The sequence below is a fragment of the Aquarana catesbeiana genome, linkage group LG05 (genome assembly GCF_042186555.1).
Source record: "Aquarana catesbeiana isolate 2022-GZ linkage group LG05, ASM4218655v1, whole genome shotgun sequence".
Classification (NCBI taxonomy): Eukaryota; Metazoa; Chordata; class Amphibia; order Anura; family Ranidae; genus Aquarana; species Aquarana catesbeiana.
The window spans coordinates 419,824,463-420,112,820 of NC_133328.1; positions in this window are offsets into that span (position 1 = coordinate 419,824,463).

Here is a 288,358-nt window from a genome sequence, read left to right on the forward strand (position 1 = left end):
CAAATTTAATAATGCTGTTTGTACAATAGTACGGAGTACAATCATAAGTGTAAAGTGCATAAAGATGGAGGCTCAGCACACAGCAGTGTGGAGATCCAATGTTTAACTGTCTCTCAGAGGCGGAATATTGGCCCATTTTATCCACCTAAGATCTGTTTGCCAAAAAATCCTTAATCCAAAAGCAAATGGAAAGTGGCAGGTCCAGCTTCAGCAATCCCTCAAACAATAGGTCTGGAATAATGGTGTTAAAAGCTGAGTTGTAGTCTATAAACAGTATTCTCACATAGTTTCACAGGCCCTCCAGATGACTCAATGCTATGTGTAGCACTAATGCAATTTTCTATACTCCTGTTTGCTCTATAGGCAATTTGATGGAGGTAAAGGCTACCTGGTAAACTTGTCTTAACATACTTCAGGACTAATCTCTGTAGGCATAATCATGGAAATAAGCACTATTGGCCTATAATCATAGAGACTACCTATAATAGACTTTTTGGGGATAGGTGTAATAACAGAAGATTTTAAACAGGATGGAATAGTACCCAACAATACAGACGTATAAAAGATCTTAGTAGAAACCCCTGCCAATTGCTCTGCACATACCTTGGACTCTGTCTGGACCCACTATTTTCCTTATATATTTACAGTTTTAAATATCTGTCTCACCTCGTGTTCCCACACCACAAGTCTAAAATGCCCAGGAACCAACAATGGCCCCACATTATTCTGTAATGATCAAATCATGCAAAATGCTTTTTCAATTCTTCAGCTAGTATAGCACTGGAGTTTACTTCCATTTGATAACCCTTTTATTTCCCTATATTCCAAAGCTATTCTCTGCCTAACTGGAATGTATGCTGGCATTAAAAATAAAGGGAGGTGATCTGACTGACCCAAGTTGGACAGTGGAATTGCTCTATAAGCTTGCTTAACTTTGGAATAAACCTTATCCAATGTATTGTCTCTTCTGGTAGCACACTTCACAAACTAATAGAAACCCAGAAGCATTGGACCTTTAAAGTTCACTCCTTTACAACTGCTTTAAGCATGTATTTGCAAATGTGTACAAACTAGACATGTGCATTCGTTTTCGTCCGAATGCATTTTCGTCCGAATTTCAGGTATTTTCGTTATCGTTTTAACAAACGATAACGAAAGTGCAGAGTCCGAAAAACGAAAGATCCGATATAAATAAATGCTTTATTTTCGTTTTCGTTGCTACAACAGTTCGATATAGATAGGAGATTCGACATGATGATGACAATAACAATCTGTCCATCAAACCTGTGGTCGAATGTGCCTAACCTTAGCTCTATTAGTCCAAGATTATTCTACATAGAGAGAAAAGATTCGACGTAGAGAGGAAAGATTCGACGTAGGGGAGGAAAGATTCGACGTAGGGGAGGAAAGATTCGATGTAGAGAGAAAAGATTTGACGTAGGGGAGGAAAGATTCGACGTAGGAGAGGAAAGATTTGACGTAGGGGAGGAAAGATTCGACGTAGGGGAGGAAAGATTCGACGTAGAGAGAAAAGATTCGACGTAGGGGAGGAAAGATTCGACGTAGGAGAGGAAAGATTCGACGTAGGGGAGGAAAGATTTGACGTAGGGGAGGAAAGATAAATAAAAATAATGATGATGATGAATGTTATTGGCTGATTGTAACCAAAGAGGAGGAGCAGTAAAATAGCTAGAACTAAGTACACAGTACTTTGGCTTATGGTGTCTGTTGAAAGTTCTAAGAAGATTCGACGGAGCAGGTAAACTATATGGCGTCGCACAGTTTAGCTGCTCCGTCGAATCTTCTTTGAACATTCGACAGACACCATAAGCATTCAATGACAGATTCGACCTTAATTAGGATTTTCGGACGAATGCAATTTTTAACGAAAAACAAAATAAATAACAACGAATTTCGGGAGTAACTAAATAAATGTATTTTTTGGACGAAAACGAAATTCCGAAACAAAATATTTCAGTGTGCACATGTCTAGTACAAACTAAACCCCATGGTTTTAACATGTACTGTTAGACAAGGTGATTTGGTTTGTTGCAGACTGGCTGGTAAGTGAGCTGGGAATTTTTGTTTGTTGTTTTTTCACATGTGTCATCCTTCCATGTGCTCCTTGCTGCAAAAAGACAGTTATAGATTGGTGTGGTTACTATTTGTTTGTACTGTTGGTGAATTGGTGAGGGGATGCACTGTATACATTTGCTACTATTGTGCTATTGTTGGGTGTCTAGTGTATTTCTACACCTTTAGGGAGGGATGGGCTCCCTCCAGGCATACCTTCCCTTTTCCATTATTATATTTGTGTTTCAACTTTGGAGACTCCCAAAATGCATAGAGTTAGGACTGCAGTATACTGGGGTGCTGTGACGTGGCCTCTGTAGCTTAAGCAAATGTGTGCAAACTAAACCCCTTGGTTTAACGTCTAGTGTTGGACAATGTGATTTGGTTTGTTGCAGGCTGGCTGGTAAGTGAGCTGGGAATTTTTCTGCCTGCTAATTGGATTGGTTTTTTGCATGCAAACTGACCTTATCTCTGCCTGTTACCTAAATCTACACTGGTGTAATAATTAACCATGTTTCTGCATGGCTGCCTCCTGGGATGTTCCTTTGCCTGCATACGGACCACATCTCAGCTTGCCATCTGTACTTACCCTGGCCTGTTTATAAGCCACTTTTATGCCTGCCACTTGGACTGATCCTTTGCCTATTTGTTGACCATATCTGTGCCTGCTGCCTGTACTGACTCACCTGCACATCCACCGATTACGCTACAGTGAGGCACTAGTCTCAGTCATTCTCTGTGGACAACTACACTGCTGGAATCACAGGTACTCTTTTATTCACCCATTGTTAAGCCTTCTGTACATTCTGGCCAGTGAACATAGCAATTTAGGCTAGCCTGGCTTAGCTTATAGGAATGGGAAATGCTATAGGTGAAGCAACACCCATGCAGTGGTGTAGCGTGGGGGGTGCAGGGGGTGCTGTGGCCCCGGGCGCAACATTTATGGGGGGCGAAATTTCTAGCCAGTGTATGTCACTACTAACTGCCTCCTCCTAATTTTAATTTCCTGTGTCCCCTGCGCTCCGGCCACCATGTTCAGTGTCCAACGCCCTGTGATTGGGGGTATGGGGGTCATGTGTGGCATGGGGGAGAAAGAGAGGGGCAGAGAGAGAGAGAGGCAGAGAGAGAGAGGCAGAGAGAGAGGGGGGGGAGAGAGAGGGGCAGAGAGAGAGGGGAAGAGAGAGAGAGGGGCAGAGGGAGAGAGAGGGGGAGAGAGAGAGGGGGGCAGAGAGAGAGGCAGTGAGAGAGAGAGAGAGAGGCAGAGAGAGAGAGAGGGGAAGAGAGAGGGAGAGAGGGGCAGAGAGAGAGAGAGATGGGGCAGAGAGAGAGAGGCAGAAAGAGAGAGGCAGAGAGAGAGAGGCAGAGAGAGAGGGGCATAGAGAGAGACCAAGAGAGAGAGACCGAGAGAGAGAGACAGAGGCAGAGAGACAGAGGCAGAGAGAGAGAGGGGCAGAGAGAGAGAGGGGTGGCAGAGAGAGAGAGAGAGAGGGGGCAGAGAGAGAGGCAGAGAGAGAGGGGCAGAGAGAGAGGGGCAGAGAGAGAGGGGGCAGAGAGAGAAGCAGAGAGAGAGGGGCAGAGATAGAGGGGCAGAGAGAGAGAGGGGGGAGAGAGAGGGAGAGAGAGAGGAGCAGAGAGAGAGAGGGAGAGAGGGGGGCAGAGAGAGAGAGAGTTACTGTAGGCAGGACAGTATAGTGGTCAAAGCAGTGTATTGGACAGTATAGTATAGTGGTCAGTGTAGTGATCAGTGTAGTGTAGTGGACAGTATAGTGGTCAGTGTTGTATAGTGGTCAGTGTAGTGTAGGGGACAGTATAGTAGTCAGTGTAGTATAGTGGTCAGTGTAGTGGTCAGTGTAGTATAGTGGACAGTGTAGTATAGTGGTTAGTGTAATGTCCAGTATAGTGGTCAGTGTAGTATAGTGGTCAGCGTAGTGTAGTGGATAGTATAGTGGTCAGTGTAGTGTAGTGGCCAGTATAGTGGTCAGCGTAGTGTAGTGGTCAGTGTAGTGGACAGTATAGTATAGTGGCCAGTATAGTTCTTAGTGTAGTGGTCAGTGTAGTGTAGTGGACAGTATAGTATAGTGGACAGTATAGTGGTCAGTTTTGTGTAGTGGACAGTATAGTAGTCAGTGTAGTGCAGTGGTCAGTATAGTGATCAGTGTAGTGTAGTGGTCAGTGTAGTGTAGTGGACAGTATAGTGGTCAGTGTAGTGTAGTGATCAGTGTAGTGTAGTGGACAGTATAGTGTTCAGTGTAGTGTAGTGGTCAGTGTAGTGTAGTGGACAGTATAGTGGTCAGTGTAATGTAGTGGTCAGTGTAGTGTAGCGGTCAGTATAGTGGTCAGTGTAGTGGACAGTATAATATAGTGGTCAGTGTAGTGTGTAGTGGTCAGTATAGGAATCAGGTAGGTCAGTGTGGGAATCAGGTTTGTCATCAGTACTATTGTATTTAAAGGGACTCGGGGAGTGCTAAAAGTCCGCAGGTTAGGGGGCGCAAATTACTTGCCTTGCCCCGGGTGCTGACAACCCATGCTACGGCACTGCACTTATGCAATGCATGGGAAATATCTTATTATTGACAACTTTGTTAAAAAAAAAAAAAATAGCCTTTTCCTTATGCATTTTCAAAACGTGTGGAAAAAAAATGTCATCAGACTCACTATGCCTCTTATGCCGCGTACACACGGTCGGACTTTTCATCTACAAAAGTCCGACAGCCTGTCCGACATACTTCCGACGTACCTTCGGCGGACTTGCGGCAGACTTTCTTACGAACGGACTTGCCTACACACGACCACACAAAAGTACGACAGCCTAGTACGCGGTGACGTACAACCAAATCCGACGAGACTATAAAACGGAAGTTCAATAGCCCGTACGACACCCTTTGGGCTCCTTCTGCTAATCTCGTGTTTATCTCGTGTTAGTAGAAGTTTGGTGAGAGACGATTCGCGCTTGTGAGACTCGTATTTTTCAGTTCGTTTTAACTGTTGTTCAGTCTGTGCTTGTGAGTTTGTATCTGCTTTTCAGTGCGTTTGGTCAGTTGGCATTGAGAAATCTTTGTTTTATTGGCCGCTCGTTCCTGTTTTCAGGTCGCTCTTCACAGGCCTTGCTGTTCTTCAGTGCGTTCTGTTTAGTGCGTTCTGACCAGCCGACCGTTTTGAAACCATGTTACCTGTACGTACTCGTCGTCGAGCTCGTGCATTGTATGTGCTTGGTGCTGTAGTTTATTCTTCAGCCCAAGACCAGTCCATGAACAGGGCGAGGAGGAGTTCATGGACCAAGAATTGGTTGCTTCAGCGTGACCAGTTCTGTCACATGCCTTTGCTCCGTGAGATCCGTGAGAATAATCCTGAGGATTTCAGGAACTTTCTCCGGTATGACGGACCCCCATTTTTGACCGTTTGTTGGCTTTGCTGACCCCCTATATCAGCAGGCAGGATACCTGCATGAGGCAAGCCATCACTCCGGAGCAGAGGCTGGTCGCTACCTTGCGGTATTTGGCCACAGGGAGAAGCCTGCAGGACCTTAAGTTCTCGACAGGCATCTCCCCCCAGGCTCTGGGGATCATTATCCCAGAGACCTGTTCTGCCATCATCCAGGTCCTGCAGAAGGACTATATTAAGGTAAGATATTTTTCTTTTATTAGCATCACATGTTCTTTTATGTAATCTTTGATAATGTAATGTATTTCTTGCTTCAAACACTACTTACCATCATTGCAATATAGTGTGAATGTCCCCTTTTTATCCTCACACATGCTGGATTTTTTTCCTGTTATTTTTTGTCATGCATGTATATTTTCCTTCAATAACCTCCCCAGCATGAAGTGATGGGAACATATCCACCTAGTCTACTCATTTTGAATGTATTTTGTTTGAGTGTATTTAGTGTGCTTATAATTAGCAATTAGCTAGATTTCCCAACCCCCCCCACCTAAACTCACTCCAAATAGTGTGCTGCTAATTAGCAATTATCTAGATTTCCCAACCCCACCTAAACTCACTCCAAATAGTGTGCTGCTAATTAGCAATTATCTAGATTTCCCAACCCCCCCCCCCACCTAAACTCACTCCAAATAGTGTGCTGCTAATTAGCAATTATCTAGATTTCCCACCCCCCCCCCCACCTAAACTCACTCCAAATAGTGTGCTGCTAATTAGCAATTATCTAGATTTCCCAACCCCCCCCCCACCTAAACTCACTCCAAATAGTGTGCTGCTAATTAGCAATTATCTAGATTCCCCCCCCCCACCTAAACTCACTCCAAATAGTGTGCTGCTAATTAGCAATTATCTAGATTTCCCAACCCCCCCCCCCACCTAAACTCACTCCAAATAGTGTGCTGCTAATTAGCAATTATCTAGATTTCCAACCCCCCCCCCACCTAAACTCACTCCAAATAGTGTGCTGCTAATTAGCAATTATCTAGATTTCACAACCCCCCCCACCTAAACTCACTCCAAATAGTGTGCTGCTAATTAGCAATTATCTAGATTTCACAACCCCCCCCCCCCACCCTCGTAAAAATTAGCTTGAATGTTCTGTGGTGTTGATTTGTCTAAAGCAAATATATGTTGCACTTTGCAAAATGCATGTGCACTCTACAAGTGCATTTGTTCCAGTGCTTTAGTAAATGAGCAGAAGCTCTGCTGATTTCCATCATCAAATCATATGCAAGCCTCAAAGTGTTTTCATTAATTGCCCTTGCATGTGATTGTGTACTCCTTGCAACATGAATGCCTTTTTACATTACCTCATTTACTGTAAGCTGGTTAGCAACTGCACCTGCAGAGTGCGACAACTGCAGTCTTGTAGCCTTTTTAGTCCCTAAATTCCTGCGTGTCCTAAAAGTAATCTTTTTTAGGGATTTCACAACCCCCTAAAATGTAATCAATGTTCCATCAGAGGGGGTGAGCAATCTGATAAGTGTGCCTTTCCATATTAGTTATTCCAGAAGAATTAAATTATTGAATGTTATACTGATGCTGGGGAATAATGTTTTTAATTGTCTAATTTTCTTGCAATGTTAGCTTCCAAATTAATTGATTTTGGTTTTCTTGTTTGATTCCCCAGTTTCCTTCAACGCCACAGGAATGGCAGACTGTGGCATCCCATTTTGCCAGCCGTTGGGACTTTCCCAATTGTGGAGGGGCTATAGATGGGAAACATGTCCACATTGTGCCACCACCCCATTCGGGGTCATACTATTTCAATTATAAAGGGTTCCACAGTATTGTTTTAATGGCGTGGTGTCGGCACACTATGATTTTTTATATGTGGACGTGGGGAAGAATGGCCGGATGTCGGATGGAGGAGTATTTGCCCAGACGGAGTTCTGCCAGCGTCTCCAGAGTGGTGGCCTGGGATTGCCACCTGATGCGGATAATGTGGAAGGACTCCCCTTTGTCTTCATTGCCGATGAAGCCTTCGCTCTCAGCAAGCACCTCATGAGGCCATTCCCCCAAAGAACCCTCACCCCGGAGAGGAGGGTTTTTAATTTCCGGCTGGCCAGAGCTAGAAGAGTGGTTGAGAATGCGTTTGGAATTCTGGCCAGCCGGTTCCGCCTGTTTCAAACAGCCATTAATTTTGCGGAATACAAACTTAATTTTATAATTTTATCGTGCTGCATTCTGCACAACTTTTTAAACAAACATTCTCAGAATTATATAGGCACAGTTGGGCCTGAGGCCGGACTTATTATAGATGCCAACCTTACGGGCCTGGATACTGTCCGTACTGGCTTGGCCCCCCAAAGTGCCCGTCAAGTTAGACAGCAATATGTTAATTATTTTATGGGTAGGGGGGCCATTGCAATGGGCCAGGATATTTAATTTTTTACAATAAAAAAAATATTGATGAAATCTTGAATTATATTTATTGCTTGCCTTTCTTTTGGGCTTTCTCCTAGGTTATGGTCGAGCAGTTGTAGTACCAACTGTATTTTCATTTTAAATGTCTAAATAAGCTCCATTGCCACTGTAAACAACTTTTTGACAATTATAACCAAACTGATACTGAGCATTGAAATAACAAACCACACATTTATTTAATTCCTATAAGGAGATGTTTTTATTAATGGTTGTTATGCATTCAGTTCTGCATTTAGTATAAAATGTTCATAGACAAAAATATAATGATATCTTAATAATGTAGAAAAATATAATTATATTTAAATATTTCTACCTAATCCACAAAAAAATATTTTTGGCTTTTTGATTTTCGCAAACAGGCTTTTTTTTTATTTTTTTTGTTTTTTTGGTTTTTTAAAATCAAGTTTTTTACTTGTTTTGTTTTTTTGAAAATCAAGTTTTTTTATTTATTTTTTTTTTGGTTTTTTGAAAATCAAGTTTTTTATTTTTTTTGGTTTTTTGAAAATCAAGTTTTATTTTTTTTTTTTGGTTTTTTGAAAATCAAGTTTTGTTTTTTTTTTGGTTTTTTAAAATCAAGTTTTGTTTTTTTTTGGTTTTTTAAAATCAAGTTTTATTTTTTTTTTTGGGTTTTTTTTAAATCAAGTTTTGTTTTTTTTTTGGTTTTTTGAAAATCAAGTTTTTTATTTTTTTTGTTTTTTTGGTTTTTTAAAATCAAGTTTTTTACTTGTTTTGTTTTTTTGAAAATCAAGTTTTTTTTATTTTTTTTGTTTTTTGAAAATCAAGTTTTTTATTTTTTTTGGTTTTTTGAAAATCAAGTTTTTTATTTTTTTTGGTTTTTTGAAAATCAAGTTTTATTTTTTTTTTTTTGGTTTTTTGAAAATCAAGTTTTGTTTTTTTTTTTGGTTTTTTAAAATCAAGTTTTTTTATTTTTTTTGTTTTTTTTTAAAATCAAGTTTTGTTTTTTTTTTTTGGTTTTTTAAAATCAATTTTTATTTTTTTTTTTGGGTTTTTGAGAAAATCAAGTTTTATTTTTTTGTGGATTTTTTATGTATTTTCGAGAAACAGCCCTCCTTTTTTAAATTAGGTTAAACAGCCATTTATGTTCAGCCAAAAAAATAAAGAGAAGGCCCAGAATGGGGTCAGCAAAACAGGAAATGAAGGACATGATTGATGTTTTGGGGTTTCAAAAAGGGCATTTAGATTCGACCCAAAACATCAATCATGTCCTTCATTTCCTGCTGCATACGATCCAGCCGATTACGCATTTCATCCATGTCCTTATTCCAGGCCATTATTTGACCAATTAGCCATTGGGCACTTTCTGAGGTGAAATAGTCACTTCTTGTACCTAAAATGGAATGAAACCAAAAAATGTCTTTAGAAATATGCACACATACATAGTTTACCTTACCATAATAAAGCTGTTGTCTCAGACACTGACCTGGTGGGGTGCCCATGTAGCATAATTCCTCCACATCCTCGGGGGTGGCGCTGTTGCTTGAATCAAGCACAACAAGATCCCCTAAAATAGAGTAGAAAAATTACATTAAACAAAAGGCAGCCATGCATAGATTACCGTAAGCTGGTGTGTCAGACACTCACCTGGTGGGATGCCCATGTCGCCCACCTCTCCTTCCTCCACATCCTCAGTGGGGCTTGGGCTGATTTCCCAATCATGTTTGGCTTGGGGTGGACTGTCTTCTTTTTGGCTGAGTGATTTTTCCCCTATGTGAAACAAAAAATTATTAATCTACTTAGCACACAGATATTTTAGTACATAGTAATTTTCCAACATTTGTAGTGAAGTGGTTTGTGTAGAGTTCCTATTTTACCTCAATATTTAAAATTATAAAGACATATCGGATAGATAGATATCTAGATATCAATATCTCAAAATATAGTTAATAATCTTTTGATCTCTCTCTCTCTCTCTCTCTATATCTGGAACAAAATCTATAAATATCTAACTAAATGTAAAGAAAAAAAAAAAGATAACTTAAAATATTCAAAAAGAATGTTTTATACATTTCTATATCTATCTATCTACCTATCTCTATATTTCTCTCTCTCTCTCTCTCTCTCTCTCTCTCTCTATATATATATATATATATCTATATATATCTCTCTCTATATATATCTCTATATATATCTCTATATATATCTCTATATATCTATATATATATATCTATATCTATATATATATATATATATATCTATATATATCTATATCTATATATATCTATATCTATATATATCTATATATCTATATCTATCTATATCTATATATCTATATCTATATATATATATATATATATATATATATATATATATATATATATATATATATATATATATATAGATAGATAGATCTATCTATAGATATGTAACGAGGTTTATTAAAAGATCGTTTAAAACGATGAACAAAAAATCGTATAGGAAGGAAAAGCACATGGAGCAGTATACAAGGTAATAAACACAAGAGAAAAACACGACAAGTACTTACTTTTTTTAAGAACTTTCCAGATACGTCTGTATTGATCCGGCTCCCTGAGTTTCAGGTCAGACCATCTTTTTCGAAGTTGATCTCTGGAGCGCTGGACCCCAAAAGATGCCTACAAAGTGTCCACGACCTTCGCCATTATTTTGGCCTTGCGCAAATTTGGCCGTGCGTACGGCCCATACTTCCCATCATAGTCGTCTTTGTGAATAATGGCCACCATCTCCACCATCTCTTTAAAACTCATATTAGAGGCCTTAAATCTAGGCCTCACGGATTTTGTTGACGTTCCAGCCTCCGGGCTGTCTCCACTACCTGAGGTCGTCAACATGTCAGGTGTCTCCGCCATTATTTACTCCACTACGCGCCGTAACAAAAAATGGGCGGAGAACATGAGTCGAACGTCAGGGGCGGGCGACGCAGGCGGAGTTTCACACATGCGTAGTGTATAAAGAGGGGCCTTGCGCACGTGTCGTACGTACGTTCTGTGCGTCGAATTAGGGGGCGGAGAACATGAGTTAATTTCGAACGTCAGGGGCGGGTGACGCAGGCGGAGTTTCACACATGCGTAGTGTGTAAAGAGGGCCCTTGCGCATGTGTCGTACGTACGTTCTGTGCGTAGGTGATAGTGGACCAGGACGTTACAAAACGAAGGTAATTTTAGATATATTTTTTTTTGGGTTTTATGGTCATGACTTTGTAGCAAGCGGCCTATATGGCTTGATAGATTGATGAGGCCTACATAGGGAGAAGATGATGAGGGGTTAGCAGAAACCTATAATAAAAGTGTTTTTTGTCTTGTGACTTCATCTTTTCCAGATATAATTAATCCCCTATTTAAGGATCCAGAGTTCCTTACAGCTTTTATTTCTAAATATCGAGAGATGAGGAATTTGTGGGAGGTGAAACACCCTCAGTATTATGCAAAGCATGTGAGGAAGTCAACGCTGGAGAGACTTCTGTCCTTTGTCCAGGCGACCATCCCGGAAGCAACAATGGAGACATTGCTCAAGAAAATTGGGGTCTTGAGGAACATGTATAAGAGGGAGCATAAGAAGATCCAGGAATCAAGGAGATCAGGAGCATCAGCAGATGATGTTTATGTACCCAAGCTGTGGTACTACAATCAACTCCGTTTTCTTGATGACCAGAATGAAGCCAGGCCATCACTTTCAACCCTTCCCTCCACCCTTCCCTCCACCCTTCCCTCCACCCCAGCAGAGGCTGATGAGGAGCAAGCTGGGTCTTCCATCCTGGATGAACCAGATATGACCATCTGGAGTCAGGTAAATTATTTTAACAAATATTTACTGTACTAATATTAATGATGTTAACTGGATGTTATAATTGTCTAAAATAATTTTGCACTCAAAATTGTGTATACATATCAATTGACAGTAGTGGCTAAATATGTTTGGCACCTGCTTGAAATAATTAGGGTGTCTGATTAGACTCTTTTATTAAAGAGATGTATTCACATTGAATTTGCTATTCATGAGAAGCAAACTGTGTGTCATTGATGAACCCAAAAAAATATACTAAAACTATTGTCCTTTTTTTATACACAGGATGAGTCCATCCAGGAGGAATGTGGGGAAAGTGGCAGGCAGGAGGAGACCGGGCCCATGGACAGCCTGGAGGAGGCCGGATTCACCATCATCCTGGAGGAGGCTGGGCCCAGTGTCAGGCAGGAGGTGGCTGCTCCCAGTGAGGTGGCTGGGCCAAGTGAGGTGGCTGGGCCAAGTGAGGTGGCTGGGCCCAGTAGGAGCCTGACCGAATCCCAAGTGCCTCCCCTCCACCTTCCCAAAAAAAGGGCCAGGAAGGGGATGGTCACACAGGACGCATCCCTGCGCCTCATGCAAGAGGCCACCCGTTTTTTAAGGAGCCCCCCCGAAGCGGAAGAATCCTATGGCTGCTACTTAGCCAGCAGGCTTCTTCAGATGGATTGGGAGCAGCGCCTCATTTGTGAGCGCCTATTTGGGGAAACAATCCATAAGGGGCTGCAGGGCACGCTAACACAAAACACCCAACTACATGAGGCAGCCCCCCTCCTCCTCCTCCACCTCCTCCTCCTGCCACAACTGAAACACCAGAGCCACAGCCTCAAAAGAAGGCTACAGGGAAGGCTGCAGGGCAGCGTGGAGGAAAGGCTGCAGGGAAGAGAAGAAAGTGATGACCTGGGTTCAGTCTGGTCTGACAGAAGACGCAGGCTGTTGTAGGACCACAGTCTGGGGACATCTAGATCATCTGCTGGTGCTGTTGATCTCTGGGATTCTTGGACCAGATTGTGCTCCCTCTTATATGGACTCCGCAAGATCCCAATTTTCTTGTACACCGACTTTTTCCAGCGTTGACTTCCTCTTTATTTTATTTTGACCATGAATAAATGGATCTTTTTTGAGTTTAGCAAAAGACTTTATGTGTTTTCTTTTAAATCATTGATTTTACACACAATGTTAAATTAACAAGGGACAACAATCTCATTGAGTTTGGAAAAAACACACCAAAAATACATTACTAATGTTAATAATGTTCAAGTGGTAAGTCTTGAAAATAAAAAAATTTACATAACCAAAAACGGTGCTTTGGGTTAACTTTATCTAAAAACTAAAAAATAATCACTATAAAAAAAAATAGAATAATGGGTTCTTTGTGGTAACTTTACAAACCTGAAAAAAAAAAAAAAGGGGAAAAAGTATTATTAGTATGGAAACATTGTTTTTAAAATGCATACTATATCATTCATGAGATCAAAGAGAAAAAGAATCCAGAAATCAGTTTGGGAGAACTCTGATTATGAACAGCAAAACACCTTCGTTCTTTAGAGCATTCGTAAAGAAGAAATAAAATGCGCTGCATTCAACGATCACAGATTTTGCAGCGTGATGAATGTGCTACCTACAATACGAACACTAGTTTTACTAGACCGAGTGCTTCCGTTTAGTTTTTGCTTATGAGCATGCGTCGTTTTTTGTCCGTCGGACTAGCATACAGACGAGCGGACTTCGGGGTCCGTCGTAGTTACGACGTAAAGATTTGAAGCTAAAGTCCGTCGGATTTGAGGCTAAAAAAGTACGTTGAAAGTCCGGAGAAGCCCACACACGATCGGATTACCAGCCAGCTTTAGTCCGTCAGCGTCCGTTGGACTTTTGTAGACGAAAAGTCCGACCGTGTGTACGCGGCATTAGAATATACCTTGGGGTGTTTGGTTTCTAAAATGTGTTTTTTTCTTGTGGATGTTTCTACTGCCCTGATGCTCCAGGGCCTTCAAAAATGTCAAAAGTAGTCTGAAAATGAGGTGCATAACTTTTGCCCCTTGAAAGACTGAAGATGCACCTTGGATTTTTAAATACGCAATGCGTGAACAAGTCTCAAATGTTTGGTTCCCCTTACTCAGCATGAGCAGCAGAATGTCTTCGGGGTGCATTTGTACGTATGCCTATACTGTATGTTGGAGATAACTTGCTGAAATTAAAACTATGTAAAAAAAATCTAAAAATGTATTTACTTTCTTAATGTTGAAAAAAAAAAAATGGCATAAAATGATAACTTCAAAAAGACTCACCATGCCTTTTACTAAATACCTTTTAGTGTCCACTTTCCAAAAATTAGTCATTTGGGGGTGTTTGCCCTTTCCTGGCATTTTGGGGGCTCAAGAAATGAGAACATCAATCAGAACATCAGGGTTGATCATTTTTAAATATACACTACACTGTATACCATGGTTTGGAATTAACATTCCTTGTGATTTCCAGCAGCAGGAATCTGTGAATTCCTGCACCTTGAATGACAGGTGTGTGTGAATAGCTGTGACTACTAAGCCCTTGACATCCTTGACATCAGCCTGAGCTATTCATAATTGTTTGCACAATCAGTGATAATGGGTGGATGCATTTTTTTGTGCATCCAGACAGAATCTCAGCAGTTGCTGGCACAACTTCTCTTTTTCCCTTTTTTTTTTTGCAAAAAAAGGGGAAAAATTAAAAATTAAATCTAAAAACTAGCCTTATTACATTTTACCTTGGAAGGAACCAAACATCATCAGATTCCTGCATGGAGCCAGGGGGTGTCTTTATTATGGAAAGCAGTGGACCAACTTTTCTAAAAAGCTTAACAATGTTTTATTGTCCAACACTCCCACCTTAAGGGATGAGCAGGGTGATCTTACAGTATCAAAATCAATTTGAATGCAAAGTTGTCAACATTTGTGTTTTTCCTTGTCTTCCTTATTGGTGTATACTTTAATGTTATGGTGTACTTTGCTTTGAGGAGGTTTTCCTTTTTTACAATATTCAGTTCCTGATGGGGATATGGTACTACTCTGACCCATCTTCCTAGGTTCCCTGTAATACTAGCTGTGATGCCTGGCAAGGTCCCCCCATCTGTCCGACACTGCAGCTCCCTGCCTGACATCACAGCTAGTATTACATTGCACCCAGGAAGAAGGGACAAAGTCATACATGTACATTGGGAACTGAATGCTGTACAAATGTGATACTAATATATATATTTTTTATTTACATTTTACTTAAAACGTTACTGTAGGACTTTTATTTGAAACAAGAACAGTCACGGGATGGAGGAATTGTTTTCTTAATCTATTTAAAGCCTAATTGAATCCCTATAAAACACAAAAAAAACCTTCATTTTACCTTGCAAATTAATTAATTTATTAATCAATTTAATTAATTAATTAATTAATAATAAATAAATGATATAAATAAATAGATAAATAAATAAATAAATTAATTAATTAATTAACCTTTTTTCCAAAATAGTTAAATTATGCAAAAATCTCCTGATTTTATTCAAAATGTCAATTAAAAGGACTTCAATTAAACGTTTTTTTCAAAAGTTTGTGAAAAAAATAAAAAAATGACGACCCCTACAGTAATTAAACTTGTCATGAGAGAAAAAAGATGTCTGACATTACTGCAAAAGCGAACATTGGGCTTTACCACCTATATTGTTTCAGTCTTTTTTTCAGTTCTTTCATTTCATGGTAAATACCTGGGGTTGGAATGGTTCTCGCATATGTTATCATGTTATCACATTGCAAGCTATTTTAAGATAAGCAACAGAACATCATGTCTTTTCCCCAAAAAAATCTCCAATGTTTAAAACATGTAAAGAAAGGAAGATAGGAAAAAGAGAAAAAAGTATGGACTAAATAAAAGATGGAACTAAGGAAGGAGGAGGAGGAGCAGATAAATGAACTCTTGCTGACCTTAGTAGTAAAGGCTGTTTGTTACTACAGTCACTCAAGAATAATGTTTGAATATATTGCAGCTTACTAGTTGTTTAATGTGATGGTTGTGTTGGTTTATTCTTTTTAAACTGAGTAAATTTTTTTAAGTACAGAAACATTTCACTTGATCCTGTCAGAAATTGTGTGTTCTTGTAACCTGTGGACCTAACTGAAGACTCAAACACTGTTATCAGCTTTCCCTGCTATCTTCTGTGAACTACAAAGCAACTTACCTCTATATAATGGAGAAAATGAAGGGGAAAAAGGCTAAAAAAGAAAACTAATGCAGTCAGCACATCTAATAACTAGCAAGCTAATATATTACAGTTTTGGTTTTTGGTTTAGATATTTTGGGTTTATATACATAGTAACTACAGAAGAATAGATATGCATATCCTGTGAAGGGATAAGCAACAAAGAACTTCAATTACATGTAACTGGAAGATAAAAGCTTAAAGCAAAATCTCTTCAAGTTGGATATCATTTCTACAGATTATACGTTGCTGTGAACAAAGGTAGAATGTTCACTAAAAACTAAAGAAAGAGGGCAGATTGGGCACTTCAAGCATTAAACATCTCAGCTAACCAAGATTCTTTGTTTCCTTTAGGATCTAGATTTTCTGATTCTGTATTTTCCCCAAGCAATTTTGCACAATGAGACGGTAACAGTTGTTTGTCTGATAAAGCACGTACTATTTAGAACACAGATGTTTGATAATTATTTATTTCTCTCCAAAGCCCACTAATTCAATCCTAGAGTTTTTTTTTTGCTGAAATTAAATTTAGAATGCATGTTGTTTGTAGGTGACAGATATTTTCATTATTAATATAATTCTGCAATGCACAATACCACAGTTATAGAAACCCTTCTGATGTCAAACCAAACATTAGGCTAATGAGAATATTAAATAAAAAAGGAAAATCATTTTAGAACATGGTCTCAATTGTTATTAATATGTACTGTATATTTTTAGTTTATCATTTTTTATATCAATTCAAAAATATAAATTCCTTGGACATGTGGACAGAGGGAACATGTTAATGCATTTCAGCTAAATTAGGACAGAACTGCACCACATCATATTGTGATTTTTTTTTTTTCAAAAAGGTTTTATTGAATTTTGCAGGTTAACAAAAAGTGTAGAACATACATCTCAATAGTCAGGGTTACAGACATGTAATCGGCAGTCATACTCCGTTGTAACAAGCTAGACATGCATGAGAAAAGTATCAGTCACATTAGGAGAGGTGAGGAGATGCAAAGAGATCAACATATATAAAATTCTTTATGCATGGTCAGTAGCTGTGAGATGTCAGGGAGCCTCCATATAGCTCATCGGAACTAGTTAGAAGTATGTTAAAACTGTCAATTATCAATTAGTGTCACCGCTATCTCTTAATGAGACGAGTGGCGAAAAGTGTTGAGATCGGGATGGGCCTAAGGGTTACATCCACACCAACGAGCGTTAATCCCAGTTCCATTCACCCCTAAAGGGACCTTTGCAGTGAATGGACCGGGATGCAGGAAAGATAAGTGAATGGGGTTTGAATTGGCGATGTGGCTAGAGGTAGGCTTGGTTCCAGATAAGAATTCAAATTGACAGGGCGGTAATGGTAGTTGGAATGAACATGGCAGCATGAGCGCAAATCCTTGCCTGTAAGGTAAAACAAGGAAGGATATGTTATGGGGGTAAGTATGGAAAATACCTAAAGGTGAGACAGTGTTGTGACAACACAGTAGGGGAGAGATGAGGTATGAGATGGGAACGGGGATTGGTGGTTGTGCAGTATAGGGGGATCCGGAACGGAAGGCAGTAAGCTGCTTTCATGGTGGGCGTGGAGGAGTTTGAGACAGAGTGATCTGCGTTTGGGATTGTCTGTAGTGTAACCAACGTGCCCATGTAGTATGGAATTTGGTAGGGTTGTCGTTGGCTTGGCATATGAGGTTTTCCATGTCTGCTATTCTGTCTACCCTACGGATCCAGTCTTGGACTGTGGGGGGGCAGGATTCCTCCAGAAGGCAGGGATACATAGGTTGGCTGCATTGATGAGGTGTAAAGTAAGGGATTTTTTGTAAGAACCGAGGGAATCGGGAGTGTGGTGGAGCAAGTAGCGTGCAGGAGAGAGGGCCAGTGTGTACGTGGTGATTTGTGAGATCAGCCGGGGAATCAACCAAAATGGTTGTATCAGGTTGCATTCCCACCAAATGTGTAATAGGGTTCCACGGGTTGTACCACACCTCCAGCAAGTTGGGGGGATAGTCAGGTGGAAGTGGTGGACCTTCTCGGGTGTCCTATACCATTTAGAGAACAATTTGTATCTATTTTCCTGCTTTGAGGCGGCGATGGAGCCTTTGTGCATGAGGGTGAATATACGATCCCATTCAGTGGGTGAGAGGTCTATGGATAGGTCATTTTCCCATTGTTGCACCAGTTTGTCATTTTTGACCCCGTGTTGTGAAAACAGGAGGGAGTAAGTCATGGAGATTAAGTGACTCTGGGGTTCTGTACTAGAGCAGAGGAGTTCAAATGGTGTGTGTTCTCTATGCCAAAGGGAGGTGTGCTGGGAATCTTGAAAGAAATGTCTCAGTTGTAGGTATTTGTAGAAGGGTATATCATAGTTGGGTAATGTTGCAGAGAGCGCAGGGTGAGGAAGGAGTGTCCCGTTTCGAAAGAAACTATGTGCCCTAGCTTGTGTGGTATGTGCCCCGAGAGTAGGTTCTTTTAATGCCAGGCCTGGTGGAAAGTCCGGGTTGTTGTCGAGTGGTGTCATAGGGCCGGGCGAGGGTGTGGTAGTGAGCGATTTGCATGCCATTTTGAAAAGAGATAATGTGGCACCAATGAGGGGGTGTGAGGAGAAATCTTTGGGTACGTGTCTGTGATTGATCCAGGGTGAGTTGGCAATAGGAAGACTCGCAAAGGAATCTTGCAGGTTGATCCAATCTTTGGAGAGGCGGTGTATGTGCCAGTCTACCAATCTGGTTAGGTGACAGGCCCAGTTGTACTTTTGAAGGTCTGGGAGACCCAGGCCTCCTAATTGTTTGGGAAGAACTAGCCTATCCCAACTAAGTCGTGGGTGTTTGGATGCCCATGTGAAGGTCCTACATATACGTTTATAGGATGAGAAGAAGGATACCGGGAGTTTGATCGGTAAGGCTTGGAGGAGATAGAGGAGTCTGGGCAGAATATTCATTTTCAATATAGCGATCCTGCCCAGCCAAGAAAAGGAGCCCAGATGCCACTTCTGGAGTTCATTTTGGATGGACAGGATCAGCGGTAAGAAATTTTTGACGTAGAGGTCAGTTAAATTGGTTGTAATTTTAAATCCAAGGTAAGAGATTTCTGATTTCTCCCAACCGAACGGAAAGTTCTTTTTACATAGATTTACAGTGTCATTTGGCAGGGTGATATTGAGGGCTTTTGATTTCTCAAAATTAATTTGAAAGTTGGAGAGGGTTTTGAAGAGTGTAAAGTCAGCTAAAAGGTTGGGGATAGTTGTAATGGGATCTGTCAGGAAAAGTAGGATGTCATCAGCGTAAGCTGCCAATTTATACTGATTGTGAAGAACATCCACACCTCTAATGGAGGGGTTGCCTCTCAGTCTGCGGAGCATGGGTTCCATGGTCAGTATGAATATTAGCGGAGACAGAGGGCAGCCCTGGCGGGTTCCATTGGATACAGAGAAGGCGTTCGACAACGCCCCGTTAATCCAGATTCTAGGCTTCGGGGAGGAGTATAGGACTAAAATCATTTGTAGCCTGCGAGGCGGTAGGCCCACGGCTCATAAAGTGGCCTCCATGTAGTCCCAGGCTACTCTGTCGAATGCCTTCTCTGCATCCAAGGAAAGGAAAAAAAACAGGCGTAGATGTTCTGGTAAGCCAGTGATGAATGTTGAAGGCTTTGGTGTTGTCTCTGGCTTCATGGCCAGGGACAAAACCAACCTGATCAAGTGAAATCAGAGTAGGAATGAAGGGTAGAATACGATTGGCTAATGCTTTCGCATAGAGTTTTACATCCACATTTAAAAGGGAAATGGGGCGGTAATTGGTTACCAGCGTGGGATCCTTGCCCTGTTTGGGAAGAAGTGTGATGTGGGCTTTGAGCATATCGTTATTTGCAGCTGAATCAGGTGTGAGGTTGTTGAGGGCTTTGGCTAAATGTGTGAGGAGGATGGTAGGAAAGGATTTGTAATAGCTGACCGATAGGCCATCTGGGCCAGGGATTTTGCCTGTCTTCATTTGTTTTAAGGCTGTGTGGAGTTCTTTCACAGAAAGAGGAAGGTCTAATGATTGCGCATCTTCTAAAGATAGAGGGGTTGGACCATATTGCGTTAAGAAGTCTGTGATGGCTGTCAGGTGGTCTACTGTAGTGTCGGTGGTGGGGGCCGAATGAAGGTTATACAGTTTAGAGAAGTATTGGATAAATTGTGCCGATATGTCTTCACTGGTAACCAAGGCCTCCCCCGCAGGGTTGTTGATTTTGTGGATGGTATGCAAGGCCTTCTTGGTTTGGAGAGCTCTCGCCAGGAGTTTACTGGCTTTGTTGTCAAGTTCATAATATAGTTTTTGCGTCAGTGCAAATTTGCGTTTCAACGTGTTGTTAAGTGTTTCTAAAAGTTTCTCTCTTGCCTGTGTCAGTTCGTTCAGTGAAGTAGTAGCGAGAGAAGCTTTGTGTGTCTGTTTGAGCTTGCGTATACCTGTGGTTAGTTCAGCAATATGGGCATGCTTAAGTTTGTTGCGATGTGACGCTATGGACAACAGTTCGCTACGAATGACACGTGCAGCCCACGTAATAGCGGGTGTGACTTCGTGTGAGGAGTTGTTTGTGAGAAAGTCAGAAAGGCATGTGGTTAATCTGCGGACATTAATCTCATCAGTCAGCAATGAGCTATCGAGGCGCCAGATATGTGTCTTCGTGCGTAATGTGGATAGTTGTAGAGTCATGGAGACAGGGCTGTGGTCAGATAGTATGGATGGATCAATGGTGGCTTTGGTGAGATATGTCAGGTCATTCTGGGAGAGAAAGAAATGGTCCAGTTGTTGTGTGGCGGGGAGAAGAAGGTAAAATCCTTCTCCTTGGGGTGTAACGTGCGCCAAGTGTCATGGAGTAATAGGTTGCTTAGTTGTAGTTTAATGTCCCTTAAGGCCCGGTATGTGAGGGAGGATGTCCCGTTCGATGTGTCAACAGACGGGGTGAGTGGGACATTAAAATCACCTCCTTAAGGGTCAGGAGGGAGAATGTGGTCTGCCTCCACAGGATAGTGTGAGGCAATGGTGGAGGTATGAAGCCTATAGTACGCCCTTCCAGGTCATGTGTTGATAACTTCGGTGAGTGTGTGGTAAGACTCATTGAGCCCCGAAGGGCAGAGAGTGAGCAAAAATACAATAAGACATTTGGGGTAGGTGGCAATGTAAGCTGAGCCGTGGGACCGACCACCTGCCTTGGCCTGTAGGAGAGGGCAGACTACTGACTATGTTGTCTCCCCCAGTTCAGTGATGTCTACTGACAAAAGTGGAGGGTGGTGGCGTCTGCAGGGGGTATGAGCCAGGGCCAGATATATAGCCGCACTAGAGGCAGTTACCTTAAAGCAAGAGGTATGAGGATCTACATTGTTATGCCTCGGGATGTAGCTTCCAGTTTTCAGGAATGCGGTGCTAAACAGAGGGAGCTACAAAGTCAACAAGCAACAATGGGAGTTGTGTTCCAGAACAAACAGTACAACAAGTTAGTGATAAGCGGTGTGGGAAACTATATAGTAGAGGAACATTACCGGGATAGTCCAAATGCGTGAAGGGTGCGAGACGAACAGTACGAGGGTGACATCAATGGCCGCTCACAGACAGGCATCAGGTGTGCTGTACTCGTCGTAGAAAGTCTCACACAGTGTGGATGAGTCTTGGTCGGCGATGAGTTGACATTGGCGACTCCGGAGCAGCAGTGGAGAGGTGTGAGGATAAGCGATGAGATGTTTGTGGGCCACCGGTGCAAGAGGACCCTCGCAGGGAGTTGATAGAAGAGCATCTCGGGGATAACCGGGAAGTCAGGCTGTGTGAGAGAAGCTTTGTGGTTTATCCGGGGTGGGGTTTACAACCGCTGGGCATTATGGTAGATGTAGTCCCATGTCGAGTAGTTCAGCCAATTCCGGCTATTTACGAGTGAAGTTGTATGCCAAGGTGGAGTGAGGCTACTGGCAATTAAGAGGCTGTAAGCAAGAATACATGGATGAGGTGGTGCCGTTCAGGCGTTGTTGAAGTGGCACTAGGGGAGCAGGGAGTGTAAGAGGGAAGGTTGGCAATCGGTGCTTGGTTCCTGTGTGTACAAAGTCCAAAACGAACAGAAAAATGATAAAGTCTGAAAAACATAACAAGTTCCAAAACTGAAAATGACCATAAGGGGGTCCAACTGTGTGAACATGTGTGAATGGCAGTGCCACATCTAACAAAAATTAGCGATCTCTGCGTGCTCTCCTGGACCGTGGCGAGGTAGTAGGGCTAGCATCACGAGTACCAGAACGGTAAATGGTGTGGCTCCTTAGGGTAGAAGGAGAGCGTCTCCTGCGGTGTCTGGAATTTTGTGCATCCATGGGTTCATCCCGGAGCGTGTCCCGGTGTGATGGTACGGAGCGGAACACGGCATACCAGTGAGGTACTGGGACCAGAGGGAGGCTGAACGTAGCACAGAAGTGTGGTAGGTCCTCAGGGACCTTAAGAATAGCTGAGCGGCCATGAGAGGATGCCGAGAGGCAAAATGGGAACTTCCATTTGTAGAGAATATTTTTCTCTCAAAGGATATTCAGCAGGGGTTTCAGATAGCGCCTGTGCTGCAGGGTAATGCCCAAGAGATCCTGATAGATTTGAACAGGGGAGCCCTCGTAAAGGATTTGCTGTCTGCCCCTAGCTTGTTTGATGATATCCTCTTTCACTTTGAAGTCTACAATGCATATTATGTCCCGTGGGGGATCATTCTCCCTGCCTTTGGGGCGCAAGGCACGGTGGATTCTTTCCATGGCAATGGGGGTTTGAGGAGGGCGATGTAGGAGGCCATTGAAGACGCTCACTACAGACTGCGAGATTTGCTCCCCCTCGATTGACTCTGGCAGACCTCTAAGTCTTAAGTTTTGCCTCCAACCTCGATTGTCGAGGTCTTCCAGGTGCCGCTGCATGCCTCGCATCTGTAGGGTGTGTGAATCAATGCATTCAGTGACCGAGTGTAGGGTTGTTTCTTGGCTTTCTGTCACTCTCTCTACTACTTGTACCCTGTCATTGAGTGCACGTAGATCCAGCCTCAATTCAGAAATGGCGGCGGAGAGTGTCTCCTTGATGTCGTCAGCTATCGAGCGGACGTCTTGTATGTTTATAGGAGCATGGGGTCTGAGTTCGATCCCAACTTCCCCTCCATGAGAATGCGGGGGTTGAGGAGGCGAGGGAGTCAGGTTAGTCGGCGGTAGTGGTAGCGGTGGAGAGTGAGCGGGTCCGTGGCGGGAAGGCGCCATGTTGCCTCTACCAGCCCTGAACATCTCCGGGATATTTTGTCCTTGTGACCTCTCTGGGGTCTGGGGGAACGAGAGCGGGAGGCAGAAGAGGTCCGAGAAGCTGTCCCCATAGTTGAAAGTATGTCGGGGATAAAATACCTCAGTGTGTCAGTTGTTTTCTCCTGTGGCGGGCAGAGCTCAGGAATCTCCATGCCAGGTCAGGCCACGCCTCTTCATCATATTGTGATTTTAGCATTAGTGTTTTTTAGTATTATTTCTTTGAATTATTTTATATAAAAAAGAGATAAAATCATTTGAAAAAAACACATTCTAAACTAGAAGAATTTGATTCTCGAAGGAAGGAAGCAGGAAATAAAGGGGAATCATGCACTGTCTAGTAAACCAATTCTTCATTTTTGTTTTAGCTTGACTGACTGGTTTGAGTCCTGGCATGGCTGGCCGCATTGAGTTCTTGCCTGGCTGGCCGCAATGAAATGTGGCCTGATTGACTGGGCTAGGTTCTGGCCTGGCTAGCTGCATTGTGTTCTAGCCTTGTTGGTTGGTCTGATGTCTGGCCTAGCTAACCAGCTAGCTGATTTGCCTTTTGTCCTAGCTGGCTGTGGCTGAGTTCTAACCTGCCTGGTGGTTGAATTCTGTATATATACAGTCAGGTCCATAAATATTGGGACATCGACACAATTCTAATCTTTTTGGCTCTATACACCACCACAATGGATTTGAAATGAAACGAACAAGATGTGCTTTAACTGCAGATTTTCAGCTTTAATTTGAGGGTATTTACATCTAAATCAGGTCAATGGTGTAGGAATTACAACAGTTTGTATATGTGCCTCCCACTTTTTAAGGGGCCAAAAGTAATGGGACAGATTAACAATCATCCATCAAACTTTCACTTTTTTTTTGTTTACAAAAGCTTTATTGAAAGGAATTCAAACAGTTACATTGAAAGATATTACAGCAGCATATATCCACATTGGTAGCAGCCTACATAATTATGAACACTGTAAATAGTAATAATTCACAGAATAGAATGCTGAAATTCAAACATTGCATAGGGAACACCCGTGGTTTTCAAGTTCTTGGGATGCTGTAAATATATTGTGTATCAATGAACAATGAAAAAAACAACATAAAAAAAGGCACAAAAAGAAAAAACTAAAACATTTGAAATGAAATTACATACTGCTTCTGGTGCGACTGGTTTCACATCTAATTAGGCTTATAACTCTCATTTATATGGCTTCGGCAAGTTATTCCGAAGGGTCATGATGTGAGGATTTCTAAATTATAATGTAGACAATCCATGAACTGGATCTTCTGTTTAGGTCAAAAAAGTGTACTGGAACCCATGGGAATAACCAACACCCCGAGCCAGCTAGGAAGCTGGCCAGGAGTTCCATTTTCTTTCAAAAATTCTCATAGTATCCCCCAGCATGTGGTGAATACGTTCCATCAGTTTTATAGATGCCATGCGAGTAAGAACCTGGGACCATGGGACTGTGGGTTTACACCAATTTAAGGCTATTGCCCACTGTATAGCGCTAAATAGTGTGTGGATCAGTTTTTGTTCTGAGGGAGTTACCAGCAGGAGGTCAGCAAACAGAATACACATTTGATATGTCAAGGTAATGGCAGACCCAGTTATTTGCAGTATTTTTGAAGCAGTCTGCTGCCAGAGAGACTCCAGAACCCTACAGCTCCAGAAGGTGTGGAGAAGAGTAGCCCTCTCTCCACAGTCCCTGAAGCATCTGTCTGTGATTGTTGGGAACATTCTATGAATTCTAGACGGTGTATAATACCATCTAGTATGCAGTTTTAGTACCGTTTCTTTGCTGGCCACCGAGCGGGTGCATTTGTGCATATTGGAGACCATCTCGTTCCAGTCCTCTACCAAGAATTCCTGCCCTACCTCAGACTCCCAACCCAACAGCCTCCAGCAACATGGCGCCGAGCGATCCATTGCCGCTTGATAGGCGACAGCAGGCGTAGAGGAAGTGACGCGCACTGCCTCTTCCTCCTGTCTGGAACGCAAACGCACTGGCGTGCGTTCCAGCACAGGAAACAACACGCGGAAACGATCGGCAAGCGGCTCGCACACAAAGAGCCGCTCACACAGAGATCAGGATCGGACACTGAAAGTACAGTGTCCATTTACATAAGCCAGCCTGCTAATTATATGACTCCTTTCCCTGCCAACAGGTGTACCTAGCCCGTGCCACTCTGCACACTTTGCCTTTATCATTGTATGTTATGTGCACCTATGGTTAGCCTTTGTTGTGGCTTTTTGGTAGTATTCATCCACAGTGATACTCATTTAGATTTTAGATTTTATTATTTACATTTATATCTTATATCACTCATATTTTATATATTTTATATTCATCTATATCAATTCATGCTTTCATTTTATCAATGAATTATTTTCTATTCACTTGTATAAGTGAGGTGCCCATGAGGGAGGGATCCACTGAAGGGGAGGGGCCCCATGTGCCCTCCCCACTTCATTGACTGTGCTTTCTGGCACATACACTATATATACAGGGACTATTGAAGGAGGGTTCACTGCTGAGCTCTGATGAAGAAGGGACGTGCCCTTCGAAACGCGTTAGCTAGTAGTGAAGCCTGTATATTCCTCTAAGACCTTTGGAAGGCTTCGCTCATCATTACAACCACTTGCTGCTTGTTGTTGCTCGAATTTTATGGCACCTGATTTTACAACTGCTTGTGAGTAATTTCTTTTATCATTTTATTCAATAAATGTTTACAAAAGATAATGCACATGGCCGGTGCACCCCTCTCTCTTTTTATTTCTTCCCAACCCAACATTGCTTGAGATTTAACTTCAGTGTGATGGTCATTGAGGTACCTATACAATGTAGAGATCGTCCCTCTATCTCTCAACCCTTCACGGCATAGACCCTCAAAGGGTGTTCTCACTTCAGCTCCCAACTGGGAGATAGCTGTTTGGAAGAAATGATGAGTCTGTAAATATTTGAATAGATCCGATTTGGGTATGGCAAAGTTTTGGGTTAGATGTTCAAAAGAACAAAAGGTGTTGCCTTGTAGCAGAGAATGCAGCGTCACTAATCCTTGTACGGACCAGTATGCGAAATCTATTTCAGCATGGAAGGCTGCTGGGAATTCAGGGTCACCCAAAAATGATGCCAGATGAGGGGGCTTAGTAAGAAGCTCAAATTTATCTTTATATAATGTCCAGAGATACAGGGACTGCCCAACTATTTTGTTGAGCTGGGAGATACGTCTGTAGTTCACTGCATTTGTCCACAGAAGGCCTGGGAGGTAATAGGGACTAACCGAAGCCCTCTCGAATTTTAACCATGGTATATGAGACTGGGTGGTGTGCCATTGGGCCAGTTGTACCATTCTAGCTGATAAGTAATACCTCCATATGTCAGGGCATCCCAGTCCCCCTCTATCTCGGGACCTAAACATCAGAGACCTGCCCATGCGTGGGTGTTTTCCCTGCCAGATAAAATTCAACAAGGCCTTCTGAATGGTTTGGATAGTAGATCTGGGAACATACAGAGGCAGGGCCCTGAAGTAAAATAGTAACTTTGGGAGGGCCGACATTTTAACCGCTTGTATGCAGCCTAAAAATGAGATATGATATAGGGACCATTGGGCCAGTAATTTTGTAATATTTGAAAAAGCCTGGGGGTAGTTTTGAGTGTATATTTTCTTAAGGGAAGGTGCTAAACATATGCCTAGGTATTGTAGAGACTCCACACTCCAGGAGATATTAAATCTGCTTTTTAGGGAAGATATTAAGGAAAGTGATAAGTTAATGGGCATAGCCACACATTTGGAAAGGTTAACACCCAGACCTGACACCTTGGCAAAGCTGTCTAATGCTAAAAATAGACTGGGCAATGAGATTAAGGGGTCAAATAGAAACATCAGGACATCATCCGCATAGAGACTATGCTTGGTTTCTTGATTATTACAGATGTATCCTTTAATATTGGGGTTGCTATTAATATGTCTAGCGAGGGGCTCTATCGCGAGGGCAAAGAGGGGAGGGGAGAGCGGGCAGCCCTGTCTAGTACCTCTCCCCAGGGGAAAATATTCAGAGGAGCATCCTGGTAGTTTAATTCTGGTTTGAGGTAGGTGGTATAGTGCACGGAAACCATTTACAAACTCTCCCTGAATTCCAAATTTGGAAAGGAATGTGTCTAAATAAGTCCAGAGGACACTATCGAAGGCCTTGTTGATGTCAAGTCTCATCAGCAAGACCTTACGGGAGTGCAAGTCAGCATCCTGTATAATATTAGTCGTGAGACGTATGTTATCTGTTATTTGCCTGGTGGGGATAAATCCCGTCTGGTCTGGGGAGATTAGTGTAGTAATAGAAGATGCAAGGCGATCTGCTAATATGCGGCTAAATATTTTTAAATCATGATTGATGACTGAAATAGGTCTAAAATTTTGAGTGAGGGAATGATCTTTTCCTGGCTTTGGGATCAATGACATGTTAGCCATAAGCATATCAGTCGGGAATGATTTAATTTTGTTAAAAAGTCTACTTAATTTTGGGGTTAATAGACCTTAAACTTTCACTTTTTAATACTTGGTTGCAATTCCTTTGCAATCAATTACAGCCTGAAGTCTGGAACGCATAGACATCACCAGACGCTGGGTTTCATCCCTGGTAATGCTCTGCCAGGCCTCTACTGCAACTGTCTTCAGTTCTTGCTTGTTCGTGGGGCATTTTCCCTTTGTCTTCAGCAAGTGAAATGCATGCTCAATTGGATTCAGGTCAGGTGACTGACTTGGCCATTGCATAACATTCCACTTCTTTCCCTTAATAAACTCTTTGGTTGCTTTCGCAGTATGCTTCGGGTTATTGTTCATCTGCACTGTGAAGCACCGTCCAATGAGTCCTGGATGTCACAACAGTTTATCATTTGGCTAGGACAGTGCAAGGGTCCGGTTTAAGTAATGCAGAGTGCATAAGTGAGTAACAGGTAGTGTTAGGCAAGCGGTGTGGACAGAGCATAAGTTCGCCCATTTGGCGAACACCTGAATTTAAATAATAATAGTAATAAAGGAATTGTAAAAACTGTTTGTGTGTTATTATTTCTTTTTGACACTTTTTTGGTGAATGGGTAGGTGTACTATGTACCCCATACTCATTCACATAGGAGGGCTGGGATCTTGGGGACCCCTTGTTAAAATAGGCTTCCAGATTCCAATAATCCCCCTGCCGACAGACCCCCACAACCACAGCACAGGGTAGAGGCCCTTGTCCCCATCAACATGGGACAAGGTGCTTTGGGGTGGGGGGCACACAAAGAACCCCCCATGTTGAGGGCATGTGGCCTAGTATGGTTCGGGGGGGCACTTTTTTTACCATTTTTGTATTGCCAGCCATGGCTTGCAGCTGAGAGAATCGATGTAAATATATTTTTTCTCTTTATATATATCAGTTTTGCTGCAGCAGGTTCTATATAGGGTACAAACGTATCACTTTACAGGCAGACTAAGGGGACCCCCCAGGCACTATATTTAAAGGAATTTTTCATTTTTAATGTTTCACTTTAAGCAAAATTAACCACTTCAGCCCCGTAAGAATTTACCCCCATCCTGACTGGGCCATTTTTTGCGATATGGCACTGCGTCATTTTAGCTGACAATTGTGCAGTCATGCGATGCTATACCCAAACAAAATTAACGTCCTTTTTTCCCCACAAATAGAGCTTTCTTTTGGTAGTATTTGATCAGCTCTGCAGTTTTATTTTTTTTTGCGCTATAAAGAAAAAAGAACGACAATTTTGAAAAAAAGCACAATATTTTTTTACCTTTTTGCTATAATAAATATCTCCAATTTTTAAAAAAACTAAAACAAATTTGTTCATCAGTTTAGGCCAATATATACTCTTCTACATATTCTTGGTAAAAGAAATCTCAATAAGCCTATATTGCTTGGTTTGCACAAAAGTTATAGCGTCTACAAACTATGGGAAAGATTTATGGCATTTTTATGGAATTTTTAGTATTTATTTATTTTTTACTAGTAATGGCAGTGATCTCCAATTTTTAGCAGTGTTGAAACATTGCGGCGGACAGATTGAACACTTTTGACACATTTTTGGGACCATTGACATTTTTACAGCGATCAGTGCTATAAATATGCACTGATTACTGTGTAAATGTCACTGGCAGGGAAGGGGTTAACACTAGGGGGCGATCAATGGGTTAAATGTGTTCCCTTGTGAGTGATTCTAACTGTTTGGGGATGTCACTGACTGGGGAAGGAGACAGATCATGTGTTCCTACTTAGTAGGAACACACGATCTGTCTCCTGTCCCCTGACAGAACAAGGATTCGTGCCCGCATCGGGCCTGCTATGGCTCTTAAAGGGGCTAACATGCCTATATGGCAGTTTATGCAGCGGTGCCATTCTGCCACCGTATATGTATGTGAGGCGGTTGAAAAAAAATAGGTCCTGTAAAAACAATCTTTTTTTGAAAAACATGTTTGCATTGATACATGTCCCCCAGGGCCCTTTTTATGGCCAATAACTTGCATATAAACCTTCAAATTCCTTGGGGAATTTTAATTTTTCCAGTTCAGGTCCTATAGACTGTAATAGAGTTTGTGGCTGGGCTCCAAACTTTTTACATTTTGGGAGTTTTGGTGAGAACCGAACTGGGGGGTGTTTGGCCCAACTCTAGTAACAAGTAGTGCAGAGGTCAGTAAGAAGCAATACATAGTGCAGAGGTCAGTAGGACATGAATAATAATGCAGAGTGCAGACGACAGGGGGAAGCAATGTGGAGTGCAGAGGTCAGTAGGTTAGTAATAAATAATACAGTGTGCAGAGGACAGTAAGCCATTAATAAGTAATGCAGAGTGTAGAGGTCAGTAACAAGTAAAGCAGAGTGCAGGCATCAGTAGGTAGCAATGCAGAGTGCAGAGGTTAATAGGTTAGTAATAAGTAATGCAGATTGCAAAGGTCAGTAGACAGTAATGTAACATGCAGAGGTAAGTAGGTCCTTAATAAGTAATGCAGAGTGCAGAGATCAGTAATTGGTACTGCAGTGGTCAATGGGTCAGTAATAAGCAATGCAGAGTGCAAAGGTCAGTAATAAGTAGCATAGAAGTCTGTAGGAAAAATTAGAGTGCAGAGGCCAGGAAGAAGCAATTCAGAGATTAGTAGGTCAGTAAGAAGTAATACAGAGTGCAGTGGTCAATGGATCAGTAATAAGTAATGCATAGGTCAGTAGGTCATTAATAAGTAATGCAGAGGACAGTATTTAGTAATTCAGAAATCAATAGGTAGTAATGAATAGTTCAGAGGTCAATAGGTCAGTAATAAGTAATGCAGAGGTCAGTACCCCACTTTTAAGTACACAATGGGGTTTATTTACTAAAGCTAGGAAGTGCAAAACCTGTCTCACTTCTGCATAGAAACCAATGAGCTTCCAGGTTTTATTACAAAAGCTTAATTGAACAAGCTGGGGTTAGAAGCTCGTTGGTTTCTATGCAGAAGTGAGCCTCATTTTGCACTTTCCAGCTTTAGTAAATAAACCCCATTGTGTACTTAAAAGTGGGGTATGCCCCACTGCGCAAAAAGCACAGATCTTTCATTCTTAGGACCCCTGCCATTCTGACCCTCCTTGCAAGGCCAAAATCAACTGGGGAATCACAATTGTTTGGTTGCTGGCTCCCAGTCTAATGTGATCATCAAATCATCTAGTCATCAACTGCTACTGACCCTTATAAATAGGACAGCCTGTTGCTATTACCAATATAACAGCAAGAAGACAAATGCTTTAATAGCCCCAGAACTTAGATCCTGGGAAGATACTCCCTATAGACAAATGTTTGAGGTGGATGATAAGGAATGGATAGACCTACTAGTGGTATTGAAATCTGGCATACTTTTGAACCCCAGGGTTTTGGATTTGTCTTATTCAATATATGTCCCATAATACTACAAGCTGTGTATATGTACAGTATCTCACAAAAGTGAGTACACCCCTCACATTTGTAAATATCTTATTTTATCTTTTCAAGTGAAAACACTGAAGAAATGACACTTTGCTACAATGTAAAGTAGTGAGTGTACAGCTTGTATAACAGTGTAAATTTGCTTTACATTGTAAAAAAGTGTAATTTCTTCAGTGTTGTCACATGAAAAGATATAATAAAATATTTACAAAAATGTGAGGGGTGTACTCACGTTTGTGAGATACTGTATATATACAGTGGGGACGGAAAGTATTCAGACCCCCTTACATTTTTCACTCTTTGTTATATTGCAGCCATTTGCTAAAATCATTTAAGTTCATTTTTTCCTTATTAATGTACACACAGCACCCCATATTGACAGAAAAACACAGAATTGTTGACATTTTTACAGATTTATTAAAAAAGAAAAACTGAAATATCATATGGTCCTAAGTATTCAGACCCTTTGTTGTGACACTCGTATATTTAACTCAGGTGCTGTCCATTTCTTCTGATCATCCTTGAGATGGTTCTACACCTTCATTTGAGTCCAGCTGTGTTTGATTATACTGATTGGACTTGATTCGGAAAGCCACACACCTGTCTATATAAGACCTTACAGCTCACAGTGCATGTCAGACCAAATGAGAATCATGAGGTCAAAGGAACTACCTGAAGAGCTCAGAGACAGAATTGTGGCAAGGCGCAGATCTGGCCAAGGTTACAAAAAATTTCTGCTGCACTTAAGGTTCCTAAGAGCACAGTGGCCTCCATAATCCTTAAATGGAAGACGTTTGGGACGACCAGAACCCTTCCTAGAGCTGGCCGTCCGGCCAAACTGAGCTATCGGGGGAGAAGAGCCTTGGTGAGAGAGGTAAAGAAGAACCCAAAGATCACTGTGGCTGAGCTCCAGAGATGCAGTCAGGAGATGGAAGAAAGTTGTAGAAAGTCAACCATCACTGCAGCGCTCCACGAGTAGGGGCTTTATGGCAGAGTGGCCCGATGGAAGCCTCTCCTCAGTGCAAGACACAGGTAAGCCTGCATGGAGTTTGCTAAAAAAAACACCTGAAGGACTCCAAGATGGTGAGAAATAAGATTCTCTGGTCTGACGAGACATGGTAGTGGCAGCATCATGCTGTGGGGGTGTTTTTCAGCTGCAGGGACAGGACGACTGGTTGCAATTGAGGGAAAGATGAATGCGGCCAAGTACAGGGATATCCTGGATGAAAACCTTCTCCAGAGTGCTCAGGACCTCAGACTGGACCAAAGGTTTAGCTTCCAACAAGACAATGACCCTAAGCACACAGCTAAAATAACGGAGTGGCTTCACAACAACTCCGTGACTGTTCTTGAATGGCCCAGCTAGAGCCCTGACTTAAACCCAATTGAGCATCTCTGGAGAGACCTAAAAATGGCTGTGCACCAACATTTACCATTCCACCTGACAGAACTGGAGAGGATCTGCAAGGAGGAATGGCAGAGGATCCCCAAATCCAGGTGTAAAAAAACTTGTTCCATCTTTCCCAAAAAGACTCATGGCTGTATTAGATCAAAACGGTGCTTCTACTAAATACCGAGCAAAGGGTCTGAATACTTAGGAACATGTGATATTTCAGTTTTTCTTTTTTAATAAATCTGCAAAAATGTCAACAATTCAGTGTTTTTCTGTCAATATGGAGTGCTGTGTGTACATTAATGAGGAAAAAAATTAACTTAAATGATTTTAGCTGATGGCTGCAATATAACAAAGAGTGAAAAATTTAAGGGGGTCTGAATACTTTCCATCCCCACTGTGTATAAAAAGATAAAGTAGATTTAGTAGATATGTTTCTCATAAAATAGATCATGAGAGGGTAAAAATAGCTTGTGTAAATTCTATTCACATATAAGGGCCCAGTTTCCCTATTTAGTTCTGAGATATGTCACCCAAATAAAAATCACCGCAACCAGTGGTTTTAGAGAATTTCCCATGGCTTTTAAAGGGTAATAACACCTACTATTTAAGAGATGCTGAAGCTTGGTACATGCCTCAGAAGTAGATTTTGCTGAAAATTTGCTGAGAATTTCAGCTAACACATCTAGAGCACAGAAAATATTAAGAACCCCCAAGCTGCTCACAATAGTCCACAACAACCAGCTGAGAGCAGCTAACACCGCAATGGGGTTGATTTACGAAAACTGGAGAGTGAAAAATCTGGTGCAGCTGTGCATGGTAGTCAATCAACTTCTAACTTCAGCTTGTTCAATTAAGCTTTCACAAAAAAACACAAAAAAAGGACTGAAAGCTCTATGCAGAGCTGAACCAGATTTTGCACTCTCCAATTTTAATAAACCAACCCCAATATGTTTCACGCACTCCATGAACCAAAGGTAATTAATAGGTGCAGCTCTCTTTCCTATCTGTGAAGATATAAGTATGTGCTCTTAAAAATAACAATATGAAAACTAGAAAACAAACAAAAAAAACTATATCAAAGACATTTTCTAATCTCCTAATGTACAACTATACTTTTTCCAGTAAAATGTGAAAATAATATTAGAAAATATTTAGTGACTTTCACTCATATATTTAAAATGTGCAACATCATTCCACCAAAAAAAACATGCAAAACATATATGGATGTGAATTAAATATAAAAAAGCCCCCCCCAACAAAAATGTAGTCCCCAAAATTAATAATGAATGTGAGTTAGGGACCTTAGATTGTAAGCTCCTTGAGGGTAGGGACTGATGTGAGTGTACAATGAATATGTAAAGTGCTGCGTAAATTGACAGCGCTATATAAGTATCTGAAATAAATAAAATAAATAAATAAATAAATAAATAATCCTTGCGACTAGGGTGAAATATCTAAAAGCTCTTCCAGTGTTCCAAAACCACTCTTCTCAGTGCCTTTCCCCAGCTCCACCATGTGCTCTTGGTCTTGCTCTCACCTGGTAAAATGGACCTCTTAAATCATAGGTGGTCAATAAAGCATACACTGCCCTTTAGCAGCCACTTCACTTCTTTCCTGCTTGCCCTGTTTTCCAAAAAGAATTTAAATTCCCCTCATATGAAAAAAGTATAGGTAGAACATAGTGCTCATTATATATACATTATTTGTGCCAAAAAATATAAAACACTCACATGTTTTATTGCACTAAATGCTTTCCAACAAATTCCTTGTCGTGACCTGAAATCTAGTATCATACAGCCTGAATACAAAGCATCAGCTCGGCTCTCTATCAAACACCACCTAGTTTTATGACATCATGGGCTCTCCCATTTGGATGCTTTGCATCCCTATTGGACTTCCTCAGAGATAGCTTCTATTTTTTCACTTTCTTTAGCTTTAATATTCAGTATATGAGGGGCAATTTTAGTTTTTGGTATAGTAATTCTGTTAGGTAACACTGCACTTTTCTGTTTACTATGTCGGTTTGTCCGCATACAATGATTTCTTGTATGTTAAGTATGTATATATACATATATTCTATGTTTCTATGTTTGAGGTAAATGCCCAGGTTAGGGGTGAGCTTCGAGTCGAACTCTTGTTCGACTCAAACATCGGCTGTTCACCAGTTCGCTGAATAGCGAACAATTTGGGGTGTTCGCGGCAAATTCGGAAGCCGTGGAACACCCTTTAAAAGTCTATGGGAGAAATCAAAAGTGCTCATTTTAAAGGCTTATATGCAAGTTATTGTCATAAAAATTGTTTGGGGACCTGAGTCCTGCCCCAGGGGACATAGATCAATGCAAAAAAAAGTTTTAAAAACGCCTGTTTTTTCAGGATCAGTGATTTTAATAATGCATAAAGTGAAACAATAAAAGTGTAATATTCCTTTAAATTTCGTACCTGGGGGGTGTCTATAGTATGCCTGTAAAGTGGTGCATGTTTCCCATGTTTAGAACAGTCTGACAGAAAAATGACATTTCAAAGGAAAAAAAGTCATTTAAAACTACTCACGGCTATTAATGAATTGCCGGTCTGACAATACACATAAAAGTTCATTGATAAAAGCGGCATGGGAATTCCCCACAACCCCGAACCAAAATTAAAAAAAAAAAATGATGTGGGGGTCCCCCTAAATTCCATACCAGGCCCTTCAGGTCTGGTATGGATTTTAAGGGGAACCCGGCGCCAAAATTTAAAAAAAAATGGCGTGGGGTCTCCCCAAAAATCCATACCAGACCCTTATCTGAACACGCAACCTGGCAGGCCGCAGGAAAAGAGGGGGGGATGAGAGAGCGCCCCCCCTCCTGAACCGTACCAGGCCACATGCCCTCAACATTGGGAGGGTGCTTTGGGGTAGGCCCCGAAAGCACCTTGTCCCCATGTTGATGGGGACTAGGGATGAGCCGAACACCCCCCTGTTCGGTTCGCACCAGAACATGCGAACAGGAAAAAAGTTCGCTCGAACACGCAAACACAGTTAAAGTCTATGGGACACGAACATGAATAATCAAAAGTGCTAATTTTAAAGGCTTATATGCAAGTTATTGTCATAAAAGGGTTTGGGGACCCGGGTCCTGCCCCAGGGGACATGGATCAATGCAAAAAAAAGTTTTAAAAACGCCCGGTTTTTCAGGAGCAGTGATTTTAATAATGCTTAAAGTCAAACAATAAAAGTGTAATATCCCTTTAAATTTCGTACCTGGGGGGTTTCTATGGTATGCCTGTAAAGGGGCGCATGTTTCCCGTGTTTAGAACAGTCTGACAGCAAAATGACATTTCGAAGGAAAAAACCCATTTAAAACTACCCGCGGCTATTGCATTGCCGACAATACACATAGAAGTTCATTGATAAAAACGGCATGGGAATTCCTCACAGGGGAACCCCGAACCAAAATTTAAAAAAAAAATGACATGGGAGTCCCCCTAAATTCCATACCAGACCCTTATACCCTTATCCGAGCACGCAACCCTGAAGGGTCTGGTATGGATTTTAAGGGGAACCCCGCGCCAAAAAAAAAAAAAAAAAAACGGCGTGGGGGTCCCCCCAAAAATCCATACCAGACACTTATACCGTTATCCGAGCATGCAACCTGGCAGGCCGCAGGAAAAGAGGGAGGGATGAGAGTGCGCCCCCCCTCCTGAACCGTACCAGGCCACATGCCCTCAACATTGGGAGGGTGCTTTGTGGTAGCCCCCCAAAACACCTTGTCCCCATGTTGATGAGGACAAGGGCCTCATCCCCACAACCCTGGCCGGTGGTTGTGGGGGTCTGCGGGCGGGGGGCTTATCGGAATCTGGAAGCCCCCTTTAACAAGGGGACCCCCAGATCCCGGCCCCCCCTGTGTGAAATGGTAAGGGGGTACTTACCCCTACCATTTCACTAAAAAACTGTCAAAAATGTTAAAAATGACAAGAGACAGTTTTTGACAATTCCTTTATTTAAATGCTTCTTCTATCTTCCTTCATCTTCTTCTGGTTCTTCTTGCTCTTCTGGTTCTTCCTCTGGCGTTCTCGTCCAGCATCTCCTCCGTGGCATCTTCTATCTTCTTCTCCTCGGGCCGCTCCGCACCCATGGCATGGGGGGAGGCTCCCGCTCTTCTCTTCATCTTCTTCTTCATCCTCTTCTCTTCTTCCTTCTTCTCTTCTTCTCTTCTTCATTTTCTTCTCCGGGCCGCTCCGCATCCATGCTGGCATGGAGGGAGGCTCCCACTGTGTGACGGCGCCTCCTCGTCTGACGGTCCTTAAATAACGGGGGGCGGGGCCACCCGGTGACCCCGCCCCCTCTGACGCACGGGACATGACGGGACTTCCCTGTGGCATTCCCCGTGACGTCACAGGGAAGCCCCGTCAAGTCACCGTGCGTCAGAGGGGGTGGGGTCACCGGGTGGCCCCGCCCCCCGTTATTTAAGAATCGTCAGACGAGGAGACGCTGTCACACAGTGGGAGCCTCCCTCCATGCCAGCATGGGTGTGGAGCGGCCCGGAGAAGAAAATGAAGAAGAGAAGAAGAGAAGAAGGAAGAAGAGAAGAGGATGAAGAAGAAGATGAAGAGAAGAGCGGGAGCCTCCCCCCATGCCATGGGTGCGGAGTGGCCCGAGGAGAAGAAGATAGAAGACGCCGCGGAGGAGATGCTGGACGAGAACGCCGGAGGAAGAACCAGAAGAGCCAGAAGAAGATGAAAGAAGATTGAAGAAAGAAGAAGCATTTAAATAAAGGAATTGTCAAAAACTGTCTCTTGTCATTTTTAAAATTTTTGACAGTTTTTTAGTGAAATGGTAGGGGTAAGTACCCCCTTACCATTTCACACGGGGGGGGGGGCGGGATCTGGGGGTCCCCTTGTTAAAGGGGGCTTCCAGATTCCGATAAGCCCCCTCACCCGCAGACCCCCACAACCACCGGCCAGGGTTGTGGGGATGAGGCCCTTGTCCTCATCAACATGGGGACAAGGTGTTTTGGGGGGCTACCCCAAAGCACCCTCCCAATGTTGAGGGCATGTGCCTGGTACAGTTCGGGAGGAGGGGCGCACTCTCGTCCCCCCCTCTTTTCCTGTGGCCTGCCAGGTTGCCTGCTCGGATAAGGGTCTGGTATGGATTTTTGGCGTGGGGTTCCCCTTAATATCCATACCAGACCTGAAGGGCCTGGTATGGAATTTAGGGGGACTCCCACGTCATTTTTTTTTTTAAATTTTGGTTCAGGGTTTCCCTGTGAGGAATTCCCATGCCGTTTTTATCAATGAACTTCTATGTGTATTGTCGGCAATGCAATAGCCGCGGGTAGTTTTAAATGGGTTTTTTCCTTCGAAATGTCATGTTGCTGTCAGACTGTTCTAAACACGGGAAACATGCACCCCTTTACAGGCATACTATAGACACCCCCCAGGTATTAAATTTAAAGGGATATTACACTTTTATTGTTTGACTTTAAGCATTATTAAAATCACTGCTCCTGAAAAAACGTCCGTTTTTAAAACTTTTTTTTGCATTGATCCATGTCCCCTGGGGAAGGACCCGGGTCCCCAAACACTTTTTATGACAATAACTTGCATATAAGCCTTTAAAATTAGCACTTTTGATTTCTCCCATAGACTTTTAAAGGGTTTTCTGAGGCATTCGAATTTGCCACGAACACCCCAAATTGTTCGCTGTTTGGCGAACTTGCGAACAGCCAATGTTCGAGTCGAACATGAGTTCGACTCGAACTCGAAGCTTATCCCTAATGGGGACAAGGGCCTCATCTCCACAAGCCTTGCCCGGTGGTTGTGGGGGTCTGTGGGCAGGGGGCTTATCGGAATCTGGAAGCCCCCTTTAACAAAGGGACCCCCAGATTCTGACCCTCCCCCCCTGTGTGAAATGGTAACGGGGTACAAAAGTATCCCTACCATTTCACAAAAAAAGTGTCTAAAATGTTAAAAATGACAAGAGACAGTTTTTGACAATTCCTTTATTTAAATGCTTCTTCTTTCTTCTATCTTCTGTCTTTTATCTTCTATCTTCCTTTGGTTTCTTCCTCCATCTTCTTCTTCTGGTTCTTCTGGTTCTTCCTCCGGTGTTCTCTTCCGGCATCTTCCTCCACGGTGCCGGCTTCTTCTTCCCTTCTTCTTCTCGGGCCGCTCCGCATCCACAAGATGGGAGGCTCCCACTGTGTGACGCTTCTCCTCTTCTGATGGTTCCTAAATAATGGAGGGCGGGGCCACCCAGTGCCCCCGCCCCCCTTTGGCGCACGGGGACTTGATGGGGACTTCCCTGTGACATTCCCCGTGACGTCAGAGGGGGGAGGACAGGGAAGTCCCCGGGCATCAGAGGGGGGCGGGGTCACTGGGTGGCCCCACCCTCCATTATTTAGGAACCGTCAGAGGAGAAGCGTCACACAGCGGGAGCCTCCCATCATGGATGCCGGCACCGTGGAGGAAGATGCCGGGCGAGAACACCGGAGGAAGAACCAGAAGAACCAGAAGAAGATGGAGGAAGAAATCAAAGGAAGATAGAAGAAAGAAGAAGCATTTAAATAAAGGAATTGTCAAAAACTGTCTCTTGTCATTTTTAACATTTTTTACAGTTTTTTAGTGAAATGGTAGGGGTACCCCCTTACCATTTCACACAGGAGGGGCCGGGATCTGGGGGTCCCCTTGTTAAAGGGGGCTTCCAGATTCCGATAAGCCCCCCGCCCGCAGACCCCCACAACCACCGACCAGGGTTGTGGGGATGAGGCCCTTGTCCTCATCAACATGGGGACAAGGTGTTTTGAAGGGCTACCCCAAAGCACCCTCCCAATGTTGAGGGCATGTGGCCCAGTACAGTTCAGGAGGGGGGGTGCTCTCTCTCCCCCCCTCTTTTCCTGCGGCTTTCCAGGTTGTGTGCTCGGATAAGGGTCTAGTATGGATTTTTTTTTAATTCTGGCACGGGGTTCCCCTTAAAATCCATACCAGACCTGAAGGGTCTGGTATGGATTTTGAGGGGGACCCCACGCCATTTTTTTTTTAATTTTGGCCGGGGTTCCCCTTAATATCCATACCAGACCTGAAGGGCCTGGTATGGAATTTAGGGGGACCCCTACGTCCTTTTTTTTTTTTTAATTTTGGTTTGGGGTTCCCCTGTGGGGAATTCCCATGCCATTTTTATCAATGAACTTTTATGTGTATTGTCGGACCGGCAATTCATTAAAAGCCGCGAGTAGTTTTAAATGACTTTTTTTCCTTTGAAATGTCATTTTGCTGTCAGACTGTTCTAAACACGAGAAACATGCGCCCCTTTACAGGCATACTATAGACACCCCCCAGGTACAAAATTTAAAGGAATATTACACTTTTATTGTTTCACTTTAAGCATTAATAAAATCACTGCTCTTGAAAAAACGACCATTTTTAAAACTTTTTTTTGCATTGATCCATGTCCCCTGATGCAGGACCCAGGTCCCCAAACACTTTTTATGACAATAACTTGCATATAAGCCTTTAAAATTAGCACTTTTGATTATTCATGTTCGTGTCCCATAGACTTTAACGGTGTTCGCGTGTTCAAACACATTTTTTGCCTGTTCACATGTTCTGGTGCGAACCGAACGGGGGGGTGTTCGGCCCATCCCTAGCCCAGGTGGTCACCTACAAAGAAATCCATACAAATCCACATGAAACATTAACAATGACAACACTGCTGTTTAGATCAGATCTCCTCTGCCAGACCCGTGAGTAGCTGCTACTCCCATTACAAATGAAAAATCCCAGGCCATCTTTTCTTGTAAACAAATGGGCCACAGATCCTGGATTATGTCACTGACTGGCCTGAGTGGTCAAGAAGTTGAGTATAAACTATTCCTTTTGAACCATAATAGGTCACGTTCTTCAAAAACATTTTAAAGGTAAATTGAAAGGGTAGGCAGCATAGAATAAGGGTTTATCCAGATACCCAGACTCGCAGGTGAATGAGTAAGGGTGCATAGCTCCCTTGCTACTTATTAAAAAAGAAGTATATAGTACATTAAAACACCCACATTGGGAAGAAAGGCCTTTATTAGAAAAAATAAACAATGGTCCTCCCCATGTAAATTGGATTTCAATTATGTCATCAAATGATATAGATCTACCCCAGTAATGATGATCTTTTGATTTACCATGTTGACTCACTAACATAACCACCCTCCACACCCAACAATGTTCACCCGCCATTACTCCTGTTGCAACTGGCAGATCCACAGCAACTGCTGTATGTCAACAAACCAGCTGAGGAATGCTTAGTGATGTCATTGACCAATTATGGTCATCACCATATTTGGTCAGTGGCCTTACCCAGAATCCCTTACAGCTAGTTTGCTTACAAACAGAAATTGCAAGGGATCTATCATTTTCTGTCAGTAGTACTCCTTTAAAAATTGAGTATAAAAATTATCTGGGGTTTAGGGTGGTGAAATTGCCAAAAATGGCCAGGTTGTTCACCAATTTTCTGAACTGTGAACAGGGTAGTGACCTGTTATATTGCTTTTGGCACCGCTCAAAGTAGAGATGAAAGTAGAGATGAGCTTCGAGTTCGACTCGAACATTGGCTGTTCGCAAGTTTGCTGAACAGCGAACAATTTGGGGTGTTCGCGGCAAATTCAAATGCCGTGGAACACCCTTTAAAAGTCTATGGGAGAAATCAAAAGTGCTAATTTTAAAGGCTTATATGCAAGTTATTGTCATAAAAAGTGTTTGGGGACCTGGGTCCTGCCCCAGGGGACATGGATCAATACAAAAAAAGTTTTAAAAATGTCCGTTTTTTCAGGAGCAGTGATTTTAATAATGCTTAAAGTCAAACAATAAAAGTGTAATATCCCTTTAAATTTCATAGCTGGGCGGTGTCTATAGTATGCCTGTAAAGGGGCGCATGTTTCCCGTGTTTAGAACAGTCTGACAGCAAAATGACATTTCAAAGGAAAAAAGTCATTTAAAACTACTCGCGGCTATTGCATTGCCGGTCCGACAATACACATAGAAGTTTATTGATAAAAACGGCATGGGAATTCCCCACAGGGGAACCCCGAACCAAAATTTAAAAAAAAATGATGTGGGGGTCCCCCTAAATTCCATATCAGGCCCTTCAGGTCTGGTATGGATATTAAGGGGAACCCCGGCCAAAATTAAAAAAAAAAAAATGACGTGGGGGTCCCCCTAAATTCCACACCAGACCCTTCAGGTCTGGTATGGATTTTAAGGGGAACCCCGCGCCAAAATTAAAAAAAAAACGGCGTGGGGTCCCCCCACAAATCCATACCAGACCCTTATCCGAGCACGCAACTTGGCAGGCCACAGGAAAAGAGGGGGGGTGAGAGCCCCCTCCTGAACTGTACCAGGCCACATGCCCTCAACATTGGGAGGGTGCTTTGGGGTAGCCCCCCAAAACACCTTGTCCCCATGTTGATGAGGACAAGGGCCTCATCCCCACAACCCTGGCCGGTGGTTGTGGGGGTCTGCGGGCAGGGGGCTTATCGGAATCTGGAAGCCCCCTTTAACAAGGGGACCCCCAGATCCCGGCCCCCCCCTGTGTGAAATGGTAAGGGGGTACTTACCCCTACCATTTCACTAAAAAACTGTCAAAAATGTTAAAAATGACAAGACACAGTTTTTGACAATTCCTTTATTTAAATGCTTCTTCTTTCTTCTTTCTTCTATCTTCCTTCATCTTCTTCTTCTTCTGGTTCTTCTGGCTCTTCTGGTTCTTCCTCCGGCGTTCTCGTCCAGCATCTCCTCCGCGGCATCTTCTATCTTCTTCTCCTCGGGCCACTCCGCACTCATGGCATGGGGGAGGCTCACGATCTTTGCTTCATCTTCTTCTCTTCTTCATCTTCTTTTCTTCTTCTCTTCTTCTCTTCTTCATCTTCTTCTCTGGGCCGCTCCGCACCCATGCTGGCATGGTGGGAGGCTCCTGCTGTGTGACGCGTCTCCTCTTCTGACGGTTCTTAAATAACGGTCCCTCTGATGCACAGGACATGACGGGACTTCCCTGTGGCATTCCCCGTGACGTCACAGGGAAGTCCCGTCAAGTCACCGTGCGTCAGAGGGGTGCGGGGTCATCGGGTGGCCCCGCCCCCCGTTATTTAAGAACCGTCAGAAGAGGAGATGCGTCACACAGCGGGAGCCTCCCTCCATGCCAGCATGGGTGCGAAGAGGCCCAGGGAAGAAAATGAAGAAGAGAAGAAGATGAAGAAGAAGATGAAGAAGAGAAGAAGATGAAGAGAAGAGCGGGAGCCTCCCCCCATGCCATGGGTGCGGAGCGGCCCGAGGAGAAGAAGATAGAAGATGCCACAGAGGAGATGCTGGACGAGAACGCCGGAGGAAGAACCAGAAGAGCCAGAAGAACCAGAAGAAGAAGAAGAAGAAGATGAAGGAAGATTGAAGAAAGAAGAAGAAGCATTTAAATAAAGGAATTGTCAAAAACTGTCTCTTGTAATTTTTAAAATTTTTGACAGTTTTTTTGTCAAATGGTAGGGGTACTCTTGTACCCCCTTACCATTTCACACAGGGGGGGGGCCGGGATCTGGGGGTCCCCTTGTTAAAGGGGGCTTCCAGATTCTGATAAGCCCCCCGCCCGCAGACCCCCACAACCACCGGCCAGGGTTGTGGGGATGAGGCCTTTGTCCTCATCAACATGGGGACAAGGTGTTTTGGGGGGCTACCCCAAAGCACCCTCCCAATGTTGAGGGCATGTGGCCTGGTACGGTTTAGGAGGGGGGGCGCTCTCTCATCCCCTCTCTTTTCCTGCGGCCTGCCAGGTTGCATGCTCAGATAAGGGTCTGGTATGGAATTTAGGGGGACTCCCACGTCATTTTTTTTTTTAATTTTGTCCGGGGTTCCCCTTAATATCTATACCAGACCTGAAGGGCCTGGTATGGAATTTAGGGGGACCCCCACGTCATTTTTTTTTTAATTTTGGTTCGGGGTTCCCCTGTGGGGAATTCCCATGCCGGTTTTATCAATGAACTTTTATGTGTATTGTCGGACCGGCAATGCAATAGCCGCGAGTAGTTTTAAATGACTTTTTTCCTTTGAAATGTCATTTTGCTGTCAGACTGTTCTAAACACGAGAAACATGCACCCCTTTACAGGCATACTATAGACACCCCCCAGCTATGAAATTTAAAGGGATATTACACTTTTATTGTTTGACTTTAAGCATTATTAAAATCACTGCTCCTGAAAAAACGGCCTTTTTAAAAAATTTTTTGCATTGATCCATGTCCCCTGGGACAGGACCCAGGTCCCCAACACTTTTTATGACAATAACTTGCATATAAGCCTTTAAAATTAGCACTTTTGATTATTCATGTTCGTGTCCCATAGACTTTAACGGTGTTCACGTGTTCCAACGAAATTTTTTCTGTTCACATGTTCCAGTGCGAACCGAACAGGGGGGTGTTCGGCTCATCCCTAGATGAGAGTATATCTCTGTGTCCCAGAGAATGGAGTGCAGACTCACCCTGATACCAGAGAGCTAGTAAATGTAAAGAGGAAAGGATCACTGCTAGTTCTGACCAGTCCAAGTCAACAGGCTAGGTTTTGGAATAGTAATGAGGCAAACATACCTGGGTTTGTTTCAAGAAAGGTTAAGCGAACAATGCTAATGTTTGGGTGCTGAATCCAAACTCCACTAAAGTCAATGGGAGCCAAATGTTTAGGAACAGTAATAACCATTTTCTAGACTAATAGGCAAGGGATTGTCAAACAATAGCATTGGGAACTGGGTACTACTCTGGGGAAAATATTAGTACAGCCATTTTTTTTAGTCCATTTAGTAATGGAGAAATTTAAAAATGAATGTGCAAACCACAACACTAACAAAATAAAAAATGTTAAAAAAATATATAAGGGCAGCAGCCAACATTCAAATGTGTCCCCACATAATAATGAATAAAAACAATAAAGATAAATGCGGTGCTACCTCCAAAGTGCTTAATAAGGTGCTACAGATTGAGTGAACAGCAACAGTCTAACAGATGAGACATACATAGCAAATAAAAATGTGATGCCTCTAAGGCAATGATTCCAGATCTATAGTGCTGTGAAAGATCAAAATGAATAATCAAATAACACAAATAAATAAATATGAAAAACATACAACATTTGATGAATAAAAATCAGTGGCGGTAAATAATAGAAAATAGTCCATTTAACAACAATAACATGCCGAAAGTCAGTACCAATCATGGTGAGATGATTGATAGAAGAATGTGAGAGGATCCAAGTGCAACTAAGCATCAACTCTTAAAAAAATGTGGTCACACGTGCTTGCAACCAGAATCCACCTGTCAGGGCTGGGCTCAGCCCTTCCTTCTCAAAGCTGGCAGCTCAGCTGTCGGCTAATTCCTAGCTTCTTGACTCACCTGTTGATGATATCCTACTCGTCAGTCCTGCCTACTTAAGCCCTCCAACCCAGATGATCTCTGCCTTCGCCTTGGTCACATCTCTAGAGACGCTATCCTGTGTTTCTGTTAAAGACTTGCTTGGCTGACATTCCTTCTGGCTCCAGATCTTGCTTGCTGTTCTACTACGCTAATCTCTGGCTCCCTGACATTTTGGCTTGTCTGACTATCCGTTCTGGTTCTTGAACTCTCTATGTTTTGACTATGTTTACTCTGTTTACCTTTTTATTATTATTATTATTATTAAACAAGTGTGATTTAACTGTACTTCTGTCTCAGTCTGATTCATGGTTTCTGACACCACCAGAAGTGTGCCCTAGTAGCTCACCTTAAAGTGGACCTTCAGTCATTTTTTCAACTTTCCATCTATTAAATCTTCTGCCCTTGTTGTTTTAACTTTGTATAGTAAAACATATTTTTCTGCCAGTAATTACCTTATAGAGCGCACTTCCTGTTTCTTGTCTGGTAAAAAGCCTAGGCATATGACATCATGCACAGCTCCCTCTCACTCTTGTTAGAGTTTGCCAGGAAAGGAGGGGGTGAGTCATAAGAGGGCCAATGAAAGCTGCAGTGCTGGAGGTATGCTTCTGTGTGTCTGTGTAAATCCAGGAAGTGAACAGGCAGCAGCTTTATCTGCCCACAGTTAAAATGGACGCAACCAACCTTAGTGGAGGTAGATTTCAGCTGCATATTTCGCAAGTACAGAATCACAGTATATATAAAATAATATGCAAAGTGGTGAGAGGGAAACTTCAGAATGGCAAAGATGTTTTTATTACAAATTATGTGAGCAGACTGTAGTTCCTCTTTAATCAAAGACCACAAGGGTCTGACAGCGCTTTCAATAAGTAAAAAATCCTTAACGGCAGATCACAATCTATTCTCCTCTCCTCAACTCACAGAACAGGGACAAGATGAATGGGGTAGTGTTAAGATGGTCAATAATATTATCTATCCCATTGTGCCATATTAGTCCCACAATTTTAGCAATGCCTAAAGTGAAAATCGGTGTTATGTATACAGCCTGTTACAGTAAAACTGACATTTACAAAAAAGTGTGTTTAAATTGCCAGCAAAATGACAGTTACCAGCCACCTTGTTCTTTGTAAATAAAGTGGATGGGGATTCTGTTCATCTATAAAAGGCCCTTATTCTAGATGAGTGTCTAATATAGATGTTAGCAGGGACCCACACAAAAAGAAATAGCATAATTTTTTTTTAAATACAATTTATTAATATAAAAATAAATAAAATAAATAAAAAAAAAGAGTTTTTTTTTAAGTGCCCCCGTCCCCGCGAGCTTGCGCAGCAAACAAAACGCATATGAAAGTCACGCCCGCATATGTAAACGGTGTTCAAATCACACATGGGAGGTATTGCTGCAATCGTCAGAGTGAGAACAATAATTCTAGCACTAGACCTCCTCTGTAACTCTAACCCGGTAACCGTAAAAAAAATTTAAAGCGTCACCTATGGAGATTTTTAGGTACCGTAGTTTGTCGCCATTCCACGAGTGCGTGCAATTATAAAGCGTGACATATTTGGTATATATTTACTCGGCATAACATCATCTTTCACATTATACAAAAAAATTGGGCTAACTTTACTGTTTTGTTTTTTTTTTAAACTCATGAAAGTGTCCCTTTTCCCAAAAAGTTGCATTTAAAATACCGCTGCACAAATACCGTGTAACATAAAATATTGCAACAATCACCACTTTATTTTCTAGATTCTCTGCTAAAAAAATATATATAATGTTTGGGGGCTCTAAGTAATTTTCTATCAAAAAATACGGATTTTAACTTGTAAACACCAAATGTCAAAAATAGGCTTAGTCATGAAAGGGTTATACCTGGCCATGCAAACAAAAACAAAAAAAAAGGGATGCTAGCACTCTCAAAATTTTATACCAAACCCTTGGTGCCTAGTGTGGATCATAAGAAGAAACCCCATACAAATATCAAGAAAAAAGCAGTGAGGTCCCCCCAAAAATCCACACCAGACCCTTATCTGAGCTTGCAGCCTGACAGGCAAGTAATGGGAGGGGATAAGCATGACCCCCCCCGAACCATACCAGGCCCCATGCCCGCCCCTGGAAAAGCATAGTATCCTCATGTTGGTGAGAGCAGGGGCCTCTTTCCCACAACCCTGGCCAGGCGGCTGTGGGTATCTTTGAGTGAGGGCTTAAATAATAAGGGGGTAGCCAGATACTACCTCCCCCATGTAAATGAACACTGATTTACAAAAAAAATAAAGTGTAAATACGTAGACACAGTTTTTGACAAGTCATTTAACAAAAAAAAAAGTCCCTCCATGTACATCCTTTGTCAATAATGTTGTACAATGATACAGATCAACGTGAATGATAACCAATGCCTGCAGACCTGCAGAAAGATGAACGCCTATTGACACACTTCTGGTCCAATTGCTTCACTCCCACCAAATGAAAGGTCCAGGTGAAAGGTCCAGATTGAACTTTAAGCTTATCTGTATTTGGGTTGAATGCTAGTTCATGTTTATGAACTCATCCATACACTTATTTTGAATTAAGGTAAATTTACTTAGATCCAGTTTGTTGTTCTTATTTGTTTTTATTTGTTGTTCTGTGATTTATTATTATTATTTAAAAAAACAAACAATATGTTTAACATTGAAATTAGGAAGGACTTGGTTTGTTTTTATGGTCAAATATTTTTTTAAAAACAGTTTATAATTGAATTTAATGTATTATTTTAACATACTAGCATTTTCATTTTTTTCCTGAAGCTTTATACTTAAAACGTTACCTCTTGCATCCAGTAAGTCTTTAATCTTTGCAGTAAAGATTTACTGAGTAAAAAGTCTCAGAATACCCATTTACTATAATAGAAGTATATGTTCTGCTTGCCTATTAATTTTTTAGGCAGTAAAAAAATGTGAGAACATTAATGGAACAGCTTGTGGTGATCAGAACTGAGATCTGGTAAAACTGCATTCTGGTGTTTACTTTATATTTAAATAGGGATTAGGTCATGGTTTTCCATCCTTGTTTAAAAGAAAGCAAATAAAAGTCAAAAAGTCAAAAGTCAAAGTCTTTAGGTTTTTCTAATTTTCAAAATAAAAATAGGTCATGAAATATACACTAAAAGTCTGTGTATTGTCAGCCTGTCTAAAGGTTTAGTATGTCTTTCCAATGATATTGTTACACTGTTAATATAAATGTTGAAAGAATTGAATGGACTAGCTTGTCTCTGATAACTTTTATTCATGTCAAGTATACATATAAGTGGTGAATTTTGCTGAAAGGATACAAAACATTAACAAGTCAGAAAATAATAATAATAGTAATAGAGATTAAATGCGCTGCATGGCAATTTTGTACCTCCCCAGAACTCACCAAAGGTCTTATTAACCTTCTACCATTACACTTGAAAAATGTTATTACCAGAAATTTCTGAAATGAAGCTGGTCTCTTTGAGTGCTGATTGTTCATTACAATTTTTCATCCCAATTATGGGAGCAATTAAAAGTCTACACACCATTTCTCAGTGTTAGCAATTTAGGTACTATGTTATTGTCTTTTCATTTTCCAAAAGGATCCTGCTAATTCCTTTTTAGAGAAATTCTATAGCACCCTCCTTTGCTTAATTGTATCCACTTTTTACTGCTGCCCCATTATAAACTCCTCTGGTGAAACCAACATCCACCAAAAAGCTCTTACTGTTTGATACAAGATATTTTCCTTTGATCAGAATGATTCATGCATTTGGAATAATTCTGATCTATATAATTTACAACTAATTGTCCTGAAAATTTGAAACTTACTAATATTTTACCAAAAGTGAATGCAATGTCTAATCTATGACTACAATTTAAAAATGTATCTAGTACATAAGGGGCTAAATACATTATATTAAATACATAACTAATATTAGTTTGGTAAAGGGGATTTATGGTCAAAGCATACATATATATTTGATAGCATCAGCATTGTAATAGTAATAAGAACAACTGTTATTTTTGGCAATCCATTTTTAAACAATAACCTGTTGTGAGTGCTGCCTGTCTGCTGGCCATCTCTTTCATCTTTTTTCTAGATATCCATGTTTGTTTATGCTTCTCATTTGCTGTTTATATGTGGTTTCCAAGGACTACTTTTCTCTTCTTACCTTCCTACCTGCAAGCTGTGATTCCAATACTGAATCTGCTTCCTGAGATTTCTCTCCTTAAAACCTCTGTAGTTCAGAAGACAGGCTCTGTGAAAGCTATAACACAGCTGTGCCTTTCAACAGGGCATAGTGAATACATATCACAAAATTCAAGGAAGTAAATATAATGATTTGAAGTTTTTATCATCAAATGCACTTTAAATATGTAATAGCCATGTTATTTTGCATTTGCCAATAAACTAAATCAAGTAGAAACAACTAATGAAAATGTAACTTTAGGCGTTAAAATGTGTAACATATTTAGAACTTTTTCATAATTACGGCTATTACTTACTACCTAAAATAAAGACTACTAGAGCAGATATACTATCTTTTATCTGATACTAAAAATAAAATATAAGCAAAGAATACAGTAAGCAAACACATTTCCACCCACCCCACCCTTTCTTTTGCAGCGTCCTTTCTTTCAAACAGTTATGGTACAATGGTACAGTACGTCTTCCTTTGTTTATCAACAAAAAAGTTGGATGGATGAATCTCCCCTCCGCCGGGCCCGGGACATTGTATTCTGACAGTGGGACCTGAGACTGTCAGAATACACTGAGAAGCAGCTGCCGTCACTGATCAAGAGCAGTTTTACAGCTTGTCTGTACTGAAAATTGACTTCTGCCTAACAGGGAAAGACACACACTGATCAAAATTCAGTTGATCCCTGCTGAACTGACTGAATTTCGATTCATCTATGGCCAACTTTAGTTTCTACAGGTAGTTAATGTTTAACTTAAGATTTTGATGCCAGCGTAGTGATAATCCACCCCTGTGTCAGAATATTTTGCAACTTGGGTAAAAAAAAAATTGTCCCTTTAAGTAATGATTTTTTACTGTAGTGAAGAGATAATCTACTAGCAGGTTAAGTGATAAAAAAAAGAAAAAAATTTACCTCTAAAAGCATGAATCCTTTAAATAGTAATGATGATGTAACATTGTCAATACTCCTTATACAGAATCTGTCATAAAAGTACACTTTAATTGTAATAATTTTTATATAGTTAGTAAGGTTGAAAAAAGACACAAGCATGATCCAATTCACTCCAGTCTGGGAGAAAAAAAAATCCTTCCTGATCTCCCAGGTGGAAAATGTTAGTATCCAGTTATATTTTGAGCATTTAAAGTGGAGTTCCACCCATACAAATAAGTATACATTGCTGTGCAGCAAATAACCTAACAAATGACATTTGGACAAAATTTTTTTTACTTACTTTTTAATGCCTGTTGCTATGTGGTCCCTTCTAATCTTCCCCTTCCTCACCGCGGTGCCTGACATCATTTCCCTCTGCACCTCTGCTCGCTACTGCTCCTGGGATATGTGTGTCATAATTTCCCAGGATTCAGTGGGCAGCACCGAGGGCTTGGTTACCATAACAATGGGGTGGGCACTCCTGACGACGACGCCCGTTGTGATGGCAACCCGTGTAGTTTCTTGCGCCACTAGGTGCTTTTACTACACATGCGTGAGAACGGGCAGTGCATTCTGGGAATACAGCAGCACCGTATCCCGGAAGAATATGCTTGAGGGCTTTGCCTGCCCACAAGTAAGATGGGAATCCCCGAGAAGGCAGAATCAAAGGTATTTTTTAAAATAAAACATTCATAAAGGCATTGCTAATGACAAGAGTAACAATTTCTTAATATGCATTATGCAAGAGTAAGAGTTCTTTTAAAAATAAAATCAAATATGTGGGTGGAACTCCGCTTTAAGAAAGAATCCAGCTCTTTTTTAAAACAATCTACTGAGCTGGCCATAACTAGTTCTTGAGGGAGTCTATTCCACATTTTCACAGCTCTTACTGTGAAAAAGCCTTTCCATGTGAAGGTTAAATCTATTTTCCTCCAGAGGCATCTGGAGGAAATTCTCTGTATTGACCTGAAAGTGAATAATTCAACACCAAGCTCACTATATTGACTACCTATGTACATTATTTAAACATGTTGATCATATCCCCCTTAATCACCTCTTCACAAGAAAGAATAAATTCAGTTCCTCTAATCTTTCTTCATAGCTGAGCTCCTGCATGCCTCATATTAGTTTGGTTGCCCTTTTCTGCACTTTCTCTAGTTCTTTAATATCCTTTTTGTGAACTGGTGCCCATAACTGAAATGCACATTCCAGTTGAGGAGCAAAATAATGTCTCTCTTTGTCTGGAGTCTATGCCTTATGGTACTTTTAATCCAAGACTCTATATTATTTAATTATGTTGAAAAGTAAGTGTCCTAACACTGAACCTTGGGGTGCACCACTAATAACATTAGACTATTCCTAGTATGAATCATTAATCACTACTTTCTGAAAACAGTCTTTTAGCTAGTTTTGATCCTTTTTTAACTAGACAGCGTCCCAAAACGGCTGCTCTCAAGCAGCCACAGGGGCACGCAGCGAGGCGATCGTGGCTGCGCCGTGCTGCCAGGACACGGCAGGACCCTAATCTCTTTAAAGAGCCGCATCCACGGCTCTTTAACCATGTGATCGGCTGTGTCCTATCACTGCCGATCACATGTATACACGGAGATGCCGGTAATTGGCGCTCCTCGTGTCACAGTGTGTGGCAAGGAGAGTCGATCAGCAGCATCTCCACGCAGGGGGACGTCTACACGTGTAATCAAGGCACTGATCATCAGTGCTCTGATTACAATATAGCGCCAACAGTGTCACCAATCAGTGCCCACCATTGCCCACCAGTGCCAGCAATCAGTGCTCACCAGTGCCAGCAATCAGTGCCTATTAGCGATGCCAGTCACTGCTAGCTATCAGTGCCGCTTATCAGTGCTGCCCATCAATGCCCATCACTGCTGTCTATCAATGCCCATCAGTGTCACCCATCAGTGCCACCCATCAATGCCCATCAATGCCCATCAGTGCTCATCAGTACCGCCTATCAGTGCTCACCAGTGCCACCTATCAGTGCCCACCAGTGCCACCTCAAAGCTGAAAAATGGCTTTGGAATGAAGGGGTGTAAGTGCCCTGTAGGCAAGTGGTTAAAAATAGGAACCACATTGACCAATACAGTGGTACTATGCCAGTGATTAAAGAATCCCTAAAAATTGTAAACAATGGCTTACAAAATAACAGAGCTTAGCTCTTTGAGGACCCATGAGTCTAAGCCATCTGGTTCAAGTGCTTTATTCACCTTTATTTTGTCTAAGTGTTCATTTAGATAATTTGGGGCTATGTCACAACTATACCCATCAGGGCTGCTGTTAGAAATCATGGGGTCCTGTACAGCATACCTGACCCCCCCCCCAAACATATCAACACAATGTTTTCCCTAAAAATACACTAAAATCATTATAAGAGGACACAAACATAACAAAACTCACAAAAGTAACAGATAAAACTGTAGTGAGTTAATAAAGTTCTGTGTGTAAATTAGGTCTTGGGTGCTGTGGCCTGAATAGTGTGAATCAGTGTTTTATTGTAAATGTGGCTATTGCTGTGAGCAGACAACCTATGTTATGCTATGGTGATGCAGCAGCTGTACGAATACAGCCTCAGGTCCTGATTTGACAGGCATGTGGATACAGGTTTATCCGTCCCAAACATTGACAGTGTGTATTCAGGGCCACTCACCCACACCTGCACACCTATTAAATTAGGACCTGTGGTTCTGTTCATACAGCAGCTGCATCCTCATAGAGTAAAAGATGGCTCCCACTGCACAAAAAGCTCATTTACACCGTATGGGCCAGAGAACCCATGTGAAATAGCCCTTTATTTTTTAAAATTATTGTTTACAATTTTTAAAAATTATTTTCTGCACATTTTATATATTATTTTTTAATTAAAAAAAAATTACATTTAAAAAAAAAAATTGTACATTTTTTAATTTTACAATTACAATTTAAAAAAGATATTTTTTTTACAATTTAAAAAAGATTTTTTTTTACAATTTAACCACCTAAGGACCAGCCTCGTTTTGGAATTTAGGTGTTTACATGTTTAAAACAGTTTATTTGCTAGAAAATTACTTAGAACCCCCAAACATTATATATTGTTTTTTTCTAACACCCTAGAGAATAAAATGGCGGTCATTGCAATACTTTTTTTCACACCGTATTTGCGCATCGGTCTTACAAGCGTGCTTTTTTTGGAAGAAATTCACTTTTTTGAATAAAAAAATAAAACAACAGTGAAGTTAGCCCTTTTTTTTTATATTGTGAAAGATAATGTTATGCCGAGTAAATTGATACCCAACATGTCACACTTCAAAATTGCGCCCGCTCGTGGAATGGCGTCAAACTTTTACCCTCAAAAATCTCCATAGGCGACATTTAAAAAACTCTACAGGTTGCATGTTTTGTGCTACAGAGGAGGTCTAGGGCTAGAATTATTGCTCTCGCTCTAACGATTGTGGCAATACCTCACATGTGTGGTTTGACCACCATTTTCATATGCGGGCACTACTCACGTATGCGTTCGCTTCTGCACGCAAGCTCGTCGGGACAGGGCGTTTTTAAATTTTTTTTTATTTTTCTTATTTATTTTACATGATTTTATTTATTTTTACACTGTTTTAAAAAAAAAAAAAGTGGGGGGGCGGAGCCGGCAGCCAGAGCTCATGGAAGTGTGAGAGGAGAGCTCTGACACACCGGGTGATCTCAGCGGCTCACAGCGCACCAAAAACAGCAACAAAGCACATAATTTAAGAGAGGAGAGTGAGGGGTACACAGCGGGCATGATGTTTAAGCGTAAGGAGAGAGAGGCACCCTGAAAATTAACGGAATTCTTCCGCCCTGCTGAGGGCCGAAAAATCCAAGATGGCGCCGGCGCCGGGAGCCGTTCTTCCAGCTCCACAGCACAGACACACAGCAATCCGTCGCCATCCTCGGGTGAGTCACATTTAAATGACAATCCCTTGTCATGCTCCCCATTCTGCAGCCCTGTTAAACAAAAAAGGAGGCTTGGGGAAGGAGGAGAAAATGAGGATGAGACAGGAGCAGCAGGGAATGAAATGGATGAATCATCCACACAGGCAGAGCAGCTAGATGCATTCCCCACCTCAGGTCAGCCTATTATTGACACCACAATGAAAGAGATGCTGCAGACACTGAGGGGAGCTCTTCAATCTGATATGGCAATATTTATGAGCAACACAAAAAGGGAAATCTCAGCTGTCAGCAACAGAGTGGAATATGTAGAGAATAAAATGGAGGAGTTCACCCTAGCACACAATGAACTGGTAGATGCCCACTTTGAAGTGGAAGATGAAATCAGGGCTATGCGCCTCAAAATGGCGGATATGGAAGATCGGGCCAGACGGAACAATGTCAAATTTAGGGGGATCCCTGAGACGGTCAAACCCGCAGAGATCACTACCTACCTGCAAAAGCTCATGATGACTGTCCTCCCTTCTCTAAGCCCAGCAGACATCACTATTGACAGGGCACACAGACTGCCAAAACCATCCTTCCTACCTGAACAAATACCTAGGGATGTGATAGCAAGAATTCATTTCTACCACATCAAGGACCAACTCATGCGATTTGCAAGACAGCATCCCTCTCTTCCTGACCCTTATGCTGGTATCGCACTATATGCAGACCTGTCGCAAGCCACCCTGTCAGCCAGGCACAACTTAGTACCTATCACTAAGATTTTGCGCAACAATAAGATCCTCTACAAATGGGGTTTCCCTGCAAAACTTCTGGTTGAAATGAACAATGAATCTCATGCGATAACATCGCTTGAAAAGGGCCTGGACCTCCTCCGAAAATGGCGCCTACTCCCAGCAGACTCAGTACCTGAGGACCCTAAATCACACTATCCCAGACGCAACAACCAACGTACAGCTAAGAAATATTAGCAGCAACCTGCCTAAAGCTATACTACTAGATGCTATTTCCTTTCAGTGAGCACTCTCTTCTCACAACTGTCATCTGGCTAGTTATGGTACTTTGCAGCCTTCTAGGAAGCTGCTCTTTACAATCAACCACCCGATGTTCGGCTGTTTAAGGGTTTACCTTTTTGAACCCCCTACGTTAGTTACGAGATGATTCCCGTGACCTACTACCCGCAATACCTGCGGTCTACGTCTCATTATTTGTCAAAAGTTCAAGTTTGTTCAGTTAAACTGTTCACTTACAAGGCTATGAGGACATTGCTTTCTCAAATTCCATGCATTTTGACCATGCCCAACATCTCCACTCCAATCCCTGGAATTACCACTAGATGGCACTGCTGCGCAACTTTCCACAAGAATGAATCTTAAACTGATGTCATACAATGTGAGAGGTTTGAATAGCCCCTACAAGAGAAGAGCCCTTTGGAAGTCTGCATTGGAAGAGAAATGTGACATTCTATGCGTACAGGAAACTCATTTCACCAGTGATAACTCCCCGAAATGTACACATCCCAAATTTCCACACGTATATATGGCCAAGAATACGACAAAGAAGAACGGAGTGATGATTGCTTTCAAGGACACACTAACCTTCTCTCTCTTACAGGAACATGTTGATCCCCAAGGTCGATTTCTGATTGTAGTCGCAGAACTGCACCATGTCACGTATACGATAGTCAACTTGTATGCACCTAATGTTAGAACTCTCAGGTTTGTTCGCAAAGTGGTAGGTAAGGCAAAAAAAGGTGCAAAAAGGCAACTTAATAATATGTGGTGATTTTAACTTGATTATGAACACAGAATTAGATGTGTCCTCGATGGCCTCTAAGAAGCGGCCCTCTCTAGACTCGAAGAGAGGCTTTACGACCCTTGGCGCTGCCTTAGAACCACCGAGAGAGACTACACATTTTATTCAGCTGTACATAAGAGCTATTCTAGAATAGATTTCTTCCTCACCGACCTGTATACTCTGCAAAATGTAATGAAAGCTGACATCCACAATATCACATGGTCTGACCACGCTCCAGTGACTATTGAGATTGTGGATGCCAACAAACACTCCCACAAACCACTGTGGCGCAACAACACATTTCTTCTATCACACCCCAAACTTAGGGACGAAATTGCAACAAAACTTACAGAATTCTTTCATTTCAATAATAATGGAGATTGCTCGCCTATGACTATCTGGTGTGCGCACAAAGCATTCGCTAGAGGCGCCCTTATACAGATAGCCTCTAGGGAAAAGAAAAAGAAACAGCAGCGCATGACAAAACTACTTGAGAAGATAGCAGATTTAGAAGCACAACACAAGAATCCTGCTACCTCCTCAAGGGAGATACTCAAAAATCTCAATGAATGTCGAGAAGCAGTAAGACAGGAAATTAGAGTGGACTATGATACTTTTTTTAAAAAACTCAAACTCTCCTACTACTCCCAAAACAACAGAGCAGGTAAAATACTAGCCTCCCAGCTTAAAAAGAAACAGGCAAGATCTAATCTCAAAAATATCAGACACCACAGTACCAAAATAATATACCAAAATCCCAAAGATATTGCCAACACCTTTAAGGGTTATTATGAATCCTTATACAATCTCAAGACTGACCCAAACACTTACCAACCCTCAGACACAGAGATTGAACAATTCTTACAGAATGTTCATCTTCCCTCGATAGACAAAACTTCCCTACAAAAAATTAATGCGCCCATCACACTCACAGAGGTTGAATCTGTTATTCAATCTCTACCCATGCATAAATCGCCAGGAGCAGACGGATTCTCCACTGAATATTACAAGGCTTTCTCTGCCATCCTTGCCCCTGAACTGGTAAAAATTTTCAATATAGCAGCCTCCGATGGCGCCTTCCCAAAAGAAATTCTCCAAGCTATCATTATCACTATCCCTAAACCTGGTAAAGATATTTCAGACCCACAAAACTTCAGGCCTATTTCCCTACTAAATTCCGACTTAAAGATATACGCAAAAATCTTAGCAAACAGACTTATGGAAATAACCCCCTCCCTTATAGGACTCGACCAGGTAGGCTTTGTGAAGGGCAGACAGGCACCAGATGGAACAAGAAGGATGCTTGACCTCCTGCATATATCAGAACTAAGCAAGCAGCCCAGCATCTTTTTAGCATTAGACGCAGAAAAAGCCTTCGACAGGGTCCATTGGGGATACCTGTCCAGGACATTACTCAAATTTGGCCTATCAGGACTAATACACTCAGCAATTATGTCTCTGTACTCAGATCCATCTGCAAGAGTCTTCACCTCTAGCTTGCTATCTGATCCCTTTGCACTAACCAATGGTACCCGACAAGGGTGCCCACTGTCCCCAATTATCTTTTCTCTGGTCATAGAACCGCTAGCAGAGTCTATCAGAGCAAACAACAAATTAGAAGGCATTAAAGTCGGTTCTGTCAGCCATAAAATAGGTCTGTTTGCTGACGACATAATCCTTTCTCTATCAAACCCAGCAACTTCTTTACCCATTGTCAAAACACTGTTACATACATTTGGGAAAATCTCCTTTTACAAAGTTAATACAACCAAAAGCTATGCACTTTCTCTCCATATACCAAATAATACCAAAACAAGATTAAAAAGTATTTTTCCCTGCAATTGGGACCCCCCTTCCATCACCTATCTTGGTGTGCAGCTAACTTCCACTTCCTCCAAAATATATTCACAAAACTTCCCTCCATTACTAATCAAAATAGAAGAGGAATTACTTCAAATTAACAAACTACATCTTTCCTGGTTTGGGAGGATAGCTGCATACCAAATGCAAATATTACCAAAACTACTATACTATTTTAGATCACTACCCATACCAATCCCCCAGAAATTTTTTACACAACTGGAGAAATGCCTGAAAACGTACATATGGGGGGGAAAAAAACCCAGAATAGCACTGGCCCACCTATATAAACCTAAACATCTAGGGGGGGGTAGGACTACCGAATGCACAGACATACTATAAAGCTGCAATACTGGATCAAATGAAATACTGGTTCTCCTGCCAAACAGATAACCGCTGTTCAGATATTGAACGCACAGTAACACCAGGCCATGACCTCCCAGCGTTGGCTACAGCAGCATGTATACACTACAGACCAGAAACCCCACCTTACTTAACTATACAAGCAACAATAGATGCCTGGTCCTCCTTAGTGCATAATCACCTTACAGACACCCCAATTAAAAAACTAAATATACCACTAGCATCCTACGAACACCTAATCCCAAACTTCTCAGTCCAAACATGGAAATCCTTGGGATACAACTTCACCACACCTGCTCCACCACATCAAAATGCGATAGATAGATATAGAACATATCAAATACAGCACTACAAAGGCAAAAACACACCACGACAAATAACTATACCACAGATTCTGTGGGACTTCCTTTTAAGCAAAACCTCCAACACTAGGAAGGGAATATCGCTCTTTTACAAATTTACCACCCCCCTCTACTTGCAATCCAAATCCCCCAGTATGATAAAATGGGAATTTGAGTTACAAAAAGAATTCTCTTTGTCCCAATGGCATGAAGCGATAAAATACAATCATAAGTCTTCAGCATGTGTAGATCACTGGGACAATGCACAAAAACTCTTACATAGATGGTACATAACTCCGTATAGACTAAACAAAATGAATCCTAGTAACACACCTCTTTGTTGGAGAAACTGTCAAGCTATTGGCAATATCCTCCATATATTCTGGAACTGTGCAATTATCAAACCTTTCTGGCTAAAAATACAGAAACTACTTAGAATTATCACCAGCTCTGACTGTGACATTAGCCCTGCTCTTGCTCTTCTGAACCTAGGTATCGAAAACTATCCTCCCTTGATGAGAAGAGTTGTAACACATGTTTTATTTGCCGCACGTATAGCAATAGCCAAAGAGTGGCGTTCTTCAACACCTCCCGAGCTTGCAGAAATCGTTTATAGAGTGAACGCTCAATTCACTAAGGAAAAAATGTTAGCATATACAGAAAGGAGAACCCAGAGTTTCCACAAACATTGGGAAGCTTGGAGTTCCTCTAAATATGCCTCCTCACATGGATGACAGTTATCCCAGCTTCTCCACTACTGAAATATAACCACCTATTGTCTAGTGGTACAATACAATGTTGAGTATGGTCAAACAGGAATTGGTATTATGGTTAGCACACACCATAGCAATAAAACACGGCTTACATCATATTAAGAAAATGAGAAAGTCTAACAAATGTATATTAGTCAATCTAAGTTTATTAGTACTATTGGTTAACAACAAGCTTACAAGGAACTTATATAATAATATGTTTGAGTGGACCCTCAGTAAGGTCCTCTCAGGACTAACTTTGAAAACTATGCAGAAAGTCTGTTTACAGTATGTACCCACAAGGGGTGACAGACTCGAGAATTGCATAATGATCCAATGAGAATATTTCTTAGTACCCTTACCAGTTAAGCTGTTTTACGCTTTTAAAGTAATAAGTTCATGAATGTCGAACAAGTTGTACATGTGTGAAATGTATAATCTACTTGCATTCTGAATTTTGTATATTTTGCAAATATACCAATAAAAATCTATTGTTTTAAAAAAAAAAAAAAAAAGTGTCACTTTTATTCCTATTACAAGGAATGTAAACATCCCTTGTAATAGAAAAAAGCATGACATGGCCTCTTAAATCTGCCGCAGAAACCACTTTTATCTTGTAGCCGACCGCCGGCCGAAAACGGGGATACCAGGGTTATGGCAGCTAGCTGCTGCCATAACAACGATATCCGCTGCCAAAAAAGGGACGTACATTGTAAATGTATTTTTTTTACGTGTTTTTAAATAGTTTTTTATACTTTTTTGACAATGCAGTTGGGGGGGGGGGGCGTTTGGGGGGGTTTGGTGATATATAAAGGGTCTAAACAGACCCCAGACATCTCACCTTTGAGACAGAGAAAGAAAGGAATTGTGGACACAGATTATTCATTTCTTTTCTCTGTAGCCTCAGCTACAGTGAAGATGAATGAACAGGAGATAGTGGTTCCTGTTCATTCATAAACTGAAGCATAGTAAACACAGTTTACTTTGCTCAGTTATCAATTAATACAGGTGTGATCATTACCAATCACTGACCTTTTCCATTCAATAAAGGAAGGGGCCAGAAAATGACATATTTACTAGCCCCTTCCTCCGCTCTCCATCCTGACACATGCCCTTTAGCCATGGCAGCTGGTGGGAGAGGGAGGCCAGCAGCGCTGTGGGAAAGGGTGGGGGGCTAAAACAATGACAGGGGGCACACATAGATGGGGGAATCAGAAGTATGCAGAACAGGGAGGGGGATCAGTGCGGAGGAAGCAACTGCAGGATGATGCCCTGTGTCTGTGTCTCTCCCTGCAGCAGCTGAAAGTTGGTGGGAGGGACAGAAACCAGCTTTCAGCTGCTGCACAAAGCAGCACATGGCATCCTTTTGTAATTGCTGCACTGATTTTCCCTGCTTTTTGGGCCCCCCTGTGTGCCTGGCCTACCTTCAAAAGGACCTGTGGTCCCCCCTATCGACGGCCCCGATCCCCATTAAAGAATTCAGCTCCCCATTTTCCTTTTGTATGCACAGAGTTGAAAAAGGTATTTAACCATTTGCTTACTGGGCACGTAAACCCCCCTCCTGCCCAGACCAATTTTCAGCTTTTAGCACTGTCATGCCCTGTACACATGGTCGGACATTGATCGGACATTCCAACAACAAAATCCATGGATTTTTTCCGACGGATGTTGGCTCAAACTTGTCTTGCATACACACGGTCACACAAAGTTGTCGGAAAATCCAATCGTTCTGAACGCGGTGACGTAAAACACATACGTTGGGACTATAAACAGGGCAGTAGCCAATAGCTTTCATCTCCTAATTTATTCTGAGCATGCATGGCACTTTGTGGGTCAGATTTGTATATACACGATCGGAATTTCCGACAAAGGATTTTGTTGTCGGAAAATTTTATAGCAAGCTCTCAAATTTTGTGTGTTGGAAATTCCGATGGGAAATGTGTGATGGAGCCCACACATGGTCGGAATTTCCGACAACAAGGTCCTATCACACATTTTCCGTTGGAAAATCTGACCGTGTGTACAGGGCATCACTCTTTGAACGACAATTTCGCGATCATACAACACTACACCCAAATTAAATTTTTATCATTTTTCTCCCACAAATAGAGCTTTCTTTTGGTGGTATTTGATCACTTCTTAATTTTTTTATTTTTTGTTAAAAAAATTAAAAAAGACAGATTTAAAAAAAAAAATACAAAACCGTTTCATATTTTGTTAATAAATTTTGCAAACAGGTAATTTTTCTCCTTCATTGATGTACGCTGATGAGGCTGCACTGATGGGCACTGATAGGTTGCACTGATGGGCACTAATAGGTGGCACTGGTGGGCACTGATGAGGTGGCACTGGTGGGCACTGACAGGTGGCATTGGTGGGCACTGAGAGGTGGCACTGATGGGTGACACTGATGGGTGGCACTGATGGGCGGCACTGAAGACCATTGATAGGTGGCACTGAAGGGCACTAATAGATAGCACTGATAGGTGGCACTGAATGTTGGCACTGATGGTCACTGATAGGTGGCAGTGATGGGCACTGATGGGTGGCAGTGATGAGCACTGATGGGTGGCAGTGATGGGCACTGATTGGCACTGGTAGGTGACACTGATAGGCACCACTGCTAGGTGGCACTGATGAGGAACTGATTGGCACCACTGGTGGGCATTGATAGGTGGCACTCATGGGCATTGATAGGTGACATTGATTGTTGGCACTGTTATGCACTGGTGGGCACTGATTTTAAGCACTGTGGGTACTGGCAGGTGGCACTGGCAGGTGGTACTGGTTGGCATAGATGAGGCAGCTTCACCTCTTCCTCTTCAGGACCAATGTCTCTTACACAGAAGCCGGTGATCGGCTTTTTTTCTCCTCATGCTGACAGAAAAAGATTACCGATCTTCTGTTTACATCATGTGATCAGCTGTCATTGGCTGACAGCTGATCACGTGGTAAGGGGCCGGGATTGACCCCTTACTCCGATCTGTGATCACCCGAGTCTCATTGACTCTGTGATCACAGCGCGCGTGTGCGCACCCTGCAGGGGGCGCGTGCAAAGGGGAGGACGTCTATTGACGGCCTCCCGGCAAAGTAGGTCCACGCTGTAGCTGTCATTTGGCTATAGCACAGATCTAAAGGGGTTAATATATTTGCCTTTTCTTTGTCTCCAACTCAAAATTATATTGTAAATGGTCTACATGCCCAGACCTGCTATGACTGAAAACAGCAAACATCTCCTGTGTAACTCTTTTAGTCATGCTTATACATTTTTGTCACTATAGTCACTCTATTTGCTTTTTCTTTTTCTTTTTTTGCATTTCAATCAAACACTGTTGATTCAAGATGCAAACTGATATAAAAGACTTGTCTATTTAGAGCTTTCAGTTGATCTATCATTATAATTCACATTCATGTAAATCAATAGGGCACATCATAGCATAATCAAATTACGTGATTATTTTTATTAACCACTTGACCACTGAAAGATTCACTCCCCTTAATGACTAGGATATCTTTTTCTATACGGCGCTACGTTATTTTAACGTACAATTGCGCAGTCATGCAATGCTGTACCTAAACTAAATGTATGTCATTTTTTCCTACAAATAGAGCTTTCTTTTGGTGATATTTGATCACCACTGGGTTTTTTTATGTGCCATAAACCAAAAAAGACTGACAATTTTGAAAAAAATAACAATATTTTTTACTTTCTGCTATAAAACATGTCCCATGAAACAATTTTAAAAATCTAATTTCTTAATAAATTTATACCAATATGCATTCTGTTACATATTTTTGGTAAAAAAAATCCCAAAAAGCCTATATTGATTGGTTTGTGCAAAATTAGTTTGTGTTATACTGTCTACAAACTACGGTGGTTTATGTTTTATACAGTGCCCTGAAAAAATTATTCATACCCCTTGACATTTTCAACATTTTGTCATGTTACAACCAAAAACGTAAATGTATTTTATTGGGATTTTATATGATAGACCAACACAAAGTGGTACATAATTGTGAAGTGGAAGGAAAATGATAAATGGTTTTTAAAATGTCATACTAATAAATATCTGAAAAGTGTGGCATGCATTTGTATTCAGCCCCCTTTACTTTGATACCCCTAACTAAAAACTAGTGGAACCAATTGCCTTCAGAAGTCACATAATTAGTAAATAGAGTCTACCTGTGTGTTATTTAATCTCAGTATAAATACAGCTGTTCTGTGAAGCCCTCAGAGGTTTGTTAGAAAACCTTAGTGAACAAACAGCATCCTGAAGGCCAGGGAAAACACCAGACAGGTCAGGGATAAAGTTGTGGAGAAGTTTAAAGTAGGGGTAGGTTATAAAAAAATATCCCAAGCTTTGAACATCTCACGGAGCACTGTTCAGTCCATCATCTGAAAATGGAAAGAGTATGGCACAGCTGAAAACCTACTAAGACATGGCCATTTACCTAAATTGACAGGCCGGGCAAGGAGAGCATTAATCAGAGAAGCAGCCAAGAGGCCCATGGTAACTCTGAAGGAACTGCAGAGATCCACAGCTCAGGTGGGAGAATCTGTCCACAGGACAACTATTAGTCATGCACTCCACAAATCTGGCCTTTATAGGAGAGTGACAAGAAGAAAGCGATTGTTAAAAGAAATCCATAAGAAGTCACGTTTACAGTTTTGGAGAATCCACGTGGGGGACACAGCAAACATGTGGAATAAGGTACTCTGGTCAGAGGGGACCAAAATTGAACTTTTCGGCCTAAAAGAAAAATGTGCAGTGGAAAACTAACACTGCACATCACTCTGAACACATCATCCCCACCGTGAAACATGATGGTGGCAGCATCATGCTTTGGGGATGCTTTTCTTCAGCAGGGACAGGAAAGCTAGTCAGAGTTGATGGGAAGATGGATGGAGCCAAATACAGGGCAATCTTAGAAGGAAACCTGTTATGCCCTGTACACACGATCGCACATTCCGACAACAAAATCCATTGGATTTTTTCTGACGGATGTTGGCTAAAACTTGTCTTGCATACTCACAGTCGCACAAAGTTGTAGGAATTTTCGAATGTCAAGAATGCGGTGACGTACAACACGTACGAGGCTATAAAAGGGCAGTTCAATACCAAGCGCACCACCCTTTGGGCTCCTTTTGCTAATCTCGTGTTAGTAAAAGTTTGGTTAGAGACAATTCGTGCTTTTTCAGACTCGTGGTTTTCAGATCGTTTTTCTGCTGTTCACTTTGTGCTTGTGGGTTTGTATCTGGTCTTCAGTGCGTGTAGTGAGTTCGCATTGATTTATCAGTGTGTTCTTGTCCGCTCATTGCTGATTTTCAGGTCGCTCTTCACAGGTCTTGCTGTTCTTCAGTGCGTTCTGTTATTTCGTTCTGACCAACCGACCGCTTTGAAGCCATTTTGCATGTACATGCTCATCGTAGTGTTAGTGCCGTGTGAGGGCTTGGTGTTGGGGTTCTTACTTTGACACAAGCCCAGTCCATGAACAGGGCAAGGAGGAGTTCATGGACCAAGAATTGGTTACTCCAGTGTGACCAATTCTGTCATATGCCTTTGCTCCGTGAGATCCGTGAGAATAATCCTGATGGTTTCAGGAACTTTCTCCGGATGACGGACCCCATATTTCACCATTTGTTGGCTTTGCTGACCCCTTATATCAGCAGGCAGGATACTTGCATGAGGCAAGCCATCATTCCGGAGCAGAGGCTAGTCGCCACGTTGTGGTACTTGGCGACAGGGAGAAGCCTGCAGGACCTCAAGTTCTCGACAGGCATCTCCCCCCAGACTCTGAAGAAACCCACGTCACAAGTCGGTGAAACATGTTGGTGTGTGTACCGACGCATGCCCTCTGCTGATAGCCAACTTGGGCTTTTCATCACTCCTTAGCCCTCATCCTATCTCCGCAAACTGGAAATCCACAAACAACCGAAAACTGGAAGTAAATGGCCAGGCGGCCCCATGCTGGTTTTGAGTGGATAACATCCTGTGCATGTCACCAGGACTAGGAATACAGAGATTCGCATCCTGCACACCTGTGAACCCCTGCAAAGGACTCTGGATTCACCACCTTGTCACTGCTATTGAGAACCAATCTAATATCATCTAAACAGATGTCTATGGAGCCTTTTAACCCAGAGTAAAGTGGAGATCGCATCTAGCATAACATGCAGAGCCCAAGGGGTGGCTACAAAGCGTGATTTGACATAGTTAGCCACTGTGTCACACGCTCTGAGGTGAGCGCAATCACTTTGGGGGGTTACCAGGACACATCACGGTTGTTTGCAGCATTCGAATTCACCGCACTGGATGATTTGGATTTTGTTGGATACAAATGCACATTTAATTTGGACATTTTATGGACACTACAATAAGGATATCATTAAACACAGATTACATCGACTGTGTTTAAGACGCACTGGGCACTTTTATGCTATTTGATATTTTTTCTTGCATGCTGCACTATATGCGAGATATTGCATGTTGTTTAGTTCATCACTGAATTAACTCTTTTTGGTATAATTATACATGCACATTGCACTTTAAATTGTTTGGTATGCATATACAATGTAGAAGATTGTATGCACATTGCACATAGGAAGTTTTCATGTAGAAAGTTTTATTTACTGTATTTGATGTTTACTTATTAGTGATCTTTTTGACATCATCTTTATATTATATTATCAAGCGCAGCGCAAATATCCTTTATCTACACATCTTGCACGAGTATGAATACTTGAACTGCTTTTGCTGCTAGATATATATATATTTTTTTATATAAAATTATTTATTATTTTTTTTGATTCTCACGTTTTATGCACATTGAGCATTGGATTATTGTGGCTCGCAAGATTTCTCTTTGTTTGTTCTTGTCCGCTCGTTGCTGATTTTCAGGTCGCTCTTCACAGGTCTTGCTGTTCTTCAGTGCGTTCTGTTATTTCGTTCTGACCAGCCGACCGCTTTGAAGCCATTTTGCATGTACATGCTCATCGTAGTGTTCGTGCCGTGTGGGGGCTTGGTGTTGGGGTTCTTACTTTGACACAAGCCCAGTCCATGAACAGGGCAAGGAGGAGTTCATGGACCAAGAATTGGTTACTCCAGTGTGACCAATTCTGTCATATGCCTTTGCTCTGTGAGATCCGTGAGAATAATCCTGATGGTTTCAGGAACTTTCTCCGGATGACGGACCCCGTATTTCACCATTTGTTGGCTTTGCTGACCCCTTATATCAGCAGGCAGGATACTTGCATGAGGCAAGCCATCATTCCGGAGCAGAGGCTAGTCGCCACGTTGCGGTACTTGGCGACAGGGAGAAGCCTGCAGGACCTCAAGTTCTCGACAGGCATCTCCCCCCAGACTCTGGGGATCATTATCCCAGAGACCTGTTCTGTCATCATCCAGGTCCTGCAGAAGGACTATATTAAGGTAAAATTTTTATCCTTTAACATCACATTTTATTGTATTTAATGTTTGCTAATGCAATGTATTCCTTTCATCATTCCCTAATTAGCATGATTGTAATATGCTTTGAATGTCCCCTTTATCCACATGCATGCTGGAATTTTTAAAAGTTTGTTTTTGTCCTTCATGCATATTGCCTTCACTTACCTCCCTAGCATGCTCTCCTGGGCCCATATCCACCTCGTCTAGTCACTTAACAATGTATTTTGTCAGTTCCATTGTAGTGCTTTACCCTAAACACCCCCTAAAATGTGTAAAAATTTTATCTGTGTCCTTAAATTCAGGCAGAGTGCCCAAGGCTTTTTTTTGGGTCCCACACTCATTTGGAACCCTCCCCCCAACTGCTAAGTCAACCGATACCAATCTTCTATCTGCTGACTTTGCTAAACCCATACACACTATACCCAGTGGTGTATTTAGGTTGTGTGCTGCCCTAGGCCTGACTAAACTCATGCACCCCTAATTTAAATACGACCCACCCTTCCTGTCGAGGCAACACCCCTTCCTATTTAAGACACGCCCTGTCATGTGTAAATCACACCCCTTCCTCTTTAGGCCCCACCTTTTCTTTTTAGAGCTCCACCTCTTCCTCTCTGTATTAGCACAAAAAATCACACACCATTCACTCCATACTTGCATCAATCACTCCATCATGAAACTGAGATGATGATGTTTTCAATAACTTAGATAACTTTAATTAACCTAAAATATAGATATAAACTGAAATAAGTGCATATTGCAATCAATCCATCATGAAACTGGCATGATGATGTTTTTAATAACTTATGTAACTTTAAACTAATACAGAACTATTTTAAACTTAAATAAGTGCATATTGTTGAATCAGAGGATGCCAAAATCAAACTAAAGTGGCTTTTGCCGAACTCTCTGTGTGGCAAAGCTGTTCTGACTCAATTGCCAACACAGCCAGTGAGTTCAATCTTTCCTCTCCCATTCTGGATCGCAAATAGTTCTTTACATGTTTCAAAGTTGAGAAAGAACGCTCAGCTGAGCAGTTAGTTTCTGCTGTGCATAAAAACATTCTGAGAGCAATGTCCACATTTGGATAAATACTTTGCAATTCTTTCTCTCTTATCACTTGGGACATATCTAGAACAGAGGTATGTTCTACAGAAGAACTTAGGAGATAGGAACGAAAGTGGAGGCACTCATAAAAAAACACTCCTGTTCCAAAGTCTTTGCTGTAGGAAGTACAAAGCTCTGTAGCATTTTTTAATATTGCTAATGGCTCAATTTTTGTAAGGTCCGTAATAAATTTAAACTTTCCAAAGAAAGAGTCGTATGCAGTTTTTCTTCTCTCAAGTTCAGCAACCAAGTTGTCACAAATGACATAAAAGGTGTTGATCTGGAACTTTTCTTGAGCTTCCTCTTCTTGCGTCTTGCCGCAAGTTGCTGAGCTTTTCCTTGCTTGAATACCTTTCCTTTTAATCTCATAATCCTTCACACTTGATTTTTCTATTGCTGTAGCTTCGTAAGTAAGGAATATTTCTCTGGTGTCTCGAACAAACTGGATCAGTGACTCATATAGCTCCACCACAATTCCAACATCAATGGCAATACTTTAGATTTTTTTGCTAACTGCACCAAACCTTTCGAGGATAGTACCCCACAAACCACTCATAAGTGCAGTCTCCAGACGTTGCAGCTTATTCAGTAGACCTTCTGCTTCCTTGCACGTTCCTGGTGACTCTGCTGTATTTTCCTTAATTGTCGTTAAAGCTTGGATTACTTGAGTCCAGTTCCGATTTAAGCTCCGACAGGCATCTTCTCTGGCTAACCACCGTGTGTCAAATAGTCTTATTAAAGCTAGAGTGTTAGGCACAGATGACAAGTGCTCTTCAAAAATCTCCCATCTGTGAGTAGAAGAAGTAAAAAAGGTATAAAGGTACTGTAGGAGACAAAAGAATGCACAGGCTTCTTTGCAACTTTCAGTAGCATGCTTTCCTACTAGGTTTAAAGAGTGTGCAGAGCATGGAATGTACACAGCAAGTGGGTTTCTTTCAAGAATTCTGGCTTGCAAGCCTCTATAACAACCCGACATATTGCTTGTGTTGTCATATGACTGATCACGACAGTTGGCAATATCAAGGCCATATGACTCAGACCCCATTCACACAGGGGCAACACGACTTGCAGGTCGCCTCAGCGAGGCGACCTGCAAACGAATGCCCGGGCGACTTGCAAAACGACTTCTGCATAGAAGTCTATGCAAGTCGCCCCAAGTCGCCCCCGAAGTCGTACAGGAACCTTTTTCTAAGTCGGAGCGACTTGCGTCGCTCCCCTTAGAACGGCTCCATAGTACAGAACGGGAGGCGACTTGTCAGGCGACTAGGTCGCCTGACAAGTCGTCCCTGTGTGAATGGGGTCTTAAGAGTGGCAAGGACCACTTCAGCCAGTTGTTCCGATTTATGTCCAGGATTTGGAATGAAGTGTAGAAAGGGCTCAATTGGTAAACCATCTTCCTTGACATACCTTAAGATGAAGGCCAGCTGATCCGTGTGGGAGCTATCAGGTATTGAATCGATACTGATAGAAAAATACTTTGCAGCCTTTGCCTCTTGAACTATCTGCTTTGTAACATTATCAGCCATTAGCTGAATGAACTGCTCACATGTAGCAAATGAGAGGTAGGATGTGACTCCTTTTCCTGCATTGCCATAACGGGCAATATGTTCGGCTATAAATGGGTCAAATTCTGAAAGAAATTCAAACATTATCATATAGTTTCCGTTGTGTGTGGAACCAAAACGGTCATCTGTGCCTCTGAAAGCAGGCCCTCGAGTGCCAAGTGCCTTAACTGCAGCAACAACCCTTTTTAAAACATTTCTCCAATATTGGATTTCATCAGAGAGCTGTTTTGTAAGTCTCTTATCAATTCTACCCAATATACATGTTCTCGATTTTAAAGCGAGCACACAGGATTTGTGTTCAGCTGAATGCTCATGCTGTGCCATTTTTCCAGTCATTGAAACCACTCTCTGCCAACTGGGATTTGCCACCAAACAAGCGGCATGGAGCACAAAACACTACTCCTTTGCTTTGGGAGTAAACCAAATAGCTCCTTTGTTGTTTCTCTCCATTAAAATTGTTTTTTTGAAACAGGTGTTTAGTTAGCACCTGAGCTTTGTCAGCATAGAGCCTTCTAGACTGTGTGAAGTCCAGATTCTCATTTTGTACTATTCCATGTTTAGCCACATGGTCCCAGGTAGAATCATTTAGAACCCATTCAGCAGGGTCAGAGCTCATGCCTAATAGTACAACAGGATCATCAAATTCTTTTGAACTTGAAGGTCGTTCTGCACCAGATTCATAAGCCTCAGTTTCACTGATAATACTGCTGGTTGCTTCTGAAGTATCATAACTGCATGTAGCTATTACATCATCAGTTACATCTTCCTCCACCTCCTCACCCTGCTCAGTACTAGAAGGAGCCACAGGTTTTGTGAAAAATAGATCAATTTTTCCTGTCTGTTTAATCTCCTTGGTTTGTTTGTCACGCCTAATTTTTGCATTTTTTCTGTACTCTGCTCCGCTTAGCCTTTTTCTCCCATCACTCATGGCTGTTAAGGCCCAACTACACAGTAAGCCACTAATGGTGACAGGATCACTCCTTTTTCCAGGCAAGATACCTGCGTAGCTCTCATCTACGTATAAAAAGAAACACAGACATGGGTGGTACCATATAGCTACTATCAATATATTGTTAACCAACCACTAAGGGTGGTAAAGTATAAATAAACACCTACAGCCTGCCTCAAAGCGATGAGTCCTATCACTCTCAGACAGACTGTACATGCTGAGATCAGTGAGATCTCAGCGTGTACAGATGCCCAGAGCTTCTCATGGCTGTGACAGCAAGTCACAACCAAGCCTTAAAGTGATTGTAAAGTCTTGTTTTTTTTTTCCATAAAAATAACAAACATGTTATACTTTCCTGCTCTATGCAGTGGTTTTGCACAGAGCAGCCCGAATCCTCCTCTTCTCGGGTCCTTCTTCTGTGCTCCTGGCCCCTCCCTCCTGCTGGGTGCCCCCAACTGGCTTGCTATGGGGGCACTCAAGCTGAGTCACAGCTCCCTGTGTCCATTCAGACACGGAGCCATGGCTCGACCCTGCCTCCTCTCTCTCTTGATTGGCTGACTGACTTTATTTGACAGCAGCAGGAGCCAATGGCACCACTACTGTGTCTCAGCCAATCAGGAGGGAGAGTCTCGGACAGCCGAGACACTCGTGGACATTGCTGGATAGAGATGGGGTATAGTATGTATACTTGCATAATGTACTTAGTATGCATTAAGATAAAAAAAAAAAACACCTGCTTTTACAATCCCTTGAAGTGGTAGCTGACCCCAGTGCATGCTGGGATCAGCTGTCTCTGGGCTAACTGCCTATTACCTGGATGCCCCTGCAGTGGGACAGCCAGTAATAGCCATAGATCAGATAGCCATTATGACATTGAATCACTTTCACTATCTAATATGAATGGCAAGCCAATTTTAAACTATGGCTTGCCATGTCCACTTCTGGCAGAGAAGTTTAAGACCCTTTTACACACTGATAGCACTCCACGTTAGCGGTAAAGCGCTTTTAGCTTTTAGTTTTAGCGGCTCTTTACCGTCGTTTTAGCAGCGCTATTCGGCTGATAGTGGGGTGCTTTTAACCCCCGCTAGCGGCCAAAGAAAGGGTTAAATGTGCCCGAAAAGCGCCGCTGCCCATTGATTTCAATGGGCAGGGAGGTTAAGCAGAGATGTATACACCACTTCAAAGATGCTCTTTTCAGGACTTTTTCTAACGTCCTGCAAGCGCACTGCCCCAGTGTGAAAGCACTTGGGCTCTCACACTGAGGCTGCACTGGAGCTGCAGCGGAGGCATTTTTCAGGCACTTTACAGGTGCTATTTTTATCCCTTTAGCGCCTGAAAAACGCCCCAGTGTGAAAGGGGTCTTAATGAAAAAAATCAAGTAAAAATAAATAAATATATATTTTTGCTGTTACTGCTATAAAATGGAATACCTTATGGTCATTATCTGCAGCTGAGTTGCAGTTAAATTCAACTAAAAAACAATCAAGAATGAATATATATATATATATATATATATATATATATATATATATATACACACACACACAATAAAAATATGCATATTATAAAACATTTAATGATTTAATAACTACAAGAATTAACCGGTTCAATACAGGGCAATTTCACCCCCTTCCTTCCCTGGCCAATTTTTAGCTTTCAGCGCTGTCGCACTTTAAACGTCAATTGCACGGTCGTGCGACGTTGTACCTAAAAAAAATTGACGTCCTTTTTTTACCACAAATAGAGCTTTTTTTGGTGGTATTTGATCGCCTCTGCGGTTTTTATTTCTTGCGCTATAAACAAAAGAAGAGCGACAATTTTGAAAAAAACACAATATTTTTTACTTTTTGCTATAATAAATATCCCAATTTTTTTTTTAAAAAATACATTTTTTCCTCAGTTTTGGTAAAAAAAATCGCAATAAGCGTATATTGATTGGTTTGCGCAAAAGTTATAGCGTCTACAAAATACGGGATAGATTTATGGCATTTAAAAAAAAAAAAATATTTTTTTATTTTTTTAGTGGCGATCGCGATTTTTATTGGTGACTGCGACATTATGGTAGACACATCAGACACTTTTGACACATTTTTGGGACCAATCACATTTATACAGTGATCAATGCTATAAAATTGCATTGATTACTGTGTAAATGTGACAGGCAGTGAAGGGGTTAACCACTAGGGGGCGGGGAGGGGTTAAGTATGTTTCCTAGGGAATGATTCTAACTGAAGAGGGAGGGGACGCACTAGGGGAGGAGACCGATCAGTGTTCCTCCGTTTTGGGAACACAGATCGCTCTCCTCAGAGCTGACAGGCTGTGGATCTGTGTGTTTACACACACAGATCCACATGCCGGCCCGGTTAACGGGCAAATGCGGGTGCCCGGCAGACATCGCGGACGCCGGGCACACGCACCGGGTCCCGAGGAACGCGGTGGGCGCGCGTGCGCTCCCGGCGGTGGGCGCGCGCCCCCTAGACGGCCGGGAATCCCAGGACGTCATATGACATCCACCCAGGATGGGAGATCCCATCTGTGGACGTCATATGACTATACGCGGGTATTGAAGTGGTTAATAATGATAAATTCAGTTTTGAGATCATACCAAGTTCTCGCATTATAATATGCATTGCACATTGTACAGTATGTTGTAGAGAAGAAATATTATACTGATCATAGCTAATACGTAATATTATGTGGGAATTTGTTTTAGTTAACCACTTGCTGACAGACACTGTACATAAATACCTGTACGTGATTCTGCACTTCTGGGTCTGGGACGCAGACACGCGCGGCCCTGGCAACCCGCTCCCACTGTGATTGAACACAACGGGAGCCAATCAGTGGTTCTGGCGAACTCAATGTCCGCCGGGCCCACCGATCGCTCAGGAGAGAAGAAGAACGACGGTCTGCCTATGTCTTCAGCAGATCTCTGTTCTGTCAGTATGGAAGGCTTACCTCCCAACTTTTTACGATAGGATTGAGGGATACCTATCAGCACTGGGAAACAATTTCTGAATGATAAAAAGTGCATTTTATATACAATTATAGAGATCAGACCAAAATGAGGGAAAAATGAGGAGGACATAGGGACATTGCTCCAAATCAGGAACAGTTGGGAGCTATGGGAAAGCAGGAACACAAGCACATCCCACACAGTGTGCAAGCACATATTAGGCACACATTTAACCCTTTGATCACCCTGATGTTAACCTCTTCCCTACACAGTGGTGTAGTGACTGGTTAGCACTTTCACCTAGCAGAAAAAAGGGTTGCTGGTTCCAATCCCAACCATGACATTATGATTTGCATGCCTGGAGTTTGCATGTTCTCCCTATGCCTGCGTGGGTTTCCTCCCACACTCCAAAGACATGCTGGTAGGTTAATTGGATCCTGTCTAAACTGGGCCTAGTATGTATATGTATGAATGTGAGTTAGGGACCTTAGATTGTAAGCTTCTTGAGGGCAGGGACTGATGTGACTGTACAATACAGGACTCAACATTTCAAGTCCTGAGCCACTAACCAGGCCTTAAAAGTTACTCGCTGCCACTTGGCCCACCCAATCCCTACCCTGCCCTGCCGCTAAACACGCCGTCGTAAATTATCTCATGAAATTACACTGTTAAATGTTTTACACAGAATTAAATTCCAAAAATAAATTTAACAACAACTTTAACAATATCAACATAAAGCATATCAGTACCCATCAGTGCAGCCTCATCAGTGACCATCAGTGCAGCCTATCAGTGTGGCCTCATCAGGGGTCACCTGTGCAGACTATCAGTGCAGCTTAACAGTGCTGCCATATCAGTGGCAAGCAGTGCAGCCTCATCAGTTTCATAATATCACAGCTTAATAGTGTATATGAATTATGTACAGATTATAGCATGGAGCAGTTTGCAGTACATGAACTGCCTCCAACAATTAAATTACATGCACCCAGTCTGGCCAGTCACTGGCCATTTTTTTGCCATCCCCCTGCAAAATGTCGACCTAGGCCTGGGCCCTGTTGTCCTAGGCCAGTGATGGCGAACCTTGGCACCCTTGATGTTTTGGAACTACATTTCCCATGATGCTCAAGCACTCTGCAGTGTAGTGGAGCATCATGGGAAATGTAGTTCCAAAACATCTGGGGTGCCAAGGTTCATCATCACTGGCCTAGGCTGAGAGACAGCACTGTCCACAGTACCAACCTGTGAGGACAGAAAAAAGTACTTGTATTATGCACATAGGACATGAAGGCATTTACATATTCTTAAGAAGCAATAAAAAACATGTACTCCACAACTTCTGAGGCTGCAGATACTGCAATGAAATTGACCTTCAGCCTAGGTTCAGACTAATGCGGTGCGGGGAACCACAAGAGATTTGGAAAGGAATCACACCGCATTCCTGTTCAAATCACATGTCGTTCTTTACAGTGCAATTTGAGCCCATTCATTTTGTATGGTTCAAATTGCACCGCACCCGCACAAAAAAGGTACATGCACCTTTTTTTGCCATGCTGAAATCAGACTGCATAGGTGTGAACACCCATGCAGTCCAATTCAGCAAGTGGCACTGCGTTTTGTAAACAGCTTTTGTGGTGTCATTATTTTCACATAGATGCCTGCATCGGTTTGCATGAACGGAGTGCGACACTGATGCGGTGTGGAAAATGCACAGAAATTGCTGCAAATCCTACACCGCATCAGTGTGAACCGGGACTTAAATTCACAATAGAAGCACTAAAATTGCAGCTCCAGCCAGCCTTCTAATGTAAACAGCTGTTAGAATCAACTGAAACCCAGCTTCAGTGTCTGTTGTGATCTTAAGCCCAGGTTCACACTGAGCTGCGGGAATGAAGCCAAGTGAGTTCAGCTGAACTTTTCACTCCCGTATGTCAGTCCCAATTTCGGCAGCGATTTCACTGACATCTGTGTGGGTTCTGCACAGATATCAAGGGAAATCGCACCCCAAAATCGCAAAAAGTAGTACAGAAACTACTCTTTGCAATTAGTGCAGCGCCGCACTGATTAGGACATATCAAATTGCACCAGTGTTAACCAGGGCTCAAGCTGCTCCTCTTCACAGGCTGTGTGGCTGTCCTTCTTACCAATGTCATCATTTACAACGCAGGACCAGCAGTCCTGAGCTGTACTTAAAGAAGCTGAAAACCCACCCACATTCCAGAACTGGATTGGAGGAGAGCATCAGCTGTAAGTCAGTATTCCTCTCTCTGCTAACCCCCCTAACAGGCCATTAGAGATTTACTATGTGCCAACTGGAGTTCTTTCTTGCTTGTTAAGACAATGTAAAAACAGAAATGTGCTGCTTAGTCCCTAGGGTAATCACGGGCATCAGTGGCAGTGTGTCCATAAGGGTGCATGGAGGCTGCCCCCTCTCTTCTGCCACCCCCTCTAGCACCAATAGATAGATTCAAGCATTGTATGAACGGCCGCCGCTGCCACCCCCTATTTAGGTGCCCAGCCCCTTTTCGGAGCGCCTGAATTACAGCGGCGGGGTTTTTTTTGTAGCATCTGATTAGAGCCCTAGGCTCTAATAGGCATCAAAAAAGTGACCTGCGAGCGCCATTCTGGGCACTTGCAGGTCACTCAGCTGTGTTAGAAAAGCTAATGAATATTCGCTTTCCTAACACTAAACCACCTCTCCAATAATCAGGTGCACGGATCTGTTACCCATCACCGTCCAATCATAGCAGAGGATGGGAAGAAAGGATGGGAGAAGACATCGAGAAGCTGTCCCACCGAGACAGGTAAGTGCAGATGGTGGGCTGGCGGGGGCACACTGGCAGCATTTGATATTGCACAGTGGCTGCATTTGATGGGGCACAGTGGCAGAATTTTATGGGGCACAGTGGGAGCATTTGATGGGGCACAGTGGCAGTATTTGATGGGGCACAGTAGGAGCATTTGATGGGGCACAGTGGCAGCATTTGATGGGGCACAGTGGGAGCATTTTTTGGGGCACAGTGGCAGAATTTGATGGCACAGTGGCTGTGTTTGATGGGCATAGTGTCAGCGTTTGATGGGCACAGTGGCTGCATTTGATGGCACAATGGCAGCAATTGATGGGCACAGTGGCTGCGTTTGATGGGCACAGTGGCAGAAATTGATGGGCACAGTGGCTGCGTTTGATGGGCACGGTGGCTGCGTTTGATGGGCATAGTGGCAGCGTTTGATGGGCACAGTGGCTGCGTTTGACGGGCACTGTGGCTGCGTTTGATGGACATAGTGGCAGCAATTGATGGGCACAGTGGCTGCGTTTGATGGCACATTGGCTACGTTTGATGGCACAGTGGCTGCGTTTGATGGCACAGTGGCGGCAATTGATGGGCACAGTGGCTGCGTTTGATGGCACAGTGGTGGCAATTGATGGGCACAGTGGCTGCATTTGATGGCACAGTAGTGGCAATTGATGGGCACAGTGGCTGCATTACTAAAGCTGACTGGGTATACAAGATTTTAAATTTGACTCCTGACACTCAATTCTTTTATATATATCCAGGACCTGGGGACCATTCACTCGCTCTCATCTTTACCTGAGCCGTTCCCGCCGCCATCCTCCTCTCTCTCGCTCCTCCCTTTCTGGGCTCTGGCAGTGGTTACAGAGAGACCCGTCCCCGTCCGTCTCCCTGAGAGCGTGTAATGATGCCGTGCGGACGTGGCTAGGCGGAGCATTAGGGTCCACCTCGCCCTCTGTCATTTAAGCTACTAGTAAGTGCATTTTGTGCATTTTGCACCACCAGGTATGGCCAGTGACACTGACGGTCACTCATGGTCCGTTGTATGGGGGCGGCAGTCGCTCCCCCCCTGCCAAGTACACGCCCGGCAAGTGCTGAGTTCAGTGCACATGACATAGCAAGGCAAGATGCGGGAGGCTGTATCTGTGAGGGAGCCGGCCGCGGTCGGCTGTATATGTGCGGGACTTGAGGAGTACAGGTCGGGGGGGTTCGTGCGGGGGGGGGCAAAAAGCCGCCACCCCCCGCAAAGTGCCGCCCTAGGCCTAGGCCTTGTCGGCCTAGGCCAAGACACAGCTCTGACTATACCTACCTCTTTTGTGGTCATATTTATGGATGAATTCCCCAAAGCATGTAGTGCAAGGGCCTGCCTTAATAATTTCAAATGGTACTGTTTCAAGTTTTTGTATCCTATTATTATCTTGATAGGTAATTGCAGAATGTTAAAATGTGCATAAATGTGTACAGTGTGTATTCATATTTTTGTATTATGACACTTCTTACCTGTCCAGTGGGCTGCCAATAGTGTAAGTAAGGAGGGCCTGGCCAAAGTAACACACATTATGTATGCATTTAGCTCTCAAGGTTACCTGCCCAAAACATCCCCCCCCCAAATTTTTTTTACAATGGGCCATCAGAGGGGGTGATGAATCTGATAAGTGGACCTTATACTTTTGTCTTTAAATACTCCCTAAAATAAATGTTATACTGATGTTGGCCAAGAATATTTGTGTCTAATCTGCTTTCAATGTTTATGTGCAAAATTAATACTTTTTTTTCTTGTTTGACTCCACAGTTTCCTTCCAGGCCACAGGAATGGCAGACTGTGGCCTCCCACTTTGCCCAGCGGTGGGACTTTCCCACCTGCGGAGGGGCAATTGATGGGAAACATGTCCACATAGTCCCACCCCCCAACTCGGGGTCATACTATTACAACTACAAGGGGTTCAATAGTATTGTGATGTTGGTGGTGGTGTCGGCTACTTACGAGTTCCTGTATGTGGACATGGGGAAGAATGGCTGGATGTCGGATGGTGGAGTCATTGCCCAGATGGAGATCTACAGGCATCTCCAGAATGGCAGTTTGGGCTTGCCACCTCCAGAAGACAATGTGGAAGGACTCCCATTAGTCTTCGTTGTGGATGAAGCGTTTGCGCTGGGGGACCAACTTATGCGGCCATTCCCTATGAGGACCCTCACCCAGGACCAGAGGGTTTTTAATTACTGGCTGGCCAGAGCCAGAAGAGTTGTGGAGAATACAATTGGAATAATGGCCAGTCGGTTCCGCCTATTTCTTACACCGATACACATGGCGGAATATAAACTCAATCACCTCATCCTGTCTTGCTGTGTTCTCCACAACTTTTTAAGGAGAAATTCTTTGAACTATGCTGCCTCAGTTGGGCCTGAAGCCGGAGTTCTTAATAAATAAACCCTGACGGCGCTTGAAACTGGCCATCCTGGCTTGCCCCCCCAGAGTGCCCGCAAGGTCCGTATAAGATACCTGGAATACTTTGCGGGTAGGGGGGCCATCGATATGCCAGACAATGTCTGAGACATTTTTTAAATAAAAATATTTTTGAAACTGAACAAATATTTGCTTGGATTTACTGCTTGGCTTTCTTTTTAGCTGTCTCCTCGGTTATCTTTTAATGGTATATCATTTTTGGCCTTTTTCTTCAACAGTGCAAATGAAATGAGATATGAGGTGACAATCTCTTCTTTGGCTAACTATTATTATTATTATTATTATTATGCTATGGGTCTGCTACACACAAACCTTGTTTTTGTAGTTAATGTATGTAATGCATTACTGACAAAAATATTCATCATTTTCAGCACCATGACCGAAATTTGGGGAGTCCTGAAAATGGCGTGATTGTGTAAAATGATAAAGCACTGTTGGGTGTTATTTACTAAAGGAAAATCCACTTTGCACTACAAGTGCACTTGAGACTGCACTGAAACTGCACTTGTAGTGCAAAGTGGAGTTGCCTTTAGTAAATAACACCCATTGCCATGAAAAAAAACAACTTTACTCCAAAAACTGCTTCTGAGCATTGAAAGTAGAAGCCACACATTGTTGATTATCATACTTTTTACTCAAAGCATAATCACATGTGCGTTTATAAAAGGGTTTTTGAACAAACCAACCTGTTTGTTGTATAACATTTTTTTAGGTCACATTAATGATAAATGGCCTTTTATAGGTAAAACAGGCATGTTTAAAACCATAAAACAATAAACAACTCTGGAACTTACAAAGTTCAACTTTTATAAAGTGAAGGCAATATCAGACATGAGTATGTACAAACTGTGTTTGATATTGCCTTCATCAGATGAGGTGAAGTCACCCCTGTAAAAGCCCAATTTTGAAGATGCACACAAATTGTCATTGAAAATGGAGATTTCCCTCTGGATCCCATGCCTAATGTCAACATGTGCTAGCTCCCATCATGGGGAATCAATGGACATGTTTTGGGGGTGCAACCCCTTCCTCTCACCTACTTTATTATCGGAGAAGGGGTTGCACCCACAAAACACGTACATTGATCTCCCGTGATGGCAGATAGCACATGTTGACACTCTGTGTGTATCTTCAAAATTGGGCTTTTAAAATACGTCAAAAATTAGTCATAAAAAAAACCTGAAAAAATGTAGGGATATCTGGGTGTTTTAGATTCTCCCTAAAACATCAATGATGTTCTTCATTTTGTTTTGAACATCATTGATGTTTTCCTTTAGGTTTTTTAAATCCCTATTACACCCCATTATCTCCCCGATGAGGATCTGGGCACTTTCACTGGTGAAATGACCTTCTTCCACAACATCCCCATCACCTACAAAAAAACAAACAAAACACCATGTATTATAAATATGCAGGCATCCATCTATTACCTGAAGCTGTGGTCGCAGACACTCACTAGGCATGTGCATTCCGTTTAGTTCCGAATCGGAATTCGGAAGAATTACAAAAGTAAAGAATTTAAACGAATCCGAAAAAAAACGAACAAATTCAAAAACATATTCGAATTGAATTCGAAGACAAATTCAAATCAAATTCAAAAACATATTCGAATCGAATTCGAAGACAAATTCGAATCGAATTCGAAAACATATTCAAATCGAATTCGAAGACAAATTCGAATCGAATTCGAAAACAAATTCGAATCGAATTCGAAAAAATAGAAAACGTTTTTCTAAAAAAAAAAATGGGATAGAATATAAAATAATAAAGCAATAGAATATATATAATTTTTTTTTATTATTCTCTTCTATTGTTTTTTTATGCTTTTCTTTTCTATTATTTTATATTCTATAATAGTCTTTTCAATTCAAATTCAAATTCATTCTATACGAAATTTGAATTTCGGAACATGGCTTCTGAAGTTTGAATTTCGTATAGAATGAATTTGAATAGAAAAGATTAGAACAGAAAATAATAGAAAAGAATAGACTAGAAAAACAATAGAACAGAATAGAAGAAAATATAATATTATAGTTTCTTCTATTCTGTTCTATTGTTTTTCTAGTCTATTCTTTTCTATTATTTCCTATTCTATTCTAAACTTTTATATTCAAATTTAATTTCGGTCTATATGAAATTCGAATTTTGGAAGATGTTTTTTATATATATATATATATATATATATATATATATACATTTTTTTCTATTCTGTTTCATTGTTTTTCTATGCTATTCTTTTCTATTCTATTCTAAACTTTTCTATTCGAATTTGAATTCATTCTATACAAAATTCGAATTTCGGAAGATGGCTTCTGAAAGTGGAATTTCGTATAGAATGAATTCGAATTTGAATAGAAAAGATTAGAATAGAAAATAATAGACTATACAAATAATAGAACAGAACAGAATTAAATATAATATATATATATTTTATTCTATTCTGTTCTATTGTTTTTCTAGTCTTTTCTCTTCTACTCTATTCTAATCATTTCTATTCAAATTCAAATTCATTTTATAAGAAATTCAAATTTCGGAAGATGGTGTTATATATATAGATATAGATATATATATATATATATATATATATATAAATCTATATATATATATGGATATATATATATATTTTTTTTTTTTTCTATGCTGGTCTATTGTTTTTCTATTCTTTTCTATTATTTTCTATTTTATTCTAATCTTTTCTATTTGAATGCAAATTAATTCTATACGAAATTCGAATTTCTGAAAATGGTTATACAGAAACAGAATGAAATAGAATGAAATCGAATTCTAATAGAAAAGACTAGAACAGAAAAACAATAGAACGGAATAGAAAAAAATTATATATATATATAGATAGATATATATATATATATATCTATATATATATATATCTATATATATATAGATATATATATATATATATCTATCTATATATATATATATAATATATATAACCATCTTCCGAAATTGGAATTTGGTACAGAATGAATTCAAATAGAAAAGATTAGAATAGAACAGAAAATAATATAAAAGAATAGCATAGAAAAACAACAGAACATAACAGAAAAAAATATAAAATATTCTATTCTAATCTTTTCTATTCTAATTCATTCTGTACCAAATTCCAATTTCGGAAGATGGTTTTGTATATATATATATATATATATATATATATATATATATATATATATATATATATATATATATATATATAATATTTCTTTCTATTCTGTTCTACTGTTCTATTACTGTTCTATTGCTTTTCTATTCTATTCTTTTCTATTAGAATTTGATTTAATTCTATTTCTATATAACCATTTTCCGAAATTTGAATTTTGTATAGAATGAATTTGAATTCAAATAGAAAAGATTAGAATAGAGTAAAAAGAATAGACTAGAAAAACAATAGAACAGAATAGAATAAGATATAATATATATATTATATTTTATTCTGTTCTGTTCTATTGTTTTTTTATTCTTTTCTATCATTTTCTATTCAAATTCGAATTCATTCTATACGAAATTTGAATTTCAGAAGCCATCTTCCGAAATTCGAATTTCGTATAGAATGAATTCAAATTCGAATAGAATAGTTTAGAATAGAATAAAAAAGAATAGCATAGAAAAATAATGAAACAGAATAGAAAAAAACATAATATATATATTTTATTTTATTCTCTTCTGTTCTATTGTTTTTCTAGTCTATTCTATTTCTATTATTTTCTATTCTAATCTTTTCTATTCAAATTCAAATTCATTCTATACGAAATTTTAATTTTAGAAGCCATCTTCCGAAATTCGAATTTCGCATAGAATGAATTCAAATTCGAATAGAAAAGTTTAGAAGAGAATAGAAAAGAATAGCATAGAAAAACAATGGAACAGAATAGAAAAAAAATATAATATATATATAACCATCTTCCGAAATTGGAATTTGGTACAGAATGAATTTGAATTCGAATAGAAAAGATTAGAATACAATACAATATATTATATTTTTTTCTATTCTGTTCTATTGTTTTTCTATGCTATTCTTTTTATATTTTCTATTCTATCCTAATCTTTTGTATTGGAATTCGATTTCATTTTATACGAATTTAAAATGGTTATATATAGTTTACTTTTTCAAATTCAGTTAATGTTTTTTTTGAATGTGGTAGAATTTTTTCGAATGTGGTAGAATTTTTTCGAATTTGATAGTTTTTTTCGAATGTGGTAGAATTTTTTCGAATTTGATAGTTTTTTTCGAATACGGTCGAATTTTTTCGAAAGCGGTCGAATTTTTTTTAATTCGAATACAAAACAAAACGAATTCCGAAAACGAATGTAACGAATGCAACGAATTTAGTTAAATAGCGAATTGAAACAAAACTAAACTAAACAAATTTTTTCATCCTGCACATGTCTAACACTCACCTGTTGTGGTGACAATTTCGCCAATTTCTACAAAGTTTCCCTCCTCCTCCTCTGCTTGGGTTTGGGGGATTTCCCCTTCTTCCTGAGGTGGGGAGTCCTTGGTCTCCTCTGACGAGTGGTGTCCTCCGAGTCTTTTCTCCCCTATGTGAAAAAAAATAGGTATACTTAGCACACAGATATTTGATGGCAGAAATAGGAATATGAAACATTGCTTGGAAGTGGGGTACAATTGTCTGTTTTAGCAGAGTTCCAAGCTGAAGAATTGTTTTTGACCTTTGTAAAGCTTGAATACTTACCTGTTTTGTGCAAGCTTCACAAATGGAGACACCCCTATAGTATACACTGGAGCACCTGTGTGGGCCCCCCTAATAAAAAGGGTGTTCTGGTGTCCCACACTAGTGCTCCTGCGTCCAGCTGCTGAGTGTCCTCCCCTTACACAGAATCTAGTTTGCATTTCATTCTAGTTACAAACCCATCTAGACAACAAACTTTTTTTAAATGGAAGAAGGCCAGAAAAAAGGTATTGAACTGCATCTGCCCAAAACATCATATTTTAGTGATCGAACGAACAATGTTTCCTACGAACGATTAATGTGCCCATGAACATATAAGTTGCCATTTTAAACTGTACAACAGTAAAGAAAAGCATATGGAGCAGCACAAATGTAATAAAAGTAAAGAATAGGAACACAGGACAACTACTTACTTCTTTGCAGCACTCTTCTGATCCTTCTGTACTGATCGTGCTCCCTTAATTTGAGGTCTGACCACTGTTTCCTCAGTTGATCCTTGGATCGCCGTACCCCAAAATTCCTGTGCAGATTCTTCACAACTTTAGCCATGATCTTGGCCTTTCTCACATTTGGGTTTGGGTAGGGTCCATACTTCCCGTCATAGTCGGCCTTTTTCAATATGTCCACCATCTCCACCATCTCTACAAAGGCCATATTTGATGCCTTAAATCTCCTGCGGGATCGTGACGTTTCTTGCTCCGGGCTTTCCTCCTCCTTGTTGCAGCTATTATTACGCACCTGTTGTCTCTCCACCATGTGCTCTTCCCCACTGCGCCGAAAGAGAAGGGACGGGGAATAGACTAGAAAGAACGTCAGGGGCGGGCGGAGTTTCATGCATGCGCAATGTATATAAAGCACAACTCACATGCGTCGTACGTACGATCTGTGAGCGGAGGAAGGAGTATCGGAAGCACCGATTGTGATAACAAAGGTACAATTTTAACTTGGGCCTATACTGCTTATAGATTGAGGCCTATATTGTGTCAAGATTAGGAGAGTTTCGCCTGACATTGGGGTTTGTCTTGTGTTGTGTCTTGCAAAGAAAATGGATCTAGTCAATGATCATGACTTCATGCCAATATTCATTGATATGTTCAGGCAGCTGCCCTGTCTGTGACAGGTAAACCACCCCAATTATAAGAATCAAACAAAGAGGAAAGCAGTGCTGGATCAGTTGGTGGAATTAGTGAAGCCTTTGATCCCCACGGCAGACATCCCCTATTTGAAGGCCCTAATTGGTGGCCTGAAGAGCACTTATCTTAGGGAGCGCAAGAAGGTCCAGGATTCCCAGAGATCAGCAGCTGTAGCAGATGACATTTATGTAGCCAGGCTGTGGTACTATGACAGACTGCATTTTCTGGCAGGCCAGACTGAACCCAGGCAAGCACTCTCCAGTCTTCTTTCAAGGCTTCCTTCCACCTCAGCTTGGGCTTCAGACGCCCAACCTGGGCCTTCCAGGCAGCAACATGTGGAGGAGCCCAGCTTGAGCCAAGTATAGCATTCTTCTAAATATTTCTGTTTGTCAAATTAATGATGTTAAATATATGTTAGTTTTGAAAAAATAATTTCTGATTTCACAAAGTGTTTTACATATCAATAGACAGTATTGGCCACAAATGATTGGGACAAGAATGAAAAATGCTGGGCTCAGAATGATAGTCTTTTCTATTTAATAACATTCAATTTGCAACAGTCATGAGCTGAAAATTGTGTGTGATTGATGAACCAAAAACTAACACGATGTCCCTTTTTCATACACAGGAAAGCCTCGGGCAGGAGGTGGCAGGGGTAAGTGACAGCCAGGAGGGGCCCAGTAGCCTGACCAATACCCAGGTCCCCCGTCCGCCTTCCACAAAAAAAGGAAGAGGAGTAACCTGGAGGAGGCAGCAATTGGCCTATTTTGGAAGGCTACTGCGGCTCTCAGAAACCCCCCCAATATTCAAGAGGACTTTGCCTATATTACAGCCTGAAAAATGCTGTAAATGGAGGAGGGCCAATGCCTAATATGTGAGTATCTCATATTACAAGCCCTAAATAATTGGTTGAGGGGCCAACTCACAAGCCAAAGCCACATTTGTGAGTTTAACCATGGTCCTCATCCTCCTCCAAATCCTCCTCCTCCTCCTCCACCTCCTGCCACACCTCCAACACCAGAGCCACAGCCTGGAAGGAAGCATCTAAGGAAGACAAGAGATTGATGGCCTGGGTTCAGTCTGGTCTGGCAAAAGATGCAGGCTGTTGTATGACCACAGCCTGGGGACATATATGTCATCTGCTGCTGTTCCTGATCTCTTGTAGTCCTGGACCAGATTGTGCTCACTATTATAAGGACTCCTCAGGCCACCAATTTTTGACTGTAAAATTATTGATGTGTGCCCTGGGGTACAAAGGCTTCGCCAGTTTCACCAGTTTATCCAGCGTTACCTTCCTCTTTATTTTGTTATGACCCAGAATAAATGGCTATTTATTTTTTCACAAATACTTGCCTATGTGTTTTACTTCAAAAAGGACAGTTTGTTTGTGAGGAGGCAGGTACATATCCAAAATGCAATGTGAAATTAACAAGGGACACCAACACCAACCAATCTCCTTGAGATTCTAAAATACAATATAATAATGGTGTGGTAACTTGATACACAAAACCCACAAAAATAATTATGGAGATCACCAACATTTTTTTTTTTTTAATTAACAAAAACAGGAGATCTTGATTAAAAAAACAAACAACAAATTATCAAAAATATAAAAACATAAAACCAAAAAAAAATTTGGTAGATCTGACGAATACAAATATTATATTCATGAAATCACAAGAAATAATAAAGAAAGAAGTTTGTGAGAAGTCTGTGTGAATATGAGCAGCAAAACAACTTCATTCTTCTAGCATTATAAAGAAGAAGAGAGTGCGCTGCATTAAACAATTTAAAACATTGCAGCGTAACGAAAGTGCTATATCCATTACGAATGCTAATTTTACAAGACCGAGCAGTTCCATCTCAGACTTTATTCTGAGCATGCGTGACACTTTGTGCGTCAGAATTGTCCACACACGGTCGAAATTTACACAAACGGATTTTGTTATCGGAAAATTTTATAGCCAGCTCTCAAACTTTGTGTGTCAGAAATTCCGATGGAAAAAGTTTGATGGAGCCCACACACAATCGGAAATTTCTGACAACAAGCTCTGATCGCACATTTTCCATCGGAAAGTCTGACCGTGTGTACAGGGCATTAGAGTCTGCAAAGGAGGGGTAAAGGTTCACCTTTCAACAGGACAACTATCCTAAACATACAGCCAGAGCTACAATGGAATAGTTTAGATCAAAGCATATTCATGTGTTAGAATGTCTCAGTCGAAGTCCAGACTTAAATCCAATTGAGAATCTGTGGCAAGACTTGAAAATTGCTGTTCACAGATGCTCTCCATCCAATCTGACAGAGCTTGAGCTATTTTGCAAAGAAGAATGGGCAAAAATTTCACTCTCTAGATGTGCAAAGCTGGTAGGGACATCCCCAAAAAGATTTGCAGCTATAATTGCAGCGAAAGGTGATTCTAGAAAGTATTGACTCAGGGAGGCTCAATACAAATGCCCGCCACACTTTTCACATATTTATTTGTAAAAAAAAAATTGAAAAATATTTATCATTTTCCTTGGACTATCACATAAAATCCCAATAAAATACATTTATGTTTTTGGTTGTAATATGACAAAATGTGGAAAATTTTAAGGGGTATGAATACTTTTTCAAGGCACTGTATACTGGATTTTTTTGTTATTTTATTTTATATACTAGTAATGAAACTGCCGTTTTCACGTTTGGAACGCACGCCTGAAACAGCAGTTTCATACGATCTGCTCCATGCTTGATGCTTGTTTTAATCCTATTTTTTGAAAGTACCCATCCTTTGTTTAAATAAACCCTTTTTTGATGGTACTTCACAATTAGTTCCATTCTTTTCCTTCTGGGTACGTGTTTTGTCTGGCTGAAACTCTTCACCAAGGAACCCTGGATCTGATAACCTGATTTCCTATTCACCATTTCAAAGACATCTATACCAAGCCTTAAGTTACTCACCAGACTGAAAAGCTGGGGTTCATGTCGATCTGGTGAGTGGGGATACATAAGGGGTGTTGTGCACCTGAATCTTCTGAAGCACCTTTCTTCCCTTCACTTTGGATTGGAGCACCTTGAGTCACTTGTTTTGGACTTTGTGTTGTTTTATTATTTATTTATTACAAATTTATTTATTGTGTTTGCGAGCGCTATATTTATATTTTTCATGTTTTCCAAGTGATTAGCACTTTGTGTATAGCAGCTACAATTTTTTTATTTTCACTAATTAATTTTTGTCACACCATTAGCGCGAGTATATATATTTCACATTTATTTATTGTGTTTAAGAGCGCTATATTTATATTTTTCATGTTTAGTGCTAAAAATACTGTCAATGTACTAATAACACTGGCTGGGAAGGGGTTAAACATCTAGGGTGATCAAAGGTTTAACTGTGTGCCTAACCATTGTTTGTGTTTACTATATGTGCTGCTTTACACCACTAATCGCTTGGCTCTGAGAACTCCATGAGCAGAGAGCTGGTGACTGTCAGTCACCACTCCATGCTCTCTTCCCCCCCGCACACTCACTGGAGCGCTGGGCTGTGGAGGGGGCGGATCCCAACTATTTTGTCACGATCTTACCCCAGCCTGGACCGGCTCTGTGACAGCAGCCCACTGTCTGCTAAAAACAAGTCACAGGAGTTAAAAACGAACTGCACTCCCGTGATCAACAGGAGAAATACAGCCAAACAAGCATTGGCTGCACTTCTCCTTTAAGTTATTTTTCAGTTAGTAGGGGCCATATTGTTCATATTTCAAGCAGCAGTTATTTTGTGTTATCAATGGTTCAACTTTTTAAAAACTCCTTTACGACTGCCTAACAAATATGTGTGGCTGCAAGAGGGTGGGCTTTAACCACTTGCCACCCGCCATATAGCAAAATTACAGCGGCAAAATGGTTTCAATAGCCTGACTGGGCGTCATGTGACATCCTCAGGATATTAAGCCCCCAGGGGCGCGCATCACGGCGATCAATGTTGCAGTGTGTCAGTCTGACACATCGCAACTATGATCTCGACAGAGACTCTTTACCACGTGATCAGCCATGTCCAATCACGGCTGATCACGATGTAAACAGGAAGAGCTTTTCCTCACTCACGTCTGTCTGATGCGAGTAGAGGAGAGTCAATCGGCTGCTCCTATAAAAGAGGGGTCTGTGCTGATCGATTATTAGCACAGCCCCCCCGAGGATGCCCACACTGGACCACCAGGGATGCCACTAGGTCCACCAGGGATGTCACCACAAGGTATGCCACCCTAGACCACCAGGGATGCAAATCAGTGCCCACAATGGATGCCAATCAGTGCCCACAATGGATGCCAATCAGTGCCCACAATGGATGCCAATCAGTGCCCACAATGCGTATCACTGATTGGCAGGCAATATTGTTTGGCACTGATTGGCATCCATCAGTACCATACATAACAGTACATCAGTGCCACCTGTCAGTGCCCATCCATGCCACCTATCAGTGCCCATCCATGCCTATCCGTGCTGCCTATCAGTGTCCATCCATGCCGACTATCAGTGCCCATCCATGCTGAATATCAGTGCCCATCCGTGCCAACTATCAGTGCCCATCCATGCCGCCTATCAGTGCCATCCGTGCTGCCTATCTGTGCCCATCCGTGCTGCCTATCTGTGCCCATCAGCGCCACCTATCAGTGCCCATCTGTGCCACATATCAGTGCCACCTATCAGTGCCTATAAGTGCCACCTATCAGTGCCGCATATTAGTGCCCATCATCAGTGCCCATCAATGCCACCTCATCAGTGCCACCTCATTGGTGCCCATCAGTGCAGCCCCATCAGTGCCCATTAGTGAAGGAGAAAACTTACTTATTTACAAAGTTTTGTAACAAACAAAAAAAAAATTTTTGGTGTTTTTTTATTTGTTTAGCGGAAAATAAAAATCCCAGAGGTGATCAAATACTACCAAAAGAAAGCTCTATTTGTGGGAACAAAATGATAAAAATTTAGTTTGGGTACAGTGTAGCATGACCGTGCAATTGTCATTCAAAGTGCGACAGTCCTGAAAGCTGAAAATTGGTCTGGGCAGGAAGATGTATAAGTGCCCTGTATTGAAGTGGTTAAAGTCCAAACACTGCAGAAATGCTTTGTTGGAGTCCTATGTTTATATGCTGAGAGCGACTCATCATCTCTTGTTTTGGGCTAATGATTGATAGCTGGCTGGACTGGCTTCCAATCATGTAATCTCTGTGACAGTGGTCACATGATCGCTGATTCTTCCTACCCTGGGGCATTCTAAAAATGATTAATGGAACACCAGAGGTGGGAAGGGGTTAAAACTGATCTCGCACGTTCTCACAATGTGCACTATAAGCTGCAGGAAATCAGATAGAGCTTGGCTCATTTTCTAGCTGAATGATGTCCAGCATAATTCAGTCTTTTTCTCCCCAGTTTTATTGTCCATGGCCCACCTTTTTCATTCATTAAATTTCAGTCCTTTTAATCATGAAGCCTTAGCAACATATGTGGTTGTTACCTCATGTGGTCTGAAATGCAAAAGCATCCTGCCCAGGAATGCCCACTCCTCCAGACTGACATTCACCTATCAAGGTATTTTAATATTTGCATAACTCCTCTCAAAAGCAGACTGATGCTTGAATCAGGGGTTGGGGTCTTGAGAAAAGTACGGAGGCAGGGTGCTGTAATGTTTTTAGGAAGCTTTGTACAGAATCTTGCCAGCCTCTCTTACCAGCCAACCTTCCTGCTCTACATAGAGAAGCACAGATACCTAGTATACCAGTGATGACATCAATGGGTCTAAAGTAAAGTATGTAATGAAAATGGAAAGGTTTTATTTAAAAAAAATAGATTTTTTATCAAGTTGATAAGAGGGGAAAACAGAACCAGGGAAAGTGATATATCGGTGGATTCAACTAGTGCTTTAAGGTGGACAAAGCTTGAGGTGTTTGCAGCCTTACAAGCGCACCAACAAGAACAATTTAGTACTGTCCTTGATATTTTTTTTTATTTGCACTAACAACCAAATTTTCAAGACAAGCTTTTGGGTGTGCCCCCTTCTTCAAGTCTCAAGCAGTACTAATTAACAAAGTTTTAGCAGAATGTTAAAGTAACACAATCTCTGAGAAGAAAAGAAGAGAGAAAAAAAAAACATGAGAGGGTAATTAAGCTTGTATAGTTAATAAGATAAGGCTGGTAGAGGGTTATAGACAGGGAGGGGGAGTAACAGTCACAGAGGTGATGGGGTCATAAAACTGTTGGATAGTGTTTTATAAAACCAAGGTCCACATTTAGTACATTATCTTTTGTTTCAAATAGAATTTTTATTCTTAGTTCAAAAGTTTTTCTTTCCTTGGTAGTTTTGAATTTCCCTTTATAAACTAAAATATTCACATCATCCATGGTGTGGTCTGGTTGTGAGAAATGATGTCCAACAAAAATGCAAAAATCATTCTCCTTATGTTCCTTAATGAGCTGTCTGTGTACATTTGCAATTTATGTCTTGTTTCGCCAAAGTGAGATCCTTTGCTGCATTTTTTGCATTGGGTGAGGTACACCATATTACTGGAGGTACAGTTGTATGATCCTGTGATATTAAAGATCCCTTTGTGTATGTGACACTTTCTCATAGATTGATTTGGCTGCACAGTTTGCAGCATTTTTTGTTGCAGGGCTTGGTTCCTTTATTTTTTACTTCATAATCAGAATAAAGTGTCGTGCTGATTAGTTTATGTCTAATGCCCCGTACACATGATCGGACATTGATCGGACATTCCGACAAAAAATCTATGGATTTTTTCCGACGGATGTTGGCTCAAACTTGTTTTGCGTACACACGGTCGCACAAAGTTGTCGGAATTTCCGATCGCCAAGAACGCGGTGACGTACACCACGTACAACAAGACTAGAAAAGGCCAGTTCAGAACCAAGCGCGGCACCCTTTGGGCTCCTTTTGCTAATCTCGTGTTAGTAAAAGTTTGGTGAGAGACGATTCGCGCTTTTTCAGACTCGTGGTTTTCAGATCGTTTTCTGCTGTTCAGTTTGTGCTTGTGGGTTTGTATCTGCTCTTCAGTGTGTGCAGCAAGCTACGCATGACTCTGTCATTGTGTTCTTGTTCGTTCATTACTGTTTTTCAGGTCGCTCTTCAAAGGCCTTGCTGTTCTTCAGTGCATTCTGTTACTTCGTTCTGAGCAGCCGTTTTCTAGCCATGTTGCGTATACGTACTCCTCGTAGAGTTCGTGCTGTGCGGGGGCTTGGTGTTGGGGTCCTTACCTTGACACAAGTCCAGTCCATGAACAGGGTGGGGAGGAGTTCATGGACCAAGAATTGGTTACTCCAGCGTGACCAGTTCTGTCACATGCCTTTGCTCTGTGAGATCCGTGAGAATAATCCTGATGATTTCAGGAACTTTCTCCAGATGACGGACCCTGTATTTCACCGTTTGTTGGCTTTGCTGACCCCTTATATTAGCAGGCAGGATACCTGCATGAGGCAAGCCATCACTCTGGAGCAGAGGCTTGTCGCCATCCTGCGGTACTTGGCGACGGGGAGAAGCCTGCAGGACTTGAAGTTCTCGACAGGCATCTCCCCCCAGGCTCTAGGGATCATTATCCCAGAGACCTGTTCTGCCATCATCCAGGTCCTGCAGAAGGAGTATATGAAGGTAAGATTTGTATCCTTTAATATCACAATTTATTGTATTTAATGTTTGCTAATATATTGTATTTCTTTCCTCATTTCCTAATTACCATGATTGTAATATGCTGTGAATGTCCCCTTTGTCCTCATTCATGCTGGATTTTTATCTAATTATTTTTTTTGTCCTTCATACATATTTGCCTTCACTTTCCTCCCCAGCATGGTATCCTGGCCCTATATTCACCTCATGTATTCACTTAACAATGTATTTTATTAGCTCCATAGTAGTGCTTTAACCCAAACACCCCCTAAAATGTTTTTAAATGTGATTTGTGCTTTAAATTCAGGCAAAGTGCCAGAGGCTTTTTTTGGGTGTCCCCAAATCATTTTTAACTCTCCCTCCCCCCAACTGCTAAGTCAGCTGATACCAATTCTCTATCTATCCTCAATCATCTATCTGCTAACTTTGCCAAACCCATACACACTATACCCATCTCTTTTGTGGTCAGATTTATGGATGAATTCCCCAAAGCATGTAGTGCAAGGGCCTGCCTGTATACTTTCAAATGGTACTGTTTAAAGTTTTTGTATCCTATTATTATCTTGATAGGTAATAGCAGAATGTCCAAATGTGCTCAAATGTGTACAATGTATATTTATATCTTTGTATTATGACACTTCTTACCTGTCCAGTGGGCTGCCAATAGTGTAACTAAGGAGGGGCTGTTCAAAGCAATACCCATTATTTAGGCATTCATCTCTCAATGAAGTGGAGAGGGTTACCTGTCCAAGAGCTCCCCCCTATAATGTTAGAAATGGCCCATGAGAGGGGGGGGGATCTGATAGATGTACCTTATACTTTGGTCCTTAAAAACTCCATCAAATAAATGTTATCTTGATGTTGGCCTAGAATGTTTGTGTCTAATCTGCTTTCCCTGTTTATGTGCAAAATGAATAATTTTTTTTTTTTGGTTTGACTCCACAGTTTCCTTCCACGCCACAGGAATGGCAGACTGTGGCCTCCCACTTTGCCCAGCGGTGGGACTTTCCCAACTGCAGAGGGGCAATTGATGGGAAACACGTCCACATCGTCCCACCACCCAACTCTGGGTCGTACTATTACAACTACAAGGGGTTCAATAGTATTGTGATGTTGGCGGTGGTGTCGGCTACTTATGAGTTCATGTATGTGGACATGGGGAAGAATGGCCGGATGTCCGATGGTGGAGTCATCACCCAGACGGAGTCCTACAAGCATCTCCAGAATGGCAGCTTGGACTTGCCACCTCCAGAAGACAATGTGGAAGGACTCCCATTCGTCTTTGTTGCGGATGAAGCATTTGCGCTAGGGGACCATCTTATGCGGCTATTCCCGATGAGGACCCTCACCCCGGACCAGAGGGTTTTTAATTAACGGCTGGCCAGAGCCAGAAGAGTGGTGGAGAACACGTTTGGAATCATGGCCAGCCGGTTCCGCCTATTTCTTACACCCATACACATGGCGGAGTACAAAATGAATCATATTATACTGGCGTGCTGTGTTCTACACAACTTTTTACGGCAACATTCTGCCAACTATGCTGGCTCAGTTGGGCCTGAGGCTGGAATTCCAAATGAACCAACCCTGACGGCGCGAAAGTGGCCGTCCTGGCTTGCCCCCCCGAGTGCCCGTGATGTCCGGCTAAGATACCTTGAATTCTTTGCGGGTAGGGGGGCTATCAATATGCCAGACAATGTCTAAAACCTTTTTCAAATAAACAAAAAAAACCTACTCAAATCTTTGGTGACATTTACTGCTTGTGTTTGTTTTAGCTGACCCTGACAGAAATGTGGCGAGTCCTGAAAATGGCGTGATTGTGTAACCTTACAAAGAACTGTTGGGTGTTATTTACTAAAGGCAAAGACACTTTGCACTACAAGTGCACTTGAAACTGCACTTGTAGTGCAAAGTGGATTTGCCCTTAGGAAATAACACCCATTGTCACAGAAAACACCAATTAGAGCACCACAAAAGTGTTGTAGCGTTGAGACAATAATCCACACATTCTTGATTAACAATCTTTTTAATACCAGCACAATCACATGTGCATTTAGAAAAGGTTTTTAAAACAAACCAACATGTTTGTTGTATAACAATTTTTGGGGTCACATTAGAAAAAGTAGAAATGTCCATTTAAGATAAAACAGGCATGTTTAAAACCAACAAGAAAGACACAAATCTTGAACTTACAAAGTTCACATTTGGTAGAACTTGAAGGCAATATCAGACATGAGTATTTACAAACTGTGTTTGATATTGCGTTCAGATGGGGTGAAGTCACCCCAGGAAAAGCCAAATTTTGAAGATGCACACAAATTTACGAATGTCAACATGTGCTACCTGCCATCACGGGGGATCAAGGGACGTGTTTGGGGGGTGCAACCCCTTCCTCACAGCTACTTTATTATTGAGGAAGGGGTTGCACCCCCAAAACACGTCCATTGATCTCCCGTGATGGCAGATAGCACATGTTGACACACTGTGTGCCTCTTCAAAATTTGGCTTTTCTCAAATTTGTCAAAAAATATCAAAAATTTGTAGCACACAAAAAACAAAGGGATTTGGAGGGGTTTAAAACTCTCTCCCTAAAACATCAATGGTGTTCTTCATTTTTTGAAGAACATCATTGATGTTTTTCTTGATGTTTTCCATGTCCCTATTACACCCCATGATCTCCCCGATCATGATCTGTGCACTTTCCGAGGTGAAAGGATCTGGATCCACAACATCACGATCACCAAAAAAGATAGAAACCAAAAAACACCATGTATTATAAATATGCTGGCATCCATCTCTCACCTGAGCCTGTGGTCGTAGACACTCACCTGTTGTGGTGCCAATTTCCACCACGTCTTCCTCCTCCTGCTCTGCTTGTCTTGGGTGGATTTCCCCTTCTTCCAGAGGTGGGGGGTCTTTGGTCTCCTCGGATGAGGGGTGTCCTCTGAGTCTTTTCTCCCCTATGTAAAAAAAATTGGTATACTTAACACACAGATATTTGATGGCAGAACTATAAATATGAAACATTGCTTGGAAGTGGGGTACAATTGTCTGTTTTGGCAGAGTTCCAAGAAGTTGCATTTTTCTTGTCCTTTGTGAAGCTTCAATACCTACCTGTTTTGTACAAGCTTTACAGATGGAGACACCCCTATAGTATACACTGGAGCACCTGTGTGGGCCCCCTAATAAAAAGGGTGTTCTTGTGTCCCACACTAGTGCTCCAGCGTCAAGATGTGTAAACAGCTGCTGAGTGTCCTCTCCTTACACAGAATCTAGTTTGCATTTCATTCTAGTAACAAACCCATCTACACAACCAAATTATTTTAAGATAATACAAGTAGGCCCTAAAAAATGTGGATATGGACAAAACAATGGTGTTTTCTAGGCCGAAAGAAAAATGTTTTATACGAACGAATAATGTGCCCATGAACATGAAAGTTGCCTTTTGAAACTGGATAACAGTTAAGAAAAGCACATGGAGCAGCACGAATGTAATAAACATAAAGAATAGGAACACAGGACAACTACTTACTTTTTTGCAGCACTCTCCGGATCTTTCTGTACTGCTCGTGCTCTCTTAATTTCAGGTCCGACCACCGCTTCCTGAGCTGATCTTTCGATCGTCGTACCCCGAAATTCCGGTTCAGACTCTTGACCACTTTTGCCATGATCTTGGCCTTTCTGACATTGGGGTTGGGGTAAGGTCCATACTTCCCGTAATAGTCGGCCTTCTTCAGGATGTCGACCATCTCCAACATCTCCCCAAAGGACATATTCGATGTCTTAAATCTTCTCCTTCTGGATCCAGACGTTTCAGGCTCTGGGCTTTCCTCCTCCTCCTAGTTGCTGTAATTAGCATGCACCTACTGTGTCTCCGCCATGTGCTCTTCCCCCACTGCGCCGAACAAAAAGGGGTGGGGAATAGTCTAGAAAGAACGTCAGGGGCGGGCGGAGTTACACGCATGCGCAGTGTGTTTAATGCGTAACACGCGTGCGTAGTACGTATGATCTGTGTACGGAGGAAGGAGTATCGGAGGGGCCGATCGTGATAACTAAGGTAAGATCAAAACTTGGGCCTATACTGCTTCTAGATTGAGGCCTATATTGTAACAAGATTAGGAGAGTTTTGCCTGACATTAGGGTTTGTCTCATGTTGTGTCATGCAGATAAAATGGATGGCTTCAATGACCACAACTTCCTCCCCCTGTTCATAGACAAGTACAGGGAACTGCCCTGTCTGTGACAGGTGAAACATCCACATTATAATCATAAACAAAAGAGGCAGGCAGTGCTGGAGAAACAGTTGGAGTTGGTGAAGCCGGTGGTCCCCACAGCAAACAGCCCCTATTTAAAAGCCAAAATTGGTGGCCTGAGGAGCACTTATCTTAGGGAGCGCAAGAAGGTCATGGATTCCCAGAGATCAGGAGCTGCAGCAGATGACATTTATGTCCCCAGGCTGTGGTACTATGAGAGACTGCGATTTCTGTCAGACCAGACTGGAGTCAGGGAATCCCTCTCAACCCTTCCTTCCGCTCTTCCTTCCACCCCAGCTGAGGCTTCCAATGTCCAACCTGGGACTTCCAACCAGGAAGAAGTGGAGGAGCCCAGCTTGAGCTAGGTATAGCATTGTTCTACAGATTTCTGGTCAATAAATAAATGATCTTTACTAGATGTTATTATTGATCACTAATTGCTGATTTAATACAGTTTTTTTACATATCAATAGAGAGTAGTGGGCAAAAATAATTGGGACAAGAATGAAAAATGCTGGGCTCAGAAGTATAGTCTGTTATATTTGTTAACATTCAATTTGCAACAGTCATGAGGTGAAAATTGTGTGTGATTGATGAATAAAAAACTAAAACTATGTCCCTTTTTCATACACAGGAAGACCTCAGCCAGGACGAGGCTCTAGAATGTGGCACACAGGAGGAGGCTGTGGAATGTGGCAGCCAGGAGGAGGCGGGGGTTAGTGGCAGCCAGGAGAAGGCGGGGCTAAGTGGCAGCCAGGAGAAGCCTGGGACCAGTAGGAGCCTGACCGAATCGCAGGTTCCTCCCCTCCGCCTTCCAAACAAAAGACCCAGGAAGGGGAGTCACGTGCAGGATTCAGCTCTCAGGCTCATTCAGGAGGCTTCTGCATCCCTCAGAGCCTTACCCACTCCTGAAGAGGCCTTTGCCTGCATGGCTGCCAGCAAACTGAAGGGCATGCAGGAGGGTCAACGCCTCATGTGTGAGAAACTTCTTTATAAAGTCCTAAATAAGGGGGTGAGTGACGAAATCACACCCAATACCGACGTGATTGAGTTGGACCATCCTCCTCCTCCTGCCACAACTACACCACCACAGCCACAGCATGGAAGGAAGTGTGGAAGGAAGACCAGAGAGTGATGACCCTGGGTTCAGTCTGGTGTGACAAAAGATGCAGTCTCTTGTATGACCACAGCCTGGGGACACAGATGTCATCTGCTGCTTTCAGGATCTCTGGGACTTCTGGACCAGACTGCACTCCCTTATATATGGACTCCTCAGGCCACCAATTTTGCTGGAAAAGAATTGATGTGTGCCCTGGGGGCCAAAGGCTTCACCAATTTCTGCTGTTTCTCCAGCGTTGCCTCCCTCTTTGTTTGGTTCTGAGCCCTTAATAAAGGAATTTTTGTTTCAATTATACTTGCCTATGTGTGTTTACTTCAAAAAGGACAGTTTGTTTGTGAGGAGGCAGGTACATTTCAAAAATACAATGTGAAATTAACAAGAGACACCAACACCAAGCAACCTCCTTGAGATTAAATAATACAAGATATCAATGGTGTTGTGGTAACTTGACACACAAAACACACACAAAAATATTATGGAGTAAAACCCCCAAAAAATAAAAAATTACATCAGCCTGGAAAAAAATACAAACACAAAAAAAAATAATCAGCCTTGAAAAAAAATACAAAACAAAAATAAAACAACAAAAAAGAAATTTGGTCAGATGTGACAAATCAAAATATATTGAGGGAATCACGATAAATAATAAAGAAAGAAGTTTGTGAGAAGTCTGTGTGAATATCAGCAGCAAAACTACTTCATTCTTCTCACATTATAAAGAAGAAGAGAGTGCGCTGTATTAAACAATTTAAAACATTGCAGCGTGACAAAAGTGCTGTATCCATTCCGAACGCTAATTTTACCAGACCGAGCTGTCGGAAAATCCGATGGAAAATTTCCAATGGAGCCCACACACGGTTGGAATTTCCGACAACAAGCTCCAATCGCACATTTTCCGTCGGAAAATCCGACCGTGTGTACGGGGCATAAGGGTTGAGTGGTTGCCTGAAAGCCAGCATTGGGGGTTGTTGGAATATTTATTTCAATGTTTCATTCTCTGTTATGATGTGTTGCAAATCTTTGATTACCTTTCTTAACCCTACTAGTGATGGATTGTATGTGGTTACTAGAGATACGTGTTTTTTGTTTCTTTTTCCTTTGTATTGGAGATTTTCTCTTTGAGTTTTCGGGGCCGTGTTTATGCTTCTATTGACGGTTTTGTCCTTGTAACCCTTCTTATGGAATGAGTCTGCTAGTATTCTGAAATGTTTATTTCTGTCTTCTGGGTCTGAGTATATTCTGATGGCCTGGCTATACATGATGGCCCATTTAGTGTGCTTGGGTTGAAAGGTGGAACTGTGGAAATAGTTGCATGAGTCAGAGAGTTTCCTGTATATTGACAAGTGCAACATGTCATCCCCGATGTACATTGTAGTGTCTGGGAAATTGACATGTGTGTGTTTGAATAGTCAATTTTTTTTATTCTGATTGATGGGTAAAATGTGTTGATCAATGAGTAAAATTGTTTTGTATTTTCTTCGCCATCTGCCCGTATGATGAAAATATCATCAATATATAGATAGTATCTATATGGCTTTTGTTGGTGGGCCAACATTGATATAATCTGACACAATATTTGGTTATAAACCATTTAAAGCAGTTGCTGTACAAGGAATCATTCAATTAATTGCTAGAAAATTATTTGTCTTTTTTATCCTTGCTAATGACTGGGTATTCAAAGTGGGGTAAATCATTGACTTCTTTCAGTGTATTACCTGACACATTGCTTAGGCACTCTAGCAGTGAATTATCCTTAATATATTCCTTTTTCTTCTGTGAAAGAATTTATTTGCATTCTCTTTTAAAATAATGATTTACAGACCTACCAGGTCTGGGATGGATTTTAAGGGGGGACTCCATGCAAAAAAGGGGGAAAAAAGTGTGCCACCCCCCAAACCACTTGAGAACCCTTATCTGAGCATGCAGCCTAGTTGGCCAGGAAAGTGTGTTCCCCCCTTCTCAATTATAACAGGCCACATGCCCTTAACAGGGGGAAGGTACCTTGCTAGAGGGGCTCCTTAACAAAGCCCCTTATCCCAATGTTGATAAGGACCAGGGCCAGAGGATGTAGGGGTCTATGGGCTGAGGGCTTATAGGAATCTGGAACCCCTCTTTAATATAAAAAAGGTCCCATGACATATATCCTTCAGCAACCATATTATCCAGCAGTGCAGATTGCAGATTGTAAATCATTATGAGAAATCCTTTCAAAGCTCTGGTGCATGACAATCTAATCCCAATAGACACCATGTTGCAACTGACAGTTTCCTGGTAAATATAAACAAAGAGCCTGGGATCTGTGTGACATCACTGACAAAATATGGTCATGATCATAATGATCAATGACATCTTCTGGGATGCTGGATGGCTTGTTTACTACCTGGCAGGCAGCAGGATAGTGGTTGCTAACCAATGATGCTGTGTCGCCTGAGAAGTATACATGTATTGGTGATAGTAATAACTCACATAAATTATTTACTTCCCACTGCAGAAGAAGAAGGATGTTCAGGTTGATGATCCAGCCAAAAAATTTGGGCCGGTCTGGGAATGCTGAACATGCAAAATTTGAGTCAAGCCCTGCCTTGTGCCAAACTTGAACCCCATCAGTAACTAATATTTAGTTGGAGCAAGAACTTTTTTGTAAGTCTGCTAGAAATATTATTGATGAATGAATTATTGTAGTAGTCGGTTAGATATTTACTATATTAACTATTATCTATCTATAATGTAAATAAATAATGCTTCTTCAAAGCTTTTTTCCAATGCTTGTAAAAAATGGCCTCCGAGCAATATAAAAAAAAGGTATGGCTGCAGTAATTACCGCAACAATGCCATCCCCTGTAGTAAACGCTCCTGGGTTGAATGACAACCCACTGATATACTATAACTTTATCCATACAAATCCAACCAGAGTTAACCAAAGGCCAAAAAAAAGGACCCAAACTCCACCCATTTTTAGTGAGGTTCCTCATAATAAACAGCCAAAAATTAGACTAGTCTGGTTGGAAAGGATATACTATAATTCACCATTTGGAAGATCTAATGTATTGTTTTTTAATTATAACTAAATAATTCAATGTCATTACAAAGCACAGATGGAATAAGTAAAGTCATAATTAAAATGAAAAAAAAATAATTATTTACATAAATATATGTTAACTCATATGACTCGTAATGCTGTTTTATCTTTCAGCATCTGTGTCAATTCAAAAGCATCATTTGAAGGAATGAAACAAAAGTTTCGAATGCTGACCCCTGCAGCATGGAATAAGATAAATGCACACTGTATTCGCATTTCAGGTCAAAGATTCTTGGCACTGTAAACACAAACTTTGCTAACAGCTTTAAACTTGGAAGGCCCGCTTTTTAAATATTTGCCGCTACATAATTGAAACAGCTGTTTTAATGAGATACCTACTGTCATCATTTTACCCTGGCTGAGCTGAGTGACAACAAAGCAGTAATAACGAATTCAATAATAATTAACTCGGGTCATCTGCTCATCTGTCATGGCTCATCAGCTTTAGGGAGAAAAATCCCAGAGAACTTCTCTCTTTTGTGAGCTTTCCAAAACTCTGCAATAAAATGCTTAGAGAGGACTCTAGGTAGCCCTTCAAAAGTTCTAAGCAAACTGGTAAGTAGGTTAATTAAATTTTATGCATGTTTAAATGCTAATGATTACATTCTCGACATTACAGTGTAATCTGTTATGGAATGATGTCATGCAAACAGTGGTTTTAGTACTAAGTATATTTTCTTCCCTGATGCCGAGCTGATGGCTCCATAATATTTATTGTGCTGCAGGAGTTTGCCATTTGCCAGCATACAGTATACATTAAGCAAGTGACTGAAGAACATCAGATATGTTCTAAATAAATTATCTTGGAATACAGTCATTTTATCTAGTCATGTGCTAGCAATATCACCTCAAATCACAAACACACACACACACACATAAATATTTAGTAAAAGTAACATGAATTTGCATTATTTTAATCTAATCAAAAATGCTCCATCTACTGTATTTACCCGTTACTGAGCTACACTGTAGTAAGCATATCATATACTATAATATTATTATTTTTCATCATAATAATAATTACAATTACATAGTTACATAGTTACATAGAAGGTGAGGTTGAAAAAAGACACGTCCATCAAGTCCAACCCATGTGTGTGATTATATGTCAGTATTACATTGTATATCCCTGTATGTTGTGGTCGTTCAGGTGCTTATCTAATAGTTTCTTGAAACTATCGATGCTCCCCACTAAGACCACCACCTGTGAAAGGGAATTCCACATCCTTGCCGCTATTACAGTAAAGAACCCTCTACATCAAGGGTTGGGAACCTTTTTGGCTGAGAGAGCCATGAACCCCACATATTTTAAAATGTAATTCCGTGTGAGCCATACAATATGTTTAAAACTAAATACAAATAAATGTGTGCATCTTATATAAGACCAACACTTTTAAAGTACAATAAGTCTCTGAATTCTTTTTTTTAACAATCAGATGTTCTTTATTAAGGTATAAATCACAGAACAAAGAAAAACGGCAAAGTTGCCGAACATGACATGACCTCTGAATTCTTTTTAATAAAGTTATTATGCTGTTGCTAACAGTAGTATGCCTATAAAGGGGCGCATGTTTCCCGTGTTTAGAACAGTCTGACAGCAAAATGACATTTCTAAAGGAAAAAAAGTAAAACTACTACTACTGTAAAACTACTATCGCAAACGGGTGACCCCGCCCCCTCTGACAACACGGGGAAAGCCACAGGGAAGTCCCCGTGAAGTCCCCATGCGTCAGAGGAGGGCGGGGTCACCGGGTGACCCCGCCCTCCATTATAGAAGAAGTGTCAGAAGAACTGAAGCGTCACATGGCAGAGGACTCCCACTGAGGCGGATCGTGCAGACGGAGCCGAGAAGAAGCCAGAGGAAGATGCGGGACGAGAAGAGCGGAGCAAGAAGAAGATGGAGAAGAAGAAGATGAAGAAGAAGAAGAGGGAGTAAGAAGAAGAACACAGAAGGAAGACCAGAAGAAAGAAAATGGAAGAAGAAGAAGTTAATAAAGGACTTGTCAAAAACCGTCCTCAGATCAAGAATTGTAATTAAATGTCCCTGTTGAACAGGGGCAGAAAAATTGGGCCTTTGGTGATGGTGGTGCTGGTGCCACAACACTGTAATTCCTCACAGTTACTCTTGGTGGGTGCTAGAACGGGCCCTGCTGTTAAATATTAGATCAAGAATTGTAATTACATGTCCCTGTTGGACAGGGGCAGAAAAATTGGGCCTTAGGCACAGGTGTCACAACACTGCAACCCCTCACAAATACTCTAGTTGGAGCACAGGAACAAGCCCTGCTGCAAAGTATTGCATCAAAAATTGTAATTCCATGCTCCTGTTAAACAGGGGCTGAAAAATTGGGCCTTAGGCACTGGTGCTGGTGCCACAACACTGCAACCCCTCACAGATACTCTAGTTGGAGCGCAGGAACGAGCCCTGCTGCAAAGTATAGCATCTAAAATTGTAATTACACACCCCTGTTAAACAGGGGCTGAAATATTGGACCTTAGGCACTGGTGCTGGTGCCACAACACTGCAACCCCTCACAGATACTCTAGTTGGAGCGCAGGAATGAGCCCTGCTGCAAAGTATTGCATCAAAAATTGTACTTACACGCCCCTGTTAAACAAGGGCAGAAAAATTGGGCCTTAGCCACTGGTGGCGGTGCCCAGAAACAAAAATAATCTTACAAGCTATCAGCATGATCATTGAGGAGGAAGAGGATAGTCACTCAGCATAACAGGATAGTCACTAAGCATCAGCATAGGGAGTCTTGAAGGAATCTGACATTTCAAAAAAAAATTATTCAGTTACATCAGCGTCAGGTGCTTGGTATCTGGTGGTGATCCAAGACTGATTCATTTTTATGAAGGTCAGTCAAACAACCGAGTCGGTGGACAGGCGCACCCTGTGAACGGTTACAAAGCCTCCAGCAGCACTGAATGTGCATTCCGAAAGAACACTGGATGCAGGACAGGCCAGTAGCTCAATTGCATACTGTACAAGCTCTGGATAGTAATCCATCCTCAAGACCCAGTAACCCAGAGGATTTTCGGTGGGAAAGGTGTCCAAGTCAGATCTTGCCCCTAGGTATTCCTGCACCATGTAAAACAGACGCTGGCGATGGTTTCTGGAACTGATCATACCTTGGGGCTGCGGACTAAAAAATTGTCTGAACGCATGGGTCAGACGGCCACCTTCTGCGTGTGCAGCATGTGCAGCCGCTGCAGCATGGCCAACGTTGAGTTCCACCTGGTGGGCATGTCACAGATTAGGCGGTCTTGGGCAGGTTAAATTCCTTTTGGAGGTCAGCCAGCCAAGCACTGGCATTATATGACCGGTGGAAATGCACACAGACTTTCCTGGCCTGCCTCAGGACATCCTGTAAGCCTAGGTACCTGCCTAAGAACTGCTGCACCACCAAGTTAAGGACGTGAGCCAAACAGGGCACATGGGTCAGTTGTCCCTGTCAGAGGGCGGAGAGGAGGTTGGGGCCATTGTCACAAACCATCATTCCTGGCTTAAGCTGGTATGGCTTCAACCACCTATGAACCTGCCCCTGCAGAGCTGTCAGAATCTCTGCCCCAGTGTGGCCCCTGTCCCCCAAGCACACCATCTCAAGCACCGCATGGTATCTTTTGGCCTGCTTACTTGCGTAGCCCCTTGAACGCCTATGGAGCACTTCTAGTTCCGAGGACAAAGCACAGGAAGAGGCCATGGAGGAAGAAGAAGAGGAGGGGGTGGAGGAGAGAGGTGTGTCAGAATCACCTGTAGTAGCATTTTGGAGGCATGGTGGCGGAACAACCTCCAACAATACTGCACCTTGTCCTGCATCCTTCCCAGCTGCCAGCAGAGTGACCCAATGCGCCGTGAAACTTAGGTAACATCCCTGTCCATGCCTGCTGGACCATGAGTCAGCGGTAATATGCACCTTACCGCTGACCGCCCTGTCCAGCGAGGCCAAGACATTGCCTTCCACATGCCAGTAGAGAGCCGGAATCGCCTTCCATGAGAAAAAGTGGTGTTTGGGAACCTGCCACGGAGGAACCGCACATTCCACAAACTCACAGAAGGGGGCAGAGTCTACCAACTGAAAAGGTATAGTTGAAGTGCTAGCAATTTTGCCAAGCTACAGTAGGTGACTGCGATATTGTGTCAATCTCGCTGCTGGTATGGATTTTGGGGGGGACCCCCACGCCGATTTTTTGGCGTAGGGGGTTCCCCTTAAAATCCATACCAGACCTAAGGGCCTGGTATGCCCCTGGGGGGAACCCACCCCGTTTTTTTATTTAAAATTTGACGCAGTGTTCCTCCTCATGATTCATACCAGACAGCTGTCAGCACAGCCTGTCGCTCATCGTGAAAGGAAAAAAAAGTTTTCCTTTCCCAATGAGCGAGTCAGCGCGACATGCACAGTACCCTGGCGCCGAGAACCAGCGTAATGGGATAGCGCTGGAAACACAATCTCGCGGTCAGGTACTGTAGCATTCAACTGCTGGGCATATGGATGGCTGGGAGCGTACTTCTTTCTGCGGTGCAGCAGCTGGGGCAGGGAAATTTGCCTGGTACAATCTGACATCGGTGTACCGATAGCAGATTGCCCGCAAGTACTTGGCTGTGACATACCTAATTCTACACCTTCATTCCTCTCAGTGCAGGTCTCAGGTGCAACTGTGCAGGGTACACAGTACACTAACTTGAAATACTTCAAGAGTCTGCCTGTGCTATTAATAGTATTAGAAGAAGCACACAAGCACCTGTCTTCAGGTTGCTATACTGTAGGTGCAACTGTGCAGGGTACACAGTACACTAACTGGAAATACTTCAAGAGCCTGCCTGTGCTATTAATAGGATCAGAAGAAGCACACAAGCACTTGGCTTCAGGTAGCTATACTGTAAGTGCAACTGTGTAGGGTTACACAGTACACTAACTATAAATACTTCAAGAGCCTGCCTATGCTATTAATAGGATCAGAAGAATCACACAAGCACCTGGCTTCAGGTAGCTATACTGTAGGTGCAACTGTGCAGGGTACACAGTACACTAACTGGAAATACTTCAAGAACCTGCCTGTGCTATTAATAGGATCAGAAGAAGCACACAAGCACCTGTCTTCAGGTAGCTATACTGTAGGTGCAACTGTGCAGGGTTACACAGTACACTAACTGGAAATACTTCAAGAGCCTGCCTGTGCTATTAATAAGATCAGAAGAAACACACAAGCACCTGGCTTCAGGTAGCTATACTGTAGGTGCAAATGTGCAGGATACACAGTATACTAACTGTAAATACTTCAAGAGCCTGCCTGTGCTATTAATAGGATCAGAAGAAGCACACAAGCACCTGGCTTCAGGTAGCTATACTGTATGTGCAACTGTGCAGGGTACACAGTACACTAACTGGAAATACTTCAGGAGCTTGCCTGTGCTATTAATAGGATCAGAAGAAACACACAAGCACCTGGCTTCAGGTAGCTATACTGTAGGTGCAAATGTGCAGCGTACACAGTACACTAACTGTAAATACTTCAAGAGCCTGCCTGTGCTATTAATAGGATCAGAAGAAGCACACAAGCACTTGGCTTCAGGTAGCTATATTGTAGCTGCAACTGTGCAGGGTCACACAATACACTAACTGTAAATACTTCAAGAGCCTGCCTGTGCTATTAATATGATCAGAAGAAGCACACAAGCTCCTGGCTTCAGGTAGCTGTACTGTATGTGCAACTGTGCAGGGTACACAGTACACTAACTGGAAATACTTCAAGAGCCTGCCTGTGTTATTAATAGGATCAGAAGAAGCACACAAGCACCTGTCTTCAGGTAGCTATACTGTAGGTGCAACTGTGCAGGGTTACACAGTACACTAACTGGAAATACTTTAAGAGCTTGCCTGTGCTATTAATAGGATCAGAAGAAGCACACAAGCACTTGGCTTCAGGTAGCTACACTGTAGGTGCAACTGTGCAGGGTACACAGTACACTAACTGGAAATACTTCAAGAGCCCGCCTGTGCTATTAATAGGATCAGAAGAAGCACACAAGCAATTGGCTTCAGGTAGCTATACTGTAGGTGCAACTGTGCAGGGTTACACAGTACACTAACTGTAAATACTTCAAGAGCTTGCCTGTGCTATTAATAGGATCAGAAGAAGCACACAAGCACTTGGCTTTGGGTAGCTATACTGTAGGTGCAACTGTGTAGGGTTACATAGTACACTAACTGTAAATACTTCAGGAGCCTGCCTTTGCTATTAATATAATCAGAAGAAGCACACAAGCACCTGGCTTAAGGTAGCTATACTGTAGGTGCAACTGTGCAGGGTACACAGTGCACTAACTGTAAATACTTCAAGAGCCTGCCTGTGCTATTAATAGGATCAGAATAAGCACACAAGCACTTGGTTTCAGGTAGCTATACTGTAGGTGCAACTGTGCAGGTGACACGTACCTCGTATGTGAGCCTGACGTGCAGAGGGAGACCTCTCGTACAGCCCTGGTTCCCAGATCACTGGAGTTGAGGACAGTGACCATAGGAGCACAGTGGAGTACCTGGTGGATTCTCTGGAACCGGAGATGACTTCCACTGGGAGGCACTGGAACTGGCTGGAGTGCCGGGTGCAGGTAAGTTGGATGCAGGTCAGCAGGGTGCCGGTGAGCTGGATGCAGGTCAGCAGGCTGCAGGTAAGCTGCAGGTAAGCTGGATGCAGGTCAGCAGGGTGCAGGTGAGCTGGATGCAGGTCAGCAGGGTACAGGTAAGCTGGATGCAGGTCAGCTGGATGCAGGTCAGCTGGATGCAGGTGCGCCAAGAAGCAGCAAAGGCACGTGGGAGCGCACAGCAGGCAGAAGCAAGGTCAGACAAGCCGGGTCATACACAGCGGATCAGTTCAACAGAATCGGCAGGCAAGGAATGGTCAAATTCAGGTAGCAGGTTCTGGTAGCAGGAGATCAGGCAGGAAAGCAAACAGGATCAGGGTCAAGGAAAGCCAAGGTTCAGGATTGGAGACAGCAGCGTAGTCAGAGAGCCAGGTCAGAAGGTGATCACATGCAGATTACAGGAACAGGTCACAGGTGAAGCTGCAGATCAAACAGCAAGAGCTGAACGGTGGAAGCCCCTCTTAAAGGCCACTGGGTGCCAAAGCCGCATTACTGTGCGCGCGCGCGTGCACGATCTCCGCGATCGGCGCACGTGCATGCACATTGGTGCACGCCTGTTCGTTACTGGGGACCTGTTGGCAGGGATGCACCTGAGCCCTGTTGCAGGTCTGGAAGTAGTGTGTCCATGACATTGCCCCCCCTTAAGGGCAACCTCCGGGTGCCCAAAAGAGCTCTTTTCTGTGGATGTCTGCGGAAGAAGACCTGGATCAGTTCTTGGGCATGCACATTTTGCTTAGGTTCCCATGAGTTCTCCTCTGGTCCATACCCCTTCCACTTGATTAAAAATTGAAGTTGGTTACCTCTCCTCCTGCAGCCTCCACTTCATACTCCTCGTCCATATTAATAATAACGGGTTTGGGTGGCCCTGATCCTCTGTCCAGGAAAGGGTCAGGTACTGTGGGTTTAAGCGGAGACACGTGAAACTCTGGGTGCACTTTGAGCGACTCAGGCAAGGTAAGTTCATAGGAGACTTCATTCAATTTCCTTCTAACTGGGAAAGGGCCAATGAAATTGGGTGCCAGCTTTTTTGAAGGGCAAGCCATCTTGAGGTTGGTGGTAGATAACCACACCTGATCACCTGGTTGGAGGCGTAATTCACCTCTTCTCTTCCTGTCATAAAGCCTCTTGTTGGTTGCCTGCGCTTTGGCCATAGCTTCTTGCAACAACTTGTTGTTGCGACCCAGGAACTCGACAGTGCTTTGTACTGCTGGAACTGGAGATTCTGGGATAATGCTAGGCAGGAAGACAGAATGGAACCCATAGTTTGCAAAGAATGGTGACTGACCTGTGGCTGAATGGCTGGCATTGTTGAAAGCGAATTCTGCTAGAGGCAAAAGTGCTACCCAATCATCCTGGACAAATGAGGTAAAGCAATGGATGTACTGTTCCAGGGTTGGTTCGTCCTCCCAGTTTGTCCGTTAGTATGGGGGTGGAAAGCAGATGACAAGGAAAGTTCAATTTTCAGGATTTGGCATAGTGACCTCCAGAAGCGGGAGGTGAACTGGACTCCCCTGTCAGTTACAATGTTGGTTGGTACCCAGTGCAGCCTTACCATCTCCCTGACGAACACCCGGGCAGTTTCCAAAGCAGACGGCGTACTCTTTAGGGGTATGAAGTGGGCCATCTTAGACAAATGGTCAACCACTACAAAGATAGCTGTATGTCCTTCAGAAGGGGGTAGTTCCACTACAAAGCCCATGGCAATCATGCTCCAGGGTCTGTCAGGAATTGGTAGTGGTCTGAGGAGACCCCAGGACTTGCTGGGTACAGATGACACATGACTTGACTTGACATAGTCCTTGCAATCTTCCTCAAGCTTCGGCCACTAAAACATGCGCTGGATTAGTTCACGAGTCTTGTGAACCCCAAAATGTCCGGCCAGTGGGTGGTCAAAACACAGGCTCAGAACTTCTGTCTGGCAACTTTCTGGCACAAAAATGTTGCTTTCCTTCCAAAGCATCCTATCCCTGGGTATCAAGGTTGATCCTGGAGGACCGGACACCCCCTCTGAGGCTTTTTTTTAGACCGGACATCAGGTCTGTCTTGAAAAGCAGAAAGTTGCCTCAGATAAAATGGTGTCTGGGACTGAAGTTTCCTTGGGGTCATCGTACATCCGAGAGCGTCAGGCTTGATGTTCTTTGATCCTGGCCAGTAGGTGATGTGAAATGAAAATCTGGAAAAGAATAAAGCCCATCGTGCTTGGCATGGCTTCAAACGTTTGGCAGTTCGTAAATATTCAAGATTTTTATGATCCGTGTAGATAAGCATGGGATGTGCAACTCCCTCTAGCAGATATCGCCATTCGTCGAGCGCGGCTTCAATGGCCAGAAGTTCACAGTCACCTACATCTTAATTCTTCTCGGCAGGCGAAAGCTTCCGGGAGAACAAAGCTATGGGGTGCATGAGATCCTTGAGTCCTTGACGCTGAGAAATAAATGCCCCCATGGCTATTTCTGAGGCATCAACCTCGAGTAGGTAAGGAAGAGAGGGATCCGGAGGGCTCCAGGTGGGGGCAGAGGTAAAAAGTCCCTTTAGAGTAGAAAAGGCGGCTTGAGCCTGGGGATTCCACTGGAATTGAATGTTTTGTCTTGTTTGCTGGGTGATCGGGGAGATAATTGCAGAAAATCCTTTGATAAACCTTCTGTAAAAATTGGCGAAGCCAACAAAACGTTGCACCCCCTTCTTATCCAAGGGTGCAGGCCAGTCCAGGACAGCTGTGACCTTTTGTGGGTCCATTGGATACTCTGCCGCTCAAACTCGCATTTTTCTGGTTTGGCATATAGCCCATGCTGACGGAGTCGGCAGAGTACCATCTTGACGTGTTTCCGGTGCTGATCCAAGGATGAGGAAAAGATCAGGATATCGTCTAAGTAGGCTATGACGAAGATGTCCAGAGTCTCTGAAGATATCATTTATCAGGTGCTGGAAGGTAGCAGGGGCATTACACAGACGAAGGGCATCACTAGGTATTCATAGTGGCCAAACCTGGTACGGAAGGCTGTCTTCCACTCGTCCCCTGCACGAATGCGAACCAAATTGTAGGCCCCACAAAGATCGAGTTTGGTGAACACAACAGTAGTTCTTAGCCTCTGAAAAAGCTCAGGCACCAGGGGTAAGGGATACCGGTTCTTGACCGTGACCTTGTTCAGCTCCTGGTAGTCCACACAAGGACGCAATGAGTGGTCCTTCTTCTCCACAAAAAAGATCCCTACCCCAGCCGGAGAGGTGGATGGCCGGATGAACCCCCTCTTAAGGTTTTCATCAAAATATTCCTTTAAAACCTCCAACTCCCGCTCAGGGGGAAAATCCGCCCAAAGGGGATTCCAGCTCCGGGCAGTAACTCGATCGGGCAATCATAGGAACGATGAGGAGGAAGTGTCTCTGCCCCTCATTTACTAAAAACGTCTAAGAACTCGTGGTACTGTTCAGGTACAGCTGAGCGTAATTCTGATTCAGCTTCCAGACACAGCAATGGGCCAGATATCTTGGGAGGTAAGGGCAGACAGTGTCCTTGGCAGTAGAGGGACTGAAACTTGATTTCTCCAGAGCCCCAGTCAATCTGCGGGTTGTGGGCCTAAAGCCACGGTAGACCCAAGATGACCGGGAACAGAGGGGAAGCAATTGCATCAAACTTAAGCAGTTCCTTGTGGTTTGAGACAGTAACTACAGGCAGTGGAGGAGTCTCTTGAGTCACCTGGCCAGATTTAATTCGAGATCCATGCGCCAAGAAAACAGAAAGTCCTTGAGCCCTGTGTTGGAGTGGAATGCGTTGTTGATTGGCAAAGTTAAAATCAATAAAACAACTGCATGCACCAGAGTCTATTATTGCAGTAACAGACACAGTCTTTCCGGACAACTGAAGGGTGATGGGAATCGCCAAGTGAGTAGAGGGAGCTGGGTGACTGTGTGATGGGATGGGTGAAGATCTACGATACTTGGCAGGACATGAATGTACATAATGGCCAGTTCCCCCACAGTACAAGCAAAGGTTGAGCTGTTGCCGACGTAGACGTTCCTCGGTGGATAATGCGGGTCTCATTAGTCCGACCTGCCCAGATTCATGAAAGTCCGGTATTAGTTTGGTTGGTGCAGGATTAACTGGGACCGGTCTGAGAGGAACAGGACGAGAGGTTACACATGGGGTAACATCCAAGTTGGTTGAGTCTGCTGGGTCACCCTCTCCATCCTGCGTTCCCAAAGATGACGGTCTATCTGAATAGTTAGGGTAATCAAGGATTCCAGAGAATTTGGTACACCGACCCGAGCCAGTTCATCCTTTAATTCTTCTGACAAGCCTAGGCGAAACTGCTGCCGTAAAGCTGCATGATTCCACTGGGTATCTGCGATCCAGCGCCTAAAGTCTGTTATATAGTCCTCGACCACTCTGCGGCCTTGCAGGAGTGTACTAAGAGCAGCTTCGGCAGTGAAAGTTCGTTGGGGGTCATCATATAGAAGTGACATTGCGTCAAAGAAGGATGACAAAGAGTCCAGAGAAACATGGTGTTCTTCCAGCAGGTGATGAGCCCAGGCTTGTGGATCTCCCAGCAGAAGTGAGACAACAAACCCCACCTTGGTGTTTTCTGGAAAGTCCGAAACTTGCTTCGATCCCCAGAAAACTTCTCTGGAATTGGGACCCTAGGTTCTGGAGACAACATCATTACAGGGAGTGTGGGGGAAGCCTCTGACGACAACCCGCTGAAAGGAAGGTTTGTAATATTCGTCCAGGACTGCACTTGTCTCTCAAGATGTTCATAGCTGTCCTGGAGGGATTTCACCTCTTGAGTGAGGACAGAGAACAATTGGCATATTTCATCAGTAGCAGAGGTCCCTCTTGCAGGCTCAGGCATGGCTGTTTAATACTGATAGGTATCTCGTATGTGAGCCTGACGTGCAGAGGGAGACCTCTCGTACAGCCCTGGTTCCCAGATCACTGGAGTTGAGGACAGTGACCGTAGGAGCACAGTGGAGTATGAGTGCCTGGTGGATTCTCTGGAACCGGAGATGACTTCCACTGGGAGGCACTGGAACCGGCTGGAGTGCCGGGTGCAGGTAAGCTGGATGCAGGTCAGCAGGGTGCCAGTGAGCTGGATGCAGGTCAGCAGGCTGCAGGTAAGCTGGATGCAGGTCATCAGGGTGCAGGTGAGCTGGATGCAGGTAAGCAGGGTGCAGGTAAGCTGGATGCAGGTCAGCTGGATGCAGGTGAGCTGGATGCAGGTGCGCCAAGAAGCAGCAAATGCACGCGGGTGCACACAGCTGGCAGAAGCAAGGTCAGACAAGCCGGGTCATACACAGCGGATCAGTTCAACAGAATTGGCAGGCAAGGAATGGTCAAGTTCAGTCTGGTTCTGGTAGCAGGAGATCAGGCAGGCAAGCAAACAGGATCAGGGTCAAGGAAAGCCAAGGTTCAGGATTGGAGACAGCAGCATAGTCAGAGAGCCAGGTCAGAAGGTGATCAGATGCAGATTACAGGAACAGGTCACAGGTGAAGCTGCAGATCAAACAGCAAGAGCTGAATGGTGGAAGCTCCTCTTAAAGGCCACTGGGCGCCAAAGCCGCGTTACTGTGCGCGCGCGCACGATCTCCGCGATCGGCGCACGCCTGTTCGTTACTGGGGACCTGTTGGCGGGGATGCGCCTGAGCCCTGTTGCAGGTCTGGAAGTAGTGTGTCCATGACAGCAGGGTTACACAATACACTAACTGTAAATACTTCAAGAGCCTGCCTGTGCTATTAATAGGATCAGAAGAAGCACACAAGCACTTGTCTTCTTGACTTATCAGTGTATTAGGAAGAGAATAACAGGAACGGATCTAGCTAAACTGAATACAGTGTATATATATATATATATATATATATATATATATATATATATATATATATATATAACACCTGGGATGCATATATATACACAATACACTGTAAGTGCAGTTAACTGACTCGACCTGCCTACCCTATCTAACTTAAATCAAATGACACTGTCTCTCTGTCTATCTATCTCTCTCCACCGCAACACTCTACACAAGGCCGCCACACAGACGGACTTATATAGTGTGGTAAACCCCCTGAGCCATAATTGGCCAAAGTCTCCCTGGCTTTGGCCAATTACAGCTCTCTCTACACACGGTGCTATGATTGGCCAAGCATGCGGGTCATAGTGCATGCTTGGCCAATCATCAGCCAGCAATGCACTGCAATGCCGCAGTGAATTATGGGCCGTGACGTGCCACTCAAATTTGGCGCGAACGGCCCATAACGTTCGTAATTCGGCGAATGGCTGAACACACAATGTTTGAGTCGAACATGCGTTGGACTTGAACACGAAGCTCATCCCTACTTTGGACCATGGTTATTGCACAACATTTCTCAATACATGTAACTTTGCTTGTATAAGGAGTGCATAAGTTTGAAGAACTTCTGATATGAAGTTAAATTAATCTTAAAATGAACAGAAGGTTAAAAAAAACTTTAGTATTTAGAAACCTATTGCAACAAACAACCAATAAAGAGAAGAGAACTTTTTTCAAAGTTTGAAATGTATTTAAAATCATTTTACTTTTAGATGGTGTATAGAGTGCTTTGAATCTCCAAAGTGAAATTTACTTTGTGTTCTGGTGACCACCTGGTAAATCTTACAACTTTGAGCTGCACCTGGAACAGAAATAAAGTTACATTTTCCAATGGAGACAGTTGTTGCTGTGAAAACTGTCTAAGAAGACATTTCTTTCACTTTTTAGAGATCTCTCACTCTTTCTGCTGTGTCTACCATACAACAAATTAAGGTAAATCTTCCCAGTGGCAGAAATCAATGGCAGACATATGGCATAAAAAACTGTCAGAGCTTGTAAGCCTTTCCTATTCTGTATAAAATAAAAAAAAACAGATTTTAGCTTTGACTATATGATAAGTATTTAGAAGACGGTCTCTTGTTTAATGATGTTTTTTCTAGTCACCAGTAGGGATGAGCCGAACACCCCCCTGTTCGGTTCGCACCAGAACTTGCGAACAGGCAAAAAATTTGTTCGAACACCGTTAAAGTCTATGGGACACGAACATGAATAATCAAAAGTGCTCATTTTAAAGGCTTATATGCAAGTTATTATCATAAAAAGTGTTTGGGGACTTGGGTCCTGCCCCAGGGGACATGGATCAATGCAAAAAAAGATTTAAAAACGGCCGTTTTTTCGGGAGAAGTGATTTTAATAATGCTTAAAGTGAAACAATAAAAGTGTAATATCCCTTTAAATTTCATACCTGGGGGGTGTCTATAGCATGATTGTAAAGGGGCGCATGTTTCCTGTGTTTAGAATAGTCTGACAGCAAAATAACATTTCAAAGGAAAAAAAGTAATTTAAACTACTCGTGGCTATTAATGAATTGCCGGTCCGACAATACACATAAAAGTTCATTGATAAAAACGGCATGGGAGTTCCCCACAGGGGAACTCCGAACCAAAATGTAAAAAAAAAATGGCATGGGGGTCCCCCTAAATACCATACCAGGCCCTTCAGGTCTGGTATGGATATTAAGGGGAACCCTGGCCATAATTTAAAAAAAAAAGGCATGGGTCCCCCCAAAAATCCATACCAGACCCTTATCTGAGCACGCAACCTGGCAGGCTGCAGGAAAAGAGGGGGGACGAGAGAGCGTCCCCCCCTCCTGAACCGTACTAGGCCACATGCCCTCAACATTGGGAGGGTGCTTTGGGGTAGCACCCAAAACACCTTGTCCCCATGTTGATGAGGACAAGGGCCTCATCCCCACAACCCTGGCCGGTGGTTGTGGGGGTCTGCGGGCAGGGGGCTTATCAGAATCTGGAAGCCCCCTTTAATAATGGGACCCCCAGATCCCGGCCCTCTCCCCTGTGTGAAATGGGTCACGGGGAATGCCACAGGGAAGTCCCGTCAAGTCACCGTGCGTCAGAGGGGGGCGGGTCACCGGGTGGCCCCGCCCCCTGTTATTTAAGAACCGTCAGAAGAGGAGAAGCGTCACACAGCGGGAGCCTCTCTCCATGCCATCATGGATGTGGAGTGGCCCGAAAAGAAGATGAAGAGAAGAAGATGAAGAGAAGAGCAGGAGCCTCCCTCCATGCCATCATGGATGCTGAGCGGCCCGAGGAGAAGAAGGGAAGAAGACGCCGCCGAGCAGATGCCGAACGAGAACACCGGAGGAAGAACCAGAAGAAGAAGAAGATGGAGGAAGAAACCGAAGGAAGATAGAAGAAAGAAGAAGCATTTACATAAAGGAATTGTCAAAAACTGTCTCTTGTCATTTTTAACATTTTTGACAGTTTTTTAGTTAAATGGTAGGGGTACTTTTGTACCCCCTTACCATTTCACATAGGGGGGAGGGCCGGGATCTGGGGGTCCCCTTGTTAAAGGGGGCTTTCAGATTCCAATAAGCCCCCCGCCCAAAGACCCCCACAACCAGCGGCCAGGGTTGTGGGGATGAGGCCCTTGTCCTCATCAATATGGGGACAAGGTGTTTTGGGGGCTACCCCAAAGCACCCTCCCAATGTTGAGGGCATGTGGCCTGGTACGGTTCAAGAGGGGGGGCGCTCTCTCGTCCCCCCATCTTTTCCTGTGGCCTGCCAGGTTGCGTGCTCGGATAAGGGTCTGGTATGGATTTTTGGGGGGACTCCACGCTGTTTTATTTTTTAATTTTGGCGCGGGGTTCCCCTTAAAATCCATACCAGACTTGAAGGGTCTGGTATAGATTTTGAGGGGGACCCCACGCCATTTTTTTTTTACATTTTGTCCGGGGTTCTCCTTAATATCCATACCAGATCTGAAGGGCCTGGTATGGAATTTAGGGGGACCCCCACTTCGTTTTTTTTTTAAATTTTGGTTCAGGGTTCCCCTGTGGGGAATTCCCATGCCGTTTTTATCAATGAACTTTTATGTGTATTGTCGGATCGGCAATTCATTAATAGCCGTGAGTAGTTTAAATGACTTTTTTTCCTTTGAAATGTCATTTTGCTGTCAGACTGTTCTAAAAACAGGAAACATGCGCCCCTTTACAGGCATACTATAGATACACCCCAGGTACGAAATTTAAAGGGATATTACACTTTTATTGTTTCACTTTAAGCATTATTAAAATCACTGCTCCCGAAAAAACGGCCGTTTTTAAAACTTTTTTTGCATTGATCCATGTCCCCTGGGGCAGGACCCAGGTCCCCAAACACTTTTTATGACAATACCATGAATATAAGCCTTTAAAATTAGCACTTTTGATTTCTCCCATAGACTTGTAAAGGGTGTTCCGCGGCATTCGAATTTGCCGCGAACACCCCAAATTGTTCGCTGTTCAGCGAACTTGTGAACAGCCGATGTTCGAGTCGAACATGAGTTCAACTCAAACTCGAAGCTCATCCCTATTCACCAGTTAGTAGAATCAGTTGTGCTGGGTCTTCAATTAAAGTATTACTAAATCCAGGACCCTGCATTGATTATATCTGGTCTCCTACAGTGCACAGAACATGGAAATGCAATAGTTTTAGTAAATATAAACTGCCAAATGCCTTTTTTTTCATCAGCAGTTAGAGCAGTCTTGTGACTTCTATCAATGTCTGGGTAAAGCTTGCATGAGGACTTTTCATGTTCCCCTGCTTGTCCTATAAAGCTGCAAGACCCTTGGCCCTCTGTCTGGACAGTGCTGATTGGCCCTGTGCTAATCACATGCACTCTCTCAAGAAAAAAAAATTCTCTAGCAATACACACCAAACGGAGCGTGTGCAGTTTGTCCCCTAATGCTCTTTTCTATCAAGAGATGGATTGGAGTCAGTGGAAGAAGAGGAGGATCAGAGAGACAGGATCACACAGTCTTTATACACAATGCAGAGGATTAACTACTTAGGTTCCACATTGAGTATAACAAGCATGCTTTACTGCATATATAGACTGATTTTACTATTGTGGGTTTAGTAACACTTTAACACACACCATGTTTAAATGGCTAATATTAACATGTATTTAAAGAGACTTAAAAATATAGGTAAATGCATAGGAAAACGAAATACCTGAAATGCTACCTTTTTCCTTTCCATAAAGGATTTTTCATTTACCTGCAATGTGCCCCAAAGTTTGCTATCATATTTGACTACTTCAGAAAGAGTCAATTCCTTAGTGCAGCACTCTGCCTCTTTGCACACCATAACCCTTTCCTCTTCTGGGAGGGTCTAATTACTGTCTCTGCCCCTTTCCTCCCCCCACCTCCCTACATACCCTTTTAAGTAGCTGCCAGGTGTAATAGTGAAAAAACTGTGGGGTATCACTTGAGTCAAAGCTCGAAATCTGCAATGACACAACAGCCAAGATGGTGGGGCCAGTAGCAATCCCATGGTTTTTGAATGTATACACAATGGAGAATTTTACAGGTAAATACAATGACAAAATACATTAACCGCTTGCCGACCAGCCACCAGAGTTTTACTGCGGCAGAATGGCACGCATGGGCGAAACTACATTGCCTTAGGTCGCTTCGCCTTTTGGCCACTAGGGGCACGCACGTGCCTCCAGAGGCATAGGCGTGCGCCCGCAGTGTGTTACCAGAGCCAATGCGAGTGCCTGGTGGGCAAGATGAATGCCGGGCACCCACGTTTACTCGTGACTAGGGATGAGCTTCGAGTTCAAGTCGAACTCATGTTTGACTCGAACATCGGCCGTTTGCCAGTTCGCTGAACAGCGAACAATTTGGGGTGTTTACGGCAAATTCAAAAGCCGCGGAACACCCTTTAAAAGTCTATGGGAGAAATCAAAAGTGCTAATTTTAAAGGCTTATATGCATGGTATTGTCATAAAAAGTGTTTGGGGACCTGGGTCCTGCCCCTGACATGGATCAATGCAAAAAAAGTTTTAAAAACGGCCGTTTTTTTGGGAGCAGTGATTTAAATAATGCTTAAAGTGAAACAATAAAAGTGTAATATTCCTTTAAATTTCGTACCTGGGGGGTGTCTATAGTATGCCTGTAAAAGGGCACATGTTTCCCGTGTTTAGAACAGTTTGACAGCAAGATGACATTTCAAAGGAAAAAAGTCATTTAAAACGACTCGCAGCTATTAATGAATTGCCGGTCTGACAATACACATAAAAGTTCATTGATAAAAACGACATGGGAATTCCCCACAGGGGAACCCCGAACCAAAATTAAAAAAAAAAAAATGATGTGGAGTTCCCCCTAAATTCCATACTAGGCCCTTCAGGTCTGGTATGGATATTAAGGGGAACCCCGGCCAAAATTAAGGGAAAAAAAAGGCGTGGGGTTCCCCTCAAAATCTATACCAGACCCTTCAGGTCTGGTATGGACTTTAAGGGGAACCCCGCGACAAAATTTTTAAAAAAATGGCGTGGGGTTCCCCCAAAAATCTATACCAGACCCTTAACTGAGCACCATTTAACAAGGGGAACCCCAGATCCTGGCCCTCCGCCCTGTGTGAAATAGTAAGGGGGTACAAAAGTACCCCTACCATTTCACAAAAAAACTGTCAAAATTGTTAAAAATGACAAGGGACAGTTTTTGACAATTCCTTTCTCACCAGGTGCCCCCCCCCATTATTTAAGAACCGTCAGAAGAGAAGCGTCACACAGCGTGAGCCTCCCATCATGCCATCATGTATGCGGAGTGGCATGAGGAGAAGAAGGGAAGAAGATGCAGTGGAGGAGATGCCGGACGAGAACACTGGAGGAAGAACCAGGAGACCTAGAATAACCAGAAGAAGAAGAAGATGGAGGAAGAAACCGAAGGAAGATAGAAGATAGAAGAACGAAGATAGAAGATAGAAGATAGAAGAAGCATTTAAATAAAGGAATTGTCAAAAACTGTCTCTTGTCATTTTTAACATTTTTGACAGTTTTTTGTGAAATGGTAGGGGTACTTTTGTACCCCCTTACCATTTCACAAAGGGGGGAGGGCCGGGATCTGGTGGTCCCCTTGTTAAAGGGGGCTTCCAGATTCTGATAAGCCCCCTGCCCGCAGACCCCCACAACCACCGGGCAAGGGTTGTGGGGATGAGGCCCTTGTCCCCATCAAAATGGGGACAAGGTGTTTTGGGGGGCTACCCCAAAGCACCCTCCCAATGTTGAGGGCATGTGGCCTGGTACAGTTCAGGAGGGGGGGCGCTCTCTCGTCCCCCCTCATTTAATGCAGCCTTCCAGGTTGCGTGCTCGGATAAGGGTCTGGAATGGATTTTTGGGGGGACCCCACACCATTTTAAAGAAAAAATTTGGCACGGGGTTCTCCTTAAAATCCATACCAGACCTGAAGGGTCTGGTATAGATTTTGAGGGGGGCCCCATGCCATTTTTTTTTTTAATTTTGGCCGGGGTTCCCCTTAAAAACCATACCAGACCTGAAGGGCCTGGTATGGAATTTAGGGGGACCCCCACTTCATTTTTTTTTTAAATTTTGGTTCAGGGTTCCCCTGTGGGGAATTACCATGCCGTTTTTATCAATGAACTTTTATGTGTATTGTCGGACCGGCAATTCATTAATAGCCGCGAGTAGTTTTAAATGACTTTTTTTCCTTTGAAATGTAATTTTGATGTCAGACTGTTTTAAACACGGGAAACATGTGCTCCTTTACAGGTATACTATAGACACCCCCCAGGTACGAAATTTAAAGGAATGTTACACTTTTATTGTTTCACTTTAAGCATTATTTAAATCACTGCTCCCGAAAAAACAACCGTTTTCAAATTTTTTTTTGCATTGATCCATGTCTCCTGGGGCAGGACCCAGGTCCCCAAACACTTTTTATGACAATAACTTGCACATAAGCCTTTAAAATTAGCACTTTTGATTATTCATGTTCTTGTCCCATGGACTTTAACGGTGTTCACGTGTTCGAGCGAATTTTTTGCCTGTTCGCAAGTTCTGGTGCAAACCGAACAGGGGGATGTTCGGCTCATCCCTACTCGTGACAGAGCTAGAACTGGGTTCTGTGTGTGTAAACAGGGGAGTAGAAACAGATTGTGTGTTCATACTAAGTATGAACACTGATTTTTCTCTCCTCCTAGACAGTCCCATCCCCCCTACAGTTATAACACACCTAGGGAACACAGTTAACCCCTTGATCGCCCCCTAGTGTTAACCTCTTTCCTGCCAGTGAAATTTATACAGCAATCAGTGCATTTTTATAGCACTAAGCGCTGTATAATTGTCAATGATCCATAAAATGTGTCAAAAGTGTCCAATTTGTCCGCTGCAATTTCGCAGTCCCAATAAAAATTGCAGATCACCGCCGTTACTAGTATAAAAAAAATAATAAAAATGCCATAAATCTAGCACCTGTTTTGTAGACACTATAACTTTTGCGCAAACCAATCAATATTTACTTATTGCAATTTTTGTTAACAAAAATATGTGGAAGAATACATATCGGCCTAAACTGAGGAAAAATTTAGTTTTTTGATAAAAAAAATGTGGGATATTTATTATAGCAAAAAGTAAAAGATATTGTATTTTTTTTCAAAATTGTCGCTTTTCTTTTGTTTATAGCGCAAAAAATAAAAACCGCAGAGGCGATCACATACAACCAAAAAAAAGCTCTCAAATCGCCCGGTCTCTTGGATAGGACGAGTCAACATAGTGAAAATGGTTCTAGCCCCTAAAGTGCTCTACAAAATACAAATGCTCCCGATCCCTCTACCCCAATTCTTTTTCAGAACATTAATATGTTTAATAAGTAGATATGTTTGGAAGAATAAAAAATCTAGGATAGCGAACACGGTGTTGAGTAGGGAAAAAGCACTAGGAGGGCTGGGTTTTCCGGATTTTAGAAATTATCACAAAGCTATTGTATTGGCACGGGCACTTGATTGGGCAAAGGGAAGTGTTAATAAAAGATGGGTCAATTTAGAAATGAGTTTAAGTAACGCAAGACTAAATCATATAATCTGGAACCCTCCGCAACACAGGAATTTAGGAGTAAATACACACATTTTAACACATCTCACGTTGAAAACATGGGATCATATTCACCGCTCTAGGAAGTGGGAGTATAATTCCCCTTTGATTTATTTAAAGGAGAATACATATTTCCCCCCGGGGATGGAGGAAGTGGGAGGAAATTGGATATTGAATAGTGAAGCACAACTAAAAGACATTATTAATAGGGGAAAAATTTGCACATATCAGGATTTAGTAATAAAGAGGGATTTGGTGAAGGTAAATGGGTGGCAGTATGGTCAGCTTGAACACTTTGTCAAAAGTTTACCAGATTCTCTGAGGGAAGAAGTAGATTATAGACCGTTGGAGAAACTATTCTGTAGGGATACAGTGAGGAGGAATATCTCAGCGGTATATAAAATACTGATGAATAATGGGGGGAAATAGTACCGCCCTTTATTAAAAAATGGGAAGAAGATTTAGGGGTTAGATGTGAGAAAAGATGGGTAGGGAGCATTTTGGAGGCAACACATAGCACAGCAATAGATATGAAAATGATTGAGACCAGCTACAAATGCCTGACCAGGTGGTATATGACTCCCACTAAAATATGCAAATTTAACACGGATAGATTACTGAAATGCTGGAGAGGTTGTGAGGCCCCTGGAACAATGACGCATTTGTGGTGGGACTGCCCAAAAATCAAAACCTTCTGGCAGGAAGTGATTAAGTTGATTGAAGTGATAACGGGTAGAGCCATCCAGTTGGACCCATGGGTCTGTTTGTTCCATGGGGTGGAGGGACGCCTCAGACGGTACAAAACCTCGCTAATCCCAGTGCTTCTAAACTCCGCAAAGTGTGTAATCCCAAAAAAATGGCAGGAAGTGGAAGGGCCTGGGATCAGGGATTGGATTTCAAGAATCAACGAAATATACACTATGGAAAATCTTGAGGATTGGGGTCCTGAAGAGGGGGATCAAGAAGATAGAGGGGGCAGATGGGCTAGATGGGAAGCCTTTAAAAGATCAGAGAGCTTTGCGGAAGCCATTTTGCACTAAAATATGAAGAAATAGTTTCCTTTTCCATTGGTGTTATGGAAGGAGATCAGTCTGCGGGAAGGGGAGGTGGGGGGGGGGAGAGGTGGATCAGAGCGGGGTTCACTCTGGGATTTATATGCCTGTGTATAATGTGGATTCTTGGGGGATTGTTGTACCCCATTGAATGAGGGGTTGTTTGTATATTTATTAAATGAAAATTTAAATAAAGAATTTAAAAAAAAAAAAAAAAAGCTCTATTTGTGGGAAAAAAAAAATCAATTTTGTTTGGGTACTGCGTTGCACGACCACGCAATTGTTATTTAAAGCGACGCAGTGCCGTATCTCAAAAAACAGCCTGGTCATTGAGCAGCCAAATCTTCCAGTTAAATAGACATTTATAGAAAATACATTAAATATAAACTTATGGAAAGATTGTTTTTTTAGTCTAGGGACAGGGCCTCTTTGATGCTTTCATAAATATGTGATGGTGTAACAAATGTATTTATTTTAATCTAAATACATATGGCTACCTTTTTAGTTAGGCAAATTTTTAATGTTGAAGGTCATAGAAGTTCAAAATAATAAAATATGTTGCTTCCATTTTACAGCATACGTTTAAGCAGCTTCCATGTCTTATTTAGCACACTATTGTCAAAGTAAAAACCACCAAAGGAAAACATAGTGTTCTTTATCTATAATGTGATTCAGAAAGTCAGTCATTTTATTTGTTAATTAGTATTATGCCAGAAACAACCTATTCAATATGTAGCAAATATGTTTACAATCTTAGCTGCCATCTGTTTAATAGATGGAGAATACTTAAAGAAGGGTTCTGAAAGAGAGCTGTTTAAATTTGTTCCACAATTACTAAAGAAGATATTTTGATAGTGAAAGAATTTTGCATGTGCTGTGAGTATGCCTGAAATTAAACTGTGCTTTAGAATGACAATTAGTTATTGTCTCAATTTGCAGATGCTATCTTTTTACACAGGTACTTAGAAGAAGGCATATAAACGAAAAAGAATGGTTCTTAAGGTTTACAAATAAACATATCTAAATGTGTATGCATATATGATTGGAAATAATATCCCACTTTGCTATGTAAATGTTTATAATATATATTGTACTGTGTATATACAGTATATATATTTCTAGATTGTAAGCTCTAACGAGCAGGGCCCTCTGATCCCTCCTGTATTGATTTGTATTGTAAGTGTACTGTCTGCCCCATGTTGTAAAGCACTGCGCAAACTGTTGGCGCTAAATAAATCCTGTATAATAATATAATAATAATAATATCCACAAGAATTTGTGGCACCTTATAAGATTTATTAGAGCAACAGTTTGTGGATTAAATGCAACTGTTTCAAATAGTAATAGTAATACACTACTAAATTAAATGCATGGACTGGAAATACAGATCACCTGTTTGTAATCATTTACATATCTATGTAGCACCCTCTACCAGAAGGTAGGTGCTAGTAAGGACTGTTTTACTAGGTTTGTTCCTGTTTTGATCTGGGGGCTGGGAGTGGTCAGAGTAGCAGTGGGTGTGATCACCTGCATTTCAGTTCTGAGGTGCCTCCCTTGCTTCCAGGGAGAATGTTCTGGAAGAGGAGGCTGGGCCTAGAGCTGGAGTGGCAGGCAGCACATGTGGGAGCCCTGACCAATCCCTAACTGGCATTGGCAGGGGGCGGGCCTCCTATATTTGCTGAGGTCACATGCTGCTGGGGCGGAGTATTCGGCTGGGTGACGTGAAGAATGGAGTGCTAGACAGCCGCAGGAGCACACCCCCATATGGGGGGGGGTGTGTGGGATTGCAGGATGAGGCCCGGGGAGAACTGTGAGGGAACATTGCCTCTACACGGTCATTGGCAATGTCTCTGTCACCACACGGTCGGTGGCAGGGAACTCCTGGATCAGAGGGCAGGAGAAGCTGTTGGAACGCATGACAAGTTCCTCATCAAGGACTCAGGGCTGGAAGGTCGGTGAGTGTTACCACAATAGATGGTTGGAGGTGCCAGGGAATCTGGAAGGGAACTCTGCTTCTACACTAGCAGAGTCTTTATCATGCACACGGTGGATGGTGAAAAGTCCTGAATCAGAGGAGAGACTGTGGGGATGTGTGTCAAATCAGTGTGGCCGGCTGGCACATGGTTTGCAAGTTGGACTAGCTGGGAGCAGTAGTCCATTTCCTAGAAGATTTTAACCAACTAGGCCTCCGGGGAGAGGTTCTGCAGGCCTCAGGCCTAGTAGCAGTGAGTCACCAGAGCCAATAGAGGGGCTTATTCAGAGTGAGTTCTTCATACCCATTAGACAGATGGAAAGCTCTTTGGAACAGTTGTCTGCATGGAGATGCAGAGGGAGCAATAGTCTGCATGGAGATGCAGAGGGAGTAACAGTCTGCAGGGAGCTGCAGGAGAAGATTTCTATTTAGCCAAGTGTGCACATTCAATCTTCAGGCTCTATGATCAAAGTAACTGAAATCTGTAAATATGATGGCAATGATTAATTCTATGGGCATCCCATATCCCAATCCCTATCCAAGTTGTACCCCCCCAATAAAACAAAAAAACAAAGCTTGCAAAAGACTGTTCATTGTCTCTGGAAAGGAGGCATGAAGTCTGGCAGTGGGGTGATTTGGCGGATTGTTTGTCAGTAGTGCTAACACCATGGCTACACATACTACCTGTTTAGAGTTTAATCAAAACACCAGACAGATACAAATGTGCCTCTTCTGGTGAAGATGAGCTTGCAAAAAATCCTTTTGTGGAAGAAAATATAAATAAATTACACAAAAAAATTAGCACAGAATTTTTAAAAAATGGATTTAACCTTTTTGGTTGGAGATTTTCCAGTCAAGAAATCCAGCCAAACTCCAGCTGAGGTACTCTGATATTTGTGTTCAGATAGTTTGTCCTATGTAATATATAAAGATATATATACAGTATCTCTCACTCTATATATATATAGATCTCTCTCTCTCTCTCTCTATATATATATATATATATATATATATATATATATATCTACATCTACATATAGATACAGTATCTCACAAAAATTCACACCCTTCACATTTTTGTAAATATTTTTTTATATCTTTTCATATGACAACACTGAAAAAATGACAGGTGGTGGGAAGTACAGCTAATTATTATAGTGAAAAAAACAGTGAACAGATGAAGTTTTAAACTTTTCCAGCCCCTATTCCCCTAATACAAATTCATTAATACACATTGTATTTGGTGGTATCTCCTAGACATAAGATTTAAACTTGAAATGGGTAGGAATTTCCATATCATTGGACTTTCATGTAATGTCTATAGTCATGTTAGACTATATTTAGGTATCTAAATATTTTAGACCCTGCAACAGAAGACAGTGTATTTGAGGTTAGTAACCTCTCTGATTTTCGTATCTTTCCTCTTTTCCAGCACTGCAGCCTTGGAAGGCCTCTTTGTCATTCAGCACTACTGAGAACATTAAATGCTTGTGATCCCGCTGTATGCTGGTTCCTTCCTTAGACCCACTATGTAACTGCAGGACCTGTTAGCTTAAAGCATTTGGAGACCAGGCAGGATTTTATGAAGGTGACTATAGACATGATAGTCTAATGATTGGGAAATTCTTACTCAAGGGACAAATTATTAAATTACCAGCTTTTTTGCACATAGAACTGTTGGTAATTCCATGACAGATGCTCCTGTTCTGTTCAGTGCAATAGATAGATAGATAGATAGATAGATAGATAGATAGATAGATAGATAGATAGATAGATAGATAGATAGATAGATAGATAGATAGATAGATAGATAGATATACAGTATCTCACAAAAGTCAGTACACCCCTCACATTTTTGTAAATATTTTACTATGTCTTTTCATGTGACAACACTGAAGAAATTACACTTTGCTACAATGTAAAGTAGTGAGTGTACAGCTTGTATCACACTGTAAATTTGCTGTCCCCTCAAAATAACTCAACACACAGCCATTAATGTATAAACTGCTGGCAACAAAAGAGAGTACACCCCTAAGTGAAAATTTCCAAATTGGGCCCAATTTGCCATTTTCCTTCCCCGGTGTCATGTGACTAGTTAGTGTTACAAGGTCTCAGGTGTGAATGGGGAGCAGGTGTGTTAAATTTGGTGTTATCGCTCTCACTCTCTCATACTGGTCACTGGAAGTTCAACATGGTACCTCATGGCAAAGAATTCTCTGAGGATCTGAAAAAAAGAATTGCTGTTCTACATAAAGATGGCCTAGGTTATAAGAAGATTGTGGAAAAACAAAAAAACACTGCACTAGTCTGGTAAATGAAGCAGCTACATACAATGTGACAAACAAAAATACTAAATCTATAAAAAATGTAGCGCATAAAAAATATGTTATGTGATCGTCACAAACACCTCAAATCTATAAACCAGGTGTAGTGGAATACCACAAAGAATGGGGTGGGGATGAGGTGAAGTCCATATAAGTAAAACCAAAGAGAAGTGAAAGTCTCCAAATGAATGTGTACATAAAAAGTCACTGGTAATGGGAATGTTCCCAATGTGGACAGAAGACTAGGTTGGTCAACACATGGATACGGCTTCAACATGCAACAGCATCAAATCAAAGAATGGTAGGCATGAACTCTTACCGGATCCTGTGGACTCCCCTGTCATATGACATGGAGTCATGTAGGCATTTCGCCACTCAGGGCATGTAAACTGATATCCAGTCTGTCAGGGCTGGCAGATATCAATTCCCCAAATCCTCGCGGAGTCCTCCGACGGATCTTCGCAATGGGTATAGACGAAATTCAGCCAACTGGAATGTGCAGTGGGTAACGGAGATGGGGTGTTTATTCATTATCCATGGAGGCTGTGATCTTCGTCTTTAGTTTCTTGGACATCAAACAATATCAGACATGCTGTTTAATATTATCTAGGAACTAAACAAAATGAAAGGTCTTATTGTGGTATCATTACATTTCCTTTCTCCTCAGGAGATTTACAGCCTATATGGGGGGGGGTCTTCTGAATCGGGAGAGGCTGAACCCGACAGGAAGGAAAAAAAGTCATTTAAAACTACTCGCGGCTATTAATGAATTGCCAGTCCGACAATACACATAGAAGTTTATTGATAAAAACGGCATGGGAATTCCCCACAGGGGAACCCCGAACCAAAATTTTAAAAAAAAATGACGTGGGGGTCCCCCTAAATTCTATTCCAGGCCCTTCAGGTCTGGTATGGATATTAGGGGAACCCCAGCCAAAATGTAAAAAAAAAAAATGGCGTGGTGTCCCCCTCAAAATCTATACCAGACCCTTCAGGTCTGGTATGGATATTAAGGGGATCCCTGTGCCAAAATTTAAAAAAAAAAGGTGTGGGGCCCCCCTATAAATCCATACCAGACCCTTATCTGAGCACGCAACCTGGCAGGCCGCAGGAAAAGAGGGGGGGACGAGAGAGCGCCCCCCCTCCTGAACCGTACTAGGCCACATGCCCTCAACATTGGGAGGGTGCTTTGGGGTAGCCCCCCAAAACACCTTGTCCCCATGCTGATGAGGACAAGGGCCTCATCCCGACAACCCTGGCCGGTGGTTGTGGGGGTCTGCTGGTGGGGGGGCTTATCGAAATCTGGAAGCCCCCTTTAACAAGGGGACCCCCAGATCCCAGCCCTCCCCCTGTGTGAAATGGTAAGGGGGTACGTACCCCTACCATTTCACTAAAAACTGTCAAAAATGTTAAAAATGACAAGAGACAGTTTTTGACAATTCCTTTATTTAAATGCTTCTTCTTTCTTCTTTCTTCTATCTTCTATCTTCCTTCGGTTTCTTCCTCCATATTCTTCTTCTGGTTCTTCTGGTTCTTCCTCCGGTGTTCTCGTCCGGCATCTCCTCCGTGGCGTCTTCTTCCCTTCTTCTCCTCGGACCGCTCCGCATCCATGATGGCATGGGGGGAGGCTCCCGCTCTTCTCTTCATCTTCTTCTCTTCATCTTCTTCTCTTCATCCCCCCGTTATTTAAGAACCATCAGAAGAGGAGAAGCCTCACACAGTGGGAGCCTTCCTCCATGCCATCATGGATGCGGAGCGGCCCGAAAAGAAGATGAAGAGAAGAAGATGAAGAGAAGAAGATGAAGAGAAGAGCGGGAGCCTCCCTCCATGCCATCATGGATGCGGAGTGGCCGAGGAGAAACATGCACCCCTTTACAGGCATACTAAAGACACCCCCCGTACGAAATTTAAAGGGATATTACACTTTTATTGTTTCACTTTAAGCATTATTAAAATCACTGCTCCTGAAAAAACGGCCGTTTTTAAAACTTTTTTTTGCATTGATCCATGTCCCCTGGGGCAGGACCCAGGTCCCCAAACACTTTTTATGACAATAACTTGCATATAAGCCTTTAATATTAGCACTTTTGATTATTCATGTTCGTATCCCATAGACTTTAACGGTGTTCGCGTGTTCGAACGAATTTCTTGCCTGTTTGCATGTTCTGGTGCGAACCGAACAGGGGGGTGTTCGGCTTATACCTAGTGCAGAGGTTGAAGGGGAGGTTGTGGGGGATCAGCCTGCTAGTGCTCAGACCATACGTCTCACACTGCATCAAATTGGTCTGCTTGGCTGTCATCCCAGAAGGAAGCCTCTTCTAAAGATGATGCACAAAAAAGCCTGCAAACAGTTTGCTGAAGACAAGCAGACTAAGGACATAGACTACTGGAACCATGTCCTGTGGTCTGATGAGACCAAGATACATTTATTTGGTTCAGATGGTGTCAAGCATGTGTGGCATCATCCAGGTGAGGAGTACAAAGACAAGTGTGTCTTGCCTACAATCAAGCATGTTGGTGGGAGAGTCATGGTCTGTGACTGCATGAGTGCTGCCGACACTGGGAAGCTACAGTTCATTGAGGGAACCATGAATGTCAACATCTACTGTGACATACTGAAGCAGAGCATGATCCCCTCCCTTCAGAGACTGGGCCACTTGGCGGTATTCTAACATGATAATGACCCCAAACACACCTCCAAGATGACCACTGCCTTGCTAAAGAAGCTGAGGGTAAAGGTGATGGACTGGCCAAGCATGTCTCCAGACCTAAACCCTATTGAGCATCTGTGGGGCATCCTCAAATGGAAGGTGGAGGGGTGCAAGGTCTCTAACATCCACCAGCTCCGTGATGTCATCATAGAGGAGTGGAAGAGGACTCTAGTGGCAACCTGTGAAGCTCTGGTGAACTCCATGCCCTAGAGGGTTAAGGCAGTGTTGGAAAATAATGGTGTCCACACAAAATATTGACGCTTTGGGCTGAATTTGGATATTTTCACTTAAGGGTGTGCTCACTTTTGTTGCCAGTGGTTTAACCGGTTCAATACAGGGCATTTTCACCCCCTTCCTTCCCGGACCAATTTTTAGTTTTCAGCGCTGACGCACTTTAAACGACAATTGCGCAGCCCTGCAATGCTGTACCCAAACAAAATTGACATCATTTTTTCCCCACAAATAGAGCTTTCTTTTGGTGGTATTTGATCACCTCTGCGGTTTTTATTTTTTGCGCTATAAACAAAAGAAGAGCGACAATTTTGAAAAAAACACAATATTTTATACTTTTTGCTATAATAAATATTCCCATTTTTAAAAAAAAAAAACAATTTTTTTCCTCAGTTTAGGCCGATATGTATTCTTCTACATATGTTTGGTAAAAAAAATCACAATAAGCGTAAATTGATTGGTTTGCGCAAAAGTTATAGCGTCTACAAAATACGGGATAGATTTATGGCATTTTAAAAAAAGTTTTATTTATTAATTTTTTTTTACTAGTAATGGCGGTGATCTGCGATTTTTTTTGTGACTGCGACATTATGGCGGACACATCGGACACGTTTGACACATTTTTGGGACCATTCACATTTAAACAGCGATCAATGCTATAAAATTGCATTGATTACTGTATAAATGTGACAGGCAGGGAAGGGGTTAACCACTAGGGGGACACGAGGGGTTAAATGTGTTTCCTAGGGGAGTGATTCTAACTGTAGGGGGAGGAGACTCACAAGGGGAGGAGACCAATCGGTGTTCCTCTGTACTGGGAACACAGATCGGTCTCCTCTCAACTGACAGGAAATGCATCTGTGTGTTTACACACACAGATCCACGGTCCTGCTCGGTTAACGGGCAATCGCGGGTGCCCGGCAGACATCGCTGCCACCGGGCACACGCACTGGGTCCCGAGAAACGCAGCGGGCGGGAAGCCCAGGACGTCATATGACGGCCACCCAGGATGGGAGATCCCATCTGCGCCCGTCATTTGAAGTGGTTAAACATTAACGGCTGTGTGTTAAGTTTTTTGAAAGGACAGCAAATTTACACTGTTATACAAGCTGTACACTCACTACTTTACATTGTAGCAAAGTGTCATTTCTTCAGTGTTGTCACATGAAAAGACATAATAAAATATTTAAAAAAATGTGGGAGGTGTACTCACTTTTGTGAGATACTGTATATCTATCTATCTATCTATCTATCTATCTATCTATCTATCTATCTATCTATCTATCTATCTATCTATCTATCTATCTATCTATATATAGATAGATATCTATCCATCTACATATATAGATATAGATAGATATATGCACTGAACATAACAGGAGCATCAGAGTCATCTGTCATGGAAATGCCAACAGTTCTATGTGTAAAAAAAGCTGGTAATTTAATGATTTGTCCCTTGAGTAAGAATTTCCCAATCATTAGACTATCATGTCTATAGTCACCTTCATAAAATCCTGCCCGGTCTCTAAATGCTTTAAGCTAACAGGTCCTGCAGTTACATAGCGGGTCTAAGGAAGGAACCAGCATACAGTGGGATCACAAGCATTTAATGTTCTCAGTAGTGCTGAATGACAAAGAGGCCTTCCAAGGCTGCAGTGCTGGAAAAGAGGAAAGATACGAAAATCAGAGAGGTTACTAACCTCAAATACACTGTCTTCTGTTGCAGGGTCTAAAACATTTAGATACCTAAATATAGTCTAACATGACTATAGACATTACATGAAAGTCCAATGATATGGAAATTCCTACCCATTTCAGGTTTAAATCCAGGGCTTTTTTTCAGCGGGAACGCGGGGGAAAGCAGTTCTGGCACCTCCAGCACTGAATGTATCTAATGGCAAGGGGTGCTGGGGTGTCCTGGAGGGTCTACTGATGCTGGTTTCTGGGGAATCTTTTGTTGCTGTAGGGGATCTGATTTTGTGTGGTGGCCTATTGTTTCTGGGGAGGTCTTGTTGCTGGTGGGGGATCTATTATTGCTGGGGGAGGTTATGTTGCTGGGGGGTCAACTGCTGCTGGAAGGGATCTACTGTTAATAGAGGGGTATATTGTTTCTGGCTGCTGGAGAGTCTATTGGTGCTGGCCGCTGGGAGATCTGGTCTTGCTGCCGGGGTGATATTTTGTTGCAGGGGTCCTATGTTGCTGGGGGGGGGCTATTGTTGCTGGGGGGGGTATATTGCTGCTGGCTGCAGGGGGTCTATTGTACTGCTTTTCTTGTTATCATTTCCAATTTCCATACAAATTACTTTAGCATAGCATGACATAATCATACTTGGCTTTGTATTCCCTGAATGAGACAGTGCTGGGAGGTGGGTATGGGGTGGAACCAAGAGATGTTGCTCGGAGGTGGGTAGGGGTCAGAGACAAGAAGTGACCCAGAAGGTGGGAGTTCCAGCACCTATTCTCTGAGAAAAAAAGCCCTATTTAAATCTAATGTCTAGGAGCTACAACCAAATACAATCTGTATTAATAAATTTGTATTAGGGGAATAGGGGCTGGAAAAGTTTAAAACTTCATCTGATCACTATTTTTTTCACTATAATAATTAACTGTACTTCCCACCACCTCTCTCATAAATAGACCTAAGAGGGAGCGAGGTAGTCAAATGTATGTGAGCATGGGGGTGTGACATGGAACACAGACAAAATGGATGCATAGCAATCTAGATCTGCAATTTCTGGGGGACTCTGAACTTGAGTTGTCTTCATTCAGCACTTATTAGGAAATCAAACATATCCACTGCTACCCCTAAACAGCAGAGAGAGCTTTCCACGCTCCATGGTAGGGGCACACTAGAATTATTCCAGCCCCAGCCACCAGATAATGGGATCATATGACGAAAGATATGCAGATGTGGCTAACACCATCCTAACCAGTGACCTTTCCCAAACAATTCTACTCACAGGAGGGGGCAATGTTGCAGGTGCCCATCGTACAACCGCTCACTCTAGCAAATATGAATGTGATTGCTGCACATATCAAGAAAACCTTCTCAATAGTTATATCAGTGCTCCACATGGACTTTATGACCTTGTCAACTAGGCTGAATAGTTTGGGATAAGCAAGAAGGAAAAGAAATCAAGTCATCTTGTCATTCCAAAGAAACCTCCACCATGCTAAATACCCACGTATTAAATACCTACAGGCATATTGAGGACTTAGATAACCATTACACTATTGTGCAGAGTATTTAAATCAATAGCGCTGTAAGCTCCTTGGATACAGCAAACGGATTTACTTTTATGGAGGATGTTAGATTATGTCTTACAGCATTAAAAACATGAACAGGAAACACCACAATACAAGTGCATATATTGAGGAAAGATAAGCACTTCTTCTGGTTACCTTACCATAGAATACACATTATAACACTGCAGTGCCACCTGCTGATAGAAAGGTATATTACATATATATAGTTTACAGTCACATTAGAAAGCTGCTTTACATTACATGATGTTGTTTTTCCAACACCCCTTCTCAAAAACAAGTTCTTTGTCAAATTATATTCAGTTTCTTCTGGAAATAACTATGAAGTTCTTTCAACAAAGGCTTGGCAAGTGCATCAGCAGTCAACTCCTCTGACGGGCAGTATTGAATGTCAATAGCACCTTGCTCTTGATTGTCCCTCAGTAGGTGATACTTGACATCGATGTGTTTGGTCCTAGAATTGACCCTTTCTGATTGCGTAAGCTTTATACATCCCTGGTTGTCTTCAAAAATAGGAATTTGTTTTGACATGTCTATCCCAATGTCCACAAAAATTGACAAACCCATATCGCTTCTTGACATGCGTGTGCTGCTGCAATGTATTCTGGTTCAGTTGAAGATAGAGAGACAGTTGCTTGCTTTCGACTAGATCAACTTATGGTTCCTTCGCCATACACTTGTGGATTTGTGGTCTGTGCAGACTCCGACCCAATCAGCATCCACATACCCGACCAGTTTTGGATCTGATGTTGCTGGTAACCATAACTTTATCTGAATTGTTCCTTTGAGGTACTGAATCACTCTTTTTACTGTGTTCCATTCATGCTGACAGGGAGCTGAAACTTTTGTGTATAGTATGCCTACTGCTGTGGCTATGATTTAAAACTGTAGTTTTAAATCTCCCTGTCTAACAAAAGACTGAGCAGACACAATGCACTCAGCAATCACCTGTGGGGAACAGGCTGAGTGGTGCTCACAAAAATTGTCGGGATCTTCAAAAAGCCACACAACCTGATTCACATTAAAAGGAGGAGTGAAATCATCATGGCCCTCTGGAATACAGGGCAGGGCCAGCTCAGTACAGATCTTGATCAAAGACTGCACCTCCCCAAACAATATATAACCCTGATCGACCAGGGAGTGAGCCAAATGGATAGTTGCAAACAACTGGTCACTAGACCATCCTTTCAAAGCCTGGCGGCAATAATCACCACTTTCAGATACCAGCAGAGAAAAATAAATAATCTCATCGGCATTCATGTTTGCAACCAAACTGATTCAAAATGGTTCCCCTGTGCAGCCACTTCTGGTCAGGGATGGCCCTGGTATTCTGTCATAAACCAGATGTGACCAGAACTGTGTGACTGTGACAGAGTGAACCAGGCATAAATAGGTGAAAGTAAGTAAGTTTATTAAAGTAGAAGCATATCAATGTGAAAACACCACCAAAACAAACAGAGTGAACAAACCAAACAACCAAACAGTGATAATAAACCAACCAGCATATATAGCAAAAGGGAGTACCAGAATCATAGTCAAGCCAGGCCAGGGTCATAAACAGGAGATCAGCATATGGGGGGCCAGGAGTAAATATGGTTGCATCCTTCCATCTTGTTCCCTGTCTGTTTACTCCTAGAGTTGCCACCTCATCCCTTTAAACCCGAACACATATTGATTACAGAGGTTCTGTAGCTGATTAAGGTGGTAATTAAACTCACTTGGTGCCTTATCTGCATTTAATTTGCCTCAGAACCTGTGTAATTCAAAGGTTTTCGGGTTTAAAGGGATGAGGTGGCAACTCTAGGAGTAAACAGACAGGGAACAAGATGGAAGGGATCAGGCTGCAGGGCAAGATCCAGGGATACAGGAACAGATACAAACAGGTTCAGGATACAGGATACAGAAATCAGGATTCAGGTTCAGGATCAGGATCAGGATAACAGATAAACAGGCTGCAGGTCAGGGCATAAGGACATTACCAGGGCAAGGTGTGTGTGCACTTGCCGTGTATTTCTACTCATCCCAAACAGACTCAAGTGATGCCTGATTGCAGGAGATGATGTCGGCCCGACACTGCCAGGAACCACCCGCTGGTGGACACCAGTACTGCGTCCCAAAGATCACATAATACTACCAACAGGGAAAAGCTCCCCTGGCAGTTCCAGACTGCCAGGAGACACCTACTGGTGGACCACAGTACTGCACGCCAAATATCAGGCAGTGTCATCAGAGGATGGAACCTTCCCTGACAAGTGTCCTCTTACACTCCTTGAGACTGAATATTTTTTTTCCTATGCTGGAATCGCTCTTGAGGTATTTGTAAATCGCTATCATATCTCCTCTCAAGCGTCTTTTCTCCAGCGAGAATACATTTAGTGTTTGCAGGCTTTCATAGTAATTTAGGTCCTCCAGTCCCCTTATTAGTTTTGTTGCCCTTCTTTGCACTCTCTCCAGTTCCAGTACATCCCTTCTGAGGACTGGTGACCAGAGCTGGACAGAATACTCCAGATGTGGTCTAACCTATGTTTTTTTTAAAGTGGTAGGATTATTGATCTATCTCTGGAGTATATCTCTTTTTTTATGCATTTTTGTTTTTTTCAACAGTGCATTACTTTACATTTTTCTACATTGAACCTCATTTGCCATGTAATTGCCCACTCCATTCATTTGTTCAGGTCTTGCTGTAAAATTTATATATCTTGATGTGAAGTTATTGCCCTGCTTATTGTCATTCTGTCAGTCTTTGGGTGTAGGATTCTGTAACCCTTTAGCTTGCTCACTGTAGCTTACTAGAATGCCCTCTATGGCTCTGTTCTCTGGCTTGGATCACTTTTCACTTGAAATATAAGCATATGTTTTACATCCAAACACTCTGATGTGCCCTATGCTAGGCTTTGATCCATGCCACATTTCAAATGGAGTACTTTTAATAGCTCTTGAGTGTAGTTTGTTCTGTAGGTAGATGGCAATCATGACTGCTTCTCCCCAGTACTTGTGAGGTGGGTTGGCATCCAACAACATGCACCTGGCCATTTCTATAAGAGTGTGATTTTTCCTTTCTGCTACACCATTCTGTTCAAGAGTGTATGGTGTGGTTGTCTGGTGTACTATTCCTTGTCTCTTCAGATATGAGGCGACTTATTTTCTTATGTATTCTCCACCATTGTCGGTGTGTATTATTCCTGGTTTCTGCTGAAATGTGTTGCTAGACATGGCAACGAACTTTTGAAGTTTCTTGAAGTTTCTTGTGTTTCTTCAGATAAGTAGTTGTGTACCTGGAATAATCATCAATGAAAGTCAGTAGATATCTGTTCCCGTCTGACGTGTGAGTTTTCATTGGACTGCATACAGCACTGTGTATGAGCTGCAGGGGGTGGGTAGTTTTTCTTTGTGATGCCTGTGGAAAGGGAGCATGTATGGCTTTTGCTTCAATACAGCATTTGCATTTCATGAGCACTTTGCAAGGTGTTATTGTCAAATCTTCTAATAAGCCTTTCCTTAGAATGTCCTGTATAGCTTCTGGACTAAGGTGCCCAGCCGCCTGTGCCATAAGTAAATACATTTGCTGTGTAGGTCATTAGAGACTATATTGGCTCGCTGGTCTGTGGTGATGAGCCTGTATATGTGATCATCCAGTTTTCCTTTTGCTAGGAATTGTATACTATTGTGAATTGGGCATTCATCACCCTGGAACTTAACTGAAAGACCGTTGTTTGTAAGACTTTTCATTGATAGAAGGCTGCCTTCTTGTTCTGGAACATACAGCACTTTTTTTACAAGGATACTTTGTTTGCCTTGGGGTGCAATGCAGTTCAGGAAGCCCTGGCCTTTACCTTCTGAGGTGATGCTTTTCCTATTTGCTAGGAAAACTTTGTCTTTTGCACTGTAATCAATGTTTGTGAACAAGGTCTCATCGCTAGTCATGTGGCATGTCACACCTGAGTCTTTGCACCAGCCACGTGGCTTGCCGCTTTGTGTTACTTTAAAGGTGCTACTCCATGATGTGTCTACAGTTTCCTTTGTGGCTGCTTTGACTCTTTCATTTGTGGATAGCTCTAGCTTTTTTTTTGCTCTAGCTTTTGCTGCTCTGCTTTCCAGATAGAAGAGTCCTTTTTTTAAGTTACCGGTCTCCTTACAGCGAAAACAGGCTCAACTTTCTTTGTTGTGCTTTGTGCCTTTGTACATCTTAAGAGCTTTGTCATCATGGTGCGTATTTTCTTTCCTTCTGTAGCTTTCATCTATTAATTTCCCTTTGACATATTCCAGTGTTAGTTCCTGCTCCTGCTCGGGTCTGGTTTCGAAAGTGTTAATAAGAGCAATATATGTCTCTGGAAGGCTGCAAAGGAGCAGGACAACAATATGGTTATCTTCGATGTCCTCTCCGATGGCACGTAGCTGCTCTATGATCTCTAACATAGCATTCACGCGGTCACACATTAGCTGGCCTTTTTGTAGTCTCATATTGTACAGCTTTCTTATCAAAAACAGTTTGCTGTTTAGACTTGAACGCTCTTGCAGTCTCTGTAATGAAGTCCACATATGTTTGGCCTTTTCTCTGTTCTTTTGCAGATAAGCTGGTCATCTTCCACTAGTAAGATTATAATTGCTTTTCCCTGTCTATCCTTCCTGTGTTAGTCCTCCATCTCTCTGTTTGTGGGTCTGTCTGTATTCAGTACTTGCCACAAGTCATCCACGCTAAGAAACATTTGTAGTTTAAACTTCCATAGCTGATAATTGGCATTGTTCAGCTTTGTTATTGCAAACTTCACATCTGAACCACTTGCTATGTTTCAGTAGCTTGTATACAGTATTCCCTGACTTGCTGTACTCACTGAGTATTCTTTCCAGTGCTTCTGGGTGCTGTTGGGTGCCTGGGATTTCCTCTCCAATGCCTGGGTGCCTGGGACCCATAACCTATTGTGCAGAGTATTTAAATCAATAGCGCTGGAAGTTTCTTGGATACAGCAAATGGCTTTACTTTTATGTAGGATAATAGATTATGTCTTACAGCATTAGAAACATGAACAGGAAACAGAACAATACAAGTACATATATTGAGGTAAGACGAGCACTTTCTCTGGTTATCTTACCATAGAATACACATTGTAACACTGCAGTGCCACTTGGTGGATAGAAAGGTATAATGCATATACTGTATATACTGTTTAGTTTATAGTCACATTAGAAAGCTGCTTTACATTACATGCTGTTGTTTTCCAACATGCACAACATCAGGGTAAGAGGAGTACATCCACTGAACATTCATTTGGGACCCTGATGGAGTTTGACAGACTACAACATATTCTTCACCCCCAGGTGACACCAGAGGACCCTCCCAGGGATGTTATCTACTGACTTACAAACAATCAATTGAATGAGGAAATAATACAATGTGCCAGACAAAATATTGAGACTCCCTTTAAGAAAGCAAGTATACAGCTCTTTCAGGATTTTTAATTTAGAGAATAGGAGAGTCCTTCAACCTCTCTTGCAAATACAGGGCATCCTCTACAGATGGCACTTCCTGCTTAGCCTGAGAGCATTGGCTGCAGGCAGGACATACCATCCTCACGCACCAGTAAACCTGAGGTGAATTCTCACTGTTGATTTGCCAGAGTGGTACAAAGATTTCCAGATCCCCAACTCAGACCCACCTGAGAGATCTACACTATCACCTTTCCCAACAAAACCATCACCAAAAAAATACAGGGCAACAGAGACAGCCTCCTCTTCTAGCCTGAGAGGCAATCTCTTTTTTTGAGCTCAGAATCTTTTCTGCAACCTTACCACTTACACCCTTGTTTGCAGCAGTTCTTGGTGAGATGAACCTTGTTTATTTTAATAAAAATTTCACATATCAAACATATAATGCACCCTTCCACCCACACCTGCTTCACCTACTGAAGTCAAATAGTATGGCTTGTGATTTAAATTAATTTGTTATTAATTATTTGAAGACCACTGTTAATTGCTCGGTTGCCTGCCTCTTCCCAGTCTAGCACTCCCGAAGACTGCATCTGCCTTACAAACAACAGCACCTTTGTGATTATCACCTGCTTCTGATTATCACCTACTTCTAGGTATAATATCCACCCTATACTTAGTTGAACACCACTGCGCCTCGGAGAATCGACCTAGATGATGATTATCATCGGTTGGTATAGCCTAACTATAGCTGCCACTTAGTGAATATCAACTGTGTAAACAATATTTTCAAATCTTGTGACGTGTCAATGGTGCACTACACCCCACGTGAAGAATTAAAAATGTGGCGCTATCCCAAACACAATATTTCTATTACCACTATTTACAGTGAAAAATCCTAATCTAGTGAACACATTTTTACGGGTGTATATTGAAATAAAAAATGAAAAATGAAAAAATTAACCAAATGAAATAAAAAACACCAAATAAATACAATACCTGAAGTGACTCAGTGCTGACACTACTAAAAAATCATATGTGTCACTCCTTATCCAATTAATGAGTGTATAACATTAAAACAAATAGCACAATGTACATATTAGACATTGACTAAGTGACTAATATACAATAAATATAGTCTGTGAAAAATGCACACATATGTGTAAAAAGTCCGTGATAGTGATTCAATAAATATCAACTGTGCCACAGCAAGTCCTTAATGTTCCTGAAGTTTAATTGAACCTTCCACCACACCTATGTGTTCAGTGCTCCCTCTCCCAATAGACAGTCTCTCACCAGCTCTCTATGCCTCCACTTTCGTATGAGGCTATCAAGCATAGGAGTTTCCAGGCTACCAGTAGGGGTTAAGTGTATTCCATCCAGAGATTCGTTCCATATGCAAATGAAAAAGAACTCCCAATAGTGTGATAACGTAAAACTTTTAATATCGCACACTTCAAATTACACTTCAAAAGATCCACTCACATTGTGTAAACACTATAAAAGCACAGCAAAAATCCACAGCAATCTGTACACTGTAATATCAACACAGCAACCTGGATAAGCCTTCCTAGGGGGTATGCGGTCACAGCGGACCCTGCCACAGCTGACGTGTAAGAAGTCTCTCTCACCCTCTCCTCGCCCGCTCGTCCAATGGACCCACCGTCTCCCCTGATAGGCGAACCACAGAGCTTGCTTCCTCCTGTCACTTAGTACGTGGTGTTTAACCTTCGCTCGGCCACGCCCCCGACATGTTTCGCTACACCTGTAGCTTAATCATGGGATCAATTACAATTGCATCAGCATGCAACCCTTGATTGGACTTATGTTGACGGGGAGCTGTAAAGCTGGGTTCACTATAGAGAAGAGAAACTCGTATGGACAACCCCACTCACTCTTGCTGTATTATGGAATGTCACTCCTCTTTTTTTTTTCTTTACAGAGGCTGACATTATCTTTCTGTTCAATACAAACACTGAAGGTTACTATAGGAAAAGAAGGTTTAGCTTATTTCAGGTGACACCCAACTTTGGACATCAGGTTCCAACTGAGCTGGCTGTCAGCGTTTTTGGCCCTAATTACCCACACCCCAGGGTACTCATGCTCAACTAAGCTGGCGTTTAAGGGGCAGATGATTGGAAACTGAAATACTCTCTGGACTCTTGCCCCTCCTGACCTCCTAACACTCTCACGCTTGTTTGAAGAAGAAAGGTTTTCTGGCGCTCAGATCTTGTGAGGTCAGGAATGGAATTGTATAATGATGGTTCTGATAGAACATTAATGTTAGAACAAAAAAAGGGGGGGGGAGAAAGAGGAGGCAGCCATCCTCAGAGGGTGTCCATAGCCTCTGTGAACATAGTACTGAAAAGGGAAGGGGGGTGTGGAGGCGCCAACTCTGCTGACACTGTTATATGGTGAAAGTGTAATACATACACTAACTGGTAAGTCAGTTCAGATGGGGTGGCGATGTCCATCAGGGGTTGTGTTGTCCTGGGATGTGCTGGTGTGCAGGCTTCACTGGCAGTCCTTCACCTCAGGGGATGTTGGTTCCTGGTCTCTGGACTCTTGGAACCAACATCCACTGAGGTGAAGGACCGCCAGTGAAGCCTGCACACCAGCACATCCCAGGACAACACAACCCCTGATGGACATCGCCACCCCATCTGAACTGACTTACCAGTAAGTGTATGTATTACACCTTCACCATATAACAGTGTCAGCAGTTGGCGCCTCCACACCCCCCTTCCCTTTTCAGTACCACTCTCACGCTTGCACTATCCTCCACATATGGTGAGTGTGGATAAACCCTATTGGGAATCTGGGGCGGACTGACAACACTCAGGGCCCCCAGACCAAATAAAGCAAGGGCCCGCTGCCAGGCCACGCTCATGACCCACCCCTGACCCAGCCCATGACCCACCCCTGACCCCGCCCCTACATTTTGCACAAAGCAAAACTGGGGGAGTCTCTCTCTAACAGTGTCCATTAGGGAGCCTCTGTTAGAGAGAGACCCCCCTCCAGGACCCATTAGAGACTACAAAGGAGTCTAATGGGACCTGGAGGGGGGTCTCTCTAACAGAGGCCCTTTCAGTGTCTATTATAGAGTCTGTTATAAAGAGTCTCCTCCAGGTCCCATTAGAGACTACAAAAAAGTATAATTTGACCTGGAGGGGTCCTCTTTCTAACAGAGTGTACAGTGAACACCTTCATTCACTCTGGTCCTCATGGGACCCCCTTCATGTGCCATGATTCTCACCCCTGCCCCAACCTCTCACAAAGTAGAAAAAAAAATGGAACTGTGTAGCGCTCCTCTTACCTTAGTTATGTGTACTGTAGCTGTGGCTGGTTTCCACATCCTTTGTGGCTGGCTAGCTCCTGCGTCCTATGTGTCTGGCTCCTGCGTCTCCTGTGGCTGGCTTTTGCGGGTTGCTGGCTACTGTGGGTGGCTGGCTGGAACCCTGCTGTGGCTGGCTGGCTCCCTGGTGTGGGTGGGTCACCCTGGGTGGCTGGCTGGCACCCTGGCCCTGGTGTGAGTGGGTCACTATGGGTGGCTGGCACACTGGCCCTGCTGTGGGTGGGTCACTGTGGGTGGCTGGCCGGTAGGGATGAGCTTCGAGTTCGAGTCGAACTCATGTTCGACTCGAACATTGGCTGTTCGCAAGTTCGCCGAACAGCGAACAATTTGGGGTGTTCGCGGCAAATTCGAATGCCGCGGAACACCCTTTAAAAGTCTATGGGAGAAATCAAAAGTGCTAATTTTAAAGGCTAATATGCAAGTTATTGTCATAAAAACTGTTTGGGGACCCAGGTCCTGCCCCAGGGGACATGGATCAATGCAAAAAAAAGTTTTAAAAACGGCCGTTTTTTCAGGAGCAGTGATTTTAATAATGCTTAAAGTCAAACAATAAAAGTGTAATATCCCTTTAAATTTCGTACCTGGGGGGTGTCTATAGTATGCCTGTAAAGGGGCGCATGTTTCCTGTGTTTAGAACAGTCTGACAGCAAAATGACATTTTGAAGGAAAAAACTCATTTAAAACTACCCGCGGCTATTGCATTGCCGACAATACACATAGAAGTTCATTGATAAAAACTGCATGGGAATTCCCCAAAGGGGAACCCCGAACCAAAATTAAAAAAAAAAAAAAATGACGTGGGAGTCCCCCTAAATTCCATACCAGGCCCTTCAGGTCTGGTATGGATATTAAGGGGAACCCCGGCCAAAATTTAAAAAAAAAAATGACATGGGGTTCCCCCTAAATTCCATACCAGACCCTTCAGGTCTGGTATGGATTTTAAGGGGAACCCCGCGCCAAAAAAAAAAAAAAAAAAAACGGAGTGGGGTCCCCCCAAAAATCCATACCAGACCCTTACCCGAGCACGCAACCTGGCAGGCCGCAGGAAAAGAGGGGGGGACGAGAGTGCGGCCCCCCCCCTCCTGAACCGTACCAGGCCACATGCCCTCAACATTGGGAGGGTGCTTTGGGGTAGCCCCCCAAAACACCTTGTCCCCATGTTGATGAGGACAAGGGCCTCATCCCCACAACCCTGGCCGGTGGTTGTGGGGGTCTGCGGGCGGGGGGCTTATCGGAATCTGGAAGCCCCCTTTAACAAGGGGACCCCCAGATCCCGGCCCCCCCCTGTGTGAAATGGTAAGGGGGTACAAAAGTACCCCTACCATTTCACTAAAAAACTGTCAAAAATGTTAAAAATGACAAGAGACAGTTTTTGACAATTCCTTTATTTAAATGCTTCTTCTTTCTTCTATCTTCCTTCATCTTCTGGTTCTTCTGGTTCTTCTGGCTCTTCTGGTTCTTCCTCCGGCGTTCTCGTCCAGCATCTCCTCCGCGGCGTCTTCTATCTTCTTCTCCTCGGGCCGCTCTGCACCCATGGCATGGGGGGAGGCTCCCGCTCTTCTCTTCTTCCTTATCTTCTTCTCTTCTTCTTTTCTTCTCTTCTTCATTTTCTTCTCCGGGCCGCTCCTCACACATGCTAGCATGGTGGGAGGCTCCCGCTGTGTGACGGCGCTCCTCGTCTGACAGTTCTTAAATAACGGGGGGCGGGGCCACCCGGTGACCCCGCCCCCCTCTGACGCACGGTGACTTGACGGGACTTCCCTGTGACGTCACGGGGAATGCCACAGGGAAGTCCCGTCATGTCCCGTGCGTCAGAGGGGGTGGGGTCACCGGGTGGCCCCGCCCCCCGTTATTTAAGAACTGTCAGACGAGGAGCGCCGTCACACAGCGGGAGCCTCCCTTCATGCCAGCATGGATGCGGAGCGGCCCGGAGAAGAAAATGAAGAAGAGAAGAAGAGAAAAAGATGAAGAAGAAGAGAAGAGCGGGAGCCTCCCCCCATGCCATGGGTGCGGAGCGGCCCGAGGAGAAGAAGATAGAAGACGCCGCGGAGGAGATGCTGGACGAGAACGCCGGAGGAAGAACCAGAAGAGCCAGAAGAACCAGAAGATGAAGGAAGATAGAAGAAAGAAGAAGTATTTAAATAAAGGAATTGTCAAAAACTGTCTCTTGTCATTTTTAACATTTTTGACAGTTTTTTAGTGAAATGGTAGGGGTACTTTTGTACCCCCTTACCATTTCACACAGGGGGGGGGCCAGGATCTGGGGGTCCCCTTGTTAAAGGGGGCTTCCAGATTCCGATAAGCCCCCCGCCCGCAGACCCCCACAACCACCGGCCAGGGTTGTGGGGATGAGGCCCTTGTCCTCATCAACATGGGGACAAGGTGTTTTGGGGGCTACCCCAAAGCACCCTCCCAATGTTGAGGGCATGTGGCCTGGTACGGTTCAGGAGGGGGGGGCTGCACTCTCGTCCCCCCCTCTTTTCCTGTGGCCTGCCAGGTTGCGTGCTTGGATAAGGGTCTGGTATGGATTTTTGGGGGGACCCCATGTCATTTTTTTTTTTACATTTTGGCCGGGGTTCCCCTTAATATCCATACCAGACCTGAAGGGCCTGGTATGGAATTTAGGGGGAACCCCATGTCATTTTTTTTTTTTAATTTTGGCCGGGGTTCCCCTTAATATCCATACCAGACCTGAAGGGCCTGGTATGGAATTTAGGGGGACTCCCACGTCATTTTTTTTTTAATTTTGGTTCGGGGTTCCCCTTTGGGGAATTCCCATGCCGTTTTTATCAATGAACTTCTGTGTGTATTGTCGGCAATGCAATAGCTGCGGGTAGTTTTAAATGAGTTTTTTCCTTCAAAATGTCATTTTGCTGTCAGACTGTTCAACAGGAAACACAGGAAACATGCGCCCCTTTACAGGCATACTATAGACACCCCCCAGGTACGAAATTTAAAGGGATATTACACTTTTATTGTTTGACTTTAAGCATTATTAAAATCACTGCTCCTGAAAAAACGGCCGTTTTTAAAACTTTTTTTTGCATTGATCCATGTCCCCTGGGGCAGGACCCAGGTCCCCAAACACTTTTTATGACAATAACTTGCATATTAGCCTTTAAAATTAGCACTTTTGATTATTCATGTTCGTGTCCCATAGACTTTAACGGTGTTCGCGTGTTCGAACGAACTTTTTTCCTGTTCGCATGTTCTGGTGCGAACCGAACTGGGGGGTGTTCGGCTCATCCCTACTGGCCGGCTATCATTCTCCTGCTCTACAAGACTCTGGTCAGGCCACACCTAGAGTTTGCTGTCCAGTTCTGGGCATCAGTCCTCAGGAAGGATGTACTGGAAATGGCGCGAGTACAAAGAAGGGTAACTATGCTAATAAAGGGTCTGGAGGATATTAGTTATGAGGAAAAGTTGCGAGCACTGAACTTATTCTCTCTGGAGAAGAGATGCTTGAGAGGGGATATGATTTAAATTTATAAATACCATACTGGTGACCCCACAATAGGAATAAAACTTTTTTGCTGAAGAGAGTTTAACAAGACACATGGCCACTCATTAAAATTAGAAGAAAAGAGGTTTAACCTTAAACTGCGTAGAGGGTTCTTTTCTGTAAGTGGCAAGAACGTGTAATTCCCTTCCACAGGTGGTGGTCTCAGTGGGGAGCATCCATAGTTTCAAAAAACTATTAGATAAGCACCTGAATGATAGCAATATACAGGGTTATACAAGGTAATACTGACATATAATCACACACATAGGTTGGACTTGATGGACTTGTGTCTTTTTTCAACCTCACCTACTATGTAACTATGTAAAAAGGTCACAGAAACGTTTGACTCCATATACAGCCAGGGCCTTTAAAGTGGATGTAAACCCACCTCTCATGATTCTCAACTATTGCCATCTTTCTTATGTATATCTGTATACATGCCTCCTGCATGTTGTTGTATATGTTGTAATATGTTCACCGATTTATGTGGGACATTGTTGTGTGTATGTACACATGCAGTCAATGTTGACCAGGCCAGAATGACAATGACAGAATGGTTGATTTGTCCAACTGAATTTTAACAGCTGAAGATTCTTTGATGTGTTAATCTACAGTGGTGTAGTGGATAGCACTATCGCCTAGCAGTAATAAGGGTCACTGGTTCGAATCCCAACCATGACACTACCTGCCTGGAGTTTGCATGTTCTCCCTGTGCCTGCGTGGGTTTCCTCTGGGTACTCCGGTTTCCTCCCACACTCCAAAGACATGCTGGTAGGTTAACTGAATCCTGTCTAAATTGTCCCTAGTATGTATGAATGTGAGTTAGGGACCTTAGATTGTAAGCTCCTTGAGGGTAGGGACTGATGTGAATGTACAATGTATATGTAAAGCGCTGCGTAAATTGACAGCGCTTTATAAGTACCTGAAATAAATAAATAATAAATAAATTTGAACATCTCAAAGGGTATTCAGGTGGTATCTGTTAATCTAATCTAATTACATATATCTAAAGGGGACTTGATGTTGATATGCGGGAGTGCAAATTGGGGTGGTTCACGGTTGTTCACGGCTGGGGGTTGTTGTCTGTTTGATAGACTAAAGCTTATCAAAGTCCTAAATTGAAATGGCCAATCAAATTGCTCAGCCATTCAATGCCTGGTGAATATAACACGGCATTCAGTCTATAGTTGAGGAGAGGCTTGTCTGTGTATGGAGACACAGACCTAAGAACATGGGACTTTGAATTATATTTCCTCTGTCGGATTTCTTTGTCATCTGTGGACTTTGGACTTTGTTCTGTGTTGGAAGTCAATAAAGTGCATCTCTCTGGAAGAATTGGGTTGCTGCGGAAGAGTACTTACATCATCATTATAATAATACCTAAATATTAATTATCATACCCACTCTACATCATATCACCCAGTATATATTAATATACCCGATCACTACACATGTATCCCTTCTTTTTAAAAATCACCCCCTTCTGCACACGAGCCCCGCAAATCTCCGAAATCCATGGGCGGGTAAATGCTCCGGAGTAAGTGGGAGGAGTCGTGATGTCACTAGACTCCCCGCCCACTTCTACACTCCCCTTTGGCCAGGCAGCGTCACAAAGGAAGTAGAGCTTGCTCATGGCCCCCTGTGACTCCTGCGCATGTGCTACACCACACAGGCTGTAGTAATAGCTTTGAGACGCTAAGAGAGGGGGATGATGATGCTGGGAAAGTACTGAATGTCTCTCTCATGCTAGTGCATGATATAAGGAAATAAGTTGTCACTCACAGCAAAGGGGAAGAACAGACTGGTATGTCTCTGTGTGCTTTTATCTCACTGAAAGAAGATAAGAGGATTGCTCAGAGCTGGATTAACTCTTTGTGGCAAGACTGGGCACAGATAACATGAAATCATATGCTGTACCAGGTACAAGCCTTAAAGTGGTTGTAAACCCTTAAAAAAAATTTAAAAACCTGCAAGACAAAGGCATAATGAGCTAGTATGCATAGCATACTAGCTCATTATGAATTACTTACCCTAGATCGAAGCCCCCGCTGTGGTCCTCATTCACCAGGTGGCCAACATCTCTCCTGGGGGTTACTTGTGGGTATCGCCGCTCTGGCGCTGTGATTGGCCGGAGCCACGATGGCGTCACTCCCGCGCATGCGCACAGGAGCTGCCGGTAATGGCACAGTATAACTGAAGCAACGGCACGTACGTGCCGTTGCTTCAGTTTGCTTAAGTGTGCATGTGCCGATGATGTCGGCACATGCAAATACAGGTTTAGGAGATATCCAGTGTAGCTACAGGTAAGCCTAATTATAGGCTTGCCTGTAGTATAAAGTGGTTGTAAAGGGTTTACAACCACTTTCATTAAAATATTTTTTTGGGGTTTATATCCACTTTAAGCTTTAGCGGGTCTTCCGAGTAAGAACATCAATTGTCCCCAAATTGGAACCTCAATCGTTCCCACCCGTCAGTCAAATGATTGTCCCAAAATAGAAAAAGCTTCACATAGTGTAAAACCCAAAAATTGATTCTAATAGAATGAAAAGATTGCACTTACAACATAGATGCAAAAATCTTGCTTTGTGTGTATGCATACGCCGTCACACATACATAAAAACCCATACTTCTGGGACACGAGTGTAACGCTGACGTCAGCGCGTCACACCGCCCTACGCATTTTTAAACATGTTTGTCCAGGGGCAAGGGCGTTGCATACTTGAGTAACCGCTTAATATACCATAACAGTTAACCACACCTCATCTGAGCTTCGGATGGTAACTATAAGGCTATAGAATTGTGTTGCAACCAAGCCTCACCTTCAGCTGTACAAGGAAAGTGAAGCCAAGTACGTGGTCAATTGCTAACCAAGCCTCACTCCCAATTACAGAAAGAGAGGTAAGTAGGTTAAACAAACCTAAAAAAGCTATTAATTATAAATGACCATACCCCATGGCTCATAAGGGCACCATTTCTATGTGAGGCACCCCATTTCTTAATTAAATTTTTAAAAAAAGCCACTCTATTAAACCGATAGGTTATAATAAAAATGTCCCCCCTATGGATCACTAAAAATATCTTATATTCGAATTACAACATTGTAATGAGAAATTGGAATTAAAAATTTAGATTAACCACTTCCTGACCGCTGCACACACATATACATTTGTAGAATGGCACAGGCAGGCAAATAGGCGTACCTGTATGTCCCTTTGAATTTGCTGCCTACCAGGCGTGCGAGTGCCTGCTGTGCACTGTGGGTGCGTGCCCGCGGGTCCCGCAAACTCGATGTTCACCGGCAGCCCGCGATTGTGGCGAGGAGAAGCAGAATGGGGAGATGCCCTTGGAGAGAGATGCCCTTGGGAGATGAACATTTTCCTGTTCTGCCTAGTAACATAACAGGGATCTACTGCTCCCTGTCATTGGGAGCAGTGATCTTTGTCATGTTGTAGTGAGCCCACCCCCCCACAGTTAGAATCACTCCCTAGGACACACTTAACCCCTTGATCTTCCCCTAGTGTTTAACCCCTTCCCTGCCAGTGTCATTTATACAGTAATCAGAGGCTATTTGTAGCTCTTATCGCTGTATAAAATGACAATGGTCCCAAAATAGTATCAAAAGTGTCTGATGTGTTCACCATAATGTCGCAGTCCTGATAAAAAAATCGTAGATCGCCACCATTACTAGTAAAAAAAAAGAATGATAAAAATGCCATAAATCTATCCCCTATTTTGTAGGTGTTATAACTTTTGCTCAAACCAATCAATATACACTTATTGCAATTTTTTTACCAAAAATATGCAGAAGAATACATATCAGCCTAAACCGTGGAGGAAATTCGTTTTTTATATATTTTTGGGGATATTTATTATAGCAAAAATTAAAAAAGATTGCTTTTTTTTCAAAATTGTTTATAGCACAAAAAATAAAAACTGCAGAGGTGATCAAATACCACCAAAAGAAAGCTCTATTTGTGGGAAAAAAATGACATCAATTTTGTTTGGGTACAACATTGCATGACTGCGCAATTGTCAGCTAAAGCAACGCAGTACAGAATCGCAAAAAATGCTCCGGTCGTGAAGGGGGTAAATCCTTCCGGGGCTGACGTGGTTAATATCATATGTGGAACAGGAACTAAAAATATTGTCTAAATAGTGTCACATCTTAGGCTGCTCAAGAGTGACATCTAGTGGACTAAAATCAATGAACTAATTAGAGTTCATATTCATATGGTTCTAATATATTGACCTATTTACAAAATTGGACCTAATTCCCACAAACCTAATAATCCACACGAAACATTCATGTTTAACCCCATAGGGTTTATGTTTGGATACTTAATAGAATGGTGCGTTTTAAGTAGAGTAGCGCATTCAACACATATACATACATGAATCACAGCTCTGCCCCAACCCCATCCCCACTCTCTCCTCATTGGCTCATTATTGGCCAATGGCTCCCTCTACTGTCTCAGCCAATGAGGAGGTATACACTCAGGAGAGCCTAGGTTCCCATGCACAGTGCTGGAGGAAGATTGGGCTCAGATAAGTATAAAGTGGGGCTGGGGGGATGCTGCACAAAAACCTTGAGCCTTTGCAACCACTTTAATGATATCTTCTATGTTAGATATTTGATATACTGTATAATCTAATAGAGTATCTTTCCTTTTTGAAAGATGAGGTACCCCAGAGGCCACCTCCAAGAGCTTGGTGGGAAGGGTCTGAAGGCAAAAGACAGTTGCCTACCGCATGAGGAATTTGAAACCCTTACTTTATATCAGCGTCAAATATAAACAGCAAGGCTTTAATGTTTCTTCTAATTTTTGTATTAAAAACAAAATTTTACATTATATGACATGTTCTCCCTTATAGAGTCAGTTACTAAAATTACTGAAGGGACTTATTCGGCCTTTTCAGAATAGGCTCTGAAAAATGTTCTCTACATATCAGATATTTTCTTACTCATGTTTTAATTGTGGCTTGATTAGCCACATCAAAACCATGCAAATCTTTGCTCGCATTCACGGTTCCATGCATAAATTTCAAATGATATGGGCCTTCTTTCTCACTGATAGCCAAAGTCATATCTTCTAGAGTAACTGTTGGTATCTACATATATATATTGTGATAAATACTCATGATGAGACCTCTACATGATTGTATCCTCCTTTATTCTTTCTCCTATCTCACTTTTTGACCTTCTCATCTCTTCCCTATAACCCCCTTATTACCCCCCCCCCCTTTTTATACTTAGCCTTGTTTTATTGATAGTTCGCAATCTGCACTGGCACATAGACAGAGCCTGCTCTGCTCTATGGGCAACCAGGAGTAAATGAACACTGTTGTTCATTTACACCTGACTACCTCCAAGCTGCTTACCTAAAGGGAAGAAGACGGAGCCCCCCCTTCTTTTTTTAATGGACCAGATCAGACCAAGAGGTAAGCAGGTGTAAATGGACACAAGTCCATTTACACCCACCTTTCCATAGGAATTAATGGACCTTCTAATCAGGTCTGCCTGAAAAACTGACAGGCGGACCTGATTGGAACGCTCATGGGAAAAGGGCCTTCATTCTCAAGAGCATAATAATATTTTTTTTCCAAAATACTTTTTTTTATTGAATTTTGTCATAAAGTAAGGTACACAACAGAGCCAATTGGTCATACCCTGCCTTTCTTAAATACAAATAGAAAATAGAACAAAACTGAATTCAAACATGCGCTCGGTGTGAGGCAGGAGAAGATAAAGTATATAGAAGACCTAATAGCATATCCAATGGCATCTCCCAGAATGCAATACTCTCTCAGCTCAAAATCAATATTACACATGACTAATGCCATGTACAGACGGTCGGAATTTCCAACTACAAATGTTCGATGTGAGCATGTTGTCAGAAATTCTAACCGTGTGTAGGCTCCATCGGACATTTGTTGTCGGAATTTCCAACAACAAAAATTTGAGAGCTGGTTTTCAAATTTCCTACAACAAAATCTGTTGTCGGAAATTCCTATCCTGTGTACACAATTCCAATGCACAAAATTCCACGCATGCTCGGAATCAAGCAGAAGAGCCGCACTGGCTATTGAACTTCATTTTTCTTGGATCATCGTATGTGTTGTACGTTACCACGTTCTTGACGTTTAATTTCCGACAACATTTGTGTGACCATGTATATGCAAGACAAGTTTGAGCCAACATCCGTCGGAAATAAATCCAGAATTTTGTGTAGGAATATCCGATTGTGTGTATGTGGCATAAGTCTATAATACCACACAAGGCCACCTCCGCAGTGGACCGTTGTAGACTCCATAGTCAACTTAGGTCTGACTCAAGGAGGTCGCCTCTGAGGAGGCATTTGTAGAAGTTGAGTTAAGCCTAATATTAGTTAAGCCTAATATCCTAGACCTTGGAGAATTTCTTAGGTCAGCCCCTAGAGGCATATCTGAATTTTTAGAGTGGAATAGCTGAGTTAACTAAGTGCTTCAAATAAACCACTGGAAATATAGATAAATAGAAGGAGTCCAAACAGAACTCTAAGTGCCTTGTTGGGGGCCAATGGGTTTACAGGGCCCAATATAGGGAAGTCAATGCTCATTGGGATTGGGATAGTAGTCAGCATAAAAATGAAACACATCAACGGTGTGATGTCATCACACCCGGATATGATACCTGAGTGTCCCCATGTTGACTCGCATCCATTAACGGAATGAAAAATAGCCAGCCAGCTCATTACACAAGGTGACAATAACTCAGCATTATGGACAGAGGGATTAAAGAGACACTAGCCACAACAGCTTGGCATTTTATTGCCACCAGCAACCTGGATGGACATGTGAGAAGTGCTATTAAGTTGAGCTATACATGGAAGGTGAAGCAGTATGTAGACATATACTTCAGCGGTAGAGTGATATCCTGTGGTTCTGCTTATATTGCTCCCTTCTTTTTCTTCAACATTTATGTCTGTCACTACCTTCATGCTTGAACTTTATACTGTCAGCATGCTAACAGTCTGATTGCTTTATGGCTAACTAGAAATCTTTAGAAATTGCAAAAAGGACACTGAATATTGGAAAACTAACATCTCAGTGGACTCCTAAAATGAAGCATTAAGTAAGGAAATGATTGAGTGGTTATGCTGTAAACTGCAGCTTTGCATGTTGTTTTCCATACTCACCTACTGCTAGCTGTCTTTCTCAGATATCTTTGGCTGTCTTGTGCTTTTTCTGAGATCTATCTCTATATCTGCTGCTTGATACATGCTACATGAATTGTTATTGTCTGGAGCTATATCTGCGTCTATCCTAACGGACCCACCATAATATATGTACTTAATAGGGATGAGCTTCATGTTCGAATCGAACGCATGTTCGACTCGAACATTGCCTGTTTGGTCGTTCGCCGAATTCCGAACGATATGGGCAATTCGCGCCAAATTCGAGTGTCGCGTCACGGCCCATAATTCACTGCAGCATCGCAGTGCATTGCTGGCTGATGATTGGCCAAGCATGCACTATGACCTGAATGCTTGGCCAATCACAGCGTCGTCTGTACAGAGAGCCGGAATTGGCCAAAGCCAGGGTGGCTTTGGCCAATTATGGCTCAGGGGTTTAGTACATGCCCCACACTATATAAGGCCGCCTGCACGGTGGCCCTGTGTAGTGTGTTCCGGCGTTGATAGTGAGATAGATAGACAGAGAGACAGTGTCATTTGATTTAAGTTAGATAGAGTAGGCAGGCAAGTCAGTTAGCTGCACTTACAGTGTATTGTGTATATACAGCCTAGGTGTTGTATATATATATATATATATATATATATATATATATATATATATATATATATATATATATACTGTGTTCAGTTTAGCTAGATCCGTTCCTGTTATTCTCTTCCTACTACTGACAGGCAGACAGGTACAGGTACCTGAAGAAAATTGCCGGTGTTCTTCTGATCCTATTAGTCCTATTAGCTACAATATTTACAGTTAGTGTAGTGTGTCCTCTGCACAGTGTGCACCTAAAGCTACCTGAAGAAAATTAGTGTTCTTCTGATCCTATTAGTACAGTACCGCAGGCAGCTGCAGTATTTACAAGTTAGTGTAGTGCGTCCTCTGCATGGTGTGCACCTAAAGCTACCTGAAGAAAATTAGTGGTGTTCTTCTGATCCTATTAGTACAGTAATACAGGCAGCTGTAGTATTTACAAGTTGGTGTAGTGCGTCCTCTGCACAGTGTGCACCTAAAGCTACCTGAAGAAAATTAGTGGTGTTCTTCTGATCCGATTAGTACAGTACCGCAGGCAGCTGCAGTATTTACAAGTTAGTGCGCTGTGTCCTCTGCACAGTGCGCACCTAAAGCTACCTGAAGAAAATTAGTGGTGTTCTTCTGATCCTATTAGTACAGGACCACAGGGAGCTGTAGTATTTACAAGTTAGTGTAGTGCATCCTCTGCACAGTGTGCACCTAAAGCTCCCTGAAGAAAATTAGTGGTGTTCTTCTGATCCTATTAGTACAGTACCACAGGCAGCTGCAGTATTTACAAGTTAGTTTAGTGCATCCTCTGCTCAGGTGTGCACCTAAAGCTACCTGAAGAAAATTAGTGGTGTTCTTCTGATCCTATTAATACCACAGGCAGGCAGCTACAGTATTTACAGTTAGTGTAGTGCATCCTCTACACAGTGTGCACCTAAAGCTACCTGGAGACAATTGCTGTTGTTCTTCTCCTTTTAATACCACAGGCAGGCAGCTACAGTATTTACAGTTAGTGTACTGTGTCCTTTGCACAGTGTGCACCTAAAGCTACCTGAATAAAATTGGTGGTGTTCTTCTGATCCTATATTAATGCCACAGGCAGGCAGCTACAGTATTTACACTTAGTGTACTGTATCCTCTGCACAGTGTGCAACTAAAGCTACCTGAATACAATTGGTGGTGTTCTTCTGATCCTATTAATACCACAGACAGGCAGCTACAGTATTTATAGTTAGTGCACTGTGTCCTCTGCACAGTGTGCACCTAAAGCTACCTGAAGAGAATTGCTGTTGTTCTGCTCCTTTTAATACCACAGGCAGGCAGCTACAGTATTTACAGTTAGTGTACTGTGTCCTCTGCACAGTGTGCACCTAGAGCTACCTGAATAAAATTGGTGATGTTCTTCTGATCCTATTAATACCACAGGCAGACAGCTATAGTATTTACAGTTAGTGTACTGCATCCTCTGCACAGTGTGCACCTAAAGCTACTTGAAGACAATTGCTGGTGTTCTCATACTAATAATACTACAGGCAGGCAGTTGATTCTGCTAGCTGCAGTATCAGTATATATATATATATACATCCCAGCTTTGTGCAGCTACATCTCACTGCAGGCCATTAGTATGTCTGAAAGGCCAACAAGGAGAGGCAGACAGTCACAAGCCAATAAAAGTGGGCAAGCAGGCTCTGTGTCTAGGGGCAAAAGTGTTGGTCGTGGAGACGGTGCATCCTCATCAGCATGTGGCCGTGGGACACGCTTGTCCTTTTTTTTGGCAGCTGGCCACGTTGAGCCGCAACATGCGGAAGACTTGTTAGAGTGGATGACCAAGCCGTCCTCATCCTCCTCATCCTCTCTCACCCAGGCTCAGGGTACTTTGTCTGGCAAAGCAGCTGCCAATGCGGCCTCTTCCCTCGGCTCAATGGCATCAGTCACTCCTTCCCTAGCCCCACCATGTCCTCCTGAGGAGTCCCCTGAACTGTTTGACCACAGTGTTGGGTACATGCTCCAGGAGGATGCCCAGCGTTTTGAAGGCACCGATGATGGTACCCAGCTAGAGGAAGGCAGTAACGTGAGCCCAGAGAGAGGGGGTGCCCAAGAAGGACAGCAATCTGGCAGTCATGTTCCCCCAGCTGCAGCATACTGCCAGCTTTGCTCCAGTGATGAGGAGGGAGGGGATGATGAGGTCACTGACTCCACGTGGGTGCCTGATAGGAGAGAGGAGGAGGAGGAGGCACATCACCAACGAGACAGGATGCCCTCCAGGGGCCAGCTTAAGGGCAGCACACCGACAGCATCACACCGCAGAGCTCCGCATGTGCAGGGCACTGCTGTCTCTGTCTCCAAAAGTTCTTTGGTGTGGGCCTTTTTTGAGACGAGTGCATCAGATCCCACTGCTGCTATTTGCAACATATGTCTCAAGCATATCTCTTGTGGCCAAAACATCTCCCACTTGGGCACCACATGCTTGACCAGACATATGTTGACCTGCCATGCAGTTCATTGGCAAGCGTACCTGAAAGACCCACACCAAAGAACAAAGAGGACCTCTCCTTGCTCCTCATCAGATGGGATCTCCAACCCCACTATACCTTCAGTCCTCTCTGAGACCTGCACTGAGAGGAATGAAGGTGTAGAATTAGGTGTGTCACAGCCAAGTACTTGGGGGCAATCTGATATCGGTACACCGACGTCAGATTGTACCAGGCAAATTTCCCTGTCAAAGCTGCTGCACCGCCGAAATAAGTTCGCTCCCAGCCATCCACATGCCCAGTGGTTGAATGCTAGCTTGGATAAATTGCTAGCACTTCAACTGCTGCCTTTTCAGTTGGCAGACTCTGCCCCATTCCGTGAGTTTGTGGAATGTGCGGCTCCTCAGTGGCAGGTTCCCAAATGCCACATTTTCTCACGGAAGGCGATTCCAGCTCTCTACCGGCATGTGGAAGGCAATGTCTTGGCCTCGCTGGACAGGGCGGTCAGCGGTAAGGTGCATATTACCGCTGACTCATAGTCCAGCAGGCATGGACAGGGGCATTACCTATCTTTCACCGCACACTGGGTGACTCTTCTGGCAGCTGGGAAGGATGCATGACAAGGTGCAGTAGTGTTGGAGGTTGTTCTGCCACCACGCCTACAAAATACTACTAGTGGTGATTCTGCCACACCTCTCTCCTCCACCCCTCCTCTTCTTCTTTCTCCATGGCCTCTTCCTGTGCTGATTTGACTTCAGAACCAGCGGTGCTCCGTAGGCGTTCAAGGGGCTACGCAAGCACGCAGGCCAAAAGATGCCATGTGGTGCTTGAGCTGGTGTGCTTGGGAGACAGGAGCCACACTGGGGCAGAGATTCTGTCAGCTCTGTAGGGGCAGGTTCAGAGGTGGTTGACGCCATGCCAGCTTAAGGCAGGTATGGTGGTTTGCGACAATGGCACCAACCTCCTCTTTGCCCTCCGAAAGGGACAACTGACCCATGTGCCCTGTTTGGCTCACATCCTTAACTTGGTGGTGCAGCAGTTCTTGGGCAGGTATCCGGGCTTACAGGATGTCCTGAGGCAGGCCAGGAAAGTCTGTGTGCATTTCCGCAGGTCATATAATGCCAGTGCTCGGCTGGCTGACCTCCTAAAGGAATTTAACCTGCCCAAGAACTGCCTAATCTGTGACATGCCCACCAGGTGGAACTCAACGCTGGCCATGCTGCAGCGGCTGCACATGCAGCAGAGGGCCATCAATGAGTACCTGTGTGACTATGGCACCAGGACAGGGTCAGGGGAGCTTGTTTTTTTTCCCCATGCCAGTGGGCCATGATCAGGGATGCATGAACTGTCCTGTCACCATTTGAGGAGGCCACGAGGATGGTGAGCAGTGACAGTGCATGCATCAGTGACACTGTCCCCCTTGTCCACCTGTTGTAGCACATGCTGTGTGGAATAATGGACAGAGCACTTGAGGCAGAACAGAGGCAGGAAGAGGAGGACTTCCTTAGCTCTCAAGGTCCCCTTTATCCAGACAGTGTTCCTGCGTGCCCACCGATCACACAGGAAGAGGATGAGGAGGAGGAGGAGGAAGAGAAGGATTGTGTCAGCATGGAGGTGAAGCCTGGCACTCAGCATCAGCAGCAGTCTTTTAGGGATCATTTACAGTCCCAAGAAACACATGGACTTGTACGTGGCTGGGAGGAGGTGGCTGCGGATCATGTCGTCCTTAGTGACCCAGAGGACTCCGGACCGAATGCCTTAGCAAACCTAAGCTGTATGGCCTCCCTGATCCTGCAAAGCCTGCTGAAGGATCCTCATATTCGTGGTATCAAGGAGAGGAATCAATACTGGCTGGCAACCCTCCTTGATCCACGTTACAAAGGTAAGGTTGCGGACCTTATCTTGCCATCGCAGAGGGAGCAGAGGATGAAACATCTTTGGAAGGCCTTGCAGAAAGGTCTGTGCAACACGTTCCCAGAGACTAGGAGGTTACAAACTCCTGTTCCTGGACAACGTGTTGCTGAGGCTTTGGTCAGTCAAAGAAGGAGTGGTGGAGAAGGTGGCCATCTGACCGATGCGTTCAGACAATTTTTTAGTCCGCAGCCCCAAGGTATGATTGGTTCCAGCAACCATCGCCAGCGTCTGTTTCACATGGTGCAGGAATACCTAGGGGTAAGATCTGACTTGGACACCTTTCCCACTGGCCTGTCCTGCATCCAGCGTTCTTTCAGAATGCACATTCAGTGCTGCTGGAGGTTTTGTAACCGATCACAGGCCCCAATTTCTGCAGAGTATATAGGGCAGGCCCCTGCTTTCAAACATCCAACTTACAAACGACTCCTACTTGCAAACGGAAGGAGTCAACAGGAAGTGAGATGAAATCTACCCCTAGCAAGGGAAATGCTCTCCTGTAAGAGTTAATATGGGAAAAAAGTGTCTCCTTTCTACTGATGCTTTATCACCAATCCTTGTTTCACTAAAAACCCCAAATTGTTAAAAAACATTTGTCATTGGTACGGAAAGTAAGGTAAAATCTTCTGAAGAGGTGCACAGACAGCAAAACAAATGTCACGTGGATGATAAACCTTCCCTATGGTTTCCAAAAAGCTTAAAAATAGATTTTTTGGCTGGAGCTACACTTTAAAAATGTAGACATGTGCACACTGAAATATTTCGTTTCGGAATTTAGTTTTCGTCCGAAAAATAAATTTATTTAGTTACTCCCGAAATTTGTTTTTATTTATTTCGTTTTTCGTTAAAAATTGCATTCGTCCGAAAATCCAAATTAAGGTTGAATCTGTCATTGAAGGCTTATGGTGTTTGTCGAATGTTCAAAGAAGATTTGACGGAGCAGCTAAACTGTACAACGCCGTATAGTTTACCTGCCCGTCTAATCGTCTTAGAGCTTTCGACATCATAAGCCAAAGTACGTGTGTACTTAGTTCTAACTATTTTACTGCTCCTCCTCTTTGGTTACAATCAGCCAATAACATTCATCATCATCATTATTTTTATTTATCTTTTCTCCTCTACGTCAAATCTTTTCTCCCCTACGTCGAATCTTTCCCCCCTACGTCAAATCTTTTCTCCCCTACGTCAAATCTTTTCTTTCTATGTCGAATCTTTTCTCTCTATGTAGAATAATCTTGGACTAATAGAGTTAAGGCTAGGCACATTCGACCACAGGTTCAATGGACACAGATTGTTATTGTCATCATCATGTCGAATCTCCTATCTATATCGAACTGTTGTAGCAACAAAAATGAAAATAAAGCATTTGTTTATGTTGGATCTTTTGTTTTTCGGATTCTGCACTTTCGTTATCGTTTGTTAAAACGATAACGAAAATACCCGAAATTCGGACGAAAATGCATTCGGACGAAAACGAATGCACATGTCTATAAAAATGTACCAGTTCAAAATTACAAACAGATTCTACTTAACAACAAACCTACAGTCCCTGTCTTGTTTGCACTACCTGTATACTGCTGTTCAGAGGGCCTGGGGCCCCATGCCTTTCCTTTTTTTAATTTGTGTGCGGGGTTCCCCTTAATATCCATACAAGACCCAAAGGGCCTGGTAATGGGGGTACCCATGCCATTTGTCTCACTGATTTTCATCTATATTACCGGGACCGGACATTACAATAAAGCGTTAGGCAGTTTTAAATGACTTTTATTACTTTAAAAATGTTATTTTGTGCAGGGACTGTTCTAAGCATGGGAAACACGCACCATTTTACAGGCATACTATAGACACCCCCAGGTACGATATTTAAAGGAATATTTCACTTTTTTTTTTACTTTAAGCATCATTAAAATCACTGCTCCTGAAAAAACGGCCTATTTTTAAAACTTTTTTTGCATCGATACATGTCCCCTGGGGCAGGGGACAATACCATGCAAATTAGCCTTTAAAATTAGCACTTTTGATTTTGAACGTTCGAGTCCCATAGACTTCAATGGGGTTCTAACGTTCGTGCAAATTTTCGGTCCGTTCACAGGTTCTGGTGCGAACCGAACCAGGGGGTGTTCGGCTCATCCCTAGTACTTAACATACAGCATACCATCCATCATTGGATAAGAGTTACACACAGGAACTCTCCATTAACAAATATAGATGCATGGCAAGCACATCACAGCAATGTATTTATATGAAGTGAGGGAGTTCCCTCTATGTCTATGGATATCTACATACATTCAAGAGCCAATCCCATACAAATAGCTTATTATGTCTATTCAGTGTTGAGCTGTAAAACTTTCAGTGTCTTATAATTGCGTTATTATTGCAGTATGTTTGGATCACATAGAAATACTGCATATATGCATAGACACATACATTAAACTGCTAGTCTCTCTGGGAAGTTTTCTTGATCCCCCCAGCACACTAGGTAACAATCCAGATGTTTTTTATTCATATTGAATGTATGTGTAGCGCTGGTAGATTTTTTAATCTAACGCTTGTAGGTAAATTTAGTGGGTCATCTATTCTGTACATAGTTCAGATTTAGTTTATTGTCAAATTTAGCCTCCGTTCCAGTTTGGCTGTGTTGCATGTAGTTTCACACTGTGCCTGTGGGTGTCGTTGTCACCATGGGTCGGTGTTGGAAAAGCAACAAGCTGAAGTGTGAGTGATGAGTGCTCTTCTGTCCCGGAGATAACTCTGCGGAGGTGGTCCTCCGAGTTGCATTCTGGGTGGGCTGGTACATTTATTTGGCTCCGCCCCCTTACTTAAGCAGCCCAATCATTAGCTGGTGTTTGATAGCTGCTCGGTACCGCCCATCCCTAACATCATGGCTGAGATTTGACAGCTGGTCTTTCTCTTTGCAAGCAGTTACATTAGCTGGCAGTTTCACACACTGAGCGGCTCTGGCAAGCCTCACTATCTGTTGCATGTGAAACACCCCCTCTACCCTATCAGTGTCCATGAGTGCTGCCAATCAGTGCCCATCAGCACTGCCTATTAGTGCCCATCAGTGCTGCCTATCAGTACCCATCAGTGCCAATTATTGCTGCCAATCAATGCCCATCAGTGCTGCCTATCAGTGCCAATCAATGCTACCAATCAGTGCCTATCATTGCCCATCATTGCTGTCTATCAGTGCCCATCAGTGCTGTCAATCAATGCCCATCAGTCCTGCCAATCAGTGCCCATCAATGCTGCCAATCAGTGTCCATCAGTGCTGCCTATCAATGCCAATTAGTGCCCATCAGTGCTGTCTATCAGTGCCAATCAGTACCCATCAGTTCTGACAATCAGTACCCATCAGTGCTGACAATTAGTACCCATCAGTGCTGACAATCAGTGCCCATTAGTGCTGCCTGTCAGTGCCACCTATCAGTTCACATCAGTGCTGCCAATTCGTGCCCATAAACTCTGCCAATCAGTGCTGCCAATCAGTCCCAATCAGTGCAGCCTATCAGTGCCCATCAGTGCTGCCTATCAGTGCCCATCAGCGCTGCCTATCAGTACTGCCAATCAGTACCATCTATGAGTGCCAATCAGGGCCCATCAGTGTGTCCTATCAGTGCCCATCAGTGCTGCCTCTCAGTGCTGCTTATCAATGCCAATCAGTGCCAATCAGTGCTTATAAGTGCTGCCTATTAGTGCCCATCAGTGCTGCCTATCAGTGCCAATCAATGTTGCCTATCAGTGCTGCCCATCAGTGCCCCCTATCAGTGCTAATCAGTGCTGCCAGTCAGTGCCACCTATCAGTGCTGCCTAATAGTGCTGCCTATCAATGCCAATCAGTGCCAATCAGTGCTTATAAGTGCTGCCTATTAGTGCCCGTCAGTGTTGCCTATCAGTGCTGCCTATCAGTGCCCCTATCAGTGCCCATCAGTGCTGCCAATTAGTGCCCATCAACGCTACCAATCAGTGCTGCCAATCGGTGCCAGTGCCCATCAGTGCTGCCTATCAGTGCCCATCAGTGCTGCCAATCAGTGCCAATCAATGCTGTCAATCAGTGCCCATCAGTGCTGCCAATCAGTGCCCATTAATGCTGCCTATCAAAGCCAATCAATGTCCATCAGTGCTGCCTATCAGTGCCAATCAGTACCCATCAGTGCTGACAATCAGTGCCCATCAGTGCTGCCTATCAGTGCCCATCAGTGCTGCCCATCAGTGCCACCTATCAGTTCACATCGGTGCTGCCAATTAGTGCCCATCAACGCTGCCAATCAGTGCTGCCAATCAGTGCCAATCAGTGCCCATCAGCACTGCCTATCAGTGCTGTCAATCAGTGCTGTCAATCAGTACCATCTATGAGTGCCAATCAGGGCCCAACAGTGCGTCCTCTTAGTGCCCATCAGTGCTGCCTATCAACGCCAATCAGTGCTTATAAGTGCTGCCAATTAGTGGCTATCAGTGCTGCCTATCAGTGCCCATCAGTGCTGCCTATCAGTGTCAATCAGTGCTGCTAGTCAGTGCCGCCTATCAGTGCCACCTATTAGTGCCTATCAGTGCTGCCAATTAGTGCCCATCAATGCTGCCAATCAGTGCCAATCAGTGCTGCCAATCAGTGCTGCCAATCAGTGCTACCTATCAGTGCCAATCAATGCTGCCAATCGGTGCCACCTATCAGTGCCAATTAGGGCCCATCAGTGTGGCCTACCAGTGCTGCTAATCAGTGCCAATCAGTGCTTATAAGTGCTGCCAATTAGTGGCCATCAGTGCTGCCTATCAGTGCCCATCAGTGCTGCCTATCAGTGCTGCCTATCAGTACCAATCAGTGCTGTCAGTCAGTACCGCCTATCAGTGCCGCCTATTAGTGCCACCTATCAGTGCCCATCAGTGCTGCCAATTAGTGCCCATCAACGCTGCCAATCAGTGCTGCCAATCAGTGGCAATGCCCATCAGTGCTGCCTATCAGTGCCAATCAATGCTGCTAATCAGTGCCACCTATCAGTGCCGATTAGGGCCCATCAGTGCTGCCTATCAGTGCCTATTAGTGCCAATCAGTGCTGCCTATCAGTGCCAATCAGTACCACCTATCGGTGCCAATCAGGGCCTAGCAGTGCCCATAAGTGTTGCCTATCAGTGACCATCAGTGCTGCCAATCAGTGCTGCCAACCAGTGCCCATCAGTGCTGCCTATTAGTGCCCATCAGTGCTGCCTATCAATGCCAATAAGTGCCCATCAGTGCTGCCGATCAGTGCCAATCAGTACCCATCAGTGCTGATAATCAGTACCCATCAGTGCTGACAATCAGTGCCCATCAGTGCTGCCTGTCAGTGCCACCTATCAGTTCACATCAGTGCTGCCAATTAGTGCCCATGAATGCTGCCAATCAGTGCAGCCTATCAGTGCCCATCAGTGCTGCCTATCAGTGCCTATCAGTGCCCATCAGCACTGCCAATCATTGCTGCCAATCAGTACCACCTATGAGTGCCAATCAGGGCCCATCAGTGTGTCCTATCAGTGCCCATCAGTGCTGCCTATCAGTGCTGCCTATCAATGCCAATCAGTGTCAATCAGTTCTTATAAGTGCTGCAAATTGCTGCCAATTAGTGGCCATCAGTGCTGCCTATCAGTGCCCATCAGTGCTGCCAATCAGTGCCAATGCCCATCAGTGCTGCCTATCAGTGCCTATCACTGCTAATCAGTGCCCATCAGTGCTGCCTATCAGCGCCTACTAGTGCCAATCGGTGCTGCCTATCAGTGCTAATCAGTATCACCTATCAGTGTCAATCAGAGCCTAGCAGTGCCCATAAGTGTTGCCTAGCAGTGCCCATCAGTGCCACTGATCAGTACCCATCAGTGCTGCCAATCAGTGCCAATCAGTGCTGCCAATCAGTGCCCATCAGTGCTGCCAGTCAGTGCCGCCTATCAGTGCCAATCAGTACCGCCTATCAGTGCCAATCAGGGCCTAGCAGTGCCCATAAGTGGTGCCTATCAGTGCCCATCAGTACCGCTGATCAGTGCCCATCAGTGCTCAACATTGCTGCCTATCAGTGCCCATCAGTGCTGCCAGTCAGTGCCACCTATCAGTGTCAATCAGTGCCGCCTATTAATGCCACCTATCAATGTTGCCAATTAGTGCCCACCATTTCTGCCAATCGGTGCTGCCAATCAGTGCAGCCTATCAGTGCCAATCAGTGCCCATAAATGCCGCCTATCAGTGCCAATCAGTGCTGCCAATCAGTGCCCATCAGTGAGGCCTATCAGTGCTGCCAATCAGTGCCCATCTGTGCTGCCTATCAGTGCCAATCAGTGCTGCCTACCAGTGCTCATCAGTGCTTCCAATCAGTGCTGCCTATCAGTGCCAATCAGCACTGCCTATCAGTGCCAATCAGCACTGCCTACCAGTGCCAATCAATGCTGCAAATCAGTGCCACATATCAGTGCTAATCAGGGCCCATCAGTGTGGCCTACCAGTGCTGCTAATCAGTGCCCATCAGTGCTGCCTTTCAGTGCCTATCAGTGCCAATCAGTGCTGCTTATCAGTGCCAATCAGTACCACCTATCAGTGCCAATCAGGGCCTAGCAGTGCTTATAAGTGTTGCCTATCAGTGCCCAGCAGTGCCGCTGATCAGTGCCCATTAGTGCTGCCAATCAGTGCCCATCAGTGCTGCCTATCAGTGCCCATCAGTGCTGCCAGTCAGTGCTGCCTATCAGTGCCAATCAGTGCCACCTATCAGTGCCACCTATCAGTATTGCCAATCAGTACCCATCAGTGCTGCCAGTCAGTGCCAATCAGTGCCACCTATCAGTGTTGCCAATTAGTGCCCACCAATTCTGCCAATCAGTGCTGCCTATCAGTGCCAATCAGTGCCCATCAGTGAGGCCTATCAGTGCTGCCAATCAGTGCCCATCAATGCTGCCTATCAGTGCCAATCAGTGCTGCCTACTTGTGCCCATCAGTGCTTCCAATCAGTGCCCACCAGTCCACTGAGTGCAGGGATAGGGAGATGAACTCTGCAGCTAGGCACATTGTCCATGGGGGGTGCTGGTGGGGCACAACTGAAATCCATCCATGTTTAATAATGTCACATGCCAATCTTTAGTATGATAGTTGATCACCATACTATTATTTAGAATAAACTACTGGAGGTAAAATAAAAAAGTTTCACTAAAAGGCTTGCCGCTGAGCACTGTTAGGTGTTACCACACCGGAAAAAAAAAGTGTAGCATTAACTTACTAATACCTGTGCCCATCCCCTCCCAGCAAAGAATGTAGGTAGGGGATGGTTAAGCAAACTCTATAAAGTCCTGATCTGACAGGATCCCATACCTCTGCAGCAGCTATCATCTCTCTCCACCGGCTGCCTGGCAAAAGTGTTAAAAGGCATCTTCCCCTAAGCTCCTTCTCAAATTCAATGTGTCCAGATAAGGAGGATCCTAGTAGAAAGAATATTACACAGCCACCTGCCATGCTGTACCTGAGGTCTATGTGTTTGAGGAAGGGGAGAATTGCACTGGATACATAGTGGGGGGGGGGCAGAGTGAGAAACATTTGTTCTGGGGATGAGAGTGCTCTAAAAAGGGGGAAAAAGAGGAGGATTAGTACTAGGTGGGAGGTTTTGGGGTGACATGTGAAGGAGGGTGATTGAGGGGGTGCTAGTAGGGATAGTTGGGGGGATTTGTGCTAGAAGGGGAAATTTGGGGTGGGGGAGCTAGGAGGGGAAATTTGAGGAGGGAGATTTCTGTTATTAAGTTTTTTGGGGGGGGTTATGCTGGGAGGGGGTAGGGGATTTGTACTAGGAAGAGAAATGTTATTTTGGGGGGATTTGTGTAAGGAAGCAGGATTTGGGGGAAGATTTGTGCTAGTAGGGATGATTGGGAGGATCTGTGCTAGATGGGGAATTTTATGGGGGATTTGTGCTGAGAGTGGATTTGTGCTTGGAGAAGAAATTTGAGGGTTAGAGGATTTTTGCAAGGATGCGTGGTTTTGAGGACAGGTTGTGCTAGGAGTAGAAATTTGGGGGGGGGGGGAGGAATTGAGCTGGGAAGGGGGTCAAAGATTTTTGCTGGATGGAGGGATTTCAGTGGGGGGGGGGGATTTGTATTGGGAGGAACGGGAATTATTGTAGTGGGAAAGTTTTGGCTTGCTTAGAGGCTAGCAAGCAGATTAGCGCTTGATTCTTTTTGGTGGTGGTTTTGCTGACACATAATGCTCATAAATCTTGGTGGGGGGGCACAGTTTGTCCCAGCACTGGGCAGGAGGGGCATTAAATGGGAGGCAGCAGGGAACAGTGCATGGGGCAGCAGGTACATTCCTTGGGGGTAGCAGGGCACATTACATGGGGGTCACAGCAGAGAACATTACATGGGGACAGCAGGGAACATTACAAGGGGGAAGCAAGGCACATGACATGGGGGCAGCAAGGCACATTAAATGTGGGGAAACAGGGCCCATTACATGGTGCACAGCAGGTCAAATTACATGGGGGCGACAGGGCACATTATATGGGGTTACAGCAGGGCACATTACATGGTGCACACCAGGTCACATTACATGGGGGTAACAGGGCACATACCATGGTGGGAAGCAGGGCACATTATATGGGGTTACAGCAGGGCATATTACATGGGACACAGTTGGGCACATTACATGGGGGAAACAGGGCTCATTGCACGGTGCATAGCAGGGCACATTACATAGGGGTAACAGGGCACATTGCATGGGGGCAGCAGGGCACATTATATGGGAGCAAAAGGGCACATCACATGGAGGTCAGCAGGACACATTACATGGAGGGCTCAGCAGGGAACATTACATGGGGGGCACAACAGTGTGCATTACATGAGGGGCACAACAGGGTGCATTACCTGAGGGGGCAGCAGGGTACATTACATGAGGGAAACAGCAGAGCACATTACATGGGGTAGCAGAGAACACAAATGGGGAGGGCAGAATGGCACGGTACAGGTGGAGCAGCAGGGCACATTACATGGGGGAGTAGCAGGTCACATTACAAGGGGGAAAAGCAGGGTACATTACATGGGGGCTCAGTAAGGCACATTACAGGTGGGACTCAGCAGGACACATTATGAGGGTGAGGGGGAGCAGGGCAAATTACGTGGGAGAGCAACAGGGTACATTACATGGAGGACAGCAGGGCACATTTCATGGGGGCTTCAATAGGGCATATCGCATATGTGGCTCAGCAGGGCACATTACATTGGGGGCTCAGCAGGGCACATTACATAGGGGCTCAGCAGGGCACATTATATGGGGGCACAGCAGAGCACATTACACAAGGGGCAGCAGGGCACAATACTGGTGGGGTAGCAGGGCACATTATATGGGGGGGTGCAGCAGGGCAGATTACAGGGATGCAGCAGGGGACATTACACGAGGGGCTCAGCAGGGACTTTAAATATATGGTTCATCAAGGCATATTACAAAAGCAGTTTCCTTTCCATGCAGGGCAGTGCAGGGAAGCTGTTTTGTTGTGGCATGCTGTTCCCCACCAGCCCTCTTTTCTCATCCATCCCATGTGATGTCACGTACAAGCACATGGGATGGACAGGAGTGGAGAAGGAGCCAGGGGGAACAGTGGAGACACTTGCTGTTTCCCTGTGCTTTAAGGAGAGTGTCAGCTGTGGGGATGTGATCTACCTGTCAGCCATCAGCTGCCTGGGATTGATGGGTAGACTGTGGGGACTTCAATCCAAGTTGAGAAACCCTGCCCTAGAACTTAAGCAACTTGGCTGTCTCTTCAGATATCGACCATCCTGCTGGAAAGTCATCTGATTCAGATTTAGGCAGACAAAGCCATAACAGTGACATACTCTACATCAATTATCAGTGAAGAACCAGAATTCTCCCTTTGGAAAGAGGTCTGATTCTTTCCTGGGCAGAACTTCACATTCCTGCCTTGTCCATCTCATACAACCCAAGTGTAGACAATTGACAATTAGGCTTTCTCACTACATTTGCTGCAGATAGCAATAAGGTCTGGGATGGTACCACATCAGCATATTCATAACACCATTGCACAAGCTTCTTTAGCTGACAGTGCCTGGATCTGGGGGAGTGGTCCCTACACCTGGAGATGTTTCAGTACCTGTTTAGCAGGAAGAAGCTACATATGTACATTATAGCACTTCCATCGTAACCAGATCATACCATCCCTCTGCAGGACCCGTCATGTATCCTGGGCTCTATTGTTCCAGCTCATCCATTCAGTGATTCTCCCTCCAGCAAATTAACCCAGACATGCCATGTATTACATCACTTCCAGGTTCAGAGCTGTCATTCTCCAGCAGAATTGACTGAAGATAATGCTAACACATTATCTGTGCTTCAACAGCTTTACTGGGGTCCATTGGGGATATTAGGGGTCTAAAAGACCCAGATGTATCCTGAAACAGGACCTGCTATCGTAAAAATGCTATCATAAAGTAGGCTATTGTCTCCCTAAGTGATAGCAATAGCGTTAGGTGAAAATTATTTTTTAATTCAAGTAACAAAAAAAAAAATACAGAAATGTTAAAGCCTCCCCCCACCCCCCACCCACAGGTACATGCACATTAAATGTGGCTACTTGTGAAAATTATGATTTCACTAGCCATGTTACATATCACTGTGCTGTAAAGGCTTTTAAAGCATAACCTATAGACAATTTTGGGTACAGAAATTTGTCGCCATTTTTCACGTGTACACACTTTTACGTTCAATAAATTTTTATTGTTTTCATACAGATTAAACATAATAAAACAAAAGAAATGGGCCAGACGCCAGACATAAGGCGGACTGATCGCATAAAAAAAAAAAAGAAATATGTGAACATCAATTTAATGCATTCCATAACATACATAGAGAAGATTTGAAAGGATATCTAAAACTTTATGAACCTTACAGAGTGCTAATATGTGCGTGGCCACCCATTCAACCGGTTTGGATGCCCCTATGAGATCCTGCTGCATCCAAAGCCTGAGGGGACAGGAGTCTCCATGTAAGGCTTCAGAACCTAATCGTAAAATACATTCAAGTATTTGGACTATCCGTCGTACATACCGGTAGTCCATAGTTGGTTAACAAATGGAATGATTATCTCATGCAGTAAGTATAGGAGAAGAGAGAAAGAAAGAAAGATGGTAAAGGGGAGAGCCCCCAAAAAGAGACGGGGTAGAGGAAAAAAAGGGGGGGGGGACTCAGGGCAGCGGGCCTCAGGCCCATACGGGCAAAACAACTACAGGTATGTAAAAGTAAATTAGAGGAATTTCAGGCACTCAAGAAGGACTCACTAAAGAGAGTCTGTTCCTCAGTTTGTCTGAAGTAGAGTAATGCCTCCAGACACTCCAGAAGAATGAAAACTTTGCTTCTTTTTCTATAGCTTTAGCTTGCATCTCCTCCATTAACATAATGTCATTTATCTCGGCCACCCATTCCATAAGGGATGGGGGGGAGGTAGTTTTCCAGTGTCTGGGTATTAAGTGTCTCCCCGCACTAAGAAAAAATTTGAGGAAGCTATGTTTTTGAAATTTAATGGACCCTGGCAGTATGGAGAGAAGTGCCACTTCAGGAGAAGGCGTGGGAGGTTTGTCAAAATTTCAGTGTAGATTTGAAAAATCTGTGTCCAGAATGGACGGATCCTATCGCATTCCCACCAAACATGAATGTACATGCCCTTTGCGGAGTTACATCTCCAGCAGACATCAGTGGCTGAAGGGAACATACTCCTGAGAGTGGTTGGAACCCGATACCACCTTGATACTAGTTTATAATTCTTTTCTTGAGTGTAACTCGAGATAGATGATTTATGAGTAAAGAGGAGAGCTCCACCCAATACCGCCTCTGTTATATTCTTCCCGAGCTCCTCCGACAATGCAGTAGTGTATTTAGGGGGAGTGTCATAGATATGGTCTAGAATCAGTTTATAGATCAGTGAGAGGGTATGACGTGGTATTTCCGTAGAAGTGCTTAACTGTTCAAACCCAGTCAACGGTCTGTGAATTAATTTGGAGTAATAAAGTTTCTTGCAATAGGAGGTCAGATGTAAATGGGTAAGCCACGTAATCTTGGGAGATGTAGTGCTAGGGTCAGTTACAAAAGCACCACTATCAGCGTTAACAAAGTGTTGTGCTGTGGGCCAGGAGTCTCTAGTATATCTGTCCAAGATATGTGTTAATCTACTTTCTGGGAGGGCTGGGTTGTCAAATAATGGTGTGAGAGGGCTCGGTTCGGTAGACAGCGAGAATGTCTCTGTCAGGGACATGTTGGTGGTTATCGGGCTAACATACGTGCACGCAGGTGCACGAGAGGCTTTCCCAGAGCAATTCAGCCAAATTCCCCATTGGGGGGCGCTGGCGCGCTCCCGCGCGCGCCCGTTCGCGCGTGCGCGCGCCCGTTCGCGCGTGCGCGCGCCCGTTCGCGCTAGCGCTGTTTGGCGCCAAAGTCCCTTTAAATAGATGTCAGTTACTTCTATCAGGTGCTGTTCGTCTGCAGCTCTGCACCTGAGTTCTGTAATCTGCCTGTTGTTACTATTGTGAATTGACCCGGCTCCGTCTGACTATCCTGCTATCTCCTATCCGACCCGGCCTGCCTGACCTTGCTGTATCCTGTTACCTGTTGCCGATTACCTGCCTGCCTGACTATTCTGTGATTATCCCTTCTGCCATATACCTGCCTGATCTCCTGCTGATACGGATTGTTTGACTCTGCTTTGCTTGTGTCCTGTGACGCTGCTCACCACCTGCTCTTCCAGCTCCAGGTTCTGCTGCTGCAACAACCTTCTCTTGCCTGCTATCGGATCCACTTCTGCCTACCCGCATCCGCTATACAGTCTCCTTGAAGGAAGTCTCATCAGCTCCTGCGCTGGTCATCGCAAGAAACCGCATCAGGCACTCCTACCCACTGCGCTCAGTAGACTGCTGTCCCCACTCCAGTGGCTTCTGAACCAGTGCTTAAGAGAGGTCTTCTTTCATCAGTCGGGCTCAACTACCAGGTACCTAACAGTCTCCCTTCTGCGGTACCAAACCGCCAAGGCATCTCTGGTGAGGGGAGATAGCAGTGGGATAGATTTATGAGCCTTATTGAAGCCCCAAAAGAGAGCCCTGAGGTCATTTGAGGACATATCTTGTTCTACTAAGGTTAATCAGGGGGCGGGGGAACCACTCCAGTATTCGGGAGATTACAGCGGAGTTATGGTACAACTCAAAATCAGGTAGGCCCACTCCTCCCTTGGAGGTAGGGGCACATAAAAGCTTGTGTTGTAGTCTGGGGTGGCTCCCCTTCCATACAAACTGAATTGCCATAGCGCAAAGGGCACAAAAGAAAGCAGACAGGATGGCAATAGGGAGCGCTTGGAATAAATATAATAATTTTGGAAGAATATCCATTTTTAATATGTTCATGCGACCAAACCATGAAACTGGTAGGTCTTTCCGGTCCTCAGAGAGGCGTCATAGCTTATTTAGAAGTGGGCTAAAATTTAGGGTATAAGTCTCCGATATATCTTTGGGGATGGCTGTGCCTAGATATGTAATGGAGCGCGTCTGTCATTGAAATGAGAAGTTGTTTTTAAGGGAGGTAAGGGTATGTTGTGACAATGTAAGATTCGATGCTTCCATTTTAGAGAGGTTCAATTTATAATTACTAAAATGACCAAACCTGTCGATTTCAGCAAGTATAGAAGGGATACTAATATAAGGTTGGAGCACATAAAGGAGTAGGTCGTCCGCGTATAAAGATAATTTACAATGGGATGAGGGAGTCTGAATACCGCGTATGTTTGGATTCGTCCTGATAGCTTGGGCTAAATGTTCAATTACTAGGGCAAATAGAAGGGGGGAAAGCGGACAACCTTGCCTGGTGCTGTTGGCAATCATAAATTGTCTGATTGTGTACCATTCACCAAGATAGTGGCCGGCGGTTTCGAGTAAAGGGACATGATGCGTGCTAACATTCTAGGGCCTAACCCTATCTGGGAGAGGGTGGAATGAAGGAAGGACCAACTGACCCTATCAAAGGCCTTCTCTGCATCACATGAGAGAAGACAAGTCGGGATATGAGTACATTGAGCATATGCTATAAGGTGTATGGTTTTGGTGGTGTTGACCCTAACTTCACGGCCAGGGACGAAGCCCACTTGATCTCTATGTATAAGCTCGGGTAAAAAGGGTGATAGTCGGTTAGCCAGAATCTTAACGAACAGTTTTAAATCAATATTCAATAGGGATATCGGTCTATAATTAGGGCATAATGAAGGGTCTTTACCTGGTTTTGGAATTACTACGATTTGGGCTTGGAGTAAATTTGTGGACGGGGCTATCTTCCCGTCTATTGCATTAAATGCTTTCGCTAGGAGAGGTGACAGTAATAGTGGAAATGTTTTATAAAAACGTGGGGAGAACCCATCCAGACCAGGGCTCTTGCCATTTTTGAGGTTTTTTATAGCCAGTATAAAGTCTGTATGGGACAAGGCCGATTCCAACTCTTTTGATTCGGAAATTGGGATGGTGGGGAGAGCAGTTTCTCGGATGTACGTAGGGAGATCTTGCGCAGGGTAACTAATGCGGGATGTGGATGGTGATGTCTGTGAAGGTAGATTATATAGAGTAGTATAGTATTGGCGAAATTCCTCAGCTATGGCTGAGTTGTTCAGTAATTTCCCGTTAGTGGCCGAATTAATGATAGGAATAGGTTTCCTACGATGTTGAGGATGTAGCATATTTGCTAAGTGTCTGCCACATTTATTAGCTTGAGAATAATAGGTAGATCGCCCTTCATTCCTTGCCACCAAGGAAGGCCCCTCAAAAATTTGTAGAAGGTCCCTCCTGGCATTAGTCAGGTCTAAATGTGTGGATGTGTCAGGGGTCTGTTTGTGGGAATCTTCCAATGCAGCAATGAGGGCGAAGAGGCGTACAATGTTCGCCGCACGCTCACGTTTTAGTCTAGAGCCATGTTGGATAAATTTACCTCTGAGAACACATTTAAGCGCTTCCCATTTAGTAAGTGTGTTAGTGTCATTGTGTGCGTGGTCGGTTATGAAATGTTTGATAGTCTGTATAGTGTCCTGAACACAAACGGAGTCAAATAAAAGATTATCATTCAGTCTCCAGGAGGATCTATTTTTGCATGTCGGGATCCTACCTAAACTTAAGTGGATGGGAACATGGTCAGACCAGAGAGTAAGACCTATAGAGGTGTCCAGTTTATAATCCAATAGTGATTGGGATATGAAAATGTAGTCCAGTCTACTATAGGACATATGTGCGGGGGAGTAGTACGTGTAGTCCCTGGCAGAGGGGTGCAGAACCCTCCACACATCTATCAGGGCAAGTTTAGAAAGGGTTTTCCGCATTTTGGTCAGAGAGGCTGGGGAAACAGAGGACCTACCAGTTGATGTATCAAGTCGAGGTATCAAGGCGGCATTGAGGTCCCCTCCCAGGATCATATTGGTCGTACGAAAGTGTTTCAGGCGAGATGTCACCGAAGAAAGAAATTGTTGTTGATCCTGATTGGGAGAGTATATGTTAATAACAGTGTAGATCGTATTCATATATGACAGTTTAAGGAAAACAAATCTTCCGTGTGGGTCTAAATATGAATCTAGCACGTCTGGTGTAAATGTAGCGTGAAAAGCAATGGAGACCCCTTTGGATTTAGCAGATGGATTAGTACTGTGGAACCAGATAGGATATTGCTTATGTAGGAAATGTGGAATAGTATCCGACCTAAAGTGGGTTTCCTGAAGGAGGAGAATTTGCGTACGCAGCTTATGGAAGTGGTACAATATTTGCCTTCTTTTCTCCGGGGTATTAAGGCCCCTACAATTTAAGGAGGAGACCTTTAAGGAGGGTTGTGCTGCCATTAAGGAAACAATGTGAGAAGAGTGTCAGGCTGTCTATAGGTGAAGCCCCCTGCCTTAAGAAAGGGGGGGGGGGAGGAAGGGAATTTTAGAGGGATAGATCGCCATCTGGAGGGGAACATGGAGAAGATAAGGTTATAAAAAGTGAAGGTGAGAGGAGAAAAGGAAATGAACAGAACCAAAGCCGCACTATAGTGTTGTAATCAACGAATCAGCTAGAAACCCTTAAGGGAGCTGACAAAACCTAAGAGGGGGTACGCGATCAGCGCACAGAGGAGCCCGCACACACCGGGCAGTATTAATGAACATTTTATATTAACTTTATAGCTCAAGACCCTTCATCACATTTTATACTTTATATATCTAACTTAACGTGGGCTTCCAGAGGGGGGAACCCCATGAATGCCCAATATTTAAACACAGCTTAAAGGGTTGGTTACCGAGCTTCAAAACAAGGCTATGTATTACCCAATATTTGAAACAGGAGGGGGGATAAGGGGGGGGGGGCAAGACCCAAGGAGGGGTAATCCAAACAGGTACCGAGATGTGTAATACGTATTAAACAGGATATTACATTACTAAGGTACATAATAAACGCTGCAAGTGCAAATAAAAATGTAAAGGTGGCACAGCCAAACAGAGTCCCAACACAACTAGGAACCGGGACGGTATCATGGGACAGGTGCCTGTGAATAAAAAAGATGGTTAGTCAAGGGGAGAACAGTGGGACTTCATCCAGCCGTCGACTTGGAGGCTTCCGCTTTAGATCTTTTGTTCCTCTTGGGGTTTTTTTTGCCAACCGGTGGTAATCTGAAATCCAGGAGTTGTCGCATGAAGTTGCCAGTCTGGTATAGGGATCTGCGGTAGTTCAAAAGTTCCCAGGAACTGTGGGAGATCGCCCAAGGTGCGGAATGTTGCCGACTTCCCTTCATGGGATGCAAAGAGGTTAAATGGGAATCCCCAGCGATATTTGATGTGTTTTGCTTGCAGGGCACTTGTAACAGGTTTCAGAGCCCGACGCATGTCCAGAATCAGCTTAGATAAATCCGGGAGTAGTGAAATTTAAGTGCCATTAAAGAGGATGGATTCTTGCGTACTTGCAGCTTGCATGATGGCGTCTTTGATTGCGTAAAATTCTACTCTGCATATAACGTCCCTGGGGTGTTCCAGGTTTGGGTTTTTAGGGCCCAGGGCTCTATGCACCCTAGCCAACTCAAGGGGGGTGTCTTTGTCTTTCTGCATCAGTTCGTTGAATATGGCTATGACTGCAGGGGCCAGATCTTTGGTCTTGACAGACTCTGGAAGGCCGCGTATACGTATGTTGTTACGTCTGGCTCTATTTTCCTGGTCATCCTGATGATATATTAATTGTTGTATTTGCAGGGTATGCTCATGTAAAATGGTTTCATGAGTTTGCAATGTGGAGACAGTCTTCTCCACTTCCTCCAGCCTGTTGGTAACATCTCTGCGCAGCTCTGCTATTTCCTGCTTGTATGAGCGCTCCATTCATTGTACACAGGCCTCAAAATCATGTTTGTTTGAGAGGGCCTTAATGTAAGCCTCCATGTCCCAGCTAGTAAATGACCTGTGTGAATCAGGGGAATGGCAAGCCAATCGAACTGATTCATTTTCTGAGTCTCCTGGGGATCTAGCTCGCTGTCTGGTTCTTGTATGAGGCGTGGAGCACTGTGAGGTAGCTCCCTGTGAGGCTGCATATGAGCCTGAGGAGTGGGTCGATGCCATCTTGGATGAGGGGGGGCCGTGGTGATTCGATCCCAAACGGGTAAAAAATCTATCAATTTCTCCCTCCTTCTGTGTGTCAGGGGTGTGCTGGGATTCTCCCCCACCTCTACTCCCCATTACAGACCTCCTGCCCTGGCTTGTGAAGCGCAGTGAGCTACGGAACGGCCGGTGTGTGCGGGAGCTCCGGGAGGACACGTCTTCTCACTCCATGCGCTAAGCCATGCCCCTTCACGTGTACACACTTTTAGAGCTTAATATGTTGGGTATCTATTTTGTCAATTCAACCTCATCCTTTATGTTTTACCAAAAATTAGTAACATATTTGGGGTAATTGTCCTAAAATAAACTTTAGTGTATTTTTTACTGAAAATATTGGTTTGATAAACATGCACTAATAACCTGTGTCTTTAAAAAAAATTGCAACTATAACCATTTTATTCTCCAGGAACCCTGTTTTCAGAAAATATATATAATTATGTACACGTTATTTTAACTGATCTCATGGCCAAAATGTGCCTTTTAGCATGTGTGTAAAAAATGCAAAAACAGATCTGACAGCGAAAGGTTTACACTGGTATTTCTCAACCTTTTTTTAGTCAAAACACCTTTAAAATTATGCACTCTCAAGGCACCTCATTCTTAAATTAAAAAAATTAAACTAATGGTTTTACATATCACAGCAACATTGACACCTGTAGAACAATCAACATTATGAGTAACTAATTTTTACAAAGCAAATATACCTTTTCCCACTGGTACTGACTGGTATTCTAATTTATCTCTCAGCTTCTCTCCCTCACTCAGCTATAGTTACCCCAGTGCTGACCAACAGGGGCAGCAGAGGGGCAAACAAGGATACTGTGCAGGCTCTTGATGGCCTCCTTATCAACTGATAAGTAGGTTCGGTTTGCACCAGAACATGCGAACAGGCAAAAAATGTGTGCGAACATGCGAACTCTATTAAAGTCTATTGGACACGAACATGAAAAATCAAAAGTGCTCATTTTAAAGGTTTGTATGCAAGTTATTTCCATAAAAAGTGTATGGGGACCTGGGTACTGCCCCAGGGGACATGTATCAATGCAAAAAAAAAGTTTTAAAACAACTGTTTTTTCAGGAGCAATGATTTTAATAATGCTTACAGTGAAACAATAAAAATGAAATATTGCTTTAAAATTGCGGCGTCCCCTTAGTCTGCCTGTAAAGTGGCGCATCTGTGTGATGTGTTTTACAGTGCCACAGCAAAATTACATTTCTGAAGGAAAAAAATGTCATTTAAAATTGTTTGTGGCTGTAATCTATTGCCGGCTCCCGGCAATATAGATAAAAATCAAGAAAAAAATTGGCTTTGGCCCCCCCCAAGTCCATTACAGGCCCTTCGGGTCGGGTATGGATTTTAAGGGAAACTCCATGCCAAAATTAAAAAAAAAAAATTGTGTGGGGGTGCCCCCCAAAATCCATACCAGACCCTTATCCGAGAATGCAACCTGGAGGAAAGGGACAAGGGTCTCGTCCTGACAACCCTGACCATTGGTTGTCGGGGTCTGTGGGAGGGGGGACTTATCGGAATCTGGAATCCCCCTTTAACAAGGGGCTTCCCAGTCCCCCATGTGACAATTCCTTTATTAAAAAAAAAAGTGTCCCATGATGTCCATCCATCTTCAATCATGCCGCTCGATGGACCCAAAAAATAGAAAAAAAAAAAGAAAATACATCGGAGGCGTCCCGCCGACTGCTGTCTTTTTGCTGTGACAGCTGTTATATAGGCAAGGGCGGGGCCACCTGCTGACATAACTGGATGACCTCACCCCCTCTGACATCACATGATGTCAGAGGGGATGGGGTCACTCGGTTACGTTACTGGGTGGCCCTGCCCTTACCTATATAACAGTTGTCACAGTCAAGAGACAGCAGTCGGCGGGACACCTTCCAAATGAGGCGGAGCCTTTTTTTCTATTTTTCGGGTTCGTCGGGTGGCATAATTGATGATGGATGGACATCGTGGGACACTTTTTTTCTTTTTTAATAAAGGAATTGTCAAAAACTGTCTGTATTTTTTACTTTGACGCATTTTTAGGTGAATGGGTGGGGATACAATGTAGATTTACATGGGGGGCTGGGATTTGGGGGCCCCCTTGTTAAAGGGGGCTTCCAGATTCTGATAACCCCCTCGCCCGCAGACCCAAACAACCAATGGCCAGGGTTGTCGGGGTGAGGCCCTTGTCCCCACCAACATGAGAACAATGTGTTTTGGGGGGACCCCAAAGCACCCTCCCCATGCTGAGGGCAAGCGGCCTGGTATGGTTCAGGAGGGGAGCGCTGGCTCGTCCTCCCCTTTCCTGGCCTTCTAGGCTGCTTACTCAGATAAGGGTCTGGGATCCAAAGCACCTGGTATGGATGTTGGGGGGGCCCCATGCTGTTTTTTTTTTTAAATGTTGGCGTGAAGTTCCCCTGAAAATCTATACCAGACCCAAATGGCCTGGTATGGACTGGGGGGGGACCCATGCTTTTTTTTCTTAATTCTGTCATAGAGTTTCCCTTAACCACTTCAATACACTGTACTATATACTGTACACTGACTGCACTGTATATATATATATAATATATATATATATATATATATATATATATATATATATATATATATATATATATATATATATATATATATATATATATATATAATATATATATATATATATATATATATATATATATATATATATATATATATTAGACTGCCTGCACTGTATATATACAATGCTGTGAAAAGTATTTGTCCATTTCTGATTTTTTTTTTTTGCATATTTGTCACATTTAAATGACTCATCAAACAAATGTTAAATACAAAATGCAGTTTTTAAATGATGGTTTCATTTATTGAGGCAAAAAAGCTGTCCAAACCTGCCTGGCTTTATGTGAAAAAGTAATTGCCCCCTAAACCTAATAACTGGTTGTGCCACCCTTGGCAGCAAGAACTGCAATCAAGCGTTTGCAATAACTGCCAATGAGTCTTTCACATTGCTGTGGCGCAATTTTGGCCCATTCTTCTTTTCAGAATTGTTTTAATTCAGCCACATTGGAGGGTTTTCCAGCATGAACAGCCTGTGTAAGGTTATGATACAGCATCTCAATTGGATTTAAGTCCGAGCTTTGACTAGGCCACTCCAAAACCTAAATTTTGCTTTGTTTGAACCATTTGGAGGTAGACTTGTTATTGTGTTTCAGATCATTGTACTGCTATATAAACCAAGTGCACTTGAGCTTCAGGTCACAAACTGATGGCCGGACATTCTCCTTTAAGATTTTCTGGTAGAGCTCAGAATTCATGGTTCCATCAATTATGGTAAGTCGTCCACGTCATGAAGCTGCAAAGCAGCCCCAGACCATCACGCTACCACCACCATGTCTGACTGTTGGTATGATGTTCTGGTTATGAAATGCTGTGTTAGTTTTATGCCAGATAGTAATGAAATATGAGTGATGTATCCGCGCAACGGAACAGAAAATTAAAAAAGTGGAGAAAATGGAAAAAAATGGAAACAATGGAAGAAATCGCATAAAGGACTGCTGCCTCCACAGATGTGATTTCCACCTAGGTGGAAAAAACAGAAGGTAAGTGAAGGGTTAGTGTGTGGGTGTGGTGCTGTCCTAATTTATTGAAATACTTGGTAAATTGTGTGTAGCCAAATCCCATATGTAAAGTCGCATAAACCAAAATTGCAAATAAAAAATTCAACGAAAATAAAACCAAACATAAAACAGCAAAGTGACCCCCTTTGGAGTGTGTAGGTGTAACGTTGTCCTAGTGGAGAAAAAAGTGGAGAAAATGAAAAAAATGGAAACAATGGAAGAAATCGCATAAAGGACTGCTGCCTCCACAAATGTGATTTCCACCAAGGTGGAAAAAACAGAAGGTAAGTGAAGGGTTAGTGTGTGGGTGTGGCACAGTCCTAATTCATAGAAATACTTGGTAAATCGTGTGTAGCCAAATCCCATATGTAAAGTCGCATATAAAGTATAAACCAAAATTGCAAATAAAAAATTCAACGAAAATAAAACCAAACATAAAACAGCAAAGTGACCCCCTTTGGAGTGTGTAGGTGTAACGTTGTCCTAGTTTATAAAATACTTTGTAAATCGTGTGTAGCCAGATCCCACATGTAAAATCGCATGTAAATTATAAACAAAATATAAAAAAAATTGCATATAGCAAATATAATGGCTAGGTTGGCCCCCTTTGAATTGGGGGAGGGGGAAGGGGAACAGGGGATGAAATCAAAAAATGACTTTAACCAAAGCTATTCCATCCACATAAAAACTCCATATAGTGATTGACAAACATAACATTGCTGAATAATTACATAGGTTAAATCGTGACTAGTGCTCAGTGCAGTTTAAGTGAAAAACTTGACATCTTTGTAAAACAAGGCAGGTATTTGTATTAATCTTGGTGACCAGGTGATAGTGTGTTGTGATCATGCGGACACTCACCAGCTTCTTTAACCCCTGCGGGGGTAATGCGCAGTCACAGTGTATGCCACTGTGCGGCAATCCACAGGCTGTTTCTGGGTCACGGTGACGTTTTAGGCAGCTTCTTTAACCCCTGCGGGGGTAATGCGCAGTCACAGTGTATGCCACTGTGCGGCAATCCACAGGCTGTTTCTGGGTCATGGTGACGTTTTAGGCATAAGAGAAGAAAGAGGAGATTCCATAGCGTAAAACCATAAAATACTCTTTATTGAACGCAGATGACAGAATGGTACTCACATTTAAGCAGTTTATAATAGGCAACCAAATGTCATCAAAACAGGAGAGCGTCAGATTTAAGTTGGTGATCCTCTGGGAGATGATGCAAAAGCGTCAGAATAGGCCACGCGTTTCGTCATAGGGACATCAACTGGAGCGTTTATGCCAGATGTAACATGACGCACACCTTCCAAAAAGTTAAATTTTTGTCTCATTAGTCCACAGAATATTTGCCTAAAAGTCTTGGGGATAATCAAGATGTTTTTTAGTAAATGTGTGATGAGCCTTTGTGTTCTTTTTGGTCAGCAGTGGCTTTAGCCTTGGAACTCTCCCATGGATGCCATTTTTTGCCCAGTCTCTTTCTTATTGTTGAATCATGAACACTGATCTTACCTGAGGCAAATAAGGCCTGCAGTTCTTTAGCTGTTGTCCTGGATTCTTATGACCTCCTGGATGAGTTGTCGTCATGCTCTTGGAGTCATTTTTGTAGGTCGACCACTCCTGGGGTTCACCAGTGTTCCAAGTTATCTCCATTTGTGGATAATGGCTCTCCCCATGGTTCACTGGAGTTCCAAAGCCTTAGAAATGGTTTTGAAACCCTTCCTAGACCGATACACGTACATTACTTTGTTCCTAATCTGTTCTGGAATTTTTTTAGATTGTGGCATGATGTGTGTCTTTGTGTGATCTGTTAGTGTGCTTCACTTTGTCAGACAGCTTCTATTTATGTGATTTCTTGATTCAACAGGTCTGGAAGTAATCAGGCCTGGGTGTGGCAAAAATTGTGGTTAATCACAGTTCATTCATGATTCAGCATGGGAGGGGGCAATTACTTTTTTAAATAGAGCCAGGCAGGTTTGAACAGCTCTTTTCCCTTAATAAATGAAATAATAATGAAAAAACTGCAACTTGGATTTACTTAGGTTATCTTTGTGTAATATTAAATTCGTTTGATGATCTGAATCAGCTAAGTGTTAGAAATATGCACAAAAAAAAAAATAAGGAAGGGGGAAAATACTTTTTTCAGAGCACTGTATATACTAGACTACCTGCACTGAATATATAGTCTACACTGAATCCAGAGTGTATATATATATATATATATATATATATATATATATATATATATATATATATATATATATACACACAAACATGTATATACTGTATGTATATAATATATATATACTAAACTGCCTGCATGCCACTAACCTGCCTCTAGCTAACATTCTCTCAATCATAACACTATACACAGCCGCCGTGTAAGCAGCATTATATAGTGTGGGGCATGGACTTAGCCCCCTGAGCCATGATTGGCTAAAGGCACCCTGCCTTTGGCCAATCATGGCTCTCACAGCAGAGCGTACTGTGATTGGCTAAAGCATGCAGGTCAGGTGCATGCTTTGACCAATCAGCAGCTGTCAATGCACTGTGATCTCGCCCAGCTAAAACTAGGCAGCGCAGGGAAGGAGATGAGCTCTCCCCTGGGCTGCAGCATGTCATCTCACAGGCCTCCACACAAAGCAAACACACAGACCTCTTGATTGATGTTTTCCCAGCCACAGACTAAGCCATATCTGAAAGCACTATGAAAAACATGCTTCTGTCCCTCAGAAGAACCTTTTTAATGACTTTTCAGATATGTTTGCCTCTCTAAATGATACTGTGCAAACGCATACCACCCAAATCCAGCATCTAGAATCCAAAATGGCGGATCTCTATACTGCACACAATCTTATCAATGCCTATACTGTTTAGGAACCAGAGAGGGGGGGGTGTCTGGCTGGCAGAGGATATGGCCGCATAGCTGCGACCTCCTATTGCCTCATGCTCTAGCAGCTACATAGCAATGAATAGGAGAGGTTCCCTAAGACCTAAAGCTGCTCACCATACTGACGATCACCCGCAGCAGTGATGTCCAAGCGGAGGAAACAGCACAGACAGCCCCAGTGCCTCACTGACTTCTATCCCACGGCCACACCATGAGACAAGCAAGATGGCGCTGGCCCTGGCTCCAGTGGAGCGATCCATTCCCCCGCATGGCCAGTACAATGTGGTAAGTCATGCCACTAGTCTTTAGATGGAGATGGGGGAGCTCTCATCCCCTTCTACCCCCACTATGTGCAGCCCAGCTAAAACTAGGCAGCACAGGGAAGGAGATGAGTTCTCCGCTGGGCTGCAGCATGTCATCTCACAGGCCTCCACACAAAGCAAACACACAGAGCCCTTGATTGATGTGTTCTCAACCACAGACCAAGCCATATCAGAAAGCACTATGAAACACATGCTTCTTTCCCTCCGAAGAACCTTTTTAATGACTTCTCAGATAAGTTTGCCTCTCTAAATGATACTGTTCAAATGCATTCCGCCCAAATCCAGCATCTGGAATCCAAAATGGCGGATCACTATACTGCACACAACGATTTTGTCAATGCCTAAACTGATCAGGAATCAGAGATTCAGCACCTCTAAAATAAAATAGCAGATCTAGAAGTCCGCTTGAGGTGGAATAATATTAATAGAGAAGTATTTTTTTTTTATTGGCCAATCATACTTACCTAGGTAGACGCAGCATCCCTCTGATGCTGCATCTGTCCCCTGCTGCCTCCTCACTGAGAACTGATCCACCGAACAGCACTGATGGTTGGGTTCTCTCACCTCCCCGAGGGGAGAGCTGCTGCCTGTCAATCAGGAGCTCCCCTGCTCTGCTCCTCCATGCTCAGTGGAGAGCTGAGCTGTGGTGGGGCAGGGAGCAGCCATCTCAGTGACTTACTGAGATGCTGAGACGGCCATCAGTCTAGGCACCTGGCAGGTCCAGACACTTAGATGATGTGCTGCCTGGAATGATCTGTGTGACATCAGCAGACCTCAGACCGCTGTCTGCTAAAAATGGGTCATAGGAGTGGAAAACTAATTGCACTCCTGTGACCCAGAGGAGAAGCCCAGCCAAACAAGCTTAGGCTGGATTCTCCTTTAAGTTCAGAGGAATACCTGAATCTATCCCACCAAATGAACTGACCAACTTTGTCTAATGCTTCATGAAAGCCCTCATACCATCTCTGAGTGATATTGAATTATGCATCGACAGGGCCCACCGCATACCCAAACCAAAAATTTCTACCTGATATGGCACCCAGAGATACCCTGGAACGAATACATTACTACCATGTGAAAGAGAAAATCATGGTGACGGCTAAACAAAACCTTGTAGTTCCCGACAAATTTACTGGTATCTCCTTATACACAGATATATCACAACAGACAGCAATGAACAGAAAGAAACTTAATCCACTTACAAAGATTCTGTGCAACAACAGTGTTGTATATCTTTGGGGATTCCCCATGAAACTACTTGTCACATGGAGTGGCAAAACATTCCCCATATATAGTGTGGAAAAGGGTATGCAACTCTTCAATGGTAATTGCTCCCTCCAGATGCACAGCCTCCTGCTCAGCCCTCCCCGGGAAACTCGTGGAAACTGAGTGGACCTAATGCATTTTCCCTATCCAAAAATTGAGCCTCTCCCTACCACCACAAATTCCTCAGTAGTGTGAGGCCTGGAGACCAAACGCTCAGTTTGCATCCCCCTCCCTGTGCTAGTGCATTGCACTATTGGCTTGCTTACCCCCATGGTACCACAGCAGCTCAGCAGCCCATTGTACCTGTGTTTTGACAGATTTGTTTTTACATACATGTTGGTTTTGTTTGTTTCTTATTTTTTTTCCTAGCACCTTCTGCTCAACCACCTACGATACCTTGAAAACTGCAAGAACAATATTGCGCTTGTGTAAAATAAAAAAATTATAGTGATATAGCTGCAAACATTGTGAGATATAAACAATATAAGACAGTAAGTAAAGTTAAGTTGCACTAAAAAAACAAAAACAGTCCAAAATAATATAAATCCAACCAGCCAATTGGCTGAATTATAGCCAGATAGGACTATGACAAACAGAAAACATCCATCAAAGTGGTTGTGAGAAGTAGATCCAGACAGTAATCCTCCATCTGGTGAGATCACCGACATAAAGATCAGGATGTACTCTTACCCCAGAGTGTGGACCCTCTGATTATGGAAGACCACAAGAGCATGTAGATAATCATCTGGTATATATCCGTGGAGGATAATGGGCAAAGATGTATATCATACACATCAATATTCCTACACTAAGCGCTATGCATCCAGTATTCCAGCGGTAACCCAGATAAAGAAATGAGGGGCTCCAATAGTGTAAATACCTTCTTAAAAGGGGTTTTATTCATTAAAAATATCCGTATCCAAAGTGTACAGGCAACAGTTAAAATAGTAGCAATCGGTAAAAACAATCACAATGGCAAGATGTGTATCCTCGCTAGGGATGAGCTTCGAGTCGAACTCATGTTCGACTCGAATATTGGCTGTTCGCAAGTTCGCCGAACAGCGAACAATTTGGGGTGTTCGTGGCAAATTCGAATGCCGCAGGAACACCCTTTAAAAGTCTATGGGAGAAATCAAAAGTGCTAATTTTAAAGGCTTATATGCAAGTTATTGTCATAAAAAGTGTTTGGGGACCTGGGTCCTGCCCCAGGGGACATGGATCAATGCAAAAAAAAGTTTTAAAAACGGACATTTTTTCAGGAGCAGTGATTTTAATAATGCTTAAAGTCAAACAACAAAAGTGTAATATCCCTTTAAATTTTGTAGCTGGGGGGTGTCTATAGTATGCCTGTAAAGGGGCGCATGTTTCCTGTGTTTAGAACAGTCTGACAGCAAAATGACATTTCGAAGGAAAAAACCCATTTAAAACTACTCGCGGCTATTGCATTGCCGGTCCGACAATACACATAGAAGTTCATTGATAAAAACGGTATGGGAATTCCCCACAGGGGAACCCCCAACCAAAATTTTAAAAAAAAATGATGGGGGTCCCCCTAAATTCCATACCAGGCCCTTCAGGTCTGGTATGGATATTAAGGGGAACCCAGGCCAAAATTAAAAAAAAAAATGACGTGGGGGTCCCCCTAAATTCCATACCAGGCCCTTTAGGTCTGGTATGGATTTTAAGGGGAACCCCGGGCCAAAAAAAAAAAAACGGCATGGGATTCCCCCAAAAATCCATACCAGACCCTTATCCGAGCATGCAACCTGGCAGGCCGCAGGAAAAGAGGGGGGACGAGAGTGCAGCCCCCCCTCCTGAACCGTACCAGGCCACATGCCCTCAACATTGGGAGGGTGCTTTGGGGTAGCCCCCCAAAACACCTTGTCCCCATGTTGATGAGGACAAGGGCCTCATCCCCACAACCCTGGCCGGTGGTTGTGGGGGTCTGCGGGTGGGGAGCTTATTGGAATCTGGAAGCCCCCTTTAACAAGGGGACCCCCAGATCCTGGCCCCCCCCTGTGTAAAATGGTAAGGGGACCTGAAGGACCTGAAGGGCCTGGTATGGAATTTAGGGGGACCCCCACGTCATTTTTTTTTTAAATTTTGGTTCGGGGTTCCCCTGTGGGGAATTCCCATGCCAATTTTATCAATGAACTTCTAAGTTTATTGTCGGACCGGCAAGGCAATAGCCGCGAGTAGTTTTAAATGTTTTTTTTCCTTCGAAATGTCATTTTGCTGTCAGACTGTTCTAAACACAGGAAACATGCGCCCCTTTACAGGCATACTATAGACACCCCCAGGTACGAAATTTAAAGGGATATTACACTTTTATTGTTTGACTTTAAGCATTATTAAAATCACTGCTCCTGAAAAAACGGCCGTTTTTAAAACTTTTTTTTGCATTGATCTATGTCCCCTGGGGCAGGACCCAGGTCTCCAAACACTTTTTATGACAATAACTTGCATATAAGCCTTTAAAATTAGCACTTTTGATTATTCATGTTCATGTCCCATAGACATTAACGGTGTTCGAATGTTTGAACGAACTTTTTTCCTGTTCGCATGTTCTGGTGCGAACTGAACAGGGGGGTGTTCGGCTCATCCCTAATCCTCGCCCGACCGGTTTAGTTGCAAATGGACTCCTTCTAGGGCATGGGGAACACTTCCTTTCATTGCATTAAGTAGTAAGTGCAACCAGCCAAGCCTTGCTTTCACCACTTGAGGCTTGCAGTTCAAAATTCATAACCAAGTCTCGCTCTCAATATTGCTGACAGCTCCAAGCCTCATTTGTAACAGCAGGACCCAGAAAGGACAGTAAGTAACACTGTTTACAGCAGACATGATGTCCTATTACTGCTGGTGTCTCAATACACAAAAAAGGGGAGTACAACAAGCCCAATACTAAATAAGCGCAAGCAAAAAATATAAATTTATAAAAAAATATGGTAAAGCAGGGTGTGGCTGGCACCACAATAACCACAACCTTAATATATATTAAACCTAAAAAGCACATAAATACTTTTATCATCAAGGTTCAATAATAATGATTAGAAATAAATAAATAAATTGACATACAAAAAAAGGCAAAACAATGTATAGTAAAAAAGCAAGTAAAAAAGCAGGTTTAGGAATTATTTAAAAACAGTTAACATCCTAGTCCACATTTAAGCCATGTAGAATATAACTTTTAAGGATATAGATCCACTTAGTTTCAATTCTAGAGAGTTCTCGTACCTTAAGGCTACCCCTCCAGTGTGGAACAAAATGGTCTATCCCCAAAAAAGGGTACCACGTGGGTGGTACCCATCTCTCCTTTCTCTCACGGAAGGTGCACCCCTATACACAACCTGTGGTTTCGATGGAAGTAAGGGTGCAAGCACATTGTCATTATGTAATATATGCCAGTGTCTCTGTATTATACGTTTGACAGTATAGTGTTGTGAGAAATAGGATGTGATAATAGTCAAACTAAAATCAGTAGTGGTATTAGGTTTCTCCTGTTTTTCACTCAAAAGTGTGTTTCTATCTCTATCCCTAACTTGTTCCATGATCTTATTTAGCTACTTGGTCATAACCTTTCTTGACAAATTTTTGGATCATGAGTGAACCCTGCTTACTGAAGTCCTCAATGTTAGTACAATTCCTCCTGATCCAAAGAAGTTGTCCCTTAGGAATTTCATCCAGCCAAACCTTATGGTGACAGCTATCCCTGGAGATATAAGCATTTCTATCAGTAGTTTTGAAATAAGTGGAGGTGACCAATTTGCCCTTCTCCATTCTGATGTAATTTAATATGATCCCTATATCATTATGATTTAGGGAATCAAAGAAATCCAACAGAGAAATATAATCACATTTCCATAGGAGGAGGACGTCATCTATATAACGTGCCCATAAGACCAAATTAGGTCTCAGCTGGGCATAGATGACATCCACCTCCCATTTGGCCATGAACAGTTTGGCCATGCTGGGGACATATTTTGCCCCCATTGCGACACCTCTGTTCTGTAAATAAAAACTGCCTCCAAACCAAAAATAATTGTGCGTTGCTGCAAACTTTTTGGATGGGCAACAAACCAGGTTCTAAATTCAAAAAATGGGATACTGCAGAAATACCCATGTCATGTCCTAAAAAACAATTTTAGGGACTTATGAGCTAAATTGAGGAAAAGGACCTCCAAGGTAGTATTCTCAGAAATACTACTGGTACCTTGAGCCACACCAGAAAGGCAGAGAGAGATTAGGGAAGTAAACAAGTGGCTGAGGAGCTGGTGTAGAAAGGAGGAGTTTGGGTTCCTGGAGAACTGGGGCGACCTCATAGTCGGTTACCAGCTCTATAGAAAGGACGGACTGCACCTAAATGGGTAAGGTGCAGATCTGCTGGGAGTGAAGATGGCTGAAAAGTTAGAGGGGCTTTTAAACTAGGCGATGGGGGGAGGGTCCAGAGGTAGAGATAGTCAGCACAGAACATATTCCAGAGGATAGTATTGGGGGCATTAGTGGTAGGTTGACTAAAGCACCTAAACCCGAGGTAAGTGTAGTTACAAGTCTTATTTGCAACCGCAGAGCACCCAATAAGGAGATAGTATGCGACCGATCCGAACTAAGTGAAATGTTCACCAATGCCAGGAGTCTGGCGAACAAGTTGGGAGAACTAGAGCTACTGTTGTACGAGGAGGATTTAGATTTTATAGGAATTACTGAAACTTTGTTTGAAAGCTCTCATGATTGGCTGGCAACCATTCAAGGGTATTCCCTATATCGCAGGGATGGAGAGGGTAAAAAAAGGGGGAGGGGTATGCCTGTATATAAAAAATGATGTACAAGTGAATGTGAGAGATGGCATCACTAAGGGAGCAAGGAAGGAAGTAGAATCCTTAAGGATAGAGCTACAATGGGAACTTCCCTAAACTACGATCCTTGCTAGAAGATAATAATTGGGATAAAATCTTAGGAAAAAGAACACGGAGGAAAAATATGTATGCTTTAAGAGCATATTAAATAAGGACATTAGCCAGTGCATCCCAATGGGAAATAAATTTAAAAGAGCTAATAAAAGTCCTGGGTGGCTTAACGCCAACTAAAAAATACATAAAGCAAAGGAGAAGGCCGTCTAAAAATACAAGGCTGAGGGTTCATCATCAGCTTTCTAACTTTAGAGAGAATGCAACTGCATTGGATCAGAACCAGAACCAAGGTCTGGTACTTTTATATCTACCCCTGGTCAAATTGAATATTACGCGTGCACGCTCAAGCAACTCACGCTGACACTTAGTTCAGAGTCAAATTACTTTCTTTTTAATATTTCCTCTTTTCAAGACTTATATACTATTTCGTTAAGATTAAGATATGTCAGATAAGGCTGGGGCATGCAAACCACAAAACAACTACAATATATATATATATATATATATATATATATATATATATATATTCATTGTGACAAAGTAGGCTCTAACTGGGTCATCCATATGAGGAAGTAGCAACTGGTCATAGCTATGTTCTTGCTTCTTCTGAAATGTTGGTGTTAACTTTTGAGTTATTTTCAGAGCAGGTGAGATTCTTCTGTTAACTGTCCTTCTGTTAACTCTTCAGTTCCACAGCAAGGGAGGGATAAGCTTCGCAAATATCTACTGAATATGTTTTAAGGTTGATAAGCAGAAGCTGATATATATGTCAGGCATATAAAGCATGTACTTATATATATTGGAATAGACATTTCATCATGACATTACCACATCCATTACACAACAAGAAATGTAAGGGTGCAATCAGGGAGGCTAAGATAAAACACAAAAGGCACATAGGGGAGGAGAGTAAAATAAATCCCAAGAAATTCTTTAAGTACATACTGTAAATAGTAAGAAAGGGAGGTCAGATCATATTGGTTACATAAAGAATGATGAAGGGAAACTGGTTACTAAGGATGGAGAGATGGTGAAGGTATTGAATTTATTCTTCTCCTCAGTCTACACGAGGGAAACGGGGGGCTTTAGTAACCAAAACTGCAATGTTTATTCTCATGACACATCACAGGAAGCACCCTCATGGCTTACAGGGGACAGAATTAGAAATAGACTTGAAAAACGTAACATTATTAGGTCACCGGGACCAGATGGCTTGCACCTGAGGGTCCTTAAGGAACTCAGTCAAGTAGTTGCCAGAACATTGTTCCTAATTTTTGTGAACAGTCTACTGACTGGAATGGTACCAGCTGATTGGAGAAAAGCCACTGTAGCACCAATATTAAAAAAAGGACCAAGATACATCCCTGGAAATGACAGACCAGTTAGCCTAACATTAATTGTATGCAAGCTCTTGGAGGGGATGATAAGGGACTATATACAAGATTTTAGTAATGACAGTGGTACCATTAGTAGTAATCAGCATGGATTCATGAAGATTTGTTCTTGCCAAACCAATCTATTAACCTTCTATGAGGAGGTGAGCTGCCATCTAGATAAAGGAAGGCCCATAGACATGGTGTATCTGGATTTTGCAAAATCATATAAAAGCATAAAACATAAAATAACAAATAAAGACATTAAGAAAAGTATAACAGGATTCACACCATTACAGTTACATAGTATAGCGAATGCATTTTTGATAAATACATTAAGTCAGTATAATAATTGTGAATAATCCTTCAAATTCATATCTTTAAATTCAGTTTCTAGCTAGTAAACCTCCTAGAATAAACCTATTCACCCCTGGGGAGAAAACTGGTCTATTCTAACATGAATAAACAAAAGAGAGAACAGGATGTCGTCTAGTAAATCAATGTATTCTAGCGAGTCAAACCAATCAGGAAATGAAAGCAGCATAAGTCTCTACAAGGAATAAGTGACACCAACAGGCTACCTGGTGGTAGTTAAGACTGAGCGTACAAGTCTTTTAGTACTGTAGATGCTTTAGGATGTATGATCCATACATGCCAGTGCTTCTTAAAGTGAATTACATTATAATTTTTAAGTGCTAACAGTAATTCATAGTACTGTGGGCGAGGTACATAGATGACATCCTCCTCCTATGGGATGGTGAACAGGCAGCTCTGCAGGAGTTTATGGTCTTCCTCAATGCTAATCAGAGGGGTATCACCTTAAACTATGAGATGAGTCAGATTGGCATTAACTTTCTAGATTTAAGAGTTTCTATCAGTGAGAACGGTATTGTTACATCAACCTTCTTTAAGGAGACCGACAGGAATTCATTCATACCTGTGGACAGTTGCCATCATCGTCCCTGGTTGGAGTCGGTTCCGAAAAGCCAATATCTCCGTCTAAGGAGGAATTGCTCTAGTCAGATCCAGTTTACTGAGCAGGCAAATGTTCTCACAGATAGGTTTTTGGAAAAGGGTTATTCTGAGGAATTCCTGGTAACAACCCTCAATAAGGTGAAGGAGGTAAATAGGGAGGATTTGTTGGTAGAAAGGGGGTCCCGCACCAATGACAATATTTCTTCTGGTGTCCCCTTTCTGACCACGTACTCTCTACAGCACAATTCCGTTAAGAACCTCATATACAAACACTGGCACGTGGCACGTAGTGACAGGATTTTGAGTAAGGTGTTGCCAGAGAAACCACGAGTCATTTTTAGGGGTGTGCCCTCGATACGGAATCAGTTGGCCCCTAATATTTTAAATCCACCAGTTTCCAGACCCAGTTTTTTTGGTCACCTAAAGGGATTTTATCAGTGCAGAAAGTGTAGGGTCTGTGCATATAGTGCTTGTTCACATAGACGGACTACCACCTTTTCTTCTAGTAGTACCAAACAATCATATACTATCAAACCATTCATTACCTGTACTACGGAGGGGGTAGTATATATGTTGCAGTGCCCCTGTGGCCTGCAATATGTGGGCAGGACCAAGAGACCCCTTCAGGTCCGCCTCAACGAACATATCACTAACATTAAGAGTGGCTTTAAAAACCACTCTGTGTCCAAGCACTATCTACAGGTACATGACAGAGACCCCTCCAATACTCTCTTTCTGGGTATAGATAGGTACAGGCCCCATTGGAGAGGGAGCTCCTTGGTCAGAGAAATATCGAAGTTAGAAATGGCCTGGATCCATAGATTGAGAACTTATGCACCTTACGGGCTAAACATTGATACCGATGTTAACACTTTTATCGACAATTCATGATTTCTCTGGTTATATTGATTTCAAGGAATAATGGTGGATTCTCTCTGTATTTGTTTTTTATATTTTTAAACAATAATGTTTTTTGGGGTCTGTGAACTCGATCTGAATCACGAGTATGAGGGTGTTTTCCCCTTTTCCCCTCCCCCTTCCCTCCCCCCCCCCTTCATCTGACGGGGTTTACATTATGCCATACAATCTATGGCGGTGCCTTTGATACTCGTATTATTGCAATATCTGATCGGGTACATAATGCACAACCAATGAGTATACATCATTTCATACATTCATTAAAATTGGTGGTGATTTCTGATGATAGTCAGGAATCCCTTCTTTTTTTCGAGGGTGACTTCTGATGGTTGTCATGAATTTCTTCCTTCTTTTTTCTGATTCACATCTCTATTACCCACTAACACAGTGCACGATACATGTTCGTGATCAGAGAATCGATTTTTATGACAAGATTTTTTAGATAGAGTTTTTTTGGAGTACATTTTTGGAAGGGAATTTTTTGATTAGAATTTTCTAATAATTTTTTGATTATAATCTAGCCTACATTAAACCTCATAAGTTTTTCACCAATTAATTCACACATTTTGGGTATTGACATACAATTATAACCTTGTGAGAGGACACTTATTTTAAGATGGGTTTCCTCCAACTATTATCACAATACAAGATTGTTCCTGTTAATGTATGGTGATTATCACACATCTATTTATTTAATTGTTACTTAATATGGGATGGCAGCGGTTTTTGTTTTTCGTTTTTTGTTATTTCGTAGTATTCACATCACTTTTTTGTATCTAACCTTACACTTACACTGTTGCGGCAGGTATCAATGTTGTGCTCAACTGGGTTAGGTTGTTGCCCGTTCTGGGAGGGATGTGTGTAGCGACACACTCCCTTCCATGACGTTTGTAGGTTAAGGGAATCTTTTCCCATACTTAATATGGCGCCTTGATGCTCGGGATTCAGAACGAGGCTTGGCTTCCTTTATATGGTGGTGAGTCGCTGCGTGGCCCGTTCCCCATTGACAACGTCAGATGATGACGAAACGCGTCTGGGAAGGTACGCACTGACGTCACCATGCTTTCGGAGTAAGAGGACGGGCTCCGTTTGTTTGTATGCCGGCCGGCTCTTTGTACACGCAATTTTATTAACTTAACTGTAAGATACTACTTTTTTTAAAATAAATATCTGAAGGATTTTTTACTATGGTGAGTTCTTCTTCCTTCTGGGTCATCCGTGGTTTTCGTGGTGAATGGTGACATGTGGCAATGCAAGTGAATCTGGAGTTTTACCCCCCACACGAACACCGGGAGTGCCAGCAAGCTAAAAGGCCTTGGCTGGGCTATAGCCACCTGCCCTTTTATGCTTGCCATCTGGTAAGCAGGTTTTAACTACTAGGGTGGATTGTCACTATTGCTTCAAAGTACACGGTGGCGGTGCTGTTTATTCTGGAAGGATTTCAAAACCTCTCTGATGTCATTACATAGACTGTTTTGTTTGAGCGCAGCTTTCTTTTTTGGACTATTTATTTTGGTGTGATCGCACTATATGCTGCTGCTAGTTACATATTTTTAGGTCAAGCGCGGTTCTTTCTATTTACATACAGTAATTCATAGTACGCCTGGGTGTTGACTCTAATGCCCCGTACACACGGTCGGACTTTGTTTGGACATTCCGACAACAAAATCCTAGGATTTTTTCCGACAGATGTTGGCTCAAACTTGTTTTGCGTACACACGGTCGCCAACCACGCGGTCACGTACACCATGTACGACGAGACTAGAAAAGGCCGGTTCAGAACCAAGCGCGGCACCCTTTGGGCTCCTTTTGCTAATCTCGTGTTAGTAAAAGTTTGGTGAGAGACGATTCGCGCTTTTTCAGACTCGTGGCTTTCAGATCGTTTTCTGCCGTTCAGTTTGTGCTTGTGGGTTTGTATCTGCTCTTCAGTGCGTGCAGCAAGTTCCGTGTGACTTTAATTAGTCATTGTATTCTTGTTCAGTCGTTACTGTTTTTCAGGTCGCTCTTCACAGGCTTTGCTGTTCTTCAGTGCGTTCTGTTACTTCGTTCTGAGCAGCCGACCGTTTTCTAGCCATGTTGCGTATACGTACTCCTCGTAGAGTTCGTGCTGTGTGGGGGCTTGGTGTTGGGGTCCTGACCTTGACACAAGTCCAGTCCATGAACAGGGTGGGGAGGAGTTCATGGACCAAGAATTGGTTGCTTCAGCGTGACCAGTTCTCTCATATGCCTTTGCTCCGTGAGATCCGTGAGAATAATCCTGATGATTTCAGAAACATTCTCAGGATGACGGACCCTGTGTTTCACCGTCTGTTGGCTTCGCTGACCCCTTATATTAGCAGGCAGGATACCTGCATGAGGCAAGCCATCACTCCGGAGCAGAGGTTGGTCGCTACCCTGCAGTATTTGGCGACAGGGAGAAGCCTGCAGGACTTGAAGTTCTCGACAGGCATCTCCCCCAGGCTCTGGGTGTCATTATCCCAGAGACCTGTTCTGCCATCATCCAGGTCCTGCAGAAGGAGTATATGAATGTTAAGATTTTTATCCTTTTATATCACATTTTATTGTATTGAATGTTTGCTAATATATTGTATTTCTTTCCTCATTCCCTAATTACCATGATTGGAATATGCTGTGAATGTCCCCTTTGTCCTCATGCATGCAGGATTTTTTTATGTAATTATTATTTTAGGTCCTTCATACATATTTGCCCTTCAATAACCTCCCCTCCTGGCCCTATATTCACCTCATGTAGTCACTTAACAATGTATTTTTTCTGCTCCATAGTAGTGCTTTACCCCAAACACCCCCTAAAATGTTTTGAAATGTTATTTTTGCTTTAAATTCAGGCAGAGTGCCAGAGGCTTTTTTTTGGTGGTGTCCCCAAATAATTTTTAGTAACTCTCCCTCCCCCAACTGCTAATTCAGCTGATCCCAATTCTCTATCCTCAATCATCTATCTGCTGACTTTGCCAAACCCATACACACTATACCCATCTCTTTTCTGCTCAGATTTATGGATGAATTCCCCAAAGCATGCAGTGCAAGGGCCTGCCTTTATACTTTCAAATGGTACTGTTTAAAGTTTTTGGATCCTATTATTATCTTGATAGGTAATAGCAGAATGTCCAAATGTCCTCAAATGTGTACAGTGTGTATTTCTATCTTTGTATTATGGCACTTCTTACCTGTCCAGTGGGCTGCCAATAGTGTAACTAAGGAGGGGCTGTTCCAAGTAATACCCATTATTTAGGCATTCATCTCTCAATGAAGTGAAGAGGGTTACCTGTCCAAGATTTCCACACACCCCATAATGTTAGAAATGGCCCATGAGAGGGGGGGAGGGGGAATATGATAGGTGTACCTTATACTTTGGCGTTGTTAAATTCCCCTTAATAAATGCTATCTGGAGGTTGACCCATAATGTTTGTGTCTAATCTGCTTGTCATGTTTCTGATCAAAAATAGTAATGTTTATTGTTTTTTCCTCAACAGTTTCCTTCCACGCCACAGGAATGGCAGACTGTGGCCTCCCACTTTGCCCAGCGGTGGGACTTTCCTAACTGCGGAGGGGCAATTGATGGGAAACACGTCCACATCGTCCCACCACCCAACACGGGGTCATACTATTTCAACTATAAGGGGTTCAATAGTATAGTGATGTTGGCGGTGGTGTCGGCTAATTACGACTTCCTGTATGTGGACGTGGGGAAGAATGGCCGGATGTCCGATCGTGGAGTCATCGCCCAGACGGAGTTTTACGGGCGTCTCCAGAATGGCAGCTTGGACTTGCCAGCTCCAGAGGACAATGTGGAAGGACTCCCATTCTTGTTCGTTGCTGATGAAGCGTTTGCGCTGGGGGACCACCTGATGCGGCCATTCCCAATGAGGACCCTCACCCCGGAACAGAGGGTTTTTAATTACCGGCTGGCCAGAGCCCGAAGAGTGGTGGAGAACACATTTGGAATCCTGGCCAGCTGGTTCCGCCTATTTCTGACACCCATCCATATGGCGGAGTATAAACTGAACCAAATTATACTTGCGTGCTGTGTTCTCCATAACTTTCAGCCAACTATGCTGGCTCAGTTGGGCCTGAGGCCGGAATGATACATCAAACCACACTGATGGCGCTTGAAAGCGGCTGTCCTGGCTTGCCCTCCCTGAGTGCCCGTGATGTCCGGTTACGCTACCTGGAGTTCTTTGCGAGTAGGGGGGCCATCAATATGCCAGCAAATATGTGAAGCCTTTTTATAATAAAAAACAAAAAGAAATTCTTTGTGGACATTTACTGCTTGTGTTTGTTTTAGCTGACCCTGACAGAAATGTTTTGAGAGCAGAAAATGGAGTGATTGTGTAACCTTATACAAAGCACTGTTGGCTGTTATTTACTAAATGCAAAAACACATTTCACTACAAGTGCACTTGCAACTGCACTGAACCTGCACTTGTAGTGCAAAGTGGATTTGCTCTTAGGAAATAACCCCCATTTTCACTGAAAACAGCAATTACATCACCCCAAAAGTGTTGTAGTGTTGAGACAATAATCCACACATTCTTGATTAACCAACTTTTTTATACCTGCACAATCACATGTGCATTTACCAAAGGTTTTTAAAACAAACCAACATGTTTGTTGTATAACAATTTTTGGGGTGGCATTATCAAAAATAGAAATGTCCATTTACGATAAAACAGGCCTGTGTAAAACCAACAAGAAAGACAAAAAACTTGAACTTACAAAGTTCACATTAGGTAAAACCTGAAGGCAATATCAGACATCAGTATTTAGGAACTGTGTTTGATATTGCGTTCAGATGGGGGGAAATCACCCCTGGAAAAGCCAAATTTGGAAGATGCACACCAATTTACGAATGTCAACATGTGCTAGCTGCATCACGGGGGATCAAGGGACGTGTTTTGGGGGAGCAAGCCCTTCCTCACCGCTACTTTATAATTGAGGAAGGGGTTGCACCGCCAAAACGTGTCCATTGATCTCCCGTGATGGCAGATAGCACATGTTGGCACACTGTGTGCATCCTCCAAATTTGGCTTTTCAAAACATTGCAAAAACATTTAAAACATTGGACCACAATCAAAAAAGTGATTTTGTGGGGTTTTAAATTTGCCCCAAAACATCAATGATGTTATTATTTTTTTGAATCACATCATTTATTTTTTTCTGGATGTTTTGCAATTCGACATTACACCCCATGATCTCCCCGATCAGGTTCTGGGCACTTTCAGATGTGAAAGGATCTCGATCCCTCACATCACGATCACCTAAAAAGAGAGAAACAAAACAAAAACAGGTATCAAAAATCTGCCACCATCCATCTCTTACCTGAGCCTGTGGTCGCAGACACTCACCTGTTGTGGTGCCAATTTCCACCACATCTTCTTCCTCCTCCTGCTCTTCTTGGGTTGGGGGTATTTCACCTTCTTCCATAGGTGGGGGGTCTGTGGTCTCCTCGGATGAGGGGTGTCCTCCGAGTCTTTTCTCCTCTATGTAAAACAAAAATGGTATAATTAGCACACAGATATTTGATGGCAGAACTATAAATAGGAAACATTGCTTGGAAGTGGGGTACAATTGTCTATTTTAGCCGAGTTCCAAGATGTATTTTTTTTATTGCCCTTTGTCAAGCTGCAATACTTTACCTGTTTAGTACAAGCTTCACAGATGTAGCCCCCCCCTATAGTATACACTGGAGCACCTGTGTGGCCCCCCTAATAAAAATGGTGTTCTTGTGTACCACACTAGTGCTCCAGCGTCCAGATGTGAAAACTGCTGCTCAGTGTCCTCTCCTTACACAGAATCTAGTTTGCATTTCATTCTAGTAACAAACCCATCTACACAAACAAATATTTGGCATCCAAGTAGGCCCTAAAAAATGTGGGAAAATGCATATGGCCTAAACAATGGTGTTTTAGAGGCCGAAAGAAAAATGTTTGATACGAACGAATAATGGGGCCATGAACATTAGTTGCCCTTTTAAACTGTACAATTAAGAAAAGCATATGGAGCAGCACGAACGTAATAAAAAGACAAAAAGAATAGGAACACAGCACAACTACTTACTTTTTTGCAGCACTCTTCGGATCTTTCTGTACTGCTCTGGCTCTCTTAATTTCAGGTCCGACCACTGCTTCCTGAGCTAATCTTTCGATCGTCGTACCCCGAAATTCCTGTGAAGACTTTTGACCACTTTCGCCATGATCTTGGCCTTTCTGATATTGGGGTTGGGGTAAGGCCCATACTTTCTGTCATAGTCGGCCCTCTTCAGGATGTCTACCATCTCCAACATCTCCCCAAAGGACATATTTGTGGCCTTAAAACGTCTCCTTCTGGATCGGGACGAGTCCGGATCCGGGCTTTCCTCCTCCTCCTCCTCGTTCCTGTAATTATCACGCACCTGCTGTGACTCCGCCATGTGCTATTCCCCCACTGTGCCAAACGAAAAGAGGCGGGGAATAGAATAGAAAGAACGTCAGGGGTGGGCGGAGTTACACGCATACGCAGTGTATATAAAGCGTAACACACGTGCGTATTACGTACGATCTGTGAGCGGAGGAAGGAGCATTGGACGCGCCGATCGCAAGTAAGAACGAAGGTAAGAGACAAACTTGTGCCTATACTGCTTCTTCATTGAGGCCTATATTGTAACAAGATTAGGAGAGTTTTGTCTGACATTAGGCTTTGTCTTGTGTTGTGTCTTGCAGTGAACATGGATATGCTAGTGAAAGACAATGACTTCATGTCAGTATTCATAGATATGTTAAGGGAGCTGCCATGTCTGTGGGAGATTAAATGCCCCCATTACAAGAACCAAGCAAAGCGGAAGGCAGCACTGGAGCAATTGTGTGAAATTGTGAAGCAGGTGATCCCCACGGCAGACATCACATTTTTGAAGATCTTAATTGGTGGCCTGAGGAGCACATATGTGAGGGAGCGCAAGAACGTCCTGGATTCACAGAGATCCGGAGCAGCAGATGACATCTATGTCCCCAGGATGTGGTACTATGACAGGCTGCTTTTTCTGGCAGGCCAGACTGAACCCAGGCCATCCCTCTCCAGTCTTCCTTCCACGCTTTCTTCCCCCCGGCTGAGGCTTCTGACGCCCAACCTGGGCCTTCCAGGCAACATGTGGAGGAGCCCAGATTGAGCCAGGTATAGCATTCCTCTAAATATTGCTGGTTGTTCAATCAATGATGTTAACTAGATGTTAGTTGGGAGTACTCATTTATGATTGTGATTGATGATGCAACAACTAAAACCATGTCCCTTTTTCATACACAAGGAAGTCTCAGCCAGGAGGTGGCCGGGCCGAGCCGGCTGCCTGATCTGCAGGTCCCTCCACCCCCCCTGAAAAGAGAAAGTGGCAGGAGGAGGAGTGCCCTAGAGGAGGCTGCCAGAGGACTCTTTTGGAGGGCTACAGAGGTCCTGGGAGCACCACACACCATGGAGGAGGACATTGCTGCCACCATTGCCTATAAAATGCAGAGGATGGAGGAGGGCCAACAAGCCATGTGTGAGTCGCTCTAATTGGAGGCTCTTAACAAAGGTATGAGGGGCCAAATTACAGCTCAGACACACCTTTGCGATGGTCCTCCTCCTCCTCCTGCAGGTCCTCCTCCTCCTTCTCCTCCAGGTCCTCCCAGTCCTCCTCCTCCTCCAGGTCCTACTCCTCCTCCTGCCACATCTCCAACAGCACAGCCACAGCCCGGAAGGAAGCGTGGAAGGAAGACCAGAAAGTGAGGACCCTGGATCCAGTCTGGTCGGCCAAAAAATGCAGCCTCTTGTGGTACCACAGCCTGGGGACACACATGTCATCTGCTGCTTTCCAGATCTCTGCGACTTCTGGACCAGACTGCGCTCCCTTACATATGGACTCCTCAGGCCACCAATTTTGATGTTCAAGAATTGATGTCTGCCGTGGGGGTCCCAGGCTTCGCTAATTTCTCCTGTTGATCCAGTGTTGCCTTCCTCTTTGTTTGGTTCTGATCCCTTAATAAAGGATTTTTGTTTTGAATTATACTCTCCTATGTGTTTTACTTCAAAAAGGACAGTTTGTTTGTGAGGATTCAGGTACATTTCAAATATACAATGTGAAATTAACAAGGGACACCAACACCAAGCAACCTCCTTGAGATTAAATAATAAAAGATATCAATGGTGTTGGGGTAACTTGACACACAAAAGACACACAAAAATATTCTGGAGTAAAACTAAAAATAACATTGAACAAAGATCAGCCTTGGAAAAAATACAAACATTAAATCTAAAAAAAAAAGGCTTAAAATCCCCAAAAAAATTAAATAAGAAAAAAAACATTTTGTCAGATGTGATAACTAATAACAATATATTCAGGGAATCCCAATAAAAAAACAAAAATAAAACTTTGTGAGAAGTGTATGTGAATATGAGCAGCAAAACTACTTAATTCTTGTCACATTATAAAGAAGAAGAGAGTGCGCTGTATTAAACCATTTTTGACATTGCAGCGTGACGAAAGTGCTGTATCCATTGCGAACGCTAAGTTTACCAGAACGAGCTGTTCCATGCCGGAATTTCTTCTGAGCATGCGTGGCACTTTGTGCGTCGGAACAGGCCACACACAGTCGGAATTGACGCGATCGGATTTTGTTGTCGGAAAATGTTATCTCCTGCTCTCCAACTTTGTGTGTCGGAAAATCCGATGGAAAATGTCAGATGGAGCCCACACACGGTCGGAATTTCTGACAACACGCTCCGATCAGACATTTTCCATCGGAAAATCCGACCGTGTGTACGGGGCATTAGAATGACATCACACAGGTTAGGGGCCTCAATTGATTTCGTTATGGTAAATCTAACCGCTATAAGAATATTCCCCACTAATATTCTGTATTGAAATGTGAAAGTGTCAAGGTTGATACCTAAAAGGGCCATAGCAGGTGATAGTTTTACCACGTTGCCTGTGAGAGAGGCAATAAAGGTGGATACAGAGTTCCAGAAACTGGTCAGATTTTTACAACTCCATAAAATGTGGAATAAGGAACCAACTTGATCCGTACAAAGCCAGCATAGTGGTGATGTAGATGGATATATTTTAGCTAATTTGTAAGGAGTTAGGTACCATCTATTCAATATTTTCTGGGAGTTGTCCCAATGCTCTAAGCAGGATGTTGCAGTTTGGTTTATTCTCATAGCATCGTACCAACATTCATCCGAAAAGGATTGCCCTAAATCTTTTTCCCATTTATACATTTTAGGGTTTTTCTCATATTTAGGATACTGAGAAAGCTATACTTTTATGTTTTACAGGTTTGTTAATGGTGAGGTGTGACCAAATTAAAGATGGAATTTCAAAATCTTGATGTGGATTAAAGCTTTGCAGACGGTTAAACTTATTTATCTTATCATCAATCCTGGCTTTGTATCCTGAGGGAAGGTGTAAGTAAAAGTTAAAGCCCTCAGCAATCCATTTGTTCATCGAGAGTCGGCCTCTACAGTAGGCAAGGGCTCTGAGTGGTATAGAAATCTTTTGTAAATGCCCTAGAGCATGGAAGTTTGAGACAAGAAACTTCCATGCTAACAGGGTAGCTTTAATGGAAAGCAATTTAGGAACTATGACCTTAGGGAATATTATGTAAGCCACTGACAGGGCAAATAAATAATTTCCCTTGGTGATTTCTCTTTCAATGGATAACCACAGCTTATAGTCATTTGGGAAGAACCAGTATTTCATTTGATCCAAATGTGTTGCGTAGTAGTATTTATGCATATCAGGTAAGTTCATACCCCCCTTTGTTTTTAGAAGATGTTAAAATAGAGAAAGCTACCCTTGGTTTTTTGTTATTCCAGACCAGGTTTCTCAATTTAGTATTTAGAAATTTGAAAAAGCTTGAAGGTATTGGAATAGGTATGGCTCTAAAAAGGTAGAGTATCTTGGGTAAGGTTTGCATTTTAAATGCTGCAATTTTGCCTATCCAGTATAGGTGTGTTTGTTTTATTTTTTGAAAATCTTTAGAAATCAAGTCTAATAACTTAGGAAAATTAGCTGCATATAGTTTTTTTTTTGCAGGAAATGTAAGGTTGATACCTAGATAGGTGAACGAAGATGCATCCCAATTATAATTATATTCTTCTTTGAGAATGGTAGAGGTATTGTTCGATATATTCATAGGTAGGGCAAAGCTTTTCCTGTTTTTAATTTTGTAATAAGATACTTTACTAAAGGTTAAGTATTGATTGTAGCATGTGCAGGGATTTGTTGGGATTAAAGATAGAATGATGTCATCGGCAAATAGCCCAATTTAATGTATTCTATCACCTATCTTTATTCCTTCGAGTTCTAGTCAAAATCATGTTTGACTTGAACATCGGCTGTTCGCCAGTTCGCCGAACAGCGAACAACTTGGGGTGTCCACGGCAAATTCGAAAGCCGCAGAACACCCTTAAAAAGTCTATAGGAGAAATCAAAAGTGCTCATTTTAAAGGCTTATATGCATGGTATTGTGATAAAAAGTGTTTGGGGACCTGGGTCCTGCCCCAGGGGACATGGATTAATGCAAAAAGAAGTTTTAAAAACAGCCGTTTTTTCGGGAGCAGTGATTTTAATAATGCTTAAAGTGAAATAATAAAAGTGTAATATTACTTTAAATTTCGTACCTGGGGGGTGTCTATAGTAGGCCTGTAAAGGGGTGCATGTTTCCTGTGTTTAGAACAGTCTGACAGCAAAATGACATTTCAAAGGAAAAAAAGTCATTTAAAACTACTCAATGGCGTGTGGGTCCCCCTAAATTCCATACCAGGCCCTTCAGGTCTGGTATGGATATTAAGGGGAACCCCGCACCAATTTTTTTTTTAAAAACGGCGTGGGGTCCCCCCAAAAATCCATACCAGACCCTTATCCGAGCACGCACCTGGCAGGCCGCAGGAAAATAGGGGGGACAAGAGAGCGCCCCCCTCCTGAACCATACCAGGCCACATGCCCTCAACATTGAGAGGGTGTTTTGAGGTCCCCCAAAGCACCTTGTCCCCATGTTGATGGGAACAAGGGCCTCATCCCCACAACCCTTGCCCGGTGGTTGTGGGGGTCTGTGGGCAGGGGGCTTATCGGAATCTGGAAGCCCCCTTTAACAAGGGGAACCCCAGATCCCGGCCCCCCTGTGTGAAATGGTAAGGGGGTACAAAAGTACCCTTACCAATTCACAAAAAAGTGTCAAAAATGTTAAAAACGACAAGAGACAGTTTTTGACAATTCCTTTATTTAAAGTCTTCTTCTTTCCATCTTCTTTCTTCTATCTTCTTCAGTTTCCTCCTCCATCTTCTTCTTCCTCTGGTTCTTCCTCTGATCCTCTGCTTCTTGCCCCGCCCTCCGTTATTTAAAAAGTGTCAGAAGACGAGAAGCGTCACACAGCAGGAGCCTCCCATCATGGATACGGAGCGGCCCGAGAACGAAAAAGGGAAGAAGACGCCGCGGAGGAAGATGCCGGAAGAGAACACCGGCACAAGAAGCAGAGGATCGGAGGAAGAACCAGAGGAAGAAGAAGATGGAGGAAGAAACCAAAGGAAGATAGAATAAAGAAGATAGAAGAAAGAAGATGGAAAGAAGAATACTTTAAATAAAGGAATTGTCAAAAACTGTCTCTTGTCATTTTTAACATTTTTGACACTTTTTTTGTGAAATGGTAGGGGTACTTTTGTACCCCCCTACCATTGCACACAGGGGGGGCCAGGATCTGGGGGTCCCCTTGTTAAAGGGGGCTTCCAGATTACGATAAGCCCCCCACCCGCAGACCCCCACAACCACTGGGCAAGGGTTGTGGGGATGAGGCCCTTGTTCCCATCAACATGGGGACAAGGTGCTTTAGGGGGGACCCGAAAGCACCCTCCCAATGTTGAGGGCATGTGGCCTGGTATGGTTCAGGAGGGGGGGTGCTTTCTCGTCCCCCCTCTTTAATCTTGCGACCTGCCAGGTTGCGTGTTTGGATAAAGGTCTGGTATGGATTTTTGGGCGGACCCAACGCCATTTTTTTTTTAAATTTTGGCATGGGGTTCCCCTTAAAATCTATACCAGACCTGAAGGGCCTGGTATGGAATTTAGGGGGACTCCCACGCCACTTTTTTTAAAATTTTGGTTCGGGGTTCCCCTGTGGGGAAATCCCATGCCGTTTTTATCAATGAACTTTTATGTGTATTGTCGGACTGACAATTCATTAATAGCCGCAAGTAGTTTTAAATGACTTTTTTTCCTTTGAAATGTCATTTTTCTGTCAGACTGTTCTAAACACAGGAAACATGCGCCCCTTTACAGGCATACTATAGACACCCCCCAGGTACAAAATTTAAAGGAATATTACACTTTTATTGTTTCACTTTAAGCATTATTAAAATCACTGCTCCCGAAAAAACGGCCATTTTTAAAACTTTTTTTTGCATTGATCCATGTCTCTTGGGGCAGGACCCAGGTCCCCAAACACTTATTATGACAATAACTTGCATATAAGCCTTTAAACTTAGCACTTTTGATTATTCATGTTCGCATCTCATAGACTTTAACGGTGTTCGCGTGTTCGAGCAAATTTTTTGCCTGTTCGCATGTTCTGGTGCAAACCGAACAGGGGGGTGTTCGGCTCATCCCTATTCCTGAAATATTTTCATTGGACCTAATGGTTTCTGCTAAGGTTTCAATTACCAAAGAAAATATAATGGATGAGAGTGGGCAACCCTGTCTGGTGCTGTTCATGAGGTTAAAAGTCCTAGACAACATTCCCAGGGTGGAAACTTTTGCTAATGGTTGTGTATAAAGTAGCATAATTGAACCTCATGGATAAACCATCATGGATAAATCCTGAAAATCAAAACTTCTCAAGAGTCCTGGAGATATAGTTCCAATGCACTCTATCAAATGCCTTCTCTGTGTCCAGACCTAGGAGCAGAGAAGGCGTTCGTGTGTTCTCAATGTAGTTAATCAAATTGATCATCCTTCTCGTGCTGTCCGGCGCTTGACAACCCTTAACAAAGCCTACTTGGTCAGAGTCGACCAGGTAAGGGATTATTTCTAACAAACGATTGGCCAATACTTTGGCATAAATTTTAATGTCCGAATTGAGCAATGAGATTGGTCGATAGTTTAAAGGAGATGTCAAGTCTTTGTCAGATTTCGGGAGAGTAATTATTACTGCTTCTAATGGTTCTTTCGGGCAACATTTGGCTGTAACTATGCAATTAAACAGGTTTGTTAAGTGTAGAGCTAAAATATTAATGAATGTTTTGTAATATTTAGTTTCCATTAACGATATGGGTTGATTTAGTGCGTTAAGTGTATTAGAGTCAATTTTGGGTAAGTTCACTTTGTCTAAGAATACTGTGATGTCTTTTAACATGGTTGGATAGTATCCTTGTAATTTTTTAAGTTATATATAATTATGTATAATTCTCCATAATAATCTGAGAAAGCATCTGCTATTTCTTGTGGGTTTATTAATGCTTTTCCAGATTTATGATGAATTAGTCTATCAATTTTTTGTGTTCTTTGGCGGTGACGAAATACAGAGGCCATCAATTTGCCTGCCCTATTATTTTGGGTGTATTAATTCAATTTCAGTCGTTTGGGGTATTTGTGATGGTTAGTTAATAAAGTTGTCCTAAGCTCATTCCTTTTGTTGTTGAGTTTTTTTAATAAGTTAGAATTATCTGGAGATTGTTTATGTTCTTTTTCAAGACTAGATATCTTTTAAAAGGGTATTAACAAATTTTAGCCTTTCTCTTTTATCCCTAGATGCCATCTGGATAAGGATACCCCCTAATAAAGGCTTTGTGAGTACACCACAGATTTGTAGTGGATGTAGAGCTATTATCATTCAAATCAAAGAATTTTGTCAATTTGTTCTTTATTGCAGACACGTAACTCTCGAGAGAATAGAAATGTATTATTCTTCCAAAGGGTTGACGTTAGGCCTTGTTGGCCTGTCGTAATAGATAAAGTGATTGGTGAATGGTCCGACCAAGTGATATTATGAATTTGTGCATCTGAAATTTTTTGTAAGAGCATTTTGTCTGCAATGAAGAAATCAATTCTGGAATACGTTTTATGTACATTAGAGGAAAATGTGTAGTCTTTTTCAGTAGTATGCAAACACCTCCATGAATCGTATAAATCTTCCTCAGCCAAAATATTACCAAGACTCAATCTATTTGTGCGGTCTATTTTAGTAGTATCTACATTAGGATCCATCGTGGCATTAAAATCTCCTCAGATGATAATATGCCCTTTCTGTATTTTCCGTACCTTTCTCAACAGCTTACGGATGAATTTTTGTTGATGATTGTTAGGAGCGTAAATGTTGGCTATTGTGTAAGTAACATTGTCTATAATAGCATCTAGAATTATATACCGACCATGGTCGTCTATTAATGAGTTCAAAAGGTGGAATGAGACTGTCCCTTTGATGGTCGTTATAACACCTTTCTTCTTTTTGAGGTTGTTAGAGCAAAAGATATGTGGGGAAAGAGGATGTGAAAATTTAGGTGCTTTATCTTTCTCAAAATGCGACTCTTGTACACATATGATGTCACTCTGAAGTTTGATAGCGTGAGTTCAGAGAGCTTTTCTTTTATGAGGTCTGTTAAGCCCAATGGTGTTCAGAGAAAAAAAATTAAGTTGCGACATTTTTTAAGGTGTTGATGATAAGTAGCAGCGACATCCTATTGTGGATAAGCCAAGATATATAATGATCATGTTCCTGAGTGGAGAGACCAACCTTGAAGGAAAAAAGATAGATTCTCATAGAATGTATGAGTAATTTTGAAATCCCGTTGGAAAAAAATATAAGGAGACAAAAATAGAAACAATCATAAAAATTCAGAACGTTGAAGAAAAACTTTGAGTCGCCATCCAACTGTAGGGTGCACCAATGTGCACTTATAGATAGGGGGAAATCTACCATTTCCTTCCGGGGTAAAAGTTTGCCTGAGTAGTAAACCGTAGTAATCCAGTGAGTTTAGGCATGACCAAGTTGCTCTTCTTGTGCGATTTATACTACAGATTATTTGCTCTGAGAGTTATCTTCATCCATAGGGAGCAACCCCCATTTTCCCAACAACTTCAGGTCATCCTCCAGTGTATGGATATTGTATCAACGATCAATTTGGAGGGGAAACCCCATCTATACTTGAGATTATGATTATGGAGTAACTTAGTAATGGAATTCAGGTTTTTCCATGCCAATAAAGTTGCTTGTGAAAGGTCTGAGTAGAAAAAAATACCTGCATATGGATCAGGTAGTGGGACATGTTGTTGTGCGCTTTGCATATGATAGAAATTAATTCTCGCAATAACATCTCCCAGGAGTTTTTCTGGTATATGCGAAGGTTTTGGCAATCAATGAGCCCTGTCAATTGTCAGCTCCTGATGCGGGATTTTGGGGAGTAGGTCAGACATAATTTTTTTCAAAAATCCCTTTCATTCAGTATTTTATTAACAGTTTCTGGGATCCCTCTGAATTTGATATTATTGCGTCTGGATCTGTCCTCAATTTCTGACATTTTCAACTTAAGTTGCCTCAATTCTTCTATTAGCCCAAAATAAAAGTCTACCAATTCATTATGCGCGTCAGCGACATCCTCCATTTTATTTTGTATGTCATCAATTCTTACTCCTAGACCTTCTATTGCCCCATTAGTTTTGTGCATATATGACTGCACATCTTGTTGAATCGCTCCTCTCAGGGACAGAAGCATTTCTTTGATATCTGTATCAAGTATAGGCTGTCCAGATGTGGGTAAGGCAAGCAATTTATCAGCACAGGGATTATTAACAAGTGGCTGGTCATAATCAGGCAGTGAACTACTGGCATGTGCACCTGAGGGGGAAATAATCCTTCTTTGTCTCTGAGGTCCAATAATTTCCTCCCCCATGTCAGGGTCAGACACATATCTGCAGTTTTCAGTGTTACCAAGCTCACTGTCTCTGTCACTGAGGCTTGCTGGCTGCTGTTCAGCGCCAGAGTGCTGAGGTAAAGCTGTGCCATTTTTCCGCACAGGATCACTATAGGGATTCTTAAATAACCCCAATTTCCTGGGTCCTCTGCGTTCTTTCCTTTTCCTCATTGTGACACGCTATTACTTCAGATATTCCAGCATCTTTTTGTGCCCTCAATACCTCTTTTAGTTGCCATGTGCCTCTTCAGGGAAAGTCAGTGCTGCAGAGCTCAGCTAGATAGCAGCCATCTTTTTCCACTGCCAGCCATGCACCTCATCTGTATAAGCATTTGATACAGTTCCCCATAAACTTTTACTGTACAAAGTAAGGTCCGTTGGCATGGACCATAGGGTGAGTACATGGATTGAAAAGTGGAGTTCAGAGGGTAGTGATAAATGGGGAGTACTCGGAATGGTCCGGGGTGGAAAGTGGAGTCCCCCAGGGTTCTGTCCTGGAACCAATCCTATTTAATTTATTCATACACAACCTGGAGGATGGGATAAACAGCTCAATCCCCGTATTTGCGGATGATACCAAGCTAAGCAGGGTAATAACTTATCCGCAGGATGTGGAAACCTTGCACGACCACAACATACAGGGGTATACTATGTAATACTGACATAAAATCACACAAATAGGTTGGACTTAATAGACTTGTGTCTTTTTTCAAACTTGCCTACTATGTAACTATGGGGGATAATGGTGTATAAGGACGTGACATCCGCTGTTACTAGCCACCACCCTTCCTGAAAAGGGCACTCACCGACAAGGTTAATGACTGATTTGGTATCTTTAATAAAAGATGACATATTTTTAACTAAGGGTTGGAGATAGGTGTCAATATATTTGTCCACCCGGGACGTCCCAGATCCAATACCACTAACTATGGGGTGACCCGGGGGTAAACTGGATTTTTATGAACTTTCAGTAGGTAATACATAATAGGTGTTCTAGGAAAAGGCAGAACCAAAAATAGTTTTTCTTTTTGATTAATAATTTCCTGTTGGTATCCCCTGTTGACCAATTTCTCCAACTCATACTTAAAGGCCAAAACAGGGTCCCTCTTTAGGTGAATATGTCGCGATCACTCAAGAGCTTAGTCATTTCGGTAATGTATGCTTCTTTATCCAACACTACAATAGCCCCCCTTTATCAGCTTGTCTGATAACAAGATCCTTTCGCTTGCACAATTGTTGTAACCCTAGCTCCAATGTTGACTGCATTTTAATATTTTGTATTTTAACCCTATACAGGTCCCTTAATACAACATCCTTTAAAACCCTCACGTATAGGGCCATCCCACCCAGGGAGTTGAACAATGATGCATTCCAAAGGTTAGAAGGTTAAATAGCAGTAGAAATTAATCTACCCTCTTTCATGGGATTAGACGCAATATATCTTTGATTATCCTGTATTTATTGGCGTATAACACTCACTTTTTCACCATGAAAATCGGGTGCAAATAGCGTGTGCATGTTATACGCCAATACTTCAATTTAAGCTGCCTCGGAGGGGACAGGGAAGGGGGTGGAACGAGTTCCGTCACATTACATACAGTGAGAATCTCCTGTTTACTTAGCGGCCTCTGTAATAGGAAGTCCCGTATCATGGGCCACCATTGGACCACTGTTCTGTCTATCATAGGAGATTCTAACTGTATGTAATCTGTCGGCGCTCATCCTGCCCCCCTCCCTGTCCCCTCTAGGCTGCAGATGGGCATCGATCAGGCTGCACTGATGGAAATGGTGAGGCTGCTGCATTGATGGCAATGGTGAGGCTGCTGCATTGATGTGGACTGATGAGGCTGAATTGATGGCACTTGTGAGGCTGCAGATGGGCATTGATCAGGCTGTATTGATGGCAATGGTGAGGCTGCAGATGGGCACTGACCCTTTATTTGCTTCAAAGTTCCTTATTTAAAATTATTTTTTTTTCCCTGAAACTTCCCTCTTAAAATGAATGCGCATGTTATACACCGGTAAATACTGTATATATATATGTATATATATATATATCGTGGGCGATTAGCTTCAAGTAGAGAGTTCTCAGAGAGGTAATCCAGCCATGTGCAAAGTTAATGGCTTCCTGCCCATGTTTATTTGGTAAGCAAAACAGCAACAGACAAGGATTCCCATGCAGGGGTAGAAAGCATAGTATCAAAGCAAAAGTCCATCAAACAAAATGTAAGCCTCCTGGCTAATAAATAGACTTCACTGAGTCTGCTTCAGTCCTGCAGGCATGTTCCCTCACAGCCTGCTTCCGTCTCTCTCAGCACCACCACTGATTCTACTCAGGTAAGTCAAAATTATACCCCAGGTGGGGGAGCAAGGTATGGCCAGTCCTTAACCCCTTGCTGCATACAGACCTTTCACTGTCTCTCATTTATCTTAAGAACCTAAAGATCCTGCATGGCAGATACACCCCATCTATCACTGACAGCGACTGTCTGTCACATACCTCCCCCCTCTATTTGATCCCGTGGGTCTGAACACCGGCTATCAAATAGTGGGTTCTAGAAAGGGCACCTGCATTTTTCTGGTTACAACCCGCCCTGTGCTCCACTTTAAAAGAGAAATCTTGGAGTGCTAGGAATCAAGAGGTAACCCATGCATTACGGTCCTAAGCTTGGGCCATCCATTTTAAGGGGGCATGGTCTGTTATGAGTCGGAAGTGGCGCCCCAGCAAGTAGTACCGTGGAGCCTCTAAGGCCCACTTAATGGCCAAATACTCTCGCTCCACAATACTATAATTTACTTCTGCCGGAGTCAGCTTCTGACTCAAATAGATCATCGGGTGTTCTTTTCCGCCTACCACTTGTGACAAGACAGCCCCCAGACCTGTACCCGAGGCATTGGTTTGGAGGTTTGGACCACAAACTCTTTGTTAAAGTCTGGGGCCACCAACACAGGCTTTTTACACAGGACCTCCTTCATGTTTTGAAAAGCTGCTTCCACCTCAAGATTCCACCTAATCACTACCGAGGAGCTTTTGCCTTTGACGAGGTCAGTTAAAGGTGCTGCCATCGTGGCAAATTTTGGGATGAACCTCCGATAATGCCCAATCATGCCTAGGAAGGTTATCACTTGTTTCTTGGTGTCCGGAGCAGGCCAGTCTTTAATGGCTTCTACCTTATGGACGTGGGGCTTGATTAGGCCCTGTCCTATGGTGTATGCCAGATACCGGGCCTCTTCTAACCCTATGGCACAATTCTTTGGGTTTGCGGTCAAGCCGGCGTTTCTGAGGGAGTTCATGACAGCCTGGACTCTGGGAAGGTGACTTTCCCAATCTGTGTTCCAGATAACCACATCATCTAGATAGGCTGCAGAATAACATTGATGTGGGCTAAGGATCTCATAAATCATCCGCTGGAATGTAGCGGGAGCTCCATTTAACCCAAAGGGCATCCGCACATACTGCCATAATCCCTCAGGTGTTGCAAAAGCAGTTTTTTCTTTTGCTTTCTCCATCAGGGGAACCTGCCAATAACCTCTAGTAAGATCAAGAGTGGTTATGTACCTGGCAGGGCCCAACTTCTCCACTAATTCATCAACCCAGGCATGGGTTGTTATGTATCAAACTTTGACACCTCATTCAGCTTCCGGAAGTCATTGCAAAATCTTAAGGACCCATCTGGTTTGGGAACCAAGACTATAGGACTACATCACTCACTTTTGGACTTCTCTATCACCCAGAGGTCAAACATCCTCTGAACTTCCTCGGTTACTGCCTGTCTGCGGGCCTTTGGAATACGATAAGGCTTAAGGCGCACTTGAACTTTGGTGTCAGTGACAATGTCATGTTTAACTATATTTGTGCAGCTCGGCAAGTCTGAGAAGAAGTCTTTATTACACTGTAGAAACTCCCTCACCTCCTGCTGTTGGGACACTGACATAGACTCAGGTATCTGAACCTCACTTATGCCTTCCTCTTTTTTTTTTTAATCAATAGTTTTTATTGGTTTTTAAATATATCACGTTATCGATACAATAGCATTGAATTTGTGTAGACAAAATTATAAGAGCAGAAGAGCATATCAAACAGAAAGATATAGTGGCATTTGCGACAAATTGTGCCTGTATACTCTTTAGGGATCTTATGTTAATTATCTATTGTGTCCTAATACAGTTCCAATAATTCCTCTAACAACACAAGGTGTGAAAAGTGCGTAATTCGGGATAATTAGAACTTAGAGAGTGTAATTTTAAACATACCTTATTGGAATTATTGTGCAAACCGATATAAACTGAACAAATTAAAACAAACATAACATTCCACTCATCACAATCAGCCTAGATCAAAAAGGTTGTTTTCCCGTTAGATATGTAGGTGTTATCAATTTCAGGTGTGTCTCTTATACCAAACCATCCATGTTTTCCATTGCAGGTCTGCCACATGGAGTCGATTTTGCGTAGAGGCAAACATAATTTCATATGCGGCATGAGTGTGGGTTGAAGACTACTTGTGCACACTGGATGCAGGGTACATCTCTGCCATGAGTTCTGATGTTGTGGCTGACGGTGTGATGACCCCCAGTGGATGCCGACAGAAGTTTCCATAGTCTGTTTTAAAGTTTGCCTGCTAGCTGTGATCCTCTGTAGTGGGGGATCATGGCCACTTGGTAAGAAGTAACCCCTTCTATTCTCGGTGGTGGATCCTCTATTGTGGTCACGGATTAACCATTAATCATCACTTGGACTTTTCCTCTATTACTTGTGGGCTATTTGGAGTCACTGTTTTATTATATTGAGTTTTCTTCACTTGATGGGACATTTTTGTGGATTATATGCAGTTGCTATCTGCATTCGTCCTCGTTTACACATATTACCAAAAATCTTTTTTACTTATGTTATGTATGTAAAACTGCACATGTATTAGCGCAATTCTTTTATTTTTTATGTTTCCAATGATGAGTTAGTACCAATCTGGCACTTAGCAGGATATGGGTGGCTATTGTCCTAGACTCTACTGGAATTGTCTCAATGTTTAGGGATAGAAGAGCCAGATCGGAAGATAAATTAACATGAATTTTTAAGATTTGTTTGAGCAGATGATACACTGCTTTCCAGTATTGGGTTATCTCTGGGCATGACCATAAAATTTGGTACAGAGTTCCTACTTGTCCACAATTCCCCCAGCACAGGGCAGAGGAGTGTGGGGTGAATTTTGCGATCCTATATGGGGTCAAGTACCACCTTAACAATATTTTTGGGGCTAATTCCCAAAGGTTTACACTTCTTGTAGCCGCATAAGTCATTCTGAGCGCCTTTTGCCATTGGTCTGGTGTGTAAGAGAACCCCATCTCCATTTCCCAGGCCACCATAGCAGATGTTTTAGTATACACCTCTTTGTTGTTAGCATCTTATAGAACAGAGATATACCTTTGATTCTAGTGTTTGTAGCAGAGTAGAATTGATTTATGTTCCAAGGTAGGGTTATTACAGTCTTTGGGAACGAACGAAGGAAGTGGGTGATTTGTAGGTACGTATAATAGTCATGGGAGGTAAGGTCAAATTCTATTTGAAGGGATCAGAAGGTTTTTGGGGAAGGCCCCACCATTATGTCTTTGAGGTCTTTGATTTCTTTTGTAACCCAGTTTCCTATGTTCAGGTCAGATATAGCAGCAGTCAGACTTTGTATGGGTATAGATACTGTTGAGTTCTTGGTATGTTGGAAAGGGTAGGATATAAGTGTATCCCAGGCTTTCAGGGATGCAACAACTGTAGGAGATAGTTTTGCATTTTGTGGGGAGCAATGGCAATTTATGAGAAGTAAATGGTGCAGGTTATACTTGTAGATTTGGGAGCTTTCTAATTCTGTCCATCTATTATTTTTGGACGTAGGGAATGATGCCTTGAGTTGTGTTAGTATGGTGGCTACATAATAGTCTTTCAGGTGGACTATTCTTATTCCACCTACACTTCTGGTCGTGACTAGCCGTGAGAAGGCACACCTTACTCTCTTACCTTGCCATATATATCTATTGAGCATTGACTGGACAGTAGTGAAGAAGGATTCAGGAACAGGTATCGGGAGTGTTCTAAATAGGTAAATTAGTTGGGGAAGGATAGTCATTTTAAAGGCCGCTAATCTACCAGTCCAGGAGAGTTCTACTTTAGCTAAAGCTTGGAGTTTTGACTTCAGTTTGTCTATAAATGGGGCATAATTAGCCCTGTATAGATCTTCAGTTTTGGGCGTCAGAGTGGTGCCTAAGTATTTTATCCCTACACTTTCCCATGTATACGAATATGCTTTGGCTAGTCTTTGTTGTGTTGCTTGAGGGACATTTAGACCAAGTATATATGATTTGGATTCATTCACTTTATAATAGGACATACGACTGAACATTTGTAATGTATGGTGAACTGAAGCCAGGGAATTCTCCACATCCGTGAGCATTAAAATAACATCATCAGTGAATAGGCTGTTGGTATGTGAGGATTTGTGCATTTTAAACCCTGATATGAGAAAGTGATTACAAATGTGGCACTCCAGAGGCTCCATTAGCAAATTAAATATTAACGGAGAGAGGGGACAGCCCTGGCGAGTCCCGTTCGTAATGCTAAACGGGGTTGAGAGGACTCCAAATGTGAATACCTGGGCAGTGGGGTTGGTATAAAGGGCCATTATTGCAGAAAAAATAGGGCCTGTGAAGCCAAAAGCAGCAAGCACCCTAGCCAGATATCCCCAGTGTATGCGATCAAACACCTTCTCCGCATCCAAAGCCAGGAGCAGAGAAGGCGTTCCAGTCATGTTTGCGTTGTGGATAATATTTATTAGTCGCCTAGTGGCGTCTGAAGTTTGGCGCCCCTTAGTGAATCCAGATTGATCAGGATGAATAAGGTTAGGGAGTATATCTGTTAATCTATGTGCTATGAGTTTTGCATATAATTTCAGGTCATTATTAAGAAGTGAAATTGGCTGGAAATACTGCGGGGCGGAGAGGTCCTTCCCCGGCTTCGGTATAGTTATTATCAGTGCCTTTAGCATTTCTGAGGGGAAGGAGGAAGAGGCAGCAGTATCATTGAATATGCGTAGTAGATGGGGTGCTAAGATCTGTTTAAATGTTTTATAATATTCCCCTATAAATCCATCCAGGCCCAGGGACTTATTGGGTGGTAGTGATGCTATAGCCATGCAAATTTCCAAGACAGTGAAGGGCTGATTTAATTGCTGAAGCTGTTCTGACTTTAGCTGAGGAAGGGATAATTTGGCCAAGAAATTGGTTATCTGTTTGGTAATGAGTGAGGGGGGCAGTCTTCAGATTATAAAGGGATCCATAGTAATCACTGAAAGCATCCGCAATATCTTTTGGATGGTGGTGTTTATGTTTAGTGGTGGAGTGGATTATATATGGAATTTTGGCTTTATATCTACATCCCCGCAGGCGTTGGGCGAGAAGCTTCCCTGCCTTGTTGCCGTTGGCATAATATGACATTTTTAGTCTGCGGGTTGACTTCTCAAAGTCCGCCAGGAGGTCATTTGTTTGAGGTCATTTGTAGCCTGTAATAATTTGTGGGATAGGGAGGGTGAGGGTTTCTGTTTATTTTGGGTTTTGAGATCATGGATGCTGTCAGTGAGTTCCTTTACCCGCCTCTGCCTCTGCCTCCTTATCCCTGCACCAAGTTTGATAAAAATCCCCCTCATGAACGCTTTGTGGGCGTTCCAAATTATAGTATGATCAGGTACAGTGTCCATATTGTCAGCAAAAAACTCTTTCAGGTGGGTTTCTAGAACACTCCTGGTATCTTCCCTCTGCAGGAAAGCTGGGTTTGCTCTCCAGATCGGGTTAGCTCCAGGTGAAAGAGAGTCAGCTAAGGTCAGAGACACTGATGCATGGTCTGACCAGGTTATATTGTTGATTGATGTTTTAATAGTCCGGGTCAGGAGACCTTGGTCGACTAAAAAGAGGTCAATGCGGGAGTAAGAATGGTGGGGTGCCGAGAAGAAGGTAAAATCTCTTTCTCCCGCATGGCAACAACGCCATGCATTAAACAAACTGTGCTGATGAAGCAGATTCTGTATAGAGGGGCCTATACGTGTGGAAGTAGAGGTTGTGTTGATAGCTTTATCTGGAGCAAGGTTGAAATCTCCACAGATAACTAGGGACCCTCTCCTGAGAATGTCAATCTTCTTTAACATTTTGTTAAGAAATTGAATTTGATGAGTGTTAGGGGTGTAAATATTTGCAATGGTGTAAGTAATAGAGTTGATATCGCATATAAGGATGAGATATCTGCCCCCCGGGTCTTTAATTTCTTCGTGTAGTTGGAATGAGACCGTATCTCTAATTGCCGTAAGGACACCTCTTTGTTTTGACTCGGCGTTTGCTGTAAAGATGTAAGGGTAACTTTTGTGTGAGCTTTTTGGTGGAACACGGTCACAGAAGTGTGTTTCCTGCGCACACAGGATGTCACTTTTATTTTGTAAGGCTTCAGCCCATAATAATTTCCGTTTTACTGGGTGGTTAAGGCCCTTTGAATTTATGGATAGGAATGTCACCCCCATGTGAACTGTACAAGAATGCTTTGATGCAGTCTCATTGGGTGGTTGGCTAGTTCATCATGATAGTAAAAAAGAAGTGTAGGAATCTGGTTAAGGTACTCACATGGTGAAGAGGCACCATTGGTGGACAGGTGGGCGATATGGTCATACTTAGGTAGTAACTCCAAAGACCCCGTTGCATCATTTCTGGTAGAGAAGTTGTTCAAGTGGAAAACCTTGGATGTGATAATTATGAAGTAGACATTTGTGAATTGCAGTCGACTGTGATGAATAGAATCAAGATGAGAGAAAAAAAAAACCAAAACAACACCAACAAAAAGAAAGTATGTAAAACACAACTGTTCAGGAATTGACTGTGTGGAACAGTATGGATAACTGTCTATTCGAATGCAGCTAACTGCTGCTCAAGTGTGAGTTGAGGGTTAAGTTCGTGGCAATGAGGGTTGCTCCTCATTTCCCCGGGACTTGTATTTCCCTGGACATACCTATTCAGTTCAGGTATGTGACTTTTTGCGGTGACCATTCTCCATTCTGATTCCACCTGAGTGGCTTTCTTGGGATGAGTGGAGTTATTATCCTCATCGGGAACAATGTGCCATTCCTTCAATAAGGATAGATCTTTATCTAGTGAAGACACAATATGGGTGTTTCCATCTTTGGTAATAGTGATGTTGGTAGGGTACACCCAGCGATAGGTTATCTGGTGGTTTCTGAGTGCTTTGGTGATGGTGGCTAAGCTTCTCCTCTTTTTAAAAGTATACTGTGACAGGTCTGCGAAAAATTGTAGGTGCTGGTACTGGGCTGGAATGCGGTCTTTGGTATGTATAGCCGCCATGAGCTGCTATGAGCTGCTCTTTGACATGATAGAAGTGCAGTCTCAATATCACATCTCTCGGTATGTAATCAGGGAGGTAGGAAGGTTTAGGGAGGCGGTGGATTCTGTCTATAGTGACATCCATCATGGAGAGGTCAGGAAGGAGGTCTGTAAACAGGGTAGTGGCGTAGGCTCTCAGATCTCCCTGCTGAACAGACTCCGGGATACCTCAGATTTTCATATTATTCCTCCTACTTCTGTCCTCCATGTCTGCCATTTTTGCCCTTATGCCCTCCATCTCATCTTCATGTTCCTCTTGTGCATCTACTAGGTCGTTTATCGTGGATGAAAATTCCCCCAGTTTACATTCTATATGACCCTTGATTCCACCTCCTGAATATCAGTATGAAACTTCTGCATACAAGACATCATATCAGCCTGTATAGTGCTTTGGAGTGAGAGCAGTATGTCCTTTATTATTGTGTCCATGACAGGCTGATTAGTGGTAGGGAACTTTTCTATTCTGTCTGGGAGTTCTCTAGTGTCTTCCCCAGAATCTGCCTCCGGCCTTGGTACTTGGCTGCATCGAGGGCCATCCATCCTAAATTTCGCCTTGGCAGGACTGGCAGATTGTGACGTGTTGGGGTAGGATTGGACACTCCCTGGGGATCCACTATTGTTGCTGTGGGAGGTGGATGGGGGCTGAGGGGATCGTGCACTATGGGCTGGGGTTGATGTAGAGCCGGTGCCATCTTGACTACCTCCGTCCTGCCGATACTTGTAGAATGCGGTCAGTTTTTGTGGTTTCTTGCACTCTTTGTGCTTCCTTGACATTGTCGTCTGATCCCGGAGGGTATCTGTCACCAATCTGGAGTGCGAGGGTGTCTTGGGGATGCCGATGTGTGCCACTGAGTGTCCTGTTCTTGAGGAGCTCCTCTCTCAAACAGCCATCTCCGTCAGTGGTTAGCCACGCCCCCTCCGCCTTCCTCTTTTTTAAGTGGCTGATCACTCAGGGCTAGGAGAGCTTCCCTGTCCTTCCATGCTTTAATTAAATTTACATGATAGATCTGCTCTTTCTTCCGCCTGTCTGGTTGGTGTACCCTATAGTTTACCTCCTGACCTTTTCCAGTATTTCATAGGGTCCTTGCCACCTGGCTAGGAACTTACTTTCCACCGTGGGGACCAAAACAAGTACACAATCTCCTGAATGGAAAGTTTGAACCTTCACCGACCTATTGTACACTCGCCTCTGTGCTTCCTTGCTTGCTGCGTGTGCTCTCAAACAAGCGGCATTACTGAAGCTATTCCATCCTGCATGAGTGAGATATGCTCTATGACACTCCAGTAGGGAGTAGTTTCAGTTTCCCAGGTTTCTTTAGTAAGATCCAGCAACCCCCAGGGATGCCTCCCATACAAAAGTTCAAAGGGTGAAAACCCTGTGGAAGACTGGGGGACCTCTCTAATTGCAGATATGGCAGACCATCCCAGTCTCTTCCATCTTTAGGCACCACCTTCTTTAGCATACTCTTGAGGGTTTTGTTAAGCCATTCTACTAAACCATGTGTCTGAGGGTGGTAAACTGAAGTATGCAAATGCTTAATACTGAACAATTTGCACAATTCTTTTTCATTACCTTTGACATGAAGGGAGTCCCTTGGTCGTTTAGAACCTCCTTTAGGATCCCAGTATGGGTAAACATGTGGAACAACTTTTTGGCCATAGTCTTGGAGGAAGTGTTTCTTAAGGGAACAGCCTCGGGATGCCGGGTGACATAGTCCATGATCACAAGGATGTACTGATAGCCTCTTGCAGACTTAACTACTGGCCCTATCAGATCCATGGCAATTCCATCAAAAGGAATCTCAATCACAGGCAAAGGCACCAGTGGGCTACGGTAATGGGGCATAGGGGCTGCCTTTTGACACTCAGGGCATGACTCACAATAATTTTTCACGTCGGCATGTATCCCATGCCAAAATAAACGCTGTACAACATGTTCTTTAGTCTTTTTATAGGCCAGATGACCACCCAGGGCATGTGTATGGGCTAGGTTCAGCACAGTCCTCTGATAGGGGCCAGACACCATGAGTTGTTCCACAACCTCACCCTGAATTTTGTCAACCTGATACAACATGTCATGGTTAACTACCATATGAGGAAACACATTCTCCAGCCCCGGGGCTACCGGGGTCCCATTGTTTACCTTAACATTTTTTCAGGCTTGAATAAGAGTAGGATCTTGTACCTGGGTGGTCCTGAAGTTGTCCCTAGAAACCTCTAGCTCAGGCACACCGGGCAACTCTAGGGTCTCAGGGGTCACCTCCAGTTCACTGACACAGACTGTTTCATCAACCTTTGGTTCAAAGGGGTTGGGGCTCCCCCTTGCAGTCCCACTAGGAAGTCCAGGGACAAGACTCTTCTCCTTCCCACTGCAACGTTCCTGGAACAGTGGAAAGATTCTCCCCAATATTACACTGTGCAACAGGATAGGGGACACAGACACTTCATGGCAAACGGAACCTGAGCTGGTTTCAAAGGTCACCAGCGCTGTGGGGTATTTCATACAGTCACCATGCACACATACCACTCCTACCTGATGCTGGGTCAGCTGCTTAGGGTCCACCAGCCGGTATGGACCAGGGTGACCAGGCTTCCAGAGTCCAGGAGGGCACGCACACTTTTCCCCGTTATCTTTACAACAGAGCTCAGCATGTCCAGATCAGTGACTAAGCCCTGGGAAGCAAACAGGGACATGCGTCGAACTATGTCACATTCTATAGGCTTTGAGTTCAAGGGACAGTTAGCAGCGATGTGACCTCATTCTGTACCGCCAACACTGGGGATGCCCACGGGTTCCTCTGAGGCTTCCCAGATGGGGTCTTTAAACAGGGGGTGATGCTCCAACCATTCTCGCTGGCCTTTCAAGACTTCCTCTTTTCGGTTTTACCCACTGTGTTACTGGGGTTGACCGGACGGCCACGGGAGGGGGTCTTTTGACCATCCGGGATCTTGCACCTGCAGACCCAGCAACCAGGTCCTCTGCCGCAAAGTAGCGTACCACCAGCTCAACCAGAACATCCTTCGAATTTGGATCAGATTGCCTCACCCACCTCTGCAACTCAGGAGGTTGAGCTCTCAGGAACCGGTCCATTGCAACGCTTTCCACTATTTGGGGCCCTGAGTATCTCAGGTTGCAGCTACCGTTTGACCAGGTTGATTAGGTCATACATTTGGGAGCAAGAGGATCCATCTGCCTTGAAACTCCAGCTGTGTATTTGCTGCGCTCTCACTGCCAAGGTGACGCCCAGCCGCCGCAAGATCTCAGCTTTTAGTTTATCATAATCTCAGGCATCCTCAGCGGACAAGTCAAAGTATGCCTTTTGGGTGTCCCCTGCTAACAGTGGTGCCACAAGCGCAGCCCAGCGGTGTTTAAGCCAGGCCTGTCCCTCAGAAGTTCTCTCAAACGTACATAGGAAGGCTTCCACGTCATCCTGCAATGTTTGTAGAAGGTGACTTTTGGTGCCTGGGGTGTCACCAGGGGACCCTTTGGAGACATTTGTAACCTGGGCTGGCATTTGCTGGGGTACTTCTGCTAAGGCCTGTCGGTCTTTCTCAGCTGCCTGAGTCAAAGCAGCCACCATTTTATTGGTTTGGTGCTGCTGAGTAGGGAGCATTTTACTGGTTTCTTGTTGCTGTGCAGCTGCTTGCTGCTGCTGAGCAGCCAACATTTGATTAGTTTCTTGCTGTGCAGCATTACTTTGGACCAAGGCCCTTATCAAGTCCTCCATGTTGCAGATTTACAATTACTCTGCAGTGCACTGTGCAGAGGGGTTTAGATATACACTCTGCTGTCCTTTTAACACAGCTGACACAACATTCACACAACTTAATTTAATGCGGTCTTTTAACAACAGGTACACAGTGTAGCCAGCAAACTTGCCTTTCAGCGTGGATAGTCTTTGATAACGCCCCTGTAGGTTGGTGAAACATGTCGACGTATTTCCGGTAGCACTGACGTCATTTCCTGCTCCTTGGAACGCACTTCCTGGTTTCTGGAACGCACGTCGTGAGCAGCGTCCAGAACCATCTCTAATCCCTTTACATGCCTGTTTTTATCAACTACTTTGTAAGTACCCATTTGTATATGGAATAAATCCCTTTTCAAACAGTACTTTTCACTATTAGTTACATTTTTTTATCCTTTTTTGGTGCCTGGTGATTCTGCTGAGAAATTCCAAAAAGAAATCCTTTGATCTGATGTGCACAACATCACTCCTGTGCTTCTCTGGATACCATCACATAAGCCTGAATTGACCCCCAGACTGCAAAGCTGGGGGTTTTCGCCATTTGGTGAGTGGGGACACATGTGGGGGTAGCGTTTCTGCACCTGAAAAGTCCTGGAGTGTCTGTGGTCCATTGCACTTCAAAAGTTTTTTTTTCCCATTGCGGATCAGAACATTCAGCACATTTATTTTATTTGGACTTTATTTACATGTTTTTGCTTTGTATATTCACATCTACACTCGTCTATACTTGGTCACACATGTTTAATAACATTTGCGAGTGCCACATTTCCATAATTTTACATTTCTAGTGAGTAGCACTTTGTGTATGGCAGCTGCTTTAGTTTTCTTTTTCACTGTTTTTTCACCATTCAGCGTGAGTTTAAATTTGATATTATTCACTTTCCGCGTGGATCAGTATAGGGATTGCCCGCATCCATTTCCACCAATTGTGGGCAATTAGCTTCAAGTAGAGCGTTCTCAGAGAGGTAATCCAGCCATGTGCAAGGTTAAGGGCTTCCTGCCCATGTTTATTTGGTCAGCAAAACAGCAACAGATAAGGATTCCCACACAGGGGTAGAAAACATAGTCCCAAAGAAAAAGTCCATTAAACAAAATGTAAGCCTCCTGGCTAATAAATAGACCTCACTGAGTCTGCTTCAGTCCTTCTGGCACGTTCCCTCACACCCTCCTTCTTTCTCTCTCAGCACCACCACTGATTCTACTCAGGTAAATCAAAATTATACCTCAGGTGGGGGAGCAAGGTATGACCAGTTCTTAACCCCTTGCTGCCTACAGACCTTTCACTGTCACTCATTTATCTTAAGAACCTAAAGATCCTGCATGGCAGGTACACCCCATTTATCTATCACCGACAGGGGCTGTCTGTCACAATATATATATATATATATATATATATATATATATATATATATATATATATATATATATATATTACTGCAATAAGAGGATGTCATGTCCGCTGTAAACAGTGTTACTTATTGCCCTTTCTGGGTCCTGCTGTTACAAATGAGGCTTGGAGCCGTCAGCGATATTGAGAGCGAGGCTTGGTTATGGATTTTCAACTGCAAGCCTCAAGTGGTGAACTGGCTACTTAACGCGATGACAGGAAGTGTTCCCCATGTCCTAGAAGAAGTCCATTTGCGACTAAACTGGTTAGGCAAGATCTTGTAATCGCAATTGTTTTTATTGGTACCGATTGCTGCTATTTTAACTGTCGCCTGTACACTTTGGATACAGATATTTACCTTCTTTTAAGAAGGTATTTACACTATTGGAGTCCCTCTTTTCTTTATCTGGGTTACCGCTGGAATAATGTATGCACAGCGTTTAGTGGAGGAGTTTTGAATGTTAAAAAACGGAGGATGAAGCAGATTGCAGACTTGCTCCACTCCATAACTCTAAAAGAAAGAAATAACAAAATTAAACCAGACCCTCACCTTACACAAGACATTCTCCAGGATAGGCAGCAGCTAAGGTCCCTACTTCTTTATTAGCAAAAAATCACCTTAAATTCCTTAAAGCCAGTTATTACTGCCTACACAACAAAGTGGGAGCATGGTTAGCTAGAAAAGTGAAAGCAAAATAGATCAAGCAAAAAATATCTGCCCTTACCCACCTTCTTACCCACAATGCTCTATTTAACCCAAAAGTAGGGATGAGCTGAACACTGATTTGGTTCACACCAGAACATGCGAACAGGCAAAAAATTTGTGCGAACATGCAAACACCATTAATGTCTATGGGACACGAACATGAAAAATCAAAAGTGCTCATTTTAAAGGCTTATATGCAAGTTATTGCCATAAAAAGTGTATGGGGAACTGGGTACTGCCCCAGGGGAGCCGGGGACCCAGGTACTACCCCAAGGAATGTATCAATGCAAAAAAAGTCTTTAAAACAACATTTTTTTCAGGAGCAATGATTTTAATAATGCTTAAAGTGAAACAACAAAAATTAAATATTCCTTTAAATATCGTGCCAGCGGTATCCTTAGTCTGCCTGTAAAGTAGCGCATCTTTCCGATGTTCATAACAGTCCAGCAGCAAAATGACATTTCTAAAGGAAAAAAATGTCATTTAAAATTGTTCGCAGCTGTAATGTATTGTTGGCTCTCGGCAATATAGATGAAAAACGGCGTGGGGGTCCCCCCAAAATCCATACCAGGACCTTCAGGTCTGGTATGGATTTTAAGGGAAACCCTGTGCCACAATTTAAAAAAAAATGGCATGGGGCCCCCCCAAAATCCATACCAGACCCTTATCCATGCATGCAACCTGGCAGGTCAGGATAGGGGGGATGAGTGGGTGCCCCCCCTCCTGAACCATACCAGGCCACATGCCCTCAACATGGGGAGGGTGCTTTGGGGTCCCCCAAAGCACCTTGTCCCCATGTTGACGGGGACAAGGGTCTCATCCCCACAACCCTTGCCCGGTGATTGTGACGGTCTGCTGGTGGGGGGCTTATCAGAATCTGGAAGCCCTCTTTAACAAGGGGGCCCCAGATCCCCCTATGTGAATGGGTATCAGGTACCCCTACACATTCGCCAAAAAAGTAAAGTAAAAACTATATATATATATATATATATATATATATATATATATATATATATATATATATATAGTATCTCACGAAAGTGAGTACACCCCTCACATTTTTGTAAATATTTTATTATATCTTTTCATGTGACAACACTGAAGAAATGACAATGACACTTTTCTACAATGTAAAGTATTGAGTGTACAGCTTGCATAACAGTGTAAATTTTCTATCCCTCAAAATAACTCAACACACAGCCATTAATGTCTAAACCGCTGGCAACAAAAGTGAGTACACCCCTAAGTGAAATGTCCAAATTGGGCCCAAAGTGTTAATATTTTGTGTGGCCACCATTATTTTCCAGCACTGCCTTAACCCTCTTGGACATGGAGCTCACCAGAGCTTCACAGGTTGCCAATGGTGTCTCTTCTACTCCTCCATGATGACATCACGGAGCTGGTGGATGCTAGAGACCTTGCGCTCCTCCACCTTCCGTTTGAGAATGCCCCACAGATGCTCAATAGGGATTAAGTCTGGAGACATTCTTGGCCAGTCCATCACCTTTACCCCCAGCTTCTTTAGCAAGGCAGTGGTCATCTCGGAGGTGTGTTTGGGGTTGTTATCATGTTGGATTACTGCCCTGTGGCCCAGTCTCCAAAGGGAGGGGATCATGCTCTGCTTCAGTATGTCACAGTACATGTTGGCATTCATGGTTCCCTCAATGAACTGTAGCTCCCCAGTTCCGACAGCTTGACTGCTTGACTGTAGGCAAGACACCCTTGTCCTTGTACTCCTCACCTGGTTGCCGCCACACATGCTTGACACCATCTGAACCAATTATTTTTTTCAGATCCTCAGAGAGTTCTTTGCCATGAGGTGCCATGTTGCATTTCCAGTGACCAGTATGAGAGAGTGAGACCAATAACACCAAATTTAACACACCTGCTACCCATTCACACCTGAGACCTTGCAACACTAACGAGTCACATGACACCAGGGGAAGGAAAATGGCTAATTTGGACATTTTCGCTTAGGGGTGTACTCACTTTTGTTGCCAGCGGTTTAGACATTAATGGCTGTGTGTTGAGTTATTTTGAGGGCACAGCAAATTTACACTGTTATACAAGTTGTACACTCACTACTTTACATTGTAGCAAAATGTAATTTCTTCAGTGTTGCTACATGAAAAGATATAATAAGATGTTTACAAAAATGTGAGGGGTGTACTCACTGTTGTGAGATACTGTATATATGTACTCTGCATTTAGTGTAGACTAGATATTCGGTGTAGACTAGATATTCAGTCAGTGCAGGCAGTGTATTGAAGTGGTTAAGGTAAACCCCGTGCCAACATTTTTAAAAAAATTGCTTGGAGGTCCCCCCAAAATCCATACCAGTCCCTTCAAGTCTGGTATGGATTTTAAGGGGAACTCAGCACCAAAATTAAAAAGACCCTTATCCGAGCATGCAACCTGGCAGGTCAGGATAGGGTGGGGGCGAGCGAGCGCCCCCCTATCCTGAACCATACCAGGCCACATGCTCTCAACATGGGGACAAGGGCCTCATCCCCACAACCCTTGCGTGGTGGTTGTGGGGGTCTGTGGGCGGGGGGCTTATCAGAACCTGGAAGCCCCCCCATGTGAATGGGTATCGGGTACATTGTACCCCTACCCATTCACCAAAATAGTGTCAAAAAAGTAAAAACAACAGGATACCTTTCTTTCTTTATTAAAAAATCATGGTGCTGACGGACCTGCAAAATAGAAAAAAAGCTCTGCCTCAATGGGAGGCGCCCCGCTGACTGCTGTCTCTTGGCTGTGACAGCTGTTATATAGGCAAGGGTGGGGACACCCAGTGACGTAAACGGGTGACCCCGCCACCCTCTGATGTCACATGATATCACCTGATGTCAGAGTGGGTGGAGTCTCCCGTTATGTCACGGGGTGGCCCCGCCCTTGCCTATATAACAGCTGTCACAGCCAAGAGACAGCAGTCAGCAGGACGCCTCACATTTTGTTTTCTATTTTTCGGGTCTGTCAGTGCCGTGATTGAAGATGGATGGACATTGCAGGACACTTTTTTTTTTTAATAAAGGAATTGTCAAAAACTGTCTCCTGTTGTTTTTACTTTTTTTACACTTTTTTGGTGAATGGGTAGGGGTACAACGTACCTGATACCCATTCACATGGGGGGCGGGATCTTGTTAAAGAGGGCTTCCAGATTCTAATAAGCCCCCTGCCCGCAGACCCCCACAACCACCGGGCAAGGGTTGTGGGGATGAGGCCCATGTCCCCATGTGGCTTGGTATGGTTCAGGAGCAAGGATGAGCTGAACACCCCCCAGTTTGGTTCGCACCAGAACCTGCGAACGGACCAAAAGTTTGCACAAACTTTAGTATCCCATTAAAGTCTATGGGACTCGAATGTTCGAAATCAAAAGTGCTAATTTTAAAGGCTAATATGCAAGTTATTGTCCTAAAAAGGGTTTGGGGACCCGGGTCCTGCCCAGGGGACAATGCAAAAAAAAGTTTTAAAAACTGACGTTTTTTCGGGAGCAGTGATTTTAATGATGCTTAAGATGAAAAAATAAAAGTGAAATATTCCTTTAAATATCGTACCTGGGAGGTGTCTATAGTATGCCTGTAAAGTGGTGCATGTTTCCCGTGCTTAGAACAGTCCCTGCACAAAATGACATTTTTAAAGGAATAAAAGTCATTTAAAACTGCTTGCGGCTTTAATGTAATGTTGGGTCCCGGCAATATGGATGAAAATCAGTGAGACAAACGGCATGGGTATCCAATACCCCAGTCCATTACCAGGCCCTTTGGGTCTTGTATGGATATTAAGGGGAACTCCGCACCCAAATTAAAAAAAAGAAAAGGCGTGGGGCCATCAGGCCCTATATACTCTGAACAGCAGTATACAGGTGGTGCAAACAAGACAGGGACTGTAGGTTTGTTGTTAAGTAGAATCTGTTTGTAATCTTGAACTGGCACATTTTTAAAGTGTAGCTCCAGCCAAAAAATCTATTTTTAAGCTTTTTGGAAAACATAGGGAAGGGTTATCACACCTGTAGCATTTGTTTTGCTGTCTGTGCACCTCTTCAGAAGATTTCACCTCACTTTCTGTCCCAATGACAAATGTTTTTTGAAATTTTGGGGTTTTAGTGAAACAAGGATTGGTGATAAAGCATCAGTGAAGAGGAGACACGTTTTTCCCATATTAACTCTTACAGCAGAGAAATTCACTTCCTAGGGGTAGATTTCATCTCACTTCCTGTTGTCTCCTTCCGTTTTCAAGTAGGAGTCGTTTATAAGTTGGAAGTTTGAAAGTGGGGGCCTGTCCTATATACTCTGCAGAAATTGGGGCCTTAGGTGTTGGTTTTGCCACAACACTGTAAGCCCTCACAGTTACTCTTGGTGGGTGCAGGAACGGGCCATGCTGTGAAATATTAGATCTAGAAATGTAATTACATGCCATTGTTGAACAGTGGTAGAAAAATTGGGCCTTTGGTGGTGGTGGGGGTGCTGGTGCCACAACACTGTAAGTCCGCACAGTTATGCCCTGTACACACGATCGGACATTGATCAGACATTCCGACAACAAAATCCATTGTTTTTTTCCGACGGATGTTGGCTCAAACTTGTCTTGCATACACACAGTCGCACAAAGTTGTCGGAATTTCCGAATGTCAAGAACGCGGTGACGTACACCATGTATGACAAGACTATAAAAGGGCAGTTCAATACTATGCGTGGCACCCTTTGGGCTCCTTTTGCTAATCTCGTGTTAGTAAAAGTTTGGTGAGAGATGATTTGCGCTTTTTCAGACTCATAGTTATCAGTTTGTTTTTCTGCTGTTCAGTTTGTGCTTGTGGGTTTGTATCTGTTCTTCAATGCGTGCAGTGAGTTCCCATTGATTTATCATTGTGTTCTTGTCCGTTCGTTACTGATTTTCAGGTCGCTCTTCACAGGCCTTGCTGTTCTTCAGTGTGTTCTGTTACTTCGTTCTGACCAGCCAACCATTTTCTAGCCATGTTGCGTGTACATAGTTCGTGCTGTGCAGGGGCTTGGTGTTGGGGTTCTTACTTTGACACAAGCCCAGTCTATGAACAGGGTGAGGAGGAGTTCATGGACCAAGAATTGTTTGCTTCAGCGTGACCAATTCTGTCATATGCCTTTGCTCCGTGGGATCCGTGAGAATAATCCTGAGGATTTCAGGAACGTTCTCCGGATGACGGACCCCTTTGGCTTTGCTGACCCCTTATATCAGCAGGCAGGATACCTGCATGAGGCAAGCCATCACTCCGGAGCAGAGGCTCGTTACCACGTTGCGGTACTTGGTGACGGGGAGAAGCCTGCAGGACATCAAGTTCTCAACAGGATTCTCCCCCCAGGCTCTGGGGATCATTATCCCAGAGACCTGTTCTGCCATCATTCAGATCCTGCAGAAGGACTATATTAAGGTAAGATTTATCCTTTAAAATCTCATTATATGTATTTAATGTTTGCTAATGTATTGTATTTCTTTCCTTATTCCCTAATTACCATGATTGTAATATGCTTTGAATGTCCCCTTTGTCCTCATGCATGCAGGAATTTTTTTAACGTTTTTTTTTGTCCTTCATGCATATTTGCCTAACTTACCTCCCCAACATGCTATGCTGGGCCTATATCCACCTCGTCTAGTCACTTAATAATGTATTTTGTCAGCTCCATAGTAGTGTTTTACCCTAAACACCCCTAAAATGTGTAAAATGTTATTTGTGCTTTAAATTCAGGCAAATGTTAACAAATGTTACTGTTTAAAGTTTTTGTATCCTATTATCTTGATAGGTAATAGCATAATGTAAAAATGTGCTAAAATGTGTACAGTGTGTATTTATATCTTTGTATTATGACACTTCTTACCTGTCCAGTGGGCTGCCAATAGTGTAAGTAAGGAGGGGCTGGCCAAAGTAATACACATTATTTAGGCATTCATCTCTCAATGAAGTGGAGAGGGTTACCTGTCCAAAACATCTCACCCCCTAACATTTTAACAATGGGCCATCAGAGAGGGGGGGATCTGATTGGGGGACCTTATACCTTTGTCTTTAAATACTCCCTAAAATAAATGTTATACTGATGTTGGTCAAGAATGTTTGTGTCTAATCTGCTTTCAATCTTTATGTGAAAAATGACTAATTTTTTTATTCTTGTTTGACTCCACAGTTTCCTTCCAACCCACAGGAATGGCAGACTGTGGCCTCCCACTTTGCCCAGCGGTGGGACTTTCCCAACTGTGTAGGGGCAATTGATGGGAAACACCTCCACATCGTCCCAACCCCCAACTCGGGGTCATATTATTATAATTACAAGGGGTTCAATAGTATTGTGATGTTGGCCGTGGTGTCAGCTACTTATGAGTTCCTGTATGTGGATGCAGGGAAGAATGGCCGGATGTCAGATGGTGGAGTCATCACCCAGACGGAGTTCTACAGGCGTCTCCAGAATGGCAGCTTGGACTTGCCACTTCCAGAAGACAATGCGGAAGGACTCCCATTCGTCTTCATTGCGGATGAAGCATTTGCGCTGGGGGACCATCTTATGCGGCCATTCCCTATGAGGACCCTCACCCCAGACCAGAGGGTTTTTAATTACCGGCTGGACAGAGCCAGAAGAGTGGTAGAGAACATGTTTGGAACAATGGCCAGCTAGTTCCGCCTATTTCTTACACCGATACATATGGCGGAATATAAACTCAATCACATCATCCTGTGTTGCTGTGTTCTCCATAACTTTTTAAGGAGAAATTATTTGAACTATGCTGCCTCAGTTGGGCCTGAGGCCATGATTAATATTATTGAACCAACCCTGACTGCGCTTGAAACTGGCCATCCTGGCTTGCCCCCCCAGAGTGCCCGCGAGGTCCTTATAAGATACATGGAATACTTTGCAGGTAGGGGGACCATCGATATGCCAGACAATGTCTGAGACATTTTTTAAATAAAAATATATTTGAAACTGAACAAATATTTGCTTTGATTTACTGTTTGGCTTTCTTTTAGCTGTCTCCTCGGTTATCTTTTATTAATGTTCTAATTTTTTGGCCTTTTTCAGTGCAAACGAAATTTCATTGTCACATGAGGTGACAATCTCTTCTCCAGCTAACTATTATTATTATGTTGTGGGTCTGCTACACACACCTTGTATTTTTTTGTTAATGTATGCAATACATTACTGACAAAAATATTAATAATTTTCAACACAATGACGGAAATTTGGGGTGTCCAGAAAATGGCGTGATTGTGTAAAATTAGAAAGCACTGTTGGTGTTATTTACTAAAGGAAAATACACTTTGCACTACAAGTGCACTTGGGACTGCACTGAAACTGCACTTGTAGTGCAAAGTGGATTTGCCTTTAGTAAATTGTCACTATAAACAACAACTTTACTTCAAAAACTGCTTTTGAGCATTGAAAGAAGAAGCCACACATTGTTGATTATCAATCTTTTTAATCAAAACACAATCACATGTGCATTTCTAAAAGGGTTTTTGAACAAACCAACATGTTTGTTGTATAACATTTTTTTTAGGTCACATTAAGTAGAAATCGCTTTTTAAGGTAAAACAGGCATGTTTAAAACCATAAAAAATACACAACTCTGGAACTTACAAAGTTCATCTTCTATAGAAAGTGAAGGCAATATCAGACATGAGTATTTATAAACTGGATTTGATATTGCATTCAGCAGATGGGGTGATGTCACCCCTGCAAAAGCCAAATTTTGAAGATGCACACAAATTGCCTAATGTCAACATGTGCTAGCTGCCATCATGGGGGATTAAGGGACGTGTTTTGGGGGTGCAACCCCTTCCTCTCAGCTACTTTATAATCGAGGAAGGGGTTGCACCCACAAAACGCGTACATTGATCGCCCGTGATGGCAGATAGCACATGTTGGTACACTGTATGCATCTTCTAAAATTGGGTTTTCTATAATATGTCAAAAATTAGTCATAAAAACAAAAATAAACCTGCAATAAGTTAGGGATTTCTGGGTGTTTTATATTCTCCCTAAAACATCAATGATGTTCTTCATTTTGTTTTGAACATCATTGATGTTTTTCTTTAGGGATTCTAAATCCCTATTACACCCCATTACTTTCACTTGTGAAATGACATTCCTCTTCCACAACAACACCTAAAACCAAAAAAAAAAAACACACCATGTATTATAAATATGCAGGCATCCATCTCTTACCCAAAGCTGTGGTCGCAGACACTCACCTGACAAGTTCTATTACATCTCCCTCCTCCTCCTCTGGTTGGGTGTGGGGGATTTCACCTTCTTCCTGAGGTGGGGGGTCCATGGTCTCCTCTGATGAGTGGTGTCCTCCGAGTCTTTTCTCTCCTATGTGAAAAAAAATAGGTATACTTAGCACAGATATTTGAGGCCAGAAATAGGAATATGAAACATTGCTTGGAAGTGGAGTACAATTGTCTCTTTTGGCAGAGTTCCAAGATGAAGAAATATTTTTGTCCTTTGTCAAGCTTGAATACTTACCTGTTTTGTACAAGCTTCACAGATGGAGACACCCCTATAGTATCCACTGGAGTGCCTGTGTGGGGCACCCTAATAAAAAGGGTGTTCTTGTGTCCCACACTAGTGCTCTTGTGTCCAGATGTGTAAACAGCTTCTGAGTGTCCTCTCCTTACACAGAATCTAGTTTGCATTTCATTCTAGTTACAAACCCATCTAGACAACAAACTTATTTTAAGAGAAGTAGGCCAGAAAAAATGTATTGAACTGCATCTGGCCAAAACATGGTGTTTTAGTGGCTGAACGAACAATGTTTCCTATGAATGAATAATGTGTCCATGAACATGAAAGTTGCCATTTTAAACTGTATAACAGTAAAGAAAAGCACATGGAGCAGCACGAACGTAATAAAAAGAAATAACAGGAACACAGGACAACTACTTATTTTTTTGCAGCACTCTCCTGATCCTTCTATACTGATCGTGCTCCCTGATTTTGAGGTCCGACCACCGCTTCCTTGGATCACTGTACCCCAAAATTCCTGTGCAGACTCTTTACAACTTTAGCCATGATCTTGGCGTTTCTCACATTTGGGATGGGGTAAGGTCTATATTTCCCGTCATGAGAAAAAGACAAGAGAAAAGCACCTCTGAGTGCAGGTATTTATTAGTAACAAATGCAAATAATCCACACTTACAGGAAGATAAGAGAGGAACAACTCCAAAAGGGAACAACTCGTGGATCAGTCTCGGCGTCCATGGCGTGGATAAACAGCAGAGTAACTCTGAAAGGGTAGCCGCGGTCACCCGCAAGGAGAAACGAACAGCTAGGCTGGATGGAAGTTCTGTAATCCAACAAGGCGCTCGTAGGCGTGTGATGTCACCGGAGTGGAAGGGAACACAACGCGTTTCAGAGCATGCGCAAAGCTCACACTGGGCATGCACGCTCCTTTTTCAAGTGTAGAATGAACGGGGAAGGAAGGAGACTTAAATAGCTCAACATAATGGGACAAAACACACTACGGCTGACAGAAAAAAACAACAAATAAACTGGCCCGCTAGTATAAAGAGCATAGCTAGTTATAAAAAGAGATTCCTAAATAAATATTAAAAAGAAAGGAAAAAAATATATTTTAAAAACAAACCAAAAATAAAAATTGTGACTATGAATAAAGGACACAAATAAATAGTAACAGTGCCTAAAGAGCTAGATTATTATATCATACTGTATAAAGAAACAATCATATTGACATAATAATGTATTATGGCATCTGCCTAGAAAATGAATGGTAAGTAAATTAATTAAATAATGAGGGTAAAAAATTATTTAAAATATAAGTAAAAGTACATTGCACCAAGAGGGAAATATAGCTAATAAAACTGCTGGTGACAAATGATAAAGATGTATGCACATATGCATATATACCCATGTACATATGCATACGAAATTAAATCATATCTGCAGGAGTCCATGCATAAAGATGCATGGGCACATGCAAAAAACAAGGAAGGGGGGGTTGTTGGAAAAGACCTAAAGTACAAAAAAGGAAGAAGAGAAAGGGGGGGGGGGGAGTGTCGTGAGATGCTACATAATGGCATTGACCTCTATTTTTTCATTCAACCCATTGGGTGCAAGAGTGTCTAGGGTATATATCCAAAAGGTTTCATGTTCACATAGCTTGGAAAAACGTTCAACTTCCGACAAGTGGCGAGGTATCGATTCTACAACCCACACCTGTAGGCCAGCAGTGGATTGGTTATGGTACTCTAAAAAGTGGCGAGGAACGCTATGTTTGTCGCAACCTTTCTCCACAAACCAGTGATGTTTACCAAAACGTTGTCGTAGTAGTGGATGGATTGTGCGACCAACATATAATAATTTGCATGGACATGTCAGACAGTAAACTACATATTCTGTGGAGCAGTTATAGAATCCATCTAGCTGATATATCTTATCCTTGTGTTGAAAACTACGTTGTCTGTGTCTCACAAAGGCGCAATTTTACATAGCGGTTTGTTGCACCTGTACATACCTGTGAGAGGGATAAGGCACAAGGGGTTTTCAGGTTTGGTACTTTTCAGTGTTGGGGCCTTCTATAAGTGACCTTAGGTCTATCGCTAAGACTAGTATTAAGAAGGGGATCCTGTTTTAAAATGTTCCAATGTTTATTAAGGATGTACTCCATCTTCTTGTATTTGCCGTGGTATCTGGTAATAAAACGCACAGTATAATTTTCAGGTGTTTTTTTGGTCTTGGATTTTTTGCCTGAAAGAAAGATGGTATAGGCCTGATCTACTAATTTATCAGGATATCCCTTTTCTAGAAATGTATTTTTGAGGTGCACACTTTGGGAGGCCATTTCCTCCATATAGGCCTTCCAAATTAGATTCTAATAAGTCTCATCCCTATTGTCCAGAAACCCTCCTACCTCAAAGGCAAAATGCTAGACACAGAGTGAGAACTTCACAGCCAGCAATTAGAGTAGATTTTGTGCCCCCTGCACCTTCTTTTTCTACTAATTCATCTCAGGCCCCATTAGTACCATTATTATCTAGACCCTGTGATCCTAAACCAGTTCCTACTCCATTTCCAGCCCATATAGTCAATTCTCCATCTCCACCTAATATTGTTCCCCTCACTGAAGAGGCTACACATATATCTACCCCCCCAAAACAAGAATCAGCCAATTCTTGCCCTATTATTAATAATCTGCTTTTAGGCGATTTCCAAAGTGAGGAAATAGCCTCCTACTCTACAGCCTTGTCATTTTCTTTTTTAGAGGGGGGCCTACATCGCAAACAATGCCTAAAAAGAAAACACATAGACGAGGATGTAGAGGAGGACGCAATGAATCTAAAGATAAACGCAAAACTACAGAAACGATAAAATTATTTAATTTATCCTCACATCAATTATCCTCGGAAGAAATTTCCTTACTAGGCAAGGGGCTCACGTTTTCACCCACTATACAACCTAATTCTTTTCTCCTTTTTAAGGACCTTAATAAATTTATAAGGAATATCACCTTAAAAAGATTCTTCAACATCCAATCGGCGAAGAATAAATCAGCTGATAACAACAAAAACACCACAACTGCCACTATAGCTCCTCCTCATACCATCACGGAGGACACCTCTGATAGTTCTATTAGTGTATATGAGTTGGATTCAGATTTGGGAGACCCAGATCTTGGTCTAAACCTTGAGCTATTAACTCAGCATTTCCAGACCTCACCCCCAGTTAGACATACTAGCTTTAAACATAAATCTGTCTTTTATCCTACCAAATCCAAGGGCCCTTATTTGGAAGCATTCTATAGAGTGGTCTTTTCAGAATTACAAAAACTGTGCCAACAAGCTGATAACACACAGAAATATTGTTTTCATAATCTTAACCCTGGCGAAAAGGCCACATTCAACTCCCTCTCGAATAATCCTGAGATTATTATCAAACCTGCAGATAAGGGGGGTGGGATTGTTATACTAGATCATACCTCTTACATTGTAGAAGCATCTAGATTACTTTCAGACCATCAAACATATAGAAAACTTTCTTCAGATTCCTTGCCTCAATTTAGATTGGAGGCTGAGGCATTCATTAATAAAGCCCTCTCAGATGTAGTCATCAACAAGAATGAAGCCTCTTTTCTATGCAAAGAATTTTACGGTACACCTTATTTTTACCATCTACCCAAGGTGCACAAAAACTCATCACATCCCCCTGGTAGACCCATTGTGGCCTCTATGAATAGTGTTACCAGCGTTTTTTCTCAGTATGTTGACTCCTTTCTACTGCCTTTAGCTCAGAACGTTCAATCTTATGTACGAGACTCCATGCACTTGATGGAACTCTTTACTCCCTATACATGGCAAGACAGTTACTCTTGGCTGTCTCTTGATGTTAACTAATTGCATACGTCTATACCCCATCATATAGGCCTGTTGGCAGTCCAATATTGTTTGTCCCTAGATCCCTTACTTAATGCTAAACAAGCTGTATTTATTACGGAAGCCACCTCTTTCCTCTTTCTGCCTAACACACAATTATTTTCATTTTGAGGATGATTTTTACTTACGAACTCATGGTACAGCCATGGGAACCAATTTTGCCCCATCTTACGCCAATTTGACTATGGGGTTGTGGGAAAACTGGTTTATATGGAACAATAACCCTTTTGCCAAACATTTGGTGTTTTATGGCAGATACATAGTTGATATTATCGTCATTTGGAACGGCCCCTTGTCCTCAATTGATGGTTTTGTCTCTCATTGCAACACTAATGATTAAGGTCTCTCCTTTACATCTGTACATAAAGAAGAAAGTCTCTCCTTTCTAGACCTCAAACTTTTTCACGATAATAATCATATTCTTTCACGAAATTACACCAAACCCACTGCTGGGAATTCTTATTTACATTTTGACAGTTGCCATCACCCGCAGTGGGTTAACAACATCCCTAAAGGTCAGTTTTGTAGATTAAGACAAAATTGTACCAGAGACTCTGACTATATCTCCCAAAGTGTGCACCTCAAAAATACATTTCTAGAAAAGGGATATCCTGATAAATTAGTAGATCAGGTCTATACCATCTTTCTTTCAGGCAAAAAATCCAAGACCAAAAAAACACCTGAAAATGATACTGCGCGTTTTATTACCAGATACCTTGGCAAATACAAGAAGATGGAGTACATCCTTAATAAACATTGGAACATTTTAAAACAGGATCCCATTCTTAATACTAGTCTTAGCAATAGACCTAAGGTCACTTATAGAAGGACCCCATCACTGAAAAATAAGATAGCGCCCAGCAAACTAAAAAGTACCAAATCTGAAAACCCCTTGTGCCTTATCCCTCTCACAGGTATGTACAGATGCTACAAACCGCTATGTAAAACTTGCATCTTTGTGAGACACGGACAACGTAGTTTCCAACACAAGGATAAGATATATCAGCTAGGTGGATTATATAACTGCTCCACAGAATATGTAGTTTAATGTCTGACATGTCCGTGCAAATTATTATTTGTTGGTCGCACAATCCATCCACTATGACAATGTTTTGGTAGACATCGCCGGTTTGTTGAGAAAGGTTGCGACAAACATAGCGTTCCTCTCCACTTTTTAGAGTACCATAACCAATCCACTGCTGGCCTACAAGTGTGGGTTGTAAAATCAATACCTCACCACTTGTCGGAAGCTGAATGCTTTTCCAAGCTATGTGAACGTGAAACCTTTTGGATATATACCCTAGACACTCTTGCGCCCAATGGGTTGAATGAAGAAATAGAGGTCAATACCATTATGTAGCATCTCACAACACTTTTCCCCCCTCCCCCCCTTTCTCTTCTTCCTTGAATGAAGAAATAGAGGTCAATACCATTATGTAGCATCTCACAACACTTTTTGCCCTCCCCCTTTCTCTTCTTCCTTTTTAGTCCTTTCTGTCTTTTCCAACAACCCCCTCTCTTCCTTGTTTTTTGCATGTGCCCATGCATCTTTAGGCATGAACTCCTGCAGATATGATTTCATTTCATATGCATATGTACATGAGTATATATGTATATGTGCATACATCTTTATCATTTGTCACCAGCAGTTTTATTAGCTATATTTCCCTCTTGGTGCAATGTACTTTTACTTATATTTTAAATAATTTTTTACCCTCATTATTTAATTAATTTACTTACCATTCATTTTCTAGGCAGATGCCATGATACATTATTATGGCAATATGATTTTTTCTTTATACAGTATGATATAATAATCTAGCTCTTTAGGCACTGTTACTATTTATTTGTGTCCTTTATTCATAGTCACAATTTTTATTTTTGGTTCATTTTTATAATATATTTTTTCCTTTCTTTTTAAATATTTATTTAGGAATCTCTTTTTATAACTAGCTATGCTCTTTATACTAGCGGGCCAGTTTATTTGTTGTTTTTTTCTGTCAGCCGTAGTGTGTTTTGTCCCATTATGTGGAGCTATTTAAGTCTCCTTCCTTCCCCGTTCATTCTACACTTGAAAAAGGAGCGCGCATGCCCAGTGTGAGCTTCGCGCATGCTCTGAAACGCGCTGTGTTCCCTTCCACTCCAGTGACGTCACACGCCTACGAGCGCCTTGTTGGATTACAGAACTTCCATCCAGCCTAGCTGTTCGTTTTTCCTTGCGGGTGACCGCAGCTACCCCTTCAGAGTTACTCTGCTGTTTATCCATGCCATGGACACCGAGACTGATCCAGGAGTTGTTCCCTTTCAGAGTTGTTCCTCTCTTATCTTCCTGTAAGTGTGGATTATTTGCATTTGTTACTAATAAATACCTGCACTCAGAGGCGCTTTTCTCTTGTCTTTTTCTCATGTCTACTTAGAGAGCTGACTTCGCTTACCTGAAAAGCTTGCCCTCAGCGCTGGTTCTTACACAGAGACATTCCAGTTTTTTAACCACAGTGACCATTTGTCATGGACTTTTTAAATAATCTTCAGCAATCATAGTTTACTCTTATCCTTAGCCTGCTGTATGTTTAACTGTATTTTATATTGCATTATCATTGGTTCTGTGCGCTGGCATATGTGTATATATACTTCCCGTCATAGTCGGCCCTCTTCAATATGTCGACCATCTCCACCATCTCAACAAAGGCCATATTTGATGCCTTAAATCTTCTCCTCCGGGATCATGATGTTTCTTGCTCCGGGCTTTCCTCCTCCTCCTGGTGGCTGGAATTATCACGCACCTGTTGTGTCTCCGCCATGTGCTCTTCCCCACTGCACCGAAAGAGAAGGGGCAGGGAATAGACTAGGAAGAACATCAGGGGCGGGCGGAGTTTCACACATGCGCAGTGTATATAAAGCGTAACACGCATGCGTCATACGTATGATCTGTGAGCGGGGGAAGGAGTATCAGAAGCGCTGATCATAATAACGAAGGTATAATTTTAACTTGGGCCTATACTGCTTATAGATTGAGGCCTATATTAGGACAAGATTAGGAGACTTTAGCCTGACATTAGGGTTTGTCTTGTGTATTGCAGATAAAATGGATGGCTTCAATCGCCACAACTAGCTCCCCCTGTTCATAGACAAATACAGGGAGCTGCCCTTTCTGTGGCAGGTCAAACACCCGCATTATAATCATAAACAAAAGAGGCAGGCAGTGCTGGAGAAACTGCTGGCGTTGGTGAAGCCGGTGGTCCCCACAGCAACCATCCCCTATTTACAAGCCAAAATTGGTGGCCTGAGGAGCACATATCTTAGGGAGCGCAAGTAGGTCCAGGATTCCCAGAGATCCGGAGCTGCAGCAGATGACGTTTATGTCCCCAGGCTGTGGTACTATGAGAGACTGCGATTTCTGTCAGACCAGACTGAAGTCAGGGAATCCCTCTCAACCCTACTTTCCACTCTTCCTTCCACCCTACCTTCCACTTTTCCTTCCACCCTATCTTCCACCCCAGCTGAGGCTTCCGATGTCCAACCTGGGACTTCCAGCCATAAAGAAGTGGAGGAGCCCAGCTTGAGCCAGGTATAGCATTGTTCTACAGATTTCTTGTCAATAAATAAATGATGTTTACTAGATGTTATTATTGATCACTAATTGCTGATTTAATAAAGTGTTTTACATATCAATAGATAGTAGTGGGCAAAAATAATTGGTACAAGAATAAAAAGTACTGGGCTCAGAATGATAGTCTTTTATATCTGTTAACATTCAATTTGCAACAGTCATGAGATGAAAATTGTGTGTGATTTATGAAGAAAAAACTAAAACTATGTGCCTTTTTCATACACAGGAAGACCTCAGCCAGGAGGAGGCTGTGGAATGTGGCAGCTAGGAGGAGACTGTGGAATATGGCACACAGGAGAAGGCTGTGGAATGTGGCAGCTAGGAGGAGGCAGGGGTATGTGGCAGCCAGGAGGAGGCCTGGCCCAGTAGGAGCCTCATAGAATCCCAGGTTCCTCCCCTCTGCCTTCCAAACAAAAGACCTAGGAAGGGGAGTAATGTGGAGGAGTCAGTGCTCAGGCTGATTCAGGAGGCTTCTACGTCCCTCAGAGCCACCCCACTCGTGAAGAGGCCTTTGCCTCCATGGCTGCCACCAAACTGCAGGACATACAGGAGGGCCAATGTCTCATGTGTGAGGAAATCCTTTATAAAACATTAACTAAGGGGGTGAGGGGCCAAATCACACCCAATACCCACCTGTGTGAGTTGCATCCTCCTCCTCCTCCTCCTGCCACAACTCCACCACCACAGACACAGCCTGGAAGGAAGAGTGGAAGGAAGACAAGAAAGTGATGGCCTGAGTTTAGTCTGGTCTGACAAAAGATGCAGGCTCTTGTATGACCACAGCCTGGGGACATGTATGTCATCTGCTGCTGTTCATGATCTCTTGGACTTCTGGACCAGATTGTACTCCCTTATATATGGACTCCTCAGGCCACCAATTTTGCATTAAAATAGTTGATGTGTACCCTGGGGGCCAAAGGCTTCGCCAATTTCTGCAGTTTCTCCAGCTTTGCCTCCCTCTTTATTTGGTTAGAACCCCTTAATAAAGGAATAAAGTTTTTTTTTTTTTTTTTTTTTTTTTAATAATACTTGCCTATGTGTGTTTTCCTTCAAAAAGGACAGTTTGTTTGGTAGGAGGCAGGTACATTTCAAAAACACAATGTGAAATTAACAAGCGACACTAACACCAAACAATCTCCTTGAGATTAAATAATACAAGATAGTAATGGTGTTGTGGTAACTTGACACACAAAACACACCCAAAACTATTCTGAAAAAAAATAATTTAAAAAATAACAGGAGATCAGGATTTAAAAAAAAAATAATACAAAATCTAAAAATATAAATTTTTTTTTTTTTTCGGGAGATGTGACAAATAAAAATATTATCTTCATGAAATCACGATAAATAATAAAGAAAGAAGTTTTTGAGAAGTCTGTGTGAATATTAGCAGCAAAACAACTTCATTCTTTTAGCATTCTAAAGAAGAAGAGAGTGCGCTGCATTAAACAATTTAAAACATTGCAGCGTGACGAAAGTGCTATATCCATTATGAACGCTAATTTTACCAGACCGAGCACTTCCGTCTTGGAAATTTATTCTGAGCATGCGTGGCACTTTGTGCATCGGAATTGGCCACACATGGTTGGAATTTACATGAACGGATTTTGTTGTCGGAAAATTTTATAGCCTGCTCTCAAACTTTGTGTGTCGGAATTTCCGACAACAAGCACCGATCGCACATTTTCCGTCAGAGAATCCGACCGTGTGTACAGGGCAATACTCTTGGTGGGTGCTGGAACAGGCCCTGCTGTGAAATATTATATCAAGAATTGTAATGACATGCACCTGTTGAACAGGGGCAGAAAAATTGGGCCTTTGGTGGTGGTGTTGCCACAACACTGTAAGCCCTCACAGTTACTCTTGGTGGGAGCAGGAATGGGCCCTGCTGTGAAATATTAGATCAAGAATTGTAATTACATGTCCCTGTTGAACAGAGGCAGAAAAATTGGGCCTTAGGCACTGGTGCCACAACACTGCAACCCCTCACAGATGCTATAGTTGGAGCGCAGGAATCAGCCCTGCTGCAAAGTATTGCATCAAAAATTGTAATTACACGCCCCTGTTAAACAGGGGCTGAAAAATTGGGCCTTGGGCACTGGTGCCACAACACTGCAACCCATCACAGATACTCCAGTTGGAGCGCAGGAATGAGCCCTGCTGCAAAGTATTGCATCACAAATTGTAATTATATGCCCCTGTTAAACAGGGGCAGAAAAATTGGGCCTTGGCCACTGGTGGGGGTGCCACAACACTGCAACCCCTTACAGATACTATAGTTGGAGCGCAGGAATGAGCCCTGCTGCAAAGTATTGCATCAAAAATTGTAATTACACGCCCCTGTTAAACAGGGGCAGAAAAATTGGGCCTTGGCCACTGGTGGTGGTGCCCAGAACCAAAAATGTTCTTACAAGCTATCAGCATGAAAATTGAGGAGGAAGAGGATTGTCACTCAGCATAACAGGATAGTCACTCAGCATCAGCATAGGCAGTGTTGAAGGGATCTCACATTTTAAAAAAAATCAATCGGTTACATCAGCATCAGGTGCTTGGCAGCTGGTGATCCAAGACTGATTCATTTTTATGAAGGTTAGCCGATCGACCAATTCGGTGGACAAGTGCACCCTGTGATCAGTTACAAAGCCTCCAGCAGCACTAAATGTACGTTCTGAAAGAACGCTGGATGCAGGACAGGCCAGTAGCTCAATTGCGTACTGTGCAAGCTCTGGCCAGTGATCCATCCTCAAGACCCAGTAACCCAAAGGATTTTCAGTGGGAAAGGTGTCCAAGTCTGATCTTGCCCCTAGGTAATCCTGCACCATGTGAATCAGACGCTGGCGATGGTTGCTGGAACCGATCCACCGCTCCTTCTGTGACTGACCGAAGCCTCAGCAACACGTTGTCCAGGAGGACCAGGAAATTGTAACCTCCCAGGCTTTAGAAACGCATTGCACAGACCTTTCTGCAAGTCCTCCCGAAGATGTTTCATCCTCTGCTCTCTCTCCGATGGCAAGATAAGGTCCACAACCTTACCCTTGTAACGTGGATCAAGGAGGGTTGCCAGCCAGTAATCATCCCTCTCCTTGATACCATGAAAATGAAGATCCTTCCACAGGCTTTGCAGGATCAGGGAGGCCATGCAGTGTAGGTTTGCTGAGGCATTCAGTCCAGAGTCCTCTGGGTCACTAAGGACGACATGATCCGCAGCCACCTCCTCCCAGCCATGTACAAGTCCATGGGTTTCTTCGGACTGTAAATGATCCCTTGAAGACTGCTGCTGATGCTGAGTGGCAGGCTCCACCTCCATGCTGACACAATCTATCTCCTCCTCCTCTTCCTGTGGGATCGGCAGGCACGCAGGAACACTGTCTGGGCCTTGAGAGCTAAGGAAGTCCTCCTCTTCCTGCCTCTGTTCTGCCTCAAGTGCCCTGTCCATTATTCCACACAGCGTGTGCTCCAACAGGTGGACAAGAGGGACAGTGTCATTGATGCATGCACTGTCAATGCTCACCATCCTCATGGCCTCCTCAAATGGTGACAGGACAGTGCATCATAGCCCACTGGTGTGGGGAAAAAAAACAAGGTTCCCTGACCCTGTCCTGGTGCCATAGTCGCATATGTACTCATTGATGGCCCTCTGCTGCATGTGCATCTGCTGCAGCATGGCCAACGTTGAGTTCCACCTGGTGGGCATGTCACAGATTAGGCGGTTCTTGGGCAGGTTAAATTCCTTTTGGAGGTCAGCCAGCCGAGCACGGGCATTATGTGACCTGCGGAAATGCACACAGACTTTCCTGGCCTGCCTCAGGACATCCTGTAAGCCCAGGTACCTGCCCAAGAACCGCTGCACCACCAAGTTAAGGACATGAGCCAAACAGGGCACATGGGTCAGTTGTCCCTGTCGGAGGGCATAGAGGAGGTTGGTGCCATTGTCGCAAACCACCATACCTGGCTTAAGCTGGCGTGGCGTAAACCGCTGGGCGATGCAGCAGCTGGAGCAGGGAAATTTGCCTGGTACAATCTGACGTCGGTGTACCGATAGCAGATTACCCGCAAGTACTTGGCTGGGACACACCTAATTCTACACCTTCATTCCTCTCAGTGCAGGTTTCAGAGAGGACTGAAGGTATAGTGGGGTTGGAGATCCCAGTTGATGAGAAGCAAGGAGAGGTCCGCTTTGTTGTTTGGTGTGGATCTTTTAGGTACGCTTGCCAACAAACTGCATGGCAGGGCGAAATATGTCTGGTCAAGCATGTGGTGCCCAAGCTGGTGATGTTTTGGCCACGTGAGATACGCTTGAGACATATGTTGCAAATAGCAGCGGTGGGATCTGATGCACTCGTCTTAAAAAAGGCCCACACCAAAGAGCTTTTGGAATAATGCACAGAGACAGCAGCACCGTACACATGCGGAGTTCTGTGGTGTGATGCAGTCAGTGTGCTGCCCTTAAGCTGGCCCCTGGAGGGCATCCTGCCTCGTTAGTGATGTGCCTCCTCCTCCTCCTCTCTCCTATCAGGCACCCATGTGGAGTCAGTGACCTCATCATCCCCTCCCTCCTCATCACTGGAGCAAAGCTGGCAGTATGCTGAAGCTGGGGGAACATGACTGCCACATTGCTGTCCTTCTTGGGCACCCCCTCTTGCTGGGCTCACATTACTGCCTTCCTCTAGCTGGGTACCGTCATCGGAGCCTTCAAAATGCTGGGCATCCTCCTGGAGCATGTACCCAACACTGTGGTCAAACAGTTCGGGGGACTCCTCAGGAGGACATGGTGGGGCTAGGGAAGGAGTGACTGATGCCATTGAGCCGAGGGAAGAGGCCACGTTGGCAGCTGCTTTGCCAGACAAAGTACTCTGAGCCTGGGTGAGAGAGGATAAGGAGGATGAGGATGGCTTGGTCATCCGCTCTACCAAGTCTTCCGCATGTTGCGGCTCAACACGGCCAGCTGCTGAAAAAAAGGACATGCATGTCTCACGGCCACGTGCTGATGAGGATACACCGTCTCCACGACCAGCACTGTTGCCTCTAGACACAGAGCCTGCTTGCCCTCTTTTATTGGCTTGTGACTGTCTGCCTCTCCCTGTTGGCCTTCCAGACATACTAATGGCCTGCAGTGAGATGTAGTTGCACAAAGCTGGGATGTATATATATATATATATATACTGATACTGCAGCCAGCAAAATCAACTGCCTGCCTGTAGTATTATTAGTATGAGAACACCAGCAATTGTCTTCAGGTAGCTTTAGGTGCACACTGTGCAGAGGACGCACTACACTAACTGTAAATACTGCAACTGCCTGCCTGTGGTATTAATAGGATCAGAACAACAGCAGTTGTCTTCAGGTATCTTTAGGTGCACACTGTGCAGAGGACGCAGTACACTAACTGTAAATACTGCAGCTGCCTGCCTGTGGTACTAATAGGATCAGAAGAACACCACCAATTTTCTTCAGGTAGCTTTAGGTGCACACTGTGCAGAGGACGCACTACACTAACTGTAAATACTGAAGCTGCTTGCCTGTGGTACTAATAGGATCAGAACAACAGCAATTGTCTTCAGGTAGCTTTAGGTGCACACTTTGCAGAGGATGCACTACACTAACTGTAAATACTGCAGCTGCCTGCGGTACTAATAGGATCAGAACAACAGCAATTGTCTTCAGGTAGCTTTAGGTGCACACTGTGCAGAGGACACAGTACTCTAACTGTAAATACTGCAGCTGCCTGTGGTACTAATAGGATCAGAACACCACTAATTTTCTTCAGGTAGCTTTAGGTGCACACTGTGCAGAGGATGCACTACACTAAATAATGTAGCTGCCTGCCTGTGGTACTAATAGGATCAGAAGAACAACAGCCATTTTCTTCAGGTAGCTGTAAATACTGTAAAAACACCTGCCTGCCAGTAGGAAGAGACTAACAGGAATGGATCTATCTAAACTGAACACAGTGTATATATATATTTACAACACCTAGGATGCATATATATACACAATATACTGTAAGTGCAGATAACTGACATCTCCTGCCTACTCTATCTAACTTAAATCAAATGACACTGTCTCTCTGTCTATCTCTCTGCCCCTGCAACACACTACACAAGGCCGCCACGCAGGCGGCCTTATATAGTGTGGGGCATGTACTAAACCCCCTGAGCCATGATTGGCCAAAGCCACACTGGCTTTGGCCAATTACGGCTCTTTGTACATACGGCACTGTGATTGGCCAAGCATGTGGGTCAAAGTGTATGCTTGGCCAATCATCAGCCAGCAATGCACTGCGATGCCTCGGTGAATTATGGGCCATGACGCACCACTCGAATTTGAAGCAAACGGCCCATAACATTCGCAATTCAACAAATGGTCGAACATGCGATGTTCGAGTTGAACATGGGTTGGACTCAAACTCGAAGCTCATCCCTATTCAGGAGTTGGGGGCGCTCATTCGTCCCCACCCTATCCCTCTTTTCTTGTCGCCTGCCAGGTTGTGTGCTTGAATAAGAGTCTGGTATGGATTTTGGGGGGACCCCCCACGCCATTTTTATTTTATTTTTGCATGGGGTTCTCCTTAAAATCCATACCAGACCTGAAGGGCCAGGTATGGATTTTGGGGGGACCCCCACACCATTTAAAAAAAATGTTGGTGCGGGGTTCCCCTTAACCACTTCAATACACTGTGTTATATATACTACACTGCCTGCACTGACTGAATAGGCACCCTGCCTTTGGCCAATTAGGGCTCTCGCAGCAGAGTGCGCTGTGATTGTCCAAAGCATGCAGGTTAGGTGCATGCTTTGGCCAATCATCGATCTCGCAGTGCATTATGGGGCGTTCCATGGTGCTCAAATTTGTCGCAAATGCCCCATATGTTCGATTTGTTTGCAGGCAAATGAACATCTGATGTTTGAGTCAAACGGGCTCATCCCTACCCAAAAGATATAGCCAATACTTTTGCAGATTATTACCAGTCCCTCTATGACCTTCGTAATGACACCTCCACCCCTCAAAAATCACCTGCGCTTATTTATGAGTTTTTACGTAAAATGAAACTCCCTAACCTTTCTGAGAGCCAACTTGATTCCATCTCCCAACTGTTTACAATCAAGGAAATCTGGTTGGCAATCAACAAATTACCCAATCGTAAGTCCCCAGGAGACAATGTTTTTTCAAATGAGTACCACAAACACCTCTCCAAAGAAACTGCTCCACATGTGCAATCAGTCTTCAATTTTGCTTTATCCTCCGACACCTTTCCCCCTGAAATGATACTACGAGTCCTGCAAACTATAGACCCATATCCCTTCTCAATACAGATGTAAAATTATTTGCTGCCAAGCCCCTGACGGTACTAGATGCCTTATCAACCTAATCTCACAGGCAGGACCTTCTCGAACGCTCTCTCTCTCTTCTCTCTTTGGATGTGGAGAAGGCGTTCAACAGAGTCCACTAGGGATACCTTCAGATGGTAATCAATGCCTTTGTAATAATGGGTTGGCTACAGTCAGCCATCCTATCCCTCTAATTCACCCTGTCAGCTATTGTTCTTACTTCAGGGATTACCACCAAACTGATACACATAACCAATGGGACGAGACAAGGGTGTCTCAATCATTTTTACACTCCTCACGGAACCATTGGTGGAGAGCATCAGGTCCCACCCTAGCATCGTAGGCCTCTCTATAGCTGGTAAAGAACATATCAAATATGTCTCTTCGCAGATGATGTCATGCTCATGCTTTCCAATCCTAAGACGTTGTTACCTGAGACACAGAAACTCCTAAATGAATTTAGTGCCATATCATATTATAAATTAAACACAACAAAGTCCCAAATCTTAGGTATCAATGTCCCTACTTTTGTTTAACCAAAAAAATTCCCCTTTGGTTTGTCTCCTCACTCTCTGTCCTTTTTGGGAATTCAATTGACTTCACATACCTCACAACTTTATAAACACAACTTTAAGCTCTTCTTGGAATCACTACCCCAACAGTTATCCCACCTAGGAACCCAAGAACTGTCAAAAGCAGGGAGAATAGTGACCCTGAAAATTCTGATCTTTCCTAAACTCCTCTATTTATTTTGCACCCTAATAATCCCATTGCCACGTACCTTCCTCTCCTTGGTTCAAAAACGTTTTACAAAATACATATGGAACCACAAACCTCCTAGATGCTCCCTCACTATTATGCAAAACCATAGAAGGCATGGTGGAATGGAAGTTCCTAATGTTATGAGCTATTATAAAGCTTGTGTCATCATAGACCAGATTAAATTTTGGAAGACCCCCTTCAAACATAAATCATCGGCACTCATGGAATCTACTAGTTTTCCACAACAAGATCCTAAATTTGCACTTATCGCTACCAAAATTGGAGCCCCAGGGCCAACCTCCCTTATACCAACAGTCCAGGTCTCCATTAAACTTTGGTTGGAGCTTCCTCTTTCCTCCTCACCTAGCGGGTCATTTTGCAAAATTCCTACTCTGAATTCAGTGCTCCAGCATTTCATACCTTGTCTTGACCTAAAGTGTTGGACAACAAAAGGCCTTATCCTTTTAAAAGACCTATATCAGGACACCTCCCTCCACAACTTTGAATATTTGTCCTTCCGATTTAATCTTCCTGCCTTGGCACGCTTTCCCCATTTACAAATTCGATCCTTTCTGCAGAAACACCCCCTACCTTTATATTTAGAGATACCAGCCTAGGTATATACATTCTTCCATGAACCTACTTCTCCGATAAGAGGAATTTCGTTATTTTACAACTTCTATAATGACCAAGAATCCTTCTCCAAGACTACCACTATTATTAAATGGGAAAAAAACCCTGGGCAGGACCTTTTCAGATATCTGCTGGAAAAAGTTGTCTCCACCACATACCCATCATCCCAAAGTGTAAACCACTGAGAACATTTCCAGAAGGTTGTACACTCTTGCTACTTTACTCCCTACAAACTTTCTAAGTTTTACCCCGCCCAAACAGCCCTTTGCTGGTGGAATTGTGGAGAACCTGGCACATTGCACACGTCCTTTGGTCATGTAGATATATATGATCCTTTTGGAACAAAAGTGCTCTGTATGATTACCTTAGTATGTTCTCATTAACAATGTAATAAGGGCTACCGTATTATACTGCCTCCTCCACCAATGGGTGTCTCTTGTTACCTACACTTTTATTTAATTTTATTTCTTGTTTCTATATTACTTTATTTTCTTCTTTATAGGAAGTGTTACATTGAAGGATAGGAGTGTTGTCCTCCCCTATGATACAGTTTGCTCCCATATGAGGTGTCTGGGGGGAGTTGGACTATACCCCTGCCTGATAATTAGCAATTAATATCTTCCTATCGTTCACTGTGTTATAACTTTTGTTCAATAAAAACCATTGAACATAAAACTCCAGAAGGAACCACACTTAAAGCTGTATTAAATTTAAAAACAAAAATGTAATAGATGGTAGCTTACCCATCTTTAGATTTGGTAGCTGCATTTCCACCTGGTGATTCTGCCCATAACACACTTCCTGTATTAGAGTGCCTACATTCTGGATTAAGAAGCAATGCCATTAGACAGCAGCATTGTCAGTCTGGGGGAGGGTAGTGTTGGATGTACTAGCAGATGTAGATAAACTAACAAATTAAAGACAAACTCAAAATAACACTTAAATAGCAGGTACATCAACAGTTTTTTCTTTTTACTTTGGGGATAAAGGTTTTACACAAAAAATCTGACCATTGTAAGCACCCCTGTCAGTTTTATATAGTTTGTCATGGCCCCCTAACTGTTACATTTGCAGGATAGCTTGTTCTGTTGAAACACAACAGACTTACTGGCAGGATCACCAGGTAAAAATAAAAGCAAGAAAGCCTAAAAAAGAAAACAAATGCAATCACCACATCTAAGATTTGGTATACTGCAATATAGTAAATGTTTTGTATGTATACTGATGCGTGTGCCACACATAGACTAGAGAGTTAGAGAAAATATTCGAATGAAAGAATGATAAAAAGGAAAATATGGGATTTCCAGGAAGATGTTTGTTATCTGATAATTGTTAAAGGTAAAAATAAAAGTGAAAATCAAGCTACTATTCCACATAGCAAAGGCAGCTCAGCTTGGTCATGTCTTAATTATGGGAGATCTTAACTATTCAGATATTAATTGAAGTAATGAGGCTTATGGTACAACAAGGGTAACAGGTTTTTGAGCATGCTTTGGGACAGCTGTGTGGCACAGATGGTAATGGAACCAACAAGGAATTAAGCTTTATTGGACCTAGTGAAAACAAATGTAGATAAGGGGGCACATTTATCAAAGTGAGAATTAGCCAGTTTGACTACCTTTTTTCCAGATTTTTCCTTACTTGGTTATTTGTCTGTTTATCAACTTTGGAATTGTCCTACTTTTGTATAACACTAGATTGGACTCTCTGGTTCAAACATGCCAATATTAGTTAACACCTATGGAAGGTTTTAGCTCGCTTCAGGAACTCTGTGGATTTTGCCAATTTTATCTCTAGACAAATCACAAATAGTTTATTTAATGTTCTATTGTTGCTAATATGTTTTCCCTGATTTACACTACCTTTACTTTTAGCAAAGCACCACTAGTGTACTTTATGAACAATTTTTAAAGCAAATTACAATCTGTTTAATTGCCATTCTAACACCTTTACACAAGAAAATTTGTTGATTAACTTCAAAGCTGTATACTTGTTTTAAAGACTGTTTTAGGAGATGGGGAATCTGCAACTAGTAGTATTGTCTGCTACAGTGCATAGTGAGGGGTATGCATTATCTCCTATAATGCTGGCTATTAACAGGTGGACCAGACCTGCTTATTTATGAATGATCAGGAAATCCCAACATGAAAAAACATTATGTCTTCTACTCCTCCCCCCCCCCCCCCCCAGGACAGTACAGTATGCTGTTGCATCCTGTTCATTAAATACAGTAAATACATACCTCCCAACTTTCTGAGATGGGAAAGAGGGACACCCATTAGCAAAAGTATGTAGGCATAGGACATACCCTCTGCCACATCTCCTTAAAGGAGAATTATACAAAAAAAAAATATTGGTTAAAACCACAAGTGCTTTTTACCACTACTTCTCTTTTACATTATATTTTTATATTGACTTTTGGAATTTACAAATGCAGCCGTTTAGAAATTAGATGAAAGGTTTAGCACTGTAAAACACTTTTTGATAGATAAGTAGTGCATTTTATATACAACTATATAAATCAGACCAAAATGAGGGACAAATGAGGAGAAAAGAGGGACAGAGAGACTTTGTCCTGAACGAGGGACAGTCTCTCGAAATCAGGGACAGAGCTATGTATTTAGGTTGAAATTTTCCAGCCTGATAGATAGCCTGCAATCCTAAACTCAAGATCTTCACTTGTTGTTTCTACTTCATAAACCATGGTCTGACGAAGGAGCCGTGCATGCTCCGAAATGCATTGCGGCCCACCACCTTCATCTGATGTCACATCAGCCACATGCATTCCAGCTTGGTTCCAGAACCCGGGCCGCCTCATCGCATCTTCACCTCCTTGCTAATCCACATCACCAGGGACTCTGACAGCTGCAGGATGTATCTCTCTCCCCCAGACAGACAAGGATTACAGCGATCCGCATGAGGACTAATCATTAATATGCCTATGACCTCTTTCTCTGTTGTAAGTGTTTTTAATCCAATCAAGCCTGTAATAAATCGTTTAACCACTGCACTTAGAGGCACCTTTCTCTTTCCTTTATGACCCTCAAAAGCTGCTTCTTCTCTACAAAGTGCAGCCTTCAATGTCATCTCTCCACTGCTACTAAGGAATGCATACCCAGCCTCACCAGAAGCGCCCTCAACTCTCCTTTTTTTCTACATACAGTAAATGTGTCTCTGAAAGCAGCCCCTGGCTTTGAACATTGATCTGCAGCTCTCATCCACTCTCATTACCCCTCATTCCAGACAGCAGCTCTAAGCACACACCCCATCCTGAGTCCTGTCGAAGTAGTGGGCAGGGTTAACTACTTGGCCATGTGACAGCCAATGAGATTTCTGTTGGCACTGGTGGCCTATCGGGTTCCCTCAATTCTCCATTGCTAGGATCAGGCTCTTCTTCAGCTGTGGTAGCAGCCATTGAATGTCTTTTCAGCCTTCCCTTTTCTTCATAGCTGTCCATTACACCAAAGGGATGGCACCTGAGTTACTTGGATTGCAACAACTGTCCTCTATGTATGGCTGTAATCCTAAAAATATACATAATCAGTAAACCACAACCTGAGATGAGGACCCTGCTTCTCTGTGCATGTGCATTTTCTGAGAGTGGAGTGTAAGAAGTAACTGGTGTTCTCCCAGAGACCCTTTTACAGGGGTTTGGTCTTAGGAGCTGGCTACCCCCAGGTCAGGGTGAAAGGGTGCCCAGTAAGGAGGAACTGGAGTAGAGAGGCATGAGGCATTGGGTAGCTGGAAGAAGGAATGAGACAATAAGTTACAGGAGCAAAGATGACACAGCAGAGGTTTAGAATGTCAATCCAGAGAAATCTGCTGGTGCAGAAGTAGCACAGCGGAGGTTCAGACTGAGGCTGCAGGAGAGACTAAGGGTGAAAAGATTGGGCAGTCAGACTCAAACTATAGATGTAGCAGAGATTGTGGGGGCAGAAATGGTACAGCAGAGATACAGACTGTGGCTGTAGCAGGGATAGTAGGTGCAGAGAAGGTACGGAAATTATGGATGAGTTGCAGTGATAATTTTAGATGCAGCAGAGGTGCATTTATAGGCTGCAGGGGCAGCTGAGGTGCAACCAAGTCTGCAGGTAAAGTGGGGACTGTGGATGTAGCAGAGGGCAGTGGATGTACAAGGGTGGCTGCAGGTAGCATTAGACAAAGTATAGCTTTGATAGCTCAGGGTAACGAAGTATAGCTTTGGTAGCTCAGGGTAGCAAAGTATAATTTCAGGGATCAGGGTAGTGTCTGACACGCTTGAGTGAGGACAGACTGCCTCGTTCAAGTTTAAATGATGGATTACAGTGTGCTGGACATTACATTACCCCCCCCCCCATATTACCCCCCACTGTTATGGGGTCTCCCTACCCATCGAGGGTCTGGTTTCAAAGGGAAGAGGTGAGGAATTCCAAGGTCCGGAAGCATTCTTCTAGGCCAAAGTCTTTCCACTCAAAAAGATGATACAACTTGAAATTTAAGATTTTTTGGATCTCTCATTTCTGTGAGGAAGCTGTGTCAAGATGTTATTGACCATACAGTATCTCACAAAAGTGAATACACTCCTCAAATTTTTGTAAATATTTTATCATATCTTTTAATGTGACAACACTGAAGAAATTACACTTTGCTACAATGTAAAGTAGTAAATGTACAACTTGTATAACAGTGTAAATTTGCTGTCCCCTAAAAATAACTCAATACACAGCAATTCATGTCTAAACTGCTGGCAACAAAAGTGAGTACACCCCTAAGTGAAAATGTCCAAATTGGACCTAAAGTGTCAACATTTTGTGTGGCCACCATTATTTTACAGCACTACCTTAACCCGCTTGGGCATGGAGTTCACCAGAGCTTCACAGGTTGCCACTGGAGTCCTCTTCCACTCCTCCATGATGACATCACGGAGCTGGTGGATGTTAGATACCTTGTGTTCCTTTACCTTCCATTTGAGGATGCCCCACAGATGCTCAATAGGGTTTAGGTCTGGAGACATGCTTGGTCAGTCCATCACCTTTACCCTCAGCTTCTTTAGCAAAGCAATGGTGACCTTGGAGGTGTGTTTGGGGTCATTATAATGTTGGAATACTCCCCGGCAGCCCAGTTTCTGAAGGGAGGGGATCATGCTCTGCTTCAGTATGTCACAGTACATGTTGGCATTCATGGTTCCCTCAATGAACTGTAGCTCCCCAGTGCCGGCAGCACTCATGCAGCCCCAAACCATGACACTCCCACCACCATGCTTGACTGTAGGCAAGACATACTTGTCTTTGTATTCCTCACCTGGTTGCCACCACACGCGCTTGACACCATCTGAACCAAATAAGTTTATCTTGGTCTCATTAGCCCACAGGACATGGTTCCAGTAATCCATGTCCTTAGTCTGCATGTCTTCAGCAAACTGTTTGCAGGCTTTCTTCTTTAGAAGAGGCTTCCTTTTGGGACGACAGCCATGCAGACCAATTTGATGAAGTGTGCCGCGTGTGGTCTGAGCACTGACAGAGTGACCCCCCCACCCCTTCAACCTCTGCAGCAATGCTGGCAGCACTCATACGTCCATTTCCCAAAGGCAACCTCTGGATATGATGCTGAGCATGTTCACTCAACTTCTTTGGTCAACCATGGTGAGGCCTGTTCTGAGTGGAACCTGTCCTGTTAAACTGTTGTATGGTCTTGGCCACCGTACTGCAGCTCAGTTTCAGGGTTTTGGCAATCTTCTTATAGCATAGGCCTTCTTTATGTAGAGCAACAATTCTTTTTTTCAGATCCTCAGAGAGTTCTTTGCCATGAGGTACCATGTGAACTTCCAGTGACCAGTATGAGAGAGTGAGATCGATAACACTAAATTTAACACATCTGCTCCCCATTCACAGCTGAGACCTTGTAACACTAACGAGTCACATGACACCAGGGGAGAGAAAATGGCTAACTGGGCCCAATGTGGACATTTTCACTTAGGGGTGTACTCACTTTTGTTGCCAGCAGTTTAGACATTAATGGCTGTGTGTTGAGTTATTTTGAGGGGGCAGCAAATTTACAATGTTATACAAGCTGTACACTCACTATTTTACATTGTAGCAAAGGGTCTGGTATAGAATTTTGAAGGAACAACATGTTATTTTTTTTTTTTCAATAAAGCCCCCTTTAAAATTCATACCGAGCATGAAGGGCCTAGTATGAGTTGGGGGAACCCCATTCTATTTTTTTGACTATCCCCAGGATTTCTGGCCATGTAAATGAAAGGATCCAGTGACATCAATGGTTGTTAAGGGCTCATCGGTGCCTGCATCCGTCAATATTCTTAACAACCTTTGACAGTGGGAAGTTGTCATTGATAATTACAGTAATAATAGTGATATTATATATGGCATTCAGCTCCCGACAAATGTGTAGATGGTGGTCAGGCATTAGTTCCTGCTGCAGTGAGCTATCCAAATATTTACAGTGTTCAAATTTAGGAAGTGAATTAGACTCCCTTGTCTGAATCAATGTGCATGCTATGCAGTCTATAAATTTCACCAATAAAGTTAAATGTCAGGGCTGCAGCAGAAGGAATAGTGGAGAAAAGAATGAAGTGTGCCATTTTAGAGAAAGTCTCCACCCTAACCCAGATGACTGTGCAGTCTTCAAAAGGTGGAAAACCAGTGATTGAATCAATATACAGATGTTTCTACAGTTCCTTGGTTATAGGAACAGGCACTAAAGGGCCCATAGGTGCATGAGAGGAAACTTTGGTCTGTGTGTAGATGGTACAAGCAGCCACAAAATCTTTAAGGTCTCTCATTACTCCGGGCAACCAATAGCATTGGGAAAAATGGTGAACATCCTGTGAATCCCTGGATAGCCTGCCAGTTTGGGGATGTAGGCACTATGTAGGACTTTGTTGCTGAAATTCAGTGGTACCAGAGGAAGGGGGTCACTGCCAGAATTAAAGCAATAGGAAGGAATAAGAGGCTACCGTTCAGAGGAAGATTCACTATCGTGGGAGTAAACAAAATAAGCAAGAGAGTGCAATGGCTCAGGTTTTACCCAAACCAGGCTTGCGTGTAACAAAAAGTTTGATATGAGTAAAGAAAAGGGACCAATGGGCTTGGCTTAGATTGAGCTGCCGAGCAAACTGGAGATATTGTACATATTGTACATGTGACCAGTAAATAGAACCAGATGGTGTGAAGATCCCCCAAGAAGATACTGCCATTCCTTTAGAGCAGCTTGATTACCAATAACTTCCAACCCCCTTTGCCATATTTTATTTCCACAGATTAAAATGTTCTGGAAAAGAAAAAACAGGGGCACTTTTTATATCAGACATTTTGCAGAATTAAAGCACCAACACCCATGGTGGAAGTGTCAACTTTGAGGTAGAAGGGTTTAATGTTGTCTGGCTGATCTAAAGCTGGTCTATTTAGGAATGTGTATTTCAGAATATCAAAAACTTCTTTAGCTTCATGGAGAAATGTTGTATTTCACAGATCAAGGCAGTAATACTGTAGGTGCCACCAAAGAGGAAAAACCTTTGATAAGCCGATGAAAGCACCATAAAGGGGTTCCTGAGAGAACACCATCTAATTCTTACACTCCACTATCAGAAAATGCACATACATAGAGAGGCAGGACCCTCATTACAGGTTGTGACTGATTATCTACAAAATATCAAGATTACAGCCATACACAAAGGATTCCTCCCCAAGGGGCATTGCATAACCCAAAGAGCATCACATGATACTCATAATGTCCATCTCGTGTATTGAACATGGTTCTCCATTAATCTTCCTCCTTTATTTGAACCAAATTGTATATTCCACTTAGGTCAAGTTTGTAGATGTGGATACTGACTTTTGATAGTGATAGCTTTAAGGCCCCCGATAGTCTATGCACAGCCTTAGGATTCTATGTTTCTTCTCAACAAAAATAGAAAAGACAGCTCTAGCTAGCTAGGTACATTTCAGGCTAATTAAGGCTTTTTAAACATTTTCTAAAATATATTCGGACCTGGCCTGCATTTTTGGAATAGAAATTGGGTAGATTTTTCCACAAGAAAGAGGGATCAGATCAATGGAGCAGTCAAAGGAGTGATCAGAAGGTAAGGTCATTAGCGCTTAGAGAAGACATCAGAGAAATCAGCATTAGCAACAGGAACCTGTAGAACGGTCTTAATATTGGCCACTAATATTACTTTCATAATTGTAATGTCGGGAAACACTGTAAATGTCAAAGTGGCCCCCAAGCTAGAATTTTGATAGTGGTCCAGTTTATAGCCAATGGTAGCCGTTGCAGCCAATGAAGACCCATTAATTTGGAGGAGGTGACCTATGACAAAACAGGAAGGGGAGGTCTTCCCTATGAAACACTCTGATAAATATCTCAGTATGTTGGTGGGGGGAGACCCATTGGAAGGTAAAGCACCATTAATGGCCTACACAGAGAATGAAGTGCAGATGGATTGCAACATAAGCAACATATCTAGCGCTGTTTGCCCCAATGAAAAGCCCTTGTGCTTGAGTAAATAAAGGGATTGACTGACTTCTGGAATGCAGATGGATAGTGAGAGTGAGAGATTTTGCAAAGGGTAAAGAAGAATGATCCAGTAGGCCCTCTCAAGGTGTACTAGACTGCTGGAGAAATTACTGTAATTGAGTAAAGTCTCCTGCAAAACATGAGGAGACCCCACGCTCTGCCTAATTGCATTGGTTCAATAGATGCAGATTTCTAGCAGAAAACATCCACCTACTGATGTAGTTGGATGAGGAGCAAAGTAGAAATGGCGCTGGTGGCTATGCTCCTTGGAGACACCTCTGGACGTCAATATGAATAGAAACAGAAACCACCCAGAGAAAAGGGTAGTTCTCTGCCCACCAGATTGTCCTACTTAACATCATAGATAGACTTTGCCAGAATGCAGACATTAGGCCTCATTGTTCTGGGCCAGTTTTGCCATCCGGATCCAAAATTGTATAGTGTACTGAACCACTGTCATGCTTCCTTGCTAAAAGTGTAGGGAGGCACTAGAGGTGGAGAAGGCACATCTAGGCTTGTCAAACATTGGTAAAATACAGCATGGACCTCTGAGAAGTTGTCAGCCACCAACGTCTTTCTCCCAGAGGGGAGAGATTACCTTGGAAGTGGGAAAATTCTGGGTCTGCAGTGCGAAGGCAATTTCGCTCTAATTAAAGAAGCACCAGCAGCTTTTAGGATTCCTAGAGTAGTGATAAGGTGGTGGGAGAAGCAAAATTGAAAAGCACTTGGATGTAGTTGTACATGTATGCAGGATCTTGTCTTGTGTGTCCTGCTGGGCTATAAGACTTTCAAAGGGTCATACGAAGATAGATGCACCTGGAAAAGCTCCATGCTTGGCTCAAGCATAATGTTCCAATCTGGGGGAGGACCCTACTTTTCTTTGTGGTTGCTTTCTCTGAGGTCTAAAAGGTAGATGGTGTTCTGCCAGGGACCCCTGTACACAGGTTTAGGCCCATCTGATGTTTACCGACATGTCAATGTACTGATAATTGCAGATGCAGAGGAGGGACAATGTCCAGCCATGAAGAAATGGAGTGAGAGAGATGTACAAGACACTGGGTAGCTGGCAACATGAGTGAGCCTATAGGCTGTAGGTGTAGAGGTGGCAGATTCAGGTTCAGATTGTTGAGGCAGCAGAGACTGTGGGTGCAGTCTCTGGATAATGGAAGTCAGCAGAGCTTTACTATATTCCCTAAGTTCAGAGAACATTAGCTGAATGAGGTGCAAAGTGAACTGCCTTTTTCCTTATCTAAAGAAATCCTAAAGTAAGCTTCTGTAGCTCAGGGTAACTATTCACAGGTTTAGTATCTCAGGGTAGCAAAGTATAACTTTGATAGCTTAGGAATGCATCTGAAACAATGCTCATGCAAGGACCAAATGCCCTTCTCAATTTTAAATGATGGATCCAGCATGCTGCTTTGTAACATAATACGTTATGTGACACGTAACGTGATGCAGCCACAACACTCTGGGTAAAACCCATAATCGCCGTTGCAGCATGAGAGGAAGCAGGTGCCAGTACTGGATCACAGGGTGTATGTAACGGTGACCCAGTGCACCTCCTTTCTGCTGTTGGGCTGGCCTAAAAAGAAATGATATACATGCTACTGTCGTTTTTGACATTTCCTCTTCAGTGTGTCTTTTTAATTGTGTTTTTTATAGCTCCAGCTCTCATCATGTGGGTCAAACAATTGTCAAGAAACCCTAAATGTTTCAAGATCATGTACTTTATCCCGTAGACCAAATATATGGACACCAACCTATACTTTTAGTTCATCAAAAATTGAAGACCTGTATACAACTTTGTTACTGTCATTGCTTTAGAATACCATTTGGCCATAGCTAGAGTGTCTTTACTCGACTGTATTCTATATTCAGCCTTTGCCAGTACACTAATGCCGCGAACACATGGTCGTATTTTCCGTCGGGAAATGTTTGATGTGAGCTTGTTGTCGAAAAGTCTGACCGTGTGTAGCTCCATCGAACATTTGCTGTCAGAATTTCCACCAGCAAATGTTTGATAGCAGGTTCTCAAATTTTCTGCTAACAAAACTTGTTGTCAGAAAGTCCACTCGTGTGTACACAAGTCCGTCGCACAAAAGTTCACGCATGCTCTGAATCAAGCAGAAGGAGCCACACTGGCTATTGAACTTCCTTTTTCTCGGTTCGTCGTACGTGTTGTACGTCACCTCGTTCTCACGTTCGGAATTTTTGGCCAACATTTGTGTGACCGTGTGTATGCAAGACAAGTTTGAGCCCACATCATTCGGACAAAAATTTAAGGTTTTGTTGTCAGAAAATCAGATTGTGTGTACGGGGCATAAGACTTGAAGTGCCATAAACAAAGGGAAGGCAGGATCCCAAAAATCTGAACAAGATTCCCCCTCGTCTGTTCACCCACATGAAGCTAGATGTGATGATATGATACAAAATTAATAATCCACAAAGTTTTTTTTCTGCCTTTGAACTCACTTACCCAGTAATAGACAACAAATACTTTAACCACTTGACCTCCGGAAGATTTACCCCTCTACATGACCAGGCCATTTTTTTGCGATATGGCACTGCGTTACTTTAATTACGCAGTCATGTGATGTTGTGCCCAAATAAAATTGATGCCCTTCTTTTCCCACAAATAAAGCTTTCTTTTGGTGGTATTTGATCACCCCTGTGTTTTTATTATTTGCATTATAAACAAAAAAAGACAGACAATTTTGAGAACTATATTTTTTTACTTTCTGCTATGAGACCTATCCAATAAAGAAATGGAAAAAAATCTAATTTCTTCATAAATTTAGGCCACTATGTATTCTGCTACATACTTTCGGTAAAAAATATCCCAATAAGCGTATTTTGATTGAGTTGCAGAAAAATTATAGCATCTACAAACTATGGGATATTTTTATTTATTTTAATTTAAAAAATGTTTTACTAGTAATGGCAGCGATCAGCAACTTATAGCGGGACTGCGATATTGCAGCAGACATTCTGATACTAGTTGACACTTTTGACACTTTTTGGGGACCAGTGGCACTAATACAGTGATCAGTGCTAAAAAAAATATGCACTGTCACTGCACTGATGACACTGGCTGGGAAGGGTTAACATCGGGGGGTGATCAAAGGGTTAATTGTGTGCCTAACCAGTGTTTATGTGCACTGTGGTAGGTGCTTTTACTAGGTGAAGAGATGGCATTTGTTACCTGCTTTGTAGGGACACAAATTCCATCCGTCCCCTCTTGTCAGAACGACAATCTGCCTTGTTTACATAAGCAGATCGCTGCTCTGTCCCCCTGCCTGATGATCAGTGGGTGCCAGAGGACATTGAGTCCACACAGCGAGAGCGAGCACCCCCTACTGGAAGAGTTGGATCATATATATATATATATATATATATATATACTGTATATACACGTGATCCAGCGCAGAGGTGCCGCTCTGTAGCAGTAAAACTGCTATAGGGCGGACTTTAAGTGGTTAACATCTTTAAACAGAATTTGCTTGGTGCTACCATGTAGGGATGAGCCGAACACCCCCCTGTTCGGTTCGCACCAGAACATGCGAACAGGAAAAGAGTTCGTTCGAACACGCGAACACCGTTAAAGTCTATGGGACACGAACATGAATAATCAAAAGTGCTAATTTTAAAGGCTAATATGCAAGTTATTGTCATAAAAAGTGTTTGGGGATCCGGGTCCTGCCCCAGGGGACATGGATCAATGCAAAAAAAAGTTTTAAAAACGGACGTTTTTTCAGGAGCAGTGATTTTAATAATGCTTAAAGTCAATCAATAAAAGTGTAATATCCCTTTAAATTTCGTACCTGGGGGGTGTCTATAGTATGCCTGTAAAGGGGCGCATGTTTCCTGTGTTTAGAACAGTCTGACAGCAAAATGACATTTTGAAGGAAAAAACTCATTTAAAACTACCCGCGGCTATTGCATTGCCGACAATACACATAGAAGTTCATTGATAAAAACGGCATGGGAATTCCCCAAAGGGGAACCCCGAACCAAAATTTAAAAAAAAAATGACGTGGGAGTCCCCCTAAATTCCATACCAGGCCCTTCAGGTCTGGTATGGATATTAAGGGGAACCCCGGCCAAAATTAAAAAAAAAAAATGACGTGGGGTTCCCCCTAAATTCCATATCAGACCCTTCAGGTCTGGTATGGATTTTAAGGGGAACCCCGCGCCAAAAAAAAAAAAAAAAAAACGGCGTGGGGTCCGCCAAAAATCCATACCAGACCCTTATCCGAGCACGCAACCTGGCAGGCCGCAGGAAAAGAGGGGGGACGAGAGTGCGGCCCCCCCTCCCTCCTGAACCGTACCAGGCCACATGCCCTCAACATTGGGAGGGTGCTTTGGGGTAGCCCCCCAAAACACCTTGTCCCCATGTTGATGAGGACAAGGGCCTCATCCCCACAACCCTGGCCGGTGGTTGTGGGGGTCTGCGGGCGGGGGGCTTATCGGAATCTGGAAGCCCCCTTTAACAAGGTGACCCCCAGATCCCGGCCCCCCCCCCGTGTGAAATGGTAAGGGGGTACATAAGTAACCCTACCATTTCACGAAAAAAGTGTCAAAAATGTTAAAAATGACAAGAGACAGTTTTTGACAATTCCTTTATTTAAATGCTTCTTCTTTCTTCTATCTTCCTTCATCTTCTGGTTCTTCTGGCTCTTCTGGTTCTTCCTCCGGCGTTCTCGTCCAGCATCTCCTCCGCGGCGTCTTCTATCTTCTTCTCCTCGGGCCGCTCCGCACCCATGGCATGGAGGGAGGCTCCCGCTCTTCTCTTCTTCTTTTCTTCTCTTCTTCTCTTCTTCATTTTCTTCTCCGGGCCGCTCCGCAATCCATGCTGGCATGGAGGGAGGCTCCCGCTGTGTGACGGCGCTCCTCGTCTGACAGTTCTTAAATAACGGGGGGCGGGGCCACCCGGTGACCTCGCCCCCCTCTGACGCACGGGACATGACAGGACTTCCCTGTGGCATTCCCCGTGACGTCACAGGGAAGTCCCGTCAAGTCACCGTGCGTCAGAGGGGGGCGGGGTCACCGGGTGGCCCCGCCCCCCCGTTATTTAAGATCTGTCAGACGAGGAGCGCCGTCACACAGCGGGAGCCTCCCTCCATGCCAGCATGGATTGCGGAGCGGCCCGGAGAAGAAAATGAAGAAGAGAAGAAGAGAAGAAGAGAAGAAAAGAAGAAGAGAAGAGCGGGAGCCTCCCCACAATGCCATGGGTGCGGAGCGGCCCGAGGAGAAGAAGATAGAAGACGCCGCGGAGGAGATGCTGGACGAGAACGCCGGAGGAAGAACCAGAAGAGCCAGAAGAACCAGAAGAACCAGAAGATGAAGGAAGATAGAAGAAAGAAGAAGCATTTAAATAAAGGAATTGTCAAAAACTGTCTCTTGTCATTTTTAACATTTTTGACAGTTTTTTAGTGAAATGGTAGGGGTAAGAACCCCCTTACCATTTCACACAGGGGGGGGGCCGGGATCTGGGGGTCCCCTTGTTAAAGGGGGCTTCCAGATTCCGATAAGCCCCCCGCCCGTAGACCCCCACAACCACCGGCCAGGGTTGTGGGGATGAGGCCCTTGTCCTCATCAACATGGGGACAAGGTGTTTTGGGGGGCTACCCCAAAGCACCCTCCCAATGTTGAGGGCATGTGGCCTGGTACGGTTCAGGAGGGGGGGGGCCGCACTCTTGTCCCCCCCTCTTTTCCTGCGGCCTGCCAGGTTGTGTGCTCGGATAAGGGTCTGGTATGGATTTTTGGGGGGACCCCACGCCGTTTTTTTTTTTTTTTTTTGGCGCGGGGTTCCCCTTAAAATCCATACCAGACCTGAAGGGTCTGGTATGGAATTTAGGGGGAACCCCACGTCATTTTTTTTTTTAAATTTTGGCCGGGGTTCCCCTTAATATCCATATCAGACCTGAAGGGCCTGGTATGGAATTTAGGGGGACTCCCACGTCATTTTTTTTTTTAAATTTTGGTTCGGGGTTCCCCTTTGGGGAATTCCCATGCCGTTTTTATCAATGAACTTCTATGTGTATTGTCGGCAATGCAATAGCCGCGGGTAGTTTTAAATGAGTTTTTTCCTTCAAAATGTCATTTTGCTGTCAGACTATTCTAAACACAGGAAACATGCGCCCCTTTACAGGCATACTATAGACACCCCCCAGGTACGAAATTTAAAGGGATATTACACTTTTATTGATTGACTTTAAGCATTATTAAAATCACTGCTCCTGAAAAAATGTCCGTTTTTAAAACTTTTTTTTGCATTGATCCATGTCCCCTGGGGCAGGACCCAGGTCCCCAAACACTTTTTATGACAATAACTTGCATATTAGCCTTTAAAATTAGCACTTTTGATTTCTCCCATAGACTTTTAAAGGGTGTTCCGCGGCATTCGAATTTGCCGCGAACACCCCAAATTGTTCGCTGTTCGGCGAACTTGCGAACAGCCAATGTTCGAGTCGAACATGAGTTCGACTCGAACTCGAAGCTCATCCCTACTACCATGTAGTAAATCTGGTCATTTCCTGAGCACAGTAATATGATGACTAAAAACTCTTAAAGAATTCTCTTACAAAATTCTATCGCCAACTCTTTGTAAAGAAATCTTTGTTATAGGAGGCATTAAATATAGACTTTCCAGGCATATGCTGTCTGACAAGGATTTCAGTTCTTTTTGTCAAAGAGAAAGATTGCAAATGTCCTCCTTATTTACTATTTCCATATCCATATAGAAGTCTCATTAAAAGCTGAAAATAGTAACATTTATGAACTTGTAATGGATACTTTCAGAGTTTGGCCCCATTCTTCCCTCCATAGAACAGCAACAGAGGACCTGTTCTGATTGGAGGAAGGTTGCTGCTAGCTGGGTGGGAAAGGTTAGAAAGTCGTTGAAGTAATGGCTTTCTCGATCACTTGATCAGTTTTCTGCATCCTGGAGGGAACACAGGCTGACTATTGGACTCAGCAGTTTTATGAAGTTCTGCAATGTCAAGCTAATAATTTTTGTCTGTTTTTTTTAGGGGAATCACCGAACACCATTCAAAACATGTGAGCCACATTTCAGATTTTATTTTGGCATACAAGCTCTGCTACCACAGCAGAATTCTGAAGAATGAACCTAAGCAGGCTGTACTTTAAAACTTATGCCCCGTGCACACGATCAGAAATTCCAACAACAAAGTTTTGTTGGCAGAAAATTTGAGAACCTGCTAGCCAACATTTGTTGGCGGAGAGTCCGAAAACAAATGTTTGATGATGTTGTCGAAAAATCTGATCGTGTGTATGGGGCATTAGTCGATAAAGTTCACTAATCTGAGACTGAAGCCCAGAGTGTGGCTCACATATCTTTGCATGTAGTGGATTTATAAGGAGAAATAAGCCAACAAATGAGATTGAGTGGCACATTTTATGAATTGTTTTATTGTCTGTACTTTAGACATAATACAAATATACTGAACCTTGAATGTTTCTTCCAAGATTTCCTCTCACCCACCTCAGAATGTATCTCAACTAGGTTATTGCGCCACCCTAAAAAGTACCCATATTTATTAAGTAATAATATCTCTGATACATTCAAAAAATGGGAATACATTTTTGGCTCCAAAGTGGGATTTTAGCAGTGTTTTAGGGGAAGGAGACCAGGGTTAGATATGTGTGTGGTGTGTGGCTGTGGTAGTGTGTCTGGTGTGCATGGAGGGGGGGGGGAGGGTAGGAGAGAGAGAGAGAGGGGGGATACCTCCTGGGGGACATATGGATCTTCGTGTTAATCTGTTGGTGTTGTTAGCTGTAGGATGCTACCAGGTAGGAGGGGTTAGTTATACATGTCCCTAACCCCATGTGCTATCTCTTGTCAATTACCACTATATATGTTCGTATCCAGGATATGAATGGCTGGCTGTGAATACTGTTAAGTTGAATTGGGCTGAGATATGTCAGCCATGTATATTCCTTGTGTCTGCTGTCAGCGATACATTGGATCTGTTGAGACGGGTCTTCTATATCTTAATGTAGAGATACCCCTGCAGGAGCTGCTTAAGTTCAGTTCATTACTCTGCCTCTCAACCCCAACAACAGTCTTAGCCCCCTCTGGCACACCTGGCAATAATGTAAGTGCAATGACCAATGAGAAACCCACACATTGTGATAAAACACAGAAATTGTCTTTACCGCAATATTTCTGTGGAAGAATATAAGAACGGTAACGATATATATTCGGGTAATCTATGTCCCCGAGAGCACAGGCACACTTAGATGGCAAACAAAGCACAATATGAAACTTTAAATTGGATTGGTTACCTCTACTCAGGTTCGCTCTATGAGTCCAGGCAGGAGGAGAGCAGAGTAATGACTCCCTTTGTGTCAGACTTCTCTCTCCTGTCCCCTGACAGGACTCTGTGCAGGCCAGTCAAGTTCCTCCACCCCAAACTCGCTCTTCCATGTCTTCATGAACCTTGCTTTGTGCACTGGTCCAACTTTTGATTTCTCAAGCGTTGGGATTGGCCCCTTAGTTCCAGTGAAGGGAATTCTTAAGGCGTCAGCATACCCAGACATTTTGGACAATTTTATGCTCCCAACTTTGTGGGAACAGTTTGGGAATGGCCCTTCCTGTTCCAACATGACTGCGCACCAGTGCACAAAGCAAGGTCCATAAAGACATGGATGAGCGAGTTTAGGGTAGAAGAAATTGACTGGCCTGCGCAGACTCCTGATCTCAACCCGATAGAACACCTTTGGGGTGAATTAGAGTGGAGACTGTGAGCCAGGCCTTCTTGTCCAACATCAGTGTCTGACCTCACAAATGCGCTTCTGGAAGAATGGTCAAACATTTCCATAGACACACTCCTAAACCTTGTGGACATCCTTCCCAGAAGAGTTGAAGCTGTTATAGCTGCAAAGGGTGGGCCAACTCAATATTGTACCCTACGGACCAAGACTGGGATGCCATTAAAGTTTGTGTGCGTGTAAAGGTAGGTGTCCCAATACTTTTGGTAATATAGTGTATATTTCAGTGGATCTCCGGTGAAATATGGGGTGTTGCAGAGGTTGAGAGTTGTGGATAGGAGTGTGCTGTAGATGGGGGTGCAGAAGTGAAGTGTGGAGGGGACAGAGTTGAACTGTGAATTGAGTGCAGAGGTGATATTTTGGCAGGGGTTAAAAAGGTTGTGAACAGGATGCACACTAAGGTGAACTGTGGACAGAGGGGAGTAGAATGTGAACTAAGGATGGAGGGGAGGAGAAGGTGAGCTGTGGACGGAGGGGAGGAGAAGGTGAGCTGTGGACGGAGGAGGGGAGAAGGTGAGCTATGGATGAAGGGGAGGAGAAGGTGAGCTGTGGATGGAGGGATGGAGAAGGTGAGCTGTGGATGGAGAGGAGGAGAAGGTGAAATGTGGATGAAGGGGGGAGAGGGTGAGCTGTGGATGGAGGGGAGAAGTTGAACTGTGGATGGAGGGGAGGAGAAGGTAATCTGTGGATGGCATGAGAAAAGGTAATCTGAGGATGGGCTGGGGGAGAAGAGATGGTGAGCTCTAGAAGAAGTTGGAGAAAGTGAGCAGTAGACAGGGGATAAAGAGTTGAGCTGTGGATGGGGGGAGGGTGCAAATGTAAGCAAAGAGTTGTGCAGTGGTGAGCAATAAACGGTTACTTTGGGGGTTACTTGAGGGAAGGGGGATTTTTTTCTTGAGGAGGACAAGGAAAATCTGCTGGGGCGCAGCAATGCAGGGTGCAGTGGTCAGGATTTTTTAACTTACCTTGTGCATTACATATCCAAAACCTATACTCTGGATGCTGTGCTAAATATTACATACCTGTTACTGTTGTAAGTTACATACTCATGGCCCCTGAACAGTACTCCTGAATGCTGCACTCTGTACAATAGGTTGTATGTTACATACCCCCCCCCCCACATAGATGTCATCTTCCAGTGCAGGGGGGGGTTAATAGAGCTGAGGGACCTGTCACTGGGGCAGTTTTCAACTAAAACAGCAGCCAACAGCACAAGGGATGTTTTGCAGCGAATGTAAGTACTGTCCCATGTGCTGATTTTTTTGTGTGATAAACATGCCTCAGCACTTCACAATACGCACTCCTGTGTGTTATGCACTCCTGTACTCTGTGTGTTACACATTCCTAAACTTTGTGTCTTGTCCAAAATACAGTTCTGAGCCTTGACCTCACCCATTACTTGGCATTGCTTTACTTTTTTTCCCTGAGAAAGGGCGGGGTTGGGGTTGGGTTTGGGAAATTGGCTGGGGGGTGTGAGTTCCTGCACCTATTCTATGAGACAAAAGGCCCAATATATACATATATACAGTGTATATAAATACATATCTATCTATCTATCTATCTATCTATCTATCTATCTATCTATCTATCTATCTATCTATCTATCTATATAGATAGATACAATTATATGAGGGTTAATTACTTTTTGCCAGCCTGAACTTTTTGAACTTGTTATGCAATTATGTTTTATGGAATTGTGTACAATAAACTTTGATGGTTTTATATAATATTATTATTTTGTATGGACACTAGTACATTCTTGTGTGCCTTGAAAGAAAGTCCCCCACACCCACCCACAGTGTATTTTGGACATTTTCTATGTGTGATTGGGATGAAGGTACACCGAAGCAATTAATAATCCTCTACGTTTGGTTTTTACATTAATTTATTAAGAAGATAATACAGAAGTCATTGTACTAATGTTGACATTTCTGATATTCATAACATTTTTGTACCAGAAAAATCCTATCCTTTAATTTATTTAAAGCAAATATTTGGCCTCAGTGTAAATTACACTAAGATACTAAGCTCAAAAAGCTGGTGCTGTATAAATGTCTGTGCTGAATAGAGCTAATCTGTGGGAAGACGTTAAGGTTGCCAGGAGCACTACATCCAGACTCATACATGTTAAGCTAGCAGCCAGAAAACAACATAAGGTACATTTCACTGGAGTTGCTTTGTGAGTAACCCCTGCAGAAATTGTATGGGTGGTAATGAAAGGGTTTAACATATTTCATATTTCGTGTGCAGCTTGTCCTAATATACACAATGGTTAAAAAGAAATTTGTACAGTGCATGAATGATTTGCTACAGAGTGAAAATGTAATTTTACCTTACCTGGCTGGGAAGCCTCCAACTTAGTTAATTCATGTGTCCCTATCCCTAATAGCATTTCACTATTATCCAAGTAATCCCTCTGTAAAGCTTTATGTGGTCTGTATTTCCAAACACCATAAAAAGTCTTGCTTTGGAGGAAAAAAAAGCTTATGTTAAATCTTTTTGCAAAACAGAGGTGCAGAACTAAATGTGGGCAAGTGTATCTGCCAACATGCCATATGGGAGCCATGGTTGGGGATTTTTTTCCCTTTTTTTTAGAATAATTAAATGTTGATGGCAGAGTTCAAATGGATCATTAAAATTCGAAAGTGTAAGAAACAGATTTTTTCTTATGTTGCTGAACGCTCCAGAGGGCTGAATAGCTAGCAGAAGTGAGCCAGGCTGCAGCAGCGAGCAGCGTGTGCTGTGATGGTGCTAATTTGATCATAATATAGTCATCTCTGAAGATTACAGCTATTCAATTAAATATTCTAATTAACCTGAAGTATTAGGCAAATGATACTAATTACAAATATTCTCCTGAGATTTAGAGCAATGAAAATCCCACTTGCAACTGATACTTCGAGCCAATGTTTCGTAACACAATGTCCTATATCATAGGCTTTTAGAATATTAAAATGCAGTTAATTTGCCTAAACCTCATTTGTTTAATGGCATTAGCATTTTGTTTGAAATTGTAATAAACGTACATCCCGCTTTCAAGTAAAATTTAAAATGAGTGTACTCTTGGGGTAAGTTAAGATTCCTGTTTACAGACCTAGCACTTTATTCAGTAAGCGGAACAGTTTGAGCTTAAACTTGAGTCATTAAACATATTGAAATTGTTTAAAAATGCTAATAATTTGTCTTTTCAAATAAGAAGGGGGATATTTCTGCGGAAAATTTCATTATCCTACACATTTTATCAGTTTCCTACCGAGAGTGCCCTGATGCCTGAACTTTCCTTATAGTTTTGTCAGAATGGGAATTTCAGATGTTTTTTTTCACAGCAAGCAATGTGAACTCTGCACAGCAGCTCTCAAGAGAGCCTTTGACTCCCTTTCTATATCAAGCTTGAACCTGCTCCAGGGTAGCACCCTTTCTATTACTGCCTCTTTATTCTTACACAGCAAGTACACTAAAATGGTTGATGTTATCAGCTCACTCAGCTTGCAGTCCCCAATCTAGGGAAAGAAAACAAAAAAAATGATTTACCCAGATTGCAAACCAGTATAGAAGGTAGCGGAGCTCTGTATAGCAATGTTAAACATGAGCTTGTATTATAAGCTAACAATAAAAATATATATTAACCAACACTTTTTAAGCTTAATTTAACATTTGCATAATAATACAGAATAATAACTGGAAATGCGTCAGTTCTGATAGTGTGATTAGGTTACAGGAATTTAGGAAATTAGAGGAAAAGAGGAAAAAATAAAGTGTGCAGCACGCTGAACATTTTAATTGCTCTGCAGGAAAATATGTTTTTCATTTATTAAATAAGTATTTAAAGGATGTTCATTGAAAAAAAAAGGCTATATTAGTGTTTTCCTTTTTGTAACTACAGAATAATATATTTGTTTAGAAAGTTTGTTTCGAACTGTAGCAGTAGAGAATACTCCATACAAAATATATTATTAGCAATGTATGTGTAATTTATTATAATCATTTCACTAGAGCAGACATGTTCTATAGAGCACTTCAGAGACCATTCTATCATTCAAACACTGTCCTCCTGACCATAAAGGAGTCTACAATCTAATATTTCTGTCACAATCACACACATGCACTAAGATCCTTTTGGATAGAAGCCAATATGTTATCGGTGGCACAAAAATGGATTAATATCTAACCCATAACACATTATGCTACCTACAGTATAACAATATTATTATTATTGTTATTATTGTTACTATTATTATTAATAATAATAATATTCATACATATCATATTATGCTTAAATGCATTAGAATTACTAAAGATTCTTTGTTAAAAATAGCACTAGTATAAGTAAGTGTCAAAGTAATTTATTTCTGAAGAAAACGGTGGATGACTCTTGAGTTGCATTGTGTGCTTACACAAAGTTTAAAAGGATTGTGCTATCCAACATTTACTTGAGGTGATAGAGTGATTCAAAATACATTAGAGGTTGTAAAATGATACAATCTTTAAGCATGGTTTATGTATGTACAGTGATCAATTGGTGCTATCATGCAGGGAATGAATACGCTGTAGTGATTTACCTCAGTACTTAGTACTGAAAAAGAATACAGAGTTCTAATGAAATTCTCATGTCCCGCATTGATCCCTTTGCTCCATAAGACGAGATAATAGATCAATGTGTATAAAAGGACAATTGGAAAAGAAAACACGTTGATATTTAAGTAGATTTTAGTAGAAAACCTGCTACAAAGAACCGATTTAATGAAAAAAAAAATACAAATAATTGCATTGCAATAAACATTAATATCTATATATATATAGATATCTATATCTATATATATAGATATAGATATATCTATATCTATATATATATATATAAATGTTTATGCTTTTATTTCATATGTAATTGTTGGCACGTTAATGTTTAGAAATAATATTATGTTGTATGATAGTATGATATATATATATATATATATATATATATATATATATACATATATATATATATATATATATATATATATATATACACATTTATATAAACTTTATTTCCTAGTGAACATATCTGTCAGTATCTACACACAATTCTGTATATCTATGTACTTAGAAGGTCCTTTTATTGAAGGAACAGGATATGGCCTTTTATTCTATGAGCATCTCTGTTACATGAATACTAGTGTATGAGAGAACTTCATCATACTCTTTCACATTCTACATATGTTATAATTCTGTTTCATAGTAAGAATTTCCAATTGCAAAAAGCACAGAAAAGCAAGCATTCACAAAGCATTATTGGTTTGTTGGGAATACACATTTTTGGAGTTGGGTTTTGAATAAAGTGACATGTATCAGGCCTTAAACATGGGTCAAAATATTTGAAATGGTGCTGCAATCTGTGAATAGCTTAACAGGAAAGCTTCAGAAGGGGTTTCTATGGGAACCAAGTGACGCTGTTCTGACTTTACTCCTGCAAAGGAAGGAAGAACTATTATAACCCTCTTACAGCAGGGGGAAATAAATCATATAATAGTAAATTAATATACAAAAACTCTCCATAGACAATACAGGGGCAATTCTTTTTAACACAGTTGTTGCTAGAACGGGTGTTTCCATAGGGAGCTTCCCCTCCTTCTTCTCTGCTAGCAACTGGAATTCCCACTACATTCCGTACTAGTGGCAATAATCACCGGAACAAGTAAATAAAAAAAAATGGCTAGAGATGTATTATTTAGAGCAAATTTGATGGTTATATTCTATTTGATTTTCATAAAGATATAAATAATACATGTATTAAGCAGTAAACAAAAAATGGTGTACATTACTAAAAGCAAAGATTAGAAAATACAATATTATAGCTGAAGCAAAGTAGGTTGTATTAGTGATGTTGATGATAATGATATTTCATTATCATCATCATCATCTTCATCATCATTATATTAGATTTATCAGATTAAAAACTCTCTTTGGTTGTGGTTTGGTTTGGGTGTAATTAATGTCAAATTAATTTTTTAATGTACAATGCTGCAAAATCTGTTGGTGCGTTATAAGTAAAGAATATTACTACTATTACCTATATAACTACTAATCATTATTAATAATAATAGTAATAATAATAATAATAATAATATATATATACAAACAAAATAGACAAAATATAAATTAAATAGTTTATCTTTTTTACAGCAGTACATCTGCCCTTTCCATCTTCCCTAATTATGATGACGTTAATAAATGTTATAATTACATATTGTACTCTGTACATGCTTAAAAAGTTTAAACCAAAGTAAATTATCAATGGTCTCTAAAATACCAATAGGTTTTAGAAATGTTAGCAATAAGTATTTCCCTTTACTACCCTCTATGATGTTCTTTAATACTGTATTAAACATTAGCATGGCCCGATGATACTTTGCCATACCTGTTGTTTTACTGTACTTTGAATCATTTTAGTTTACACTTTCTTATTCCCACATTGCTTCAGTATAAAAATATTTTGGTTTATTGTAACTAAATAGGCCATTATTTAAGTAAATTATTTCTGCAGTAGAATATATACAACATGTAATACAAACATGAATAATTTGAACAATAAAATTACATAGACCAACCCTAGTTCCATTGTTCCAATATAGGGATTGGTGAACATCAAAAATCAAATAAAAAAACACAAATACAAAGAATACTAATTACAATAAACTACATTACTACAAAAAAAAATACATCCTCAAAATACATTCAAAAATATAATGTTGTTTTTTTTATTTCAAGCAAAGTTTGCCTAAGTAAATCAGTGAGCAAAACTGTGAGTTTCTGTTTTGGTGATTTCACCAACAGTGAAATCAGTAATTGTGTGGCAAAATCATTTTCCATCAAAATCACTTCACTCAACTCTATCCACATGCTATGTAAAGTCTTTTGAATGAAAACCGTTTAGGTGAAGATGTGGTGTTTCCTAGAAAAATTGAAAACGATTCCTAACCCTTCTGCTGATAGATATAAATTAGTGATTTCCCCAATCACCAATTCTTTTCAGTTATTCTTTTTATCCTCCTAATTATAAGCCCTATTATGCCAAAATGTTGCTCCTGTGATCAACGAGACTACTATCAAAACTCAGCTTCTTATTCTAAAAGTGTTATGCCAATTGGGCCATCCAAATGGCTGCCTAGTATGCATTTTGGCAGCAAAATATCACTCAAAAGGGTCACAAAATCTGTGAATGCATAACTAAATTTATCTAAGGGAAAACTAAGAATTTAAATAACATTTTGTAGCTGAGCTAGCATGAATTATTAATATTATTGTATTGCTGGAAGCTTCAAACACCTGCTACATTCAGAAATTAAAAGACTTTAACTGGATTAAGCTAAGCTATAGACCCTTTTCATTTTACTATGTTTACAGAATGACACAGAAACCTTCTGTCTACGGTAATAAAGCAATTTTTAAAGCGTAAGAAAAGCAAACAAAACTAGAAAGGAGAAAAACAATCTTCCCACAATATAGAATCAGGGAACTGTGAAGGACTGTGAATGACTATTCTGTTATATGTTTTTATGACATAATTATATTGATCTGAAAAACACTCATCCAGAACCACAACCTTCTATACCCAAAAGGGAAAGCCTGTATAATCTTTTCAAGTGCTTGATATTCATAGTCTTACTCAAAGGTCTCTGAATATGTCATGTGTGTAATACCAATGCAAAATTTGGCACCAGTCACTACCAGCAATATGTTTCAATAAGGTAATTTTCTTTCTGCCTAGGAACATCAGCAGGGTGCAATCCTGAACTAAAACAGAGTATGACATCTTATTCAAACATACATCTGGAGAACAAAACTATACTTTATTAAATGAAAATGGGATTTTGTTTTGACAAGCAGTAAAATGTGTGTGGTGCTTACATACAGTATAGAAACTTAGATGAAGCACAATTTTAAACTGTGTACTTGTGTATATATGTATAATATATATATATATATATATATATATATATATATATATATATATATATATATATATATATATATATATATATGTATATATATATAGTTATATATATAGTTATACATATTATATATATTATAATATATCCAGGTTGTAATGTTAAATTCATTATGCCCATATTGGAGGTATAGGTTAGTAATGAGTGTTCCCAAATAAAAGATTTTCAAGCTGCTAATTTTCCACCTCTGATTACTTAGCAAAGGCAGCTTGAAAGTAAACATTTTATTTTTTTTATTTTTATTATCATCATTGTCATATTCAGTCGTCAAGTGTAAGTGTAAAAAGATAGAGCGTGTTTTCAAAGCATGTAAAAGAGTATATGAATAGAAATTAATATTTGGTGTTCTTGCATGTATAAGTGACGATTTCTACATAAAAACTCTGTGATTTCTGTGAACGCATATATTAAAATATGTCACCAGTGATAAAGTTATTCTAGAGTGATCCTGTCTTCTTTATGTGTGAAATGAACCAGAATGACCCTGAAAAGCATCTTGACTTCAACATCACTTACAGACAAAAATCTTTGGGGAATCACTTGACTCCAAAGATGTCAGACACAAATCTAAAGATACATTTTCAAATAAATAAAAAAGAGGTAAAATAAAATGTGCATTTGCCACATGCTAGTGTTACTTCAAAGTAAAATTAACAATCACATATCAGGCATAAAGGAGGGGTAGCAAAGCCCACATAGCTGTTATGTGACTGGTAATGTTTTCCTTGACCAGATATTTTATATCAGATATTTTATGTAACTTATGGTGTTCCTTTTTTAGCATGGCCTCACACTGTTTTTTAACTAGGTATATCAGATACATTTGTGTGTTTGTATTTGTGTGGGTTTGTGTATTTGTTGATATAGAGCGGGAGTGCTACGCCTTTCTTTCGTATTGATACTGCAAGTAATTATCAAGTAAGTATTGTAATATATTCTGGCTACCCTAACTAGGAGATTGAGGGTTGGGCCTTATACAGCCTTTGTTAGATCAGTTCAAGACTGGCTACCCATTTTATATCTGTAATTACACTGTTGCTAAACATATAAACACACTGTTGACCTTGTGAGTTTACATTTTATGCTTGGATAATGCTTCATTTTTCAATCTATCATGTACATTTACAGTCATGTGAAAATGTAGAAACACCCCATGGAAGCTGTTGACTTTTTTAAACCTCTTTAAACTGGCAAACATTATAACTTGATTCAAATAGTTCAAATAGCGCTTACAGATAAATGTGATGAACATATTATGCTTAAAAATTATATAGTGCAGTAAAACCTTGGATTGCAAGCACTTGTATATCAAAGTAAATCTCCCCATAAAAAATAATGGAAACTCAAATGATTCATTCCACAACCATTTATTCATAAGTCCTTCTGTGTATAGTCCATATAAAAAGATTATAGCAATGTGATAGGTTGTGTAACCATATAATGTCCATCTACAAATGGAAGCCTCCACAAGGGGATTAGAAGCAAAATCCAGCAGGAGCTACAATGTATAAAAGAGAAGAGAGGCGCCTCTAAGAGTAGCGATATGGTTATATTTAATGAAGCTAAAATATTTAGCAACTCACATAGTTGATGATTAAAAGAAGAGCATGGCACAGGTATCCGGGGTAAATCTGTCCACACAGACCATCACCCGCACCGCTGGCTCTCAAAAACTCTCTGCAATTGTGACCTGGAAGACTACCCTGCAGTAGAGAGATCTGAAAGCATGTCTTGAATCACTCGTGGAGCGCAGCGTGGCAGGGATGACGTCGATGGCGGTGAGGAGGATGGTCTATATGGACAGCTTTACCCCAGATGCCTGCATACTTCGATGTGCCTGTTTTAATCATCAACCATGTGAGTTGCTAAATGTTGTACCTTCATTATATGTAACCATATTTCTACACTTAGAGGGACCTCTCTTCTCTTTTATTCTCAATTGTGACGTGACGCTACTGTGATAGGTTGTGTAACCATATAATGTCCATCTATAAATGGAAGCCTCCACAAGGGGATTAGAAGCAAAATCCAGCAGGAGCTACAATGTATAAAAGAGAAGAGAGGCGCCTCTAAGAGTAGCGATATGGTTATATTTAATGAAGCTACAATATTTAGCAACTCACATAGTTGATGATTAAAAGAAGAGCATGGCACAGGTATCCAGGGTAAATCTGTCCACACAGACCATTACCTGGACCGCCGGCTCTCAAAAACTCTCTGCAATTGTGACCTGGAAGACTACCCTGCAGTAGAGAGATCTGAAAGCATGGCTTGAATCACTCGTGGAGCGCAGCGTGGAAGGGATGACGTCGATGGTGGTGAGGAGGATGGTCTATATGAACAGCTTTACCCCAGATGCCTGCATACTTCGATGTGCCTGTTTTAATCATCAACCATGTGAGTTGCTAAATGTTGTACCTTCATTAAATGTAACCATATTTCTACACTTAGAGGGACCTCTCTTCTCTTTTATTCTCAATTGTGAAGTGACGCTACTTGTATATCAAGACTGTTTGTATATAAAGTCAACATTTATTAAAACATTTTGCTTGTCTTGCTCTCAAACCAAGTTACTCTCAAAACAAGATTTTACTGTATATTCATTTTCATTATTTAAGTTAATGACGCTGTAGATTTGTCATATGCAAAAAGTAAGTACACCCCTACATTTACCAGTACTTCAAATCTAAAATCATAGAACCTAGAATCTGGTATTCCAGATTAGGTGTTGATGGTTAGAACCCTCTTAGGGAGTATGCAGGTTGAATCTTTGACATCTGGAGGATGATTTACTAAAACTAGAGAGGGCAAAATCTGGTGCAGCTGTGCATGGTAGCCAATCAGCTTCTAACTTTAGTTTGTTCAATTAAGCTTTGAAAAAAAAATCCTGGAAGCTGATTAGTTTCTATTAAGGGCTGCACCAGATTTTGCACCCTCCATTTTCAGTTAATCAACCCCACAGTCTGGTGCAGCTGTGCATGGTAGCCAGTCAGCTTCTAACTTCAACTTGTTCAATTAATCTTTGACAAAAATACCTGGAAGCTGATTGATTTCTATGCATCGCTGCACCAGATTTAGCACTTTCCAGTTTTAGTAAATCAACCCCTGCCTGTCTAAAAGTTGAATTTGAACTCAAATGGGTCTTTTAATATGATACTGATGTGAAGCACAATAGTAAATCCACCAAGGAATGGTTTAAACAGATTTTGAACTGCCCTAGTCAAAGCCCTGATTTGATTCCCATTGAACCTTTGTAGGGGAATTTTGAAACCTGCAGTTCATACAAGTAAACCCACAAACTTCTTTCAACTGAAGGAATTTTTCAACTGAAGGAATTTTGCATGTAGAAGTAGTCAAACATTTAAAGTCAATGTCAGAGACTGGTGGGCAGTTATACAAAATGCTTACAAAAAATAATTTATGCCAAAGGGGACAAGATCAGCTTCTATAACCAAGGGTGTCCTTAATTTTTCCACAATACACTATTACATGTATTGATATTTTTATCAAATATATGAGGTGTCCCTAATTTTTCACTTGACTGTATATGGATATACTGTATATGACTGTATATGTATTTCCTTTGAGTCTGATGTCTAGGAAGCCAATAATTTTAGTAAAAAAAAAAGTTAAACAAAGTAGGAACTGTGGGTGGGCTATTCATCCTCTTCTGGATGTCATAGCTATAGAAGTATGAATCAAGAATAATAAGGTATACTTTCATCATTTAGGAGGTGCTTTCTTGTGCTTCATCATTTAAGTAGATGTAGTTGTTATACTGGGCACAGATCTCTCACAGACTGACAGTACTTTTAATGGAGGGTGTGCACAAGCAATATTATCATGGTCATCTGCTTTGGAGGATGAGCTAATTTTCTTTCTACGCATCCTATCTTCAGAAACAATTGGTAGTGGGTCCTATATAGGGGTATAAACAGCTCTGCAAACAGAAAACATAGACAGCATTAGATTTCTACAGTACTTAAAGTACGTTTAAGGTAAAGTTTTTTTTTAATTACCTTTCATAAGTAATATAAATAATAAATGCTGGACTACAATAAAAACATGCATGAAAATATAACATCAACAATCAACATTGCATTTTATTAGTGACATGAAAGTATACCAGTTAGTTTTGCCACTTTAGCCACCATTATCTCATTGCCATATTATGATTTAATAAGAGTCACTAAAGCCATAGCAACAGGATCCTATGCTGTTTAAACAAAATACATTTAATTTGGCTCCATGTATTACAAGCAATATAATCCCTCTTCTGATTTCAACATGATCGACTAATCTGCTCAAAGGGATAAGCCTTGTCTCAGCCATGATGACAGGCTTAGAGAATGATAAAAATGAGGGCATTCTCACAGATTATAAACTGTAACAACAGATAAGGCTTATGAATAAACAATTTACTACAGGTAATATATAGGAAATGTATAGAACATTGATTGGCAAAGTATTGATTAATTGTGTAGTGACTTATATTTTTAAGAAAGAACAGATATCACATTACCCTACTTGTAAGGAATATGTAAACATATCTTTTTATACCTCTAAATATTTTTAACATGGAAATGCAAAGTGCCATAACTATTCAATGTATCACATCCTAGGCAGCTGAATTTAATTTTCTACTGATCTGACTACAGTAAACTGAAATCTAAATGGTTGCTAAGGAATGCTGCATTGGGTAACTGTACTTTGCATGTCCTTACAGACACAACTAAACATAAATTAAGAAGCTTTTACCTTTGCCACCTGAGTGTATGCTTTGCCCATGCTGGGAACTGGCTCACTTAGCTGCTGCCAACCTGATACTGGGAGTGTATCACTCTCTCTCCTTCAAACATCATGACAGTGATGTTTAATAATTGGTCAGGCCTCCAGGTTGTCACCTGGGTGAAAGCCAAGCGATTTCAGCAGTGTCAGGTCCAAATAACAGCATAGAACTCACACAGAGTTTTCTCTGTTTGCTCCCTGTCAAAATACAGAGTGGGATGGAGGGAAAAGAGATCGACTATGGGCAGCGTGGGCAAAGTACACGTACCCTTTAATCTATGTTTAGTTACATACATATTTATATGCATACAGTTATACTCACTTGTGTCTAGTGGTGTTCTTTGTGCCCATTTTTCCTCATAACCCAGAGGTTTAATAACAATAGACGTGTAGAGAACTGAAAACCGCTGAAGGTGAGCATCTCTACTTTTGTGTTTGGTGCTATATTTTGTTAACCAAATGAGAGCCTTTACTAAAATATATACATTTTAACATGTTCAGACCATGCAGAGTCTCTATGAATTACCAAAATTGCAATCCCCCAGTAAGCTGGCCTAATTACCTCATGTAATCCAGTCTTCTTGTAAAAGGGTCCTTTGAAGGGGGCTTCAAAAATAAATTTTCACTATCTAACTTCCAGTCAAGGAGTGAGTGCATTTTCTGTCAGAAGGTAAACCAAATAGAAATTGACAGTGCAGGGAATCCTGGATGATTACTTGTTTGTATTCATGATATCAGAAATTACACAGTAACAGTAACCAGATTAATTAAAGTGTTTGTAAAGTCACTACATGACTTTACATGTATCCCATCCAGGTATCCTTCCATTAACAATAGAGTATATGTTTGTTTAACCACTTTAGCCAAGGAAAAGATTTGGCTGCTGAATGACCGGGCCATTTTTTGCGATTCGGCACTGCGTCGCTTTAACTGACAAGTGCGCAGTCGTGCGACACTGCACCCAAATTGACGTTCTTTTTTTCCTACAAATAGAGCTTTCTTTTGGTGGTATTTGAACACCTCTGTGGTTTTTATTTTTTGCGCTATAAACAAACAAAAATATCCCCATTTAAAAAAAAAAAAAAAAAAATTCTCAGTTTAGGCCGATATGTATTCTTCTACATATTTTTGGTAAAAAATCGCAATAAGCGCATATTGATTGGTTTGCGCAAAAGTTATCTGCAGCTGAGCGTTAACGTGTTCCCTTTGTGCTGGCCAGTCTCAATCTATGGAGAGAAGCAGGAGGGGCCAAGATTCCCTTGTGATGTCAGCTGGTTAGCAGAAGGGAATCTTGTCCCCTCCTGCTTCTCTCCATAGATCAAGGCCGGCCAGCACAGGGGATTCACGTGACTGTACAACTGTGATGTGACAAAATGTATTTAGCCTTTTCACTTCAAACAAACACATACACTATTGGTAAAGGAAGTATAATCAGTAGGGGATACATTGATATGTGCTGCATTATGCAAGGAAAGCCGCTCTCATGATGACAGGGAGAGAGGGGGAGATGGGAGAGAGTGTCAGAGGAGAGCTGCGGATGACAGAGGCATGTAAACTGACTATGGCAATCAAGGCTCAGCAGCCATGATTACCATGTAGGGATGGGCCGAATGACCCCTTGTTCGGTTTGCACCAGAACTTTCGAACATTGGGAAAGTTCAGAACCAAATAACGAACCCCATTGAAGTCTATGGGACCCGAACGTGAAAAGTAAAAAAAAAGTGCATATATATGCAAGTAATCGGGCATACAATGGTTATGGGGGTCCAGGTACTGTCCTGAGGGACATGTATCAGTGAAAAAAAAGTTTGTAAAAAATGTCATTTTTAAATGAGCAATGATTTATTGATGCTTAAAATGAAAGTATAAAAATGAAAAATTCCTTTCAATATAGTGCCTGGGGGATGCCCTTAGTCCACCTGTAAAGCGGCACATCTGTACTGTATATAAAAGCTGCTGCAGCAATATTTGTATTTATAAAGCCCTAAAAATGACATTTTCCCTGCAAGCTTTCTTTATTTTGTAAGCAACGGCTTGGGGAGCCATTCTATATGATGAGGCCACAATGTAGTGCACGGGGAACAAGATTGCTACTTCTGTAACGGGTGCGGAAAGATTGTTCTTTGGGTGTCAGTGGCGCCTTCACATCGTAACCCTATAGAGGTACTCTTAATGAAAGCAAGAATTGGCCTTGCTGTCAAAAATTGTAATGATATGCACCTGTCAAACAGGTGCGGAAAAATTGGTCTTTGGGTGCTAATTGTGCCCATGAAACCTACACCAAAAACATTCTTCCAGATGAAATCAACACCCACCACACTAGGCAGCCTAGAAGTCTGCAGATATTCCACATCTCAAAAACACTTAAACTGGACATCTGCATCAGGGGCTTCATAGCTGCTGGTAATCCAGGCCTGATTCACTTTGATAAAAGTCAGACGGTCCACCGAGTCAGACACGTTCTATGATTGGTAATAAAACCTCCAGCAGAACTGAATGCCTGTTCAGAAAGAACATTAGATGCAGGGCAGCCCAGCAGCTCAATAGCATACTGGGCAATTTCTGGCCAGTGGCCTATTCTCATGACCCAATAAGCCAGTGGATCGTCGATTAAAAAGCTCTTTATCTCTGTTTTTGCCCCTAGATAATCGTCCACCATGTGATGTAGACGCTGCTGATGGGATGTGGAAGCTGACAGCCCTGGGTGGCGAGGACTAAAAAAATTGAGAAATGCATCACTTAGGCGGCTGCCTTCTCCACCGCTCCTCTCTTGACCAACAGAAGCCTCAACACTATGTTTTCCACACTGTAAACTACCAGAGTCGGGAAAAGCATTACATAAACTTCTCTTTAAGGTGTCCTCAAGAGATTTCATCTTCTGCACCCTCTGTGGGGATGGGATGAGTTCTGAGAATTTCCCCTTATAACGGTGGTCAAGGAGAGTTGCCAACTAATAGTGATCCTTCTCCTTTATGTCAAGTATTCTTGGGTCCTTTTGCAGGCTTTGAAAAGGAGACTCCTCGGGGTCACTGAGGATTAGAGTATCTGTAACTGCCTCCTCCCAGCCACGTGCTACTCCCAAGGGTTCTGCGGATGGAAAAACATCTCTTACTGTTTGACGTATTTGTGCAGCACAGTGGTGTAGTGGGTAGCACTCTTGCCTAGCAGTAAAAAGGGTTACTGGTTCGAATCCCAACCACGACACTACCTGCTTGGAGTTTTCATGTTCTCCCTGTGCCTGCGTGGGTTTCCTCCGGGTACTCCGGTTTCCTCCCACACTCCAAAGACATGCTAGTAGGTTAATTGGCTTCTGTTCAAAATTGGCCCTAGTATATGATCGTGGGCTCCTTCAGGGTAGGGACTGATGTGGGTGTACGATGTATGTGTGGAGCGCTGTGTGAATTGGTGGCGCTATATGGGTACTTTAAAATAAATAGGGATGATTGTAGACACGCACCCACACTCACTCAGGTTGAACTGGATGGACTGGTGTCCATCCAGCCTTACTAACTATATATGTAACTATGTATTTGTTTTCCTCTGCTTCACTGTCTCTGAAACTGCCAGAATCCTTCTCCTCCTCCTCTCTCTCTGTGTTCTGTGGCATAGGAACAATGGTGTCTGCATAAAGTGGGCCTTGGGAGGAAAGGAAGTCCTCTTCTTTCTCCTGCTGCTCTGCCTCGAGAGTCTGCTCCAGCAGAAACACAACAGGGATTGTGTCACTGATGCATGCATTGTCAGGGCTCACCATCCTTGTGGCCTCCTTAAATGGTGACAGTACATTGCATGCATCCTTTATGAGCAGCCATTGGTGTGGGGAAAAAAAGCCGAGCTGGCCTGAGCCTGTCTTTGTGCCATACTCACACAGGTACTCATTCACAGCCCTCTGCTGTATGTGAGTCGAGTTTTTAGTAGATCTTCCAACCCTGGGTACCTATTTAGGAAATGCTGCACCACCAAATTGAGGACATGTGCCAGGCATGGCACATGTGTCAAATTTCCCTGTCTAAGCGTGGACAGGAGGTTTGTGCCATTATCACACACCACCATTGCTGGCTCCAGCTGGTGTGGCATGAACCACCTATTGGTCTGTCCCTGCAGAGCTGCAAGAATCTCTGCTTCAGTGTGGTTCCCGTCCCCTTGACAGACAAGCTGAAGCACTGCATGGCACCTTTTCGCCTGACTCATTGAATAGCCCTTTGAACACTTAGGGGGTACTTGAGGTTCATAGGACAATTCAGCAGAGGAGGGCATGGAGAAGGAGGAGGAGGAGGAGGGGTGTAGAGCTGACAAATCTGGCATCATCACCAGCTGTAAGGAGACATGGGGGCACAACAAGCTGGAGCACTGAGCCCTGTCCTGCATCCTTCCAAGCTGTAAGAAGAGTTATCCAGTGTGCTGTGAACTAAATATATCGTCCCTGCCCATGCTTGCTGGACCATGTGTCAGCAGACGTGGACTTTGCGGCTGACTGCCTTTCCCAATGATGCCACAACATTTCCTTCCATGTGATGGTAGAGAGATGGAATGGCCTTTCTTGAAAAGAAATATTGTCTGGGAACCTGCCACTGTGGTACAGCACATTCTGCAAATTCATGGAAGGGGGCAGAAACCACCAGGCAGAAAGGCAGTTGTTGTAGAGCCAGCAGTTTTGACACGCTTGCATTTAGACGCTGGGCATGTGGGTGGCAGGGACTGTATTTTTTTCCACTGCAGCAGATGGGGCAGAGAAATTTGCTGGCTATAGTCTACAGCTGGTGGTGTGCTGCTGGCTGATGTGTTACAAGGACCTGGGACACCCTGCGCTATACCATCATCCCTGTCAGTGGAGGCTGCTGAGAGGTCATGAGGTATAGCAGGGACAGACTGAGGTGAGTAAGGTGGAGGAACAGATTTGTACCCCTTTTGTGTGGCTTTTAGGTGCTCTTACCAATGGGCTAAGTGGCGGGAGGTTAAATGCCTTGTCAAGCATGTGGTACCCAAACGGTTGGTGTTTTTGCCACGCTTGATGCGCTTGAGACAAACTTTGCAAATAGCAACAGTGCAATCAGCAGCACATGTACTATAAAAGGCCCATACAGCTGAGCTGTGGGAAATGGGCCGGGAGATAACAGCTGCACAATGTGATGGAATAGGGTGGCTGCTCTCTACTCTTCCATGGTGGCTGCCTCGTTGGGGTTGTGCCTCACCCTCACTTTCCTCCTCTGCTCTATCCGGCATCATCATCATCTCCTCCATCCTCATTACCACTGGAGACAACGTGGCAATATGCTGCGGCTGGGGGAACATGACTGCCAATTTGTGTACCAGTGTTCTCCCCTCTCTGTAGGTTCCCGTTCCTGCCTTCCTCAACCTCAGACTCAGAACCAACATCTGAATCGAGTAATGGCTGTGCATTGTCAAGGAGCAAGTGGCTGACGCTGTGTTCAAATAACTATGCAGACTCCTCAATGCCTGATGCTGGGGCAAATGCAGGAATAGCTGTGGACAAGGAGGCATGTTTTGCTACTATGGCAGCTGCAGGGGACTGCACACTAGTCTCTGCTTGGGTGACGGAGGATGAGGAGGATGAGGATGGTTTAGTAAGCCAGTCCACCACCTCCTCTGCATGCTGTGGCTGGATAGCACGGGCAACATCACTTAACAGAGGGAAGTATGCCCTGCCTGACGACTGACTAAGTCCACCTTTGTCTGTGGACACATACGCTGCTGGCCCCCTTACAGTGCCATGGGAATTTCTGCCTCTCCTTGCTGTCCTCCAACACATGATGAGGGGTGCTTATTAACAAAATGTAATAAGGATGTGTACGTGAATGCACTTTAATCAATGGAAAGTGGTGCTCGGTGCACTTTAATTTTGAGTATTCACGACACAGACAAACTCCACAGATACACTATAATATTGCAGTAACGCACAGAACTATACGGCGTTAAACTTTCAGTAACGCACAGAACTATATGGAGTTAAACTTGCAGTAACGCAATGAAATATACAGCGTTAAACGTGCAGTAACGCACAGAACTATATGGCGTTAAACATTCATGTAGCACTGGTAGATTTTTAATCTACCGCTTATAAGTAAATTTAGTGGGTCATCTGTTCTGTACATAGTTCAGATTTAATCTATGGCTAAATTAGCTTCTGTTCTAGCCTTGGTTGTGTTGCGTGCAGTTCCACTCCGTCGCCTGTAGGTTTCGGTGTCTCTACAGACCAGAGCTGGAAAGCGACAGACTGAGGTGTATTGAGTGCTCTTCTTTCTCGGAAGTAACTCGGCAGAGGTTGTCCCCTGCGGTGCATTCTGGGAAGGGGTATTTAAGGGACAGAAGCCATATTTCCTGGTCTCTTTCTTTCCACCTGCTGGCCCTCCTGGCCGACAGGTATGTGCTAGGAGTCCTACCTCGTGGTCCTCCGGGCCGGAGGACTGCATTGCTGCAGCGTGTGGGTGGGTCCAGAAGTCTGTCTGGGGCCTACTACAACTGTTGCAGAGATGGTCCTGTGCTGTCTGTCCTGCCAGAAGAAGCCAGACAATTGAGAAGAATCCAGGGGAGGACCCATCTTGGAAGGATCATGCGGAGCGCTGGTGTGGAGAGGGGCCTGGTGACTCAATTGGAGGACGCATCTTAAGCAGTTAACCTACCACATAGTACTGCCGGGTCAGCATAAAAGTTCTGGTACTGTGTTGCTGTTCATCGGAAACTACTACATCCTGTGGCAGAGGATCGTACAGTTTTGTTCTACTCAATTCTGTGGCAGAGACTTTCTGTTCGTGCTGCGCTCCGGCTGCTAGGTTAGTGAGAGAGGCCTATCCGGGCGGGCAAAGATTTAATCCTGAATTGAAGATACATTCATCCTTGAGATTTCAATTCCTTAGTGCTACACCAAGAAAAGGTATTCGAACTTCCCTGCAACTCTTCTACCTCTTTCCTGCTACTTCTTCCAGTTATCTCCCATTAAAGCATTGGAAAAGTACTAAAGTGACTGTTGCCTACATTGCCAGATAATAAGCTCAACGTGGACTCTAAGTCTGGTATTGGTGAAACTACAGGCAAAAAGGTGACGGAAACAGCCCGCTTTAAATCAGCAGCTCCACCGTGAGTTATTGCTACATGTGGGGGCATCGTCCGGGATTGTTTGCCTTTGCCTAAGCAGCCCTGAGAAGTATTTAACCGAGAGTCTATGCTAAAAGAGGTTTCTGGACTTTGTCACTTTCTCCAGGAAAAGAAGGGGTTAAATTGCAGGATTACATTTCTGACTGCGTAGGCTGCGGGTGAGAAGTAAAAGCCCGGGAGCTACGTGATCAGAACAAGTGGGAGGAGCCACATCTACTTGTTGCCGCGTGAGACGCATGTGTGTGTCTGGCGCCAAAGGAGAAGAGAGGCCTCGTGATCGTGTTGAGAGGATCATAGTGCAGCCATGTCTTCTTTTCTGTTAATACCGTCAACCATGGGATCCAAGATGTTTCCCACAAGTACCGCTGCGGGTGCTATGTTAACCGGAACCCTGCTGACGGATACCGGCATTCGTTTGAAGCCACAGGGGCGGTTCGTACTATACACTGTAGGAGATATTGAAGGGCTGGGCATGCTTTGCCACAAGCGTGAAGGACTGGTCATACATCCGTCCATTTGTTTGATGTTTGCAGTGCAGAGAATATTTGTTCACAGATGAGCAACCTACAATGTCGCCCCGTGCTTATCGTGCGGACTGGGCTACAGGTACGGCCACAGTGGAAACTACTGCCATCACTGCTGGAGAGCATATCTGGGACTCTTTGTAAATATTTGCCAGAGGAAGAGTTGAGAGACTCAGAGATAGATTCTATGTCAAATCTTTCCGGTGATGATGATTTGTTTGAGACAATGTCACAGGAACAATTGGGGGCCCAGGGTGAAGATGTTGCTTCTGCTCTTACTTTTTCAGAATGGATAGCCATGGATTCTGGGAAGACATCACCTTGTGTGGAGCCGCACAGTACTACCAAAGAGACATTGTGTAAAGTTGTTAGTTTGCTTGAGTTTGAGCCGATGCCCATCGGATCTATGGTGCGTAAATCACCCAATTCTTGTGTGCCTCCTGGTTTGGGGAAAAATAGAGCATTACCTAGACTTGCCCGTTTACAGAGAGTTGCTACAGAGTATGGTCTGGAATTTCCCTACGTTACTCAGGAAAGTATGCAGGAAATTGAGGCCAACCGGGAACAGTGGTACCGTGAAGCTGTCCGGGACTATTTGTCTGTACCAAAACCTTTCCGGAGAGCTGGGTATTCTGATACTATGGATGAACGTTTCAACGGATGTTTGCTGCATTGGAACTATGGTCCGCACATCTATGCTGACAGGGTGGTCATTTGCAGACCCGGAAAAGATTACATTGTTTATTTTATCACCACCATGGATAAACAAGAGAAGAAACTGACATTACCAGATCCCCGGTTTTATTAATGATTATGCAAAGAGACTGCTGTCTTCTGTTCTGACAAAAAGAAAGAATAGTACAACTATTATTTAAGAAGTAACCAAAAGTGGAATCTGGAATATCAAATATATAAAGCTATACAACTATGCCTCATAATGTACAAGTATCATGAACATACATTTCACATAATTCAAAGATAATTGTCATCCTTCAGTTGGAATCCAAGTCAGCCAAGGGGGCCATTCTTTGAGAGCCTTATCAAGCGTGCCTTTGGCAGAAGCCCACATTAGTTTATATTGACAGTGTGTGTGGACAGTATCCAGTGTTAAGAGTAGACTTGGGGCTTGAATAGTTTTACAGTTCCTGGCTATCATCAATCTACCTGCTAGTAAAATATGGGTTACTATAGTGCAGAGATGGTAATAAATGGGTTCAATGCTTAAGTTTAATAAGGCTATGCCAGGTGTGGGGTGAAAATGTAGGGTTGAGATTTCTGTCAGAACTCAGAAGATCTGAGACCAGAAACTTTTGATTCCTCTGCAAGACCAGAGTGTATGGTACAATGTGCCTTTAACACTGCACATCCTCCAACACTCCTGAGGTTTCTGGGGACCCAATTTAGAAATGCAAGAGAGTGTGAGATATCCCCTCAAGAAAATGTTATGGGCGAGTTCATATAGATTGACATTCTATGTTGCTTTATAGGACTGCCTGATAGCTCTGGACCATTGCAACAGGGAGTAGTGAGAATTAACTCTACCTATGTTCGATGTTTAGGGTTCTACTCAGTACTTACTTCTCTCCGAGAAGGTTATAAAAAAGTGAGATACCCTTTATATTGGAAAAGAAATCTAGTCATGCCTTAAAGTGGAAGTTAAAGGGTGCTTTAAAGTACTGTTTAAAAAAGGCTGCAACTTGGATATTCCTAACATATTCTGACAAGGGTAGTTGAAATTCTCAGTGAAGGGATGGGAAAGATTTCAAGTTGTCTCTGACGTAAATATCATCAAGCTAGTGAATACCACAAGAAGGGATGGGCTGAACACCCCACGGTGTGAGCGAACATGCAAAACCTATTAAAGTCTATGGGACACAAACATGAAAAAATAAAAAGTTCTAATTTTAAAGGCTTACATGCAAGTTATTGCCATAAAAAGTGTATGGGGATCATACCCAAACCGGATAAGGATCCCTCACTCCCAGACAGTTATAGGCCGATTGCACTTTTAAATTCAGACTATAAGCTTTTTACTAAAATTCTGGCTAATTGCCTTTCTCAATTTCTGAAAAAACTGATAGACAGAGACCAAGTGGGTTTTGTCCCCACTAGACATGCAGGGGATAACATTAGACGAACCATGGATCTCATTGACATGCTGAACAGAGTCCAACGCCCTGCCCTGATCCTTAGCCTTGATCCCCAAAAGGCATTCAATAGATTAAGCTGGCCTTATATGTTTGCGACCCTTACTAAATTTGGACTACGGGGTCCTTTTCTTACGGCATTGTACTCCCTCTACTCTAACCCCTTCTCTCAGATCCAATTGGCTTCCTTTACATCCCGTTTGTTCCCCATGTCAAATGGTACCAGGCAGGGATGTCCCCTTTCTCCCCTCCTTTTCATCCTCTGCCTGGAGCCTTTAGCTGAGGCCATCAGATCACACCCAGACATACTAGGGGTTCTCATGCGACAAAGGGAATATAAATTGTCTCTATTTTCTGACGACGTGCTTTTGACTCTCACAAACCTCCATGTCTCACTTCCATCCCAGCACGCTCTATTATCCCAGTTTACAAGATTAACACATCAAAAACAGAAGCCCTCCCCTTACATCTCCCTCCTGCAGATGTCTTCTCGCTTAGGAACTCGTATCCCTACCGCTGGTGCACCTCTTCTCTCGAATATTTAGGGGTTCAACTTACACTGTCATATTCTACCCTTTACTTAGCCAACTATGTTCCCCTGTTCAAAACTATCAAAGCCATGCTAAATAGATGGAACCCCCACCCGATATCTTGGATAGGCATGATTAGTGTGTTGAAGATGTCTGTTATACCAAAAATTATTGTATTTTTTCGAAACGCTACCTGTCCCTATCCCAGTGGCTCAATTAAAACTCCTTAAAATTTGGTTTCTTAATTTTATATGGAAAGACAGTGCACATAGAGTGGCCACCTTGGTCATCTTTTCCCCCAGAGGTCAGGGAGTATGGGTGCTCTGGATATTCACAAGTACTACCTGGCTTCCCACCTTCGTGCGGTGGTACCTGGTCTAGTATGCGACCCCGAATCGATGGACAGAGATAGAGATTGGTTCTCTGTTCCCGACTCATTCATGCTCCCTGGTTTGGTCTCCTGCATTATTTTTGGGTCCCAAGCTGCATGACCTCTGCTTGGGCCCTATGGTGTTCTCACTCAGGGTTTGGCATTCCTGTCGCACAAAATTTTCTCTGGCATCCCTATGTCCCCCCCTTTCCAATGTACTCTTCCATCCCTTGCTCCCTGATAGTCTATCCCATCCTCAGATGTTTCCCTGGGCCAAGGCGGGCCTGTTCCAACTCCGACATCTTGTGCACCCTGTCAACCGCAAACTTGGCTCCTTTCAGGACCTTCTATCTACAAGCCAAATCCCAAATCAGTTGTTATTCTCCTATCTCCAAATAACCCACTATATAGCATCTCTCTCGCCCTCACTTACTCTAACCAAACCTATGCACTTCAAAGTTATTTGTTCTCAGTGACCATACCAAACACGACTAATATCCACTATATCCCAACTCCTGCAAGAGAATCTCCCGCTTTCCTTGGAACCCCACTCATACATGAGTAAATGGTCGCATCTTACACAACAACAAATCTCCCCCCCAATGGGCTAAAATTTGGACCTCAACTTCCAAATATCCTGATGTGTGGCGCAAAGAGAGACAGCATTCAAAGTATTATTTTTTTGGTATAGGACTCCTGAGGTTTTACACCTCTATGATCCTTCCCTCTCTCCTCTCTGTTGGAGATGTGGTAAATTCAGAGGTACTCATTATCATATTTTTTGGCAATGTGAACTGATTGCTCCTTTCTGGTCCTCATTTATTTCAAATAAATTGGCCTCCTATGTCTTACTAGCAGCAAAAAGAGCTATTGCATGTTGGTTGTCCACCTCCTCTCCAACTCAGGCCCAGCTTATACAAGCTATTAATGATATCCGCAGAATGGAGC